Source organism: Pithys albifrons, chromosome 6 (genome assembly GCF_047495875.1).
Source record: "Pithys albifrons albifrons isolate INPA30051 chromosome 6, PitAlb_v1, whole genome shotgun sequence".
Taxonomy (NCBI): domain Eukaryota; kingdom Metazoa; phylum Chordata; class Aves; order Passeriformes; family Thamnophilidae; genus Pithys; species Pithys albifrons.
The window spans coordinates 40,596,577-40,865,720 of NC_092463.1; the positions used below are offsets into that span (position 1 = coordinate 40,596,577).

The 269,144-nt window shown below is 42.4% G+C and overlaps 5 protein-coding genes and 1 non-coding gene across 23 annotated transcripts; 2 read left to right on the top strand and 4 right to left on the bottom strand.

Annotated features, from left to right (window-relative positions):
* The first annotated feature begins 276 nt into the window (after positions 1-276).
* F2 (coagulation factor II, thrombin) lies at positions 277-10,206 on the top strand. 2 transcript variants are annotated; one of them, XM_071558504.1, is made up of 14 exons: positions 277-407; positions 1,315-1,478; positions 2,471-2,495; positions 2,683-2,733; positions 3,248-3,353; positions 3,438-3,568; positions 5,174-5,470; positions 5,848-5,955; positions 6,236-6,359; positions 6,847-7,014; positions 7,347-7,520; positions 7,683-7,861; positions 9,107-9,177; positions 9,927-10,206. In XM_071558504.1, the coding sequence occupies exons 1-14, from the start codon at positions 329-331 to the stop codon at positions 10,065-10,067; spliced, it is 1,818 nt and encodes a 605-aa protein (XP_071414605.1). In that variant the 5' UTR covers positions 277-328; the 3' UTR covers positions 10,068-10,206. The 2 variants fall into 2 exon arrangements, with proteins under 2 accessions (XP_071414605.1, XP_071414604.1); XM_071558503.1 differs by lacking the exon at positions 277-407 and having other exon boundaries at positions 1,119-1,478.
* Positions 10,207-13,005: 2,799 nt separating this feature from the next.
* CKAP5 (cytoskeleton associated protein 5) lies at positions 13,006-64,938 on the bottom strand. 6 transcript variants are annotated; one of them, XM_071558496.1, is made up of 46 exons: positions 64,846-64,938; positions 54,722-54,813; positions 53,988-54,181; positions 52,705-52,911; positions 49,159-49,330; positions 48,163-48,295; positions 47,780-47,883; positions 47,296-47,409; positions 46,962-47,066; positions 44,414-44,503; positions 44,142-44,306; positions 43,262-43,390; positions 42,252-42,434; positions 41,256-41,369; positions 39,930-40,040; positions 38,783-38,875; positions 38,133-38,318; positions 36,373-36,467; positions 35,138-35,195; positions 34,929-35,054; positions 34,455-34,591; positions 34,125-34,299; positions 33,509-33,622; positions 31,290-31,418; positions 30,506-30,700; positions 29,735-29,870; positions 28,879-28,967; positions 28,003-28,113; positions 27,598-27,723; positions 26,741-26,890; positions 26,157-26,360; positions 25,284-25,419; positions 24,290-24,483; positions 22,485-22,657; positions 22,248-22,271; positions 21,190-21,363; positions 20,650-20,770; positions 19,779-19,958; positions 19,137-19,324; positions 18,644-18,719; positions 17,697-17,885; positions 17,459-17,593; positions 16,885-16,968; positions 16,632-16,791; positions 14,832-14,986; positions 13,006-13,784 (listed from the first exon to the last, which is right to left on the bottom strand). In XM_071558496.1, the coding sequence occupies exons 2-46, from the start codon at positions 54,776-54,778 to the stop codon at positions 13,530-13,532; spliced, it is 6,246 nt and encodes a 2,081-aa protein (XP_071414597.1). In that variant the 5' UTR covers positions 54,779-54,813; positions 64,846-64,938; the 3' UTR covers positions 13,006-13,529. The 6 variants fall into 6 exon arrangements, with proteins under 6 accessions (XP_071414597.1, XP_071414599.1, XP_071414598.1 ...); XM_071558498.1 differs by lacking the exon at positions 64,846-64,938 and adding an exon at positions 61,385-61,403; XM_071558497.1 differs by lacking the exon at positions 64,846-64,938 and adding an exon at positions 61,068-61,134.
* On the bottom strand, positions 20,490-20,600 carry LOC139673779 (small nucleolar RNA SNORD67). The gene has a single exon (XR_011698204.1). It is a non-coding gene; the product is annotated as a small nucleolar RNA SNORD67 (small nucleolar RNA).
* Positions 64,939-65,740: 802 nt separating the features above from the next.
* Positions 65,741-154,556, bottom strand: LRP4 (LDL receptor related protein 4). Of its 7 annotated transcripts, XM_071558511.1 has the most exons (39): positions 154,343-154,556; positions 111,960-112,106; positions 101,269-101,385; positions 99,172-99,285; positions 98,606-98,722; positions 96,059-96,187; positions 95,608-95,727; positions 95,352-95,477; positions 92,943-93,068; positions 89,738-89,872; positions 89,440-89,565; positions 88,345-88,575; positions 87,918-88,074; positions 87,334-87,551; positions 86,260-86,436; positions 85,452-85,577; positions 84,510-84,718; positions 83,809-83,890; positions 83,042-83,147; positions 82,033-82,234; positions 81,521-81,710; positions 81,140-81,271; positions 80,355-80,495; positions 79,581-79,667; positions 79,205-79,376; positions 78,959-79,121; positions 78,487-78,712; positions 76,807-77,110; positions 76,254-76,472; positions 75,811-75,945; positions 75,453-75,561; positions 74,982-75,129; positions 74,338-74,451; positions 73,920-74,043; positions 72,879-72,946; positions 72,173-72,260; positions 71,500-71,641; positions 70,880-70,948; positions 69,632-69,720 (listed from the first exon to the last, which is right to left on the bottom strand). In XM_071558511.1, the coding sequence occupies exons 1-38, from the start codon at positions 154,425-154,427 to the stop codon at positions 70,904-70,906; spliced, it is 5,457 nt and encodes a 1,818-aa protein (XP_071414612.1). In that variant the 5' UTR covers positions 154,428-154,556; the 3' UTR covers positions 69,632-69,720; positions 70,880-70,903. The 7 variants fall into 7 exon arrangements, with proteins under 7 accessions (XP_071414610.1, XP_071414609.1, XP_071414608.1 ...); XM_071558509.1 differs by lacking the exon at positions 70,880-70,948 and having other exon boundaries at positions 65,741-69,720; positions 95,364-95,477; XM_071558508.1 differs by lacking the exon at positions 70,880-70,948 and having other exon boundaries at positions 65,741-69,720; positions 74,982-75,126; positions 85,452-85,574.
* A 14,266-nt stretch (positions 154,557-168,822) lies between these two features.
* CSTPP1 (centriolar satellite-associated tubulin polyglutamylase complex regulator 1) lies at positions 168,823-261,253 on the top strand. 5 transcript variants are annotated; one of them, XM_071558517.1, is made up of 12 exons: positions 193,561-193,602; positions 195,194-195,311; positions 195,643-195,793; positions 197,033-197,076; positions 198,007-198,138; positions 199,497-199,627; positions 242,167-242,251; positions 247,750-247,835; positions 250,162-250,357; positions 252,037-252,146; positions 255,340-255,403; positions 255,895-261,253. In XM_071558517.1, the coding sequence occupies exons 5-12, from the start codon at positions 198,074-198,076 to the stop codon at positions 256,073-256,075; spliced, it is 918 nt and encodes a 305-aa protein (XP_071414618.1). In that variant the 5' UTR covers positions 193,561-193,602; positions 195,194-195,311; positions 195,643-195,793; positions 197,033-197,076; positions 198,007-198,073; the 3' UTR covers positions 256,076-261,253. The 5 variants fall into 5 exon arrangements, 4 of the variants coding, with proteins under 4 accessions (XP_071414616.1, XP_071414619.1, XP_071414617.1 ...); XR_011698083.1 differs by lacking the exons at positions 193,561-193,602; positions 195,194-195,311; positions 195,643-195,793; positions 197,033-197,076; positions 198,007-198,138 and adding exons at positions 168,823-168,886; positions 178,369-178,471 and having other exon boundaries at positions 255,895-257,298; positions 257,395-261,253; XM_071558515.1 differs by lacking the exons at positions 193,561-193,602; positions 195,194-195,311; positions 195,643-195,793; positions 197,033-197,076; positions 198,007-198,138 and adding exons at positions 168,823-168,886; positions 178,369-178,471.
* ARFGAP2 (ARF GTPase activating protein 2) lies at positions 257,964-267,429 on the bottom strand. Of its 2 annotated transcripts, XM_071558513.1 has the most exons (17): positions 267,310-267,429; positions 266,973-267,091; positions 266,089-266,161; positions 265,418-265,549; positions 265,246-265,326; positions 264,333-264,435; positions 263,702-263,758; positions 263,099-263,143; positions 261,926-261,978; positions 261,393-261,529; positions 260,730-260,861; positions 260,126-260,254; positions 259,917-260,045; positions 259,441-259,567; positions 259,233-259,323; positions 259,025-259,143; positions 257,964-258,597 (listed from the first exon to the last, which is right to left on the bottom strand). In XM_071558513.1, exons 1-17 carry the CDS (start codon positions 267,379-267,381, stop codon positions 258,577-258,579), a joined length of 1,620 nt encoding a protein of 539 aa, XP_071414614.1. In that variant the 5' UTR covers positions 267,382-267,429; the 3' UTR covers positions 257,964-258,576. The 2 variants fall into 2 exon arrangements, with proteins under 2 accessions (XP_071414614.1, XP_071414615.1); XM_071558514.1 differs by lacking the exon at positions 263,099-263,143.
* Between the last annotated feature and the right edge of the window lie 1,715 nt (positions 267,430-269,144).

The window sequence follows — 269,144 nt, forward strand, 5'->3', positions numbered from 1 at the left end:
AGGGCAAGGGGAGGAAAAAGGACCCAGGTCCTCTCCATGCCAGCCCAAGTCCTCTCTGTGCCCTGGGGCAAGTTTGTCCTCTTGCTCCTCATGCCATCTTCCCAGTTATGAAATGGGATGTTAATTAAGTAAGAAAATGAAGATGCTCTGAAGAGAGGGAGAGATGCCAAGAGAGAAGGGATAAAAGAAGCCTCAGTCCCACTGTCCCTGACTCACCATGACCTCTGGAGTCCTGTTTCTTCATTCTGGTTCAATATTAACCCAGTGGGGCTGTGACTCTGCTTATTCTGTTTCCTTTGCAATTCCCCTGCAGCCAGGGCTGTACAGCATGGCGCACACCAAAGCCAGCCTACTGAGGGGCCTGCTCTTCTCCAGCCTTCTGCACCTCACCTTGGGCCAGGCTGAAGGTAAGATTCAATGGCAGAGGGAGAAGGGCAGTACTAGTGGGTGACAGCAGGAAGAAAGATGGGGTTATTTCTTTCCAGTGGTAAAGCAGGTGGCAGGTTTTATTGGTAAGTCAGGAAGACCTGCTACAAGCTTGAAGATGGGCACGAATGGGTGCTGAGAGGGGAGTGAGCATAGGAGGATGCAAGCAGCATCTGTCAGCTGGTGACAACGGCTCAGTGGATTTTGTGGGTTGCCTGGGAAATGTCAGAGAAGGGAATGTAGCTCAGTCCAGGATCATGTGTAACATAACTGTGAGGCTTTTGGGGATAGAGTTCCTCAGCTGACCTGGGTGGCTTCAATTCTCCATTGCCTCCCCTGATGTTCCTTATTGCAATTGAAGGTCATACAAAGCATGCTGCCTTCCTGCTCACTGCTCCTTTTACGAGAGCCTCTAATTCATCTGTCTTTTCTTAATATGAGGTTAGGTCCTCTCTGACCCTCTACTGTGTGAGGGATGACCTGTCTACAGGTCTCCAGTCAGGGTCTCTGAACATGAAGATGGAATCATGCTATGCTAGTTGCACTGGTCTGAGGCTGGCAAGACAGAAATAGTGGCTGGCAGGGACAGTAGCAGGCTCAGAGCAAACAAGCCTCTACCTAACTACGAATCAGCAGAGCAGCTTTGCTGAGGAAGCAGAGGATTCCTGTCACTTCTGTTACCTAAGTGACAGATGAATTCCAGAGAGCTTGCTCTGATCATCAGGTGTAAACCAGGCAGGGCTTCTCCTCTCTGTATGGTGCACTGTGGGAGGCTGGGCTGTGGGATCACTACATCAGCTGCTTGTGGTTTTTGGAAACTGAAAGGAAAAAAACGAGGGGCCTCCAGCTGCAAACAGCCCTTTGACTGTCAGTGTTCTGACCCGGTAGTTTTCCTGGAAAAGGGGCAGGCATTGTCACTGCTCAAGCGCCCACGTCGTGCCAACAAGGGATTTCTAGAAGAGATGCTTAAGGGAAACCTGGAGCGAGAGTGCCTGGAGGAGACATGCAGTTTTGAGGAGGCTTTTGAAGCCCTTGAATCCACTGATCAGACGGTACGTATGGGTGCTCCGAGGAAACATTCCCTCAGCCAGCCTCTGTAGTGAGAGATCAGCACATCACACACACAGCCAGGGACCAGAGTTGTAATACTTGGTCCTGTGAACCAAAGATGAGGCTGATGTGTGTGTGCCACAGGGAGAGCTCAGGCTTTCTTAGGGAGCTTCCCTCCTGTAGACACGTCAGGGCATGCAGCTCAAAGCTCATGTTCTTTTCCCTCCTCCTGTATGCATGAAGTGAAAAGGAAAGAGCCTTCCCATGGGTCCGGAATAGCATCTACCACTAGCTCAGCATGGTGCCTCACACATGTGAGCTGCCACAGTCCCAGACACTCACAGAAGAGCTGGCTTACAGCCAGACACTGAGTGCAGGTGCCTCAAACTCCTTTGAGCTAAAGCTTTTGCACATCCTGTCCCTTTTTCTGGCTTCCAGACTCACTCACTCTGCTAAATTTGTGTGACATCCTTTTGGGATTTGCTCCTAGCCCCAGGCTGGTGTCCATGCTGAATTCCACACCCAAGAATACAGTAGATAAACAGTGAGGCACCTAACCTAGAAAGACACCAGCTCTGTGGCGTATTTCTAAAGCAATCGGTGCAGATCTAAAGGGCTGACCTACATGTGATCGGTGAACTTAGAAGTTCTGGGTTCAGCTGCTTGAATGTCCACACTGTAGCCCACTGAACTATAAAACGCTCTGCTTTCTCTGCAGGTTGATGAAGGTTGCAAGCATCTTTAATATTTTTAGAAAAAACAGAACTCTCTTGATTCTTGAGCCTGATGTGTGGGAATGTGGTTTTATATCAGATTTTTAGTTTGTTGGACTCTATAGTAATTGGTATAAACTGAGTCAGGTTAGGCTTTCCTTTTGTTGTGATCAGGCATTCTCTTTCTGATTTGAATTGCAGTACCCAAGCACGGTCTGATGTTGTGTGTCTCTAAAAATATATTTTTATAATTATTTTTTCTTTTTTTTTTTTTTTAACAGGAGGCATTTTGGTCAAAATACCGAGGTAAGTTGTTTCATGTCCTTCAGGCACTGTAGTGGCCCTTAGGATGCACTATCACATCCTGAAAGATGGCTGCCTCTTTCAAGAGCTCACTTTCCAGGGCCAAGCACTTGTGTTTTGTCTCTAGATGACAAACTAATTCAAATTCTGATGCTTATTTTGATTCCTTTTTTTCTTCTTGTCTTACTAGTATGTCAGGGCCAGAGAACGTCCAGGACTGTTCTGGATGCTTGTCTAGAAGGTATGAAATTCATGCTGACCTCAATTTTCCAGATACAGTGAGTGCCAGGAATTTGCTTCCTGCAAAGCTTATACAGAAAAAAATTAATCTAAACTTGGAGAAGCTATACAATTATAAAGAAAAATGTCAGGAAGGGAGTTTGAATTATTTCTTCCTCTTTATGTCCCCATTAACCATTTCACAACCAGCCTGACTTGTGCAGTACAGTACTCTGAAACAGTACAGGGCAAATATCCTTTTCCTTGTGACACAGTCCAGTGCACCCTGAGGTGAGCAGCCTCTCAGAAGGGCTCTGAGCCAAAGCAAAGCACAGATCTTCAGGGATTGGTCCATCTGATGAGGCAGAGAGAGCTTAGGCTGTGTACTCTCCTCGCAGGAAGAGGATGACTGTGCCTGTGCAGGTTCATGCACACAGCAAAAGTCAAAGGAATATGAGGGATGGTACCTCTGACCTTGAAAAATGCAACATCCAGTTCCACTGACCCTGGCTTATACCATGTTGGGATTTTCACAGGTGACTGCTCTCTTGGGCTGGGCCAGAACTATCGGGGAAAAATCAGCTACACCAAATCGGGGATTGAATGTCAAGTGTGGACAAGCAAATATCCACATATTCCTAAGTAAGTTCATCTCCAGCATACCCCTGAAGGGTTCTGCAGGGTGTCCTTTCTTCCTTCCTAGCCTAATGAGCTTTTTTCTCATAGATTTAATGCCACCATTTATCCCAACCTCATTGAGAACTACTGCAGGAACCCAAACAACAATTCAGAAGGCCCCTGGTGCTACACCCGAGACCCAACAGTGGAACGAGAGGAGTGTCCCATCCCAGTGTGTGGTACGCCTCAGCACTATGCTCCAGAGAGCCTTTCACTCACAGCACATGCTCCTCTGGCCCTGATACTGAATCAGTCAAGGGGAGGGCCAGGAGGGAGGCAGCTTACATGAACAGAGGCTAGTAGGAGTAGAGAAGCTCTGTCTTAAAGGGTAAAGGAGCTGAGGAGGAAAAGTCATTAAGTTGCCCATATATAATGTGCTGTTTTTTCTAGACTATGCTCAACTAGATCTAAATTAAATCCAGTGTCAGCTGTCCCCTGGAATCTACAGTTTTTTTATTATCAGAGTAACCCCAAAATCCTGGCTTAGTTGCCTCTAATTTGTGACAGCCATGAGTCATACTGTTTTTTGGTCTGAAATCCCACCTTTAGGACAAAATAACTACAGGTTATGCTTGACTGCCTGCCTTGATATTCAGTTCTGTGGAGGCCTGCAGTATAATACCCATTATCTCAAGAAAAGAGAAGATGCTCTTCTCTCATCATTGCACTTGAAATGATGGAGAACCATCCCACTACACTTACACATTCCCATTTCTCCCCACTGCAGAGTTGCCTCCCCTGGGGCTTGGCCTCTGTCTCTGAAGAACTGGCAGAAAGCAGAAACCTTCTCACAGCAGAAGTGCCTCTTCCAAAAGCAGAGACTAAAGGCAACAACCTTAAGTGAAAGTCAGAGAGGTCGGCAGCCATATTGACCATGGGGTATTCTGCAGTTTTAAAAGCATTACCGTTGCTCTGGTCTGCAGCTGAAAAGAGACACTGCTCTGCTTTGAGCCAATCAGGCATCTGTACTATCTCTGTTCACTAGTTAGTTTCTGATTTACCACATCTTACAGTTACATTTACATTTGCATGGATATGGCAGGACTAAAAAAGCCTTGGCTTTGTGCACAGTTCTTTTGTAATCATATTGACATGAGTCAGTCAGACAGAAGCAGCCTCACTGGTGTCGGTGAATGCTACTTGCTCAGAAGCTCTTGTGCCCCAGGGTGAATAGTCAAACAGGGGCTTTCTACCCCTGTGCACAGGAAGGCACCTTGAGGCCAAGCAATTGCCACAGGACAGATTATTGGGTGCTCACTCCCTCAGGAAATGCTGCTTAAAGCTTGCAGCCATTAGGACACTTGCAAGAAAAAGTGTGGAAACTCTTGCAGGAAAATTTTTCACTTATTAGATTTAGAAATACTGCCACAAGTCAAAATTCACCATTTTAGTAGCATATCACAGTAAAGGCCCCCCACAAACATGCCCTAGTTACTCATTTGAGTATAAGGCATTGGAGGTTCTAATACAGCAGCATTATGATGCTTAAAGACACCTACCCGTCCCTTGGGTTGGCTCTCAAAGATGCCCAGAAAGACAATATTGTTCCTCCCATCTTAGTGACAAAGAAAAGTGTGATGAATAGTGCCAACTTCACTTCACCTACTGGTGCACTACCTCTGACACTGGAGTATTTCAGAGGGCCACCACAAGCATAGGAGCACAGCAGGGGCTCCCAAACACAATGAGATGCTCTAGGCTTCAGTAAAGGGATGCCGGTGAAATTTGCTAACAATACTTCTGAGTGCAAAGCTATGGATTAAATCACAGCTCTGTCTTTCCAGGTGAAGAAAGGACAACAGTTCCATTTACTCCACGGGTCACCCCACCTCCCCCTGTGGAGCCTTGTGAACAAGAGAAAGGCATGCTTTACACAGGGACCCTCTCAGTCACAGTGTCGGGAGCTAAGTGTCTGCCGTGGAACTCTGAAAAAGCCAAAGAGGTGCTCCACGGAAAAGACCTTGACCCAGAGGTGAAGCTGTTGGAGAATTACTGTCGGAATCCAGACAGAGATGACGAGGGTGTCTGGTGTGTCACAGATCAACCACCCTACTTTGACTATTGCGATCTGCACTACTGCGGTGAGAAGTCTGCATAGGTTTGGGTAGGCACACTGGTGAGGCAGTGGCAGATAAAGCCAGTACATGTCACTAGAGTGAAGTGCTTGGTATGGGAGGCATAGACAAGAATGTACATGGCACCATGCACATGGGAGTCCTGTTTGTCCAAATATTTCATGTACTAACCTGCCTTAGGTGCATAGCTGTTACCAGTCTCAGGGGTTCTTTCCACTCTGAAAACTCACAATGGGGGCCCAGGAGCAGTAAAAACAGCAGTGGTTTTAAAACATCATTCCTGCACCAGATTTACTGTGTGTGGAAAGGAACATTTACACTGCTGATAATTATGGGAACTACAGCTAAGGCTTTTACCATGTTTGTCTTTCCATCTCTCTCAGACAGCTTGCTAGAGGATGAAGAGTTGGAGGAAATATCAGGACGTTCTACTCATCCTCAAGAGTTCAAAACCTTCTTTGATCACAAAACTTTTGGTTCAGGTGAAGCAGGTGAGCAAAAACTCTAGACACAACATCAGTTTGTAGAAATGCTGCAGCTTCTTCCTACAGGGCACTCATTGTTCCCCAGAACCATCAGCTAGACAAATGCTGTTAAAAGCAGGGGAAGATATTGAAATTCCTTGAAGAACTCTCAGAAGTCAATATCCAGTTACAATTGTGGAGCTAGTGAGCACTTCCTTCCTAGGATCTTCCAGCTTAGCATGTTGATTGCAGGCATTCTCCGTTGTGAATTAGGTAGAGTAGCAAACCCAGACACCTATTTTTTCAGACTGTGGCACTCGTCCTTTATTTGAGAAGAAAAAGTTAATGGACCAAAGTGAGAAGGAGCTGTTAGAGTCCATGACAGGCAGAATTGTCCATGGGGATGATGCAGAAGTCGGCAGCTCCCCCTGGTAAGTACTATCTTTATTTAGTCCTTCATAGGGAATTCTGTTTTCCTTCTCTCCAGCTCATGCAGGTAGAAATAAAAGGGCTTTCTCATTTCAGGCAGCATGCAGATGTTATGGATTCTTATCAAAGCTTATCCATGCGGTCAATAGGGCAGTAGTAACATACCAGGAAAGCAGCTCACCTCTCGAGCTAAGTACACAACCACCTGGGAAAGCAAGAGTGCTGATGTATTTCAACTTTGTCTCTTCCTCTTTCCAGCATTGCTGGAGCAGAAAGGATGAGAAACCTCCCCACGTGAAAGAAATGGGGTAAATGGCCTGTCACACAGAATATAGGTGTCCAGGGAACACTGGCTACAGTTCTTTGTCAGTATAGTGCAGTGCTCTTCCCTGCTCACTGCAAATTCTGCACTTTCTACATGACATTGGGACCCATTCAGCCAGCCACATCTTTAGTCCTGCTAAGTCTTCCTCCTCCCTCATCTCTCAGGCAGGTGATGCTCTATAAAAAGTCTCCTCAGGAGCTGCTGTGTGGTGCCAGCCTCATCAGTGACAGGTGGATCCTGACTGCTGCTCATTGTCTTTATTATCCACCCTGGGACAAGAACTTAACTACAAATGACATCTTGGTGCGGATTGGCAAGCACGTAAGGACAAAGTAAGAGTATGGATGAACTGAGAGTGAACTAGCCTTCCTCTGGGAGTAATGAGATACAGTGAAGTTGGGCTGTCATTCAGTATCCAAGGAAATATTACACCAATGTCACATATCTCTCAATAATGGGATCTAAAGGGGCTATCATTTGCTGCTCTTGCTGACCCTAAAGATTAATGTCAAAGGGAGGGCAAAAGCTTGGGAAGTCTAAAGAGGTGTTCCAATGTAAAGACAGCACTATCTCAGAGGGTACAAAGCACCTCAAAGAATCATGAACTCCAGAAGACTCTTAGTTGCTACTGTACAGCAAGTTCTTTCCTTCACAACTATTTCAGATATGAAAAGAATAAAGAAAAGATTGCTCTGTTGGATAAAATCATCATCCATCCTAAGTACAACTGGAAAGAGAACATGGACCGAGACATTGCACTCATGCACTTAAGGAGACCTGTCGTCTTTAGTGACTACATCCATCCTGTCTGCCTGCCTACCAAAGAGGTTGTGCAGAGGTGAGGAGGCTGTCCTACAGTCCTAAAAATACAGGCTACACAAGCCTTCTCTCGGTATTGAAAAAAAAAAAAGATGACTTACCAAGGGCTATTTGCAGCAAGAGAGCCAGGTAGGAATAAGCTGTTACAATATGTTTGACTATTACATGCTTCCTTCCACAGGCTGATGCTGGCAGGCTACAAAGGGCGCGTAACTGGTTGGGGAAACTTGAAAGAAACATGGGCCACTAGCCCCAGCAACCTGCCCACAGTTCTGCAACAGCTCAATGTGCCCATTGTAGACCAGAGTACGTGCAAGGCATCCACCAAAGTTAAAGTCACTGACAACATGTTTTGTGCAGGTAAGTAACACGGCAGACACAAGTAACAACTTCCCACAGGAGACGAGGGCTCTGAGCTCCTGGTAGGGCTCACGCAGCAAGGTCACTTTTTGATAGATTTGCAAATGCCCTCAGCAAAGAGTAACTTCCTTATGATATGAACTTTCTCAGCTCTAGAAAACATGAAGGCTGGACAACTTAAAGCCATGAATAAAGTTTGTAACACCAAGCTGTGTCAGGCACTAGTCTGATAGCACCAGGTATTAGCAGTCACTGTGGGAGAACTAAGCACATATAAAATTATCTTTTCATCAGTACACAGAACAATTCAGTGACTTCCCAAATTAAAGGCTGCGTACCCACTATCCTGTTTACTAGCTTCTCTCATCTCTTGGAGCCCATTCATACTTATGCCCACAAATTCTGTGGCACCATGCTCTCACCTTCCTGGCCCTATACCCTTTTTCAGTGAGAGGGGAGGTAGACATAGAATTCAAGATATGAAGACTGTGGATTTATGTACCAGTTTAATAGTTCCTGCTGTATTCTTTATTTGTGCAGAGTTCCATCAGTTCCTATAAACAAACCTCCAGTGATTTTTGACTAAGTTTTTGCTGCTTGCATCTAGATGCATGTGACTGCTTGAGTTGGGATGGAAGCCAATTTCATGAATGTGCTGAAAATACACTGTTCCTGTAGGGTTTTTTTTCTAGACAACATTCTGGAAAAATAGCTCAGAGGAAGACATAGAGGAAAGAAAGGGAGACACAGGTGATGGGAAAATGCAAAAATACCATCTAGTTCACCAGGAATGAAAGTGAAATCCTTTTCCTCTTCATAGTGAGACGTTAGGAAGACAGTCAATTAAGCAAGAGGAAAAACAGCTTGTAGAGTGACAGGAAGGCGAAAGTGAGATCAGCAATGTATCTCCATAGTAAACAGAATGATAGAACAGGAAACATGGAGTGTTACAAGGAAGTTTCTGAGAAAAGAGAAAAGCACAGTAGCTCAAGCTACAGCTGTTGAACACAGTGGCAACTGACACAGCAATTCTGACAAAAAATGCAGGAATGATGCAAAGACAAATGCAGAGTTAGCTGTTTTACATATAAATTTAGAAAACTGCTTTGTTTTCTATATTCAGTCCGAGGTGACAGAAGCAGCAATGTGTCTCATGGGTCTCAGAAAATGTATGCAACTTCAAAGATGGTCAACACCAGCCCCTGCTTCTACAGTCAAATGTTCGCCTTTTTTCTTTGGCTGCAGGTTACAGTCCTGATGACTCGAAGAGAGGAGATGCCTGTGAAGGGGACAGTGGGGGACCTTTTGTAATGAAGGTATGTTCACAGCAAGCTCAAGCTCATAAGAGCTAGGTTTGTGCTATGCTGAACTTTCCTAATAGTCTAAAAAACAGAGCAGAGGTGGAGACTGCTGAGTGGCTGAAGCAAACCCCCCTCATGCCCAAGCTGGGTAACTGAGATGAATCCTGCAGTCAGCCACCCTCATTTCTATACTGAGCTCTCAGCATATGTGGAGATCAGTGCAGAATGAATCCCAAAGCAGTATCCTTCACTAAATAGGTTGGGGTGCATACAAGGTTTAGATTTGAACAGACAACAAAACTCCTAGAGGATCTAAAGCTCGAGTCCTGTGAGGAGCAGCTGAGGGAGGTGGGGTTATTTAGCCTGGAGAAAAGAAGGTTTGGGGGCAACCTTATCACTCTGTACAACTTCCTGAAAGGAGGTTCTAGGGGGGTGGGGGTTGGTCTTTTCTCCAAGGAACTACTGACAGGACAAAAGGAGACATCCTCAAGCTGCACCAGGGAGGGTTCAGGTTGGACATAAGGAGGAATTTCTTCACTGAAAGGGTGCTTAAGCATGGGAAAGGCCTGCCCATGGAAGCGATGGCACCACCATCCCTGGAAGTGTTCAAGAAATGACCAGATTTTGAACTTAGAACCATGGTTTAGCTGGTACAGTGGTGTTCAGTCAAAGGTTGGGCTTGGTCCTGGAGATGTTTTCCAACCTTAATGATTCTATCAAAGTTTCTTGTTTCTTGTGTCAATCTCATTTTATCTTTGCTTTAGAACCCAGAGGACAACCGTTGGTATCAAGTGGGAATAGTTTCATGGGGAGAAGGCTGTGACCGAGATGGCAAATACGGATTTTACACCCACGTATTCCGCCTGAAAAAGTGGATGCAAAAAGTCATTGAAAAACAGAGGTAATAGATGAAGCATTTACTTTGCTCTCAGATTTGCTACAATGCTCCATCTAGAAACATAAGCACAGAAGATCCTGAAGTTATATCCTTTCAACTTGACAAAGGAAAGTCTTATCCCTTGAAAATAAAAGCTCTCAAACCCATCCTCTTCCTGTTGTTCATGCTGAGTTTAGTTGCACTTGGATCTAAGCCATGACAGTAGCCAGGAGGACCACAGCACTAGTTGTACTGCTGATTATCTGTTGTGCTTCAAACAAATTCTCTTCCCTTCCATCAGCTATAATCAACAGATTTTGGACCCGAGATGATGGCCTTGGCAGTCACAGCAAGCACAGTTGTGCCCTTGTGCACTATTCATTTCCTCCCTTCAAGACAACTCATTTTCTGTTTCAGATTTTGAACCAAGAATGTACCAGAGATAACCACACTACAGTAACTGTGGCATTGCACAAAACAGCAATGTCAAAAGTAAAGCCATAAAGATGTTGCTCTCAGCTACAATAACAGGCAACAAATTCCAGCATCACTGCAATTCATCCTGCAGAGGAATATGGGCTTGAACACATTAAGCAGCACTTCCAGTAACTTTCCACACAGCAGGTGGTGCTGAGCCCTCACTGTGTATTTTCCACCTGCATGGCAAGATTCAGAAGGAAGCAATTCATGCACTGTCAAAGGGACTCCAAGGGAAGGATCCTACACTATACCTTGTTTGTTTGTCTTATAGAGGCTGTTTATGGATCTCTGCCGAAAGAAGCTTCACTTCTTTCATAAACTCTCTTTAGCAGCAATTTGTGGACTGCTGAGGAGTCAGCAGTAAACACATATTCTTGACTAGCCAATTTGTTCAGCCCAATTTTCTCTTAAAGCAATCATGAGATTTCAAAGTCCTCCTTGCTCCCTACAGCACCATATTCCTGAACTCCTCGCTCATAGTGGCATAAAGTCACAGAAACAGGCAACTGTGAAAGCAGCTGTTCTACAAGAACAGTTATTGATCAGTTAGTGTCTGGCCACCTCCTTTAAGATGGCTCATTTGGGAACCAACTTGATTGTCCAATTTGATTGTCCAAAGCAAGAACAAAAACTCCATGACATCTGAAGAATGAAATCACAAGAACTCACCTTCCACGACTGTTTCAAGTCATTGATAACCACATGAATTGGACACTGAAAATGTTTACCCTTCTAAAATTTAAAGGCTCATCCTTACACTACTATCTAATAATCTGCGACAAACTGCATATCTAAGAGGGGAACAAGGCCACAGGGTTTTGGAGTGAGTCACTGTTCATAGTCACTTGTTACAAACAATACAGAGGAATAATTTTTAAAACTCAGTTTAATGTTATTTAAATATTGTCTGGGCTAAAGATTAGGCTTTATTATTTTATGTGCACAAGTTTTAGTTCAGAACTCCCAGGATATTGAGTCCAACCAAACACTACATAGACACAGGGCAAAAACTCATTCAGAAAAAGCAACTCTATCTTCTGCTACTCAATTTTTCCTGTATTTCACTTCCAATTCAGCTTAAAATTTAAAATAGTTTATACAGGCTTGCAGGCATTGCTGTTTTAACATTCTGAGCTAATTAACAAATACTTCTTCAGAATGTCTGCTGGATATGGTCAAGGAACATATGGATTAATTTAAATGTCACTAAGTTTCAGAGAGCAGCTAGTAATTCAGAGGTAGTGGCAGTAACTCTAGTGCCAGCCAACACAAACACTATTCACAAACTGCCTCAGCTTCAGTGCACAGAACCTCAGCACTTAGCAATAAGGGCCAAACCTCCACTCTAACAGAGCTCTGTTCCACAAGAAAGTGCATGCCCATTTCAGGTTATGAGAGGAGACTACGACTACTCAATCAAGGCAGTGGAGCAAAGAATGGCATCGCATCAATTCACACAGGATGGAGAACGCTCATGAGTCCCCTGCTATTGCAGTGTGCAAACTCACCCTAAGCACCAAGCAGCAACATGTCAACTGCAATCCCAGTCTAGGGGTCCTGTGAAAGTTTTCAGACATTGCAGAAGCTCTGGCATAGATCTGTTGTACAAGTACTAATTTAAAGCCACATTTTTACTGTAATGAGGCAAGGCAGTTTCAATAACGGCCTAATGCAGCAACTGCTCACTGCTCCACAGAGCAAACAACAAAAGCAGCAGTTACATGGAACAGATTAAAATCTAGAGCAGAAGTGTGCTATTTTAAGCCTGCCTGTCCAACTCTTCAATAACTGTTTTAGCTACAGAACAGACAAGCAATGTATGCTTTGCAACCAGTTCTCACATGGAAGTGCAGTAGTAAGGTGAAGGCATATCACCTCCCTAGAAATGAAAGGGCTAGAAAGGATACAGTGTGTCTGTCTTAATCTTCATGTTCGTAGTTTCTGAAAAAGGTTAATTACTATTAAAAAAAAAGTGGTTACACCTTTTTCAGACTAGCACTTCTAGGTGTCTTAGTTACACAACGCAGTCAAGTTTGCTGACATCAGATGTTTAAAAGCAAAAAGAGTGTAGTGGTGAGGTCTACCTGCAAGAGGAAGACTGCTTAACCAAATGAGATCAGGATAAATGAGCCCACTGACTGTACAACACTGCTAGTCTATTCCATATAAACAGCAGCAGGCTTCCTCAAAGAAAGCTCCTTCAGCTGGAACACAATCTGGGTAAAGCCATCACAAGGACTAGATAATTCAAAATAAGCATTTCAGCAAACTAAACATTCTCAAGTTACAGAAACATACTCCAAAACAAAATAAAGGAACTATATAAAAATGAACTGCTGCTCTTAGAAGTAAGAGTGCAAAGTCTCAGGACTGCACCCACAGATAGTGTATTTCCACTCATCTTCCTGATCATGTAACCAAACCCCAAGGTTCATGTCAAGGATAGCTTAGTTCAGTTTCTAGATGCCCAATCTAGGATTCAGGAATAGAGTGACCTCTAACCAGCAGTTGCTGCTGTTCCTGCAGAGGCTGGTATAGTTAATGCAAACTTTATTTACAAAAGACACTTAAATTAGTTACTTCATGCCATATGTCCATACAGAATCAACAGTTCAAGGATTACATGGAGAAGAATTCACAAAATTAAAAGTGAAAGCACTAAAGAGCTAAGAATTAAGAACTAGGAAAAAATCTTAAAGACAATTTTACAAATAAAACCCCCAAGTTATGAGAAACTACTCTGAGAAAGAGAATGGTTGTTTACAGGTCTGTACACTAAAACTAATACACAGACAGCCTTCTATTGTCAAAGAGATGCTCACTGAGAAGCAGAGTATATACAAATACTTGTGCCACAATGACTCAAACCCCCAAAATCCACTGTTTTTTACATAAACCAGTTTGTATACATGAGGCCTAAACGAGGCCATTTAACTATGAAGACTTCTAGTTTAGTAAACTAAAGCTGAGGACAGCCCCAAGCAACAGCAATACTGTCTCTTTTGCATCTCTATTTGCGACTGCTTTTTATTCTCTCCAATCTTTTTTTCAAGTCATCTATATTTGCTGCTGCAGAAGAGGGTGAAGCCAGGGTAGTTCCAATGCCAGAGGAATGAGTCTGATTGGAGTCCAGGTCCAGATGCTGGTACTGCTCCCGGGACTCCCGGAGCTGAGAGAGCTTACTGTGAAGCATGTCTGTAGAAGATGCAACCGTAGGGAGTGTAGGTTTAGAGAGCAGAAACGTCAGAGGGGGTCTGTCTTCCTGCTACAAGGGAGGAAAGTGAAGTGTTAAGACATGTTGTGGTAAACACTATGTAAGAAGTGAGAATCATAATCAGTGGCTTTTCACCTTTACAGGAAACAGTAAAAACAGAGGAAAGGGAAGGACCACTACAACACAAGTGAATCTGGAGCACTGAAGTCAGAACTGAGCAAAGCTAACTATTCAATTCTTATCACTTGAGTGGTTCATGTCAGTAGGGACACAAAGGAACTAGAGTATTTAAAGATCAAAAAATTCAATGCAGACAAATGTTTTACTGAGAGAGAATGCCAGAATCTTAAACAGCCTGAATTCTTAACACCCCAAGAAGAAAGTCCATGCCTATGTGCAGCATCAACAATGAATTTTCTGGAGGAATGAGGAAACTTGAATTTATTGGCAAGATCAATCCTGCCAAAGACTTAAAACCTCCATTCAATGTTCTTTTACCAACTGATATTTCCATCTGAGTTACTTGTTACAATCATCCAGAAAACGAGTCCCCTCAGAGCCATGAGCTGATATGCAAGTTAAAACAGTGACATACATGGATAACTATTCCCAGAGCGGTTTTCACTTCTCACATGGCCAAGTGCAAATTTCAGTAACTGGCACCAGCTTCCTAACACATAAATCACTGATTTTGGTCCACAGGTTTCAACTACTAAGGTCATTCAGCATTTCTGTGCCTCAGTATCCATGCACCCAAAATACAGACAACTTCAAAGTCTTGATTCAGTTCTTAGGTTGTTGCAGAGACTGAACTACCTAAACAACAGGGCAGTAGAAACAACCTGCATGTACACCAGTGCTGCAGACACAGTGGATTGAAACTTAAGCCTACTTGGCCAAGTAATGAGTTTAAAGCCATTTATACTAAGGCATGGTGACATGCAGTAAGTAACTAGGACATGCACTCTAATGAAAGATCATAAGTTCTGATTGGAATCTGCCTTTGGCAGAGAAAACAATCGTTTGAATTCTTAAAATAAAAAAAGTACAAATCAAGTTCCTCCCCAGGAGATTTACAAGTGTTGACAAGTACAATACCTTTGCATTGTCAAGGCCACAACGCTGCCTGAGGATTTTTAGTCTTTCCAAGTAAACTGAAGGCCCAACTTCTTCCCCATTTGTGTTTCCTATAGATGAAGATACAGTATGGGCAGACACAGGAACACATGTTCCTTCCATCTGAGAAGAAATTCCTGAAGGATGAGGGGAAAGAAGGAAGTAAAGTTAAAAACAAACACCAAAACAATGTAAGAGTAAGCCTCTTAGTCTGTTCCTTGAAATATGATGCAATGGATGAAGAACTAACCAACCTAAAGCTACCAAGCTATTTGCATTTGCTAGTACAGATGCATCAGCCCTTCCAATTCCTTGCAAGAGTGACAGTTGAAAACCAAGAAAAGACTTTAAGAAATTTAAGAAGTGGCTGCAGAGTAGCTCCAGAAGTGCCAAGGCCGACAGCTGAAGGCAACAGTGGGAGTAGAGGAGTAGAGGAAGATGCTGATGTGGATCAGCAGTAACCACACATTCGATAGAATGAACTCAGCAACTGTCAGTGAGGGAAATATTTGGAGTCTTCTGTCATCATCTAGTTCAGTACTACTTTTGGGCTTACCACTGATTCTAACCCTTCTTTACTTCTTCCAATTCAGTCACAAAGAGTGATTTCTGGAAGGGATGCAGCAAGGATTTTAAAGCTTCCCTACCAAAAGACTAGAAAAGGAATTTACATGATGAAAAAAGCTTTTCCATTATGAAATGAATTGCAAATTCTAAGACTTAGCATGGACAAGGATTTGTTTTCACTAATTTACTGCAAGGGTAGTGAAAATAGATAAAAGGAGAATTGAAGTTAAGCATTTGTACTTTCAATATACTTACTTACATTTTACTCTAAATAAAGCACTGTTGCAATATGGAACAGTACCTTTATTATATCAAAATTATAGTTAGGGAGGGGTAAGAAAGAAAATTGTGGCACAAATTTAATTTTAAAACTGCTATACTAATTTCTCAATTGCACAGACTTTCAGGATGAAATGGTCTAATTTTCTGGCCTACCCAGTTGGACACATTTAAGAGGTTCTGAAAGAACCTAATTATCTTCCTAAAGTAATCTACAATACAAGAGCAGGAAGAGGAAGAATATAAGAAAAAAGACCAAAATCTCTCAGGACACTATGAAATGTGAAAGAAACCAAAGTTAGTTTTCATAAACTGTGTATCAGTTTTCACTGTCAGCTAAAAACTTGTCACATTCCCTCCCTAATATCTCATTACATACTCATTTGTACTTATCTGCAATGAAAAGACTCACTAACAAATTGTTGTACAGTAAAAATATCCAATTAAAAAGATAATTTGTTGGAAAGGGGTCATCACAAATTCTGCTACAGAAACAGTTCAAATTATTTAAAATAAGCTTTCCAATTCCATAGTAAATAATATTTTCAAAAAGCCTCGTGCATAGTTTTGGTCAACATGCAGATGGAGAACCTGACAGCTGCTGCTTTTATAAACCAGCTATATACCTTGCAGAACCAATTCTGGATACCAGACACATGAAAACATGGGCTAATGTTCAACTCACTACAGGATACATATTAGAACCACTTGTTTACCAAGCTTTTCCAGTATTTTCTATATTTCTTTTTTTTGCAAACAAAGAATGCACAGTCCCTGCAAATAGTGCCTCATGAAGCAACACAAGCACCAAGAAAATACGTCACTTGCTTTGGAAACCCATAAATGTCCACAAATATTAAGTTTTTACCAGGAAACATATAACTATTGTTCTACCTCTGCTTCTCATCAATGGATCAGTTTTGCTATAAAACATACCTGTAGAAGTAGCAATGCGTCCTTTCCCCTCCCGTTCTGTTTCTATCAGCCTGAGGCCTCTTTCCACATAGCTCTGGAAGAACTGAGAGGAGTTCTTCAGGAAGGGCTCAATGTCTGCATCAGAATATTTTTTTTTGTATTCATACAGCTCTGCCAGACCCTGGGAGAGAGGAGTTTCTATGTATTACTACGACTGCTGTGTACAACATTCTAATGTCTGATGCCCTCTTTGTTGCAGGAAGGGAACACTCACCTCCTTGGTGTTCTCCTTTGAACCAATCTTCTTAAATATTTCTGCCAAAATATCATTAACTTTGGCTTTTGAAGCCTTTTCCTCCTAAGTAAATAAACAAAAGGAGACTTTTAAAACAAAGTGAATAAAATCAGACGCAAGTCAGACAAACCTACCCCACCCTCAGATCTGCCAGCTGGACACAGAGCTTCCACGACAAAGAAAATCTTCAAGTGATCAGGGTTCTACACAGCTACTGTTTACACAGAATGAGAGCAAGGGTATCATCAAGCTGTAAGACTGACTCCTTTTTGAGAACAGATGCACTATCAGGCAGCACAAAACCTATGCTGCACACTTGAATGTCCTGGAGATCACATCCTCCTTGGATATGCATAGAATACTCATGTAAACACTCACAGCAAGTTCCCAAAACAGCCAAAAAAGACAAGGAAATTAGAAGACTATTGCCAACATTAGTTCCATGTTGGAAAGGCAATTACTACTTCATATTCCACAAACACAACATTAAGCTTGTTTCTTACATAAATTGCCTCACATTCCCTTTCCCTACCAACACATTGTCTTTACTTACTATGCGAGAAGCTCCTTTTTCTGTATCCTTATCAGATTTTCCACTCTGGTCCATGGAGTGTTTCATTACTCTACAAAGGTGAGCTTCTAGCTCAGACTCATTTTTGTTGTCTATCATTGTTAAATGATCTAAGATCTAAAATGAGAACAAAGGGGAATAAATAAAAAAACATAAGGAAAAACTTCAGACACTGCATGAACATCCAATTTAAAAGTACATGACTAGTGATTGCTCTGACCTTGGGCCCTTTCAACTTGCACAGGGTGTGAAGCAGAGTCTTCAGTGTCCTTATAGGAAAATCACTCTTACATTGCTTCAGCTTCTCTTTGGGAAAGACTTTCATGAAAATGTGGATATCCAGTAGAATGCGATCCAGATTTATGCTATTAATGGTTTCCGGAAGAAGACGCACCATTCTCCAAAGACACTGGAATGAGAGGCTGATTTAAGCAAGACAACTCAAGGAAAATGCATTCAATTATATAAGGAGAGATTACTCAACACTCTGAGTCACTTCACTCTGCTACCAGGCACACAGTGTCTGTCTGCTGAAGCTATATTTGCACTGGTACCTACTCTCTCTTTGTAACTAGCTGTACAGGATCCAGATCTTTCTTTGGAGCTGATGCATAAATGCAGGGCTGACTTCTCCACTTACAGCAGGACTGAAAGCTTTGCTTGAAGAAATTTCAGCAGATAATACTATGTACACCAACATGCAGCACAAACTCTTTAGGTTTAACCTCATGAAGAATGCCTAAGTTGTCTTTAAACCATGTGAGTTACAAAACCATGTTGCATGATAAAAAAGATCACACTCATGCTTTAAATGCAGACATTTGCATGTTCACTCTACCTATCACTGGAGATGACAAAATACAAATCAGGTTCAGCCTGGGACTGTTTGAATCCATAGTACAGTGCTGTGCCCAAGCAAACGAGCCCAGCAGGTCACAGGATGGAGTTTGCATTACTGTACACAAGTTTCTGGAAACTACCAGCAGTTGTTAACCTCCCTCCTGGCATTCAGAAAGTCCCTATATGTGACATCTAATAAGGTTGTAATTGTAAGAGCTATAAGAAGTGTTTCAAGTTACAGCCACTGTTTTTTTAACTGTATCTGTTCTTTCAGCCAAGATGATTCATATAAACCAACTAAGTTCAAAATCTGTATTAAAGGCTCACCTTCATGACAAGTTCTGAAAACTTAGGAGAGCTGGCTGTGGCTAGAAGACTGTCTTGGAGCAAAACAAGCAAAGCACTAGAAGGAGGAAATTTACAAAAGGTTATACAAAAAAGTACTTTACACAAGAAAAAAAAAGCCAACTCATCCCAGAACACCACACCAGAGACTGAGGTTAATCCAGCAGTTTACACTATGTTGTATAACAGCTCTTTCTTTCTCTCTAGTATGTTACAAGAATTTAAGAGGCAGTCTGCTGAACTACAAAGCATATAGACTCACACTAAGCTGGTTTGTTTAGCCTGCCTCCAGCTGTGCAGATTGTGCAGTCAAATTCTGATCACCACTGACAATCTGATAATTCTTTATCAGCTAACTGAATGATTTTACAGACATTCTGTCTTTGCTCACAGAATGAGTAACAAACTCAGCCATTCAAGGAACACACAAGAACAGGCGTAGAAAAGCAGTAACTGTGCAGTTTTCATGATATACCTCAAGATGTTGGTCTGGTCAGACTTCTCCAGAACTTTCACTACCAAGAGGTTGACTGATCGGATGACCTGCTCACCCTCCTCAAGGTCTTCAACCCGAGAATCCAGCATTAATGTGATAAGACCATGCATTAGGTCTTTAAGCACACCAGTGGAGGCCTCTCGAGCCAGACTCTCTATCTGAAATAGCTACAGATTGAAGACAGTATTAGTTTTTCCTCCACACAATCCTTTAATATAGGGATTTCTCTAGACTACATTGGCTAACCAAGACATGTCCCTGTTTCCCACAACATTAAAGAGTCAAAACACAACTCTGAAGAAAGCTATTTCTACTGAACTACTTCCGATAATATTTAGACCACCAACTCAGCACTGAAAAGGTAAGAAATACTAAAAACAGAGCTTAATAGAAGTATGACAGTGGCTGTATTCTGCAGAAGCAACAGACACCTTCTTCCCCAATTTCTCACTCCCCATGCCCTCTTAAAAGGTGCATTGGTGAGCAGATAGTTAGCCACAAACCTTCATAAAAAAGACTCAGTAGTAATTAACTTAGGTACAGGACAGACATTGTATTCTGCTGGAACTTCTGCACAGAAGTTATTTGCTCTTCACCTTCCCTTTTATGGCAAAGCCTTACCGTGATCATGCTCCCAATAATGCAGCTGTAAAGTCTGACTATCTCATCTTTGTCCAGCTTCTCATCTGCCATGTGTGTGTTGTAGATTAGCCGAAGCTGCATAAATGTAGCTATTAGGAACTGGTCAATGTGGCCAGACATCGCTTCTGCTTTGTCTTCCTGTTTGAGTACTTCATCAATCTAAGATTTAAAAACAAACACTCTAGTTAAGTCAACATAATGCCAACAGTGCAAATAACAGTAATTTAAAAACTTTTCTGTAGGAGGGGTCTTGCCCCAACCAATTGCTTTCCCAAGGCACTTGTATTCCAAGCTTTCACCTGACATCAGTAGCCACAGACCTGTATTACTAATCCCAAAACAAACAATTATTGATTTTTTAGAGAATTGCAATCCTGTCCTGTACACAAGTGAAAACACTGCCTGCTACTATCACAGATTCTGGAATTAACAGCTTTATGAAATCTCCTGGACAAAAAATTTTTAAGTAGTTAAACCACTCTAGAGCCATGTGAAAACTGTGAGGCAGGACAATCCTTTTGCTGAGGACCTATAAAACAGTGTACATTAAAAATTAAGTCTCACTGACTAACTGGCTTTTTCAAGTTCATAGCACAAATAACTCAACAAAACCAAAAAGATAACAAAGAAGCACTAATGAAAAAAGTGTTAAGTCTATTCTACATCTTCGAAGTGGAATTTTATTGCAAAAGCGAGTCAGATGGCCCCTGTGCACTTAGTTTTGTCATCAGGGAAATTCTGAGCAGAGTCCACGTCACCTGACGTGATTGCTCCACCACAGTGCAACTCATCACCCTCGCAGGTAAGCACTTTAATACAGTGTGATTAGTTGCTACCTTAATTCACTTACCTGTGTCAGAGCCTGAATGCTTGTATTTATGTCACCACTGGCTACTTGGGAAATGACAAAGTTGATAGTAGAAGCTGTGTTACTGTGCATGTCATCAAAGTGCGGGGACACAGCACGGATTCTAAACAGTTGAAAAAAGGATTCATTACTTTTTGGAGAGCTACTGTATTTCACACTTATCTGCTACATTTCAGTGATGATTTAGAGACAAGAGAAAAGGAAGTCAAGGAAGGAATTGTTCTTTTTAACATATGTATTGCACTACTTGTAAGGACATTGATGATGTATTTACAAACTCAAGATTCTTTTACTGCAAAGACACATAACTGGAACTCAGGTTTCTCATTAGAAATAACTGCTCTCCAGATTTCAGAACAGCATAACAGACCTTTGTTTTGAGATCTCTTCAAACTAGCTGACACTACCCTCTTACGTAAACAAGTCTGAACTTGACCATAGAAACTAGCACGGTCAATTCAGCTGCACAGAAGTTTTTAAGCAGCCCTGTTGGTTTAACTTAGGAGTTAAAACTCAACTCACTTGGGTTCAGGAATCAAGACTGGCTCAAAGATGTCATCTAGTTTGTGCTGCACAAGTGCTGGCATCTCACATCTGACCGTTCCGTTGTCATTTTCAATTTCATCAAGATCCAGCTGAAATTCCCGTGGAACTGTATGTGTTGTCTCAGAGTGACTGCCCATGTTGCGATTTTGGCTACAGAAACCAGGAGAGAGGTATTTATCATACATATACAAGAGGCAAGAGTACTAGCACCAGCATCCACTGGTAGCCCTAAAGCTCTCAGAATAGCACAAATTTTGAAGTTCTGATTATATTTAGGCCCCCTAATAACTCTCTCCACCCTTCCCCTAGACATTAGTAAAACAAACTTTTGTAGGCCAGAAGAGCAGCTGCTAGTTATGTGCTTTCCTGCTTCCTCCTGTAACCCACAAGACCCCCTGCACCTGGGCCAGGTGTGCAATGGTTTGAGATAGCTAGTGGAGTTTACACTAGTATTAATGGAATATAGCTGTAAGGTTAGCCTGACTTTTTTTATCTTTTGCCTTTTTCATGATGGACAGGATGCATATGTACACAACAACCTTGCAAGCTCCCTCTAAAACCTAAGAGCAACCCACATGACTTGTGCTGCATACTAGAGTTTTCAAGGAAATATTCTAATTCTCAACATAGAGTTCTACTCCAAAATCAGGCATCAGTGAATAGTTTCTGAGCTTTTTTGTTTCTGGTACTGTTGCCCCAGGCTCTATGATGCACACGTGCTTATCCAGTTCTGTGCTTTATGTTTATTGTATAAGTTAAGAACAGGATCCAACCAATAAAAAGTTCAATGTAACCTATTGGAAGTTCTTCCAATATTTTGAACAGTTACTTAATGTGAAAATGCCAGGTCTGTCTGCAGCTCTGTCTACAGTCACCTTGACAGAACTGTATGTTTGGTTTCTTTGCTTTATGTCAGAGACCTGTAAATAACCCAGAACTAATGGCAAACCTGTCACCCTCAGGAAGGGATGACTCGCATAGAAATTGAAAGACACGAGAGCCTTGCTACCAAGGGGTTAGTGGGCAGTACTTACATCCTATAAGTGCGATACATAATTCTGTCCATGGAGAAGCAGTGAAAAAAGGCACAAGACCATTTAGAAAGATTTCAAGACAGACAAGACAAAAAAGTTTCAGACATTTTGATATAGATTATTTGGCTGATCTTCACAACATGCAAAGATGATGATACAAGAACTAAAGTGACATTGCCAGACATGATATTAGGACATACACTATGCAGGGTAGAGACCATACCCATCACTACATACTTGAGTTTGGAGGACATGTCCTCAGCCGGTCCCTTCCGCATCATGCCAGCATTAGCATTGATGTTTTGAGTGCGCTGAGGTTTCTCCTCTGCCTGTCTCACTGGAGCAGCAGAGGGTCTCTTGGCTGACCGTTTTATTCTCTCCTCCAGCATGCTCATGTCCTTCTCAGAAAGCTGTAACACACAATGCTTTCACTCAACTCCAGTTGTACGGATTGTAGAAATCTAGGTCACCTATAGGATGCATATCACTTACTACTGCTGACTGAAGTTCTCTGTTACCAAGGTAGGAACTGTCAATGCTACCACCTAGCAGCAAACTAACAGGACCACTTTGGACTCAGATGTTACTTCCAGAGCTAATTAACATATACTGACAAGCTGTAATACCAAATACAGTTACTTCTAGCCCACACAATTTTCAACAAACAATTAATCTTAAATTCAAGCTACAGTACTATCAAGTGTTTCCAATTGTGCGTGTTTCAGTAAAAAAACCCAACTAAAATCCCCACCTGCCTTTTCATATTCCCTATTAAGAGATCAGGCAGTGCTTTAACACTCTGGACCCCGAGTTCTTCTGACAGTTGTCCTGTTCAATGTACTCCTAATTCAGTTTGAACACAAGATCATCCAGTGTAATGCTCCAACTAAGGCAGTGTAAAGATTCATATTTACCTACTGGACCAAAGATTACCAAGAACTACATTTGAACAAAAGTAGGCATGACAATTTTGTGAGAACTACTCTCCAGCATCCCTGTGATTTGGAAACCTTCCTGAGAACCCATACATTTTAGATGGGACATACTGAAGTTCAGAAAGTCATGGTTATAAAGTTCTTTTCTTAACCTTGAAAATCCAAAAGCAAATGGACTATGCATAGCTGAGGAGGAGGCAGACTGCACTCTGAACAATAGTTGAAACAAGATAGGAATCTAAAATGTTAATGAAAATGTACCATTAATTCTCATGGAAATGGTTACCAGAGAAAACTAGAGTCACATTAAATGTTAACTTTTCAAGAAGTTGGAAGAAGAAAAAAAAAGAAGAGCATACATAAACAAAGTATAAACATATCTAAACAATTTAATTCCCATGAAAGTCAGTGTTTTCCTCATTTCTTCCAGTTTTGTTTTTCATTTATGCAAACCCAGGTTATGTACACCTCTGGTATGAAGACAGGCTAAGATCTGGGGGTTGTTCCGTATGCTGAAGAGAAGGCTCCGGGAGACCTCTTAGCAGCCTTTTAGTACCTAAAAGGGGCCTACAGGAAAGCTGGAGAGGATAACACATAGTGATAAGACAAGGGGTAATTACTTTAAAATGAAAGAGTGTAGGTTCAGAAAGTCCTGACTATGAGGGTGGCTTAGGCACTGGAACAGGATACCCCACCCCTGGAAGTGTTCAATGCCAGGCTGGATGTGGCTCTGAGCAACCTGGTCTAGTGGAAAGCGACTCTGCCATGGCAGCAGGGTTGGACCTAAATGATCCTTCAGGTCCCTTCTCAAACCATTCTATGATTTCATATATCTCACAATCTAGAATTATCCAAATCACTTACTGCACCATAGATCCTCTAACAGTTATTTTCGAAACTGCAAAATAATCCTGTTGCCAACAGCAAGATGTACCATGACCAATCACAGGCAGAACAGTGCTAACCCTCACAAAAGCGTAAGGATTTGAAAAAAAACCCTTGCCAAAAATCCAGAAACCCCCAACAAAAAACCTCAAAAGCAAACCAAACCAAAGCCACCACCCAAACTCCAACCCCCTCCATAACCTTACATTCAGCTATACTTACGTTTCCAATCAGCTTGAACACTTGGTCGCCATGAACATTGTAGACAGTCACAATGGTGTTGAGCGCAGCATTGCGCACCGTGTTGTCCCTATCACCAATATGAGCTGCCATTTCTTTTAAGGCTTTCCCTGGAGTTGGCTGGCACACATTCATGCCATAGGATTCAACCAGGCATCCAAGCTCTTCCAAGCATTCTAAACAAAGAAAATAACACACATTCAATTTGAAAGCTGGTGGAAAGAGAGCCCTCTCAATTTCTGTGTTGCTTGCACAACCTGCACAGTCACTGTAGAGAACTGTCAATCACAAAGCTGATGATAGATACACTCCAGGTGACTTATGGGATGAATAAGTAGTAAGTATTGAGAATAAAGGTAAACTACAGGTCCAGACTACTTCACACAGAGTACCTAAAAGCTGTCAGTCACCCCTATACCCTTAAAATATTTCCAATACTGTATATGAGCAATGTTATAGTTAAACTTCGTATCTAGGTAGTTTAGACAATTGTGAGCTTGCAATGCCATATTATGTATAGAATTTAATTTCCTGGTTATACCAGGATATTTTCAAGCCAACTAGGGAGTTGTTCATAGTTCAAACACCATAATGTTATTACAGACATTACTTGTGGTGAGACAGGTGTGCAATGTAGAGACATTTCTTGATTAGATTAATGGATTTCCTTAGTGACTAGGACAATAGGATTGCCAATCTTGCCCCCAGCACTAAGAAAACAAGCCTGCTCAAGGGAGACACAATCTTAATACTGATAGCAACTGGAGAGATTGCTCATCTTTGAAAGGTGTAAAGACACCAAAAATAAAAAGCAATATGATACTTTAAAATCCGATCCCTATAAACACTTACAAATATCTGCATTAAATGCTACATGCAGGCAAATCTCATATCCCAGCTGGCGTTCTTATGCTGGGTTTTTCAAGATGCAAACCAAACAAATCTCACAGGTCCAGTTCAACATGCCATTTCTCACCTGCACGTTGTTTTGAGTTTTTGGATTTTGTCCCCTCCATGATGAAAGGGAACATCTTGCTGGCTGGATAGATGAGACACATCCTGTTCAGAATGGCACGCACATCCTTGCGGATGACATCTTTTGGTTCTCCTACCTGATGGAAAATGAATAAACAAAAGGGAAGAAATACAGACTCTTTTAAACAGTCTCAGGGTACTGGTGACCTTTCCAAATAAGGGTAGCAAAGCCAGAATTATTCTCAAGCAAAACTCCTTTTTGGTCAATGCCTTTTAAAAGGAAATATGCAGGTTTCTAAGTGCCACATCTATATATTTTTAAAATACCTCCAGTGATGGAGACTCAACCACTTCTCTGGTCAGCCTGTTCCAATGCTGCACCAGCTGTTCAGTGAAAATTTTTTCTAATATCCAATGTAAGACTGCTGACACAACTTGAGGCCGTTTTCTCTCATCCTATTCACTTGATACTTGGCAAGAAAGAGACCAACACCCACCTCACTACAACCTCCTTTCAGGTAGTTATAAAGAGCACCAAGATCTCCCCAAAGCCTCCTTTTTTCCAGGCTAAAAATCTATTGTATCTCACTCAACTGGCCTTGGCCCATTGATACAGCCTGCCCAGATCGCTCTGTAGAGCCTTCCTACCCTCCAGCAGACTGACACTCCTGCCCAATCACTGATGAAAATAAACAGTGATGAAAATAAATAGTGTTCCCAACTCTGAGCCCTAAGGAACACCACTCATGACTAGCTGCCAGCTAGATTTAACTCCATTCACAAAATATTTAGAAGGAGCATATTGCAGTATTTGATGGTATCCTGCTATATTCCTCATGAAAAATAAGGTTAGTTTCTGTAAAACAAATTGCACCTTTAGGATAAGATACGGGATGAAAGAGGATGCTTCATTTTCAGTGAGGTGATACTCCTCTTGACTCAGCAAATTGAAAAGCAGTTTAAGGTATTCAAGTGTTTTCATCAAAACACTTGTGTTGGTATCAAAGAACCGCAGGGTAACCCATTTTAAGATCAAATCCAGGCAGCTGATGACTCCATCTTTTTCACTTTCCAAGTGCTTGAAGGGAAAAAAAAAAGAAAGGTTACGCACAATCACATACCCACACTGTTAAAGAACAGTACAAAGAATAAGCTGCCTGATAAGACAGTCTACACTACTGGTCAATGCTTAGAACTGTAAGTACTCACTTTTAACGTATATGGCTTTTCTGAAATTCTAAGTGGTGAGGAAGTTTTCCCTTCCCCCAAGAAACAGTATTAGTACCAAATTCACCATACCCCTGAAAACTATTTCTATATATGTTTAGGTTTCAACTTCACAGAACAATGACTCCTGACTCCTCAGAGAATTTCCCTTTGATTTCAATTCAAGCAGTATCTTTCATAGCAGAGAATAATTTTAGAGAACATCATCTACTACTACAGATCCAAACTCACCTCAATCATAACAGCCAGTGCTTTATTGTGGTGCTGAAAGTCTGCATGAAACATTTCATCCTGTAGCCATTTGGCTACACAAGTGGACATCTGAGTTTTTAGCTGTTCAATATATTCATCACGGGGAGTAGTGAAATTCCATTTCAACACCTGTAAAAGGCAGCAATACCTCAAAGCAAGCAATAACTCTTCTCCTAAATGACTCTGCTGATTCCACATCTTTTAGTTCTGCTTTAGAATCTGTTTTCAAAGTCTTCTTATTGACAATAAGTAAGAGGAAAAATCAGTGGTGTTTGCTCACCTTCTCTGACATGAAAAATTTTCTTCATGTGGACTGGTTATCTTTAGGCTAACCATCTTAAAAATTACCACTTAAAGTGATTGTTTTTAAACTACAGACAGGCCTATCTACTAACAAGTTACAAATAGCATACATGTTTTCAGCAACAGAATTTCCCCACAAATGGCTAAGCAGGCCTGTTCAAAATAGGTATTTTGTATATAAGTATAAATACATTTACAATGTATCCTAGAACTGTGACATTGTACCTGAAAACAGTTGACTAAGCTTAATGATACTTCACAAATTTTGTGCATTTATACACTGTCATAAAAGCCAAAGTCTTTTATGACAGTGTATAAATGCACAAAATTTAGACATCAGAAATAAACACCACAGTAAGGCAGATATTGCCCTGTGAGATCCAACTGAAGAATCAGGTGATCAATCCAAGAGATGGACAGTGACTAGCACTTTCATGCCTTAGCACGTTTCACTCTAAATTAAAAACTAACAGGTAACATTAAAAAACCAAAACCTCCTTCGAAACTTGTACACACATTCCAATTTTTCTCACCTTCAGAGCTTTTTCTTCTTTCATCCTCTGTTCTTTCCCATTAGGGACTATGATAAAAATAGGACCTGATTTATCATCGTCTTCCTTCAAATTAGGCTTGCTTAGCACTTTCTTTCCTTGTACACCCTGAAAAAAGCATAGCATTAACAGGCAATACAAGACATATGTATGCCTCAATCCCAGCAACTGCAAGCGTTAGATACCAGCCAGCCTCATGCTGCCCACATGTACAAAGAGCCAGAGAGAAGCTGGAAGGAAAATGTTGATTAGAATTTTAAAAGTATGTGCTCTGCTGCTGTGGAAGCAATACCCATGACAGTGTGCACAGTAGTATCCTGTGAAATATGACATCACTCACCCAGTGTGCTAGTCACCCACACACACCTCTAAAACCCAGTGTGGTACCTGTTTGATAGACTGGCTCTTTGTCAGACTGGAACTGCCTTTGCTGAGGCTTGTATTAGTTTTGGATAGACTGGCATTACCCTTGGAGACATTGCTATTAACATTTGACTGCTGTAAATAAGCCACAGAAAAGTCTTTGTTGTTAGAGAGCTATTTACTCTTAGGTGTTACCATTCCAAACCTTTTAATGCATTCACAGCAAAGGCCTTAACTTGACCATCAGAGTTCTAACTCTCACAGAACACTGCATTGACTTCAGCAAATTACACCATCCTTCAAGGCTTGTTTTGCTCATTCTTGCCATGAATATAGACCTACATCAAATTTTCTTGCTACAGCACTACTTCAGACAATGGAGGCAACAGAACTGTAGAGCAATTTGGGATATTTTTAGTTATACATATAGGGTAAACTTCAAAGTTAATAGCAAAAACAAATACTGTAATGCAAAAGAGAAACCTAACCACAAATTAACTGTAATCAGTTGAGATTATCATGCTTTTAAGGATATTCCTTCCCTTTGCACTTGTGATTGAGAATATTTTACTCTTCATACTCTAAGGCGGAGACAAATTTCTTTTTAAATATGGGTTCAAAATTAACGTTCAAATATAACACTGGAACTGTAATGGTAAGAATGAATTCTCAGCAGCCCAGAATCAAGGAGGCCAAGCAGCTTTGAGACAGACTGCATTTGTGACAATACAGACTATAAGAAATAAATAAATAATGACAAAAAGAGGTGATGCTGTAAGTGATATGGGAACACCTGCCATTTCAGAGCTCAAGGACTATACTCTTCTACCTATAATACATTAACAAACCACAGCTATTAACTTCATAGAACTGCTTTCAGAAAAAAGGAAATTGACATACCTTAGTTTTAGAGGAGAGTCCTCCTGCTTTGGCTTTTTTTGGATCAGGCTTGGATTCCATGGTATTAGACCCCAAATCATCAGCAAGTGCTAGAGAAACAACAGACCATTTCAAGCTATCTACAAGGCCATTTTAGGTTATCAGTTTTCTGTTCTTAGGACAGAAAAAACTCGGTTGATGGATACAATATGCTCATTAGATGTCTGAGGATTTTAGACCCACAGAAGAGGTCCCTTAAATTCCATGTTAGCATATGAAGTTTTCATAATTAAGATCATCATATGTTAGCAAATTTTGTCATTTTCTAAATAATTTTAAAATGCAGACATATACTTTTCAGGCTAATGTCTAGAGCTGTAATTGCACCTGTTTTGAGCAGGCAAGCTAGCCCCACCAGAGAACTAAGGCAGGACTACATCTTCAAATCACTTGTCCCCTAATCCCATTACCCTATTTTGCATCAGCACAAGCAATCTAGTTGCCCTAGAGTAAACTACACTGGGGAAATGGTCTAAGTAAAAAAAAAAGTGAAAACATTTTAAAAAGGTATTACATTAAAATGAGATCAGTATTACAAAAAACTTCCCCCTGCAGCCCATGGGTTTTAACTTCAATTTTAAGTGATATTTTCAAATTTTGAAATAGAAGCTGACAGATGGTTGTGTGGAAGGGAAGCATCCTCCTACACTGGAAGCTGATTCAACTGCTAGAAAGACCAGAGAGAACTCACTAGATTACATAGTTCTTTGTAACCCTAATTATCCTCTTCACCAGCTAAGTTTCTTCCTCTGGAATGCCAAAAGGCTTCAAAACCCACCCTTTTCTCAGCTGTTTCCCAGAATGTAAGAGAGGTTACCTGATGCCGACTGGAATTTGGCTGGTGCTGCTCCCCCTACCGCTCTGGAAGAGGTTTTAGCAGGGGGAGCTGGTTTGGCTGGCATGTTGGCTTTGGCTTTCTCAAGCATGGCCAGCACCTGGTCTTTGGAAGTTGGCTAGAGAACAAAAAGGGGGGAAAAGAAAAGATAAATTTAGTAATGACTATCACTAATCTTTCTAATACAAGCCACAGACAAGGAAAACAATAGTTTGAAACAACTTATTCTCTGTTTAGCATCTTCCAGGATGCTTATCTTAAAACAATGGTCTCAGATACTTTTGTTCTGAGATAAAACACCTTTTTATTAAGTTTCCTCTGCAAGATCTATGGGGAAACATGCCAGTGAGCAATCTGCTCAAGGTGAGTGGTCCTATGAAGTCAATGGAATGCCCTACAGTTATTCTCCACTGAGGGGTCAATAAGCCAGACCAAATCACTGGAAGTCACAGTACAAAAGCGTACACCGGGACAGTAACTGGTATGGAAGCTATCTGCAGACTTTTTTCAGAAGAAAAGGAGAGTGAGTAAATATCACGCTTTTGAAGTGATAAACCTGTAGTGGCAGTAATCATTCTTGAAGTAGAGAAAGCTCTAACTCACAGCTTCCTGGTACTATTTTCAGCCTCCCTGAAAATATTCACTGCAGACAAGCTTACATGACTCAGGATAGCATATCATGAGACTGTGAATGTGACTTGTTAATATTCACTCATTCAAGGTCATTTTATCTAATCTTTGTGATAGAAATACCTTCAGCTTGCCAGTGGCTTTTGCCATCTTCTCAAAGCCAAGATGCATCATAAAGAACGGCAGGGCATCCTGTGCCTTTTTGCGCACATCCCCGTTTCGATCTTCAAGGCAGGAGTACAGGTGAGGCACACACAAGAGCAGGTCAGAAGGAACAGAACGCAGGGTAGGCAACTTCTCAGCCAACCAACCAAGAAGCTGAAAGAAAGTTTTAAAATAGAAGTTTTTGAAGAAGCGCTTGTAGGGCTCTGTCTGGCCACAAGACTCTGAGTAGTAGTCCCTTGCGTAACTCTGTGTGAGAAGGCAAAACCTACCCCAAACTTTCTCCAGACAAATATTCATAACCAACAACAACTTTGAATCAGTCAGCAACTACAAAAATTAAACATTAAGTACAGTATGTTAATACACAGCTATTGTAAAACTTGAAGCACAGCCTCTTAAAACTGCAGGCTGTTTCTTCCTTTTGAAAGCAGCAGAATTTCAGCTGCTCCTTTTAATGTCTCCAGTTCTGTTTGGTAGTGAATTAAAGGGAAAACACACTAGCACTTAAAGTGCTAATGAAAACAGACAAAAGTTTCATTTCAGAGGCACTGAAGTCTGAACGACAGCTATCATGCAGGAAGAAAGCTTATTAACCTTTTGAGGCTTAAAAATTTCATGTCAATACACAGACACAGCTACTTGTTTTCTCACAGAATTGTAGCATTGTGTGATTTCAGTCTCCACAGATAACAGCACATAAGGTTATTATGATTAGACACAAGTTTACTTGACAGAAGCCTACCTCTTGTCTTAGGAAAGGATTTTCTTTTTTGAGCTCCTCAGATAGGTCTTCCCCTTCCAACCACTCTTTCATGCCAGTTTGTTCAGCCCAGGCATTCACAGTTGCTAGTGCAGCAGCCCGAACGTTGTTCTGCAGGAAGAACAAGATTTAAGAAGAATAAACCTAAAAAGGTGTCAGAAGTTTACAACAGAAGAGGCAACAGTCATCCTTCCTACGAAAGGAAAAAGCTTTCACATCATGGGCTTTGAAACCTTTTTTATTCACTGCTAGAGAAGTCTAAAAGTCAGACAAATTTAGGTTTAATGATGCTATCAGCTGCAGCAACCACCAAATCAGACACTATATTCATCTACCATAATTTTTTAAAAATAAGTTTGATAAAGAGGGTCAAAAGATAGCTTTTTGGGAGCCTGACTCTCAAACAAGATAAAAAATAATGTTAGTGATTTACATAATGCTTAAAATGGACAGCACATTCATAAATCAAGGCAAGTGGGTTATCGAGCCTGCTATTAGGGCACTCTTATTTAAAACACACATGAGCAGGAGTCAAGCCAGGAACAGGGAAAGCCCTCTAACACCTACCAATTTCCATACTGAGTGTTTTTTCCATGCAAAATTTAGTAGAGCACCCTTTTTTGAAAGAGCTGTGTGAAGTTATGAGAAGCCAGATGGAATACATAACAATCACAGTTCTTTAAAACACTATCAGTCCAAACATGACTCTATATATGACCTTCTCCTGTAGGCCAAATTTCTGAGGAAAGCTGGTAATGCAACAGACTCATTTATGTTTAGTATGAATCAATATTAAGTGTAGAGGTAACATCCAGGCATGTATGTAAATGAGAAGGGTGCATCCTTGCAAATAACTTGTCCCATCTTCAATCTCATTGAGGAAAATAAGCAAATCATGTGCTGCAGATAAACTGATGCTCATCAGCCTCTCTGACACCTTGGTTCCCATCACCCAAATTTAATTTGTCTTCACTCATGCTACAAGTTGTTGACTTTCCCCAAATGTTCACAGGGTCCACTATAAACACACTGAAGTAGGGTGCAAAAAGGACTATCCTCATCTTCAAAACGTGGATAACTTTGGTCAACTAGATAAATCTTGCACTTGCAGCACTTAAAATTACTTCTGTAAAAACATTTGAAAGAACACACAATCTTCTGTCAGCATTATAGTTCTTACAATTAATGTTGATATTATGCATTTTAGTAACACTGTAAGTTAATCACAGTTAGTCTTAACCTTAAACCATGTCCTTGGAACTGAAGTACCAAGGTAGAGCTTTGAGCAAGCTGGTCTACTGGAAGGTGTCTCTGCCCATGGCAGTGGGGTTGGAACTAGATGGGATCACTTCCAAACTAAACAATTCTGTAACTTCACAATGGGAGTTTGGTGTTACCTCAAGACAATTGGTGAATAAAAGAATTCAACAGTCATGTAAAATCTCAGTTCTTGAAGACTCTTAAAGACTCAAAGAGAAAACGATGTGAACCAGAAGTCTTTTTATCCAGGCCTAGGACCAGTCCTAGTCCTCCACTGTCTGGGACAGGTAGATCCAGCTTCTGCTGTTTTTCCTACTCACATTCAGAGTAGAGACAACTGAAGTATTGCACCTCTGATAATTGTCAGTGACTTTTGGCACAAGACATTGGCACCTTCCCAAACCTCTTTCCCCCATTGCTTCAAATAGCTCTTTCCCATGGTCCTAGCTTTGATTTTGGCATGGCATCATCCTGACAAGCTCGACACTGACATTATATAAGCTTCAGTGGCAGTTGGGAGCATCCTGTATCTACCCACACGACTTCTGTACAGTGACGACAACAACATACACTGGAATCCACAGGGATATGCTAAAAGTTCTACAGGCATTACACCAAGCAAAGCTGTCCAGTGTCTATGGTCGTGTACTTTCAGAATTAGAAATATGCAGTCACCACATTTCATTTAAAAGCCAAATTATGACACGGACTGGGTTTAGTTACAAGCAGGAGAATACACCTCAAGCAGACTATATATTCAGGTACAAATTAGTATTTGAATAATACATTGTCATTCAGGAAGAACTTTTAAAAGAAATTGTAAGCTTCCAAAAAAGTTTTAACTGCCATCCATCTATCAAAAGCAAGTCCAAATAGCAACAGCTACTTTGAGGCATAGATCAGATATGGAAAAAGCAAAGAGATCTTGGCGATTGTCCTACCTTACTATCTCCTAGGACTGTAATGATGGGAATGCCCAAATTTTTCACATGCTGCTTGATATTGGGGCCCATTGCTGTTGCTAGCTGCTGAAGAATGCTCAGTGTTTGCTGCACCTGCACACAAAGAAAAATGGTTTTATTCAAAACAGTGTTACAAAAAACTTCCAAGTTACATGAGGAAAAGTGACACTGCTATATACCTTGGGTTTTCCTTCAGTTCTTGATTAATGACACCTGTTTCAGACTTCAAATTCATCACACAAATAAAAAAATACTTCCATATTATGAGCAAATTAAATTTCAACTAAAAATATTTTCAAACAAGGGATAATTCACTTGTGTCACAAGTGAAGCAATTATTCAAACATTTTTAAGATTTGCTTACATTACACTCGGAGTAAAGGCAGATTTTCCTTTCTTCAAAGGCTTCTTTAAATAAAAAGGCAAATATTTATAAAAATAGGCAAATATATGATTTATAAACACAGAGTACACTGTTTTCCAAATGCTGATTTCATTACATTGTAACAGACCAAGTAATAAGCAAGGTTCAGAAAACATAAATAACTGAAGTTCTAAGGTGGAAACAGTTGAAAGAGGATTTTGAAAAACATACCAATATTTTATTGGAATCATTGAGACGACTCTTCAAAGCAGCTGGAAGTTCTCCTATGTTTGGCTGTATAAACTTTGCTTCATTTAGTATGCTTGTCACTTCATCTAGACCTTCCTTTCTGATCTTCCAGTTTTTATCCCCAATCTTAGACACCAGTTCAGCTGTGATCTTATCGCTGCAAGAGAAAAACAGGTAAAAAGCCCATTTTCCTACTTACCCATCAGTATTTGAGTGCTTCAGCACCACAGATTTCTGCTTTAGAAAGCATTTACAAACAAAGTTTTGAATTGCAGTGAAGGTATATCTTCAGGCTACAGAATTCAAACCTACCCAATATCTGTTCTTGGCAAGAGATCCACAACATCATTCCCAACCTCCTCCTGTTCTTCTTCCTCACCATCATCCCCACCTCCTGCACTGTGCCTGGAAATGCCACGGGTTGGAGCTGGTGCTGTCTGCCCTTGCATCTGCAAGCAATACAAAAATCAGAAACAGCTATTTTACAATTTTTCATTTGACCTTAAAAATGAAACCACTTACATGATACAAATGCACTGGCTCAGGACAACAGACTTCTAAAACATTAGTATTAAAGCACAACCAGGAACTTTTGAAGTTCATAATGAAAAACACAATTATTGACACAGCTGGGCAGAATGACACTGCAGCTTTTGTGCACACCTTAAAAAATCTGGTTCATTTACAAAAACACAGGTTAGACCACAGTATTACTACAGATTCCAGCTACTGAAGTTTTAAAGTGGTTTTAGTAACACTTGGTAGTAAGAGAGCTACACTTCATACCTTTTCAAATTCTGCATCTATCTGGGACAGAAGGGCTGGCTTCTCATCCTCAAAAAACATTCGCAGAGGAGGTCCCACATAAAGATACATTACTCCCAGCAATGTAATGGCAGAAGTCCTCACAGCCTACCAGAAAAAGGACAAAAGCACTCAAGTCTTCAGAGTAAGGATTGATAGTAATTCAGAAATAACATTCTAAATTTACTCACCGGGTTAGTTGCAGCAAGAGCTGTCTTCACGTTACTGATGAAAGCTTTGACATTCAGTCTGTGGGAAAAAGATTTCTCCCATAAGCAAAATGCAACACAGGAAACACCACCAACACACAAAATCACCACATGTTAGAGAAAAAAAATGCCTGGAGACAGACATACTATTTGCTTACACGCAGAAGATATTTACACCTATAAAATATTATCACAGGTACAGTGTAGATAGTAGCTATTTAAATAATTACTGAAAGAGATCAGTTTGGAGAACAGCCTATGTATGAAAATCAATACAGTAAACATAACAATTTATATCAAAGTCTACTATTATTACAGCTAGAAAGTTTCTGGAACTACATTGGTACATGACTGCTAGGACTAAAATATTGAGGAATGAATTTAGAGTAATTTTAAGCGCCTGAAACATGGCTACATAATAAAGGGGAGGGTTTGTTGTTGTTGTGGTGTTTCTTTTGTTTTGTTAGTCAGGCTCAGGATCTCCCATAAAAAGGCACCAATTTCAAAAAGAAATTTACAAGAGAAATAAAGGAAAGTTTAGATTCCTGAACCTTGTGTACCATCTTTGCAGTCTCAAACAATGTTGTTCAAGTAACATATCTACGCACAGATTACCCTGATGTAAATACATTCTTTTTGGGGAATCTGTCAAAAAAAAGAGTTTACTTTCCAGACTTAATGTTACTATCCATTTAATAGCTGCAAAATACTTTAAGACAGTTATGGGACTGATTAAAAATTAAGGAATGCCACCCCTGGTTCTGGTGGAGAATCCATTTCTTACCCTCACAGTGCCAGATATGACAGCTATTTTGTTGGCTAAACCTTCACCCTGTTATCAGTCTCAAAACATCTCCCATGGAGAGCAAATAAGCATGCTGGTATGTACTCCTCTGTAGGCTGTCAGATTTGGGGTTTTTGTTTTTTTTTAAACTGTAACAGAAATGCAACACCACAGCTCCTTGCCCAGGCCACACGTATAGCACCTTAAGAAAAATACTCCTCAGAGAAGATCTGTTGATGAATAAGGCATCTAGTAATGTAATCACACCCTATTGCACTAGTAATGTGAGATGCTTTCATTGACAGAGCTGGAAGAGCACCTGATGGCGAGCATCAGAGTTAAAGAAACAAGAGTTGCGATGAACAAAATCTTAGTTCTAGATCAGAAACATTTTCATTCAAGTTTCTCTCAGCAATTTACTTGAAAGACTTACCCAGAAAAGCCAAACTCTTTAATTGCATTTGAAAGCCAGTTCAAAGTTTCTGACTGGTTTTTAGGATTCTTCTGAGAGAAAGCCATAGCCACAACCTGGAATAGAAGAGAGTTAAGTATAAATTTTCACTGGCAAAACAGACGACAAAGCACTGTAATAAAGATGTGAAGACACCTGAAAAAATACACAGAGCATTGCAAGTGAACAGAAAAGCTGGAGCAACATAAGAGGAAAAAGCAATTGTGTCACTGTAGTAGTGTACAATTGTAACTGAGGTGACCCAGAAGTTCCTGAAGTACTTAAAGGCAGTGAAAGACACCTTTATTACAGATGCATGCCTGCTCTGAGAGATACTGATCCATTACTCGTTATTACTGTGCCTTGGAAGATCACAGAACAGATCCTAGAAGCTGTGCTAAGGCACACGGAGGACAGCAAGGTGCCTGAGGCAGCACAGCTTCACCAAGTGCAAGTCCTGCCTGACCAACCACCACAGAAGGCCTTCTGTGATGGAGTGACCACATCAGTGGAGTTACAGATGCCACCTATCTGAACTTCTGTAAGGCCTTGGACATGATCCCCACAACACTTCTCTCAATTGCAGAGATGGATTTGATGGGTGGACTGTTGTGGATAAGGAAGTGGTTAAACAGCTGCATCCAGAGGATACTGGTCAATGGCTCAGAGTCCTGATGGACATCAGGGGTCTGTACAGGGACCAGTGCTATTTAATGTCTTCATCAATGACTCAAAGGGATTAAGTGCACCCTCAGCAAGTTTGAGATGAACAGTGTTGTGTGATGAGGTCAATACGCCTGGAAGATGGGATGCCACCCAGGGGGACCTGGACAAGCTCGAGATTTGGGCCTATTGGGATCTCATGAGGTTCAACAAAGCCAAGTGCAAGGTGCTGGCATCTGGGTCAGGGCAGATCCTGGTATCAGCAGAGGCTGGGGGGGTGGAAAGAGAGTGAGAATGCAGTCCTGTCAAGGAAGACTTGGAGGTACTGGTGGATGAGAAGCTGGACAGGAACTGGGAATGTGCACTTGCATCCCACAAAGCCAGTTATGTCCTGGGCTGCATCAAAAGCAGTGTGGCCAGCAGGCCAATGGAGGGGATTCTGCCCCTCTGCTCTGGTCTTCGGAGACCCCATCTGGAGTATTACATCCAGTTCTGGAGTCCTCAGCACAGAAAGGACACAGACCTGTTGAAGCAAGCCCAGAGAAGGGCCACCAAGATGATTAGAAGGATGGAGAACATCTCTTATGAGGAAACACTGAGAGAATTGGAATTGTTCAGCCTGAAGAAGAGAAGGCTCCAGAGTGATCCTTTTGCAGCCTTTCAGTACTCAAAGGCAGCCTACCAGATGACAAGAGCATGCAGTGATAGGAAAGGGGATTGGCTTTAAACTGAAAGGGGAACTGTGAATGCCCCATTCCTGGAAATGTTCAAGGCAAGGCCATGTTGGATGGGGCTTTGAGCAACCTGAACTAGTGGAAGGCATCCCTGGCCCATGGCAGAGCAGGGGAGGACTCAAGTGATCCTTAAGGTCCCTTCCAACTTGAAACATGTGATGATTCTATTTCTACTTTCATATGAATTATTTTTAACTTCTACCTCAGAAGCCACCTTGAGAGCAAACAACTTTCAAGCAAGAGAAAAAATAGAAAGATTTAGGATTAAGTCTTCAGATGGAAAGGACACTCCACATATTATTTCTGGTTTTACTTACAGAAAGAACACCTATGGTGCTTACTCACCTGTTCAGCAGTCCATGGTAACTGACACGCTTCTGCTATTGCTGTCATGGCTTCTTTTGCATTACTTCCACATTTCACATCACCAACCTTGTCTACAAGACCATCCAGCACAACCTGTGCTGAAGTTTTGGAGAAGTTTCCTTTCTGTGCAATCAATGCAACTATGTGCAGCTTCATTTGCATCACCTGGAATCCCCACAACAGCAAGAAAGTTACTCATGTCTTTCTGTATTTTTGGGCAATATGTATTTGTGGATAAAGACAAATGTATACAGACATGTTTTATATACATACATATTTATGTTTTTGTGTGATTATACACACAAAAATATGGATGTTCACACAAATACGCATAGTTACATTTATATATACACGACACTCTGCAGTCCTTATCTACTTTTAGAACTTACATATACACACATGTAAATTCACACACATGTAAATACACACACACATAGATACAAACATCCAGAGAATATGATGCTTGAAGATACTTAAGTCTCAACTGTCAGAATAAATAAAATCTTATTTCAAAGTTTATATTTCTCATTGATATAGACAGAACCATGGCCATGGTGTTATAACTGGAAACATAGCTTATATTAAGTAGCAAAAAAAGGACTGTTAGTTACCAAAGGATAATGTATTACCTGAAAATTTGTTTCCTTCCACCCAGGTTTCTTGGCCAACATTCTTACTAGGGCTTGGCAAGGCATTTCATTTCTCTCCATAAGCTCAACAGCCTAAAGGATAAGCATTAAGTTAGCCAGTGAGTCAAAAATCATACGAAACTCAAACCAAAGTTCTCAAACTGTCCTCTAAATACTTTCTTAATATTGAATTAAGTTGCAGAAATTCTCAGCATAAGAATTTACCTCAAGAGCCTTACTACAAGACCTGTTTTTACAAGGAGCCCATTTACAGGTACTGAGCCAACATTTAAACTAGAGCATTCACATCACTACATTTTGTATGTTCTTTAAAAAATGTCCTTAACAACTACTATAGGCCATTCCAGCTCTGAGAATTTAACACAACCAAAAAACAAACAAAAAACTCCAAACAATCCACCCACCCCTCAAAAAGCTGTTTTTGTTTAAAATGGGAGCATATTGTACACCTTTCACATTGAAATGCTGACTACATATCTGAGATTAACCCTGAATGCAATCTAAATTACTTTTCTCTACTTGTTACACTTATTGATTCAACAGAAAACGGTACATCTTCACATTCGAATAAAGCTGGCTTCTGCAGCAGCATTTCAGTGCAGTCAGTCACCATTTCTTAACTGAAGTTAGATACCTTTTCCCACTAAAATATTAAAACTCAGTCACCACTGTGAACATTGCTAATATTGCATAAGACTCCAAACATCAACTATCATAATCAATTGCTGTCTAACAAACAAACAGTAGGAACTTACTTGCAACAGATTTGGCCTAGTGATTGCAAAACCTTTTATTTAAACCTAGCTATCTTTGAGACCAAGCTTTAGAATTATTTGGAGTTTTAAAAAGACCCCTAAGTATCCTCAATCAAAATATGAGTATTTTTGACAAAAGCATAACTCTCTACAGTAACCCAAAATACTTACTCCACTATTGTTATGGAATTGAAACCACATAAGCCACTTGGCTTTTGCAAGTGTTGCTTAATCCATCTGTAGTGGTGCTGACATACCACTACTGCTAGTATGTCTTTCAGGAGAGTTACCAGGCCTAAAGAGCTGAAGAAATTATTACTTGTTTTGCTTTCCCTACCTGCCTCTCTTCTTATGAGCTGTGACAAACGTACCTTCTGAAACTCCTCCATGCAGGCAAGCCTCTCTTTCCAGTTACCACTGTCCAACTGTTGAATACAAGAAGCTGGCAGGACAGCAGCAGCTTTCTCTTCACATACTTCTATCTGCAGACAGATCAGAACAAGGTTAACACCCTGCTGGATCCCCTCAGAGGAGGGCAGGAGCCTTAAGGATAGGTGAGATACACTGAAATGACCCTTGTACTGTGGTGCATCTACAGAACATGAAAGAGCTTCTGTTGTAGTCTTGTAAAAGACTTTGTATGGGTTATAGTTAGGGGCCTTTTGGGTTCAGAAAGCTGCTAAATTGTACTGCAACAGAAAGGTAATCCCCCAAAGGATGATAAACTGTGCACACAGTCAAAAATAACCCTGAGTGCCAACTCTCTAGTTATAAAATCAAGCAGAGGTAACCCAAAATTTGCAAGGTAATTCGGTATGAAGTCTGAATAAACACTGACAGCAATGAATCAGTAGTTGATATGGGTGGACAGGAAAAGACTCTTCTGCTGCCATTTTAGCACAATGGAAAATTAAAGTTATTTAATAATAAAAATGTCCCTTGCTTCCCTGCTGTCTGTATCACCTTCAGGAACCACATACTCATTGTCCATTGCACAGCCAGCAATATAAGCTGGACGCATAATGGAAATTATTCATTCTAACAGTTAAAAAACTTGCAGATACATCTAGCAAAGCTTCAATAGCTTTTTCTGTTACTATTGGACCTACAGATATCTTAGTTTACCTGGTTCCCCACCAAGAAAGTAGGTACATACTCAACTAACATGCAGAATTCAGTAATTTTCTTTAAATGTAACTTAATATGAACAGCACAGAACAGACTTGCATTAGTTCATTTAATTATTACTGTATTTCACTTCAGGTTTCAATGTAAACTCCAGAATAATGTATTTTCGGGCTTTCAATGCCAGACACCTTCAGCAAGTCATGTATCCTGAATTGCATATGAAGTAGTCATCTCATTACCTTTTTCATTTGTTCCTAGTTCAGGGGCAACGATATATGCTATTATATTAGCATGATTTATTGCTTTATTTATTTTATATGGCCTGGTAACAACAGCCTGAAGAACAAGTGTATTTACCAAAGATCCATGTCACCAGTTATGAATTTATCCATATTGCTTTCCCTTCTCCTAAAAAAAGGCCCTCCAACAAACCAAATAAACAAAAGCCCACCACCAGCAAAAAACCACACCCCAACTTCAGTGAAAAACTTTGTAGCAGCTGAAGAACTGATTAACCAAAGCTGCAATCATAGAGGATTTTGTATTTCAGAGAACAGCAGAATACTCACAGATAGCTCTGATTCAAATATTTCTTTGGTCTCAGGACCCTTCTTGCCTTTAGCCCCAGCAACTCCTGTACCTGCAGCTGCAGCTGGTTTGCCTTTCTTGGGTGGGGCCCCAGACTAGAAAGATAATGGGCAAGTTAGCCAAAGATCAAACACGTCTCTAGTTCAGGCACCAAAAAGAACTGCTGTTGGTCCACACTTCTATATTCTAATGTCAAGAAAATACATATCTTGGTTAGCTTAACAGCCACAGGCAAAGAAATAGTTTTCTGCTAAAGCTTATTTAATTTAATGTTGTTTTCAGACTACAGGTTTTAAGAAACACATACAGTAAAAACAAGACACATAAAACACTTAAAGATGAAATGGGAAAGAATGTATGTATTTGCAAAGGTTCAGGAAATAATCAGTTTATCTCTATATACTCCTATGGTTACTGATTAGATATTAAACTTGCAACTGGTGTCTCTTTCTCAGGTTACCAGAGTATCAATAGATTTCAAAAGGTATGAAAAGTCACTTCCAGGCAATCCACACAGAGAACTAAGTAGCATATTATAAAGACCATCTATAGTACTACTTAAGTCAGTTTTCAAAATACAAAGAATAATTTTGAAGAAATATATGCTAATGGTTCAAATTATTTAAAAATAAATAAAGGCACAAAACTAAAAACATTGCTGAAGAGAACACCCAATACTTAATTAGTAACCTTGATAGTTACAATAAGAGATGTTGACTTCAGCCAAGTATTTACTGTATCACCAGAGAGCACATTGGTGTCACAACATCTGAGGCTCCTCTGAATGCCTCCAGTAGTTTATGCCTATTTCAAAATCAAAACCTGGTATTAAGACATAAGGAACAATACAGTTTGTATCATTAAAAACAGAGATTTCATCAAGTACATTCTCAGAAAGTCCCAGATTCTTTTTGCTGATAGGCTCATCTACTCCTGCAAAAGGACAGTGATATCCCAGATGGAGGGTGATCTCTTACCTTCACAGCAGATGCTTTTTTCTGTGGTCCTGGTTTGGTTGCCGAGTCTTTTGTTTCTTTGTCTCCCCCAGGCCCTGGAAGAGCAGCAGTCTTTCCAGCAATAGGTTTGCCTTCTCTTTTATCAGCAGCTCCTCCTGTCTTTTTACCATAGACTAGTTCTACCTTCTCAGCACACTCTTTAATCTGCCAGCAGCGGGGAAAAAAGAGGGAGTGGGGAGAAGCCATTTAGCTACGACAATTGGATGCCCAGGGCCCCTTCTGCCAAACTTGACTGCTCTAGAAAAAACTTGAAAAATCTAAGTTGTTTACTTCACAAAGTTTTGTTGTCTTACATTCCTTACCATAATAAAGTTAACCAGTCAATGGCATCAGCCATCCCTGTATTGCCAGAATAATTTTCCTAGTTCAAAATGAAGTGCATTTATACACAGAGAAAGCCTTGATGTCTTCCTGATATTTAGCGATGCTCTAAAGACTAATTTTTAGCATCTTAAATTATAAAATCTTTCTTCAGTAAATACACCTGGCAACTTACAAAAAAGTTCCAAAACCAAAGTTGTTGGAAAGTAAATCTTGAACAGCAAATCCTGTCTAGTAATACGGAATTAGACCATATGGTTGTGACCTAAAATTTCATTTTGGACAAGGAAGTGTTCAAAACCAAACAAAGGTCCACAGACAACCAAGCAAACCCACAACCCACTCACAGATAATACAGCCTTGAAAACAAACAGCTACTTAATGTAAGAATGGTAAGGTGCAATGTTAGCATATTAATGCACTTTAGGTAGAAGTAAAAATAAAAATAAAATAAGAGCTTGAAAACCTATAAAGGAATAAGATTTTCAGATTCCTTTCAACATCAGTAGCATTTAAATAAAAAATAAATTTAAAAAACCTTAGTTAAAAGTCACTAGGCTAAAGCACTCTCTTTCATCTTCTCTAGCCTAAGATGCATCTTGCAAGGCTAAATAAGGAGCATTTTTTACAACATTTGTAACAATACTCACTCGATCAAGCTTTAGTTTGTCTACATCTGCTAGAAAAGGATTCACAGCTTTTTCTCCAGCTACCTTCAAGGCAGTGCCTAAAGCTTCAAATCCAGCATCTCTTACTTCAGGAGCAGAATCATTGATATGCTGCAGAGAAAGACAACTTACCATGGGACTCACATTTCATATCTAAACATCACCTATATAGTTCCCCTTCCCTTTTTTAAAATCTACATCTACTACAGAATAATCCCTAACACTCCACCACAGAAAGGAAACGGTTTTCCTATGTGCTGACAAATTCTATTGTTTCTCAGGTACTCCTATTTTCCCATCTTTGGGCCATTTACACAAGAAGAGGTCAAACATTCATGCTTTAATACCATGAAAGTTCACAAAAAGTTAAGAGTTCTGCAGTCTTGTAGAAATGTCCATTTTTTTAAGCCAGGGATATCTCCCATAGGAAGGACAGGAGTATTTTGCAATAAGAAAAAGGTATATATGATTATCATTTACACTGATAAATGCTGTAGTGTCACTGCTATGTGTGAATCGATGGTTCATGCTGACTGGTGTGTAGCATTCCAACAAACACCTGCTACAGACGTCTGCAAGAAGCAAGTGACAGTGTCTAGAAGTTTAATAGTTGCAAATCACTGTCTTAACTTATAGAAACTTAAGGGAGTCTACAGCTTCAGAAAGGTTAAGAAAAAGGAAACGATATTGTTCCCTTGACTGACAGCTGCCTTCAAGTTTGACATCAGTCAAAACTGAACCCAAGGACTACACAGCACTGCCCCTTGCACTACCAGAAGGGTCGTTCTCCCAGAACAATCCAATGCTTCAGAACAACAGTGCTTGAGTCAATGTCAGAAGTACCAACTGCTCCTGATCTTACCTTGAGAAGTGCAGCACAGAAAGGTTTTAACAGGCTTTTTGGCAGCGTAGAAGGTGTGCAGTGTCGGAAGCTTCTTGCAATAAAGAGAGATGTTTGTTGTTTAATTGTTGGGTTTTTGTTGTCCATGACTGCCAAAATATCTTCACTTAGGTTCTGCAATGTGGTCTACAGTGTTGAATAAACAAGTAATTAATTAGTTTCATTAAAGAGAAAAGCAAATCAAAATTAGGGACCAATTCTCAAACAATAGGAAAACTTTCACTCATACTTACTGTAAGAAAGATTGCATCAATGGCCTCCTGCAGTGCCTGCACTACTTGAGGCTTCTTCTCTTTAAATTTCTCCAGGATTGTTGGAACAACCTGTGGAGAAGGGAAAACAAAAAGTCAATCCCCTCCCCACTAATACATCTTCTAAGTCTGAGAGTCTGCTCCCTAGTACCTTGCAGAGATGCCAGTAATTCAAATATCCCTGCTGTCTCCCTCCACGGGTACACAACAGCAGTATGAACTAATTTTTCTAGCTGATCTCCAATATTAAATTCATTCCAGTCACTCTATTAACAAACACAGATTTTTTTAATAATTTCATAGCAAAACTGAACAAAAACTGGATGTGCAAGTCCATAAATTACAGATTAATGCTCTGACTCTACTGGTCTGGAATACAGAGCAAAAGAATGGAAATGAACAACTACACAACACAGTAGTGCTGTGCTTTCATACTGTAAGAACCCAAAAATGCATATAACCTGTGCTCTCTTTCCCAGCTTTCTGACAGCACTAAGAATGGTTCATTAGGAAGTCCTCATCTGACCCATAGGCTGACAAGACTATGATTCTAAAGCAACCTGAATCCTCTACAGCACTGTTGTTCAGACCTGTTACCTTGAAAAAGCACACCTGACACTAAACTATGCCATACTGAAATTTGACAGCAATTTCTACCTAATCTAGATGCTCAGTCACTGTTGAAAAACAAACAAATATAATATTTGAGGAGTGGAAAAAAAATAAAGAACTATTCATCAGACATTGTCATGTGCCAGCAATATGAGCAGGTCCATTTAAGCATGGTCTCTGTAACAGTAAGAACTTCCGTAACAAGCCAGAAACACGCACATATTAGTGGTGGAAGGCAGGGTACTTTCTAGATTTTCATAAGCATAACAGCTCACAGCCTAGAAGCAGTCACATGCCTTACAGAAGTTATAAGCTCTTGCATAACACAAAATAGATTTGCTTTCTCCTCAGAAGCTGCCTATGGGACCTCAACCCTCTGTAACACACAGTGACCTAAGCTCAGGTGGTATTCTTTCTCGGGTTGCAGCTTCCAAATTCCCCATTCACAGACTTCAGCACTCAAAAAACTTCAGTTAACGCAGACTGTACCATAAAGGCCCTCATACTTGCTACTGTAGGTGCTGGACACACCTAGGACCTACAGGGAACAAAGCTGAAAGAAAGAGATACTTAAAATCATTAAGCCTCTATTTTAGAAAATGCTGACAGCCAGGATGAGTACTTAGAAGCTATGTCCCATGGGAGAGGGAGGGAAGGAAGAAAAGCCAGTCCAGGGCTACAAATGCAGTCAGAGGTGAAGCTGATGCACTCGATTACAGTGAGTAATATGGTTCTATGCAGGACTTCATCACTCTTGTTTGAGCATGGACTGCAAACTAACATTACAGTCCTATATTTAGATAAGAGTTTCTAACAATCCCACAATTGTAGCAACAATTCTGTTTTATAACACTTCAATGCCCACTCTCAGGAGAAGTCTGTATCTTCCTCACAAGTGAATAAATCCAGCAAACAAAGTGAACAGGTAAACAAGTACGGAGATTATTCACTTCATGGCTGCCATTACAGTATTGAAAAAGTCAATTGTCTCAACACCATTTGCTTGGCAACCACGGAGCTACACCCTTATTTTAGAAGCTTGGCTTTTCAATACTGACTCTATAGCTATGAGGATTAACGTGTAGAAATCGAGTATAAACTGATGTAGCAAGTGCTTCTTACAACTACAGACAGCTTTCATAATCAAAGACTGCCCAAACTGTTGGTCAGAGTTCAGGAGACTTGGATGTTCCTGAAGTAGAGAGATTCAGTAACTTCCCAATTGAAATACAACACTATTGGCAGCCAGGGACATCAGTTCTCTCTGTCTCTAAGCTCTAACCCCAGCACTCTTGCTTATCACAGGAAAAATATGATTGAGCAGCTTAAAGAACAGAGCAACAGAGGCTTGAGAAACAAGTGAGAATTGCAACTACATCACCAGAATATTTTGGTACCAAAGATCTCAGAAGTTCTGGTTATCTAAAGCAGACCAAGAACACTAACACAAAAAACAGACAACAAAGAAACAAAACATCCACCACCTACCTCCCCCACCATTCGGAAAATCTAGCCAACATAAAACACCAGGAAGCTGCTAAGTAGAACTCTGATTCAGAAGCTATTTTTTCCACTGTGGCCCACAAATGCACTTCTGTGGGTGTATCTCTAGGATGCGGTAATGTAAATAAAGTTCATCTCATGGCAGAATAATTCAGAGTTTTCTTAGTATAGAAATTTTATATTGCAACAGAAAACTTTATTTTGCTGAATATGAATAAAGAAGGTCCTTTCACACTTGAGCTGCAAAGACCTTGGCAGGTATTTCAATGCTTGCTCCTTCAAGGGGTACGTAAGCATTCATACTGTACAAAGAATACCTTGGAAAGTACTGAGGTTTGACGGGGGGGGGGGGAAATAAAAGAAAACAGATGTCCAGCATCAACAGAATCAGAAAAAAGTACATACTCTTACTTACATGCCCTGCATACTGTCCAAATTTCTTTCGGAGGCCAGTGGCTAGTCCAGCAAGGCATTTGGCAGCCAAAGCAACTAACATAACATTTGTATCTTTTCCAACAACCTGAACAAAAAAAACAAACCAAACAAACAATCTTAAAGACTGAAAATCCAAGTTTTGGAGACATGGAAGAATTTCTAAGCATACACAGCAGGCCACAGATTGGGTTATTTCCAACACTTTTTCAGCTAATAATTTTCTACTCAGGAGTATTATCTCAAGTTTAACTTTTAAACTATAATATAAATAAATTAAATATATATATATGAGCATATCAGGTTTTATTTATTACCTTTTTGAGAGCTTTTACCAAGTCTGCATAGTCTCCTGATTCCAGCTTTGGATTTTTCACTAACAGTTCAACAGCTTCTAGAGCTTCTTTCCTTTCTTGCCACTTTTTTGCTTCCTGCAGAGTAAATAATTTACATTAACCTATAAATACAAACAGTTCTAGAGAAGCATAATTGCCCCAAACCAAAGATTAAAAATCTTAAATCCATCCTGAGAAAACCAAGATCTCCCTGCAGTTCAACATCAGTAATTACAATGAAATACAAAATACAGTCCTTTCCCAGAAAATACCTCAGCTCCTTAAAATTACAGTTTTCTTGCTAAGTTCAATTGTGAGACTTATTTATGAGTGTATATTTCATTTACACTAGTTTGTTATTACCCATGCAGCACTAAAGCACACACTGCAGAATGTTTGTAAGTCTTAAGTCTCATCAGCTCCACATGCCACAGAATTAACAGGTAGTATTTAAATTTATGCTTACTATTTTCTCATAGAAGTCTTTGGGAAGCTTGGAAAGAATTTCTACAGCTTCAAGCAACTCATATGCATCTACCTGTGGTACAGTCTCTTCCTCATCATCACCTTCTGCAACCAGGAAAGAAAAATATAAACAGAGTGACACAAAACTCTGGCTGGAGCATCATCTAAGGCTCAATGTTTGCAAAGTGCTATCAGCAGTTGTGATTTTGCTCTTTCAAAGGACAGATACTATTTCATTTAAAGTTTCTGTCCCAGCATGTCCTGTGGCACCCCATACATTTTGCACCAGTTTGAGTACAAGCTCCTTACAATTTAACATATTCCTTCACCAACTCTACACCAGTAATATACTTTTCAATGGAGTTCAGAGATCAAACAGTTTACCTCCATCTGCATCCCCTCCAACTGCCTGCTGCTGCTCAAATTTTGCCTTCAGCTCCTGTTGGGAACGCAGGAACCTGGTCTGCCTGGGAGCAGCTGATGACACTTTGATCCACTCTTCTTCCAGTTCTTTTAGCTGCCAAAAGGGAGAAGAGTCACTGTATTGGAGACATTATGTACATACACCAAGAAAAGCAACTCATTACAGGTTTCCCATTTCAAAGCCAAGATCGCTGCCTTCCAAGTTCTTTTTCCTGTCATTAAAGGAGTAACTTCCCATTCACATTCACTGTTCAGAAGATTTTGTCTAAGTATACCCACAGAATAGAATACTACCAATGCAATCATTTACATAAGAACAAACTGTAGAACAGTCAGAATGCTGTGGCCCCTCTGTACAGGCTTTGAAAATGGCTGAGCATGAAGGAAGATCTCCATTACAGCCATGCTATTATTACACACTACAGCTAAGATGAAACAAACATGCTGAGCTACTTTTGATGAAACAGTCTAAGTTTTTTTACAGCAAGCTACTGCTTTCCACATGAACACAATTAACTGAAGTGGGTAGGAGGGACTGATGCATATTCCATCATAATGCAATGCCACTTCCTGAAGTGGAACAGTCACATCCTGAGCACCATCACAAGTATGAAAGGATGTACAGAGGAAAATATTTCACGGACAAAAAAATTGCAAATGAAAATGGCTGACTCGAGGACTTTCAGTGCAGGGGTCTTTTATAAGGGCAACCATTCTACTAGTCAATCCCTCTCCTCAGTTTCAATACGACCATTCTCCCCACAATGTATGTTCAGAGCAACATAACATTGTTACAATTTCCTTACAGAGACTGACTAACATTTTGGGCAAAGTTATTGGAAGCTAAAAAGCACATTCCAGCTTTGATTTTAAGATGACCCAACACCACCAAATCAGGAAGGGCAAGCATGAAAGTGTTCCATCAAGTGTTTGCATACAGAACAACTTTCTGCCTACCTGAACAGAATTTATGTTCTGCAATGGAGGTCTCAAAGCATCCCTTATCCAACGGTAGATCTCCACAGCAAGGAGCTTGGCTTCATCTCGAACAGCCTTTTCCCGAGATTCAAAAAGTTTTGGCAATACTTTGATGATTGGCTTCAGTGAAATGATTTTTGAACCAAATTCACTGAAAGTTAAACACATGGAATAGCAGCATCAGCATCCAGAAGAAACCAGGGAGTGATTCACAAATAACAACTCATTTTTAAAAAGCAAGTCTTCCAGTGCACATTTAGGGATTGTGTAATTGACTCAAATCATTATTATAGCTATTATTTTGTGATGCTACTGAGCTACTGTAAAATTTAAAGAATACTTGCCCTATCAAAATTACCATCCACACCCATCTTGGAATTACAAAACCAGGCCTCTAAAATTACTTCAAAGCACTTAATCCAATCTGATGCTTAAATGTACCCCCTTGATAGGTGGCAAAGGGGTGGAGAAAAAAAGAAGAAAGCTGTCCTTAGAACAAACTTCCTATGACCTACTTTTCTTTTTCTTTTATCAGAACAGAATCTCCTTTGTCTACCCTTGGAGGCAAACTGCACTAAAAGCATTAGTCACTTTTCCACTTGTTGGACCAGATAATTACAGTGAGCCTGGGTCATCTTCACACAAAATATATGTGTTGAAATACGTGCCACTGGAAGGACATATAAAACAAGTTTCCCCAGCAAACCATCCTTCCTTGTCAACAGATTCTACATGTTGTTGAACTCAATACACAAAACTTCCTATTTCAGTCACTGACAAACGAGAATACAGGAACTTTCTTTTCAAACTCATGGTAAACTTCACTGCTATAGTTAAGGTATCATATCAGCACCACCTCAAAAGCAATAAACTGTTTTGATTCAGAAGCATTTCCTCTTCAGAATTCTGAATTAACCCTTCTATCAAGCACACTTCTTATGCTTCACTCCAATCAAGCTCCACATGAAGAAGTCAGTACAAGAGGCTGCTCAAGAACTAAAATTTATATGTCTCGCTTTCTAGAAATTCTAGTGCACATCATTGTATTGCCACACCCAGCTTGAAAAATATTAAGCATTAAAACTTTCAAAAGAGATCTTGGAGGCAACACAATTTAAATGCAGAATATGAACAAATGAGTTGCCCAAGATTTTTATTTTCCTATAATGACTCAAAAAGAAAGCATATTGGGACAAGTGCCTGTACAAACTTATGTAAATTAGATTATATGAATTAGATAAGAATAACAATACAAGAAAGAACTGAAACCTTGGCACAAGATAGAAAACACCAGAAGCTAAACTAGTTCTGCATTCAAGTTACCCACCTAGGTACAACATAAATAAATTTTGTTGTCAATGCAGAAAGCCTGTCACAGCACAAGTCAAATTCAGGTAGCAACACAGTTCAGAAAGAGTTTAGGCCCACAGGGCTCCATGAAAGAATTCGATCTTAACATCAAAAATAATAAAATATTGCACATAATCAAAAAAGCAGATGCAGCACATTTTACAGGAGTGGGTAGTTGAAAGATCCTGGGGATGGTTATGCAGGTTTCTAATTACACTGTGTTGTTAAAAGGGCATTTTACTAGATTAGGCAATTTAAAATAGCTAAAATACATTCTTAAATATGGGACAGTGGCTTCACTTAGCAGAAGCACAGGTAATGTGCTAAGCCCAACGCTTTGACCTTTTACAGACACCTGGAACAGGCTAACAAGGACTATCTATATATATGTGCCTCAGCAAGTCCTCTAAAAGATACACAGCATAAGACACTCTCCGTGTACATTATACAGTTTTCACATGAGCTACTTTATTCAGAAAAGTGTTCTGTCCATTAATTCCAAAACTATCTGTTTCCTTTAAAAAAAATCCTAATGGACAGTGAATTATATATACACCAAGTCTAAGAATTTTATAAAGCCCCAGTATTTTTTACTCAAAGGCAGCAAACACACTTGATGTGGAAAATCTATTACTGAAACCTAATACCTCATCTTAATTTGAATTTGGCTTTTGAGGAGCATTATCAGCTTACTTTTAATAAGGTGGGGTTCCACAGCGTTCCACCTTGGGCCCTGTGCTCTTCAACATCTTCCTAAATGACCTGAACACAGGACTGGAAGGGTTACTAAGCACATTTGCAGATGAGACAAAACCCAGAGGAGCTGCTGACTCCTGGAAGGCAGAGTGGTCCAGCAGAGAGACCTTGACAAATCAGAGGATGGGCAACCACCAACCATATGAAGTTCAACAAGGGGAAGTGCCCGATTCTGCACCTTGGATGGGGCAACCTTGGATGTACAGACAGACTGGGAACGAGATGCTGGAAAGCAGTGCCATGGAAAGGGACCTGGGGGTCCTGATCAATAGTACGTTGAATATGAGTCAGCAGTGCCCTGGCAGCCAGAAGGCCAACCCTGTCCTGGGGGGCATCAGGCACAGCATCGACAGCCAGTCGAGGGAGGGAACTGTCCTGCTCTGCTCTGCACTGGGGTGGCCTCACCTTGGATATTGTGTGCAGTTTGGGGTGCCACAATATAACAAAGATATTAAGGTATTAGAGACCATACGAAGGACGGCAGCGAAGATGGTGAAGGGCCTTGAGGGAAAGCCATATAAAGAATGACTGAGGTCACTTGGTCCGTTCAGCCTGGAGAGGAGGAGACTAAGGGGAGACCTCACTGAAGTTACAACTTCCTCATGAGGGGAAGAGGAAGGGCAGGCACTGACCTCTTCACTCTCATGACGAGAGGGAATGGCCTGAAGTTGTGTCAGGGGAGGTTCAGGTTGGATATTAGAAAAAACTTCTTCCCCCAGAGGGTGGTTGGGCACCAGAACAGGCTCCCAGGGCAGTGGTCCCAGCACCAAGCCTGACAGAGTTCAACAAGCATTTGGATGATACTCTCAGGCACATGGTGACTCTTGGGAATGGTCCTATGCAGGGCTAAGGGTTGGACTTGATGATCCCTATGGGGTCATTCCAACTCGGCGTATTCTGTGATTCTGTAATTATTAAATGGACAATGGAAGCTTAGTGTGCAATGAGTGGGGTTTTCTAAGCTTTCTTCTAAAAACACACACTGTGCCCAACTAAACATACTCACATCAGTGAGGAAAACAGTGTTTTTAAGAAAAAAACTAAACTATATTTTAGTTTTCACATGCATGAGTTTATTTCAGGTACTCAGAAGAAAAGGCTCACAGTCTGGAACAAGACACACTAATGTTCCCCTTCTTTCAGAGGTCTATTGTGACAATCTAAGTTTGGTAAACAGCTACCACGAATCAAAGAGATCTGGATGAAGCTTGCACAACATAGACAACTCTCACATCTAACAAATCCCATGATGCTCTGAACTGTTGTCAAAGAGCATCAGTTTAGGAAAGATGCATCCTATTCAATAGTAACAAGGCCCTGCTAAAGACTTTAGCAGTAAATTAGCCTTTACATATTGTTGAGGTGAAGAAAAAGGAAAGAAGAAAACAATAAAAAAAACCCCATGAACTAAAAGCTTACCTTAGTGCTTTCCTCAGTGTCTCTATACATGCTACTATGATTTTCGGGTTTTTGTTGTCCAGACCCTTTAGTAATTCTTCTTGTATCGCCTCTCCTTTCTCGATTTCTATATACATTAGACATATATCCAGACCCAGCTCTTTGGCTCTGGCTTTTGGCTGATTGAACACCTTATTTACAACTCCAGATGCTACTTCTCCGGTTGTCCTGAAAGATGAGAGAGTATTACTTTTGGAACGTTTATGTCAATTAAGTGTTTTACACCATTATCCACAGAAAAAAAAGCACACACAACAGTAAAACCAGATTAAAAACCAGCAAGTCCTCACATAAAAGGGACTAAATCCTAAGATAACTTTGAAGGTAATAACCTTTTGTAAGGGACAACTTCAGCCTCTAGCTTAATCAAAACAACTCCTGCAGATCATGGTTAACAAGTTTCTAATAGCAGACCACAACAGTGAATAGCAGACATTCTCTGAAGTGCATTAACACACACAAGTAGAGGTTCACAAATAAATGCCATCTCCTGGAACTGTGTATGTTAGAGTCAACATATTGCAACAGTACTTAACCCCAGCATAGGATTTTACATATGTTTCCAAGCTTCAAATAAATTCAATTATTTACACCACTTTTAAATCAAGGAATGTGCAAGGTTGTTAGGTTTTTAAACAAAGCTCTGGGTTTGCTTTTTAATAAGACTTTATTCATGTTATCAGGTCACACAGTCAGAGGACCAGCATACTAATCTAGCCTGTTAGGTGCCTTCCTTTCAGTCTCAAGATAATGGCCTATTTCATGGGCTAAACAGAGAAGTACTAAAAAATATCCATGAAGAAACTGGCAGGTATGAAGATTCATATCTGGTTAGGTTGGATGCAACACCACATAAACATAACTACATTTTATTTCATGTACAAATTACACAAATATCCTCCTGGAAAAAAAAGGCTCCCTGTACAGATAAACTGCTTTAGTCAAACGAGAACAGGGGTTCCACTTCCCAGCCCCTACACCACCACATTACTGATTCACTCTCTTTGCCATTTCAGACATTTTTGCTACTGCCTCTAATAGCTCCTTAGAACATTGTAAGCAATTTGTGACAGGTTAATATACACACAGAGGACATCTATAAGGAAAGCTTGCTGCTCCCAACAGCAGAGATCAGAATTGTCAGTGGCCACTGTACACTTTATGTGCAGCCTTTCTCAGAGAGGCACATGAAAACTGTCCTAACAGCTTGAGAGCAGCAAGAAAAGGCTACTAAGGCTACTTACTTTCCAGCTACATGAGCATTTTCAACATAAGCAAGTGCTGCTTCCAGTCCTTTCAGCTGAGCCACTGCATTGGAGTCTGTCACAAATTTCTTTATCAATCCAAGATACTTGGACCACTCGGGACTCTTTTCATCTTCTATCTTCTGGAAGAGCTTAAGGGCTTCTTCATAACCATTTAATCTGGCTTTCCACAGCTAGAAGCAGAAATGGGACATTTAAATGTTGTGCTAGTACAAACCTTAACTCACCAATCTCACAAAGTTCTTCAATGGTATTTGAAAGCATGGTCATCAAGCTGCATCTGCAGACTTCTCTTCAGTGTCCGTATGATTAATATGCAGCAGGACAAATAGTTGCTTTTCTCCCGCCAGGCATGATCTGGATATAGAGGTGCCAGTCTTCCCCCTGCTCCTCAAAAGTTCTAACAACCACTGATGAGGAGGTGGGAGCCCAACAATAGTTTCAGATACAGATGAGTGATTTCTCCACGTGAATGACCATACTGATCTTTCACACACAGGCTTATGCCACACAGAATATAATGCTACTAAAACCTGTGCAATAAAGGTTATTCAGCCTCTGGGTTGGACAGACTAATGCAGTTCCAGGCCTGTTAATATGCAGGCCACGTGGCTGTCAAGATTCCCTAACCATGGAGATCCAGATAGAGAGGCACTACAGAACCACCACAAGCAAAGATATACAGCAAGCCAAATCCAGACAGGATTTCCTACCTTGTGTTCACATTTTTGATCAATGGGCAGTTTCATCCACTCACTGTCGTCCCCCATTGTAAGTCAGGCTCTCTCTACAATTACAGTAATCCCTGTGGAGACAGGGACAAGTTAGAAAACAGAAAAATACATGCTGAGTATATGCATACTTGTACCTAAAACCCCCACCAAATGAACCAACCAACAAAAAAGGACAATTCTGTAGCAAATCTCATTGCTAAAATGCAACCCAAGTTTGTAACTGTATTTAGATACACACTACAAAGACCAGGCCACTATTTTGTTAGCCCTGTAAAGCTACCAGAAGCCATTAAAGATTAGAGAGCAGCACAATTTGTAGTATTTCAGATATCAAGTTGTGAAAGTTTTAGCAAACAAAGAAGCCATGCAGAATATAACCTCATCTAAGCTTGAGGAGGAATATATTATGATTAAGGCACTAAAAGGAAATGAGTTCCCATCAACACTAGAAAACTGACTCTTCCTGACACGTGCTTTCAGCAACAGGTGCCGTGAATCAGTGTCAAAAAATAATCGGGTGCTGGTGTAAGGACAGGCATTGTAACAACTTTACAAACAGCACAACTGAAACTAACAGTGACTGTGAGAAGAACAAAACCCATTTACTGCCTTAACTCTAATGTAGCCAGTTTGAGCAACTGTCAACAAGAGTTCAGCGTCTTGCCATGGCTCAAATCCTTACTCCTTCAAGTGCTCTCCCCTTTCCCCCTATCCCTGTGATTAAAATAAGAACACTGACCATTAGGGTATGAGAGGAAATCTCAGGCTAAATGCCCATCTCAGACATGGTACAATGTAACCTGACTGCTCAGAGAATAATGAGAGAACATGCCTGACACAGGGAGGTCAGCAAAATGAAAATAGCAGCAGCACTAACAGGGTTCACAACATTATTTATACAAACAAAATCAAACCAGAGAGGGAGTAACATTGCAGCACGCTAGTTTGAATACACAAAGACCAAAACTCTATGAACTTGCCAGCATACACGATTTATCTCCAAAGGCATGTGAGTACACAACTCTAGCAGAATGCTCCTAACAGAAATTCAGCCCATGCCAGCAAAGCCCTATGTTTTAGCCTGCAAAGTATTTTACCTAATACTCCGAGGTTGTCTGCAGAAAATTAATCCCTAGAATAGGGGTGTAATTTCAGTGGGGATAAATTAATGTAAGCAAGTTCTCCAAAGCCTTCTGTCAGCCATACAACACTAACATGCAGCTAACTCAGTAGCAAAATTAGGCTAACAACAGCCCACAATAAAAACAGTATTTTATTCCTTCCTGGGATGAGATAGACAATACTTAAAAACATAACAACCCAACCTCCCAATAATTAAAAAAGGAAAACCAAAAGAAACACAAAGAACTCCAAAACCCTCACCAGTCACCAGTACATGTCCACAGCAAACTACACTAAGGTTACCTTAAATATTTACAAATTCCTCTGGATGTTAATATGGTTCTCAGTATAATTGCACAAACCTACTTATTTGCCCAATGGCAATAAAACAAAACTCAACGTCAGAACAGAAGCTGACTACATATATAAACAAGTGTATCCAAGCATTAGCACCGTTTGCCCTCCTCATTTCCCCGTCATCACAAACAGTAATGTGGCTATTTTTCTTGACATCAGCACAGTGGTACTGAGAAGTTTGCTTTTAAAGCAAAAAAACCCCAAAAACTGTTCAGTGGGTCAGAGAATTGTAAATCACTGAGAATGAAAGTATCACTCTGATCATTACATAAGAAGCAAGGATCCAGAGGTAAGGCTGACTAAAGCCCATTCTACTGTTATTTTCATTTCATTATCTTTTTTAATGTTCAACTTATGTGAAAAAACCCAAGCTCTGGGTCATACACTAGTCACACCATTCCTCCATGTCAGGAATTGACAAGAAAAAGGTATTCTGAATTAAAATAACAATGAGGATAACACTTGAGCTTTGAAAGGCCATACCAAAACCAAACAATCCTAAGAGGTCAAAAGGGCAAGTGAATTACTAGACCTTTTTGCATCCAATTCCATCAGCCTTTTGCAATGGATCCTGCTTTCATCTGTTTAAACCCTTTTGAAGTTCTACTGCTTTCATTTTCTCTGCCTGAAGCTCTCAGCTGGTCTCTTATCCTCTCCTTCAGTCTACTAAGAGGGTTCAAAATTAAATAGAAGTCAACAGTCTCTTAATTCAAATTCAATGCACTTTACCAATTAAAACAAACAAACAAAAACCCCCTAACAAACCAAAATGCACCCCAAAACAAGTGCCACCCTACACTCAACAGCAAGATACTCATGGCAAACATGGAGGTGAGGGATAAAACAGATCTAGCTCTGATTGTGATGATTTGTCTCCAAAAGCAAAAATGAGATGGCATTCACATGGGAAGTTTTTCAAACAGCCCACCTAGGAAAGGATGCAGGAACAGCCCAGTGTGAACATGGTTGCAGCAGCAGAATTCACTCTGTTGCTCAAGTTAACTCAGCAGTCAAGTGCCATGAGAAATGATGCAGCTTTGCCATTACTAACTGTGTTGGCATCAGGAACACCATCAACTTAATGCACCACTACAGAAATAACGGAGCACTCCCTCAGTGTGGATGCAGACAATGCAAGCAGATACAGTGGTCTCTTCCCAAACTCACACTTGGCCAAGAATGAGCAGAGTGAATTGCACAGGGAAGTGGGGGTAGTTCTCAATCTGAATCAGAAATGGGGATGCAATTCAAGCTACTGCCTCTCCATCTTGTTCTGTTGGAAGAACGCACAAGGAACCAAAAGAAGGGCAATAGTTATTCTCAAAGAAAACAGAAAGAGGAAGAAAGCACTAACACACCTACCAGCAGCAGAAACACCACGATAAAACTGGCACCTGTACTAAGACAGATCCCCATTTACACCTCGTTCTTTCAGAAAACTAACAGAAGCATGAGCTCCCTACTTAAAAAATAAAAATAAACGTTTCTTTCTCTCTAGAAATCTGTCCTGTCAAGAGAAAAAAACCTTACTGTAGGACAATGACTACCTTACTATAATCTTCAAATCAGTTCAAATCCTAAAGTTAGGAGCAACTCTATTAATAAGGCTTGTCCATTGCAAGACAGATACTGATTTACAATTATTTTACCCTTACACATATATAATAGTTCAGTGCCACAAAACACAACCTCATGTTTGTAAACTCCAGCAACGCATTACAGAACCTGGAAGAAAAGGGTCTAGGATTTCCCTTCCTAGCATCACAATATACTCAATTCGGGAGGGAACACATAATGGGACAGACAGGAAGGGAGGGAAATGACTAGGAAACAGTTTCACCTATTTTTTTTCAGTCTGGTCAACTCAGTTTCCCTACTATTTTTAGTAGTTAACATCTACAATGGTTACTTCAATTACAAAACGGGTTGTCACCTTCTGCTCAGAATCTGACATCTATAAATAGTGGTAAAATTATACTCCTCCCAGTAATTTACAAATCTCCTTAGAGGAGACAATTTCTGAGAAAGTATTCCACAGTCAGAGGGAAAGCTCCTTCTTAAACATCCAGTCTTTCGAGCTTCATGACTGCTCATGCCTGTCCTAATGCCAAAGATTTTGTCCTGTCCACATCTTGAATAAAAGACTGTTGTTCCTCCTTTCAATTAAGTCACTGGGTTCTGTATGGTAAGAACTTTTTTCTTAAAAGCTTGTTTGCAAAGACACAAACCCCAAGTCATTACTTCAACATACAAACAGCAAGTGGCTTCATTCCACGGTAACCCAGCTAAATTCTGTTATTACTGGTGAATCTGCAGCAATGAAGAGTCTGACCTACATAGCTGCTTTGTTACCACAACTCAGAACAAACAGAGTTAAGTCTTTCAGTACCAATATTCATTTTGGTTGAAATCAGAAAACAAGACCTCTGAAGTGACTGAACCACTAAAGTAACTTTTGTGAGAGACATTTGTTATTAAAGGCATCAACACAACATTTCCCAAAGCAAGTCAGCTGACAAATCGGCAAAGGAGATGAATAACAACCCCCCCTGACAGTTCTTGGCAGGGTAAGGTTTTATATTATGGAGCAGTGAGAAAATGAAGACCACAAAGCAAAGAATAGGATCTTTCAAAAGGAGATCATGCAAAAAGTGTCAAGAGCAGAAAATATTTACAGGGCAACACATATGCAATAATTACAAAAGTAAAATTACCAACTGAAAATAAGTAAGTTTGGGAAGCAAATTTATCAACACATTTAAAGACTGTGTCAAAACATAAAAGTTTAGACTAAACATGCACCACTCTGAACAGCTCCTACTCAACTTCTGAGTAAATGCTTTTCCTGCTACAATTTTGAGGGCTGAAAAGCATCAACCTTACAACTTACAGCACTAAGGAAAATCTTTACGTTATAAACGTTCTGAAGTGTGTTTTCTTTTGAAGCCGTACATTCATCACCTACCACTGTATGTTGCTGGGCAGTGCCAGTTCCAGACCATTTTCTACAGAAAATGTAGAATGGCAAACTAGGAAGCCATTTCATGCTAAAAACCCCCAGACGTTTATTGATACTGAGTGTCTACTCCCTATTCACTTTCACCTATTGAATATTAGTGTTGCACAAGAACAACATCAAATATTTTTGTATTTTAAAAGATTCTCAAAAGTATTAGTCAAGAGTAAGTTCTGAGAAATTAAGACAGGCCTTTTTAAAGGAAAAATCTGTTTGAAATATTCCTGTACAGTAGGGCACACACTTGGAGAGTACAGAGCTGGATGTCACAATTCAGATAAAACTATACTTCTCAGCAGACAGTTCTCTGCCAGTGCAGCTCCCAGTTTTCCTAGCAGAAAGATTTTTTTATTCATTTCATGGCAGTTTTGGGTAATATTTGCTCTTTGGCTCTGAAAAGAAGAAGTTTAGCCCAAGATGTTTTTTTCAATTTTGCCAGCCAAATCTTCCCATTAGATACAACATAAAGTAGTTCAGAAAAAAGGTTCAAGCAATCATAACACAGTTTTTTAAACAACACCTGGTCGCACTAAGTATTTTGGAGAACACACAAACCTAAGAATGACAGCCTAATCAGCCAGGGAAATACTGTGACTGCTTTAGTAAACTCCATATAATCAAAGGGAAAATTGAAGTTCAGCTAACAATCCTGAATTATGGATACCTACAAAAGCAGTGAAGAGACAGAAGATCATCCAGTAAGGCTGTAGATGTGCTTTTCAGATTCACTCCGCATATTTTTTGATGACAGACCAAAAAATAAGGTTAAAAACCCACAGAAGATTATTTGCTGCTTAGGCAATAAAAGTTCATAGAATTTTAAAAGCTGGTATTTTCAATTGATAGATGAATTAGGAGTTGCAAGACACTTGAAGAATAGCAAGACCTCAGACTAATGGGAAAAAAAAGGACAAATGCATGCTAAAAAAGTCATTTTGCAGGTTGTGGAGTAGATGGCAGCTGAGAGAAGCTACTGCTTCAGCAGGAATGAAATGCCATTCAAGAACACACTGCACTTAATTCTCTCTTGCCTGCTTTAGATTGTATGGCCTAAAACTCGGTGAAATTTTAATAGCACAAAAGGCAAGTTATTGGGAAGGTAAATAAATACTTGATTTCTCTGGAAAAATATGTTTTGATATAGGGTCTCTAAAAGTAACCAAGTCAATTTTTTTCCACACATCTAAAAGTGAGACAATGCAAAACAAACTGACCTTCTGTTACAGCTCAGAGCAAAGGCAATGCCTAACTGCATGGGTAAGTCTGGGGTGAAGCCAGTCTTATGGAGCAGAAAAGGGCAGAAGGGAAAAGGGCAACCCATGGGCAAGTCTGTGCACACTGACATAATTCTAAGGACGGCCGATTGGAGTGAAAGGTGTCAGTGGGACCGTGCTTATAATCTGCGAGCTCCTCCATCCCTCAAGGTGTTTACAAAACTCAGGCATGAAATTCTCATGTGATGTTCTTTAAAAGGACAGCCAGAACTGCTGATGAAGGAAAGCTCCCGCGGAGACATCACCAACCACGAGCTCCCTCCTTCTCCTAGCAAGGCTCCCTCCAGCACGGCTTCTCTCCGCAACCAGCCATCCCCAGCACGCTCCAGCCGCGCACCCCCTCCGCTTGTGCCCGCGGCGCTCGCTGCGCCCCCGCAGCGCGGAGACATTTCCCGTTCGGCGGGTGCGCGGCGCAGGCCGCGGCGGGGCACGGGGAGCAGGCCGCCCGCAGTGCCCGTCCGCCCGCCCGGCATTGTCTGTGCCCGCCGCCCCCGCTCCGCGGCCGGGCGCCGCCGCGCAGCGCCCGCGGCTCGGTCGGGCCTGGCCGGACACTCACCCTGACAGCTCCGGGCCGGCTCCCGGCGGCGGCGGGCGGGCACTGCGGGCGGGCGGGCCGGGCCCAGCCCCTCCCCGCCGCGGGCGGGGCTCGGGGCGCCGCGGCCGCACCTGGGCGGGAGCCGGCCCGCGCCGGGGCCAGACAAAGGCGGGCAGGGCAGGGCAGGGCAGGGCCGGCCTCGCCGCGCCGTGCCCGCCGCAACCCCGGGCACATCCCGCCCCCCGGTCCCGCCGCCGCGGAGCGGCTCCCGCAGGGCCGCCGAGTATCGTGGGCCGCCAGGCTGCCGTGCGCAAGAGTCACACCCCGAACGCCCATACCCGTCAGAACAATTCCGGCTCTAACAGAGCGAGCTGCGGTCGTACCCCAGCGGGCAGCAGGCGTTATGCAAGGCCACCAATCATCCAGCAATCCCTCACTGAAGTAGGGAGCAGTTCTGAAACCTGACAGGAGGGGCAAGGCCTGCCGTGAGGAAGGAGAAACAGTGCCTTCCAAAGGAGGTATGAACGAATAGCCTGGCACCGTACCATCCCCGCATTTCATGTTCTGCTGCGAGATGTGTAATGACAGCGCTCCAGTAGAGCTGATTCATCAGCAATCTCTCCAGCCCATCGTCTGACATTTTGAGATGCCTTTGCTACAGTGACAATAGCAACTGAAGAGGCTGGTATGGGGGAAACTGCGTCTCACCAGCCTCCTACTCAGAAAAGCATCAAGCCGCATGATGCAAGGCTGTATTTCTTCAGCCATCGTTTTAGCTAATTGAAGAAAGAAGCCTTTCCCAAACACTACCAGCACCAGCCATACTTCACACTGAATAACTGACCAAGCTACTTTTCCTACCACCTCATCCCTGTAACGGGGAGGCACAAACATGCACAGCAGCTTCTGCTTTTCAACATCTGACATTCACAGCAACCGAGCTGTCATAAGAGACAAGCCCAAATAATGTCTAAGTGCTCAAGTCAAGAGATTCCTTATTCAAAAAAGCTAGACCAGCACTGCCTGGTGCAAGGCAATGTTTAGTTTAAACACGAGGATTCAAGGCTTTCTCATGTCACTTCAAAACTGCACTCCTGTATCATGAACCACTGGAACAGCCTACAATAAAGCATTGGCAACAGCAACACTATATTAGATTAGACCACGTTGTCTTGAAACCAACCACTCTGCTACAGATGTAAATGGCTTTAATGCCATCCTGTTCTTGGCAGAAACTTGACAAACCATTTACGGCAAATAGTTTACAAACAAATTAGCAATATGAGTCTATAAGTGTCTTTTATAAACTATCTGCTGGTAGCATGGAACAGATGAGTGACATGAAGAAGAAAAAAGAGGAACCTGATGAGCACTGCCCATGATTTTGAAAACCTTAATTAGAAGGTTTACAGGTATTTATGTCTTTCAAGTGTCCTTCCCATCATACATCCTACACAACAAAATCCTCCAAATTAGATATGTAAGACAGACAGACAGTTATTTCCACTCCACCAAACATTCAGAGCAGTTTCTAATTGTATGTACTGTCCTAGATATTCATAACTGATCCCTAAAAAGGGGCAAACAGAGGTGCTACATTTGTGGATGACACAATCAGGGTAGCAAGAAAAAAAAGAAAAAAGGATTGACTGAAGGAGCATACAACATGCCAAGTGCATTTCAGCTATAAATTTATTACCTAACACACTCAGTGAAACAACATACAGCATTGCACTGAAATTCAGGTTTTCTGTACTGACTACTGAATGGAAACAGGACCTCTTCCTGTTTTAACAGACACCAGCATGAGAGCACTGGCCCCACCACAGCAGACCAGGTTTTCATGAGCAGCAGCCCAGCTTACATAACTGACCCATCCCAGGGAAAGGACAAGAACCAGCAACAAAGTTAAGTCCCACCAAATACAAGTCACACGTGTACAAGAATCTGCAATCACGTTCCATCACCACGTATTTCCTTTCTTGTATTAGAACATCAAGGGAAAAGTCTCCCATCAGTACAGATCTAAAGTGCTCTGAATAAGTCTTAATTTCCCATACTTCTAAAATTCAAATTTCATTTCTTTTTGTCAAGTTGTCACACAGTTTTCCCATGTCATAGGCCCCCTATTTAAAGTTCCTAACTGTGTTTTTGAGAATTATCTTCAATACATCTACAACAATTTATTCAGAATCAGTTTGCAGTACCTGAAGGCCATTTGCTATTGATTCTGCTTTGATGTTGCTCTCTTCACGTTGCTTAAATAGCTTAACTCTATCACAACTCTTGAAATAGGGGGGGAACAAAAAATAAAAAAAAGGTGTATCTATGAGTTCCAGGGGGGTGGGGGGGTAAGCTACCAAAACAGCAAAGCTGATCCTAAGGCAATAAACTCAAATCAAATTCTAACTTTCGCACAATCAACTGATCTAATGTTGGACACCAACGAGTCAAAACCATACAGACACCTTGCACCCAATCTTCTTTCTGAGTTGAGCCCACCCCCAAGTTTTAGTAATAGATTTTTGAAAGCATCCTGTTAGAATACTTCAGTATTTGAGACTCCCAGCATCTGGAAATATGCAGCGTTACAGTTTCAGACTAACAGATGTGTTCAGTGAAAGCCTATAGCAATGCTTTCTGCAATACACACGTAATACATAAGGAAGGTCCACCACAGCTGGTAGCCCAACACTCCAACAACTACTCGTCCCCTTGTCCCCTGCAGAACACAACAGTAACAGCACTGCAGCTCAGCAGAAGCAGCAGAAAATGCAACACTATATAGAAACTAAAGCAGCAGAAGAGAGAAGTTTCAGAACTATCTAATACACACCACACACAAATCACTTAGGAAACTGTAGCACGTAATTTTTTTCCTTAATTTTATTTTTGCAACAGAGTCCACATTTGCTTAAGTTGCACAGGAGTTTCATTCCTCGGTCTCTGCCATGCAAAACTTCATGCTCTCTCCCTGGAGAAGCTCTAAATTCAGAAGAAAAACCCCTTGCACATCAGCCTGAAAGCTACCGTCTCTGAAGAACCACAAGAATGGGGGAAATGGAGGAAAGGTGTGTGTGGGGAAAGGTGTGGGGAGGACAACAAGGGCCTCATACTTCTACCCAGTCTCTCTTCCCAAATCCTAGCGCGGATTCAACAGGAAGCACCGCCCGGCGATTCAAGACCCAACACCTGCACCCAACACCAGAGCTGCAGAAATAAATATGAGCTCGCGCCGTTCGCTTTAAGACTGCAGTTGCCTCAGGGAACGCTTTCCTCAGGACATTTTAGAGGGGGCCCCGATCCCGCACGCGGCCTCGGGGGCCAGAAGGCGCCGATCCGCACATCTCTGGAGGGGCGTGGGAAGGGGCCGCGCTCCTTTGCACACCGGCCCCTGAACCGTCCCAGCGGCCGCCTCCTGGGCAAATCCCCCGCGGCAGCGCCCAGGCCCACGGCAATGGCCGGATGGAGGCGGCCCCCGCCCGCCCCAGCGGACCGAGCGAGCGGCCCCGCCGCGCCCACACAGCCGGCGCAGTACAGGCCGCGGCCTCCGCCGCCACCGCGGCCCTCACCCCGCCAGGCCCCGCGGGCGGGTGCCGGCGCAGCCCAGGGTCCCGGGCCGTCCCCGCGGGAGAACGTTCCCGCCGCTGGGGCTGCGCCTCCGCCCGGTCCCCGGGAGAGGCGGGGAGGCTCAAGCCCGGCGGTGAAGGGAGGCCCACCCATCCTCCCGCAGACCCGGGCAGTTGTCGGGGCGGGATTGGGGCTCCTCGGGGAAAGGGACGAGGCCGGCGGGTCTCACCTGGGCCCCGCGGGTCGGGTCCGGTCGGGTCGGGCGGGCCACGGTGCGCCGGCTGCTCGGCGGGGTTTGAAATCGCCAGCACCGCCCGCACCTCCCAGTGTCCGCCGCGTCCATTGGCCGCCGCCGGCCCCGCCCGCGCGCCCGCCCGCGCGTCTCATTGGCCCGTTTGAATCCGGCAGCCGCTGCGCGTGCGCCCCGCGCGCCCCCAGTGCGGCGGCAGCGCCGAGACCCGCCGGCCCTGTCCCGCGCTGCCAGCCGTGCCCCGGGGGCCGTGCGGGGCCCGGGCCTCCTGGAGAGCGGCCCTGCTGAGCTCCCGACGGAGGCAGCCGCGTCAGGCCCCCGGACCCTTTGGCCAAGGGCTAAAGCAGCTCGGGGCTGGTTCATTCAGCTTTGGGAAAGGACCCGTTACAGGAGAACGCACTGTCTCCTCCACTGGGAGCAGCGGGTTGGCAAGGCAGGAACTGGAGAGACGACTGAGGGCACCTCGTCAGTACGTGCAGGGAGGGTGCCAGCAGGAGGGAGCCAGGTTCTTCTCGGTGGTGCAGGGCAACAGCACAAGAGACAATGGGCAATGCAGGAAGCTCCACCTGAACATGAGGAAAGAACTTCTTTACTGTGTGGGTGACCGTGTACGGGGGGAGAGGTCGTGAAGCCGCCCTCAGTTCCAGAAGTGTCTGGATGCAGTCCTGTGCCATGTGTTCTAGGCTGACCGTGCTTGAGCAAGGAGGTTGGAACAGAGGACCCACTGCAGTCCCTTCCAGCCAGACCCATTCTGGGAGGGGGGGTGTGGTGTTGGTATAGTGTGTTTTCCCTCCTTTGCTTCTTCACTTTAGCCGAAACAATTGAAGGAAAAATTCTTAGGGGTAATTGGAATAAAAGACAAGGGACAGCAGAGTGCCATGCACACAACTGCAATTAATATTCCAGTGCCATCTTTCCCATGCCCCTGTGTCAACACCATCAGTTTTTTGAAAAGTGAGGTGGTTTTATTTTTGCATGACCTGACTGAAATCACTTTTGTGCTGTGCTTCAACTGTACCATGAGCAGTAATAGAACTGAAATGTTTTAAATGTTTTAGGTACTTCTTTCATCAGAAAGGGACAAAATGTGTTACAAGATTAGCACTAGTACTGCAGTGTCAGTTATTAGTGAATGTTTCATTCATTACTCAGCCTTTTGTACTATTTAAACTCTTGGTTACCAAAAAAATGCCACAGAAGCTTGAACAAACCCCCTTACATATAGAAAAAACAGCTCCTCAGCTTTCCTTTCTACTGGGCAGAGCCTTGGGACTTCTACAGTCCTAATACATTCCAAAAAGAACATCCTTTTCTGTTGCCATGTTAAAATGGGGTGGGAAAAAAGAAAAGAAGCAAGGTGGGAGCAGAGTGAGAGGTATTATGTGTATGCAGGAAATTGCAAAACTGTCTGCAGATATTGGGCCCTTCTTTCAAAGTCACAGGAGTACAGTGTGTGCTGCAACCAGGTTATTCCAAGAACCCAGACCCATTCCTACCTTCTTGCTCCTCTCAAAGCAAAATTGACGTTCTTCACAAAATGGTCTCCTCTTTTAAAGGAGAGTCCAAATAACATGCATGATTCATAACCAAAAGCCAGGCAGAATGGTTAAGAAAAGCTAAATTTATATTAAATTATCATCAACCCCTAAAATACTGAACACAGTGGTTAAATAACTCCAGAAAGTCCAATGTCTCCAGTGAGTAACGTTAAAACCATTACACAGGAACACATGGGAATCACTGACAGTAGCTCAGGACAGACAGGAGAGAGGTTTGCTTTTTACATAGTAAATCAGTGCTCAAGAGATCATCCTCCAGTAGCCTTTCTACATTCTTAACATCCTAAGTGCAACGAGGGTCTTCTCTCCCCAGAACAGGGAACCCTGATGGAACCTCTAGGCAGCATCTCACTGGGGCTGTCTCTAGGAAAAAGACATTCATTTCTGCCCACCTCACTGGTAGAGGACAGGTTGTGTGACACTTTGTTGCTCCTTTTCACCATAATCATTTGAGGAGGGGAGCAGAAAGCAGTTATGAATGGTTATTAGGCTGGAGTGAGCAGGGTCCCTCCTAAGAAGCAGCAGAGAATATTGATCAAGGTGGAGATCACAAGCACCATGAGCTGTTGAAACTGTGTTTTTCCTTTCCATTCCACACTTGTGACTCGGACAGCAATTATTCTGACAGGCTGACTGACCCTCAAGTGACAGGTCTGGGCAGATGTTTGTTTCCCTTCACCCCTGTCCCACCTCATGATTTTGGTGCACACTTACATAAGCTGTTGAGGAAAAAAGAATCCAAAACGACTCATTCCAAAACCCAAAGAAACCATGCTCTCCTACAAGTCAGAGTCTTCCTCCTTCATCTCCTCACTCCCAGCCCTGATGCCCCTGCTCCTACACGTGGTTTCTTTTCTAATCGATTCTTCTGCCTACTTGAGCCCTCTGGTGTTGTCCCTGCATGAGGCAGCTTAGATGGGCAAGGTCCATGCCAATGATACACACTCCTTTCTCAGTTCCCAGTTGAGTCCACACCTCAATCCCGAAGTACCTCTGCCCAACAAAATCAATGCTTCCCAGGCTGGAGTCAATCAAATAAATAATTAAATAAAAATCTAATTTAAAAAAATAAAAATAAATCCCTCTGGCAATAAGGAAGAATCCCACATTTACACAGGGAAATTTCCAAGCCTTAGCTCCAGTTCATTTTCCACAGGAACATACAGCAGTCAGCCCAATGGTGCAGTTACGGAGTTTCAAGCCACCTAGCCAGGTTGAAGCTGCAGCCTTCCCCTTTCCGCTCAGCTATCTCTGCTGTGAAAAGTACAGCCAACCCACTGGCAACGGCCGTGTTTTTCAGGGGTAGCTGGCCTGTTAGTATATAAACAAGGTTAGGCACAGGAGATGCACCCTCCCCCTACTTCTAAACCATACCCCTACTGTAAGTTTTGCTCTCTTTACAACATGGGTGGAAATGTACTTGACCTCTTTCTAGGTGATAATGAGGTTACAGAGTTTGCAGTGAAAAATTATCCACTGTAAAGTTCTGCTTCCAAGTATCTGGCTTAACACAATATTCTACCATGTGACTTCAGAGGTTAATATAAATTTCATTTTTGAAGAAGTGTCAAGAGATATTTTCTCTATGTTTTTTCCTTTTGAACAAACAGATGACAAGAGAGTATGAAAAGGTCCTTGTGAGTGTGCAAGCCCCAGCTCCAAATACAGCTGGGCTGTAGCTGCAAGGGTAGGATGACATTCCCTAGAGGGTAAAAGCCTTGAAGGCCAGAGAACAACTGAAGCTTGTGTAGCTGATGCGAAAAATTACTTGGCAAGGAGACCTATTTAGTGGTAACAGAAGAACTTAAAGTGCAATTCTATCTGATTAACAACCACTTTAAATGGCCCTTGCAGCTCCCTGATTATTGTCTCCCACTCCAGGTCAAATGGGCTCAAGCCCAGTAATAAAGCGGTTCCTAACTGAGCATTCTCCTGGCAAAGACTCAACCAAGGAAATCTCTCTTTTCCCTTATTATGGTAGTCAAAGGTCCTAAAAGCCAAGATAATTGGGACCTTGCAGAATTGGGACTAGTGGGGATCTAGCAGGTTTTTTTATATAAGTTAGGTGAAAATGAGTAGACACTAGGTGTTGCTGAGATCCATTGCCTCCCATTAGCTCTGTAGAGCTAAGAAAAATACAATCTCTTCTTCCCTCAAGTTCAGCACTCAGACTCCAGTACCCACAGGGAACAGTTCTGAAAGGGCCATTTGCTGTCTCTATTTTTCCCAGAGCTGAAACATGTTTTAACAGAAGAGGGGAGAACAGGAGCAGTGTCCACTGCCAGCAACAGACACAGTGCTCCAATCTGAGCATTCCTTAAAGTTTTCAGTAGCAGATGTAAAAGTAAGCAGTGATGCTCTCATGGAGTGAGTCATGGCAACTGTGGTTACCCTCTTTATGCCTTTAAAAGGTGACCTGATGCTGGGTCAGTGTTCTCTTGAGCCCCAAAGTATACCTCATCTATACCAAGACCTCTCTCAAGTCAGAGACCCCTCAACACCAAGCCTCAAAGAGTGCTGCTAGTGCTGGAACAACTAGAGGTACTTCTGTGACCAGGAGCCAGCAATGAGGCAGCTCTGCTCTCTTCATGGGCATTGACCGTGAGCTGGATGGCACAGGACTTACAGGCTGCCAGGGAACACAGACTCTGAACCAGATTCAGGCAGAGGAGTCACTGCAAAAGTTAACATGGCAGCTTCCAGGAAAAGGGGACATATAAATAAACCACAGACAGTGAAAATTAATCAAAAGGGTCTCTGGGTTCCAACCCACCCATCCTCCCTCTCCAACCACAACAGCACAGCTGCCCAAGCTCCTTGCTGAAAGACAGTCACAGTCTCTGGGCCTTGTCAGAAAGGCTAGTCTCTGTGCCCTTCCTTGCGTAGCAGGCAGAGTCCTGTCCTTTTGTGCAGAGTGGAGGGTATGGAGGGTCAGAGTGTTTCCAAAGTCACATGTACTTTAGACCTCACTCTCTGTGGAGGGCTTGCGTTGGTGTTTCCAGCCTGTGTCTGGGAGTGAGCCACGCCGTTCAGGAGTGGCTGCTGCTGTGTTAACACTGCTGCATTCAGACTGTTCTTCCTGTAGCAGCTGCTCAGTTTCGGTGTCATCCAGTGAGCCAGAACTAGCCTGGATAGAGACCGTGTCTGTCTTCATGCAGACATGGTCCCGGAGGATCCCTCCGCGAGAGCTCCGAATCTGCTTAAGGTCATCCCATGCAGAATCATCACTGGATAAAAGGCATATCCCTTCCACAATCTTGATCTTCTCCTTTGTGTAGCTGTCGTCAGGACCAGTCTAGGGAGCAGACAGATGAATGAGAAAATACATCTACAGAAAAATATGGCAAAGAGCAATGCAGAGCTGGAATGAAGACAGTGAAGCAGACCAAAAGCAGGACCTCCATGTAAACAGCCACTGGCTTTAACTACCACGATGACAGAACCCAGTCTAACTTTCCCTTCAGTTCTTTACTATCTCCAGACACATCCTTCCTTCAAGAGCTTATTTCAAACTCTGTAAGACTTCAAATCATGCAAGGGCAATGAGGATGAGCTCACTATTCTAATTCAACTGTACATATTCCCTGATGGCAGAGAGTAAGAACGTTGAAGCTAAAAAGGAAGGAAAAAACCCACCAAACAAAACGGGAAGCAGGAATAGACAAAAAAAGTCATGGTAAAAGCAGGCAGGGAATCAATTCTAGGTCTGCAATATATTCACATCTGAGTCATTCTAGATTTGCCTCTCAGGAAAACACAGCTGGAATACCACTGTTGAGTCGGAGTCTCACAGTGATACAGAGGAAGGAGATTATAGGGAAACAACAGAAATTATCAGAGGCTAAAGGGACCACACTGAGATTAAAGCAGTGAAATCTGTCTAACTTGGCTCACTGACAAATACGAAGCATTAGAACATCTGATCTATCCCCACGGGGGATGTGGAGGGAGTGGAAAATATAGATTTGGGTATATATAGAAGCATGAGAATTAAGAGAAAACTGGAAAGGATTTAGATTCCCAGATAAATAATTGTGGCTTATCCTTTGTAGATAAGGCTAAAATGGCATGGAAGTTTGGGAAATTTATTGGATAGTAACTCTGAAAAACCAAGTCAGGGAAAACTCTCTCCTGCATAAGTCTTGCTGTGATCCCCACTAGAGAAATTCAATGACCTAACAGATTATCATAAATAGTCCTACAGAAATTATCTATTTCTAATCTCCCATATGGACTGCCCAGACCAAAGAATCTGCCACAGAGAATTCCTTATACTTTCTTGACAAGCCATAGAGAATTCCTCATACTTTCTTGACAAGCAGTAGAGCTGGTGTAAGGACATAAAAGCAGGAGAGGGGAAAAACCAAGAAAGAGCAGTTAGTATGGGACACACTTGAGCCACACAACCGAGCTTGAGTGAGGGAGGCAGGATCGAACACGCACAGCAGTGATACCTGACGTGAGGATGTGGACGGAAATCAGAAGAGGGAAGATGAGAAGCTATCTGAGTGATAAGAAAGCTTCTGAGGAGAAAAGAGAGGAGAAACTAAGTGCTACAAGATATCATATTAAACCCTCTCCATCCTGTGGCATTAAGGGCCTTTAAAGTGCTCTGTTTATGAGGGCTCCAGTTTTTAATCTATCCCACCCCTTCCAGGCAGTGTGCAGCCAGGAGCCACATTCTTGTTACCAACTGCCTTCTGGCTGCCTGGTTACCCATGTGACTGTCCAAAGCAACTGTGGTACAACAGTCACTAACCAACACCCATATCCAAGGAAGACAATTCCAATTTACGTAAGTACTTTGAGGGCCAGCACCCAATGCAAATGAAATACAAGGCACTGTGGGAACAGAGAAGAAGCAGAGAACTAAAGCCATGTTAAATTCACTACAGGTCACTGGGGAAGAAGTGCTGCTGGCTAATCTCCATAGCAGTCTGAACAATTCACTGAAGCTGCTCTCCTATGTCCTAGAAGTAAATGCTGAGAAGTTGCAACGTTTTCACAAACTGAGGCCTGTAATACTCAACAGCAACTTGAGCTGGGCTCCCATGTGCTGAGTAGCAGCTCTTACCTCTTTCTTATAGCACAACTGGTTGTACATGTTTGGTTTAGGAATAGACTCAATCTTCACCTCCTGGGTAGATGTCCGGTATGAGGGATTACTGTAGGTCAGGTTCCCCAAGCTAGGGTCTGTGAACTTGGACTTATTATGCCTAGAGAGAGAAAGCTGTCAGAAAAGATACAGGGCCCTACAACCAGTGTGCAAAGTTCCTGAGTGCTCAGCAAAAGGAAAGCTCCAGTTATCTTCACTTTCCTCAAAAAGAGAATGCTGGCTTCACCTGGCTCTTCAGCTACTAGTCCATTTACCAGCTGCAAGTACAGCAAGGCACTGCCATGTAACCACAGAAGTTATACTGGAAGGAACTGGTGAAGTTATCTGGCAGAAGGCACATCAGCTCATACCTCTACTGAGATAAAAATTATCTCACGTCCCTGTCCATAACTCATAAACTCTCTGCAGAAATTTAGCCAATAAGGCTTCAGATAATAGAAGTGTATTTGCAACACTTCAACTGCACAGGATTCAAACCTGGCCGATAAAATCATCAAGCACTGCTTCCAATGGAGAACAAAAGGATTGTAAATGACAATAAAGAAAGATTAGGTGCTTTCAGGAGCTTTTTTCTCCTTCAGTTCTGGAGTTTACTATTGGCCAGGAGAGGGGGAACAAAAAGATCACTTACCTATATATAATTAAAGCAACAATAAGCAGTAAAATAAACAAGATGCTGAGAAGACCTCCAATAATGTAGCTGACATGCAGTCCTTCTCCTGAAAATGAACACTAAAGGTAATTTATGCACTCATCTTAATTTTTACTGGATAATACTAACTTTGGTGTAACACCTAATGGGAGGGGTTTCTCTATACAGAAGTATGTAAAGCAAAATATCAGCACATCAAGGTTTAACAGTGGGTTTTGTTCAGCTTCATATGCAACCAAACATATTAACATTTCCTCCCACCCAGGCCCTGAGGAACAAACCACAGAGCATCAAGAACTTTGTAATAGGGTGAGTTATGCCCCCTTGCTGACAGGTTACTCCTGCAGTGGGAAACAATTACCCTAGTCAACAATCTTCAACTAAACACAAGGAGGACAGTGAAGAAGAGTATCATTAATGGGAAGACCCAAGGGATGAGGTATGGGATGAAAGAAAACAGAACTATTCTTCAGACCAAAGGGTCATTTGGAAAAGTCCCCACACAGGCTAATGAATGTCTATGACTGATGTTTATCCTTAGATGCACTTTGCTCTGCTCAGAGGGTTTTTGAGTAATTCAAGTCTGAGTTTCACAAATTTGAATTTCAGGCACTATGGACTGGAATGGCCTGGGCACATCTGTAGGAACACCCTTGGTGGAGAAGAGTGAAAGAAAGGAACTCACCCATGGTTGCCAGCACTGCCTCATTGGCATGAGTACATAAGCCTTGCCTAGCATCTTTGTCAGAGCAGCTGAATGACAGAAGGACAGTCAGTTACTGAAAGTAGAATCAACAGTATCAAAGGTATCAAAAACCAGGACAGAATGCACTAGCACTGATATTCTTTCCATTTCCAGCTCAAAAACAGAGGTCTGCCTTTCTCTTCTTCAGTATTCTTCTGTCTCCAGAGATGAGAGGACCATACACAAATGTATACAGGGGCGTGTGTATGTATGTATCAATTATCAGTCTGCAATATCTGCAGATCTGAGTCATTCTAAATTCACCTCTCAGGTACACAGGTGTACACATATGTCTATCAGAAAATTTCAGCATCAGTGCTGAAGCAAAAATCAAAACATCTCAGAGTCAGGACTAAGAGCTTTCTATCCAATAAATCATACTCAACAAAGTGGAATTTTTGCCTTGTAAATAACTCAGCCATATATTATGGAACATACTTTTTGTTGGGTTGTATAAACAGCAGGTTGTAGGGAATTAGCAAGAAAAAAGTCTCTTAACTACCTGCATTGAAACTTCAATATTTGAGCTGCCAAGTTTCTTTTCTGTCCCAAGCAAGCCTATCCCATTGTAGGCAGGGCAGAATCACTTCCTCAGATCTGAGATGTGTCAGTGAATTAAAGTGACAGACTCCCTGTCCCTCCTCTCAGAAAAAAGTTCTCAAAATTAGGAGCTAAAAATCAATCAAATGAATGACACGAAGTCTAAGGAGGATTTTAACACTTCAGCACAGTCAGCCTAAACACACATTTAAACAGAACAGAGAGAAAGACTCTGCACCTCTTTCTTGCCAGCTCAACGGTGTTCTGCATTCTTTGTCATACTGTTCCCCCCATTAAGAATGTGAAATCTGGAGCTGGAATAGCCTTTTTGGGCTAGGGATAGGTACATTTGGATGATGACAACCAGAGGGGGCTTGCATGTGGCACCATGCAAAAGCTGTGACTTTCACACCCCAATTACAAGAGAACAAGAGCACTTACTTTCTTTCCACTGCTTCTACAGACGTGAGAGGTTTGGTTGTTGAGGTATCTACTCTGCCAGGCGGTGTTGGAGTTCTCTCCCTTACACTGCTTGGTTCAGGACGAGGGGGCACCACACCAGGAACTAGAACAACAGAGACAAATAAGCTGGCCCTCAATACTGTGCGACAGATTACCCAGTCTGATAGGCCATTTCTGAAACTCTCTATAGCTTGTAGGAGCAGCTCTGCCATCTCAAATGCAATCTGCCAGCAGAAGGCAGCTCTGTTGCTCACAACCACCTGCCTTATTTCCAGTATGCAACTCCGCATAAGATTGATACACTGGAGAGCCCCAGCTGCTTTGGCTGCCACTGTGTAAGCAGTAGCAGCGTCTCACTTACAGAAGCTGCTACTCCAGGGACACTCAGTAAACTCACTAGTAGAACAGGGCCGCCCATCTGGTTCATCCGGACACGCACAGATGAAGTCAGAAGCCCTGGCAAAGCAGAGGTGAGTACAGCCTCCGTTGTTCACTCCACAAGCATTAGTACCTAGAAGGAACAAACAGTTTTCTAAATGTGCTGCACATGATCAAGTAGGAGCTCAGAGCAACAACCTTTTTTCCTTCTCAACCAGAGATACTTTGCAGAAATCCATCAAGTTACTATGTTTATGGCACGTGCCCTTCATCTGACTGCTAAGAAAGTGATGACAATAGCCAGACGCTGCTTGCACTAGGGCAGTCTTGAAATGAAGACATGGGAAATCCTGAGACAGAAGCCCAGACAACACAATTGCACAGAGGAAAAAACAAAAAGCTTACATTTTTCTGTTTTAACACAATGTCAGGTGAACAACACAGAAAGTGACATTTGCTAATCAAAGCTCTAACAGAACACCATTAACATGTACTTGACTGAAAAGTCACAGGTAGACAAGGAATGTGCTGAGGGAAGATGTATTAATAGTTTGAGTACAAGAAAGGATGTCATCCTCACTTGACATCCATAGTAGCACAGTGGTTTCAGAATTCTTTTTGTCTACAATTAGCATTTGCCCAAATCCAGGTCCTCCCATTTACCTGTCTGCCTCTGAGGGGAAACCACAATGATATCCATCAATCCCTCAACATTGGCTAGGACCGTCTCTTTGTTCCGCCCAGAGTATTTGTCCACTCTCTGGATAGATTTCGTTTGCCAGTCAGTCCAGTATATCCATCTATCCTGCTGCTCAGGGAGACAGCAAAGAAAATTCACAGCCATTAGCATGTTTAGCCATGTAGACACAAGATACCCATAAAAAAACATATCCCAGTGGCAGGAGGCACAAAACAAAAGCCTTTTCAAACCCTTATCCTCTTATCATAAAGATGACTGTCTACACCCTACAGGAGTTTAGACAAACTTCCTCTGTTAGCTCCAGAGAAGATGGAAATACTACCCCCTCAGCCATCTTGGTTTCCCAGACTGTAACACTTCCCTGTCCCTGAACTCCACTCTCCAAACTCATCAACACACCATGGAGAACAGCAGCAGCAGGAAAATCTTCTTACCTGTGTCAGAGCAAAAGGATGTGACACCTGGTTGACCAACACCTGGCGTAGCTTCCCATTGAGATCACAACTCTCTATGCGATCAAGGTGTGCATCCACCCAGTATATCCTGAAGGAACAGGGAAAGAGAGGAGCTTCCATGTATACTTCACTTTCTAGTCATTCACTAGCCAAGATCATGGAAGCAATAAGACAGATCAGAAAAAAAAAAAACAAAAAACCTCAACCAAACAAAAAACAAATCGCCTCTAAAACAAACCCAAACCCACAGTGCTACTCCCATAAACAAGGCTAAGAGGGCTAAAAAATTCATTACATCTCTTAACCCCATGCACATATAAGAAAATCTTTCACCGACCTTCTGGTGTCATAATCCAAAGTCAATCCATTGGGCCATCCTAGGTCAGTGTTAATCAGGATTTTACGTTCAGAGCCATCCAAGTTTGCCCGTTCAATTTTAGCAATGTGACCCCAATCTGTCCAGAAGAGGTACCTGAGGAGACAAAAGACAAGTGTAAGAAGAAAAGACCATTTCATTTAGCCTTATGACAGTTTTAGTTATGAATGAAACTGCCAGATTCTTCAGGTTCAAAAAAGATAGTATGGTCTGTAGCCTGCTTCTCACAGCCATCGGCCCAATGTTCTAATTCGCTGTCTGCCTGATTACATGTTACTCTGTGTCAGCCCCTTGCTGGTACCTGCAGATTCACATGGCACATCTCTTTTTCCTCCCACAATCTCCTCTTCCAATCTGCCTCTGTGCAGCCTTTCTCCCTGCCCCACCAATAACCCCATACCTACCCCTTTTTGGGAAAGACAGCAATGGCTCGGGGTTCATCCAGGCTGTTGTTGATCAGCACTTTCCTAGAGCTTCCATCCAGTCTAGCTACTTCAATGGTATTGCGTCCTGTGTCTGTCCAGTAGAGGTTCCTGGCAACCCAGTCCACTGCCAGGCCATCCGTAGTCTTCAAACCCTGACCAATCACAGTTTCCATGTTGCTGCCATTCAGATCAGCCCGTCTGGATGGAAACCAGCAACAAATGGCAGTGAGGAATGGGTAGCTCCTGGAAAGCCTTCACACCTCCATATGTGATCACCACAGGACCACTGCATACTCCTACCTCCCTGATACCTCTTTCCCCATAGTCTTCATCAGGTTAAACACACCTTCAGCATTTCGTTCAATGATATACATGATACTGTGTACCAAACACAAGGTGTAAGTAGTGGTTTAGTGACAGCATCTCAGGCTACCAAGTCTGCTGGCACACTCACTGGGTGGCTCACTGTGGCACAATGAGCACAAGTCTCTGGGTGCCCTAGACACCAGCCAAGCAGATGACTGGCACCTACCTGATAACATCCAGAAATACATCCGTGTAGTAAATCTTGCCATCCACATTATCATAGTCCAGAGAAATGACATTGTTCAGCTCAGGGACAGGTATGTGCACATCTGTGTGGTCACTGGTGTCCAGCGAGATACGACGGATGGAAGCACGGCTAGAGAAAAGTAGGTAGGTCTCTGGAGAAGAGTCACATGTCTGCTCATCTCTCTTCAGCTGGATGCCAGTGGGGCAGGCACAGGAGAAACCAGTGGGGTGAGGCAAACAAAGGTGGGAGCAGCCACCATTATGAACTCCGCATTTATTGAAGCCTTTAGAAACAGGGAAAACACAGTTTAAGGATCCCACAGACCAAAGCTTTCCTTTAAAGGCTACATACATGCACCACTTGCTAGCAGCTGAGTTCATCCATACCATCCCAACTTTGCTGGGAATCTACAGCCCTTCACACAGGGACACTCCCCCTCCTCTCCAAGATTCATGGTAGGTATGGGCATGGCTGGCAAGGAGAATGTGAAGGCCCAGAAGAAGAGGGAACATTAGAAGCAAAATCCTGACCTTCATTCCTTGCTAATCATAGTTTTCCCATGGAAAAGGAACAGCCAAATGCTCATAGTTTCATGCAACTGCAGTTTAGCTTTATTACTACTACAAACAGTAATGCTGACAGAAAGATCCAACCCTGTGGGGAAACAGTGTGACAATGCACCAGAGGCCAGGCTGACAAAGAAGCTTCTGTTTCAACTTAGCTGCACACAGTGGCAAGTAAACAAAGGCATCAGAGAAGCCTGCTGAAAGTGCCTGACGTATTAGGGTCGTCGGGGTTTTTTTCATTGTAAAAAACCCAGCATACATTTACTAGGAGGGAATAAGCCCAGAAGATAGGTGCAAGGAGTGGGAAGAAGACAGTGTGGATATGATGGCCAAACTGTTGGTCAGCTTTAAGTTATATTGCAAAGTTACACTGTCGAGAGTGATGATATACTGTTAGTAATCACAGGAAAAGCAGCACAGTTTTCTGGAGAAGTACATTGTGGAAATTCCACCAGAACAAAGTCTTAGCACAAAGTAACGACTTCCACTGAGAACAAGGAGGCAAGATGGGGTCATATAGGATCCCCAAAGAGTACCAAAGATTTGACTCTGTCACAGAATAGTTGTAGAGCATGACACATATTAAGAGCAACAAAAGCAGCAGAGATTTTGCAAAGTGAAGTGGCAGACAGGAAGAAGAAGCCTGCAATGACTGGGAAAAAATACTAGAACTTGAAATAAGATTTCAATAACCGGTTTAAGAGGAATTAATGTCTCTTGGAGTTAAAAAAGGTAAAGTGTCCAGTGCCAGTAGACTCTGGTGAAGCCTAATAGGGCATGACTCCTTCAGTCCTCCTAAGAAAGTGGCTCTGCTAGTGTGTGTGAATGAGGTTGTCAGTGCAATCCAGTGAAGGAAATGAGATGAAGGGGGTCAAAATGCATGCGGTAGTAAACAAAGACGAGACCTTTAGGGCTTGCTAAACAGGGGAAAGTGTATAGTTAAAGAAGAGGGAAGAAAAAAAGAAAAGCTGATTTTTGAGAAGTTACTTTATCGCTCATGCTTTACACAAAGAACTTTTTCCAATGACAGCCCTGAAGGACTGCTTTAGTCACCACAAACACCCACTGATTTAGGGGCAGCCTAGGAACTTACCCAGGGGCCGTGCCCTATCAACAGCTTGAATGTCCATGAGGCCAGGCAGGTTTGCCCTCACCAAGATGACATTGGCACCAGTGTCCTTGTCAGCCCTGTGAATGCTGCGAGTTTGCCAGTCAGTCCAGTAGATGTAGGAGTCCAGCAAAGTGAGGCCATAGGGATGTTGCACTGGAGACAGCAGGGTGCGGCGGTTTGCACCATTGAGATCCGCAGCCTCGATCCGCTAAAGGAAGAAGTAAAACATGAGCCCCACACTCAAAGCGCTGCTCCTTTTGTTAATACTTCTTGTATCAGGAGGGAAACAGTCTAGATGAGTGATGTTATTCAGGTTCATCCTCCCCCCATAGCCCATACTCTCAGAAAAGCTTACATTCTCCTTGCTCTTTTGATAGCTTGCTCAAGAGCTTCAAAACAGCTCCCAAGCTACCAGAGACCCAATGACAAACAATGCTGAAGAACAGAATCAGACCTCAGTGTGTGCATCAGCCCAGAGCAGCTGGGACCCAGCTTTATCCACTGCCAGTCCATTAGGCCAGCCAAGGTTGTTGCTAATCAACACCACACGTCCAGAGCCATCCATCCCAGAGCGTTCCAGCTTGGCATTCTCACCCCAGTCAGTCCAGTACATATACCTGGCGAAATATCAGCAAGTATTATGGAAAAGGAGATCGTAAGTCCTGTGTAAATACTTAGATAAGCTCTTGACAACACTAACCCCATCTCATGGTATAAAGCTATTGCCCGAGGGCTGTCCAGGTTCTGCCAGATCAAGACTTTCCTCATGGAGCCATCGAGGTTGCCTACTTCAATTCGGTTAGTTCCTGTATCTGTCCAATAGATCTTTCTGCCAATAGCATCCACAGCCAGCCCATCTGTAGTCAAAAGACCTGAATAAATAGAAAGACATACTGGTCACTGTTTATTCTCCCTGCTTAGTCAGGAACTAGGGGTATTCCTCTTGTCCATCTCATCAGGCAGTTGCTTTAGGTTTTGCTTGCCTTTCTACCCAAAATTTATTCCACTGGGGTATCAGAGAATTTCTCTTCATGCAGCATGGCAGCAAGAGGCTCTCAGACCAAAATTTCCCTCACCTGTAGTGATGATGTCCTCAAACTGTGAGCCATCAAGGGCAGCCCGACTGATCTTCCGCAGTGTGCTGTCTGACCAGTAAACCCTTCCTGGATGGAAGAAGAAAAAGAAACTTCAAAAAGCCCAGAACCAAACCAAACCAAACCCCAACAATCAAACAGATAAATTCTTAAAAAACACATCCAGGTCTCTGACTACCAGCTACACCATTCAAAATAGATCTGACTGCAAAGGAATAACAACAGAAAAAAGATTATTCAGCTAGAGTGATAGAACAGTACCAATTATCTTGTTCCAGTTCTCCCTCAAATATGCGGAAGTACTGACACTGACTTTTATACAAGGACAGAGAACACAAAACACTTTAGCAGCTACTACTAGAGTCCTACATCTGATTTCTCAAAATGTCCCAGAGGACAGCAATCAGATCATCTACCTTACTGTGCAACAGTGTGTTTACATCCAGCACAGCATCAGATGTTTACTATAAACAAACAGCCAGAGTCCCAGCAGGAGGAAGGCTTTCTGAAATCCAAAATGCAGAACCACCTCACTCAATATAGCAGGCAGCCTCTTCCCATGTTTTTGGAATTCTTTGTTTTCCTATAAGGATATTTCCTTCCTTATTGGAAAGCAATTATTTGCAGCATATACTAGAAAAACACCGAAATTCACAACCTACAGTAAGATCTGTGTCTGGGTCTTTACTCAGACATTTAGACACAAAGTCACTTGTTGCCTTTCAAACACAGTCAGATACACTAAGAAGCGCAGACCTTCACGAGGATCCACTCCAATTGCAATGGTATTCTTCATGGTGACATTGACTGAGACAACAACATCTGCAAAGTAGGGGATATCCAGAGAGACCATCCGGATGTCAGTCCTTCTGGCAAAGATCAGAAAGCTGGTCATTCCTGCAGAGTTGAAAATGGACAAGCATCAGCAAGGAACAAGTTATTTATCAAATTCTGCAGGTTACACACACTTCAGTGGAAAACAGAAAGTGTCTCAGGCAGATCTTGGCTTACGAACACTGTGTACAAAAGCTTTACTGATCATCATTTAATGCTTCTTTACATCCAAGTTGAAATGCATTGCACTCATAGAAGAGTTACTTCTAATATGTGTTGGGAAATGGGGATTAAGAGTAATTTTTTTTCTATTAAGGAGAAAATGTGGAGGTACCCCGGCCTGAAGCTGAGCACCTTCCATGGAAAGAGTCCTCCGAAAGTGGGTCCATGGGATAAGTGCGATCAGACTTGTTAAAGAATATAGCACCTTGTAGTTAAAGAATTCACCTTAAGATTAGAGCAAAGTACGGGATAAAACATGAAATCTGGTTTAGCTGCCCATGAAAAATTTCCAGAAAAATTTCTTCTTTATCAATCCAGTTATCAGTAAGTTTCTCCACAGTAATTCTCACTCAAATTGAAGGTACAGGCATCAAACAGGGAGAGTAGGTAAGGCACATAAAAGTGAACTTTGTTCTCTAACAAGGCAGAGGCAAAATATAGCCGTGATATGAAATGGCAATAAGGAACCTACAGAGAGGACTCACCAGGGGAGCAGGTCTTGCCATCAGATTGCAAGTTGATCCCTGTAGGGCAGGTACAGCTGTAACCTTTTGGAAGTGGTGCCAAAAGGCACAGGTGACTGCAGCCTCCATTCCTAACTTCACATGCTGAATGTACTACAGGAAAGAGGGTAAGAAACCCATAAGTCAGTGGCACTCACACAAAAAAGGGATGAACAGCTACAGAAAGGCATCCTAGAATGCCCTTAAATACCTAGTCAAGAGCTGACTCTAATGCTCTCATACTCTACACAGACACTTTAGACAATGAGGGCTGACAGATCAGCCTCTTTGCAGAAGAGAAATGCCACAGAGCAGAGCCTGAGCGAGCTCTCAGCTCAGTGTGGCCTGGGGTAAGCTCTGTACCTGGTGGCCTGTGCCGGTGGAAAACATGAATATCCATAAGATTCTCCAGATTGTCCTGCAGCGTTTCCCGAGACTGCCCCGTTCGTCTGTCTGCGCTCTGGATGCTTTTGGCCTGCCAGTCTGTCCAGTAGATTCTCTCACCATAAAGAGTAAGTCCAAAGGGGTGAGGCAGATTGCTCCCAATCAGCACCTGGTCAGATTACCCACAGTCCCCCACAAAGAAAATATTACTAAGCAGTCACTAAGGGGAAGAGGTTTCCCTTGCCCCCTCTCAACATCATACCATACAGTAACAGCAAATGAGAGTGAGACGAGGCAATGTTAGCTCTTAAAAGGAGCTTCCCCCACACACAGTTTGCAATTGAAAGGGAGCTCTTCCTCTCCCAGTGAAAGCAGCTGTGCGTGTAAATTTCCCTTTCAACTGGAAAAAGAGGCAGGGGCCATCAGCACTCTGTGCTATCGGACCTACACCTCAGGCTCCCAGACTGTCTCCTCAAAGATGGCTTCCTTACCTTCCTGTTGCTTCCATCCAGACCAGCATACTCGATGCTCTTCATGCCTGCATCTGCCCAGTACAAGCGCTGTAACTCATAGTCAATGGCCAGGCCATTAGGCCACGTCAGGTTGGAAGAAATGATCACCATGCGGTTTGAGGCATCCATACCAGCACGTTCAATTTTGGGGTGGGCTCCCCAGTCAGTCCAGTACATGAACCTGGTAAGAAGCCCAGACAAAAGTGAATGTCCACACTTGTTCACTGCCACTACAGCTGGGTAGTGCTACAGGGAAGCAAAAGAGCCTGGTGCCTTCAGGTCCAAGCACGAAGAAGCATTAGACTAATATTGTTCTCACGTCCAGCCTTGGGTTCTTGTACCTAAGATCATACTCAAATTTATATACCTTCTACTGCTCATCAGCTGGCCTAATATGTAGGAAAAAGTTAAAACAAATAGGTAAAGGTCTAAAAATTAACCAATTATTTATGAGTCTCCACCATTGGCCCTTTACACTCTTGTTGCATTTGTCTTCCACTAATCCACTTAAGGAAAGAATAGTTCACTTTCATTGAAGACCTTCAAAACTTCTAAAGCAATGGCTGACAAGCTTTTTCCTATCCACCCTAGCTCCACCTCCACAAAGTCTGAGGATATTCTTCTGACTAAAACCAATTATTAAGCAGAGAGCTTGAATACAAATTCAACATACATGGGAAATAGAGAAATAGAAAACATCTAGATGGCCTCATTCTCAACATTTTTTGTACAACATCTTTCGTTATTACATCCCCAGGACAAACAAATGAAAACATCAGCCAGGTCCTGCAAGCTCTACAGCACAATAGGCAATTATCCATGCTTATCTTGTTCGATTAGTATCTAAAATCAGGTCTCTAGTTTTGGTCTTTGGCAGGTTGTAGTACAATGGCACCAGTGACAAAAGCAATTGCACAAAACCAAAGAACCTGAATATCTTTAGACATGCACAAATTGCTATGTCATTCCAAAAGAAAGAATCTCTCACCCTCCAACAGGGTCCACCACAATATCTCTAGGTCTGTCTAGGTTCTCCCAGATTAGAACAGTTCTCATGGTGCCGTCCGTGTTGGAGACTTCTATCCGATCTGTTCCTACAAAAGTCAAGACAGAAAATGACAAAGGGATTAAAGACCTCTGGAATTGCAAGAACTAAGGAAAAAAAAGTCCATACAATAATGCACTCTTCCCCTCCATCCATCTATGTTTGTAGCTGGAAGACAGGTAAGAAATGGGGCTCAAAGTGTCACTTTCCATTCTCTCAAGTCACCTCTGCAGCTCTTACTGAAGTGGAGTTCTACATGAATGTAGACCAGCCCTTTCCTAAACTCCTAAGGCATCTACATAGGTATGAGAGAACAGCTAGAAAAGCATAATCTTTCTTACATCTCTCTAAACTATGATTCTCCAGCAAAGAACACCCTCCAAATACTACCTGCTGCACCCCAAGATAGACTGTTGGAAGATACATAAACGCACACAATCACAAGTTCTGCAGCAAGACAACAGTGGTGCTTGACTTCTACCATAAATCTTTCTACAGAATTAGTACTGGGGGTACTGCAAAGATAATTAAACTAAGGGTTGCACCCTCAATTCACATACTGTTAGAGGCACACGAGATGAAACATGAGATTTTTTTGCTACACAAACAGACAAATTTGTAGTGAGACAGATAGAGCTACCCAGCTGATTTACAGTTTTCTTGACAAATAAATAAGACAGAAGTCTAGGTCAAGCAGAGGATCCTAGTACCTGCATCAGTCCAGTATAGCTTGTTGGTGATCCAGTCAATTGCCAGTCCAGCTGGACTTTCCAGGCTAGTGTCTACCACAACCTAAATAAAAACAAAAAGAAAAAATCCTAAGTGAAATTAGACCTTAGGCAGAAAGCACTTGCCCCATGCACTACCTAAACACAAACAACATTAACTTTCAAGAGACAAAAGCCTAAGCAGAGCAAAGCCACACAAGAGAGAGCATTAAGGACTTAGAAGTCCAAGTAAGTCTTACATTTACAGTAAGGTTTATTTTTTGTGCCTGTTCAAACTGCAAATCGTAATGTTGAACTCTGTTCCCCTCCTTTATGGTAACATTAGCCTAAGGCCATGCGCAAAAAGCATTCCCAAGGACCACGAGTCTTGTTCCAAAGGTACAACATAACACAGCACTTAATACTTCAGATTTTTAGGGCTACAACAAAGGAATTGACTGCTGCTCACAAATCACCATGCCTGATGTCCTCCTTCACAGTTTTTCATACAAGCAGGAAAATACACCAAACTGGTGTATGAATGTCCAGTGATCTCAGGGGTCTTCTGAGCCAGAACTAGGCAAATTACAACAAATCCACCATGAACTGCAGTGCCTTAAAAGGCCAGAGTACCCCAGTGGTTTCGAATCTGATGCTCAAGCAATCTCCTGGATGATGACCTCCACACACAGTTAACACTGTACCTCCTGGTTCGATCCATCCCATTTTGCTCGGCTGATTGAGTCAGTGCTAACATCTGTCCAGTACACATAGTCATCCTTTGAGTCCCAGTCTAGAGCCACAGCACTGCGAACATCAGCAAGGGGGATGACATCATCTGACAGGTCATCGGTGTCAAAGCTGATCCGACGGATGTCCATCCTTCGGGCAAAAAGCAGGAACTTGTCAAGACCTGATCAAAGGTCGAAAGGTCTTCTTTTAATTTCTCTAAGTTCAACAACACATTGATAGACAGACAATTCCCTGCTATATCCACAACCTTAACCACCTATACCATTTCTCATTGGCAGGTCTTTGGTCTTTTTTTTTTAAATGGAAGCAAAATATCACAGGGAGAGGATGGGTGGGGTGGATAGGCAAGGGGGAACAGAATAATTGTGAGCTCTCTCCTGGCAGGCAACCTGTGCTGAGGGAACAAAGTAAGCCATATTTTTCAAAGAATGGCACAGACCCCCTCCAAGTGAAATAGCTATTTGAAAATAGCTCTTGAGAATCTAGGAGATAGTTGGTCTGCTTTTTTCACATGGTTGCAAACTAAGAGAAATTGTGCCAGTGAAGAGGATTGAATTTTTTGTCCATTACTGACACAGCTCTTATGGGAGTTTTAGGGAGACAATCAGCTGTGTCAGGTAGCATGGCACCAATAGCAGTCCTAAAATAAGGACTCAAGGATGGAGTTTCTCTGTATTCTCACCCATAAAGCCTAGTGAAGGCAATGAGAATGCACAACAGGGGAATGCACCAAAAAGGTGAAGCATCTGCTGGCAGGACCCTTAATACCCCTAACTCAGTCCACCCAGCTGCATCTCTTTGGAAGCAAGTGGTGCTGATGCTTACTCCCACTGCCAACCTCCTGCCACCCACTAAACATCTGAGCATGTAGGCTGTGGTCCCACCTCACTTACTCTGGGCGCAGGCGTGGCTGCTGGTCTTGCGGAAGCCTGTGGGGCAGGCACAGGTGTAATCCTTGCTGCTTGGCAGGCAGAGGTGGGTACAGCCCCCGTTGTTGTCCCCACAACGGTTTCTCCCTGCTCAAGTAGCCAAAGACAAAAACAACCACGCATAAAGCAAAGAGTAATGAAAAGAGGAAAAACACCAGCTGAGGTGACAAACCCCACATGGATACGGTAACTTGTCAACCTACAACTGACAATAAGGAAACATATGACAGAGTTCAAGAAGCATTTGGACAGTGTTCTCAGGCACATGGTGTTATTCTTGGGGATGTCATGTCCTCTTAGCAGGGCTAAGAGTTGTACTCAATGATCTTTGTGGGTCCCTTCTAACTCAGCATAGTCTGTAATTCTATATAAACTAAAGTGCTAACTCCATTGTTAGGACTCAATTTTAACATAAACATTCAAATAAATCCACCTCTAGAGCAGATTATGGCAATTGAAGAGGAATAAGGGAGGTGCCAGTCATTACTATGACCACTTATGATCTTCAGCCCCCTCCCACATAAGCAAGGCCCATTTGTTTCCACTGAAAGACCTTCATCCCCGGTGTCAGCAGGGGGAGCTGCGGTAACACCCAACTCTGACCTCCGCAGAACGGCCCTTGGAGCCACTTCTGTAACAGCCCTGGACAGAGGTGTGGATGTGCCCACACACGCGTGGCAAGTTCAGCCTCGCCATCTCCCCTCTTTACAGAGCGATGGGTGCCTGCAGGTCTTCTAGTGGTTCACTGGGTCTCTACCCTCTCTGCAGTTACCTGCTGGCTGACGCTGAGGATGCAGTGTGTGGATGTCCATAGGGAAGTGGAGTTTGCTGCGAATAATCTCCTGGTTCTTGCCTGTGAATTTGTTGGCACTGTTGATACTCTTGGTGTGCCAGTCTGTCCAGTACAGACTGTCCTCAAACACAGTGATAGCAAATGGGTGTGGGAGCCCTGTAACAGACATCAGTACAACGATATAATCAGGTCTAACATGACCAAGAGTAGCAAGGAAAGCTCTTTCCACTGCCCCTTAGGCTGCACCACAGTTAACCTGCTCAAATACACTTTATACTAATATAACAGGCAATTCCTCTCTGCTATCATACGATCATAGAATGTTAAGGGGTTGGAAGGGACCTTAAAGATCATCCAGTCCCAACCACCCCACCACAGGCAGGGACACCTTCCACTAGATCAGGTTGCTTAAGGCCTTATTCAACCTGGCTTTGAACACTGCCAGGGCTGGGGCATCCACAGCCTCCCTGGGCAACCTGTTCCAGTGTCTAATCACCTTCACAATAAAAAATGTCTTCCTAGTATCTAACCTAAATTTCCCCTCTTCCAATTTGTATCCATAACTACTTGTCCTACCACTACAGTTCCTGGTGAAGAGTCCCCCTGCCTTTGTGGCAGGCCCACTTCAGATATTGGAAGGCGCTATGAGGTCTACACACAAACTTCTCTTCTCCAGGCTGAACAGCCCTAACTTTTCATAGGGGAGGTGCTCCAGTTCTCTCAGCAATTTAGCAGCCCTCCTCTGGGCTTGCTCCAACAGTTCCAAGTGCTTCATACACTGGGGACACCAGAACTTAGGCAGTCCTCCACGTGGCGTCTCATAAGAGCAGAGTGGAGGGGGAGAATCACCTCCTTCAACTTGCTGGCCTTGTTCCTTTTGATGCAGCCACTCATGACTGGGTATCAAAGGCTATCCCTCAGTGGCGGCAGAGCTCATTCCACAGGGAAAGAACAGGAGACAAGCACAGAAGCAGGAGCCAGTGTCTCTGAAACTCAGAGAAGCACAGTGCTTTACTGCAGAGAGCACTACCAGTACACAGCCCTGTTACTCACCTTGGCTAATAACAGCCTTCCTATTCCGCCCATCAAGGTCAGCCCTCTCAATGACATGATGTTTGGCATCCACCCAGTACATCCGATGTCCTGCATAGTCGATGGTCAGTCCATTGGGCCAGAAGAGGTGTGTGTCCGCAATGATGCGCCGGTTAGAGCCATCCATGTTGGAATACTCAATACGGGGAGTGTTACCCCAGTCAGTCCAGTAGATAGTACTGGAAGAGGCAGGGAGAGACAGGCTAGAAAACTCATGGCCCACATATTGCACCCAGCTTCACTCCCTACTGGGGCAAAACAATATCAGTCTTGTGACCTTGAGCATGACACTGGGTCACAGTCATGAGAGAAGTGACAGCCAACAAAGAAACAGTCAGTACTGTCAGGCTGGTGAAAGCTGAAGGGCCCAGAGCAGGATTAAGGCTCTGAAGGCTCCCTGCAATGCTCAGTCCCCCAAACTGGCAGTACGAAAAGAAGGCTTGACCCCAGAGGCAATCTTTGTGACCAAGAATGGGGTTTTCAATGTTCACTTGGAAAAACCTGCATGGAGGGCTCACTGGGCGGGGTCCACTATTTTCACTTACCCCTCCATAGGATGTAGGGCAATTGCTCGGGGCTTCTCCAGGTTCTGCCATAGAAGCACCTTCCTGTGAGTGCCATCCAAGTTTGCTACTTCAATTCGAGATGTCCCAGAGTCTGTCCAGTATAATTTGTCATGGATCCAGTCAATAGCAAGGCCACCTATCTCCAAGAGAGAATTAAGCACGGAATGAAACCATGGATCAGCATAGAAAAATAGTTCCCTCTCCCTCTCTGCTTCAGAAGAGATCCAGTTCAGTCCTCCCATTTCTTCCCCTACCAGCCAAGATTAACTCCAGGGGGATACTCACCTTAGATCCATTCCATCCAACCCATACCCTTGCTCAGGGAGATGCACTTCATTTTGAGTGCTAGTACCCACTTTTCTCCACTCACCCACCCCAGGCTGTTGCCTTTTTTGTGGTGACGCACCTGGGCTCTCCAGCCCTGTGGAAACCACTTCTTCCACGTTGCTACCATTCAGATTGGCCCTCATGATGCGATCAAGCGTGACATCAGACCAAAACACGAGCTCCTTGCTGTGGTGGAAGTCAAGGGCGATGGCATTTTCCAGGTTGTTCAGGAGCAGCGTATACTCTGAGCGATGAGGCAACACTTGTCGGATATCAATTCGGTTTGCAAAGAGCAGCACTGGCTCTGGCCCTAAAAATACACGGGAAGACAGCATTAGGAGTACTTGACAGCATTTGACAGGGTCCTGCCTACCATTCCCTCTGCACCAAGTCCCAGAACATAGTTTTGCAGTACTGGCAGCAAGAAATCAACCCCCGAGTGCAAAACACTTCAGAGACCTGTTTTCACATCTTCCATACACAGTCCTAACTCAAAGATGAGCAGTTATAAACCTCAGCAAGAAGTAATTATTCCAGGTCCCACCTAAGCCTACCTCATCTCAGCCTCTGAAACCATACCACTAGGAAGCCATTTGGCAGCTGGACTATAGTTCCTTTTTTTATATCCATCTCCTAGCTCATGCTACATGAGCTACTACATCTTATACCACAGGTAGGACACAGCTGAAATCTGCCTCAGCCAGATATAAACTTAGCAGGTACTTCCACTGAAGAGAAAAAGGCTCAAACCAGTATCAACATCATAACATCTTAAGACTTTAAACAGAATTTCTAATTCCTCAGCTCCTACATTAGAGGAATAAAGTTACAACCTCACTGACTGGAAAGGTTAAGACACTTCCCGGACAGAAACAGAGAGCTAGTTTTGTCCCAGGATCTGGGTCACCGGGAATGGATAGGGACTAGGGAAAGAAGGTAAGGAGGAGTCCTTTCCACTGATAGGGAAAGTAAATAGTAGTCAAAATCATGCAAAATATTCATAGGCATTCATCAACAGCCTGGGCACATCTAATACAAATCCAGGTACTTCCTTTACTTCATATGTTGGCTTGGTGAACAGCACAATGCTGCCAATAAAGCATTACAGACGTAATTATGAGAACTGGACCAACACACACCCCTCAGCTGTGTTGGCAGGTTGAACCCCCTTTACCTAGAGCTTTGCAGCTACGCTTGTCAGGTCGCAGCTCATAGCCTTGCTCACACCAGCACTGGAAGCCTCCTTCACTGTTGGTACAGCCTTGACTGCAGTAACCTTCCTCAGCACATTCATTCACATCTGCATGTTACAGACAAAGGAACAAAGTTACCATTAGATAGATTATCAACAAACCAGGCATCTCACCTATAGCTTGCTGAATGCCTTCACACTCTGATTTGCACCCTATCATAGCCATCAATTTCAAACACATCAAAGCAGCAGGGAGGAGGCTACTGCTCCAAAAACCCACCTTGGCAAGATCGGCCATCTTCCAGGAGCCTGTAACCTGTGTGGCAAGTGCACTGCACCATCCCTCGTACCATCTGGCATTTCTGAGCACAGCCACCATTGTTGACATTGCAATTCTCCTCCCCTGTCCGTGGACCTGCAAAAGGAACACGTGAAGATAGCTGAGCTGAAAACCACAAGACAGCTGCTTTTGCCCTCAGCTGTTAGGCAACAGTCACCCTTCAAACCAGGCTGAGGAAGAGAGAAAGGACATAGTCTGTGCTGGAAGTTTCCTCTTCATGGTCAGAGCTCTCCTCTGCGGACCACTACTAAACCAGACAATGGAGCTCAGAATATGTTTTTAGGATTCACTATCTGTGCAGACAAATGTTGATATCTGAGATCATAATCTTCTATTATTCCTTGTGTGCAGTCTGTAATTGGCAAAACTATGAATGCCTTTTTCTTCAGTGTTCAATTCTCTCCCATTATCACAGTCCAGGCTTGCTTTCTTACACACATCTGTTGAAGTTGAGGTCAGCAGTGACAAGGTTGAGTGCCTGTGGGCCAGAATCAGGGGCAAGGCCAACAAGGCTGACACCCTTGTGGGAGTCTGCTACAGACCGCCCAACCAGGATGATGAAGGAGATGAATTATTCTACAAGCAGCTGGCAGATATCTCAAAATCTCCAGCCCTTGTTCTTGTGGGTGACTTTAACCTGCCAGATATCTGCTGGGAGCTTCATACTGCAGAGAAGAGGCAGTCAAGGAGGTTCCTGGAGTGTATAGAGGACAATTTCCTTCATCAACTGGTAAATGAGCCTACCAGGGGTAAGGCCCCACTAGACCTACTGTTTACAAACAGAGAGGGGCTGGTAGATGATGTAGTGGTTGGAGGCCGCCTGGGGCATAGTGACCATGAAATAATAGAATTTTCAGTCCTCAGGGATGTAAGGAGAGCCACCATTAAAACCTCTACTTTGGACTTTCAGAGAGCAGATTTTGGCCTATTCAAAAAACTGATTCAGAGCATACCCTGGGAAACAACCCTTAAAGGCAAGGGGGTCCAGGAGGGATGGACATATTTTAAGAAGGAAATTTTGAGTGCAGAGCAACAGGCTATACCAGTGTGCCAAAAGGCCAGCCGGAGGGGAAGATGGCCAGCTTGGTTAAATAGGGAGATTCTGCAAGAAATCAGGGATAAAAAGAAAGTTTACAGACTATGGAAAAAAGGGCTGGCTACTTACAAAGAATTTACAGATAGAGCTAGGTCATGCAGGAAAAAAATTAGGGAAAAAAAAGTGGAATTTGAAGTAAATTTGGCTATTTCAGTTAGGGATAACAAAAAGTCCTTTTATAAATACATTAATAACAAAAGGAGGGGCAAGGAAAACCTCCTTCTCTGTTGGACTTGGAAGGAAATATAGTTAAGGAAGATGAAGAGAAGGCTGAGGTACTTAACACCTACTTTGCCTCAGTTTTCACCAGTAAGACAGGTGGCCCTCAAGACAACTGGCCTCTGGAGCTGGTAGACAGGGAGAGGGAGCTGAATAGCCCTCCTGTATTCCAGGAGGAAATAGTGACCGACTTACTGAGCCAGCTGGATCCTAACAAGTCTATGGGACCAGATGGGATCCATCCCAGGGTGATGAGGGAGCTGGCAGAAGAGCTTGCCAAGCCGCTCTCCATCATCTTCCAACAGTCCTGGCTCTCTGTGGAGGTCCCAGATGATTGGAGGTTGGCCAATGTCACCCCATTTCACAAAAAGGGCTGCAAGCAGGACCCTGACAACTACAGGCCTGTCAGCCTGACCTCCATGCCTGGCAGGGTAATGGAGCAGTTCATCCTGAGTGCAATCACACAGCACCTTCAGGGTGGACAGGGGATTAAACCCAGCCAGCATGGATTTAGGAAGGGCAGGTCCTGTCTGACCAACCTGATCTCTTTTTACGATCAGGTGACCCACCTGGTGGATGGGGGGAAGGCTGTGGATGTGGTCTATCTGGACTTCAGCAAGGCCTTTGATACTGTCTCCCATAATATACTCCTAGAAAAGCTGGTAGCCCATGGCCTGGACAAGTGTACCCTCTCCTGGATTAAGAGCTGGCTGGAGGGTCGGGCCCAGAGAGTGCTGGTGAACGGAGCTGCATCCAGCTGGCGGCCGGTCACTAGTGGTGTTCCCCAGGGGTCTGTGTTGGGTTCAGTCCTGTTTAACATCTTTATTGATGATTTAGATGAGGGGATTGAGTCCATCATCAGCAAATTTGCTGATGACACCAAGCTGGGAGGGAGTGTCGATCTGCTGGAAGGCAGGAGGGCTCTGCAGAGGGATCTGGATAGACTTGAGAGATGGGCTGATTCCAATGGGATGAAGTTCAATAAGGCCAAGTGCCGGGTCCTGCACTTTGGCCACAATAACCCCTTGCAGCGCTACAGGCTGGGCACAGAGTGGCTGGAGAGCAGCCAGGCAGAAAGGGACCTTGGAGTACTAATTGACAGGAAGCTCAACATGAGTCAACAGTGTGCCCAGGTGGCCAAGAAGGCCAATGGGATCCTGTCCTGTATCAAAAATAGCATGGCCAGCAGGACCAGCGAAGTGATCCTTCCCCTGTACTCTGCGTTGGTGAGGCCACACCTTGAGTACTGTGTTCAGTTCTGGGCCCCTCAGTTCAGAAAGGATATTGAGGTGCTGGAGAGAGTCCAGAGAAGAGCAACAAGGCTGGTGAAGGGACTGGAGCACAAGCCCTATGGGGAGAGGTTGAGGGAGCTGGGGTTGTTTAGCCTGGAGAAGAGGAGGCTCAGAGGTGACCTCATCACTGTCTAGAACTACCTGAAGGGAAGTTCTAGCCAGGTGGGGGCTGGTCTCTTCTCCCAGGCACTCAGCAATAGGACAAGGGGGCACGGGCTTAAGCTCTGCCAGGGGAAATTTAAGTTGGATATCAGAAAAAAATTCTTTACAGAGAGAGTAATCAGGCATTGGAATGGGCTGCCCAGAGAGGTGGTGGATTCACCATCCCTAGAGATTTTTAAACGCAGATTGGACGTGGTGCTGAGTGCCATGATCTAGTAAATGGACTAGAGTTAGACCAAGGGTTGGACTCGATCTTGGAGGTCTTTTCCAACCCAATCGATTCTATGATTCTATGATCCTTCAGTAACACCAGATAGACTTGCACACATTACAGTGCCACCATTTTCTGTTTAAGACTGAACTTGAGAGGACTTACGACAGTTTTGATGAGGGCTCTCATCACTGCCATCTCCACAATCATTTGCTCCATTGCACAGCTTCCTCTGGCCAATACAACGCCCATTCCCACACAGAAACTGGTCTGGGGCACACTGAGGGGTGCCTGCAATAGAAAAAGGGGAAGTAGCACACCACAGCTCACTGATGAAACAATAGCCACAGTGAAGAAAGGGATACAGGACATTTTGTAAGATTAGTTACAAACTTTTCATATGAACACAAATCCATGACTCCCGCTTTCCTTGAATTCAGTTCATCTTGCACTCCTTACTGTTCCACCTCTCTTTATGTGGATATCTTTTGCCTATCTGAAACTCTCCCCTAGTCCGAGTCGACTGTTGCTTTACTGTGAAGTTCATCTAATTAATTTCTCTCAGCATGACTGGAAAATCCAGGCATAGCTCTCTTTGGTTCCAGATTCCACAACCCTACTCACCGCACGCAAAGAAGGAGTCAGTTCTTCACTTTAACTGTCTGATCTCTCACCCCAGCATGGCTGTGGATCTTAAGCCTGACTAAGAAGGAACATCTTGTCCAGCTCTAGCTGCACTGTGCTTACTTGGAATGAGATTTACATGCATCCTTGAAATCTGAGCTCAGGCAAGAGGATTTCACACAAGTTACATGCTTCAACTTCTGCTGTTGGCATGGAGACTGTGCAGAATTCTTGTAAGTAAAGTTGTACTGTTTGTAGGGACTTCGCCAATCTGATTCTTTCCTGAGCACTATCTGCACTGTCCTGTTGCCTCCTATTTCTTGCACCTCTTAAGCTGACTTGGTTAGCAGCTCCTAAATCATCACCTTCTGGTAATTTCAGGAAGGTTACAGGACAATACAGTTATCAGGAAAGAAACAGTAAGACTAGCAGACTGCATGTAAGCAGTGTGGAAAAGCGTAGTTGTGAGATTAACAAGTACAGTTAAGAACTAACAGGCATACCAGCTGAGAACATAAAACCAAATCACATGCAGAGTCACTTTTCGGAGCACAGGAATACTTTATATGAAGGATTATGGAACTTGGACTTCATTTGTCACATCGAACATAAAGATCCTCACATCAGCTGACTGCCCTACTAGTTTAGACATCTTCTCCCTATGGCCAAGAAAAATACAATTCTGGTCTAAAACCAAGAGGATTTTGACTCTTGCTGCAGGCACTGAGACACTACACTATGCCATTTAGATGAGCTAATACATATTCTGCTTGGAAGTCTCAATTTAATTTTTATTTATATACCACAGAGCTAAAGAAGAATTACACAAGCAACCTCACAGTAACAACAGCTGTACTCAACCACCTTGACTTTGATCTGAGGTAGAAAAGTTGAATTTCAGGCTCTGGAACTTTGACTTGACTTCTGGGTGACAACTGTTCTTTCAGTACCTCCAAGTACTTTTGTTATCAGGATGAGGAAACAGGGTTACTCGCCTGTCTTTAAGTACAATGGCTTGTTCTAGGATCACCACACTGATGCTCATGACAGCTGACCAGCCTAGAGCAGCTGCTCTCAAATGGCTACAAAGTGCACCTCTGCAGGTCCTCTGAGCTCAGCTGTCTTTGTAGAACACTCACACTTCGCTCCTCAACAGCCCCAAAACAAGAGGTACAGTTTCACAAAACCACTTTGTCACCTCTAAATTCACTGTTTAGGATACACTCATCCTGCAGGTACAGTACGCATAGCTGGGCTCCCCTCACAAGGATGAATTCATGGATCAATACACGCTATTCCTCAGCAAGGCCTATAGGCATCCTGAAGGCTTTAAGGAAAAGAGAAGATTCTAGACATTCCTTGAATCCTACCATAACACTAGAGTCTATTGAAATTCTTCAATTCCCCATAACCATCTTCATACAAAAGAATGATGATATGTGAAATGATTACTAGATAGAATAACTCCTGTGCAAATATCTAAGGGGAAAGCTGACACCCTTAGTTCTAAAATAAAGGCTTTATTCTTCCCTTCCACTAAATGTCCTTTTTGATTCTGCTGCCTGCTAGAATTGTTCAACAATTTCACAAAGCAGCTTGAAAGCTATCCTGAACTATCTAGAATGTGCAAGTTGGACATAGCCCATGTGACAAAGGTAGTGACATTGCACATTATTAATGCTTCCAAATCTGAATGGAATTGTCTCAGAGCTCTGTGGTAGGGACAGGGTAGGAAGATGGAGGGATCTGATATGTGACCAGAAAACACTGTCAGCTAAGTTAGTTTAAGCACATAGACTTGCATAAGTTTGCAAGCATGTAAGGCAGACTACAAATCCCATTCTTTGGGAAGGACAGAAACTCTAGGCTGGACTCACTGAAGCAATCCTATTACCTGTCACCCTCAGGATGGAAACGTTAGCTATTAAGCAGCAAGATAGCAGACCAAACCTGTGTTCTCACAATTCTCCTCGTCACTGTTGTCAGAACAGTCATCTTCCCCGTCACAACGCCAGGACAGACGGACACAGCGCCCTGACTTACAGCGGAACTGGTCAGCTGTGCACATAGATGTAGCTGAGGGACCAAACAAGGAACGTTAGATGAGCAAGAAGGATCAGAAGAAACCCAGTTACAAAGCTAAGAGTCCCAAACATTCTTTTGCATCCATAGAAACTGAATGCTTCCACCAGTTTCCAGCACTCACTGCAGTTTCTCTCATCTGACTGGTCATCACAGTCAAAGTCTCCATCACACCTCCAGCCAGCATTAATGCACAAGCCACTGTTGCACATGAACTCTCCCGAGCGACAAGGCTGGTGAGATGCTGCAGAGATGGTAAAAAACATAAAGAGCAAATTCAGACCCTATGTAAAATTCCCAAGGCACCTCAGTACCCCTTACCCTCCATTATTATGGAACCTAATCCTGAATTGATTTCTGCCAGAAACTGCTTTGGTTCCTGTAAGCAAAAATGCACTACCTATAACACTATTCTCACTTTCCAGAGTTAAAAAATCCCCAACAATGAAAGAGCCAATTTACGTGTGAGCAATTAGATTGCTGTCTACACTGCAACTCCTCTCCAGTCAATGAAAGATCCATTTAGGTTTGCAGCTCAGATGCTTGGAGCAGTCCATGACCCGGCACTAACTTACAGCAGTCAGATTCATCAGACCAGTCCCCGCAATCATCGTCGCCGTCACAGTGGTAGATGTCCAAGATACAGCGTCCATATGCACACTGGAACTCCTCCAAGCTGCAGGTGGCAGCTGGAACATCTGATGCTAAGAAGGGAATCCAAGAAAAAATGTATGAGGTGACAGGGTACAATCCTGTTTAGAAGCAACCTTCTCAGTCCAATAATGGATTAGCAAGTGTTCAACGGAAAGGGTTTGGAAATTATTAGTCATTGCTGTGTATCTTTGCATGACTTGTATTACTGAGAGGAACTTGAATGCTACTTTTGCTTCACTGAAAAGCAGGTGAAACATATATATAAAAAGACACCCATGTAGACAATCCACTAAAAATAATTTTTCAAAAAGTTACACAGGATGTTAGTCTATAGAACCATTACATTATAGAGAAGTAAAGAGCTATGAATGAGGAAGAGGATGTAAGACTGTCACCTTTCATCTTATGCCTGAAACACTTTGTCTTAGCGCCCTCCAGAAAGTGTTTAAACTGTTTAATAAATCTGAAAAAGGTAGATTAAAAAACAGGTGCAAAAATAGATACCCTTTGGGATAGCTCTGTATTAAGGATTGAGGCATGTCAAAATGCAGCATTAGAGTGTGATTCTTTTAGAATTTTAACAAAAATAAACACTTCAAGACCAAAGCAAGCAAGCAGCAAAAGACCCAGGCCTGCACCTGACCTTTGAGGGTTTTTGCCCCTCCCTTTCTTCTCAAACTCTCAACAAACCAACCATGCCTTTCCAGTGAGGATCATTGCCAGAGAGAGATGGCCCTGGGCAAAGCACAACAGATTTGCAGTCAAGGATTTGCCTACTGTTCTCTTCTCAACAGTACACTAAGTGGGAAGGGATGGAAAATATTTTGAGTCCCACGCAATAGAATCTGACACCTCTTCTCAGACTGTCTGGAGAATTATGCATGTTTCAGGCATACAAGTTCTTCAGGCTGAGTAGCTCTGAAAATAAATCCATTAAATGAAAGAGAAACAAAAGACTGAAAAAGAATAGTCTGGGAAGTGAGTTACACCTGTCTCTCCAACCTGAAGCAGTGGGCACAGCCAGAAGCCATGCACTAAGAGCTTTAATTCAGTGAGTGTGCAGTGACTGGATAAGAAAATGTGTGTTAATGTTTGCCTCACCAAAGGAGCCTGAAAGGAAAGGAGTGTTTGGGTCTCCTTGAGGAGAAAATTAATTCAGTGACTTAAATTATCATGTTGTGTTATTCAATTAAAATACACATCCCCAAAAGAAAAAAAACAGGCAAAAAACTCACAAAAAAGAACAGTGCAGTCCCACCTAGTCCTAGATAAATGGCAAGCATGATTGGAGATAAGGAAAAGATGGCAACCACATGGATGAAAATAAGAGAACAGGAAGTAGCCAAGCTGAGGTCTTTAGTAAGTTACTTAAAAGGCCTTATAAAGACAAATGCCAACCAGAACTGAAGTAGCATTCCAGCTCAGAGAAGCAAGGGCACCAGTTCTGGGTGCCACTCCACTCCCATAGGAGGCAATGTTGGAACACCTCCTCTCCCTTCCTGAGTGTCTATCCACAGCCTTCTGTGACGTGACAGGCCAGGGAACAAAAAAGAGAGAGGGGTAAAGTAGAGGGAAAGAGGCTCCCTTCCTCCTAGACCCCTTTCCTGGCTCAGAAATGTTTGCAGTGCCTGGCTTCCTGCCAACTCTCATTATCTGGAGAGATAAAAGACAACTCCCCATGTATCCACTCCTACTGCCCTTCAGGAGCTGGTGGCTCTGATCCCCCTCCCAGAGCCTTTTGAAGTTTTCTGCTATCTAGAACAAATTCTGCAAAATGCTCTCAAAGGAGAGCAGAGTGGGGGAAGGGACCACTGCAAGTTCCAAATACAGGAACAGCGCTGACAAGACACAGAATAGAGGCACTGTGGGTTAGGAAAGGACATGATAAATTCCTGTCCCACTTACTACAAGACTGTGAAGGTGAAGGAGAAAACAACTGTTACGGGTTCTCATCTCCTCCCCTTCCCCATCACTCACTTTTTGGGCAACATCCCACATAAAGCATTTCAGAGAAAAGAGGTTGGGCAGGCAGGCAGTCCCTGCAGTGTGCAGTACCTGAGGATTCTCTCAATGAAGAGAGCACCACCACTCTTCCAAAATTTTAGTCAGGAATCAGGCAAGAGAAAACAGAAAGAAGTAATGTTTTCCCTTCCCTCCTGCCCTCCAACTCCTACAGCTTTATACAGAGCTATATTCAGTAAAGCATAAGCCTCCTACTCTGACTCAAGATCACAGCCATGAGAAGGAAGAGAGAAGCAGTGAGGACAGACAAATATGCCTGTGAGGTAACACAAGAGAGACACCATCCTCTTCTGCTCTCTGGGGTAGGCAGCTGAAGACAGGATAGCTGCCAGTACAGGCAGGACCAACTTGTCTTGATCTCTGCTGCAGAAAACGTGCCAAAATCCAGGACAGCAGCAGGTCCAAAGGGCTATTTCCTGTGGTTACAAAGCAAGGAGAGCACTTACGGCAATTCTCTTCATCTGAGCCATCCTTGCAATCCGTGTCACCGTCACAGAACCAGTGTTCAGCTATGCAGCTGCCGTCACTGCAACGGAACTCCTTCTCCGAGCACTTTCTCATATCTGCAGAGACAGCAGTGCAAACAAAGCCCTGTTTTTTCTGAGAGTACTCAGGAAACCACTACACCCTTCTCCTGAAGCTCCTGGGGTACCCAAACCCAAGATTTCTCATTAAACCATGCGAACCCCTGTCAGACAGGGCCTGAGCAAAACCGTCATTGTTCATTTAATTGACACATGGTGCTGGATTCAAAAGGAATCTAATGGGACTTCACAATGCTACATCTAGGAATAAAATATCTCAAGTGGTTTTCTTGCTTGGCAGGTAAGCCACACAGCCCCAGATCTCAAGCAGCCAGCACGTGGAATGGAATATCTGACAAGCCCAGACGAGAAAAGTCAGCTGTGACCTTTCACCATGCTCAGGGGATCCTAGAACTGCACAGACTGGAGTCTGCACAACCCCTTTTAAAGCACTGGGAGGGCAATACTTATAGAACCACATAACTCACCACACTGCTCATCGCTGTTGTCGCCACAGTCATTGTCACCATCACAGTGCCACAGGCTGCGGATGCAGTATCCATTCTGACATGAGAACTCATCTTCCTCACACTCCCGTGGAGCTGCAGGGACACAGTGGGCAAGGCAAGAAGATTTAGCTTGCAGAACACCAAATGTACAACATGCTACAAATCAAGCAACATTGCCCTCCAAGGACATCATGATGTTGGAGAGCTGATTCCCCCAACAACACCAGGAGAGCAACTGTGAGATTTCTTGCATGTCTCTCTTCCATTCCATTCTCAAGTCAGCAGTACAGCTGGCTCTAAAACTTGAGAGTATAGGTTGGAGGAAGTACACAAAACAGAGATATGAAGCCACCCATCCTGTGCTGGTATGCTAGCACAGCCCCAAGTCAGACTCAAGATATCCCTGCACAGCAAAAAAAAGGCAGTCTAGGTCTCTTTTTAAAGGAATTAATAGTCCCTATCATTATCTAACAAATAACTCCTGGCAGTATTATATTTCTACTTTCCTTTCACAACAGTGCCAAAGCTATCTTCAAAGGAAAGGAAATGTTCCTTGAAAAGGAAGAGAGAAAATTGGAACTTCCTCTTCCAAACCCTCAGTATTTGCAGCTTCAGTCCACCCTCCTTGCCAGTCTGCTAAGGATGTTTGCCTGTAGACCAGTGAGGAAAGGAAAAGCACCTGAGGACTTTCTTCCAACAGAAACCCTCCTATGGTTAGTGTTAGGGAATCTCTCATGCCCAGAACTTTGCTTTCCTCCTTTCATTAGTCTCTAAATATTTTGATGACACCCTTCTCCACTGCTGTCATAGATATAAGGGCATTGCAACATTTTACAAAAAACAGAAAACCAGGAAGACCCAGACCTATATACTGTTTCTTTCATGAATATATTTGAACAGACTGTAAAATTGAGCTTAGTCCAGAGTCCCGCAGCACCACAGAGGATGTCAACCCGGGAACCTTGCTTCCCAGCTCCCTGCCCAAAACGGCAGGCAAAGATCAGGTGCATACTGATCAAAAAGTGAACTCATTTCCATGCATGTAGAGGACATGGAATGCTTTACAGACAAGAACTTTATTTTTGCATTTCTTGAGAAGGGGTTCCTCCATCAGAGTCACTCTGGAACTCCATGCAAAAAACTTTTGTAGAATTCAAGGGCTGTGGAGCGATGCTCCAACATCTCAACTAGAGAGCAAAACAGTTCTGCTCCTATCTGCAGCCTGATGCCAGCCCTAGCAACCAGCATGGTTACAGCAAAACTGAGGCTCCAATGCTACATAACACGCCGGTTCTTCGGCAAGCATTGCCAAGTACAGACCTGAGGATTTGTTGTGGAGAGGAAAGTTGTATCCCTGAACACCTTTTCTAATGAAAGCCAACCACAAGTAACTCTTGTCCTCAATACAAAGGGGAAAGGGGGGGGTTGGAAGTCAAAGACTCAGGCAAAATTTCCTCCATTTTAATAACAGGTAGAGGCACAACAGCAGTGCTCACAGCTAGCAGGCTACCATGGTAAATCTTTTGAAGTTGGTACCTCACATGGCAGCAGACAGTCAGTTTTCAGGGTAACCTGTCTCTGTGTGGGAAGTACCCCTACAGCACCTCCCTCTCCTCAAGAAGCTCTGTTTGAAGGGACAGGATGTTGATGACAGCCTGGCACCGCAGAAAAGTCAGACAGTGGAACCTGAGGCCACAGGAAGTCAGCCAGACACGCAGTTCAGCAGGATTTGGCAGGGGTTAGGTGTTTCCACAAACGGGGAGGGCACGAAGAGCTCAGCTCAGGGAAGCGCTTCATGGGATATTAACTAGAAAGACTGCAGGGCATAAACGGTTCTACAGCTGGTTGGAAAAGCATCCCCTCCCCCAGAGCAGGCAGCTGAGCAGCAAGCCAGGTGCCAAGACAGCAGGGCTTAGAGGCACACACCTCTGTCAGAGTCAGGATGTAACTTATTTCAAGCCAGAGGTCTGCTTAAGTGGATAAACTCTTCAATTCCTGCAATAAAAAGAGTCAGCTTTCCCCAGCCATGGCAGACAGGCACTGCACCCACCCTCTTCCCTTGGAGAGGAGACTTACGGCAGTCCTGTTCGTCAGAATCATCCTCACAGTCATTGTCTCCATCGCAGACCCACGACCGGCGGATACATTTTCCGTTGTCGCAGTGGAAGTCCAAGGGGGAGCAAGTGGGCAGCACTGCAAGAGGAAAGAGACCCCTCATGGAGCTGCAGCCTTCTTCCTTCCTGACAGCAAAGTTCCTTCCCTCCTGAGGGAGCAGGGCTACACCTCTTAGAACTAAAGACATAAAATTTCAAGTCATCAGGAAGAGCTGTTCCTCACATGAGGGGCCAGGGCAGATCTGTAGCTTGGCAGTCTCTCTTCCCCAGAGAAACACTGACCTTTCCACAATAAAGTAGCTGCTGTAATTCCCCCACTGAGTTCCTTTTTTCTGTTTATTTCCTGAGCCTGCTGTCCTCCCATAACTCCACTTGTTGTATAAGAAGCAAAATTACACTATCAACAACTTTCCTGCATATTATTCAGTGCAGTCCATCCTGTTTCTATTACACAGCAAGTTCTTTAGAGTGAGAACTGTAAGAAGAAATGTTTTGGGGAACTTCTACAAAACAACATGCTATACTGTGTGTTTCAGCACAGGAACTTAATCAGATTTTTTTGTCTAAGAAATCGCAAGGAGAAGCTTAGAAGCAAGAATCCACTGCTGGGGATGATTTGCTGTATCTCAGGTGTGGGCAAGAGAGTCCAAGCCCTGCTACAGGTTTCCAGAAGGCACAGAAGAAGAGGACAGATGTGGGATGATGCTTGCCTACACAGGCGTCTGCTGGCAGTGGAGTGGAACCACAAATCCACAGTGTATGAAAAGGCCTGGAGCCACAAAGCTGGAATTCAAGGGGGAGCATCAGCCCTGCTCTTCCCCCACAGATGAGAGGAACACTCAGCTCCAGGAGGCTCATACTTTTAAGTGCTGCCAGCTGCGATAGGCAAGGGGCTGCACCAGACTGTTCCTGACAGGTGTGTCCTCCAAAGAACATTTGCGCAGCGATGTGAAGGGGCGAGGGCTAGAAAGGCTAGTGCCTGAACCCTTTCATCCCAGCCCAGCTTGCCGACAGCATCTCCCATCTGTCACCAGCCAGGCCAGCCCTCCCCTGCTATGCTGCTACTGCTTCCCTTGCCAACACTATCCTGGAGGTGGGAGCGTGAAGGGAGGGAGGTGGGTAAAAGAAGAAGGTGAAGACAGCAGCCACACACGAAAGGAGAAGGATTTAATAAGGAGAACAAACAGTCACATTTTCAGCTTTTCCAGCTTTCTCAACCCTCTGTTTCCCCTTGGCCCAGGAGTGCTGCCAATGTCCTGTGAAAGCAGTATGGATTATACTACATTGAATCATTCACTGCTCTCTATAGCAAGTCCTCCAACATATCTCACCAAGGGCCTGTCCTAAAAGCCCCATACCAGAAGAATACACTAGACTAGTGCATTTAAATTCAGACTTGCTCTAACACCCCTTTTTCTAACTACAAATTCAGATCATCATCTCAGCTGTTCCTGTAGGAATAGGCATTTCTGCACCTGAGGACATCACTGCAGATGTAACTGCTCTCAACACTCACAGAAATTGGCACTGGCCCTCGGGAAAAGGTCCCTTCCATCACATCCAGAATATCACATGCAGATATTTATCCAGATCAAATCCAGCTACTTCTCGGCCACAGAGGGGTATGAAGGACATAGGAGAACAGAAATCTGTATTTTCATTCTGCAGGTTTTACAGCACCCTGGTCTTTTGATAGTTGACCCGTTTCCTTATGCTGCACTTTCTCCGAGAACTCCTGTGTTGCTGCAGCAAAATGAAGAAGGAGGTTCCTCTTTTTCCCCAGGCCAGGTGGAAGTGGAAGACTCTCCACCAACTCTGCTTCCAAATAAAACCAAGACATTTCTGGACTCAGGATAGTCAGTCATACACATCAGACCTCTCTTCCCTAAGCATAACTTCCATACATTGCACACTGAGCAAACTTTCCCTGGCCTCAGCTGCAGTTTCAAGGCTAAGACCATTCTCCCAGCATATGCTTTAGCGTGACTAATCACCAAAGGACTGCACAGGAGCCACCTGGAAGGGAATTTACATGCTGACTCTCCAGGGGAGAATTCTTCAGGCTCCCAGAGGGTTAAGCCATTAGTGCTGGTTCAGAGTGGATACCATTATCCCACTGAACTGCTGCATCCCTTCATGAGGTAACAACACAAAATGAAATTCCACCCCCACAGGGTGCAGTTTAGCCAATTTCATACTTCCCCTGGATATAAAAATGGAGCTTCAAGGACAGAGAAGGCGGAGCTGGGGAAAGAGGGCAAAACACTAACTGCTATGAGAACAAAATTCCCAACCCAGCAGATAGCAAGTGTGTAATAGTCCAGACAACACTGGGGCTTGAGGGTGGGAATGGGGTGGGAGGGCACTGGTGGGGGGTGGTGTTAAATCCCCTTCTACAGGAGCTTTCCTTTAAAGGAGGAAGCAAACCCACTTAAGACAAAAAATCCCAAACTAATGAATGAGGGCTAAAGTCTCATAGAGCAGAGGAGCTGCCAGTGGAATCAGCGCAGTGCTCCACATAAACTTGTAACCTGAATTTAATAATGGTCAGAAACAGATGCTTCAAATGAAAACACAAGAGATTTCAGGAGCAGCTTTCACTTGGGAGCAGTCCCTTCCTAGCTCTGCCCTTCCAATTCAACATCCCCTCTTCCCATGAAAAAGCAAACTAGCTACACAGAAACTTCTTGTCTCCTTCTACTTGTTCTAAATACATCAGGTTTCCATCACTGTCCAGCCCTTTGCTCTAGGGTTGCTACTAACCAGCTCTTTTGTTGGACATTTATTACCTCATATTTTGATGAGTTTTATTCCCATGGTGTTAAAGCTGAGGGCATATCACTAGCCCAGAGTGAATGTTTAGTGCAGTTGTAAATATATACAAAGTGTTTGGAAATTTCACACTAGGAGGAAACCCAGAACTCAAGAGGTCACACTTAGGGCACTCAAACAACCTTCACTGTATTTTGTCCTGACATGACGGAACAGCTATACAGTCTGGTAAGTGTATTGCTTTAATTCACATAGCTCATTTTAAAAGCCATCATCAGAAGGGCACATGGCAATACAAATGAAGCAGCAGGAATTCCTTTCACTGACAGAGATGGAGCAAGATCTCTTCATCTGGCTGCAGGACAGACTGGATTAGCATCCATAAGACTAGAAACTAAACTCCCATAGTCTCTTCCCAGCTTGATATTGATGCGTGACCATGGGACAGTTCTGACTCTTTAGTCCCCCTTCTACAATGTGTAAAATGAAGGATATTTATTACTTCCAAAGACAGCTGCAGGTCCTTCATAGGCATGGCTTCCACCAACAAGAACACAATCACAGATTGCACTAACATGCTTTCACCACTACTCCCAGCAGGATTAGGTAATGCCAACAATCAACACAGTTAAGCCTTAAGCCCCGCTTCCCTGCTCAATTCCAGCTTGATCTCTCCAAATCTATGCAAAGAAACAATAATTTCCTAAAAGAGATGACCAAAGGCAATCCCAAGGATGGAGCCGAAGGCAGGCAAATGCCCAGACAGACAGGGAACAACTCGCCTTCCCAGGCAAAGCAGAGAGGCAGGATGGGGAGCAAGCCCAAGGAAGGAGAGCCAGTGGGAAGAGCAAGGCTGGGCAGCAACAGCTCAAGAGAGCACATCTGTCAACTGACAGTGAGCAACACAAAAAGGCCTTTGAACTTCCAACCATTTCCCTGAGCTCATCCCTCTGCGTGGTCACACTGGACATCATCCAAGGTTTCAGCAAAGCTCGGTCTACTGTAAGCCTGCTAGTCCTCCCCCCTCCCAACTCCAATTACACAGCACACTCTTTTATGGCCAAGCAGAAGGGGAGGGGGGAAGGCAGGGGAAAAGGGAAGTTTATAAGGTGAAACGCAGACTGAATCACATCCTACTGTCCTTTGAACACTTTATCCCTATTGCCTGTGGTGAGCAGGTTCCTTTGTACCCAAGGACAGCAAGCAACTGATGTTCAGAGCTCTGGAACACAGCACTTTGAACAACACTGGTTGTTTAATAAGACAAACTCTCATTCATGTGAAGAATGAAAAGTCAATTTAAAAAATAAATAAAAAAAATTCATGCTACCCATATTAGAGAACTGCAGCTTGACCCCCAGCTCTGTCCATGGTCATGTGTGTGTATGAGCACACACATACTCACAAACAGAGATCTGCTTGCTGAGATCTGCAACACAGTGGGCAAAAAGTCTGGGTAACAAAAGGATGTTAGGTTCGGTCTCAGGAAGAAACAGGAGCCACTGCATTTTACTAACACACGTTTTAGAAAATCTAGTTCCAGAGCAACATAAAATGTTTCCAATTGCACTGCTGAACTGTATTTAAGGATGTTGCCAGTCAAAAGGTTAAAAAAGAAAAAGAAAAGAAAAAAATGAATAAAGTATCAGCACCCAATCTTTCACAGTCCTTTGATCACAAGCACTCTGCCCGAGGGGTCACTGCATTAATTCTGACGCATTTTAAAGGAAACACACATACTCCAAGCTCAATAAAACAACAAAGTTGCAGACACAGACCTGGTGTGTTTACAAGAGAATACTGAACTCTTGACCAGAGTTCCTAATTCATAAAACTTGGAAGTTTAGAAGTGAAGCTTCACCTGAGATCAAGACTGGTGATTAAATAAAGGGTAGAGGGGAAATTATTCTTTTAAAGTTTCCATTAATTTTAGTAAAGACCTGCAAGACTGTTATTCTTACATCACCTGAAAAAATTTTGTTGTGGGATTGATAAGTAGGCTACACTGACAGTCCTGTTTCTGTAGAGGAAGAGACCCTCTCCTGGGCTTGAATGAGTTGTAGCTCAACAGGAACTGCATAGATTTCCCAGTGAGATGGGAACAACAAACAACTTTCAGTAAACTTTCAGGCAAAAGGAATAAATTCTTCCTTCAGTCCCTTGAAATGAAAAAGTATTGTACAACAGTGCATGGCGCTAAGCAAGCATGCCTGTGCCCCAAGAAGTTACAAGTTTATAGTCTGATTATGTATGATACAGATAAAAAATTCAAAGGAAAACGGCTCTTCTGGGGGGATCGTTATGAGGGAATTTGACGTATCTTAGGAGAAACAGAACTATTTATCAATCCTCAGGCCAAGTTTAATCAGTTGTCCTTTCACCCTTGCCACAGGAAATACAACTCATTCACACCATGCTGGACTTCAAAGGGCGTGCAGGAGGGCAGAATGAAAACCATTCCTCGCTTGCACATGGCTTTCTTTAGGGACTGTCCAAAGTAGTCTCTGTTGGCACAAGGCAGGAAGGCAGCTGAGCCGCTGTGTGCATGTGTAGCGAGGGCTCCCAAGCCAGATACTGCCAGCAAGCCAGAGAGCTGACACTAGAGAAAGCCTATGAAGCTGGTAGGACAGCTGGGAGATTGTTTATTGCTATTATTACTACAGCACTCTGGCTTGTAAACATGATCCGGAGCAGGAAGCATGTCATGGAATAATTGGCTTCTGTCACAGCAGGGTCTCAATTTGCAAGGAAACAGTTTCTGCCACAGGTAAGCAGAGGCAAGGCTCTCCCTAAAACAATGGGAAAATACCTATGGGAAGCAGACATTCCAAGGACACCAATACAAGTGTAAAATGTCTGTGATATGCAGAAACTGTACTATTTGAGAAAAAACTTGCTGCAACTAACTCCAAAAGTGGTAATTTGTTTTACAGTTTGCAAAAGAACATTAAAAACTAAACAAAGTAAAGCTCGCCACATTTATCTCGAACCTGAAAGTCTCAAGACAGTGTTCCCTGTATCTGCTCTTGTTTTTCACAGCTGTAACTCCTCTCACTGCCAAGTATCTTGCTTTCTTTCCTTTGTTTTACACCACACACACTGTATTTCAAGCTGTCATCCTTTAATAAAATGATAGATTACCCATTCAAGGATAAAAAATTGCATTAATATAGAATTTAGTAAACTCCGATGAATTACTCAAAAACATGCAGTACTATATAGATACAGATGCAAGATTGAATCTTGACTTGCTAAAGTGATTTTCACCTTTACCCCCAGTTGGTGTTTCACTGTCTTGCTTTATTAGGAGTCCAGTAGTCCAGTGTCTTCCCAGTCTCCTCTCCTTTTCCCAAGGAAATAGACAGAATTCCCTCAGGAACTCATTCTTGTTGTTTTGGTTAAAAGTATGGATTAAAAGTTCAAGTTGCCATGCACTTGACACTTCCATGTCATCCTTAGCTCCACTGCTTAACTTTTTTTTTTTTCTTTCTTATTTCCACTAAATTGCACTCAAAGTACTGCTGGCTGTCAGCTGAATAAATTCTGCCCTTTCTATTTATTCTACCACAACACTGACAACCACATCACTGGACAACTTACTGCAGTGCCTAACCACTCTTTCAGTGAAAACTTTCTGTCTATTATCTAATCTGAACCTCCCAACTTAAGGCCATTTCCTCTCGTTCTTTCACTTGAGACATGGGTGAAGAGACTGACACCCATCTCACAACCTCCTTTCAGGTAGTTGTAGAGGGCTATGAGGTCCTCCTTGAGCCTTCTCTTCTCCAGTCTAAACAACCCCAACTCCTTCAGCTGCTCCTCATAAGATGTGCTTTCTAGACCCTTCACCAGCTTCGTTGCCCTTCTCTGGGCACGCTACAGCACCTCAATGTCCACTTGAAGTGAGGGGCCTAGAGCCGGACATAGGATTGGAGGTGTGGTCTCCCCAGTGCTGAGTACAGGAGGACAATCACTGCCCTGGTCCTGCTGGCCATGCTGTTTCTGATACAAGGCAGAATGCCACTGTCCTTCTTGGCCACCTGAGCACGCTGGTGGCTCATGCTCAGCCACTGTCAACCAGCACCCCCAGGTCCTCTCCCACTGGGCAGCTTTCCAGCCACTCCTCCCCCAGCCTGTAGCGTGGTCTGGGGTTGTTGTGATCCAAGGGCAGGACCCAACAATTTGCCTTGTTGAACTTCATACAGTTTTCCCCAGCCCATTGAACCAGCCTGTCCAGATCCCTCTGTAGTCTTCCTACTCTCCAGCTGAGCAACACTCCTGCCCAACTTAGTGTTGTCTGCAAACTAACTGAGGGGGCACTGGAACCCGTCATACAAATTGTTGATAAATATATTAAACAAGACTGACCCCAACACTGAGCCCCAAGGAACACCTGACCGGCCACTAGTGGATTTAACTCCAGTCACTACCACTCTGGTCCTGGCCATCCAGCTGGTTTCCTCCACAGCCTTTCGTTCATTCACTAAGCAGGTCGCCTTGTCATAGAAGATCAGGTTGGTCAAGCAGGGTCTGCCTTTCATAAACCCATCTGGCTGGACCTGCCCTCCTGCTTGTTCTACACATCCTGTGTGATGGCACTCAGAAATATCTGCTCCATGACCTTCCCTGGTACCGAGGTCAGGCTGACAAGCCTGTAGTTACCTGAATCATCCTTCTGTTACATTTCCTAATTTCCAGTCAAATGTGACTTCTCTTGTTAACCAGGACTGCTGGTAAATGATTAAAATTGGCCTGGCAAATTCTTTTGCCATGTCCCTTACTACGCTTGGGTGCATCCCTCTGGGCCCACAGACTTGTGGGTGTCTAATTTGCAAAGCAGGTCACTAATCATTTCCTTCTGGACACTCTGGTCCCTGTCACTAACTTCCAGGTCTGGGAGCTGAGTATTCTGAGGACAACTGGTTTTGGCATTAACAACTACATCAAAGGCAGGCAGGCATTAAGTAACTCAGCCTTTCCCTCAGTTTCCTGACACTGCTACCCTCTGCATCCGCCAAAGGACAGAGACTCTCCTTAACCCTCCTTTTGCTGTCCATGTATTAATAAGAACTTTTTTTTGTTAATTTTTTTAACTGCAGTGGCCAACCACCTTAGAAACTGAAAATTAAAGAAAGCAGAAGGCAAACCCAGTCCCTACATTCTCTGTCTCACTCGGTTGTCTGCCTCTACTTATATACTTCCTAACCATCAGCACCAATCAGCAGACTGATCACAGCTCAGTACTACTTCCTAGTCTGTACAGCTTCCATTCAAATGCATAAGGGTCAGATCTCCTTAATACATTAGAGAGAGACCATAACTTCAGCTTTACCGTGCAAGACCAAAAAGTTCTTCTCTTTCAGGCCACAGAGAGCCATGATGCATCAGTAGATGTCAAGAGAAGAGTGGAACAAAGTAGCATGCAAGTTCTTCCTCAAAATACAAAATCTGCCTTTATTTGTAATACAAATAATTCCCGAACAAGAGGTGGTATATTAATCTTTAATAATCCTTAGTGGATTATACATCCATAAACTTGTCAGATTGCTGCCTGAGAATGTTGAAATTTTGGAATCAATGTTTTGTGGCAAGGAGATTCACAGCTTAAGCACATGTTGTATGAACAAGCAAGTCTTGTTAGCTTTGAACCACCCCCTGCTGGTTCCTATGGAAGATCTTATCTCTCCCACCCCCTAGTACTACCATGCCTACTTGGTTTGAAATTTTTAGTGCTGGAAGTATAAAGCCGAATGACAAAGAAGATCATATTAACAAGTTCACTTGTCCAAATAGTTACTGAGCCCACCAAAAAAACCCAAAACAATCCCACCATCACCCCCCTGTTCCTCCTCACCACTCCTCCAGCCCCAGTCAAAACTACACACAAAAAAGGAATCTTGCTCGCTGCTTAAAAAGAAGCCAGTAAAACCAGTTTAGCTATTGGATATGCCTTACCTCCCCAAGCCCCTTATTCCTGCTCAGATTCTCCTTTTTCAGCCTGTGCAACTGCACAGAGTCTCCTCTCTACTGTTCTTTTGAGATTTTAATTCTATTTCTTCAGTTCCCAGAGCACCATTTCCTCCTTTTTGAGTATAGTAAGTTCTCACATTCACCCTTTTCTTTACTGGATGTAAACATGCAGGGTTTTCATCCACTTTCTTTGATTTCTCCAGTTAAGGTCACTTCCTTGCCCAGTAACACTTTCACTAATCATCTTTAAATCAAACACTGATCATATCAGTTTGCAGGCAGCCTATTTATCAAAATCCCATTTTTCACTCAAGGTCTTCCACGCTGCTCAGTATTTGCAAAATTTTAAGAAACAAGAAGTAAGAAGGAAACAAATTTTCAAAGAGCTGGGTTGACATCTCCCACACCTAAGGAAGAAGATATTCTCTAAAACAGTATTTCAAAGATGAGGAAAGCTCCTAATCAACAGCAGAAACTAGGGAAGGTTAGAGAAAGATCCAGTAGAGGAAGATAAATTCCTCACTCATGGTCTGTCCTAGTTCAGCAGGAGGGACCAGCTAACCCTGTGTGGGGGTGATCAAAGCTGTGTATTCTACCCCCTCTATTCATTCCCCAAGGTCAATGGGCCATTAGCAGCAGCTGCCCAGGGAGCCATTATCACCGTCACACCCAGCCTGAGGGGGGCGGAGCTGCTAATGGGCCATCAACAGTTCAACACCCCCTGGCTCCCGGAGTTAATCACCCATTGTGTGAGTCCCCGCCCAGGGGGAGGGACTGGGTGCTCCCTGAGGGTACATAAGTGGTGGGTAAGAAGACCTCGGGAACTTCTCGTTGGATCCAGAGCAGCAGCAGGACCTTGACAGGAGGAGACCACAGCCCTCGCCTGCACCAACAGGTTTTTCTTTTCCTTTTGCTCTGGACTTGGGGGAACCACAGGGGTCTCAGCACAAGGACAAACAAACCCCCTTGGGTTTGTACCCCAGGACACTGGGTTATACTGCTGGGGTTTTGTGAGTTGAAAGCAATTTCCCTTGTGTGTCAGTGTTGTTATTGTAATATTATTATTAAATTTTAGGTCTGACTTATAATCTCTCTCGTGGTCAGTTCATTTCCCCTGCTGGTTCACCTTTAAACCAGCACATGGTCCTTGACAGGAACCTTAAATCTTCAGCTCTAGGAAAACTTTCAGGAAAGGAGTTCCATGAAACAGGGCCTTTCTTCCACCCTTCAATTCTTCCCCGGTCTGGGGAATCCAAAGAGATGAGGTAAGAAAGTAACCTATATGTGGCTCCAGGGAAAGAGGCTTTCTCTATTCATCTGTATCATGTTAAACCCATTCAGACTGACATTTCACAACAGATCTCCCCTAGGTGGGCTCAGCTACAGAGATGCCAACACTGTGCAGATACACAGCAGCTGCAAGGTAACTTCTCTCAGCAGATCCCAGGACCAATGAACATTATTACAGTGTTTACCTTTCACTCCCTTCATAGGGCAGCCAGGACAGAAACTAGAGTGTTACTTAAGAGGGCAGTCACCCTCAAAACACTTCTTCACATTGTTTATTTTCCATTAATATTTATAGCAAAATCAAATATTTTAGTTCACAGATAGTGCTTTTGCAAGGGTGGGGAAAAGAAAGTACTTCTCTCTGTTCCTGTTCTCTGTGTAAAATATTCATGTCCAACAGCCATCTAAAACCAGCTGCAAAAGCTGCAATTTCGCTGTGCTTTATGTTGGTGGACACTGGCTCTGTTGGACTCTGAGTACTGATGCCGGTCAAAAGTAGGTCATCTAAAACCCCAAACACTTGTCATACAAATGGTACAGTTTGCCTGAGAAACCGAGAAGCAGCTGGAGAGAAAAAGACATTCAATTTTCCCCAACTCAAGTCAGAGATGGTATTCTTACTGCAGCCATCTTCATCGCTGTGGTCCCCACAGTCATTGTCTCCATCACATTGCCACTGAGCAGGGATACATGTGCATTCACCAAAAGCACTGACAGCACACGTGAAATGATTACGTCCACAGGAGCATTCACTGCTACTCGTAACACCTGTAAAGTAAGAAAAAAGATAGTTTGAAGAGATCCATCTAGTTCAGTGTAAGCATCAAATACAATGTGACATCATGATTTTTGTCCATGTACACACTATATGTATGAACCCAACCTCTACTGCAAAGGAAAACATTCACCCTCCTCACACTGTTCAAATCAGAGGTCAATTACTATGCACAGTTTCCTGGACTGGAGCTGTTTGAAGGCAACAGCAAAGAGCAACCTGCCAAAAAAAGACTTACGAGTCAGCTGAAGAATAACCTGGCACTAGTCACAAACAAATTCAAGGAATGTCAGGAATCAGAACACTGTTTTTATTTTACAAACTCACGTTTTCTCTAGAGCACGGCACTGCTACTGCTTCACTTAGCTCTGACACCACAAGAGGAGGGATAACTCTCTGAAGTAGAATCCTTTGTTAAACAAATGATTACTCTATCAATCATCAATGGCCTCAGGGTAGTCTGACTGGACTTTTTTTGCATGGTTCCTTCTTTCTGCAATTCCAACAAACCTAAAGCTCTCCAATTAAACAAGAGATCATAAGGAAAGAATTATGGAGATATGTGCCCCAAGTGGTAGTCATATACATCCTGAACTATCTGCAGGCTTTTTGATTTCATTTACCTTACTCACATACATCTAGTGTATCTGTGATGAACCATGAACTGCATCAAACTAAGCAAAATAGAAAAAAAAATTCCTCATAATGTCCTTATTTTCCATGCTAATTGAGAAAAGCAGTATCTTAAAAATCATATGTAACACTTCCACAACTCTCTCAACAGCTGAATTCCCCAGACATCCACTTGTGCAAGCTCAGATTTAAGTTTAGAGGGGATGCACTTCTTTCTTGAGAAAGAATTACATTAGGGTTCTTCTGCAATAGAGCTGGCTGAGGTTTCTGCCAGCCTCTGCTGCCTGCTCCCAAGGGCTACAGTGCAGGTTGCCTTACTACAAACAATTTTCCAAGCACATTGCAAACTGCTGAAATGCAGCAACCAAATTGTTGTGGGATCTCCGTTCACAGCCTGCCAAAGGCATAATAACTTGTTATTGTTTCCCCCACGTTCACTACAAGTTATCTTTATAAGGTTTAGTAGAACACATACATCTCTAGGTGTTACTGCATGCACTGGAGAAAATGGCCAGTATCTGGTTCAACAAGGGATCAAGGCTGAAAGAACAGGAGGTGAACAAAGAACAGAAGAGGGCAGAGTGGTCAGATCCGCAGAAGACTTACCAGATATGACCAGACTGACTCAAAAAGACAGCAAGTGGGTGGGTGATGTGGGGTCAGAAGGTAAAAAAAGCAACACAGTCATCCCTAAGGAAAAGCAGTGCATCATCTCTGCAACATATCCAATTATTAGCAATGCAGGGAAATTCAGATTAACTACAACTCTCTCACAAAATCAAACAGGTTTCTTCAAACTGACAGCACAGGATATTTAGATTTCCTCTGCTGTTGCCTGAAACTATTTAAAAAGGCAGAACTAGCTGTGTATTGTCTCCAAAGTAGCTGCTGTTGAAATCACCTTTTCCAAAGAAATTTTCTGCTATTATCTTCAACAGTACCCCAAAGCACTTGTCCCAAGTACTTTAAGCTCTAATATCCCTTTCTGTTGCAGTACACAAGACCAGCATCATCATCACCCCAAGGAAAAGACAAAAATCAAAGTACTAGTGACTATCTTGCCCAGGCTCACCAACAAGAAAGGAACCAACATCAAGGCAAACAATTCTTAAACTAGGGTAATACACTTAATAATTTATTTCTAAGCATAAATAAGGGAGTTGGGGGGGGAGTAAAAGCAAGTTATCTTAGCTCCTGAATATAATCACAGAATTGCTATGGCTGTAAAAGACCTCCAAGATCATCAAGCCCAACCATTAATCCAACACTGCCAGAGTCCACCACTAAACCACCATCCCTAAGTGCAACATCTACACACCTTTTAAATACCTTCGGGAATGGAGATTCCATCACTTCCCTGGGTAGCCTGTTCTCCAGTGCTTGACAACCCTTCCAGTGAATAAATTTTTCCCAATACCCAATTTAAACCTCTCCAGGCACAACTTGAGGCTATTTCCTCTCATGCTGGGAGAGGAGACCAACCCCCACCTCCCGACAACCTCCTTTCAGGTAGTTTTAAAGAGTGATAAGATCCCCCTGAGCCTCTGTTTGTCCAGGCAAAAGACTCCCATCTCCCTGAGCCACTCCTTGTAAGACTTATTCTTTAATCCTTTCACCAGCTTCACTGCCCTTCCCCATGTGAACAGCAGCATGGAACAGCTCTGCAACAGCAAAGAAAGAATTAATGCAGCTGTCCCTGTCTGCCAATTGTAACTTAATCGGCTGTATTGTCCAACACAGTTATCTGCAAAGTTGCTACTAATATCTGGTTATATATATGCAAACACATATTAAGTGTGTTCCTCTCACCTCATTCAAATTGCTATGTTACATCTCCTCTGGTGTTTTTACCATGCTACTGAAACTGCTGGGAGCTGAAGGATATGTTAGGATCCCAACACTCTCATATGCACTAGCTCATATCTGTAGCACTAATATGTAAGCAGAGTTTGCTTATCTTTGCAGAGTATGACCTTTGCAAATCTAATGGTTTGCGATTTGTGACCTAGAGAGGAACTAACCTTCTAGTCATTATAATGATGCATTTTATAAATCATGATTTACCCTTGTCTTATACTTGGGCAAATAATGTACATGACTGTTTGGAGAGCACACTAATTCCAACCTATGAACAGTATCAGAGGAACCAATCCTGGATGGCTAATCTTTCCCAGTAAAACGAGCAAGGTGAATGAAACCTGGCACGCCCTGCAAACAGCCAGAATTTTCACTATGATTTCACTGTGGATAGCATTTCACCTTTGGTGTCTCAGGATTATTTCACAGTGCTCAGAGCTCCAGTGACATTATCCTGAAACACTATCTGTAATAGTAGAGGGTCAGGAAGGATAAAGATGAGAAGTGTGTTTTCTCCAACTCCCTCAAAGACAAGCAGAAATGGTGCATTCAGTGTGAGAAACCTTAGCAGAAGACCAACTCTCTCTACCTCCAGTTCTCATTAAACACTGGGAGCATGAGACGGAAGACTAACCAAGCGCACATATAAACCTCCAGTGTCACGTTCCAATCCCAGTTAAGTCAGTGGTCCAAGAACAGTACAGAAATCAGCGTCTGCTGTTCAGGCAACTGGACCAACAATCAAAGCGGATATATCTACTTACACTTCTGCATATTCTTCTGGAGCAGGAACAAAGAGGCTTAGCCATGCAAATATTTTTCCCAAAACTTTTCATCATATTGCAGGCTGGGGCATTTTACTAATCCTCTGTATTCCAAAATCTTTTCACTTATGCAGGAGGCAAAAACCTGACATATTTTATCAATGTAATATATACAAAACAATACAAAAAAGCTAAACAGAGATATTTCCAGATGCTGAGCTGATGTCGCTCAAATTTCCTTGCCTCTCCTGATACCACATGTGACCACAACGCAAGTTTCCTACTCTCCCTTGTCCATGGGTATAAATAACAAAAAATCATTTTCACTGTCTGCAGTTTGGTTCCCTCAGAGGGGATAGCAGCAGGATCCAGTAACCAGTTTTCTAGTAAAGTATACAAACAACCTCAAGATTTTAAAAACAGGAAGTCAGTCTAAACACAAGCCTCATACTTAACATCTGCCATCACCTTATATTTAGCATGGTATGCTCAGTTTCTTCAGATTCCTTCCAAATATCCTCCACACCTTCTTGTTTATCTGATGGATGAAATGTCTCCAGAGCAGAGTGAGTTGCCCCCATCCCCCTTAAAGCAATACTTAGGATCTTTGTAATTTTATGTCTGAAGTTGGCAAAGCAGTTATGTCATTTCTGGCTGAAAAGCACAAGTCAATAATCATCCTGTTATTTCTGGCTCTTCCTTTTTTTTTTTTGGTGAAGGGGGGGCAGGGTTGCTTAAAGCAATTTGTCACTCTGCTTCCCCCACCCCCTGCCAGCAACTCTTCTTTAGGCCAAACAATACAGCCCGTAAAGCAAAACCTAATATACAAAGCTTCATTTTGCTGATGAGGTCATTTGCAACCCTCCAAGCTATTATATAGCAGTCACAGATTCATACAAACATTGACATTGCAAAGGAAGCTTAAGCAGACCAAATAATTACCAAACTGGACTCTGTAGCTGTTGCTTTGACAGAAACAGCAGATTTCTAGGAGAGAGTGAAAACACTGTTTCTTTTAAGTCCTGATGGCATGCTTTATTCCAAAAAGAGGGGTGCTAATCCTCTCTCTCTCTTCAGTAGAAGTAATGACAGATGGCAGCTCTTACTACTATTTTGTAGCAATTCAACCTTTGACAGGTTGTTGCTTCAACATGGAATCATGCAACAGTCCAAGCTGAAAGGGATCTCACAAGATCATCTGGTCCAACCTTTAGTGGAAAAGAGGGCCTGGATGAGACTATCTAGGCCCCTGACCAGTCGCATCCAGAAAACCTCCAGCAATGCGGACTCTACCACGTTCCTGGGCACGTAGAAGGATTGTTCTTACTGAAAAAAGGTCTTTCTTGAACACATTCCTACTCTGTTGGGCTCAGGCAGCATTCTAGCCACATCAGAATTTTCTCACATTCACATATGGATGATGTTTCCTCAGTGAACAACTGCAAAAGATCCTGGCATCAATGATCAACATTGTAATGCCTTTCTAAATTTTCTTTCTATGCAGGCACCAAGAACGAGATACATAAGAGAGCCTCTTCCATTCCATACCACCCTGTTGACGACATCTTTTGCCTTTCATCCTAACACAGAAACTGTAATTTTTTTTAATTAGTAATAGTAAGTTCACAGCCATCAGTTGCTTTCTCCCACCCTGCAATTCTTCATGTACCAGTAACATGGAATAGCACAGCTAAAGCCATGGCTAAGTGTCCATTTAGTTCTTCTATGCTGCAAGGAAAATGGCACCAATAACTTTAGAAAAGCCAGAACTACAAACATATTTGGCATGATTTAAGGCTGTTCAGCTCAGAATCAGAAGCCTCTGGAAAGAACAATCATCCTTATTGTTGAGGAGTGAGTAACACATGGATGTGGGTTCCTCCTCTTCCACGGATAGGCACCTAACTCTCCATTTCCTGGTCTACAGATCATCTTCAACGGAAGGCAGAGATCTTTCTGCAAACCTCATTATTAAAAGAGACAACAAAAAACATGATAATACCATTTTTTATAATTATAACCCTACTATATAAAAATGGTAGGAGGACAGAAGGTATAACTGGAAATTGAACTAGCATGAAAATACAGGACAAATATTTGACAGTTACAGTGACAAAGAGGAAAAGAAATCCAGGACTGTGTAAAACAATATGCATATGAATAATGGAATTAAAGGCAAAAGGAGAGAATGAAAATCCTGCTAGTGATGGGCACATGGGTTTGGGTTTTTTCCATAGAGAAAGCATGCAGGGTATCACCAGAAGCACTCTTAAACCAATCTGGAATAAGCATCACAATACTTTGCCCTGACTTCAACAGATGCTCTTATTTTCTTACTTCTCTATTTTAAGAACTCATGAGCATCTGGTTGTTTACTTGGGATTAAAATTAGTGAATTCTGTAGCATAGTCTTTAATAGCCTCTGTAACACTTTGCACACCTGTTGTTAGAAGGCCTGTGTTAGATACCGTTTTCTCTTTTTCTCCACTTCCAGACCAGGCTCACTTTGGTATTCCTGTCACATAAATACCTTGATATGGGCAGATCTTGGACATTTCAAATGGTCTTGAACACAGTTTAGTTGATACATTTTCCTTCTTTATTCAGCCCTTCACTGAATTACCACAGCAAAGCAGCTCAGCTTTATTTGCTTGCCTGTCTTGAGGGAAAACGAAAATTTTGGATTCCTCTCTTACCCAAATAGCAGTTTCCACAGAAGGAAAAAGTACAGTTAATCCAGCTTTAGAAGAGGGATTTGCTGACCATTGTTTAAACTCAGAGCTCTGCTGTCAGACACAGCAAAGGCAAGAGCACACCACAACAGCCTGATGTCAGAAGGGGCACTACACACTGATAAAAGCCAACACAGTTTTCTCTTCTTTTCTACTCCCATTATGGAACCATTTGAAGCAGTTCTGATTGGGTACCCACATGGTCTCCAAGTATTTGAAGCCTGCCTAGACTGAAATGAACAACACTAGGAAGAACAATCCTAAAGTTTTCCATTTAAGCCTAATTGTTACAATTTTGTTTGAGGAAGAATACAATAATGATAAGGTTAAGGAAAAAAAAAGCATCAAAAACCCCTCAACAAAACCACATGAACAAGAGAAAAGAGACTGAAGATGTTACAGCTTTATGGTAATTGAGTATTGTGCCTACTTTGGCAGTCTCCAAGTAAGGATGAAAGTTTCCCAGTCTTAGAGGTTCCCCTTTCAATTTGAAGAAGAAGGGATACCTCAATCCTGAACCAGTTGGTTCTCAACCACATGACTGAACAGAATGCCAGAGAGAGGCACGTGATCAGGCACAATCACCCTTCAATTACTGTATTAAACTGTACAACTACACATGTTACACCTGGAAAATGTTGCACTTGATATGACTGCAAGGAATAGGAAGCATAAGGAAGGGAAATTCCACAGGGCATCTGCTAATTAGGGTTTAAAGAAAATAAGGGGCACAACAAGGTGCAAACTGAGTCAGTGTTGGTGCAATAGATGTATGCATGAAGTAGACTGAGCTGGAGCAGAAGCCATGTTTTCAGAAACACCACAGGGGTCAAGAAATAGGAGGTCTTCAAAAACACATTTGAGTCTCTGGAGCCCAATTCTCATCCCACAGAAGTAAAGATAAGCAATCCCACCAAAAACCTCAACTTGTACCCAGGGAATAGGAAAGCACTTACAGAAACAACCACTGAAAAAGAAATACTGAAGAAGGATTTGATTTGAACATGAAAAGACTCAAGGATAAAGAAGCAATCGTTAACAGTTCCTTCTCCCAAATCCTTAAAGTAATAAATGAACACCCTGTAATAATCAATGTGACTATAACCGAGGTCTCTAGATACTTGTCCTAACTCTATCTGTATCTTCTGCACCACTTGACTTCCCCTCTAAATGTGGTTACACTACTATTACACCACCACAATGTAGAGGCCTAATGTTTCATTTATTTCTGCATATCCAGAGTCCTTGAACAGAAGGTACAGCTGAAAAGGCATTATTACTCCCATGAAATCCTAGTCAAAAACTAATTCAAATTGGCTGGGTTACCAGCACACACAGGTCAAAATAGTCACCTGAATGACCATAAACAAAAGATAATGAGAAATGGCAGCAAGTCAAGCTGCAGACTATTTAGTTCTTGAAATCAGACAAAAGGCAATGACTACCAATTCTGTGAATTTTTTTTCTAAATAGGAAATGTATCCTCTGTTTTCTGAGCAGCTTCTCAGTTGCTTATGGAAGTAGCTCATGGCAGACAACACATGAAGTTCCAGTACAGAAACAGGAACCTTCCAAAGCATGTTAAAAACAACAAAATCTCAGTCCAAAGTTCCTGTTCAAAAGTAGGCATGAAGTATCAGATAAGTGGCAACTATTTCAAATCAACTGAGTAATTTTAACAGGCGCAGATACACAGGAAAAAGTTATATCTGAGTGACCACATCTGGAGTGCTGTGTCCCTTCTGGGGTCCTTCACAAAAGAGACACACAGATCTTCTGGAGCAGGTCCACTGGAGGGTGACAAAGATGATTAAGGGACTGGAGCATCTCTCTGACAAGGGCAGCCTGAGAGAGTTGGGCCTGTTCAGCCTTGAGAAGAGACAACTGAGGGGGCACCTCATCTAGTTCCTACAGGTATCTGAAGGGAGGGTGCCAAGAGGATGGATCCAGGCTCTGCTCGGTGGTGCAGAGCAACAGGACAAGAGACAACAGCCAGACTCATGTGCAGGAAATTCCAACTGAACTTGAGGAAGAACTTCTTTGTTGTACCCATGACCGTGACCTGGAACAGATTGCCCAGAGAGGTTTTAGATTCTCCCTCACTGGAGATATTCAAGAACCATATGGATGCAATTTTGTGCAATGTCCTGTAGGAAAACCCTGCTGAAGCAGAAGGTAGGACTAGATAACGCACTGTGGTCCCTTCCAGCCTGAGTCACTCTGGGACTTTTTCCCCCCCGTCTTCTATTCAGAATCCTACTCAGCACCGTGCTGGTTTAAAGATAAACTGGCAGGAAAAATGAACTCAAAAACAGATTACAAGTCAGAGTTACAATTTAAAAAAAGATTACAATAAATACAATGACACAAAGAATTGGTTTTAACCCACAAAATCCAGAAGTGTAATCCAGCACCCTGGGGCACAAACAGAATGGTGTTCATTAGCCCCTGTGCTGAGCACCACATGGCCCCTCTGAGTACAAAGTAAAAGGAAAGGAAAACCTGTTGTGGTAGTTTTGGCTTTAGTTTCAACTAGGCCTCAATTTAGCAGACCCAAAGGATGTGGCATAATTAGAAGGGACAAGCATCACCTGACTTAAGCAACCAAAGAGGTATTTCATATCCTCTGACATCATCAAGAAGTGTCAAGAAGGATAAAAATAGAGAGAGGTGGAGCTTCTGTCTCTTTTTTTGCTCTTCGCCTTGGGCCCATGAGGATGCTCTGCTCTGCCTCTCCCGAGATCAGGCCTTGCCACCATCCCTCTGTTATCTAGGGAGATGAATATTTTCTTGTTAATTTCTCTCCTCTTTTGCTGGGAGTTCTCTGAAAGAGATTTTGGGAGATTTTCTGGGGTTTGGGTGGTTGGAATCTGTATTATTAGGTTGGATGACTCGGTGAAGGTGTTATTATTTCCTTTCACATTTGAATATATATGTGTTGTATCATAATCTGTTTTGAATTTTCTTTTCTTCTGTGTAAATATAAAAACCTTGCCATTTCAAAATTCCATTTCTAGTTTTTTTTCCCTCCCTCCCTCCCTTTCCCTTGGTGGGGGGGCTCTGACAGGCCATGGGGCAGTTGATATTTTGCCAAGCTAAACCATAACACCTCTTGGTGCAATGACTGTCACAGTCTGGTCAAGAGTGGCAGTCGCAGTCCTGTCAAGGTTCTGGTCCTCCTCTGGATTTAACAAGTGGTACCAGAAGTCTCCAAACCCCAAGACTGTATATGCTCAGGTTCAGATGGGAATGCCCAATACCCCCCCCCCCCCCGCCCAAGGCCAGGAGTTTCACAGTGGGTGATTTAATTCTGTGATATTTTTGGAATCTTTGATGGCCCATTATCAGACATGACCCCTCAGGCTGGGTGTCAAGGTGCTGATGCCTCCCCAAAGGGGAGTTATCATGGCTGACTCATTGGTGTGAGGACAGGAACACTTCCCTGTCTCACAGGGTTCTCTAACACCTGGCTTGTAGCCTGAGAGGTCAGGTGTGCCCAGGGCAGCTGCTGCCAACAATCCATTATCAACTGATCATCAGAAGTGATAAGAGAGGGTGTAGAATACGCAGTTTGGATTACACCCACACAGTGATAAACTGGTCCTGGCCACTGTAACTAGGACAAGCTTTTTCCTGATAACACCAGAACTACTCTGTAAGAACCTGGTAAAACATCTTGACTAATTACCAGATCTTCTGGCTGAAACGTGATCATACAGTGATGCAGTTTGTGTAATGCCATTAAAGGGCAAATGTCCCACTGCTTGTAACTACAAGGTTCCCTCAAACATCTGCAACTGGCATGGGAGTAGAAAATGCAGTTTTTGTTCTGTAGCTCTACATGCCTGTCAACCAGTGTTGACATTCACGAAACCAAGTACCATATCACCCTGCTTCACACACCATGTCCAATGTCAATGGAAATAGCTATTTTAGAACAGGCTTTTGAGCCTTTCAAAAGATCAGAATTAAAGATGATGGTTCTCACACTCTCTGAGAGGCAAGGTGTGTAAAAACATTAGATAGTGGGAGCATCTGTTTGCTTTACCAAGAATCTATGACGGTGCAAAGACCTCAGAAAGTCATGAGCTGCAGTGTGCCATCTCTGATATTCTGCTTCTCACCTCCAAGGCCCTTACTGGAAGAGAATCAGCCTCCTAGATACTTTTAATCCACATATTTACATTTTCTCTGTGGACTAGATAATTTTTCCTACCTATAAACCTGGATTCCAAGGAGCAGGAGCATTATGTTTCCCACCTTCTGAAATTTTCTTCTTATAACTGTTAAAAACATCCCATCTGTCTCGGCATCTCGTTACCCGTAGATTTTCTCTCTTAAGCAGAGCATATCATCCATATTATATTACGAAGCGCAGAGCAATACCTGAAGGATGCCATCAACAAATATGCTGTGCTGATTTTAACCTAACAGAGCATTTCCTAGCATAGCTGCAAGCTCCTGTGCAACTGCATGTCAGCAGAGAACTACACTGAGGAGTCCAAGGGACTCACCCCCAGCAGTAAATTACTTGTCAGGCAGGACCACTCCACTCAACAACATTAAACAGAAATGAAATACCACTCAGAAACAGGCAGAATAATAAAAGGTAGTTGCTGCATAACATCATGCAGAAACATCAATGTCCACTCTAGAACAGTGTGGGAATGTTTAGCTAGACCACAAGGGCCTGACAGGCAGAGCTATGTGACTCAAACCCTTTCAGAATACACACATGCTGGACAAACCCTTTAAAATACTACTTTAAGCCTACATCATGTTTTGCAAGAATTAGTCACTTCAGCTACATGAGACACGTAACTTTCCATTTCTTTCACTGTGGTGGATTTTCTTGTGGTTTTTTTTTAAACCCACACACTAACAACCTCTACCCTTTCCTGTCCCATAAATGTTGCAAATAATTTACCGCTCATTTATCATGAATCCTACAGTACAGTAGACACTACAATTTAGAACGTAACAGCACAACAGCAGAAATGTTACCGGGTAACCCCGACAATTGCCAAATGCCAGCTAAAGGAGCAATCTGCTGTTTTAAACAGATAATCCAAAGGAAAAAGGTACTCTGATGTACTTCACCTACTACAGTCACCTGAGTTTCACTACCATGACAGCACTTGAGAATCAAAGTCACTGAACAGTCAGAAATCCTTCTATTACATCAAAGCTCATGGAGATAAACTACAGACATTGATCGGCGCTAATCAAACCCTGGAGTTTGTTTTCCCAGTTATAGGGCAGAAAACAGTGGCATTTTAAATTCCATGAGCTTTCCTTTAACTTTTCTATTACTTCATAGACAGACTCTCTCTCATTCTTGAAGCAATTATCCTAAAGTGATCTTTACATAACCTCAGCTACAGGAGCACCCAAGGTTTACTACAGTCACAGTCATACATACCCTGTCACTTCTGGAAAACAACTTCTGGAAAACAAGAATCAGAACCTCACTGCTATTTCAGAAATTCTGAACCTCGCAAACCTTGCCCTTCACTGAATGGAGAAGACTGCAAGTAGCCTACAAGACCTAATGAAAACCAGCTCGTCATCTGTCATTCATCACTCACTACAGTATGGGAAAACAAAGGTTTAATTTGCATACGTGCATTCCTCTCTCATTTCCTTTGCTTCCCTTTATGTAACCCAAGTATTAACTTTTAAGACAAACAAACAATCAGTACTTTTCCAGCATTCATTCTGTTTCTGCTCCCATTCCCATCACATCATCTTCCACACTGCATGCATCCCTGAGATTTCACTGAATTCCTTGCTTAACAGCTGTCATCTGACCATGCATGGAGTAACTCAACCAAACTTGAGCTAAAAACAAGCAAAGAAAAACCCACTCAGTTTTCAGTTTCATAGAGGACAGCTATGCATCATCCTGTCTGCAAATACTCTTGAATAGCAATGGCTTCCAATTCTAACAGATAGTAGTAAAGAGCTTGTTGCAGATCACAGCACTAAGAAAAACTGAAATTAATGCCAATTTATTTTAATCTACTGTCGGTAAACTGCACCAATGTACTTGCAGCATCCCAAGGAGCTAAGCTGTCTCAAGAGGAGGGAAAAGGACAATGGGGTGGCCAACAGAAGGCAGCTAAGGGCACTACTGCTGTCTTTGCTTGAAAACTAGTGCTCAGAGGCCTCAAGGATCCAAGAAAAACTGCAAGTGGCATTTGTCAATCTGGGTTGCAAGGATAAATGTACTTAGGAAAATTCAGAATCCAGTGACCTCCTTACCATAGAGTCTTCAGGAAATTGGCTCCTTTCCTTTTCGATTCAGAAGCTTCTTGAGCTTTTGCTTCCTCTCCCACACCAATAACGACCTTTGTTAATTACTGCACCAGTGCTTGTCCAGTGCTCTCTGGATTTACAAAGCACCCATAACTTTGCTCACGACACATTTGGAAGCCATTTTTTAACTGGTCTTTAAGGTTTCACACTGCACTGGCTCTCAGAACTACTCTAAGAACGTTTGTTCCGCAGGAAATCATCAGCCAGTTTCTTTTATCTTTCAGATGCTCCAGGCACTGGACTATCTGTAAGGACATTCTGCCCTTCAGAACATGCACTCAACTTCTTTACAAAACCCAGAAGTTCCTTTGTTTAACCTATTCAAGACTTCTGTCTTGATCAGTCCCAGAATACACCAACAAAGATAGCCCTATGCTTCTTTTCAGAAGGTAAAAGACAACAGAACTTTAGGTTCTAGCTGGACTGCAACTGTCCAGGCACATAGTGCAAGGGGTCAAATTCTGCCTCCAAAAAAGCCTATTTTGGCTTCTGTGGGCTGCAGTCAGATTATTCCCATCATTATGGCGTGATACAGAAAAGGCCAGGTTCCTGGACAAGATAAGAGACTGTTCTCTCAGAGAGAGATCATTTTAAGGAGTTTATTTTGGTCTTCTGTGCAGAGGCCATGATGTTGGTGGTGGAGTGTCTGAGCTTTGTAGCTTTCCAGCTCTCTGCCACACAAGAGACAGGGAAGCCAACCACAACAGCTCTGCTTAGCAGAGGAGTCCTCCAGGGAAGGGATAGGAGACACAGTGTGGTTTTGTGGCAATAAGGAGGCAGAAGCTCGTTTTTGCAATCCTACAGGCAGGAGGACTTCAAAAGCACAAACCACAAGATAAATGGAGCTATCTTGGGACAAAGAGAGTTGTTCTGTAAGTTGTTTTCTAAAAGGTCACTCCACACATGATATTATGTTGTCCTCAGAGGATGAGGGGCAAAGGGCAATTATTAACTGGACAGACTGAGCTGGAAGAACAGGGCTGGGTCTGGCAAAGAGAGAGATACCACACAGCCACAGAGACATGGCAGCAACTGTGCTGCCTTTTCTGCTTATAAGTGAAAAAGAAACCCTTACCAGCAACATCTTTTTAATATATATATGCACACATATATACAGACACATGTGCACTCAAAAACACTAGCTTAATGTAAATATGTTTTATGGGCTCAGACGGGATAAGTTCTTTGACAGAATTGCCAACAGGAAAAACAAGAGTGTCAGTGTAGGGGTTACTGCAGGGCAGCTGTACTGTACATCAGCCCCTATTCAGCCCACCCACATTTGTTTGCTTTCTAGGCAGTCCATGAAGCACCAGTCTACACCTCCCACAGCACCTGGACTTCAGACTCCTTCACAACACTTAGAAAGTGGTCATAAAACTCTCCCTCTGCTTAAACTGTAAGGCTCAGGTGCTGCCTCTACAAATCTGCAAGTTCCACAGCTCATTCATACTCACACCCCAGAAAAATTGACCACAATAGTGAAAAGTACCAGAGGATCCCTTACAGTCAGTTTCACACTGTTCTCATTAGGCTTTCAATTAAATAATAGCAACAGCACTGAGGCAGGCAGAGGAAGATGCACAAAAAGCAAAATGGTCCAGTTATGGAACAACATGTTTCTAGGTATGTGTGAGGTGTCTACTACTAGAGCGTTGTGAGTGCCTTTTTCTACTAATGAACCAAAGTGGGAAGTATTATCTTCAACACGGAAGCAGAAAATGGAAGTCAAACAGCACCAAACTGTGTATATTTGGGTGCCTAGGTCAATTAAAATCAGTAGAAAGTTAGACCATTGTTACACAGCTGGCCTAAGAAATTAGACCTGACTCACAGTATAACAAAGTACTCATACCTCCAACCACAGGCAGTCTTCATGCTTGGAACCTCAGCCCTAAGTAACTTCCCAAAAAGCTTGGGGCCAGCCTGAGAAATTAAAGCAGATCTGGTCTCACTCCACTTCTTAATCAGGGCACAATTTGCCCTTCCCTACACAGGTTCTTGCCCCAGAGAGCTCATCAAAACAAACGTACAGGAAATAAAAGTCTCTGTTGCACAAACGTGGAAGGATTTACACACACTGCTTGGGAAGTCAAAATAACACCTTGTGCTCAACTTCACCAGTCTGCTCCCCTACACTCCCTGACCCAAATTAACTTGGATCCAAGTCCTGTTTCCTAAGTAAAAAGGTCAGAGTCGGGCTCCTGAGACCCTCCTGGGGGTTCCCAAGTTCCTGTATTAGCCTTACAATTATTAAAAGGCCAACATTAAAAGGAAGTCCAGTCCTGAGGCCACTGTTAATCTAATAAACACTGGAATTAGATTTCTTCTCAGTGAAGAGCCTGTCTGCCTGATGGCACAAAGCCAACATTTAAATGCTACTGTTGCTCAGAGCCCTAAATTAGTTTTGGATCTGGGGAGTTTGCCTTGAGCTACAGCCAAAAGAAACATAGGAACTGAAGGGAAATTTGTTAAACGTTAACAGAGCTGCAGGAAAGGCCTACAGCAGGGCTAGTAGGTGGCAGGGAAGAAGGAAGGAAAGCCACAAACAGAAGAGAAATGAGAAGACATGGGAAGTGAGCATAGAGTAAGGAAGTTTATGTAAGTGATTCCACTGTCAAACTCCCCACTTAGCTGCGTGAACAGCAGACTTTTTAGGTCCCACTTGCTCCTAAGATTTTTTGCAACTACAGTGGTTCTCATCTACCTCCTCTCTCCACGTTTAAAATACAGAATAACAATCTCAGGAAACTGTCATTCCCAGCTTCTTGGTCTACACTGATCCTGAGTTACCATGAAATTTGACTCGTCCTGAGAGCAAGTCCATATTTTCAGTCTCCAGGGCTGGGATCTTGACAGATCCCACGTTCTCAAAGGGAGTGGTACACAGCTGCCCACAGAAGCAGTTCCTGCAGCAGGCTCTTTTTCATGAAGAGGATGCAGTGAAAACAATGCAAGATCCTGTCTGTTCATGCTGTTCTTCATTTACTGATGAATTCTAGGACCTAGCATAAGTGCCTTTCTTCCTTGAATACTCCGACATTTGATATAAAACCAATTTCTATGTAGAGAGAGTTTAAAGATACTCCCACTTTAACAACTAGCTCAGTTGGTTAGAGTGTGGTGCTAATAACATCCAGGTCATGGGTTTGAGCCCCGCATAGGCCATTCACTTAACAGCTAGACTTGATGATCCTTGTGGGTCCCTTCCAGCTCAGAATAGTTTATATTCTATGAAACTTTTCCCAACAGGAACTGAACACGAAGACTCCCCCATTTGACAGCTGCTTCCTGTGAAGCCAAGCCAGTGAGGGCACAACCTGCATTCTGATGGAAGTAACCAGAGATGCAGGGGAAAACAAAAAAAAGGAAGACAAGCAAAGCGACTTCCACACCAGAAAGGTCCTACAGCAATGAGACCTGATTAGTGATGAAGAAAGTCTGCAGATGTTGTCCATCTAGAGTTCAGCAAAGCCTTTGACACCATTTCCCACAGCATTCTCCTGGAGGAAGTGGCTGCTCATGGCTTGGACAGCTGCACTGTTCACTGGGTAGAAAACTGGCCAAATGGCCAGGACCTAAGAGTGGTGAAGAATGGAGTTAAATCAATCTAGTGGCCTGTCACTAGTGGCATTCCCTGGGGCTCAGTATTTGGGCCAGTCCTGTTTATTACCTTTATCAATGATCTGATCAAGGGGATCAAGTGCCCCCTTAGTCAGTTTGCAGGCAACACCAAGGTGAGTAGGAGTGTTGCTCAGTTGGAGAGTAAGAAGGCTCCACAGAGGGATCTGGACAGGCTGGATCAATGGGCTGAGGCCAACAATATGAAGTTCAAAAATGCAAAGTGCCTGGTCCTCCCTTAGATCACAACAACCCCAGGCAGCGCTACAGGCTTGGGGAGGAGTGGCTGGAAAGCTACCTGTGGAAGAGAACCTGGGGGTGCTGGTTGACAGCAGCTGAACGTGAGCCACCAGTGTGCTCAGGTGGCCAAGAAGGCCAATGGCATTCCAGCATCAGCAACGGTGTGGCCAGCAGGACTAGAGAAATGATTGTCCCCCTGTACTCGGCACTGGTGAGGCTGCGTGGGGAATCCTGTGTTCAGTTTTGGGCCCCTCACTTCAAAAAGGTACACTGAGGTGCTGGAGAGTTCCAGAGAAAGACAATAGAGCTGGTGAAGGGTCTAGAGAACAAGTCCTGTGAGGAGGAGCTGAAGGAATTGGGGTTGTTCAGCCTGGAGTAAAGGAGGCTCAGGGGAGATCTTTACCACCACATGAAAAGAGTTTATAGCAAGGTGGAGGTCAGTCTGTTCTAAGTAACAAGCAAGAGGACAAGAGAAAATGGCCTCAAGTCACGCATGGGGAGGCTTAGTTTAGATATATTCGGAAAAATCGGAACCTGCTGCCCAGGGAAGTAGTAGAGCCGCCATTCGTGGAGGTATTTAAACAACACGTAGACATGGCACTTAATGACAAAGCTTAGTGGTGGACTTGGCAGTGCTTGGTTAACAGTTGGACTCAATGATCTTAAATGTGTTTTCCAACCTAAATCATTCTATGAATTGGAAGGAATGAGGAGCTTTAGAGAGCAAAAAGCAATCCCTCTGTCATCTTCCCAGAGCCCACAAAGGGCCTTTGTTTGCTCCAACTGTATCTCCACTCTTTCCACCTCTCTACGGAAACATTTCCAAGCCAGTGGGCACACATGTGTCCAGGGTGCTGTTGAAAAAAGATAAAACTATTGGAGAGCATACTCATTAGAGATCTTATGTGCCATCCTTTACTGTGCCACTCTTGAAGCTGAACATTGCTGAAGGGCAAGAGCATTTGCCCCTCCCCACAATCTCCTCGCACTGCAACACAGAGACTCCTTTCAAAGCTTGAAGAGTCTATTTGAATAAATCATCTGTGCTTCTCAACAGAAGCAAGCTACAAGCAGGGCATTAAAGAAGCAAGAGAATGAGCAGAGGGCATTCAACCATGTCCAGACACTAAATCAGCTGAGTAAAAAAACTGGTTAAAGAAAATCAGAAGTATCACAACATGGACTTTTTTCCCAACGCATTTGAAATTAAATAAATACATAACAAAAATGAGTTTTCACTCCTAGAATGTGATCTCTAAGCATCCTAAAATTCCATCCCACCACTGCTGAGATAATGTATGTCCAAGCTGCCCATCCACTTTCAATCTCCACACCAGTCCCCAAATTTGGCTCAACTACAGCTTTGTTCTCACAGAGATTACAGCATTTTTTATATACTTACCTAGTTACGTTCTTTGTGTTTCTACCAGGTTCTTTTGCAACATTCCCCAAGCAGTCTGTAGAACTTTACAGATCTGTTCACAGATTTTTCCTACTGCCACATTCAGGATTGAACAGAAGGAGAGAGAGATATGGACAAGGGCTGCTGAATTCTGCAAAACCACTAAAATACAGCCAGCAAGATTTGAGCAAAACCTCCGTGGAACCTCTCCATGAACAAAATAACCCTAAACTTTATTTTCATTCTTCAGTCTCTGTCTTTCATGAGATACAGTCTGTTTACAGGTCTCCTGCTGTGAACCCAACTTCCCCAAATGACGGAAGTGCTCTCTCACACAAACATATAGACACAGACTGAGCAATGACGACTTTGGTGAGCGTCCCCCACCCCCATTAGCCTTTTAAAGGGTTAAGGCCCAGTTATCACACACCAGTAGGCTGACAGCTTTGTCTGTTAATGTCTGTGTGGGTTTCAGACTCTTCCTTTAATCGGGTTCCATTGCAATTAATCAGAGGGTTTCTTTATAAGAAAAAAATAATAATAATAAAAAACGGCGAGCATTCTATTCAGCCCAATTCAATCTGTCCAGCCAAATCTCACGACCAGCTGGAATGCCCCTTTCCTAGCCTGCCCAGCAGGATGCCCAAGAATGGCGTGTGAACGTTTCTCTCTGCTCCTGCTCCAGCATTAAAATGAACAATAGTCCCTGCCAGTGTCATTCTTCGGCAATTCATCTCTTCCTGTCGCCAGACTCTTTCGTTCCTTATTGCCCCTTCCACCTTTTTTGTATGAAAAACAACAGCAGATCAGCAGCAATATAATAAAATAAAATTGTATTTACTTGGGAGATTTGAGGAAAGGAGCAAGAAAGGGGTTGGGAAGAGGAACAGCCCCCACCCCTCTTTGGCAATGAAGACACCAAAGGGGAGCGTTCTCAAGCCCCAGCTGACCTGCTCTGCTCCATGTCTGGTCTCCCTGCTGCAAGGAGCATCAGATTTGCCAGGGGAGCTGTAGTGGGGACAGGGCTCTTTTCTTCTGGAGGATGTTGGAACTGTAATTACAGAGGGGCAGTTACCGGGGGAGGGTGGAAACTAACATGGATCTCAACTCATGTTCCCTCTGTTTTTCGTGTGCAGACCTGTGGTCTTTACTTAACTTCCTCATTCACCAGGGAATGGGTCAAAAGAGGATGAAAGAGGCTGCAAGCACAGTGTTAATGAGAAACTTGGACCTCCTCTTTCTGAAGGAGCAGAAACAGAAGGGAACTGATACAGGACATACTCCAAGAAAAAAATACTATAGTATATGCATATATACACACACCCATATATTCCCCAACAGAGCATAAAAAATTAGACAACATTGAATAGTCCATGAGGAACAGGTTAACCACAGAGGTAGCAGTAAACACCATGATAAGAGACACACTGTAAACCCCAACACTAGCTCTCCCTCCATTGAAGAGAAATGAGGGACCAGGTCCCAGAAGATTTTAGTAAATTTAGTTTCACAGGTGTGAATTTAAAAGAGTTGTTTCCTGGAATGCAGAACGGAGCAACAGTCTGGCAAAGACAGTATCTTAGCATGCTTCAGAAGAACTAATCCAGCTTCTATTGATTACACAGGACATTTAAATTCCACTATAAACACGTTTACAAAAAGCTTTACTGAAATCCCAAAACTAAATTCACCTGCACAGCTTTCAACAGGCCCCTTTTTCCACTTTGTGACACCACACAATCCCCACTTCATTTGCACCAGAAACTCATGAAGGTAGAATTATTATGTGGTATTCATCACCACAACAGTCAAGCAGCTGATAAACACAGATTTATCTTCATGTCTTACTACTGTAATTGGTTTCATCAGCTCTGCTTTCTAGATCTCTGACAGCCAGAGTCCCAAGGCAGAAACCACTGTTTCTAGGTGTCCAACTTGAAACGCCAAAGAATAACTTGCAGAAATGTTGGATGCTCATAAAACACAATGGAAGAAAAGGGGAACAACACAGATGATGTAGAAACAAAACACTGCCACACAGATCAGCCTCAAGCCTCTCAACCTGTAAGTCCTCTTTTTCTAAGAAAAAGGACAGGCAACAGGAAACAACATGAAAGACACAAGTTGCTTTGTGAGTGAGCCACTACAGAAAACTGGGACTTGGGAGTAAGAGGTACAGGTTAGATGTAGGAGCTAGATGTAGGAAAAGAGAGCACAAAGCAGACTGTTCCATCTCACACCCACTGCCCAGAACCTTGCTTCCACCTGCCCACATTCCTTATTTCTTGATGTCTTTTAATAAGCTTCTCTACTTCCCTGATGCATTTCTATTCCGCTCTCCTTCCTCCTAAACTTCTCCTTTTTTTAATCCCCTCAAAAATGCCCATAAATTCAGACTTGATCCAAATCAGGTGCATGTGCAGTCACCTTTCTCTCTGTTACCACTGAGTACCCATATACAAGTTTAAGCCAGGAACAAGCCAATGGCAAAAGAACAGTTGTTTTCCATCTCGATGCTTAGCTACCAAAAATTTAACTCTTTAAAATTACCTGAAATAATTTGAACTGGCAGACAGGTTATATTTTTCAGTAATTGACATCACACAGTTGTATTGTTTTTGTGTGCATTGCTTACAGGATGACACAGCTCTCCACACTAATTCTTGCATTGCAACACAACCTTCAATACTGCTTTGTACCGCACAGAAATAACCTCGTGCGGCTGCGTTCTCCTCCCCCTGGCCTGCAGGCCAGCAAAGCAGCACTCAGCCCAGAGGGCAGCCTCTCAGAAGGTACTCCATAGACCACAGTTCCTCTGCAGCCCTTCACTTAAGCAGTAATTGGAGCAGAGCTCCTGCTCAACTCAAGCCTGCCACTGGCCAGTCAACATTCATTTCAGAAAGTGTTCAAGGGGCTTTTGCTGACAGATTTAACTCCTACTCAGCACATACAAGCACCAACTGAAATTTTTGAAAATATTAGAAACATTTGAATATTTGAAAAGTATTTACAACTCCACCATTCATGGGTGAATTTTAGAGAAACCAAAAAATCCTTAAGCCCCCTCTGTTTTGTTTTAGTTTTGTTTCTTAATTTCTGGAGTATGGGAGGCTTAACAAACATTCTCAAACTTTTCTATAGTACGGCAAGATTTTAAACATGGAGAGGAGAAGCATTTTCTCTCTATCCTTATTTTCCAAACTGAAGTTTCACAGACAGTTTTAGGCAGAAACACTTCTCTCTCTCTCTCGCCTTTCATCCTGAAAAGTTACAAATTGGTGAAACTTTTACCAACTGAAAGAGAAAATCAGGCAAGGATTGAAGTATGCTTGGCCTCTATGGCACCACTCCTTTCATACACATCATGCCCCTTCGGCTCCAGAGGTATCTGGGACTTCATTTGAAATTTCTAACTTACTAACACAGTCAAGCTGAACTCAAAGCAACTGTTCTCAACTTGTGTCTAATTTAAAGACTTAGGCTTCTATTTTAGTTCTTAGGACAAACTGCTCCCAAAAGCTTGTTTGTTTTTCCAGCCACATTAGCTGGTCTAACTAAAGTTGTTCTCTTCTCCTACAAACCTTGCCTCACTAGCAGTTGTGATGCTCTATGGATAGAATGCATCTACAGATACTGTATCATGATTAATATAAAATAAAGGGGCAGTCACGAGATGGTAGTGAGGGTAAGGTTGCCTGAACAACTCCATAAAAACAAATATTATTCTATATTCTTTTTACTCTGATCTGTATTTGGCTTATTAGTAATTTCCTCCTATAAAGAAGGATTCATATTCTATGCCCACTTCCAAATGAAAGGCAAGAATATCCTTTATTGAAAAGCCTTGGTTATATCCACACTAAGAACTTTACTCCAAGTTTTACCACTGCACAGCAGTCTTGTTCATCCTGCATATGACCTTGGCCCAAGAGTTCCGAAAGCTCAGTCTCCGTATTTGCAGCCCTATGTGCACCTATGACCTTAGGGCAAAAGTACTCCCTGCTCTGGGAGAATATTGACACAGGTAAGCATTTCCAGCCCAAATCTAATTTCTGACATAATACATCTGGAACAAGAATTATGCTTCTGATACTACTCCTACTGTAACAAGAACACCAGGTCTAAGATGGCATTTAATCTTTAATACACATGTGACACAGCTTAACCAAGGTAAATCTGACTCCAAACTGTGGGCATGCTAAGCTTGCTGCCAGCCCTGCAGGGATGGAAAGGAATGTTTAAAGGAGGTGGCCTGGCTAATTTTTCCTCATAATGCTACAGAGAAGTGGGCTCACATGAGCTCTTCTTGACACAATGAACAGTTTGATCCTGTATAGGTTATCTCCATGGCAGCTTTAGAAACAGGAGACAGAACCAGCATATAGACAGAAGCTTATCTCTCTACCCCAGGACTACAGAAATGGGCTCAAGGAACATTCAAGGCCAAAACCCATTAGATAGTGAAGTTGAAATAGTTTGTTTTAAAGAGACATCGCTTCTCTGATTTCCTCCCTGTTTGGAGCTGTGACCCATATCAAATAAACTACAAATTGAGATATAATTTAAAGGTAATAGAGGGAACAGGAAATCAAGCATAAAACCCTATGGAATGGTTAAGCAGAAATAAGCTAAATATACTTAGCACAAGAAAAGTCCATATTTTCAGTTTACACCAATACTTTGGATGAAACTACACAAAAGAGACTTGTCAGCTATGTTTCTTTCTTAAAGAAAAACAAAAAAAGGAGACTGGCTGAGCCAAAACTATGTGTTGTCTGCCTTAATCTCCCATCTTCAGATTCAACTTCGATGCTTCCCCAAACCCTCTCTAGCTCTAGCATGGGTGCTGAATGATGACAAAGGTTCCTTTTAGAAACCTGGACTGCAGAAGTCAGAGATGAATCCCTGCACCCATATCTATTTTTGCCTCCCTTGCATATACAAAATTTCTTTCCCCCTCCTACCTCTCAAACCCATCTCACCCTCCTCCCCTCAAAAGCGATTAAGGAAAAGCTGTAGAAATATTTGCCCAAAGCTGGAGGCTGTTGCTGGGCCCAGCTGTATTGTTGGTAGGAATACACACAGCAAACTTTCACTGTGAGGAGCCCTGCAGGACTCCAGGCAATTCAGGAAGGCTTTGTGAGCCCAGCGCTGCATGCACTAGCCAGGCTATTGTGAAAGGGAAACAGAAAAGTGTTACAAACCCCAATGCTCCCCCACTCCCACCTCCCCCCACCTACCCATGTGCCCCCCCTTCCATCAGCCACCACCTTCCCAAGACAAATCCAGAAGGCAGGGGGCCGCTGATGAAGAGACTGAAAAGGTTTCCTCAGTTAGATTTAAGGCAACAAGTCAGAGCTGCGAGGAGTCCTTTATCCACCAGGGAAGCCTCCCACTGCTCCAGAGCTGGGCTGAGTGGGGATCCTGGGGCAGCTTTCTGAAGGCTGCCATTGATTTGTCACTGATGATAAGTGAGGCCGGGGTCGTTCCCACCATCGCCTGCAGAGGGGCCGACTCCCACAACGCCCAGCAGGGGAGAGGGATGGCAAATGAGGAAAAGTAGAACCCAATGGTCAAAAAGCCCAGAATGGCTCTTTTTCTCTAACGAGCAGCAACAAAAAGGAGCAACCGTGCTGAGATCGAGGCAGGGGATGAGAGGCAACAGTGCACAGGGGCAGCACAGTCGCTCATCAGAGGGCAAGCCTTGCCCAGGCAAGAAAGAGCAGGGGAATTTCTTCAGCTGTAGCCTCCAAAGGGCCTCGCAGCGCCAACTCGGTCAAACAATATTCCTTCAAAAACCCTCAGCTGCTCCTTTGCCAATAGCTTTTAAACCTTCTCTATTTACATAGAGACACTCTTCTCTCAAGCATGTGGTGCTGGAAACTCGTTCTTCTGCTTTTGGGGAGGGGAAATCTTTTCTCACAGTACTAAATAAATGAGAGAGGCTAATAAAGCACCATGCCTAAAAGGTGAATTCCCAAAGCAACAGGAGATCTTAAAGGAGCACCAGAGCTCCCCCAGGGAACATACAAATAGAGCAGCAGCTGCCTGGGCAAGACCAGATGCAGATGGGTGAACTGAATGCAAGACAAAAGGTGGAGGGGGAGGAAGGTTGAAAGAAAAAAAGAACAAAAAAAATCAGCAAAAGAAGTGAGGATCCCTGGCCTTTCTGATGTAACTAGTTAGGAAAGACCATCAGAACTGGTTCAACTTGCATTATAAAATGTCTCTCCTGTGCTTCAAGATGCTGAGGATGTTTAGAGGTAAATAGGACACCTATCCTTCCCTTCCCTCTGCAAAAGCCCTCAGGTGGCTCCTGCCCTGGCCAGGCTGAGGCACACAGGCCTTGTAACACAGCCTGAAGAGCAAGAAACAAGTATCTCCTGCGGGAAAAGAGAGTCAAGCCTGCAGCCTCCTTCCAGTTCAATCAGACCAGACCCAGTAATCAGGAGGATCTTATCTGGCAATACATTACCTCAGGACAGTTGTATGCAGCTCCTAAAGCACGACTTTATAACCCAGCATGCTAAAACAAATCAAAGTTGCCAGGCTGTAAACTGTGACATTCAGCAATATTTTGCCTCATATTCAGCCACTCAGAGACACAGGGTGGATCACTAGGAGTAGTAATTATTTCAGATATTCTAGTTAAAATTTCTTGCTATACAAGAGAACAAAGCCTCCAATGGACCCTTAAGATGTAGATAAGCACAATATCAGGAGTTAGCAGATAAAACCCAGGCCAAAAACTTCACGCGTTTAAACATTTGAAAAACAAAACAAAACACCAAACCACCTCACCCCAAACCTCATTCATATTTGGGTAACAGCCAGCAGCCACTTAGCTCAAAACACAGGCTTAACATGCTTCTCACCAGAAATATCACTCTGCAACCAAGCAGCCACATCCTAAACCAACCAAAGCTTTTGAGTAGTCCTGAAGTGCAACCCCATTAAAGCCTATCAAAGACCTCTGCCTCTGAATGACAGAGGAATAAAAATCTCCTAAGCTTGATGAACTAACCCCTTGGACCTTTGCCACTATTTTGGAACATGGAAATAGGTTTATGTCCAGCAGGACTCCAACTTGCACACCTGAATAATCCCAACACCTACCTGAAAAACAGGATTAACAAAGCCAGTTTCAGATGGGTTCATCTCTAACAGTCAGTTTTGGTGCATCTGTTGCCAAATGGAGGGAGAGGATTCTTTCATGTCTAACAAAATGCAAACCCATGAGGAAACTTTATCCATAGCCAAGTCACTTCTGTGGTCCTTTCCCTTTATTGTGCTGCCTGTTTTCATGAAACTTTTATTCTGTGGGACTAGTTTTTTTGAGTGAGAAGATATGCACACATATAGAAATGACCATTGCTTCCACACAAATGCAGGCTGAAGATGCCTGCGGATTTTTCTCAGGAGAAGAGTCTGTATTAACACTATTATTAAGAACTTCTGATATTACTTCCTGGACCAAGTTCCAGGATCTGAAGTGTGTATTTGAATAAAAGACAGATTCCTCACGAAGCTCAGAAAACATTCAAGCAGACACATCATTCAGCCTCAGAAGAAGAATTTTTGATACTTAAAAAGCTTTTTAAACTCTCCTGCCTCCTGATGCAAGTATACTGCCTTTTGCTAGAACCATGATCTCAGGGCCAAAACCCACGAACAGACAGTGTCGTCTCTCCTGTCTTACAGATGCATTTACCACAATGACTCAAGAGTAATTTTACTTCTGTTATTCCACTGTACTTTGGGGAGTAAGGCACGACAGACAAATCAAGTTGAATCAAGTTTTTGAGTCAATTTGTGGGCATTGCAAGACATGATATTATTCAGCCAAATATAGAGTACTTCCTCTCATCAAAGAACAACCCAAGCCCATCGGTGCTAAAAATGCTACCTAAAATGACTGGATAACAGTAAAGAAGCAACAACACCCAGGGCTACTTGTCTAGTTACTTACAGCAGAATTTTATCTCCAATAATTACAATCTACCTTGAGAAGTTTCTATGAGCTTTTTTCAGTTGGACACAGACTTTTCTCTCTTTCTGCTTCTGAGCAGAAGAGTTATGTAGTAATCCTTTTCAACGGTTGTGCAGTACAATTACTGGTTTTCAGCAAGGGAAAAAAATATTTCTGTGGTGGGGAAAAGCCTTACTGTGCAGTTTGTATTTTGACTAAACTTGCTAAATTTTTCTTGTACCTTACACTGCCATTCCCAAACACTGTTAAGAACCTAATATTTATTCCTACGGATCTTTCTCTAAGTAAGAACATCTGGTACATTTGGACCTTCAGCCAGCTGCTGAATCAAGATCAGATCAACTGAAGTCACAGTGTGCCACTAAGCTACACACCATTATGGCCATGATAGCATCCACCTCATCTTCAGAGGTTGAGCTGACTTAGATTTCCCATTTTCTGGTTCTTTATTCTAAGGTTGAATGCAGTCTGTTAAATCCAGAGTCTAAGAAGCATGCTCAGAGCTTAATTACCCTCCCTTCATTTTTTATTGTACCCCATCAAACAATGTGGAATTACAAACAGCAACAGCATTCTGGAAATTGTTCCCATGTTCCTCCTTGTAACTGCACAAACACTTGGCAAACAAGTACATACAAGATGATTTAGGTATCAAGTCCTCAGAAAAGCATGACTCTTTTTCATGAGGAAATTATAATCTTCTGCCCTTCATGCTATAATCTAGTTTCTTGATTTCTTTGCCAGATATCCTTCCAAAACAAACCTTCTTCTGTGCACAATAAGCAAAGGACAGGAAGCAGTCTTGATTTGACTATATGTAAGTGGTAACACATCTCTCGGGTCCTTCAGAAACACACTGATATTTGCTCAAAACAGGAAAGAAGCTTCAAGGCAGTGGTTTCATACTGAGCAGTGGTGCTACCCTACAGTGCTCCTGGCCCTTCTTCCCCTACTCCCATAAGCTTTGTGCAGACTTGTAAAAAACAGAGGAGCAAAAATGTTCCAGTGAACAACGAGCTTCAAGATGCAAAATTGGAGGATCTTCCAACTCCTCATTCAGCCCAGTTTGAGTCCTTCTTTTGCTTCACTGCTTCCAGAACTATGGCCTCAGAGCCAAACTGACAGAAGGAGTTGGGGTCATTTCCTGTTTAAGGCTCTACAGATGTGTTTACTAGAGTGGATCACAAGTTATTTTCTTCTTACAGTCTGTTTACCAAGTGTTTGGACAGTTAGAAGTAGGATAGGCACGCTACTATGCTCAGAAAGTCTTACGAAAAGGAATAAACACAGTTAATTAGATCATTTTAAACTTAAGTACAATACATGTTTAAAAATGTAACATTCTAATCTGAGAAAAAAACACTGACTTCACTGGGCAGAAAAAAGCCAGTTCTTAAGCAACTAGTCACCATGGTACAGTTCTTCACCCTCATAAGAAAAAAGTCTGTAGACTCCAAAACTAATTGCCAACTACCTTTAGAAGATAAAAAAAACTCCCAAACCTAGCCATTAGCACACCTGGCCCTACAACCATAGGTAATTTTTATGTCACAGCTTGCAAGGATGACACAAGTAACGTTTTGTTCAGCTGATTATGGGGAAAAACATTTAAGCTATGGGTAAATACAGCCATTGGAGCCAATTATGTATTTACAGAATTCTACCCAGCAATCTAGCTTGCTGATACAAAGCAGCAAAAGGGAACATTCAATAATCACTACTTAAAGCTGGCCACAGTTAAACTATCCCAAGTCAGGAATCCAGGGTTTAACACTTGGATTCCTAATCAAGTCCAAGTTATGCTTCTGTTCTCAAATTTCTTGATCTTTGTGACTACATGGTTAAATACCCATTCGTAATCCATCCTAAGAGCTACTACAGCTGGGACAAGGGAAAGCATGGAAGAGTCACGGAGATAGAACAGATCTTTGCAAGCCTGGTTTAAATACGATGCTCCTCATAAGACTAGTGCCAACAGTTTATTGAATATACTGATAACGGGAACATGCACTATCCAGGACAGTAAGAGCAACTAAATCCTCTCAGAAGGACACTACATCTGAGAAGAATTTTCACTCTCACAGTACCAGACCTCAGACACAACAAACGTGACTCATTGTGATAATGTTGCATGCAATGTATCAGAGGGGGAAAAGAACAGAGAAAAGCAGCTTCAGCAAGAAAGATATTTCAGAGACTTAAGAACGGAGGACAAGATGCATCAACACAAGGACTAAAAGGCAAAGCATAAGTGGAGCTTCTATGTATTGTGGGGCTTTTTATTCAATATATCTGTCAATTTATTACATGTAGAAATTACTAATTCTTCAGAGTAGGGGTTGTCCTTATTGCACAGACATGCTGCATGTAACACCATGAAGCTCTGATTTCCATCAGAATGAATCTTTACATGATCCAATTGACAATTCATGTGTAAGATTCAGCCTATGTACATCTTCCCCTTCAGCCTGCCACATATTCATTCAGGGAGAACAGGAATGGCCATTTAGCAGCTTATATGTTCCCACAGCTAGCTCTGTCTTCCTTTGACTAACCAGACACTCAGCATCAGAGCGCTGTCATTTCTGCATCAACTCGGAAGGAGAGTGGGATTGTGCCTCCTGTGTGTGCATGCCCAGGCCAGGCTTGTCAAACCACAGTATCACGCCGAATCAGCAGAAAGTGGTGGGGAGAGCAAGCAAAACTCTGATTCAGATTCTGAAAGCAAGGGTCAAAAAGCAACTCTCTACTAGACATTAGTCATTTAAAAGGCAAGATTAAGGGAAAAAAGTCAAGGCACTAACAAGGGGATAAAGCTTTTCATATTTAGATTGGCCATTTCTCTGGCAACAACTCACAACATAAGTCTGTGGTAGGCCAACTAAAACAAGACAGTAGGTCTTTGCTTCCATCCTTAGTGAATAGAAGTTTCCAACACAACAGGCATCACCAATTAACGTACAGCACCAGCTGCAACATCTTTAAGTTATCTTTCACCACACTCGGATGCTCATACAGCACTAAGACTGTTGTACAAGTACAATACAGTTAAGAGGCCTATGCCTACATGAGCCACAGAAACTGAATTTTGAATCCTCACCTTCCCTTGTTTCTAAAGAAAGTTTTTCCACATTACTGTTAAGGCAAAGCAAAGAAGCAGCAAATCAGTGCCAGAAAAATGGTGGGTCTTGCCTCCCTCCATCCTTCCATCAGGTCTTTACTGATGAGCTCTCTGAAGGGCGATTCACACCAGCTTGCCAATACCACACAACCTGTGGTTTCACCATTTTGCAGGCCATTTCTGTGATCAGACCAACAAACTGAACTGATTCATCCAGCAGACATCCACACAGACCTATCAAAGGGACAAGGGAGTGAGATCGCTCTTGTGGGGCAACCCACAGCTGCACTAGACTAGGCATAACTGGAAACCACACCCCTGGGCTAAGCCAGCCTGGCAGACAGAGGCCAAGCCACATACACTGTGGACGGAGGAGAACAATCCTCAGCAGTGACAACATCCTAGCATCCCCACCAACAAAATTTCTCTGAGATATCAAGTTTACTGAAATCTCTGAAAGGAAAAGGCAGCAGGAATAAAAATTTCTCCAATTCCGATATTCCAAGATGTGCCCTTTGAATCTTTGTATTACTCTAAAACTGTACTTCGAAAACAATGTTTCCCATAAAGTAAGACTATACTACATCAGTAACATGCCCTTGTAGGTCCTTTGGAGTTGCATTCCTAATGAAACAAAGTAACATGGCTTAAAATTTAACTATATTGTTGCCAGCTTTTGAATTTGCTGAGACTTTGCAAAATGTAATGTAACGTAAGTGTTTGCAAGTGGGGTCAGCCCAAGCAGGGGGCAGTTAAGATAAAAAGAGAACTAGAGTTGGCTTGAGTATGCACTACTAAGAAGAGGGAACTTGCTTGAATGGAGAAGCAGCTCAAAGCACATGAGAACTGCTTTCTAACACAGAGCAGGGGGAAGCAGAACCCGGACAGAGGGGGTTGAAGAATAGTAAACAACATAAGACATAAACAACAGAATGTATAATTCCATGATGTAAATCTACAGAGTGCCTGTACTAGATAAAATTTAGGGCTAACTGCTTAAAAGGACTGAATTTTTGTATACCTGGTGGACACGTACTTGGGACATGGGCCTCCTGTGTGACCCCGGCCATGGCCAGGCTGTAATAAAATGGTGCTTTACTATCAATATCCCGATTTTCTTTAAATCACTAATGCCACCAGAAACAACTGATTGTGTCCCAGGCAAGCCACATCTCCACTGTTCAGTCCATTGTTTAATTGTTCTAAACAGTGTGTATAATTTACAAAGTTTAAACAGGAGGAGAGGACTAAATTGATGAAGATGAAGGAACAGAAGACAAGCCATGCAAGCCATGATCCCTAAGTCATCTCTTCTACTGCCTTTGCAAGAGGCATGGATCTACAGGAAGGCAAGTGGGTGATAATTAGGGAGAGCTGGAATATTGTTTATTTCCTACTAGAAAAGACAGCAGTTCAAGCCTCCAGGGATAAATCAAATCTCTTAAGCAGATGGAGACATTTCATTTTTAAACATCATCCATACAACAATGGACCATAGAAAGCAAGGAGTCAATTCACAAGAGCAACAAGAAAACAAAATTACTAGAGATTTTAGAGACCAGTTCTCACCAAAATCCGCACTTACAAAGAGCCTCATGTTACATCACAACTTCCACCTCATGCCACCACAGTCAACTCAAAGACACTTATTGGCAAAACAAGCTCTGCAAGTGTCACCCACATGTAAAAGACAGCATGCTTGAGTTTCTCCCAGAAGTGGATTTAACACATGAAGTGCCTGCCTCCACAGAGGTTTTAACAGTGTTAAAGGTTCAAACATAGAAAGGTGGGGTTTGGGAGGAGTCCCCTCAGAGAATTTTTCTCACCATACCAACACAAAGGGTTTAGGCTTGGAGTCTCAGGAGTGAAGACAAAAGATAGCTGATGGCTTTTAGATTCAAGCTTAGTGGTTGGGTGGGTTGAGAAAACAGAACCCAGCACCTGGGGGTGGGGAGAAGTTTTTCTTTGTTCTTCATTGGGTGTTTTGACTTTTTGGGGGGTTTTCTTTGAGTAGCAGCAGAAAAGGAGCCACTGCTTGCTAGTGAGCTCTTTTTAGCTGGCTTTGCTCTTTGCTTTTTCCCTCTCCATCTCTGGGCACCCTGAGCTTCAGAGAGAGAAAGAAGAAGGGAGAGACACAGCTGCTTTCAGGACACTGCAGACCTTTTTTTTTCCTCTTCCTGGGGATCGATTTGGACTGCAAGGAGATTTCTAGGAATTATCAACATTTCCTCCACTCCCAGTTTTCCTTCTTCGTTTGGAACAGAGGACAAGGACAGAGAAAGAGAGAGTGTCCATGTGAGTTCATCCTTTATCTCTACCTCGCTGGGAAAGGACTGAAAATTCACAGCCAGCCAAGGTGTGACACTGACCCTGTCCATAAATATAACTGCTCCAAGAGGAATCTACTGTTTGCCGGGTTGTTCTCTTTTGTTTGTTTTTTTTTTCTTTACCTATGGTGCTGGGGGAGTAGTTTGCTCTGGTCTATTTACAGTTATATGTATACATATAGTAAAGAACAGTTATCCTTCTTATATCCATTTTCTAATTAAAGTTCCTTTTCCTAAATTTAATAAAAGAGATTATTGTGGAGGAATCCTCTCCTCTGCTTTTTGGTAAACATTTTGGTTTTTCCCTCAAACCAAGACACAGAGGGATACATGGCATGGAGTCCAATAATAGAAATTAAAATGTTCCAAGGAATAACATTTTATTTCTAGAAAGAAAGTGTTTCCTTGCTCTCTATATATTTTACTCATAGGATTAGAAGATTTTCGTCTTAGTCTCTCTTTTTACTTCTCATTCCCAGATATTTGTTTGATTTATGGTATTCTCCCTGTATCCAACTTGCAATCCAAGTTGCACATGCCAGTTCAGTATTTGGTAAGAGTCTGACTTGATTTCGCACATTTCATTTGGTACTATCTGCCAGCATAATAACTTGGCACGATAACCTGTGGCAGCCTAGCTGGCTAGCAGGTTCACACTTCTTTTTTTGTTACAGCATTCTGGTTTAGATTCTGACTAGTTTCTCAGGCAAATTTTAGACTGTTATTTGTTTCATTAGTCTCAAAGGGAACGTCAAACCCCAGAAACAATGTTTTTCTAGGAATAGACAGAGGTTTAATTTGGTTTCAGCCTATGATTCTCTAGTACTTTTAGGTGGAGACAACTTTTGCTGCTAAGATTAGCAATGAAAACCCTTTCAGTTCTACTCTGTAGCAATCATTACATAAATTTCATAGGTTTAGTAGTATCATGTCTTTGCACATCTGAAAATAAAAAAGTTAACTTCCCTTTGGTTACAATGGAAGAACATTCAGAGCTCTGAAGTTCATTCTTGTGGGAATGAAATTTAATTTGTCATTGATTAGTATAGGAGGAAAATCTCAGCACTGTATTTAGTTCTCATGGTCTGAGTAGTTGAAACATGGTCTTACTTTGCTAGGGCCACTCCACAGACAGCACAGCCACAGCCTCAGGAATGCAAGGGTCCCTGAGGCTGATTGGTGTGGGGCTGCAGAGGGACTGTGCTGCCTGCCCACCTTAGCACAGTCCCATCCTGCAACAGATAATCTTCTCCTTATGGAGTTACTGTCATTTCCCTCCTGTGAGCCATCCCCCTTCTGCTTGTCTCAAAAGGGCACAGAGCCATAAAGCACATACCTTAAAGACTTTGGTATGCAGCCTGCAAGGTCAAAAAAGCTGGCTCCCTGGGCATACCTGGACTTCTGTGGTGCAGCTGATTGCTCTCCTTCCTCACGACACTTCAATAGCCAGTTTTAGCATTCACATCTAAGATCTTGACACGCAGGATACAAAGCATATTATTATCATACTGTTCAAGAAAAAGGCCAAAACAAGCCCAGATAACACTTCATGCCTTTCCCAGATTAACCTGCAGGACCAATGCACTGCATTGTATTAGCCAGCAAATGTAGGTGTTTTGCAGCTCTCCAGTCACTTACTCGGAAGCCTGAGCTCAGGGGCTGTTTCGTCTGAATGGGTAAGTCAAGATGTACATACCAAAGATGTCAACCCTGCCTCACTCCCTTCCTTGCTTGAAGGCTTCTGTCTGAGTACTGTTTATTTTTATCCTACAATTGATGGAGTGTACATAGGTTTAATTTGCCCTGTATCTCCGATTAATTCTATATTGTAACTGTGAGATTTCACCTCATGTACCTGATTAAGCTCAGTAGTGTCTGCCACCCTTCTTCCTGGCCAGTCTGTTCTAAAGCAGCTGCAGCACAAAAACTGCTTACGAGTCATTTCTCAAAAAAATCATCATCTGAGTTTCTCTTGTTCCTCCAACATACATACCATCATCAAGTTTGCTTCTCCAGCACAACCAACCAAGAAAAAGTTACTACAAGATACCACAGGGATTAACCCATTCTTTTTAGACATTCCTTTCCAGTTTAGAACTTTGGTCCCAGACTTCTAAAGACTGTGGGTGAAGAATTAACCATAATAAGGCAAGAAAGGAAGTATCAAAAAAAAAAAAACCAACACTTTCTAGGGAAAACTGACTGCAAAACTTAAGCTAAGTAGTTGGCTGATTTTGCTCTAGTCTTGACCTTGCACTAAGAGCAACAGAAGATGAGAGCTCCTCATCTTCCAGTTTCAGAAGGCAGGTCACAACCAGGAGTTCTCTCAGAGAAACAACAGGCTTCTGTTAGGGAATAAGCTGCTTCAAGCCAAAGAAGTCTGTAGTGGAAGGTTTCAGAATCAGGGATCACCACTGTTCTTACTTGAGTACTGGTAGTACAGAAATTACTCAATTGCCAAAGATGCAAAGATGAGAAATCTGCCCTTCTTAGGGGAGTTGAGACACAGGGAGGTGACTCACCTGCCTCACAGATAAATGACCCTTGTGTCTGGAAAAACCTCAACAAAACAAATGACAAAACCCCCAAAACCAACAACTAATACCCAAAAGGCCTAAAGGTCTTTTGTTGTTTAAGATAATGCCGACTGCAGGTCTGAATTCTACCTTACACTCAAGAATGCAGCAAACAAAGGCCTACAGACAGTATTGATTCATAAGCAGTGACAGTTCAAACTGGAACACGTGATGTTTCCACCCTGGTGGTGGAGATATGAACAGCTGATTCCTGTGTGGTTTAGTCAACACCCTCTTGCAGCCGCCATTCACTGGATCAGGGAAGAAGTCAGATCCAGAAACAGCATTCCCTAAGATAGCAAAGGGCCATAACCACAGCAATCAGACAAAGCAGTCCTTCCCTGTTTCCAAGTCAATGCCCAAGAAAAATCCTTTCACCACTTCAACTCTGCATCAATACAGCTCTCAACTCAGCCTGCTCTTTACCTACATTTAAATTACGTCTGTTTGCAGGGCAATAACTACTGCTCCTGTCAGGAAACCTGAACCAGTATCCTACCTACTCCCACATCATGCTTTCTAAGATTTAGACTCTGAATACTTCTATTTGAGATCCATAAAAATGCAGATATCCACCAGCAGTCCTAGTTACCAATGACTATTCTCTCCTACTTCTTGCTTATTAAAGCCTCCAGAATGGTAACCTCCAATCTGTCTCCTCTTTCCCATGCCACAAACTCTCCAGTTTTCTCTCACAGGCAGACTTCATTACGTTTTTCCTCATGTTAATAGGTATTATGCTGATCAAGGCCCTTCTATAAAGGCAGCACAAATTGGTGGCATGTCCTCCAGCCATAAGAAACTCAACTCAGGCTTTTCAGAGTAGCAGGCTTCAAAAAACACAGTGAGAACACAATCTCTGAGGCCTCTAAAATCTCATTTTCTTGAATTTGTCAAGTTTGAAGAAGTGACAAAGTCTGAATAACAAAGAAAGGACATCAGTAAAGCTGGCTTCCTCTTAACAAATGCAATTTTAATTCAGAGAATTATCCCACCTCCTGGTTCATCCTCAGAAGCTCAAAACAGAAACAGGAAATTACAACACCGAGACTTCTCTTTCTTTTCCCCCTGTCCTCAGAGTTGCAAATACAGGATTTGACTATTCAGCTCTTATGGGAATTCAAAACTAAAACTGGGTGGGAGCACAAAGGAAAAAAAATGGTGTGTCTTGATCTTATTCTAATCCTAGATCCCACAAGACAGTTCTGCTACAGTGAATGGCTGCCCCTTAAGCAAGAACCTCTCCCAGACTCTACCAGCTATCACCAAGTCAAATGAACTGACAAAGCTGGAGATTCAGGCTAAAGAAGAGTGTGTATTTCCCTCTAACCTTGCATAGTCACACAATGCTTCTAATGAGCCTTTCAGAGAAGGAGGCCAAGAACACCATGTACCTGTGTTTTAACAGTTCACACTAGTGATTTGCTGTTTCACATAGCAATTCCTAATGGAGACAAGGAAGAGAAGCAGGCTCCTTTTCCAGGAAAAGTACTATTTTCTGCCATCAGATAGAAAATGCTTCTGTGTTCAAACTCCTTACCAAATCCAAGGTAATCTCCTATTCTCATTTTATGCCTTTGTCCAGGAAATCATCTCCAACCTCCTAGCTTATCTCTTCAATTCTGCCCTCCCATTTCATACACTTTTTCAGACTGCACTACTGTACTGTCCTCCAAAATATCCCAGACCTACTCAGAAATCCACCTGGCTGGAAGTGCTCCCAAGGCTGACAGGTACCACACTTCACAACTGCAGTTAGCTCCACCACCACCTGTATCGCATGGGCTCACCACTTCAACATTATGCTGGCATTGCTCTCCCTTTTCCACCTCTGCCCTCATTGCTAAGCTCCTGATATTTCATAGGACCACACCATTAGGTCAGGGACTCTACTGTGGGTCCCTAGCAAGTATTTCCCTGCCTCAGCAGTTAAATTCTTCTCAATGCTCATCTTTACTTTCAAAATTTCCATCTTTAATGCTACGTAATTAACAAGTCTTTCTGCCATCAGATTCCATATAATTACTCCCCTTGGACTTTCTTACATGAGTCTTCTGTTCTCTTGCCAGTTCAAGACCTTGGCTCTCATTTCCAAAATGCCTATCTTTGCTACTGTTAATATCTGTACTCCTATATACCTTCTTCTCATGGTTCACGCTACTCTTGCATCTGCTTCCTCATCCTTATTTACATAGTTATGAGTCTTCAGTAGTCTTTGATGCCAACTCCTACCCAAAATCCCTCTCTATCCTTGTTCTAAGAAGTGATTGGAATGAAAAACTTTGGAAGCTTTTCCCATTAAACCAAAGCTAAAGGAAATTCAATTAGAAAGCTATGCCATTCTAATATTGACTTTATCTATCCCAATAGAATTATCATATCCCTGATCCTTATCAGATGTCAGATGCCTAATTTACACTACAAACCCTTTGGGGCAAATGTAGACTCTTCCTCCATGTAACACAGAGCCACAGCACTTAGACCAATCCTTAAGGTAAGAAAAACATCTCAGAAAGTCAAAGAACATGATTTTGCCAAGAGCAGCACCGCTCCATACACTGTGACTTAGAAATGACCAGAGAAGGTAAAAGTCCTCACTCTTTGAAACTTCAAAATGCTGGAATAGGGTTTCCCTCAACAGAAATAATGTCTGAGCACATCTGAGAAGAGAGGAGCTGGGTACAGAATGCACTGAAAAAGTTTTTCCATGGTATCTCTAGCCCCTTCCTGCCTCAAGTCTACAAAGCCATCACTTAGCCACTTCGAAACAGCATGAGAGTTACTTCTTTTTTCCTTCTCTCTCCAGAAGGAGCACAGCAGAAATAAACCTCCAGTGATAAATTATGCACCACTTTTGTGTGGCTGCCTCTTGGCCAGATGGGAAATTTTTCTCCCAAAGCCTTTTGTTTCCAGCTTTGATCCCAGTGTTGGATCCGCTCTGTTCAGCTTTCCCTCAGCATGGAGGTGAAGGGAGAGCTGACACAGGCCAAGTTCAGGCTTACTGCAAGTCACAGTCAGATCTTCCATTAGCCTTCTCCCCTCCCCCTTTCCAACTGGAACTCTCCTTGAGTTTGAAAAGATCCTATTAAACATTTTCCAGAGGGCCTTACAGAGGATACATTATTTTGATGGATGCTGGGACTACAGGAGGAGGATTTCTAAGTACAGTGAAATAATGGAGTTTGTTCTAATGGGTTTAAGAGATGCCCGGGGGCACCAAGTAAGTTCCTTCTCTGCAAATCAAAAACACAGAAGACCAGAAAATGGAGCTGAACAACTAAACGCCAGGAAGCAGGGAAATCGGGCTCTATTTAACTGCTGCTCTTGGTTACAGCCAACTTCAGGCTGCTTGGAAAAACAGCACACACACACATCACTGGCACAAACTTAACAGGAGAAAACAAAGAGACAACAGGGGTCAAACTGGGGGTGGCAACAGGAGAAGGATGCAAGACTGGGTCCCCACCCCCTACCAGAGAGTCGGATCAATTATCCTTGAATACTAACAAGATTTCTGATTAAAGAACTGCTGCTATGCAATAGAAACAGAAAGCTCCAGCAGCTGGGAGGGGCTGTCAGGCAGTAACAAAGAGACACAGAAGACTATGCCCTGCTAGGGCATATGGAGGAAGTCACTATGCTGATAGCCAGGAGAGGGGTCTCTCCTGCCTGGAGTTATGATAACATCTCACTGCTGTCAAACTTAACCTCGAGAGTACAACTGCACCTTGACATCATAGAATATAGGATCTGTTATCAGGTAAGTATGTTCTCTACTGGAAGCTTTGAGGGACAACAGTTCTTTACACAACTTCATCACTACAGTACAGGGAAGTGAATTCTATCCCAACCCATCCAAGGGAAAAATCCAGTGCTTTTTACTTTTGAGTACTGCAAAACCAGAAAGCTGCAATCAACATACAGCAGCTTGAGAAACAAGAGTCTGCACTGTCTTCAGTCATACACTTTGACAAAACCGCAACTGGCAGTACAAGCATTGGATACGTATGTTCATTAGTGTTTGTTAATCTAATGGTCTGTGACTTGCTGACTGGTAGCTAATACCAGAAGAACCTAATCACCTAAGAACACCATGACAGACAAAGCTTCTCTTATTACTTTTCACAACCCACAGGTGTACTAATATAAGCCTTTTAACACAAGCATGTATCTCATAACATCAGAATTGGGCTCACAACTGTTCAATCCCCTTTTTCTTCTATTTTAAATAACAAACACAGTTCCTTGATATGAGGAGTTTCAGACATCTACAACTTAGCAATGCAAAAGTTGACAAATATCAGCTCCATTTGATGTTAATACAGTCCTTATGAAAACTTATTTTCCTGCCCTTACATAGTGAGTCTCCTTTCATCTAGGCTCAGAGCAGCCGACGAGATCTGCTCCTCACGGAAACACTCACTGCAGCTTGAGTCCCTCAGACTAAATACACAGGCTGGAATGCTTCAGCATGTAACAGACAGTTCTGCACAACAGAGGCAAAAAAATATGACTGGAAAGCTGAAAAACCTGAATATGAATTCACCCACAACAGGAAGGCAGTCAAATACTCCCAGGTAACAGTCTCACGAGTGACCAGATACATGAATAAACTACTAGACTACAGAATCAGAAGCCCCTGGATCCATAGAGTTACTACGTTTTGTACAGGGAAATGGAAATCTACAGGGAATATGGAGAGAAGAAAGATATTCAAGAAGCATTCCAGCACCCAGTCTTCACTCGGCAGAGACAACAAAATCCCATAAAAGAGCAATACCTAACACAACAGCCATGGCAAAGAACCACTGGCACTAGAGACACAAAAGCAAGAGCCTAACCATCAAGGACATCAGACTCATGGAGGGCAATTACAATTAGTGTTTTCTGTCATTCATGTGAAACACAGACAGCCACTAAATCCAGTATGCCAATCAATGGAGTGGGTTTGTTGCATGTCAGAGCTCCAGCTCTGGATGTTTTATCTGGTAAAGCCAGACATCTGAATAGGTGGTCAGTTTAAGTGTGCGTATGTGTGTAAATATATATATAAATATAATCTTTTTATGTAAACCTCTCCAAGATAACATTACAAATAGCTAAGCTGGAAATAACAGCGGACTAGAGAAATTAAACACCCTTCTTGTACATTTCTTTGAACAACACATGAGTTACCAATTCACCCTTTCCAACAGAGGGTCAGTAAAATTTCTGTGGTTTTATAAATCTTTTGATCATTAGCAAGAGAAATAGAAGTATTACTAAAAAGAGAAATAGACACAAGTCACAGGCAGCAGAGGAATACAATGAAGGTGTAGGACACACTTTACAAACCTATTTTTAAAACCTTGCCCGTTTTTTAAGATAATATCTCTTTATCAGCTTTTATAAGTGTTATGAAGCATAAATTCTATTGTGTTCAACGGTAAGTTCCATTCTACGGTAAATGGAGTTGTCCTTGGGCAAGACAATTTCTACTTCACTTCCCACAGTTACAAAACAAGCATAATATTTGCCTATTTCACAAGAGTGCAGGAAGATTCAAGAGCACTATCAGACTACAGATCATTCTCATAGAATTAATGTTATAACTATTTTTTAATGTTAATTTCACCAGTCTGGAGAACTACAGGTTTTTAGGAGTAAAAAAAAACCCAACTAATCACTTTAATTTCTTTTTCTAGTTAACATACAGCAAGTACTGCCAACTGGATAATGTTTATAACCAATCAGTTTTTCTTCTGTAACTTCAATGAACACACTGTAGAGGAACAGCAACTTCTCTGAAATCCCATTTTGTGACCCACAGGAATAGAACAGTGCTCTTCAAGGTCCACAAGACACTCTGGAAATGCAAGTGCCTTATGTAACTAAGCACCTATTAATTTGCTTGCTACATACACCTACACTCCCAAGATACAAGAAGGGATTCTCTATTGCAGAAAATAGTGTTAATGCACACAACTGAAAGTTTTTGGAAAGACAACATTGAAGAAAATTGCTTATATAAACTATTAACTTCATATTGGAAGATTTATGCTATACTTTTCCGCCATGTTTTAGTAGAAAAAAAACAAACAAACAAAAAAACCAACCAAAAAACCAAACCACCAAAACAAAACAAAAAATCCACCTTGTCTGAGCATTCTAAAGCATCTTACTCTTCATTTTGGAAATGTAACACTGCCAACACCACATTGGAAAAAAAGAAACAAGGTAATTCAGCGTGATCGTGACTGTCGTTCAACCTGACCATCAATAAACCCCGTCCCTCTCAGCACACACAGGAAGCAGAACATTATCAGCTCCAAGCTGGCAATAGGAAAATGGGCGTTTTGCACTTGGTTAAGAGTTGGAAGAACCAACAGCACTGGCAAGCACACATAACTGAGATTGCTATTCCCACTGTAAACCACACATCTCCAGAGGTATTGCTTTCAGTTTGTGCCTCTGAAATGTAGTCAAGATGTTTGGGAAGTGAAGCTCTGACTTTAGCCATTTATTTTTCTAGCAGACCTCCAAAAGCCAAAACAGCAAATGCATTACTCAGACAGGTTCTGTGACATCCTGTATTTATACTAACAGACCATCTTAGCATGAGGTCGTTCTTCACACCATCCACCAGCAGTCCGTGCCATTAGCATTAAAGTCTCTCTATATACCAATTTTTACCTCTAACTCACTCTTGCAAGATACTTGCAGACCTCTTTTGATGGGAGGGAGGGCGGGGTGTTTGACACAGACTTCTCCAGTTTTAACTGCCACAATCCACTACATGAGAGTCAGAGGTCAACATTGCAAACTTGTTTGCTGTACCTGCTCCTGTCCTGAGGTAGAGTAGTAAATGAGCAAGTGCTTCTAACAGTTTACCTGTTTGACACCGTGGCTGTGGACGCTTTATGTCAGTTAAGCTGTACAACTACTCCTGGAGGTACTTCTGAAGTACAATGTCGAAAAATTTCTAGCTAAGGGAAACAACACCAACTGATCACAAATTTTGACATTTTCCCTGCCACCTCCTCATGTTTTTCCTTGCTTCAAATAGGAAAAAGATTGCTCAGGAATCGCGTCATCATTGCAAAAAGTATCTTTTCATGAAGGAAAGAGGATATTTACTTCTGGAAGTAGTTGGCACATACAATCATAAACTTGCATTTATTTGACAAGAGGATACACCAAAGTGCACTGATGGGAAAACTACTTGAAAGAGAAAAAAACTGCCATAAAAAAAGCATCCTAGAGACATCAAGGCACAACCAACTACTAGCAAACCTGCATTTTACAATCAGACATCCCCCACATGGCTGTTAACAGCCCAGACACATTAACTAAGAGCACCTGGGTAACAGCCAAAATAAAACACATCCAGATCTGCACCTACACTAAGATCTATGGTTTAGATCTTTCTCACTCGTAGACGGCAGCTAACTATCTGTGTGGCATTTGGGAACTTAAAGAGTACTTCTGGCTTCTAAAAAGCAGACTTTCTGATACACAGAACTACAGCCCTCTCTAGTCAGTCTTTCCAAGCTGGCTGCGCACTTTCTTCAAAGCCGCCTGCAATTAGGTTTCTTGTTAGAAGAGAAATAATATTACTTGAAACCCAAACTCCCCATGATTGTGCCCCAGGGGCAATACTTGTGGAATGATGGAGGTCAGCACCACTATAGCAAAATGCTTCCTGTAATTTCAGAGTAGCATACGACAAAACGGATGGGTGAAATTGTACGGCAGCTACCAAAGGAGTGAAGGCAGAGAAACGAGGTACATATCTCCTCTCCGCACCCCTCCCCCAAAGTCTTCTAACTTTTTATAAACAATTCCGCGAAACGTTTAGATGTTTTCTGCTCCACCGGGCACACGACTAAAATAAAGCACCACCTTACAAGACGAAGAAACAGCAGATGCTTTTCAGCTGATAGAGCAACCGCAAAGATTAAGTTTTACCCGGCGAGACTTCATGGAAATACCTCCCGGTTCGCTAAGAGCGCAACGAAGCCCTCCTGTCGCCACTATATTTGGTACCGCTCCAGTCTTCGCCCCGCTGTGCCAAGGCGCTGCGGGAGGACTCCCCGTCCCCGCCGAGGCGAGGCAGGTAGCCCGGAGCTGCACGGCGGAGCCGGGCTGTACCTTTAAGGGGCCCGTCGCGGCGGGTGCGCGGCTGCATTCCTGCTCCGAAGCGGCGGCTGTCCCGACACGCCGGGCACGGCAGCCTCCGAGGCAACCTGCGCGCCCGCCCCGGCCCGGCCCGCCGCTCGCACCGCGGGAACAAAGCCCGCGCCCGCCGCCAAACTTCCGCGGGGGCAGCGGCCGCGTGGGCTCTGCGGGCTCCCCGCCGGGGAGAGTCCGCCCGCCTGGGCAGCGCCTCTCCGGGACCCGCGCCCCGGCCTGCCGGGAGATCCCGCCGGCTCCGAACCGCCGCGCCGGGGCACGGGGAGGGCGAGCGCCCCGCGTACGGGCGCGGGACGGGGCGCGCACAAAGCGCGGCGGGGCAGGGCAGGGCAGGGCTCGCCCCCGGCGGGCGCGGGCAGGTGAGCGGCACTGCCGGGCACGGCTCTCCGCCCGGGCAGGGCTCCCCCCGCCGAGCCGGGACAGCAGTGGGCCCCCCGCGCTCTCGCGGGGCAGAGGGTGCGGCGGCAGCCGCTTACCTCTGGAGCGTAGCAGCGCTCCCAGCAGCACCAGCAGGAGCTGCGGAGGCGCGGGCAGCAGGCAGCCCCCGCCGCGCCGCCTCATGCTGGCAGCGCCCCGGCCCCGCGCCCGGGCCGCCCGCAGCGACGTCGCGGGCTCCTCCTGCGCGGAGCACCTCAGCACGGTCACCCCTCGCTCCCTCCGCAGCCGCGGTAACACCAGGGCCAGGCGCTCGCTCCCTGCTCCGCCCGACCGAGGCCCGGCCCCGGAGGAGGAGCCCCGCCCGGGCAGTCCCCGCCCCGCTCCCCCAGCGCAGGGGCACTTCGCAAACTTTCGGCGCGGCAGGGGCGGCTCGGGGGGACGGCTCCGCAGCGAGGCACACACCTCCCTTCGCCACCCCCTAGGGCCGCCGTCTGCAACTGTGGCGAGATCCCCGAGCTCGCCCAGCGCCCCCGGTGCCGCTCCGCCCTTACCGCGGGCGGGGAAGCCCTTCCCAAAGCGGCTCCGATGCTCGAGACTGTCGGCGCCGGCTTTCTCTGTCCCAATTGCCGCAGCAGCGCCCAGGAGCATCGCTGCGGGCTCTCGGCTGTTCCGCCTCCGCGCTGCCAGGTATCCTTCGGCCCCGGCGCGTTACCACCGCTTCCAGGCTTGTGCCAGCTACCTATACCCAAGACAAATGGCAGAGCCCTTCTACCTCTGCCATCCCCATTTGCCAAACGCCCTTCGAAAGCGAAACACTCACGAGCTCTTTGCCCAGCATACATGTTGCCACCGAAATGTACGACTTTCCCATCCGTTCATTACAAGCATTCTCTTATTTGGTGTTTTTCTTATAGCCGCAGTGCCTGAAGTTAGCTCATTATGTGTGAATTTTGGATGCCCTAAAAGAAAGAGTCGTTTCCTCTAGGAGTAGGAATTACCATTTGGAGAAATGGCTTATGTGCCTTCTACTCGGTGCTGCATTAAAAAGTAGGCAGGCTTTCACGGATTATCATCCTTAAAGCCAGTTTTATGATCGTCTGTGGCACAATTCGACATTTTAATATATAAGGTCGACAGTGCAAAAAACTGTTGTTAAATAATTAATCTCAGTTTATTTCAAAGTATTAACTTGAACAGAAAGCTGACTCAGTCCAGACCACAGACTCCAGGGGAAGATGGGAATTTTGTCAAATTGACACCAAGGGGACAGTGATAGGAATGGTCTTATTTAAAGCCTTCACATAGATGAATCCAGAGGAAGCTGCAGTTAATCCCATTGTTTAAACAATCACAAGAATAAGAAAACAGCACAGCATGTGTTTGAGAGAATGCTGTAACTCCTATTAATTAAGTGTAAAATGGTGAAGACAGGGGGTATTATTAAAAATGTCAATGCAAAATTAAAACAGGGACTGAGTCTTGACAAATTGTGCTTAATGTAAGGAAAAAATAATCCAACACAGCTTCACTGAGGAGGAGAACTCCCAAGAGTAGGAACACCATAAGAAACAGTAAGTAGCAAGCCACGTATAAATCTATATCAAATAGCGATCAAAACTGTAAAAATGTATATTTTTTGCTTTATTTGCAAAATCACTGCATCAAGATAGGAATAGATCCACTTTACATAGCAAGAGTGCAATAGCATGTAGAATACGATGTTGAATTCTATGTATTTGATAGGAAAAATGAGCAAACTTGCAGAAGAGCAGTAACAAATACAGGTAGCCAAGAGGGTCTGATTAAGGTGGTGAGATTAAAAAACCTCTCTGTTCTAACACTGACTTGGAAGCAGTGACAGACTGAGGCATGAAAAGTCTATGCAATTATTGTAAAGAAATAAACTCCAAGATATAAGAGTTTATGATTGAATGGAATAGTAGGTTAAAGTTAAGAGAGAGAAAACATTAACCTCACACTGACTGGGGGTTGGCTGACTGTCTAGCATGCAAAACCCTTACCACAACTCCCTAAAATACAGGGCATTTAGGTTTATATTCTCTGCCAAGGCTAGATCATCAGGTAGTATGAATCAGAGGAGTCTTTCTGACTTGTAAGAAGTTTAGATGCCTAAGTACTGAATATGATAAAGCACAGACACAGGGCCCAGAACTTCCTAATAATTATATACTTCCGTCACAGAACAGTCTTCCAATTGTTGAGAATAGTATTTTTCTGTGTTTAAAACAAAAGTCTCTTGAAAAATATTGTCCTAAATGCAAATAAATTCAGCTCTTCAGTTCTTCTCTCCCCAGGGAACAAATGTTTTTACCTATTTGTGTTTGTTAAAGTGTGTTTACCAATCCTTTGCATCTTGTGTTGTATGTTGGCAAATCACTTCCTCTTTAAGCTCAACTTTCCTAAATTATATCTCTGTCCTATTAATAATTTTGAAATCCCGTGGTGAAACGTTAGAGAAGCACGTAATGTTGTCTCCCACAATAATCTGCTAAATAGATTCCATTTGAAGAGATGAAAATTTGTATTATAAACCTCTCAATTACCTACTTGTTGATACGATACTATGATTGAATATAGCCCTGATTCCATGTGGGATCTTTGAGGAGTAATTGTAAAGTAGATTTATGCAGTGTAAAATGAACATTTATGGTAAAAGTAGAAGGGTCGCTAACAATGGTGGTAAAATTCAACTGTATGTTTAAGTCCTGCCTCTCTCAGACCAAGTATCTTTCAGAAAGACTATGTAAATATTAGAATGCACTTCAACTCATGCACAAGGAAAGTACTTGGTTCTATCCACACCTATGAGGGAGAAACATTATGAAGTAACCTGTAATAATTTATAGGTCACTGGTAAGTGACATAAAATGCAAGTATTGCAAATAAGATAAGAAATAAGTAATTAAAATATAATTGATAATTCATTCACATAACAATATGCCTAGATAAACCCTCCCCCCCAATCATTATAAATGGAAGAGAAAGATTAATAACCGTTAGGGGATATAATTCTCCCTTCCCCTCTCCAAAAAGAAGCATTAGAGAAATAACCAATCCAATGACAGAAAATAACTGCAATGAAATAATATTAAAAGTTTGCTTAATTTTCAGAGTGATTTTAAATAGCAATCCTGCATCAGGAAAAAGACAACCAAGGACATGGTGTCATTGGAAAAAGAAGAAAGAAAGGAACAAGAATGAGGTAGGATTACTAGGGACAATACACATTATCTATTTTGAAATTACAAAGATCTTAAAAAGAGGTTTAAAGCAAGAAAAAGAAAAGAAAAATGGCCTTGTTCTTACCTATCAAAGTATTTTTAAAGCATTCAAACAAGCCATTCCTTGTGAAGATACTTCTCCACATCTCAAGTTTCCTAGGAAAGAATGATGGGGTAGCTGAATTGTTGTGTTCAGAAAGGTTTTGAATAACTGTGTTTCAAATATTTGAGTTGGAATGAATTAATTTAATAGAATGAAAAACACACATGGAAAATGGGCAAAATGCATTTGTGCTAAATCAAGTTCCCTTTTTTAAGTAATGTAAAACTCACCAGGTAAACAAAGGGCAACAGACATGATGCATCTGTACAGCTTTTGGCACCATCTCACAAGACACTCTTAGAATGACACTTTAAATACAACTAGGGGAAGGTGTGCAAGCATCTGATAGAAGAAAACCACAGTGGTCATTAGTTGTAACTCATTGAAATGCAGAGGCACCTCAGACAGATGCATTTCAGGATACACCCTGTGCTCTGTTTTGTCTGTTGTGTTCACTGACAACTTAAATAAGTTTGTAAAATCTGTGCTATAACAACTGACAACCTTAAAACAATGGCAAAGGGATGCAAACACTAGGAGGGATGAGATCAAACACCCCAAATGCTATTGATGAATTGGACAGGTTGTCCAAAAACAAACAAGGAAAAAACCAGTACTTAGAAATATATTATCCTTGGGAAACAGAATGGAATATGAATAAACTATGTTGAATTCCAGACTAGACAGAAATACAGCAAACCAAGATCTTAGGGTTGTATGGATAATGAACAATATAAATCAAAGTGCAGTATCACTGCCAGAAATGTGTTTAATTCTGGAACACAGTGATAGGTGTATTATACGCAAGACAATTTGTTTGATTTCTTAAATTCCCTTTGGAACAGGGTAGGTAAAGGTCTATGGCCAGAGCCTAAGGCCTGGCTATGTTAGTTTAATCTTTAGAACTCATCATGAGTGTGACTTTGCAAAATGTAACCGCTCACAAGTAGGGATCTACCCAACTGGAAGGGGAAGACAAAACCTCGAGAGAAGTGCTTCAGCACAGAGCAGTGGTAATCAAAAACTTTACAAGGGGGCTGGTGGATGGGTGGTTGAAATTATGCAACTGTTGTAAGGATCATGTAATAGTAGGCAAAGGAATAGGTAACTGAACGTATAGTTAGATAAGACAACTACAAACTGAACTTTGTACCAACTTGCAAAGAATGTAGGGGATAGATAAATTCAGGACTTGTTTGTTCAAGGGTATAAACCCCCTTGAATTTTGATGCGTTGGACACATACATGGAGGTGCTAACCTCTACGTGTGCCCAGCACTGAATAAAGGTGGGCTTCACTCTACAGTGTGTCCTGTGTAGTCAGTTCCTTTGAATCACCATGGTACTGAAGCCCCAAGTGCTGTACTGTGTCCAGTCCTGGCTGAACACCTTAGAAACATAAACACAGCTGAAGAGAAGCAAAAAAATAATAAAAACAAGAAGTTTATAAAACAAACCCTTTGAGAAAAAGCTGAAAGAATTAGGTATGCCTAGTCAAGAAAACAAAAGCTTCAAGCAAGATGCAGCTTTCCAACGCCTACAAGCTCATTACAGAGATTTGTTCGGCTATCCTTTATGTCTCCAGTAGAAAGACATGAAAAAGTCAACTGGATTTGTGACAAGAAATGCCTAAAAGATTTTGCTGATCAGCATTCCAGCTAATGATTTTTCAACACTGGAGCAGACTGTCTAGGGGGACTGTGGAAACTCTTCCACTGGATTTTTTTAAGAACAAAGTTTGATAAGCATGCTGGTACTAGCAGTGCAGTGCAGGCTAGACTAGGCAATCTTTTGGAACCTCTCCCAAACCTGAGTTCCACAATGGATGTAAGTCAGAAAATTCTAACTGGAAATATAATTACAAACTCTGCACTCTGATTGATGAAATTCTGTATTACTAGTGTGCTCCATTAAATAAACAGAAAATCCAGGAAAATAGTAAATTGTTCCCAACAGAGCTCTAAGTTCAAAATAAAATCACAAGTTCCATGCTCTCAGACTATAGGATTTTCCAGTGTCCCTTTTAATTTCTAAAATTATTCCATCAGTACAATATCCATGTCAGTTCCCTCTTCCATATCACCAGTGAAATAAAGAGGTAATAGCTTGGAACACCAGGGAAGTTAAAACTTAGAATTTTACCCGTACATAGGAAGATGCAGTTAGACATTTGGGCCCCCAGCTTCACTGTTGGACCTGTAAGGAAACAGTTGAATTTTCCAAAGAGCTGAGGGTCCTACAGCTTTTGTAGCTGGTGACCTAGTTTGTAAAATATGGTCTCTGTGTTATAAACATTAAATGAAATTTTAGCATCAACTTATATTTTAAGTTATCACTTTTCCCTTGTTGACTTCCCTGAAGTTTTTTAAATAGCAGCACCACTACTGCATACCCAGATATGCTCAGAGGTGTCATAAACATTCAAATACTGTCACCCTTGTCCCCCACAGTGTTTCTCAAGTTACTGTTCATTTATTCTTGAGAAAACAGTAATTCATTTGCCATCTTCTGCAATTGTTTTCATTTACAACAAAATAAAATTCATGTTAGCAAGTCAGAGCTTATGTGTTACATAATTTTCTTCACCCTTCATTTAACTGTTGCTTTCTAAGCATTCCAATTGCACATTTGTTTTGGGAAACTTTATGATCATTTTATGGACCACCATTAATTCAACTTTGCAGTGCAGAACAGCAAAACTAAATATTTCATTAAATGACTACATTCAGAAACTGACATATAAAGAATCGTGCAAAAGGTCCTTTGTAATGTAATGACCAAAGTACAGATTCATCTAACCCCACCCCTTTTTGTGTGTGTGTGTCTGGAAGGTGAGACTGAAACCAACCTGCCAGGTCAGTCAATCTTCCACTTTGATTGAAAAATTAAAAAACAAACCAAAACCAAACAGAAAAAAACCCCAACAAAACAAACAAACAAACAAAAAAACCCTGCTAAGTAAATTGACTCTCGAAATATGAAAAAAAACCCCAAACAACAAACCAAGCCTTTCTTCATGTTTTCTTTGAGATGGTAGCTCTTCCTGTGTTTCTTGAAATCTGGTTCTGCTCCTTCTTTTATCGGTTCTCTAACATCCTCTATGTAAAAATAATGCAAATACACCACCTTTTATTCCTGATGAGACTCCTCCTTGCAGTGAAGTGGCAATTATCCAGGCCTTGCACAATGTCTGCTTTGCAAAAGTAGCCCATGGCCTAGCCTCAGGAACAGCACAGCTTATCACCTTGACTCTGGCACAGAAAAAAAGAACAGAAAAGAGGAAGAGTTAAAAAGGAAAACATTCTCTTAAAAGCCAGTAGTAGAAGAATTTAGTTTGAAGACAGAAGCCTAACCACCTTTATTTTCCAAACACATTCAAATGGATAAGTAGCAAGTTGTGTCTCCTAAATTAATTTTTGACTCCACAGAGAAGCATTTTCTAAAGAACTGAAGACCTGTATCTTTATTTGACTTCTAGATATTAATGTAGTTTGTCCTCAATAGTCTCTGTACTCAGGAAGTTTGTACTAAAAATCAGTCACACAATCAGAAAGGTGACCTTATGTCTCATTATGTGGAATGTCTCTGATAGGCTGTTCTTTCTTAAAAAGCCTGGGATACATGAACGGGGCCTGTGAAAGAAGCAAGTAGTCATGGGAAAGTGTGAAAGGCATAAACATACCTTTCCCTTAGCTCACAAACCTTTCTTGTTCACAGAAGCCCTGCCACTATGTAGATGCAAAAATGTAGTCAGATAGATAGTTTTCTTGAAGATGATTCACTTGTAATACTTTACTGGCAAGGAGGTTTTGGCAAGTACTACCAGCATGCACAAGATATAACTCTTGAGTCTTTCTGATAAGATGTCAACCATGTGCTTTCCTATCAGATGGCTGAATCAGAGATACCTCTTAACGCCTCTCACTCTGTCACACCAGCTCTTGATAAATGTGAACGAAGGAACAAATTAATTGCTCCTTACCAGCACTAGGTGAGACCTGAATAAAGGCAACAGGTGGGAGGAATATCCAGAACTGCACATTTCCTCCACATGAGTCACCCATGAGGATGCACACACATCCAACCTCCCTCGTAATCACATATCCTAGTGTCCATACCAATTTTAGGATTTTAGGATACCTAACACATTAGCACAGTAATAGTATTCGAACAGTTTAAGAGTTTCTGTATCGCATTTTCATTTATGCTTCGTTCTAGGTCAACAGACTTGTTGGAAACTTCAGTGAGAAAACCCCAACACTTTTAATGCACAAGGAAAACCTTGTCACAGAGACTGCAGATTTCTGATGTTTCTGTTTCACATAACTTAGAGCACACTGAGTATGCTTAGTAAATATCAGAAATGGACTCTAGTCACAGAATTGGAAAGAAACTCTGATCCACATCTAAATTTTACGTATTCAAGGAGCAACTCTTCCTTCACTAACACAGTGTAAAGTTTAACACATAAAGTTAGAACCTTCAGGACATTTTTCTACTATCTAACATATTATCAGATTCAAATGCAGAATGGTTGATCTGTTTTGTGGTGGTATAGAAACCAGAATGATAAAGTTAACAAATCAAGAGAAATTTAAATGCATTCCTCAGATAAAACTTAATTAGGTCTTAATTTTCTACTATATTCTGAAAAATGTTCCATGTTCCCTCTAGTCTGTTTAGAATTAATTGCCATAATCTTCATTTACTGTTTCAGTCTCAAATGGCTTGTCTTCTTTCTCAGGAAGTGTTTTGCATACTACCCTTTCCATCTCCCATCCTCTATTCCTCAACTTCTCTTTCTAAGTACTCCACCCATTATATCATCTTCTGGTCTCTATCTTCTCTCCTAGTGAACCCACAAATATCTTAGTCTTGAAAACACCTCAAGTACTACGTAGCAGAAAGGAAAATATATTCATCACTATATCCTCTTATACTATGCAGTGAATGACTGGGTTATTGATGTGTTCTTTCGCTGAAAAAAAATTCTGACTGCAGCTCCTGAACAGCATCAGGGTTCCACAGTGCTGTCTCCAAAAGCCCTTTTGTGTAGCTAACAAACAGAACTAATAATAGTTTTGCAAGAATTCCACAATTTCAATAAATCTTTTATATCCTCTTTCTTTCAGTTTTCTCCCTCACTTGATTCCATCATTTGCTTTTCCATGCAGATTAAGACAAAGCACTTCCAGAGTATTTTGCATGTACTAAATCTCTGTTCTGCACACAGAAGATTATGTACCTTTGCCTTCAGAGCTGGCCAGCATAGCCATCAGAGTTAGTACTTCAGTTCAGGTAGTCTGTAACTATCTGAAGGGAAGATACAGCCAGGTGGGGGTTGGTCAGGCACTCAGCAATAGGAAAAGGGGGCACGGGCTCAAGCTCTGCCAGGGGAAATTTAAGTCGGATATCAGAAAAAAATTCTTTACAGAGAGAGTAATCAGGCATTGGAATGGCGTGCCCAGAGAGGTGGTGGATTCACCATCCCTAGAGATTTTTAACCTGAGATTGGCCGTGGCACTGAGTGCCATGATCTGGTAAATGGACTGAAGTTGGACCAAGGGTTGGACTTGACGATCTCAGAGGTCTTTTCCAACCCAATTGATTCTGTGACTCTATGATTCATCCCCAGACACACTAGCTCACTCCCATTTAGATTTGCCTACTCTCCTTTGCTCACACAGAGCCATTACCTCTTATAACTTTCTGGCACAAACACCTTTTCTAATGGATAACAGTCTGGCAGCTTAAGTTTGCAAGGAACATTTGATACGTAGAAATAAAGAATGTTAAAGATTGCAGGCCTTTTTGGGTTACCCCCCAGGATGAGCTAAGCCTTGGCTGTCAGAAATGCTTCCCATGCCAGAATTTCATAGTGATATTTATTTTTACCAGACATTTTAGACTTTTTTCGTTGTTTGGCATGAGAGATCCTGCAAACTCTGCCAGAAATGGCTGTTTTTCTTCTCTGCATCATTAGTGGGGAGGCATTCCAACAGAGAAGGGTCACTCACTTGGTACTTAAGTACTTTTAAAGATGTTGTCCTTTCCTTCCTGATGAGATAATGGGAACAAAAACTGAAGGAGACTCTTTCAACAATTCACTGTTACAAAAAAGTTAACTTTGCTTGCTAACACTAAGCTCAAAATCAACCAGAATTTGGACAGTGCATTTAATACATACCAGGAATCTATTATACAACTTACAGCTACCCTGGATTTTAAAATGAAGATGTGGCCTCCATGAGCCATAGGCCTGTCATAAATACTATTCCCTCTTCTCGTAAGCAGGTCACCCAGAATTCAAAAGTACTCCTATGACTGAGTAGTAGGAGAACATTTCAAGGGCTTTTTATCCCAACAACTGGTATTTAAAATACCAGGATCTTGGAGCTTGGTTAGACCTAAATCCTTAGGTGAACATAAAGTTCATCAATATAGGCAGATCTCAAAATTAGATCAGATCTCTTTCCATCCACTGTTTCAAGAGGGAAAATAAAAGCTCAGCAATCCAGATTAAAAGGCAGCTGAATTAGTAAATAAAAAGTAACTTGTGGTGGCGTAATATTTGCAGCACATTTTCCTGTATGCTTATGACATCTTACCAGCTAAGTATATTTTTGACTTAAGGCTTCCTGGTACAATTACAGGTCTCATATTTAAGCTCTGTAATGGTACAAATGCTGGCCACTTTAGAGAGCTGCTGCTGTTATCATGTTCTATCACTAGCTGGAAAACAGGCACTTGTTTCTAGAATTCATCCTGTGGCAGATGGTAGGAGGGACAAACTTTGTGAATCTTATTCCTCTAATGCCTGTTGATCTTAAAGACCACTATAAGTCCTATCTGTTTGTCTGGGTTTTACCTGAAGAGTTAAACTAGTATTAATACTGTATTACTAGAGAACAATGATTCATTTACTTGTTGTGTGAAACCCAAAAATTTAATGAGAGGTTTTTGTGGGTTTGCAGCTGACTCATAAATGATTCTTCAGTGCCATTGATTTTTAAAATGTCTTACATGATAGAATCCTAATTTCACTTACAAGATTTACAATAATTAACATAAATAATAGCATTTGAAGCTCTTATTCTACATTTCTTCATATCTCTCTTCAAAACTTATCTCTACTATGGTGCCCAAAATAACAGATTATCAATAAATATTGACAGCTGTTTAAATCAATGTTTTCCCCCTCTCAGTACAATTTGTTTATTGTGTGTCTTTTTGTTGTCACATCTGCAATTGTATTAATTTTTATGTGTGTGGGAAGCCTCAAGGAATACAAAGCACAATCAAACTCAAAAAAGCTGAGTTCTGCACAAGACAGGCTCTTAGCTAACTGTTCTAAAATAGGATAAGGCTTTGAATACTCAAAGGGTGAACAGGAAAGGCTAGAGACAATTTCATAGTGCTTCTGTGAAACTGTCTTACATTGATTTCATTGAAGTCAGATGGAACAGTATTGAAGACTGACCACAGCCCAGTTCTTTGTACGTTATGGTTGTAATGCTTAAAGTAGTGGCACTTCACCTGGGAAAAAAAAAAAAGGAAAAAAAACACAAGCAAAGCGTTTCCTCTAATATCGCAATATGTCTAGGCTTCATTGTAACTACTTTAGCAATAACTGTTAAAATTCTAAGCAAATGAAACTTTTCATTCCAAGAGAAGTAATAGAAGCCAGAGAAAATGACTTAAGCTGTTTAAAACTAGGCATTTCCTCTGGATTTTTTTGCTTGATATCTAGTCCTGTTTATTATTCTATATAATACTCTCTTTGAAAGAGGAGCTGTTTCTCAGCAGAACTTTGTCTAATAAAAGGAAAATATTTCAATTCAACATTGATAGTACCACTTAGGAGGATGACCATAAAAGCAGCAAAGAGTAAGCTAAGCAATTAATATAGTGGGGGCAAAGTATGTGGGACTGGAGGAAAACAGAAATCCAATTTAAGCAAAGTTGCTGAGAAATTCTTATAAAAACTGACACAAAAAGGAGTTCTTCAGTCCATGCATCTTAGCATAATAAAGACATTTTCTTTCATGACATAATTTAAATTATACCACTGACTATTTTCAAACTTGTGGTCACATGAACTTATATAACTAAGTTAGCCCAATTTACTTAAAGTATGATTTCTGACAGGCTACTTAAACCACACTTTAAAGTGAATTAGGCTAAATCAAATCAAGGTCACATTCACTCTGACAGAGGGTGTGCACATAATGTATTAACGCAGTCCAACTGATCCTTATTGAATGACTGATGTGGACACCCAAGCGTCCCTGGTAGACAAAATGCAGCAATTTGAGACATGGAAGCACCACCACGATTCCCAGTGTAGATGGCAAAAGTGTACCCCATAGGCTTTCCCTTTAAGGGAGACCTGTACTGCTAATTATATACCAAGGAGTTGTGACAGAGAAAAATACATTTTTTCACCATCATTCCTCCATCTGGGTCCAAAAGAACATTAAGCTCTTGTTAGATACGCCCCTCTGGGGGCAGATACTAAACTTGCAGATGGTTTCCAGTGACCCAGAAAAGCCTTCTCAGTTTATTAAAATGCACTAGTCTAGGGTTCTAAAGTCAAGGTGGGAAAACAAACTTAATACCTATGGCCAGGCAGGCAGCATTTCTCCTTTTTCAGGTCATGAGTGTGAGAGAGCAGGTGAGTGCTGCAGCTGACCTGTTGTATCACCTAATCCTGGCTTTGGCAAGCCCAGAGAGAAATAATAGTAAACAGGGAAGGCTATAAATGGCTCCAGAAATGACATCTTGTTTTTATATCATTTTCTTTGAGTTGTTAACAGTCAGGCGCCACTACTACTGAAAGTTATCGTTATTAAAACCACAAATGGGATCAGTGTCCAAAAGGTTTCCCCTAGCTGGTTTGAAGAAAATAACAAAGTCTAACCCATAGACTCCAAAGAGGAATAAGTGGGGGGAAAAAAAAAAAAGAAGGAAAGACCAGAGAGATATTAGAATGTAGTATATAAGACTGGGTTTTAAAAGTCTTTTATAAATCAGTGCCCCAGACACTGATCAAGGATAAATTGTAGTTTACAGAAATGGTTTAAACAATGAAAATGAAATAATGCACTATCTGGGGAATGCTCCTACCAGCTCAGCTGATCAGCTTTATGGAAGAAGGTTTTAGATTTGGCTTTTGAACACCAGTGAAACTGCCTGGACAATGATAAATGACTACTTGTGAAAAGAGAGATCTTGATGCTAGTTTTGAAAGCACAGAAATTGTGCTCTTGAACCTAGTGATCACAAGAGGTCTGCCAAATTCTGTTTCTCCTCTCCAACAGTGGGCTAGAACCAGATACCCCATGGAAAATTCTAGAAACCCTAAAGTGAGCAGTTATAGGACAGTAATTGTGTTAGGAAAAATACTTCCAGAAAGCCCGTTAGTCAGCTAATTGGCTTCATCATGAAGCAGGATACTTTGTGTTCCTACAGATGTGTTCTTTTTTCTTCCTATACTTTTATGTATAATAACATAATACTGTGTTTTCTCATTCTGCTTGAATATATCTACTTTCTAAATTCTGTTGAATTTCTGGCCTCAGAAGTATCTCGTATCAATGTATTCTATAATCTAATTGTATGTATTATTAAAAAAAATCCCATCTTTAAATTTATAGCCTATCACAAAATGCACTAACTGCAAAACTGAACGCATTGGAGTTTTGAACGAGTTTCATTGTAGCAAAAATAATTTCATATAACATCATTTCATATGCTGTGCTTAGCTTTTTTAGATCAATCTTACATATTCCCAATAATTCTTCACACTGGAGTGTCTCACTGTGTTGTCCATAAATTATTCTTTCTGCCTATCCTTGAAATATTTATATGTAAGACAGAAGACAGAGAAGTGGTCCATGTCCATATAATTTTGTCAGGGATGTTAATAGTTAAATTGTAACATCTTGTTTGCCCCTTTTAATTGTGGCTGCTTGGAGTATATATTAACGTTGAGTTGTGAATAGCCACCTTCAGCTCTTTCCTCAAGTGCAATAAAGGCAGGTTATGCATGTACAAGTGGTTCATTTAATTTCTGTTCTTCTGCATTTGTCATTAAAACCATTGACAATACTTCCAGTATTTTTTTTTAAACTCCCAGGATTACATCGTGGGCTGGTATTTTTCTAACGGCAAGGGAAGAAACTGCAAAGTAATTTGGAAATTTTAGCCCCATCAGCTTTTGGGGAAGAGGAGCCCAGCGGACTTGCTTCCAGCCACAGGGAGAGCTCTGCCACTCCTACCTCCCTGGGAGAATGGCCATTCCCAGAGAAGCTCCCAGAAAAGAATAGAAAAGAGCCACGGTTCAGGACTTTTCTGCTCATTCTTACTTGTACGTACAGAAGGGACAGTTCCTGATGTTCCCCATAAACTTCCTCTCCTGAGCACAAAGGTTGCAAAAATGCCCGCACAGGGGTGGCACGGTCAGAAATGACACAGCTGTCACCTCTTCAGTCACTGCTCTCTGAGGCAAGGCTGCTACACAGTGTCCTTCATTAACCTCATTAATCCAGGGACGCGGGCACAGCGCCAAGCCCGGCTGAGCTACGAAGCATTTGGACAACCCTCTCAGGCACATGGGGTGATTTTGGGGTGTCCTGTGCAGGGCCAGGAGTTGGACTTGATGATCCTTGTGGGTCCCTTCCTACTCAGCATATTCTGCGATTCCCAAATTAGGGTCTTTCCCCCACATCTGTAGCACTATTAGCCCCGGCTGTAGACACCTGCCCCTTCTCGTCCGGTGTGCCCAGCTCGCCCATGCCCCTTCCCGCCCGGTGTGCCCAGCTCGGCCGTGCCAGCCCCGCCCGGTGTGCCCAACTCGCCCATGCCAGCCCCTCCCGGTGTGCCCAGCTCGCCCATGCCCCTTTCCGCCCGGTGTGCCCAGCTAGCCCATGCCAGCCCCGGGCAGTGTGCCCAGCTCGGCCGTGCCAGCCCCGCGCAGGCGGCCCGCGCTGGTGGCGGGCGGGGGCCGGGCGGGCCTGGGCGCGGAACGTGGCGGCGAGGGGCGTGTTCCCAGCCGGAGCGAGCGGCCGAGCAGCGCCGGGAGCGTCGGGCGCCTTGGAAACGGGTGGAAGCCGGGAAGCAGCGGCGGCGGGAGGAGGAGAAGGAGGAGGAGGAGGAGGAGGAGGAGGAGGAGGAGGAGGAGGAGGAGGAAGAGGAAGAGGAAGAGGAAGAGGAAGAGGAGGAGGAGGAGGAGGAGGAGGAGGAGGAGGAGGAGGATGAGCCCCGAGCGGCTCTCGCTGCCCGGGCCCGAGTACCTGGGTGAGGAGCGGGGCGGGGCGGGACAGCACCCTGAGGGCTCTCTGGCCTGGCCGTGCTGCGGCCCGGCCTTCCTGGCGGCTGCGGCGAGCGGCCCCGGGCTGGGGAGGGTCACAGTGGGGCCGTGTCCGCCTTCTCGGCCGGAGAGTGAGCGGCCCCGGGGGATCCAGGGCGACGCTGTGGGCCGCTGCTTGTCCGGGAGCTCCCGGGGGTGGGAGGGCTGTGTAGCGCTCGGGCACAGGGCGCTTCCCTGCGGTGCTCGAGGTGTGGCCCCTGTGAAAGCGGCGCCGGAGCGCTTCGGGGTCCTGCCCTGCCCCATCGCACGGTGTGAGCGGGAGCAAGCAGCGCCCGGCTGCCCTGGGACACACGGAGCCTCATCGCATGCACTGCCAGCCTGCTCTGCTCGCAGGGCTGCGTGAGCATCCCGCTCCTATGGGCCTTTCCCAACATAGCAAGGGACGGGTTCGTATGTTGGGAGATGGTTTGAATGTCAGCTTTTGTTCTGAAATAAGGTGGTATTTCCCACATAAAATGGAAATCTTTTAAGTTGTGAAGCAGCTGCTCTGTTGAAAACTTCATCCTTTTAAACTGTCTGATATTCCAGGAAACTAAGGAGCAAAGTGATTCAGTGTTATTGTGTCAAATAAAAATAATTAGGATGGAATAAAGTCAACATGACTTCATTTAATTGCTAATGAGGAGATGATTTACAAGTAGTAAGCATTTGGAATGTGTTCAAGAGAGTATTTTTGAAGTGAAACTCTTCAGCTGTTACTTTCTAGGCCCAAGAGGCTGCTTGATAATAACTATTGTAAAGGTATACATAATGAACTGTGGCTGTCTTGTACAAGAACCAGTTAAAAATGGAATGGATTGGTTTGTAATACCCATTCCATCATGATTTTGCTGTCTTTGGTAAGTCAAAATGAAACAAGCGCAGAGAAACACTGCTGGCTTCCAGTAAATGGAAAACCTGCCATGCAGGGGCCAGATTGAAAGGGCTTGGTTTGTTTAGCTTAGCAATAGTGCCAAAGAGGAGGGGTCCCACTCTCTTTCAAAGCATATCATAGCACTAAGGAGAAAGGAACTATTTAAGCAAAGGAGTGAGGGATCTGATTTGCCTTGAAGTAGAACCTCACTGTACTGTTACTGCTGGGCTGCTGCCAGGGTACTTGGTACATACTACAGAACTGCAAAGCTGTTCTGTGCCAAGGAAACTCAAGATAGAAATAGGTTTGTTTAGTGCTCAGTTCAGGGTGATTCTCATCAGGCTCACTTTGGTGAAGCTCTTACTACTGATTTCAGTTCTGGAGCTGGTTCAGGTGTTTGGGAGCAGCATGGCAGTTTCATCCAGATACACCCTTTGGTTTTGTGCTACTCTATCACACTCCATCAGCATTTCAACCTACATGTTAATAGAGACGTTCATAACTTTTCCAGAGTTGCTCTAGGTTGAAACTTGCAAAATTGCTTTTTTCTTTTTTTTTTTAATGAGCTAAGTTGGCTTTAGGTTCGTTTAATTGTTTTTAATGAAATAGGCATTTAACTTTTAACTTTTGCTTGTGTGAAACTTGTCAGTAATGACTGAATCACTCAAAATGGTCTAGGAAGCAGGTTAAAAATACTTAAAGTGTGAGAATAAGCCAGTTTTCTGTTTCACATCTGAAGTTGAAACATGAGACTTCTAAGAGATGTGCAAGACTGTCAGGTGCAAGCAGCTTTACTAGTCACCTGAAGTGAGCCTCCTTTTTATCTTTGCTCCACATGCTGATTGGGAATTCCCTTTCCATTTTGTACAACCTTCTGAATTATTCTGACATTGGGGTCAGAAAAAGACACGTGTGGCCATGTTAGATTGAGGAATAACTTACATATGAGTCTGTTCTGTTCATCACTTAGTATGATTTTCTGTTTAGATTGCAGTATCTGTTGTCTATTAGAGGGGAAAGTGTCTGCTATCTGATGACATTCTTATTAGCTGTAAATATTCCCAATAACGATGTTTTTGTTATTGTGAGACTTTGTAACTTTCCAAACTGCTCACAGATCCCAAGAAAAGCATTGTTGTATTAGCAGCAGGAAAGTAGTTAAAAAAGAAAAAAAGCAAAACCCAAACTGCTTCTCCCCTACAAATAAACACACCTCCCTATGTGTTTTTCTAAGTTGCTTTTATGTTTTCTACATGGACCTGGCATTCTGAAATCATTACTCGAATTTGTTCTGTTGTGTGCTTCGAAGCCTTGTTAATAGAGTTGTCTGAAGTGGGATTGTAAGCAATCGTGATAACTTTCTATAATTTCATTCTGAAGTTCTGTTACCCTAGGCTGCCACATAGGTTATTCTCTATCTACCAGATCAGATGGCACTTTTTGCCCTGTCATGGCCAAGCTTCACCTAACCTCTTTTTCCCTTTTTCCATGTCAGAAACACGCCAACACATCAACTGAGCAGACAAATAACCTAACATGCTACTTGCTGCATTATCCCCCCCCGCCTCTTCCCCCCCTTTTTTCCCTCTATTTGAGATGATTCTTCCACATCCAGGTAGAATGCTAAGAGTGAAATAAAAGCAGCTGTGAGTTAAAATAGAAGTGAAGAGGGAGAGAATTAAGCATTCATTTAAGATGAAGCATATTACAAATCTTTGGTATGCTTTCCAGAGTTCCTGGAAAATAAAAATCAGGGCAACATGTCTCATGCCACAATGATTATGAAACAGTAAGTAGAAGAAAAGAGATAACCACTACTCAGTGAATAGGAAAGGAGACAAGCAGAGGTGGCAGAAAGGCTACTGTGAAGATGATGTTGTAACATTTAAACAGTATTTTCACTGAATAAACATTTATTGTTTGGGCATAGTGATGAAAATGTGCTTCCCATTTGATGGATGAGACTGCAGCTACAGTAGGCAAAATGAGACATATTTGAGACACTTTTTCATGCCTTCCTCATTATGGCTTAATAACTGGTGATTGCTCAGTTATTTACAGCAGGCAGTGGAGCACTCAGTGTATTGTTCTACTCATGCAGCTGTCTTCTGAAGCTTCAAATTGTATTCCTGCCCCACTCCCTTTTTGTTATGGAGAAAAAGCAATAGAGTACTGCGAATTTCTGAACATCTATTTTTCTCTATATTCTCCTCCCTGCTACTACCCAGCTCCAGGATGTGTTTTCTTTTCTTCCTTTGCCAGTATGAGGCATATAAGAATGCAAATACTCTCCTAGGGAAGTCCTTATCAGTAAAGCATGGAGCTATTAAGTCCCAGAAACATGATTGTGTTTTCTCATCTCTCATAGGTCTCAGGCTTCATGATTAGGAAGAGCATCTGTGCATTTACAAAATTGAGTAGCTCCCAACAGAGAACATAGTTGTGTAGAAACTTTACAGATGCTGAGGGTTACTCTTCTTCTGAACAGTCTTAAGAAAAATTGAGCTGGAACGTCCGATTGTTTTCTTTAACAGCATAATCAATGTATAGGCTGCATTGTTATCCAGGCATCTCAGCTGGTGCTGAGTCTCCTCTTAGTCTGCATGTGTGATGGGCTTCCAGAAAGCACTCTGGCTGAAGGAACTCAAGGTCTAAATAAAAAGATAAGAGAATACCTTTTTACTTTTGTCTTGCTCTCTTGTACAGATAGGAGAACTGTAATGTGGAAGATGAATTATTTCCCCACTGATGTGTAAGAGTTTGCTTATAGAAATGTTAGTTAAATTTGAATCTTCTTGTACTCGGTCTAATAGTTTCTCCAAAAGATGGAGTTTTCATCCCCAGACCTGCTGTTGCACCACAGGACTTCCACCTTAACTTGAAAGGTCCAGGTGAAATCTGATCCACGTCGAGTTCCAGAACTGGAGAGTGCACAGTCCTGAATGTGTCCTCTTGGGTATGAATAGGTAGGGAACCATTAGGCTACTTAATTCCTTATAACAAGCTGCAATGACCATTATTTCTACAATGTTGATAGTTAACACTGCCTAAGTTTAGATTAAAAATAAGCCCAAACAAAAAAAATACAGCTCAAGATTTGCTTTGGTGAGGTGATTTCTAGCAGCTGTGTGGCATTTGCAGGGGGCAGTCTGCTGGAAGGACTTGGGCAGTTAAGTCAGTCTTTGTGCAGTGCCAGGAGCACAAACTGAAAGAGTACAATGTCATAGTTTGTGACTAATATGCTGATTGTTTGGAATAAATGTTTAGTTATGGTCAAGATTAAGTTATGAACGGAAACATTTCTTGATTTTTTTGTTGAAAATGGTTTTGAAACTGTTAACATACGAAATATGGTATAGTTGTTAACATACGAAATATGGTATAAGTGTGGCCACTTGGCATGTGTTCCTGAGTAACAGTGTGTGTCTCACATTGTAGTGTTATCTCTGGTATGGCTGCCAGAGATATGACAAGGTTCTGTCCTTCAAAAGAGATTTTGTTTTTCAGGGATAATAGGAAAGTACATTGTGAAGCTGTGCAAAGCTGGAAGGAATTACAGCTGCACAGTGATGTAGCTTTTAGGCTGATTATTTTGTTTACATACTTCTCTTGCTCAGGCCATGTCTTAGAGATATCTGAAGAATTAAGTCCCTAATTATATCTGAAAATATTAAAAAGAGCATCTCGAAAGACCATGAATGCTGGAAAAACTTCCAGAGTTGACATGATTTTGTTCTTGCAGTTTGTTTCTTTACTATTTCTCTCTTGCATCATTATTGTTTTGGTAATATTTGCATGAAATTCATTTTGTGTTACTGTCGATGTGTCTTTCCAATGCGTGTAATACAGTAGACTCCTTAGTTAAGCTCCAACTTAGAGTAAAATCTGAAAGGTAATTTAGCCATTGTTTATACTCTCAGAGACTGAAAAATGCCAGAAATGTTCCAGTTACATTAAAGCTTGTTATGCTCTTGAGCTTCTGATAACTGAAATGAATCATAATGTTAATTGCATCGAGTAGTATGTATTTTCAGCACTTCAGTTGATGAGAAGGCAAATAAGTAATAAAAGCTGGTCTTGTTATCCAGGAATTCCCACTCCTGATTTTTCGGCACATTCAGCTATGCCAGGAATTAACCCACCCACCATAAAAAATACCAACCCTGAAAGCCCTCTTGTGTGCAGACAGAGCAGATTGCTTTGATAGACAGCTCCTGTTCCAGTAGTCATCTCTTATGAAGAGTTAAGCAGTAATATAATAATAGTATGATAATAATTTTATAAATAAATAAGCTGCAGGGCTCTGTTTTGCTGCTTCATTAAACAAGTTGATATGTCTTTTACTATCTGATACCAATTTATTTCAATCATACTTTTTCTTCAGGTTATTTGGTGCACTTTATTTTTAATTTGCAGCATCTGCTGTGATTTTTAATTGCATCTTTTGGTCATCCCATGTTCGCTATTCCTTTCAAGTATGACAGGCAGCATCAGTTTGTGGTAAGTGGGCTTGCTGGCACACTAATCTTCACTTTTCCTTCTCTGCCTTTGGGAAACTCAATCTTGTTGGAAGAAGCTACTTATCCATGTAGCAGTGGGGTGTTGTATCTATGTTTTCACCCTGGGATACTAATATGCAAAGCCAGTATGGGTTAACCTGATGGAGTTGCCAATGTGTGCTGGAACAGGTATCATGTAACTCATGCAACCAGTACTGTGGCAATCCAAAGACTTAATTCTTTCCATTCCTGAGTACTGCTGATGATAAAGCCATTACATATTCACAGTATCATGAGTTAAAGTTGACATGTATTTCCTTCCTTCCTTCTGAATTTCTGGCTTTGAGAATTTCATTGCATATATTCTATTTCATGCAGTCATATTATTTGCATTAAATTTTCCTTCAAGACTTTCTAAGTATCCATACTTGTTCTTACAACATTTGTAATCAAACCTGTGAATTAGTGGATTGTTTTTTCTCATGAGAAGATTGAAACAAGTAATTTGATGGCTTATAAAAAGACTATTTTTGCTATTTTAAATGCACAAGCAAAAATATTTAGTGTGGTTATGGCTTAATGGAATTAGTTGTGATTGTCTAATCTGTTGTAGATAAATCCATAAAGATTATGGATTGACTACAGATGTAATCCTCATTGTGCCTTTTACTTGTAATCTTGAGGAGATTTGTATGACTTGGTCTGGCCATGCTTGAATTGAACAGTTACTGCTCAGTCCTGAATGTGGTTCTCAGCCAAAAGTATACTAATTTCAAAATTAATTTTAAACATTGGGCTTGTGAGTGTTGGTGGGGTGTGAGGACATGAGTGTGGTGGTAATGCCATCAGAGGCCATTTCATAAGTGGTGCAGGAGCCAGTGTTGGCAAAACTGGACTATGTATGTTGCTACTGATTGGACAGAGGCTCCAGGTGTAACATCACTGCTAGCGGTTTAGTGGTAAGATTAAGATATTCTGCTCAAAGGAATTTACCTAACATCAGGTTATGGGCTGCCTGAAAACTCCTCTGTGAACTTTTTCTGTCAGATGCCTCTGTGAAAGCTGCCTGTTAATTTTTAAATCTGAGAGCAGAGAGTAGCACCTACCAAACTAGTGTGCAGGCACTCTTACTGACTGACAGTAGTTCCCTGGGATTTCAGAGTAGAGTTTGCAGAATAGGGGTTGCATTGGAAAGTTTTGTACAAATAGGGAGCTTTTGTTACAATAAGACATAAACACATGAATTCTGAGAATGATGCCCTGATGTATTACCTCCTGTGTGGAAGCTGCAGTGTGGTGGAGTTCTGTTAGGAAGAAAACTAGTAGAGACAACAAGCTGTAAGAGCACAGTTGCGTGATTATTTGAGCTTAACATTCTGTTTGGACTTGCTGCCTTATTATTGCAAAGTGGGCCTCAACTATTTGAGCAATATGTGTACCAATACATCATTATTCCTGAATTTTCAAAAGGCATTAAAATGTATGAACTGTCTCATTTATTCTGCACAGAACCCCACAGATTTTTGACTATTGCATAAATAGTTAATGTTCCTGTATGGTTCCAGTGTTTGTTATGGAAAGTACCATTGGTATAAATTAAGGAACTACTTTTTTGCTATAACTACACTCTAGGCACTTATTTTGCCTTTCTGGCCTGCTAAAACCTGCCTGCAAATTACACTTTGTTCTATGACTTTTCTGTGTATGGTAGAGTTAGTTGGGTTACAGAACATACTACTTACATCATTCCATGGAACTGGGCAGGCAGTACACAGGAAGCCAGAGCTGGAATTTGGTTTGGCAGTGTGAACTGTGCTACCTGGAAAAGAGCACAGCAGCCTAAGAGGCAAAGAGGGGGACTTCAACTTCTCAAGAAGTTTGCAAGTGCAATTTTCTTTCAGCTTCTCTGTTCACAGATTTCTTCCCTCCTCCACACCTCTACCCACCTTTTGGAAAGTAGGGAGAGAGGCTCTTTGCCAGGATCCTTAGGCTGTGCAGCAAAAAGCTTAACAAAAGTTTACCAGCAACTGTATTTAATAGTGACTTATATATATTTGTTTATGTTTTGAAATGTGATAGAAACATCTAAAAATTGTATGTTGAAAGTTATTCTTCAGGAGCAGATTCAAAGGTATTTGTTATAGAGGTCAGCCACATGGTGCTGTGTAGCACTGTGGGACCGTGCCTGTCTGTTCCCACAGGTTTTCAGAGGAGAGGTTTATGACTCTAAAGAAGCAAAATAACAGAAATACCATTCATGGATAGGGGCTGTTAAGTGTACATTTCCCCACAAAGTTTTGAGAATGGTTTTTCAGATGAGCAGAGGTTTATTGCAGGCTGAGTGGGAGCCTGTCTGCTAGTACCATTTCCTGGCTTAACTGGTGCCGCTGACGGTTCAAGAGGGGCCTGGGAACACGGTTCCAAGGAGGAGGGAGGATGAGTGGGCTGAAGTCAAGTTACCCATTGCTGCTATCTTGAGCCTGTGACTGAGCTGCATGACTCGTTCTTCCCTCAGGGGACACAGGTGTGCAGAGCTATTTTTCTTTAATCACTCACATAAATTAAATTTATTCTTTCACATTAAAATAATTAAATAAAGTTACACCCTATATCTTTTAGTGCCAGATAATATCTTTAAACCTTTGGCTCACCATTTTGCTATCAGCCACAAGGTATTTTCCAGGGTGTGCTTAACCAATTTTACCATTGTCCTGAAAAGTGTTCCAGGCAGAGAAATCCCCTGATAGCAATCAATATTCATACATACTTTTAATCACTGTATCCACTGGGTATAATCATTTCCGGGTCTCTCTTGAAGTCCACCTGCCCCACACTAAGATGAAAGGGACTTCCGTGCTGTGTATCAAGTGGCACAGCCTTGATGCTTACCAGGATATTAAGCACAAATTAAAATGGTTTGAAGAATATTGATGTGGGTCTCAGGCTGGCCAGTTGCTGGTGAAGGGATGATGCTGCCAAGTCTGGAGCAGATTGTCAAGGAGCAAGAACAGCCCTTGCCTTTCCTATATTCCCTCAGGGTTTTCTCCTACTGTTTTTAGGACACGACACTACTTGCAAAGATGCAGTAGAATACATGTTTAGAATGGAGGTGTGTGCTTTGGGAACAGGGTTTGTGTGCTTTCCAGGTTAGGAATGATTTTCCTGCGTTCGTTGTAACTTGCCTTCTGATTGTTGAACTTGTAGATTTGGAAAGTCTGCTGCTTGGTGCCGGCACATCACCTCAGACTCAGCTCTTTGTTGCTCCAACTTGGTTTCTAGCCAAAAACATCAAAGGGCCTTAGTGGCAAAACTGTGCTGCTTCCTCCCTGGCAAATGCTTGATTTGTACAGTCTGCCCCCTGTAGAAGCAGCAAAACGGTTTGTGTTTTACCAGACTGTCTTTACTCAGCAGTCTCATGAAGTGAGTGACATTCTGTGACTGGGTACTGGCAGATCCACCACTTCTAAAATTCCGTCGTGTTTGGCCTAGGCAGTTATTTGAGACTGACTGTTGAGCAATATAAATCTCTCTTGGCACTGAGACCTGTTCCCCACCTGCCACATTCATTGCTTGTTTGGAAACAGATGGACTTTTATTTGCACCTTTAGGAAAAAACCTGTACAGAACAACCTTAGAGCTACTTGGCTTTGGTAAAGAGAGAAGGGCAAGGAACACCCAAAGATCTGCAACAGCCCCGTCAAAATGACATTGGTGATCTGTATAGTAAAGATATCTGTGACTCAGAACAGCAATCAGGAACTCCTCCTGAGTGCGTATTTTTCAGTGAAGCAATTGCACTTCTTATCCTCTCCCTTCAATTTCAGAATCTCAGGGTCAGCACTGTTAATGAGTAACTGTGTAGCCAGAAAGGAAAGCAGCATTTAGGTCAAGAATTTGCTATCCATATCTGAGAGAAAGAAACCTCTGCTCTCTAATTGGAGGAGCAAATGCTTGTTGGCTTGTTGTGTAAAGCCCAGCACAACTGGGCTTGTCTGGCTCTGGGCTTTGCAGGCCTCTTGCATTCTAACTTCTGTCTCCTACTGTCTTTTATTTGCAGCTCAAAGACATGTCCTTACGTACATGGAGGATGCAGTGAGCCAGCTGCTGGAGAACAGAGAAGATATTAGTCAGTATGGCATTGCCAGGTTCTTCACTGAATAGTAAGTACATCAGGATGCTGCCAATAGGACCAGCCTGAGGGGGGCATTTGGAAAAAGACAGGGTACATGGAGAATGGAGCTGGACACATGCTGATTATGTTGTAAATGCTGGATTTCACTGGGTTAGCCAAGGGCTGCCTGAGCATGTTTCGGAAATGTGCATGCATTTTGTACAGTTCAGGACCTTTACTATTGCAAACATTCATGTAAAACACTCACTTTGGGGAACAGAGCTTTTGAAAACATTTTGATAGAAAATCAAATTCTACTTGGCTTAATCAGGACTATTAGTATCAAAAGCAGAGACTACTTCTGATTTCAGTAGCACTCATGCTTCCTTTTTTTGAGTCTGAATTTGAACTATTTGTCTCCTTGTGTGACCATAGTCCCTGTTGAATGCTGTAATAGAATGCCTCTTCCTCCCTTAAAACCAGCATAAGTCCTTCAATACTGAACATGGACACAGATAACCTCTTCCTACTAATTAGCAAAAAGATTCTTGAGGCAAAAGCTGTGTGCCTTCTCTCCACAGAAAGTAATACTGACATTAGTTAGCTGAGCAAATAGTAAACAAGAGCTTGAGAAAGATAAGGAGCATGACTACTATGACCTCCACCCAACAACAAGGATTTCTTAACCAGAGTTGAAGGCAAGGTGGCTCTGAAATACCCAACTGCCATTGTCATGCAGGCATCTCTCCAGATTGGATTTAGTGTGCATCTAATTTCAAGCTGACACTTTGGAGACTTTTCTAGACTTATAATCACATATACTTAAAAAATTAAGTGGTGAGCAAGAGGTCTTCCATGCAGTGAAACTGTTCACATTGCTTCTCTGTAGTGTTTCTTCATCTTGATGTGGTGACCACCTTCTTTTTACTTCCTGTTCCTTTTCCACCTTTGAAAGAATAAATAGTAGTTCGAGACCACTGTAATAAACAAAACTCTCACCACAGAGCACAACCCTCTGATTAGGTGCTGGAGATCTTGTTTTTCCCATCTATTTTCAAAGATACGATTTTTTACGGTGGCTTTTTGTTCATGGCGAGTGTTTTGTGAAGTTTCTGATTTCATGAAAGATGGGAAGAGGCAGCATGTTCATTCTTTCTATAATATAGAACTAGTCACTATCTTTTTTCTTTCCTTTTTTTTCCTCTTATAATATGTCTGGAGTTTAGCAGAGCAAACTGTGTCCCTGTACCAAAGCACAAACAGGCTTAGTAATTTTGAGCGCTGTGAAGATTTGAAATGTGGGATTCTTCATTAGAAGTGGAGAATAAATGACAGACAATATGGCTGTAGGTAGATTCAGAATGCAAAGTTTCCCATTATGGAAGTGTCTTATGTTCAGGCTCCCAGGGCTTAGTGGTGAGCCCCCACTGCCCAACAGATTTCTGTTCATCCATTCCACTGTCAACATTTGTTCAGGCTGTACTTTGAAGTTTACGCAGCTCTCCCAAGCAAATAAGCTTGTTCTGTAATCTCAGCATCTTCAGACTGAGAGATAACTTGTGAGATTTCAGAAGATTTGTGGGTACTCTACCAGTGGTTTTCTTGGTCCAAGTTTTTCTAAGAAAGACGATTAGAAAGTGCATGTTTTGAAGTATGCTGCAATGATTTGAGATGAAAGGATTTGGTATTAGGGCATCCAGTTTTTAACATTGTCCTTTCTCTATTTATGCTCACTTCAAACTGGAGACCAAGCCCAGGGTTTACAAAGCTAGCAGGCAGGCCCAAGCAAGTAACTTTTTTCTTTCTTCTTTTTTTTTCTTTTTTTTTCTTTTTCAAGTGTGTATGGGGTGAAATAATGACTTATGTAACTTTTCAGAAATTATGATGTTAGTCTGTCAAGGCAGGTGTTGTGTATTCTCCAAACTCCTCTCAGAGGGCACACTTTTCAAGAGAGTGGTGTTCCATGGACCTCTCCTCCTGGATTAACCTCTGAAGATCAGCCATGGGCTTTCCATCATGCATTGCAATACCCCACCTTACCATGAGTTACTTCAAGTCATCTTCTTACATACTTCTGTTGTATGGGCATGGGTAATGAAGAAAATTTTGTTGGGGTTTAGCTAACCTGAGTGAAATTTCAGAACTGAAAATTACATGATCACGTTGCTCTATATGGACCAAGCAGTAATTGTTTTGCTGGCAATGAGGGTTTCCAGTTTTTTCTAAGAAATAAAATTGGGTATGTATTTCACTGCTATCCACTGCCTAGCACTGGATTGCTGATTGCAGAGTGCTGACTTTCATATCTACATTTTTCCTTCCAGGATGGTTTAAGCCTTCAAGGATAGGTTTCCCCCCGCCCCTTCATTCCATTGTTCATTTGTCCTAATCATGTGGACATCTGCTTTCAATCCTGGGTGTACCTTCAGGCTCCTCTTATCTGACTCACTCCTGACCCTTACAGGAATAGGGATCAATCACCCTTTTGCCAATTAATCCACATCTTTTAGCTAAACAAGTGAAATTATGCCTCTCCTAGGACTGATCTTTATTTTATGGGTATGCTGAAATGCTACTGGCATTTGTTCATTACAAGCCTGAAAAATCTCTGCTCTGCTTTTGAATTTCCATGAAATACAGACTCTTGAAAGCCCTCTGTGTAATTACACACTAATGCTGCTTTAGGTCTTCCAGCCTAATGTCTGTGCCAACATACGTTAAAAGGACATGTCCCTCCTATGCATTTTTTATCATCCTATTTTCTTGATCTTTCCTATACTGAAGGAAAACACGTTCCCCATGTTAATGCATTTGATCAAACAGAGGGAATGTGCTTGGCATCCCGCTTTATATTTCCTGGGATCTTAAAGGGGGTCTGTGTGTCTTGTTTTTGTTTCAGCTGGAATAAGCAGCCAAAATAAAAAATTGACAGGGTACTTCCTGCTAGTAAATTTTGCTTTTCTTATAGGTTAACCCTTTGCCTGAAACTTTTTCATTCGGCATACAGGTAGATGTGCTACTCTGTTCAAGACTCTTTGGAAAGCTCAGAAATAATAACCAGTGATAACTTACCTTACTCAGGAAACTCTGTTTCCTATCACTTTTATTGTTTCTTTGATAAACTAAACACAAGTGAACTGGAGACACAGGAAAGGAATTTTTTTGAGTGTGTATTCTTATCCTGAAACACTTCTTTTCTTTTCTTTCTGGTGAAATGTCTCCTGACTGCCTGGCAGCTGGAGCATGACTGAGAAAGACATCTTGCTTTTAGCTTAGAGATGCAGCACTACTTCCATTGGACTCTGCAAACTGATGTCTGAGATCCCCTTTTTCTGTAAAGGGTGTTTCTGCTGACTCTTACTGTAATGCCCCTGCTGGATCTTGTGTGACAATTTAACAGTATTTATCTGAGAAGGCATCTGTGGTGTGTGTGTTTGAGGGGGTTGGGGGTCTGATACTGCTTTAAGATCTGCTGTGTGCCTGGCAATTCAAAATACCAACTCTGCGCTGCGTAGAGCCCTATTTTACAAAAGGAAATTTGCTTTGTTCAGAGTAACAGGACTGTCAGTGCTATGTAGTTTGGCATCCTTAGGTAGGAAGATATCATGATGAGTAGTATCAACTTCTAGCAATTAAAGTACCTCATTTTCTCTTGCTGTCTGGATTGGCTGGAACAATTTGTTCAACTCTTTCATTAGGGACAAATACAATACTGCTCCCTTGGCTTTCTCTGGCAAAGACTCAGGCTTTGGTATCAGAAAAACTTTTTGCTTTTTCAGTCATTTATTGCTGTACAACATTACTGAAATAAATCTGTGTAGTAAACCATGTCCTTCTCTTTGAAAAAGTCTCAGTACCCTTGGGGAAGGAGGGTGGGGGGAAGGGCTAGGAACAAGACAGATGGGATGCCCATGAGAGCTAAGCCGCTCACTGAAGACAACCTTAATTGGCAACTGGAAATAAGCTGAATTATCTGCTTATAAAGAGGAGAGATTCTCAGAGCTAGCTTAGAGCCATCAATTTTCTTTTTTCTTTGCATCTGTGTATGTAGACCTTATCTTGCTGTCATCTGGTCTGCATCTTTCCCCTTTTCAGAGTAACTTGTTTTGTCTTGTTTGCAAGGATAGTGTAAGTTCTTCAAGACAGAAGTGATATTGTACTGCTTGTACTTTACAGCATCGAGCATTGTAGAATGTCATCTCTGTGCTTTGTACAATTATAGTATAAACACCAAAAACAGTAGTGAGAAGGTCCTTAGGGCTTTGACAAGTTGTGCCGGATTCCCTTTCAGAGAGATGAAGCCATTCATTAGAATTTCTCAGTACAACTGTTTGGGAGAGAGGTGTTGGATGTTGGGGATTTTTTAGCTTTAGTTCTGTGTGTTTTGGCCAAATCAGTAGCATCTGGAAGGTAACAACACTTTTAGGGTATTATATAAAACGCTAATATTATCTCTGATACAATCTTACGAGCAATTACAAGAAAACCCCATTTCAGGAGTTCCTCACATACTCTCAGGATTCCTACATGTCTTCTGCTTTGGAGAGAAAAGGACAAAGTTATGACTCTATGCAGGACTGCGCTGAGCCATGTAATCAGTGTGGAGCGGCTGCTGTCAGTGACCTAGCTGTGGAGCAGCCCTCTGGGCTGAAAGTCTCAGCTAGGATAATGTGCTTGATGTTCCTGACAGGCTTTGCCTGGGATTCCGTGATCCCTAGGGCACTGCATAAGACTGCTGTCTGCCTCTCCTTTGCTCTTCGGTTATCAGTGGAGAGGGAATGCATATATGAACTCAGACATGGCACTTGGGCCAGAAGCTCTGAGGAGCAGATTTTGCAGCTGACATGAATAAGTCGTTAGGAGAAAGACATTTTCGAAGTGTCTCTCCACAAAGTACATGAATTTGCAGGACTGAATTTGTTGATAAATATTTCTGGGGAACCTACAAATAGTTGCATATTTCTCCATTAAGTGTTGCTAAAGGACACAAAGCCTTTGTTACATTCCAGTTTTACCTGTACAAAGAAGAGTTGTTGGAAGAACAAACTGTCTTCCTTGTAATCTAAGTTTCTGCAGCCCATATCAGAAATGGAATTTCAATACCCCCTGTCAACTGTGCATGAGGTATGTGTTTTATATGACAGCTTTGGGAGATCTGGGGATTGTGAATAAATCAGTTTATTTATGATTTAAATTATGTGAATTTTGTCTGAAAACTGTAGTTCTGTCACCTGAAGTGGGATGTTTTTATTTCAGAATTGCTTGACAGCAGAAACAGCATTAGGATTTTCCTATGACAGATAGGACCTATGAATTCCTGACTTTTCCCAGAGTTGTTTCTTTGTAACAAACATTGCAACAAGTCCTAACCTGACAAATATGCTGATTGGGATGACTGCTGTTGAGTAAACAGCTGGAAAAATGCATATATTAATGGCAATAACACATTGATTCCCACTGTAGTTTGTACATGTTGCCAACATATTAGAAAATTTAGTATATTCTTCCCACGTACTTGAGAATCTTACAGGTCAGTGAGTACTCAGATGCATCCAAACCCTTGCAAAGAATTACAGTGGGGGATTAAAATGTAAGGAATCTCTTTGGTAAGCAGGACTGCCTTGAAAGACTTATAGCAGAAGAGTAACATAGAATTGAACCTGAAAGATGATATTTACCACTGATGCTGTGTGTGGTAATTTACTCCACTCAGAAAACTTACCATACTGTTTTAGTGACAGAAAAACCTGAAGGATTTGCCATAGCCTATGTGTGTTAGCACTTAATATCAGCATCTTGTCAGCACAGGGTAGTTATCCATAGGTAACTTCTACACTGCCTTGGGCTGCACTCTGCTCTTGCTCCTCCATGTGCAGCATGATCGGATTATGATGCTCCTGCTGTGTATTCAGTAGGGTGGCAGTGCAGTCTTTGCCCACTTCTTCCCTATTTCTTTACATCACAGAAATCACATTTGTGGTCTTTGTCAGAATAGTTGCAACAGAAGTGGGCTAACTCCTTTGTGGAGATCTTATGTAGTTGGGTATGTTTGTATGCGTTCTTACAGCCTTGAAGGTTGAAATGCAACACATTTGCCATAAAGCTGAGCTCCCTTTAGGCAGAGCCAGTTGCATACAGTCAGTGTTGATAGCTAATAAGATTGGGGAAAAAAGTTTGAAATTTTCCAGAAGCCTAAGTCCAGTAATGTGACAAATGGTACAAACATTTAGACTTTATGCATCTGAGTTAACTGTTTTTATGCTTTTTCTCTGGACTAGAGTTGAATGTATTATCTTCTGGCTAGTTTTAGCCTGTAATTATTACTGAAGATGTGTCAGGGGAGGTTTAGGTTGGATGCTGGAAAGGGGTTCTTCCCCCAGAGGGTGGTTGGGCCCTGGAAGAGGCTCCCCAGGGCAGTGGTCACAGCACCAAGCCTGACAGTGTTCAAGAAGCATTTGGACAATACTCTCAGGCACATGGTGTGACTCTTGGGGATGGTCCTGTGCAGGGCCAAGAGATGAACTTGATGATTCTTGTGGGTCCTTTCCAACTTGGAATATTTTGTGATTATTATTGCATAATTCTGTTTATTCTTCCAATTTTTAAATTTCTTTTCATCATAGTTGCTGATGTTACTCGTACAAATTTGGAGATGTATTCATGGTCCCCGCTGAGAGTTAAAATCAGACTTTTGCAACTTCCAAAATATGAATTTATACAGGCTGGGAGCTGAGTACATCATAAGTAGCCCTGCCAAGAAGGCCTTGGGAGTGTTGGTGAATGAGAGGCTGGACATCTCCTGGCAATGTGCACTCCCAGTCCAGAAGCCCCTTTGTGTCCTGGGCTGCCTGAAAAGCAGCAAGGCTGGCAGGTCAAGGGAGAGGATTCTGCCTCTCTACTTCCACCCTGGTGAGATCCCACTGGAATGCTGCATCCAGCTCTGGGATCCACAGCACAGGAAAGACATTGACCAGTTGGAACAAGTCCAGAGGAGGCCACCAAGGTGATTAGAAGGATGGACCACCTCTCCCATGAGGAATGGCTCAGAGGTTTGAGATTGTTCAGCCTCAAAAAGAGAAGGCTTTTGAATGATTTTATTGCATCCTTCCAGTATCTGAAGGGAGCCTACAGGAAAGATGGAGAGGGAATTTTGCAAGGACATGCAGTGGCAAGACAAGGGAATGGCTTCAGAGTGAAGGAGTGTGGGTTTAGTTTAGATATTAGGAAAAAGTTCTTTACTGTGAGGGTGGTGAGGCATTGGAACTGGTTGTCCAGAGAAATTGTGGATGCCCCACCCCTGGAAATGTTTAGGGTCAGGTTGGATGGAGCTCTGAGTAACCTGATCTAGTGAAAGGTACCCCTAGGTGATCTTTAAGGTCTGTTCCAATTTAAACCATTCTATGATTCTGTGATTATTAAACAAGTCTGGATAATTTAGGGAGAGAGGGGAAAGGAAAAAGTCCTAGGATTTGCTGAAAATTGATTCCTCTGACCTTGATTAGAATTTAATAGAGCAGTAATTTTTCTTTGCTTTGTGCTTTTGTGAAGTTTTTCTAATTCCCAGTCCATCCCACTGTCTGCATTTGGCAGTACAACAAAATAGATATGGAAGTCATTGCTGATCCTAAGAAAATCTTTAAGGAGCCTTCTTTGTATGTTCACTTTGTGGTTATTTTGCCATAATTCATTTCATCAGTTAGGTATTTCATAGTGCTCATCACATCCTTTTTGGGATGCCACAGGGTCTTTGGTTTAGTTTTATTTTCTCCATCAGTCTGCTTTTTTTTAGTATCTTGCATTTCTTTATCTCATATCTCTGATGTGTTCTTGTTTGTATCCTGGCAGAAGTTAAAGGGCCTCAAGTCAGAATTGGTGAACTCTGACAATCTTATGCTGTCCATCTTCCACTGAGCAAAGGTCTGTAGCAGAGCTTACCATGGTGCAAATTAGGTATTCAATGCTGACATTACTGTTTGACAAGCATCTTTCTCCAGTATTCTGGAGCACCACTTAACTGTGCTTGCTGAGTCACTGTTGGAATATATAGGAAAAGACAAGAAAGATAAATACTGTTATATCCACAGCAGATGTAGGGGGACTATTTACAGGCTTTTACATACAACCTGCAATGTGTATATGAAGCAGTAATCTCACTTCATGCTCAGTCACATGTTGCAAGGATTGGATTTCCTGCAGCTTCTGTAAATGTTTTGAAGAAAACTCATTTAGTAATGTGAAATTGGCAACTGGAATTCACAGTAGAAGTAGAAATCCACAAGAGAACAGCAGCTTTGGAAAAACCTAACAAAGTAGAAAGTTTGGTACACATCAGTGGTTTTTTCCATATTATACATGGGGGTTTTAAATTATTCTTAAGAATTACAACGCATAGTTTTATCATTTTCTGTTAGGACTATATTTTTTAACATACTTTTTCTTTCAATAAAGCTTTTGATGTCTGAAGCTGTAGGAGAACCACTGCTGGACACATGATAATTTCATCATGAGCTATACCTCTGTTTTTGTTTCTAACTCTCATGGTTTAGTTCTTGTTTTAGTGAAGCACTTTGACTTGGGTCTAGGCTACTTTATGTATATAGAAGATCAGAGTTCTTGGCTTCCATCTGTCTAAGCTTGTAAGACTTTCTATTAAATTGGAATAAAGTAGTGTAAGTTTGAGGAACACTATATTTTTCCCAGAAATATCTGTAAAGAAAGATGGACCAGAATTGAAGTTGGGGTTGTTTTTTTATTGGGTGTTATATTTGTTTGTTTCTTTCTTTCTTTGTGTTGTGTTGTTGGAAGGATTTTTGTATTTATTTCTAGGCTGCAAAATGTTGTGTCACAGAAAGTCTTGAGGAGTCTTTGTAATTGCTTTGCTAACAATATATGTGTTCCAATGTGGACAAGGCCAACAAATGTAAAATTTCTCCTAAACTGGATATGCCGAGCTGTAAAAGTCAGCAAATGCCTGCAGCAATGGGATGTGATAAAATTCTGTAACAGGATTCCTTATCCTTTACTGGATAAAATCCCTATGTCTGCATCTCCATGAATAGCAAACTGCTGAAAGTCTTGCAAGCCTGAAAAATGCATTTTAAAACATGGTTTATCTTTCTTTTCTTTAAAAACAAAACCAACCCAAAAAGTCTAGTTTCTAGAAATCTTCAGAGAATCTGAGATTTTCTGTGCTGTGCCATATTGAAACCATACAGATCCCAGAATACATTAGCTTTAGAGACTTGCAGTAACCTCATGTCCTACAAAAGTAATCCTATTGTGTATCTTCAAATGAATTAGACAAACTGTGGCTGGTCAGCACCGTAGCCAAGCAGTTGTAGTGAGCACATTAGCTAAGAAATCTCTAAATGCAGACTTAGCATTAATGTCAAATGATGTAGCTTTGTCTATATTAAGGAATTTTGGCAAGGTTCATTTGTTGCCATGATAAAAATATTGAAAGCTACTCAGTCTTGAATGTGCAACAGTTCTTGCCAAGGCAACTGAATGAGTGAAAGAGGTCTTGTGCTTATGCTTTGGCCTTGACTTGGAGGAGTCTGTTTGCCTTCACTTGGCATCACACTTTCATCTTGACAGATCAAGATGGGTGCACTTATTCAATAATTTTCAAGTTCATACTCCTCTTTTGGTGGACATTGACATTTTGGTACCAAAATCCATCTCCAGCAGATGTCAGTTCTGTGACTACTTTTGGAACTGTTGTTAGATGAGAGGAAATCTCTGTGTTACTTGTGTTTTTAATAGTGTTTTTCATCTTTGTGCCATCTTCTCACCTTTGCCATAGGTTGTAGTGAATGAATTCCACAGCATGACAGGGTGGGCAGAAATACTTGTTGGTTAATAAAGGAAGCCAAAGAAAGGAGATCAGGGCTGTATGATAATGAACCTTCTTGAAGGCTTGAATCTCCCATACCCTCAGAATGTAGAGGGTTATAGAACAGTTCAGTAAAGAATTTTCTTGCTTAAAAACATCAATTTGGACCAGTTTTAAAAATTACTAAGTCCATTAGCTGGAGAGTTAGGAGGGTTTTTTTGCGTAGTTAGACTTCTGGATTGTTTTATTATTTATGTATTTATTTTAGATTTGGGGAGAAAAAGACAGGGATTTTTGAGGGAAGCTGGGTAGCAGCTTGCAGTGATTGTTGTGAGATTGCTTGCAAAAAGTTAATTTCTGAGCAATCCAAACTGCTTTAGCTCCGTGAGAATCAGGCTGATACTTCAGCCTGCAAGGACACACACCTGCTGTTTGTCCGGTAGGAGACAGTCACTCCTTGCAAGTGTTTTCATGAGAACATCTCAACTGCCTTCCTGATCTCCGGACATGGACCTCAAAACATCGGGATGAGATAATACAAACACCGGACTTGTGAGAGATAGGCTTTTAACCAATTAGAAGTTCTAGGGTGTTGGGGTGAGACCCTTTTAGCCAATAAGATGTACCTCTAACCCTATATAAACCGTGTGCTGTGTGAAATAAAATGTCTTCACTATAAACTTCATAAGTTTGTTGGTGAAGTCCTTTCTCTCCACGAAAGTTTGTTTACTTTAGTGATCTCCCTAACAACTGGAGTATAATGGTGTTCATGCAACTGTTTCTGTGGTGACCAATTTGCACAGGTCTCTACTGTAAAAACTAAATCTCTGTTTATACCGGCGAGACCTTTCCAGACTCGCTGAAACACCAGGTAGTCTGAAATAGCACCCGATCAGACTGAAAGAACTAGCCATGGGTGATAGATGCTTATCTCTGAAGGCTTCTTTACTTAAGCACCTTGGAGGGCTTTTGCAGGGCTATTTACCCTCTTCCATTGTGTGCCCTTTCCCATCTTCCTGAATACTAGGCTTCCCAGCTCATAACTCTAAGAAGCTTTATTTCACAGTAGAAAGGGGCCCCAATATGTGGCCTATTATATCCATATCAGCTTGCTTACCCTTTTCAAACAGCTATTGTGTTTTAATAGGACCCTGCCTGGCAGGGGGAGTCCTTAATGCCTGCTATATAAGAATGGTCAGCTTGAGTTACAGCAAACTGCAGGATGCTGCACTGATCAAAAGGCTTCTGTTTTTACAGATTCCCACCCCCCCGTTTGCCTTTTTAAATTTTTTTAAATCCTAGGCTAATAACTCAGTACAGTCATTTTAACTTGTGATTTAGAAGCCTTGAGGTGCTAAATTACTGACCTAGCATAGGAAAAATTGAGGGAGGGGGACTCTAAAAAAGATAAAGGATTTCTGGGTAATAACAAGCAAGCACAACAACTCCCTTAATCCTTTCCTACTCCAGAATCTGTAGACTGGTCTCAGAGGGTTTGATTTGCAACAAAGCAGCATAAAAAAGCTTGTTTGCTGCCTGCTCTGAACTGTGTCACAGGTGGTGGGGTTCATTTCCTTCATCCCAGTACATGGGATAATTTCTGTACCACCTGTATTAACTCTGCTATGAATACAGAGATTCCTGAGCCTATACCAAGAACTCTGAAAACACATAATTAAAATTGGTGTCACTTCTTTCCCTCTTTTCACACCCTCCAGCTGAAGTAAACTTGAATAGGTGAGATAGAAAGGATCTCAAAAAATCCAGTCTCTGAGTTTGTAGTGTTATGTCACCACAATCTTGCCAAAATTTTGTGTTAATGATTTTCTATTTGCCTGGTTGTTAAAAAACTCAAATCCTTAAAGACAGTCATTAAAATAACTTGTAGCATCTGTTTCGTATCTTAACACTCCTAACACATTTTGGAGAAAGTGCCTAAAAAGCACAGATAATTTGATTAGAGAAAGATGATTTCCTTGAGGCTGAGTTCATTGTCCCAAGTTCTAATATCTGTGGAATTTTAAAAAGCACTTGATACAACAGCTTTGAATTGAGGGATGCTAATGGTCCTACACTACCTTCCAAGAGGGATAGCTACAGAAACAGTCCAGTGATTCATCTGAATATTGCAAATAGTGTAGTACACTTAAACCAATAGGTGAAGAACAGAATGATCTTAAACTACACTCATACAGCAGTGAATTTTTTTTCCCCAGTGCTGCCTAGAGTTTTAAGTGTTTCCTCTCAGGGCTCCTTCCAGGTGAGGTAAACCTCACTTTGCTGTTTCTCAGCAGTAGTGTTGGGGTGTGATTGGTCATTTGGGGATGCTTTGTGAGTGGATGAGTCAGTTAACAACAGAAATGATGTAGGTTTTAAAGCCTTTTGTATTTCAGTATCTTCTATTACTAGAGCCAGTTCTTCGTTACCCATTGTACCACAGTCTCTAATTGTAATACTCCTGCTTATCCCTACTTACTGTGCTTTGGTTCAGACCATGAAGCAGTCTTGACCTGCGTTCCTTTCAGATGGAGCTAAACTGGAAGGTGTATTCCTACTGCAAATGAGCATTCTGTCCATGGGACTAGACTAGAGCTAGTCCAGAGCGTGTTCCAAGAGAAAACAAACCTGGGGATGCCCATGGTGTTGACATCAGATCCTCTGCACTGTGTCTCCCTACAGATGTTTTGGTCAGTCTAGACATAGTCTCTGATGGCAGCTTTGCATTTGAGACTGCCTTATTTGTGCTTAGGATGCTCAACTCTGTTTTAATGACTTAGACACACGTGTAACTGGGAAGAGAAGTTGTGTGTAAATTGTTCATCCTGAAGAAGCAGAATAAGCCTTGAAGTGATTTTCTTTCTTCATCATCCTCTGAATAGAAAATGCAAGCAGTAATGCCATAAGTTAAGGAATAATGGTCCTTGTTCCTTGTTTTCTGTAGAGAAGGGATCCTGTAAGCTCATTCAGCTCTTTGCATGGTAACCAAAGGTGACACCTGCTAGGGAAACAGCAGAGTCCTGGCAAGCTCTTCTGTCCTTCTTGAGGACTTGAGCCTCTCTCTGCATTGCGAGTCTTTGGCTCTGCCCAAGTTGAGCAGACAGAGGCTAACTGCTGTAGTGGGTTTCAATTGGGATGTTACCATAGCATCCTGGGACTTTTACAATCTATTTAGAAGTCCAAAGGTTTGAAAAGAGCGCTTGAAAGTTTATGAACTCTGGCAGGTTGCCGAAATGTAATTACACAAAAGAAAGCAGCTCTGTTCAGAAAGGCAGCACCTGAGTGCTAGAGTTCCCAGCACAACCATTTCTGAGGGCAGTCTCCTCCCAAAACTTTTTTCTTCCTCTCACGTGCGTGTGCCATCCCACAAGCACAGTGTGGGTGTGCTGCGAGACACAGCTTTCTCAGCAGTGGCGTTGGAAGAGACTCTTCTGTGGTTTGGCTGCTCTGGGGCATGTAAAGGAAAGGAGTGAGAAAGTAAGCACCTTGAAGCCCCTACTGTAAAAATTTCTGTAGATCTTCCCATCAAGTGAGAACCTTGTGTTATTCTTTTCTCAGCTGTCACCAGTGTGGTCTGTAGGTGAACGGGACTGTCGGAGGAGACCAAGTGGACGAAGAGTTTATTAAATGGCAAAGATATTGCAAGCGCTGGGTGGATGAGGACGCGGAGGTCCAAGAGCCCGGAGAACCCATGTTGCGGCTGAATTGTGGTACATGTGTCACATCTGTCTGCCAGAGGTCCAGCGGGTGCAGCCCCCTAGGGTTGACCCCTCCTGAGGAACAGGAGTGACCTTCTGGCAATCAGAACATGTGGACACTATGCCCCTGGCCTGGGTGACAGATAAGTTAAAATTTCTTCTGAGCGATTCAGCGCTTTGATGAAAGAATTTATGAGAAATTTGTGCCTGCTCAAATGTATCAGGAACTGGGGCCAAATTTATCATTACATCCGAATTGGTTGCTCTATCTGCCACCCTATTACCCTCTACGATAGGGCCGGGCAATTCCATATGTGATCTGACGTGTTGGATGTAAAATGGATTCTCTCTGCGTTGAACAGCACTTAAGAGTTTGCTGAACATCCGAAACAAGGCCTGGTTAGAAATTTCCTTGAGGTAGCTGTTTTCAATATGTGTTACCACTCCTACCACATATGCAGAATCAGAAATTATGTTGAGCTCCTGTGGGAATAGATGAAAGGCTCTTAGTACTGTGGATAATTCCACCAGCTGCGAGGATCCAGAAACAGAGTGGATATCCGTCTTCCATTTCGATCCATCGGTCCACACAACAACAGCTTTCCCTGTTTTACCAGACCCATCTGTAAAAACTGTTCGTGCGTGGGGAATAGGTACATGAGAAAGCATGAACTTAAGCCTGGGCTGCGAAACAGAAAGAAATTATAGAAAAGGAATGGAGGGTAGATGATACAAAACTTTCACGGTGAAATCTGCCTTGACAGTCTGAAAATCCAAGATATGAACATCAAAATAGTGCAATTGAGATTTGGTCAAGGGTAAATAGAGAAAATCAGGGTCCTTCCCAACGAGATCCCAAAACCTCATGCGCCCTTTGTGGCAAACCTTAGCAAGCATTTCGGGAAGGGTGGTGATTGTCTTTTGAAATTGGAAACTAAGAAAAAGCCACTCCCATAACACAAAATCCTTATTTGTAATATCCATCTGTCCCACAACCGCATAAGGCTGTCGTTGTCCTCTGAAAACAACCAAGGCCGATGGAAGCCCAGGTTTTATTCTCCTGGCCTGACAGGAGGAAATACAATGATTGATTTTGTCCAGAACCTCCCGCGCTTCCCGGGTGAGGACTCTGGGGGAAGACAAGTCTGGATCTCCTTTTAGTAGCCTAAATAGTGGTGCTAAAAAATCCGTAGACAAACCTAAATAGGACCGCACCCAATTAATATTACCAAGTAAAGTTTGTAATTGATTTAAGGTTTTGACGTCACCCATGATTTGTATCTTCTGGGGAACTAAGGCCCGTGATGACAAGAGCAATCCCAGGTAACGCCAAGGTGCCATAGTTTGAGTTTTTTCTGGTGCTACCTCAAGTCCCGAGGCCATAAGAGTGTTTACGACCTCATTATAAACCTCTTGCAGTTTTGCAGAATTGCGAGCGGCCAGCAAAATGTCGTCCATATAATGATACATAATGGCCTCGGGGTACGTTGATCTCACGGGACTTAATATTTTTGAAACCACTGATTGGCATATGGTCGGACTGTTTTTCATACCCTGGGCGAGGACAGCCCAATGGAATCGCTTGGCCGGCTCCTCCGCATTCAAAGATGGGATGGCGAATGCGAACCTGCGGGCATCTTGTGGGTGGAGGTAAATGTTAAAAAAGCAATTTTTAATATCCATAATTGCAATGGGCCAATTTTCTGGAATTAGTGCCGGGGATGGAAGTCCCGACTGTAACAGTCCCATTGGCTCTATCAAATTATTAGCCTCCCGCAGGTCATGGAGAAGTCGCCACTTCCCAGAAGATTTTTGAATGGTAAATATGGGAAAATTCCATGGGCTGTCAGTGGGGACTAACCTGTTCTTCGCCAATTGTTCACCAATTAATTCGTGCAAATGCCGCAATTTTTCTCCCCTTAAGGGACACTGATTCACCCAGACGGGGGTGTCGGTTGTCCAGGTGAGGGGAGGAGCTTGCGGTGCTCCAGTGGCCCCCATCACAAATTTGGAATTTTCAGTGAAAGTCCCCACTGAGAGATGATGTCTCGTCCCCACAGGGTGACTGGAGTATTTAAAAGGAAAGGTCATGATGAGGCCGATCGGCCCTCAGGCCCCTTAACCAGGAGAGAGGAGGAACTTTGACAAGGGATTTGAATTCCCCCCACCCCCCGGATATCGATGGACAGTAAAAAGGTGGGCCAGTCCTTCGGCCAATCTTTCTCTGCTATGATAGTAACATCGGCCCCGGTATCCAACAAGCCTGAAACCTTGACCTTTTGGTCCACATTAGGGAAAGTGACTTCACAGGTCAACATCGGTCTTTGTAACGTTACCAACTGGGACCAAGCCGCCAGAGCATGCTCTTCCCTGGGTGATGGTACAGATATTGGTAACAGTTGGGCCACGATGTCCTCCTCACACAATTCAACCCCAACAAAAGTAGGCTTAATAAAAGCAGAAACAACATTGGCATTAAGTAATCTAACCAAGGCAGGTATAACAACCAGACCCAACTCAATAGCCTTCTGCATTCCTGTAACAAGAAAAATACCATTATAAGTTTTGGTCTCGGGAACAATTAGCAAAACAGTCTGGAAAGTGCTATCATTTAAAGTCATTGTGGTGGTAACTTCCAACCCCAAGTGAGGCCCACTTGCGGCAGCTCCCCCTCTGGTATTGGCGGCAGGAGTCGGTGAGTTGAGTTGCTGTTGAAATTCTGGGCAACTTGTGTCGTCGCGCCGCCCCGAGCGCTCCGCAAGCTGTTTCCCGATGTCAGTGCTCGCCCCTGACGATCAAATCGTGAGCGACTCTCCGATGCCCAATGCCTCTCTTTTTTACATTTAGGGCACAGGCCCGGGGGGAGCGGGGCTTTTAACATCCTGTGCTTTGGGACAGTTGGTTTTAAAATGCCCAGTTTGTCTGCAGCTGAAACACTTAGCTTGGAAGGGCTGAACAGTGGCGGCTAAGGCATGAGAAACCTCTTTTGCAACATCTTTGGCTAATTGTTTATTGTTTCTCACCATGCGAGAGCCGAAATTATTGCCCATGGTAATGTGGGCCTGAGCTAGGGTATTAGCCAGTTTATCTGTGGAGGTAATGTCTTTACAGGCCTTTACCATTTCCAGTGGTGTGGGATCTTTAAGTGCCCGCAGTACGGGTTGACATAACGTGTTTGCGTTGGAAATAGCAACCTGTTTAAAAATGATACCTTGTACATGTTTTTCTTTTGTTTCTCTAGCTATAGCTTCTTTAAGTCTCTTGGCGAACCTCATAAAGGGTTCGTCTGGCTCTTGGAATATAGATGTGAATGGGGGGTGACCTGAGAAGCCTCTGCAATTGTTTGCAATGCCTGAAAGGTGAGATTTTTTGTTGTGAGCAAGTCCTGGGTATCAATTGTCATCTGCTGGGCATTGTATGCCCATCTCCCAGTACCAAAAAGCATTTCAATAGTGTTCGGAACCGGCCTATTGGTAACACCAGCCGTTTCATGGGCATATTTCCGAACATTGGCATACCACATGTCTAAAAACATAGTAATTTCCATATTATTTAATAATGTCCTTGCCAAATCTTTCAAATCATTGGGCGTAAAGGTGAATGCTTGCAGGAGAGCACCAATAACACCCATAGCATATGCCGATGAGAGACCATATTCTGCAACTACCTTTTTTGCGTCCTTAATTAAAGGAATCGGCAAGGGTTCCCAGTGAGGCTGATTGGCACCGTCAAAGAAGACCGGGAAAGCCTGAACTGCTTGAAGTTCACTAAGATCTTTAGCCTGCAATGCAGCCCACTCCATCCGGGACAAACGAGCTGGCTGGCAGCAAGCCACAGAAAGGTCCGTAGTGTTGGGTGTTGTTGTGAAAGATGGACTGAATGGATTGGTGGATGATGCCGTGGGGGAGAAGCTAAATGGATTGGTGGACAGTAGTCCAGTAGGCCCATGGCTTGGGCCTACCCCCAGGGGCCGCCTCTTTAACCGGAAGATGGGAGGGGCCTGAACCGCCTGTGGTGTAAGAGGGCGGGTCTAGATGCGGGGGGTCATAGGGGCCGCCCTTGAAAGAGGATGGCCCCTCCCCTCCTGACGTCACAAGCAGAGGGTATGTGTTCGGCGCCTCCTCCCTTTTGCTCCAGACACCATTTGGTGTTCTGTCGTCTAAGTCCCCATCGCCATTTTGTGGCCGTGCAGTACACGCAGTCGGGGAGGCGGATATAGTGGTGGTGACTGTGTTAGTGATGGCCCCCAAGTTCTAAGGTGTGGTGCTGTTGGAATGGGGATTCTGGTGTCCCGATGCCATTCGCGCGCTTCGACCGCGACTCCCTGAAATGTCTGGTCCTGGGGCCCCCTGGATCCCCGGTCCCTGATCTGTCTCTAGGATGGACTGGATCAAGGTCCATGCCACTAAGGCACGTGTGGCATTCTTGTCATTTTTATTCGCCGCCGACCATAGTTTGCCTCCAAAAGAGTCCCATTCAGCCGTGGTGTTAAACTGGTGTTAACTAATGAACACTCAGTTCATTTTATAGTCTTGGTTTCACCGAGACAAATAAAATCACATCATTAGTAACTTGTTAATGATCTAATTTGCCTGCTCTATTTACTGATAATGTAGAGGACTGGAGCAACCACTAGGTTTTCAATAGCAGGCTTGGAAACTTGCAGTTGAAAGCTTTCTTCTGGAAGGAATCTCTTGCAAGTGGCTGCACTAAGTGCCTAAAAGGGGAAAAAAAGTTAACTGGAGAAGTAAAAAATTATTTTTCCTGCTTCTGGTTTCACAAACCGATTTCTGAATGACTGAGGACAAAGTAATAACTTGTTGAGATACTCTGGTTTGTTCATATGTCTTTCTGCTCCGAATGTGCTGATTAGCTCTGGCCACCTTACTGTGCTAACAGTATCAATTTTTCAGTGAGAGGAGAGCAGATAGAGGGAAGACTGAGCAATCCTACAGGAAGAATCTCAGCAGCTGTTAAACTTGCTGAGAATGTTTGAGTTAAGTTTGTTGATTTATTGTTGATATCTTGCTTACTTAAGCCATTCCTCTGAATGCAGCTTGTTTCATTTTTGTATTCAAAGGGAACTGGAGAATACATCTGTTCTCATGCATATAAAAGTCAGAGGTAAGGTGTTCGTCATACTCCCTATCTGCTGTTGGAATACCTGTAATGGCTTTAGGTTATCATAATTTGTTTTTCTGCTAGAAGTGTTTGCCTGTAAGTTTGCCACATTAATGGTAACTTCACCTCAGGGTAGCTGTTAAAGAAAGGTGGCCAAGTTATTTTGGGACTGCCATGATAAAGGAACTTCAACATATATAGTTTGTTCAAAATGTATAGTGCTCCTGTCCTGTGTAGTGATCTTGACCCTGCTGAGAATAGATCTGTTGACTTGTTAGTGGGCTCCTTGCTGAATAGCTCGATCCTAAACTGGCTCCTTTGAGCTGAACTACTACAACTTACACAAAGGAATTTATAAACTAGGGTATCTGAAGTGTAGCATCTTAACTGGGATAAAATTCTGGCTCCTATGCTTGCAGACTTGAGCTTTTGGGCAAAAATATTTCTGTTGTTTGGTTAAACAAAATCCTCTTTTACTTAACTAGCTGACGGCACTTTGTTGTCAGCACATCCAGGTGTACTGATGTTCCAACATACCCACCCACTCTTTTAACTGAATAAGCAGTAACAAGTGATATCATACCCTTCTGCCTGGTAGGTTTAGAGCCATCCCATGCTGGAAATGCAAGTGACTTGAATTTCCACTTATTAATAATTAGGAGTAATATAGTAGGGCTGTCTGCTGTGAATTAATAGTCTGTTAACTTCATGTCTGGACCTTTCCATTACAGTTTTGCCAGGATATACTTCCAGAAGCTACATGTTCTGTAGTTGTTCTGAGCAGGATAATTTGGTGCATTTAGTTGTATCATTGTGCCTTCATCTTCTTTCTCTTCTAAAATGTCTCCCTTATGCATTATCTTTTTGAAAACTGCCTTCTCCTATTACACCAAGTTTCTTCTTCTTCATTTGTATTCTCCTTTTCTCCATCAGCCTGTCAAATCATCAGCAAAACAATGCAAATCAGATATGAAAAAAATCTTACAGGCTGTGGTTGGGGATGAGAAGAGTATTTGTCCATGATATTTACAGAAGGAATTCTCCTAATTCCAGGATTCAAGAGTCGTGAGTGTTTCTTAATCACAAGATGATTTACTTATTTTATTTGAGCTGCATTTCCTTCTGGGTAGGTGGGCTAGAAACTGTATTCTGTACTACTTTTCAACACCTGACAAAAAATTCCATTTGCCCGCACGTGTTTGAGAACCAGGATGTTAAAAATGAGAAATTATAATTCCTTTTGTAAAAATTAAATTGGCTTCTCTCCACATACACACACATGGCCCCAGTTGTTACGTGACTTTTAAAATTTTGCACAACTCTGCCTGGTATCATTCTTTTTCAAGTCCAGAACCTTTTTCTGTATTATGAAGGATAAAGTGATTTAAACTATTTATATTTAAAGAGGTGATTTAAAATTGCAAACTGAGAGGGTTCACTGACCACCAGATTTTTTCTGTTGTGTAGATGCTACCTATGGAGAGGATATGCTGTGATGAAAGTAAACTTGTATCTTGGCATTAATTCTCTCCTGTGTGGGAGAGTTAAGCTGCTGTCCCAAGTGAATGTTTTTAATGATCTCTCTGGAGTGTTTCAAAGCTTTGTCCCACTTGCAGGATGCAGAGCAGAATGCACAAAATCTATCTTTGAGGCAACCCTGTCATTATACCTTTTGGTATATAATGTTTGTATTTGCATTTCTTTTGTTCTTGCATCTTGAGCTTTACCATGCCCAAAGGAGAACTTCTTGCACTTCAGAGAAACCTTTGTAAGACAAATGTTTGCTGTAATAAGTTAGCCTGAAGTGCTTACAACTCATATTTTAGAAATGTATGCAAAAATACAAAAAGATGAATGTCGAGTTGACTCTCCATCATAATGACCAGATACTCTTCAAAACGCTTTAGTGCAAAGTTGTTCAGAGATGTGTCAATCATCTTTTCATGACAACTGCAGTAAGTTTTATACAGCCAATACAGTCAAATTTCAGTAACCTAGAAATGAAATCTCAAGGCTTCTGTTAAAGAGGATTTTTTTGTGGCTTTACAGAAAACTGTAATGAGAATAGCAATGGAGTTCAAACAGTACTAAAAGAAAGGGCAACTTCTGGTCAGATAAACAATAGTTATTCTGGGCCAGCCATTTTCCAGTGGATTGTTTTCAAGTAAGTGACTCTTGGACACCCCTTGCTGGATTCTTTAGAATAAATTTCACTTTCACAAACCTCTAATTCCTATAATTGAATTCCAATGCGTGGTTTTTGCAAATAGTCTTCTCTCTAGAGAACAGATGGGTGTAAGCTTTGGAGATCTGGTTTCACAAAATGTAATGGCTAGTGGTTTTCTTGCTACCGTTCTAGCTGTTCCAGAACATTCTTGTTGGTTCAGCTTTCTAATGTTCTTGTTTTGACTTTATGTCCACAGTTTTAACAGCGTACGACAAGGAACACATATCCTGTTCCGTGAGTTCAGCTTTGTTCAAGCCACCCCTCATAACAGGGCGTCCTTCCTTCGGACCTTCTGGAGGTGTTTCCGAACAGTGGGGAAAAACGGAGGCAAGTATTCTGGCATCTGCTGCTGGCCTGTTACCTTGACATTAAAATCATTAGCTAGGCTATTAATGCAGTACAAATACTCAACTTCACACTGGGTTCTAATGTTCTAACATTCTAACATTGTCAGTAGGGAGACACCATCACAGATCCCTGTGGAATGGTTAAAAATGCTCCCAGAATAAAATAGTGTAGAAGCACCTTGTTGCCCGTGTTACTTCTGTTAGAGATCAGAGGGAGGACATCTATGGGCCTGTGCATTGGGATGCATAGGAAAAACTGTGTGCTGGGGATTGCTGTGTGGGACCCAGAGGTGGTTAGAATATCGTGTATGGAGCAGGAGGGAAGGAGATGCTGAGATGGTTCAGCAGTTGGGGCAACTGAGTGCTTTAATGAGGAGCCCTGCAGGAGGTTGGTGGTAGCGGTGCTGGGCTGTGGGGCAGTGAATGCTACCCCCTGAGCTGCACCTGAATGAGCCCTGGCACAGCTCCTACATGATGGAGCAGAATCTGGATGGCTGTGGAATGGGGACCACTGACAGCTGTGTGACCTCTTCCCTGACCCTACCCACAAGGAAAAAGCTTCACTGCCAAAATAACTATTCAGCACTGTACTATCATGTCTAGCTGTTCTGACACTCGGAATATTAAGTATTACAGAACTGGCCAGAGTTCAAAATAAACTCTTGTAACTGCATGCAACTAAAATTATGTTTTGTTTTACTTTTTAATTTAGTATTTCAAGCAAATACACTGGAAGTTGCTGTACAAATATGAATGTTGATGGGGTTTTTTACTATAAATTTTGGTTTTTGCAGACTATTCAGCTTCATTTCTTCTTGCAGGAAAGACTATAACCATCTCTTAATTATAGGTAAAACCTCAACTTCTGGCTAGGCTTTGTGACACTTCTTATGATGAACAGACTTTGCAAGACTGTGAATAAAGACTTACTTGACATATGCCATTTAGATCTTTGCAAATTAAACAATCACAGTTTAACATGATAAAATCTATAAATAGCTACTGAAGTATCTGACTATGCTGTCTGTCACACCTTTTTCCCAGTGATAGCTATTGCTATAAATCATTTACCTTAGTTCAGAAATAATATTTTAAATATGTCAGACTAATTGTACAATACTAATTTAACCAGTGTGCAGTGAAGACAAATGTGATTTGAGATCAGGTCATAGTCAGGAAACATAAAGTGAAGACTCTTAGAATGTATTTCTGTAGGAGAGTTAGAGATGATAGTGAAGAATCCACCAGAACTGTAGCTGTTAGTGGTAAACCTTCTTGACAAATTGAGAAGAAACTATCTGATGGAAAGTACTCGCTGTAGACTTTCAGTGCAAGTTTATTGGACTCCATTTATCTAGCGTCTTACCTCAGCCAGATGAAAGGCACCAGGATTTGTTGAAAATAACTGAAAAGTTTTAGCTCCATATCTTCCTTCTCTTTTACTCTCAGTAGTTTCATGTAAGTAAGAAAATGTAATCACCAAGGTACTTGGAAGAGAAAGGGTGAGCGCAGGAACTAAAGCTCAGGTGGATGTTAGCGTGCTTTGACTGGGGCCTTAAAAGTGTTCACTTTTTAATCCAAACAAATACAGCATGTTGGACTATATTTATACATTTATATACATTTTCTTTTTATGTTAACTAGAGACAGGAATGTGTCACTTTATAGAACTTTTGCTGTCAATATTTTCATCCACTTACTCCAGTTCCTCTGGTTCTCTAACAGTAATTATGGACTAGACCTTGATTTTATTTTTTTTTACTTTTATTTCCTGTGGGATGTTTTCTGCTAAACTTGTCTGTAGGAGAACTCCTAACTCATTTACTAAGAAGCTGAACCTGTGCAACATAGTGAGAGAGTTATGGTCATTACCATGCTCAGGCATAAACTAGACCTGGATTTCTTTCCTTGACTGTGACTGCATGGGAAACCCATGCTGGAGCAGGCTCCTGGAGGGACTTGTGGACCCGTGGAGGGAGGAACCTATGCTGAAGGAGCTTTGCTGGTAGAACTTGTGACTCCAATGGGGAGCTCCATGCTCCAAGCTGGAGTGCTGCATTCCTGAAGTACTGCACCCCATGGAAGGGGCACACACTGGAGCAGTTTGAGGAGAGCTGCAGCCCTTGGGAGGGTGCCATACTGGAGAAGTTTGTGGAGGACCGTCTCCTGTGGCTGGGATCCCATGTTGGAGCAGGGGAAGAGAGCAAGGAGGAGGGAGTGGCAGAGACAATGTATGATGAACATAAACTGAACATACATTCCTGGTCTCGCTGTGCCGCTCGGGGGTGGGAAGGAGGCAGAGAGATCAGGAGTGAGGTCGAGCCCAAGGAAGAAGGGAGGGCTGGGTGGATGGTGTTCTTAAGATTTGGTTTTATTTCTCACTATCCTACTCTGATTACAATGGTAAAAAATACAGTTTCATTTCCCTAAGCTGAGTCTGTTTTGTGTATGACGGTAATCAGTGAGTGATCTCTCCCTGTCCTTGTCTTGACCCATGAACCTTTAATTATATTTTTTCTCAATTGCCTAGTTGAGGAGGGGGAGTGACAGAGCACCTTTGGTGGGTACCTGGTGTCCAGCCAGAGTCAAATCACCACAAGGAGGTAGCTGAGTTACAGAGTCCCGGTAAGAAATTCTGTTTATGATTATCATACACTGGTGCAACAGAGCATGGTGCAAATAACCTGCTGTTTCTGAAATCAGAAGCAATATGTCTCAGGTTAACATGGCTGTGTTGCTTTTGAGACCTGAACTAGAATTTCTGCATTTTATGCCCTGTGTCAGGTGTATGGACTGCTATTCATCAAATGCCATTTTATGTCACTGGAATTTCTATGTGCAGAAAAGATGAAAATATACTCTTGTTTTCTACTGCAAAGTTCTGCTCTGACTCAGTTTTCTCTCCTGTGTTTGTTTCTGGGCAAGAGTTGCTCTGTTCATCATTATTGTCACTGATTTATGTCCTTGAAGAACTATGAAGGCATATTTTGTCTTCCTCTATCAAAAATATTACATTCACTAATTGCCATGTCTTCTAGGATGTTCTTGGTTTTAATTGTTCTTTTACTGCTGTTTTTCCCTCTCTCATTTACTTCTAAATTTCATTCAAGATTTGAATTGCATATTTTAGGTGTGAGTGGTGGCTTTTTCTTAGTTTTTTCCATCCGTGGAGGGTGTCCCTGGTAAACTACATAAATGCCAGCCCTGTGAGGATATAGGTCAACATAATAAATAACTTGCATCAAAACTTGTAGCCTGGCTGGAGGGAAGAAAGAGAGAATATTAAAGATGTAAGATGATGAAATTTCCAAGCTTAGCTCACAAAAAACCAACCAAACTAAACCCCCCACCCTTCCACTTTTGAGTGTTTAGTTGGGATTTTAGAAAAGTAGACAAAATCTCACAAACAATTGAAGAGATTTCTTAATCTTGTTGCTAGTTGCTCCTCCTTGATGCAGGGGAATTTACTGCTTTGTCTGTCAGTCTTGAAATAACCATGCCTTGACTTGGAATGTGCATGACATTCACCCAAGCAGATGCATCTAGCCATGAGTTCTCAAAGGACCAATAAGAGAGAAATGTATCTGAACAAAAGCAATACTTAAATGTAACAATCTGTGGATGAACTACGTATATACTAATTGAATGCACTAATTTTACTGTTTCTCTTGATTCCTTATCCTTTTGAATTATTGGTAATAAAGTAGGTCTTTGTGGAGAGAGGTAGCACCTTCATTTTTCTGTTATCTCTGCTAATTGATGGGTTCTGGTTACACTGCCCTGTATTACTCCCTTTGTTTGGAGACTTTATTTTTGGTGGTTTATTTTTCCTTTTGTCACTGAATAGCAAGATGAAACTACTAGCTTTACAAAATGTGATAGTAACACTTCAAAAAGTAGAGAAGTTTCTTGTTTGGTTTGGGGTTTTGTGTTTGGTGGAACCCTGGATATGTTTTGCAGGATTTTCCACTGGCTTTAGAGGCTTAGCAAGATGAAGAGTTCTATTTTCAAGTATGCATAAGCATATCTGGGATTCCATGCATTGGGAATGTGATACCAGGACTAGAAGGAAACATATTTGACAAACAGATGAATGTGATCCATTGTCAAGAAACTGAGGTTTCTTTGTGAAAAAACTTCACAAAATTTCTTATAGAATCATAGTATAGGCAGAGTTGGAAGTGACCCATCAGGATCATCAAGTCGAACTCCTGTCCCTGCACAGGACACGTCAAGAGTCACACCATGTGCCTGAGAGTATTGTCCAAATGCTTCTTGAACTCTGTCAGGCTTGGTGCTGTCAGCACTGCCCTGGGGAGCCTCTTCCAGTGCAAACCCTTTTCTAATATCCAACCTAAACCTCCCCTGACACAACTTTAGGCCATTCCCTCGGGTCCTGTTACTGGTCACTAGAGAGAAGAGATCAGTGCCTGCCTCTCTGCTTCCCTGAAGTCATGAGGAAGTTGTAACTGCAATGAGGCCTCCCTTAAGTCTCCTCCAGTGCCCTCAGCTGCTCCTCACACGGCTTCCCCTCCAGACCCTTCACCATACTCATGGCCCTCCTTTGGACACTGTCTAATAGCTTAATGTTGTGTTTATATTGTGGCACCCAAAACTGCACACAATATCCAAGGTGAGGCCACCCCAGTGCAGAGCAGAGCGGGACAATCCCCTCCCTCGACCAGCTGGTGATGCTGTGCCTGATGCCCCCCAGGACATGGTTGGCCCTCCTGGCTGCCAGGGCACTGCTGACTTATATTCAATTTGCCCTCAACCAGGACCCCCAGGTCCCTTTCTTCAGTGCTGCTCTCTAACTTCTTACTCCCTAGTCTATACACACAATCAGGGTTGCCCTGTCCCACGTGCAGAATCTGGCACTTGCCCTTGTTAAACTTCATATAGTTGGTGATTACCCATCTCTAATTTGCTGAGGTCTCTCTGCAGGGCTTCTCTGCCCTCGAAGGAGTTGACAGCTCCTCCCAATTTAGTGTTGACAGCAAACTTACTGAGTATTCCTTTGAATCCTGAGTCCAGGTCGTTAATGAAGATGTTGAAGAGAACTGGGCTGAGGATGGAGCCTTGTGGAACCCCACTAGTGACCAGATGCCAGCCCCCTTCTCTATAATCCTTTGTGCCCTCCTTTAACATATACAGTGATATGCAACACCCATAGAGGTGGTTAGAGGACAGCTAATGTTTGTGTTGAGAAGCTGAGAGCATAATGTTGAGTTAGGAAAAGATTTCTCCCAGAGGAAGGCAGAATGGCCAGAAGTCTTGTTTTCCCTCTGCTTACGCTTAAATTGACCTCTTGGAGTCTAGCTGACCCGCTCTTTTGAATTGTCTGTTCCTCAGGACAGTTTTAATTAAAACTGTGCTTTCTCAGTTTAACCAGCCCCTGCAGAGTTCTGCTGTGAAGCTTCATAAGGTCAACATATGCCTCTCCCAACCCCCATGGCTTTCATGTCTTGTTGGTTCTCTGTTTTTAATTAAAAAGATTTTTCCTTAAATGCTTTCCAGCCAATTAGAGAAATTTTGCACTGAGAAACTTGTTCCAGGCCTGATGTATTGAGAAGCGAACAGAAAGCTCAGTCAGAACCATTGGCACTTTTTTCTAGAGCCTCAGCTTTCTTTGTGCCTTTCAGCAGCTTTTCTCTTTTTTCTTTCTTTGCTCCACCCTCCTCCTCCTCCCAATTTAGAACTGCATCCAGCAAAAATAGCTGTTGTTTGATACCTTAGATATATCACCAAAACATAGAACTGCTGCAGAAAGTATGCTGGACTGTATTTGTGAATCCTTTTTGCAAACTCCCTTTCAGACAAAAAGTACTGTTACTGCTCTTATTGCAATAAAATCTTCTTACAAAATTACTGTGTTTCTTTCACATTTATCACGTGGTGTGATGGCCACCTCTTTGCTTCTGCACACTTGACTTAGGAAACAGAAGCCTAACTAGCTCTGGAGCTCGTGGAAAGGGAGGCTTAGCACAGCGAAGCACACAGGCTCTGTCATGAAATGAGAAGAGTGGCATCTCTACCTTTTCTTGAGTTTGCCAGGAAGGTGAAATTCCTTACAAAAATTAAAGAATTTTCTCATCCATATAACTCATGTAACCTGGAGATTGAGAAGAGCTAAATGGTCCATTTTTCTCCTATCTGAATTTTGAAAGATGCTATTTTAATGCATTTTGCTGACAAGATTATTTTCCTCAGATTACAAAATCCCTTCCTTTGCTAGTGTCATTCTGATGTTTCCACGTGTAACTCTCTATGTTAAATTCCTCTGTCTTTTTTCACTCCCTCCCTTGTAAGCTGTTGCTTACAATGTTGTTCCATTATTAGTTTAGCCAATCTCTGTTTGGTGAGATGCATAGAACAATACTGTGATGATCACAGCCAATGTCAGAATCTTCTTTTCTTTACCTTTTGTTATTAAAACCAAATCAGATTTTTATACCATATTATTGTAGGAAATTTTTTATGAGTCAGTAAGGTCTCATAGTATGTTCTAAAGATAATTAGGCTGTGAATTTTAATAAAACATTCTCTGGAAAGTCATTCTGTACTGGAATAGCCTTGGTTGAAATGATTGATTTTTAACCTTATTCACTTCACAGTTCCTTTGCCCACAGCTGTAGCTGTTGCTGTTTATGATTTATCAGCATAGCTCTGCCTGGAACCACTGATTACTCTGGAGTATCAGGACAAAGGATTTCTGAAGCTGGGGAGAAATAAGTGGAGGATTACATTTTAGAGATGCTGAGGTGTATCTACAGGCATTGTAAGTTAAAACATCTGCATTGCATAGATCTGAAATGCATTGCAGTAATCATTTGAAGAACTGGGTAAGTGATGAAGTCTCCAGCTAGTCTCTCCCTGAATTAAGTTCATACCATTCTGTCAATGCCATTTGTGGAATTAAATGTAGTACACTGAAAATCCTCCTTTTCTAATCTGGTTTGAGTTTTGTTTTTTCCCCCAGTGTTACATTTCCTTTTCAACTATCTCTGAACATACACCGGCTCTTCTTAATTTGAAGATTTTTTTTTTCAGTTTTATGTTCCAGAGGTGTAATGCTCTAGATGTACTTTTTTGGAAAACCAGTAAACTTTTCTCTTTGTTTTCTAATATTTTCTGACTATTTTGTGCCTTGTGACAGTTCTTCATTAGTTGCATCATTGGCAAATTAAATTATGTCCTTTTTGTCCCAGTTGAGTGAAACATTTAAGTAAGTGGTGATTCATTTGTTGTAAGCCATTTGTTGCATTCTACTAAGCAATTATCCAAAATTGAACTGGTAATTATTATTACTATTTGCTTTGCAGCCTTTTGGCAACCTTCCCATCCCTATGACAGCATTCTTATGCAGACCAACTGAAATGGATTTTTTCAATTAAGACGTTTTAGGTTCCAATATGGGCCTGAATAGTTAGTATTTGAAATCATAGGGAAGTTCCCTGGAAGAAAATCAGTTCTAAGCTGTGTGACCTGGTCTGGGATTCTGAATGTTCCATGTTTCTTATATTAAATAAACTTGGTCTATCTCCTCTCACTTGTGACATGTCTTGAGAGGTGACCTGCCCGCTACATGTGCATACACAGTCATCCAGTAGAATGTCTATGAAGCCTTAGTTTCATTAACTAGTATGTTTTATGATATTTTTGATCTACTCTTCAGCAGCAAAAATCCTGAAAAGGACAGAGAGAGGTCAAGAAAGGAGGTGAAAATCTTGTTTTCTCTTGATTCCTTATACTGTGAGCAAAGAGGTTGTAAGAGAAGTGTCTGTGTGAAGCCCACATCTGCTTTCAGCCCACTGTTGGCTCTCAACCTGCTTTGTGCCTGTTCTGAGGAAAGGATTGTCTTCATCCCTTCTCAGTGAGCCATAAAACACACTTCTCCCCACGCCACTGGCTTCAAGTGTATGTTTCTGCTGTGTAATGCAATATTTGCATAGGCAATCCAAGCTCAGGGTCTCTGTTTCCATATGGTCCGATTCAGCACTATCAAGATACTCTCTTGGGACCTGGAAGTGGCAGAGCTATATTGTTTTGATGGCAGCCTGAGACTAGTTGATCTGGCTCAGCAGATCAGCTGACATACAGGGCATGTTGTTAAGGTGTGTCCACACTCACTTCTGTGGGTTAAACTTTCGCATCTCTGTGTTGAGCTAGTGTGAGCAGTGTAGTTGCAATCTGAGGAAGAGCACTAGAAGAATGAATGTGTGTTTTGGTTCAGCAGGAACAGAAGAGTAAGAACCCTCCTTTACACATAGGCAGTTGTCTGATGTAGCCTTGGTACTAGGAGTTATCAGTGTAAGTGAAGTGAGAACTATCTTTTTAGATACTGTTGTCCAGCTGCACAGAAAATCTCTGAACCAGTAATTTTTGTGTCTTTATAATCCCAGCTGCTTCTTACAGCTTTCCTCTCTGATGATCTTGTTATTCATAGTTTCCATGATTGCAAATTCATTTCCTAGCCTTCCTAAGTTAACCCAATTGATTTATATACTGTGCTTCTGACTCTACAGTCTGCAGCTCCTGTTGGGTTGAGCAGACCTGACCTATATCTGGAGGGTTTTTTCCTGTTTCTTCATTGTGAGTTTGGACAACTACAATCTCTAACCCCCTATTCTTCCACTTCATCTATTAATTATACTCACAAAACCTTTCAATTCAGTTATTCTGATAAAATAAACCTGAGGTGACATTTGTTTCTTTTGAGGAACTCATTTTTCCCTATTGTGTTTAAAGGACTGACATGAGCTGAATTTCTGTTTCTGTAACTGTTACTGAACTCTTGCAGCAAACCTTTTCTTGTTAGGCAAGATAATTGGTTCCTAGAAATTCATAACCTCTCAGGAAGTCCCTACTTTGCACTTTGTTTTGAGGCCTTGATTCCTTTCAGTGTCCATGTTTGACTAAAAGTGTGATATTAAGTTAATGTAGCTAGCTTGCAGCCACACTTAGATGTTAAAGTTCTTGCATCACTTTAAAGTGCCTTACCTCAATAAACATCTGTAAGTCTAGTTTAAAACAGTTTGATCCTGTATAAAGTTGTTGTAAATGATGAAAATGATTGTTGGCTTATACTCTGTTGTGCCACTTGCAGGGATCCTAGATGAGTATCAGTAGAAGTGATCTGCATGCATGAGTAGTGCTTTGATATGCTGCTACTACTTTGTGAAATGGGGATAAGGTCGTTCTGTGGAAAACCTGTGATCTGCAAATGAGTTATGAAATGTAGGCAGTAGTATTTATAAGTTAAGCTTGATCCATTTTGAATTTGTTGCAGGATGTGATTCTGGTAATGTACAGTCCGGTATCTTCCTTCATAAGCTGATCTGAGAGTGATTTGCATTCTGTGCTCCTGCTAAGCATGAATCTCGCAACCTCTGTTGGAAAAATGGACCCTTCTTTATCTTGGAGGAGGAGATACTTAAATATTGATGAGCTTTTTTGACCCTTTTTCTCTCTGGAGACATATCCCATAGGATTCTTCCAAAGACACCTCTGAAGTCATTAAAGTCTGCTCTCCTGAAATTCAGGGCTGTGGTCCTTCTTATTGCCAGGTAGATGAATTTCTGAAACCTTTATGAAATGTTTTTTCATGTATAAAGAAAACGACCTTAGAAATGTTTGAGGCACAGGAAAAGCTTCCAGAGAAGTTCACACTTTCTTAATGTCAGTTAGCCAAAACCCAAAATTCTGTAGGATAAAAGCTTTGCTTATTCTAGTGCTCACAGAGGTACTTGTCAAATCTTGTCTTCTCTGAGGTTTTGCTGCATTAAGGTCTAGACCCAGAAGCAGACAAAATTTACATCAGCTAATTTAATAACCTGTATTGATGCTCAAGTGTAATATTTGTGTAATATTTGTAATTGGGTAACCTGGTGTTTCTCAATAGAAGCCAGAGCAGCAAGGCAGGATGGAGAGTACACAGAGTACGTAATAAAACTAATGGAAACCAAACACTTGAAAACAATTTAGTTGGGTTTTTTTCTGTTTGAAAGTGCAAGTGTGTCAGGTTCCAAAGTGTTATTAGTGTTCATTTTCATAGGGGGAGGAGAGATGTCAAGAAAGGCAATATTGTCCTGAATAGAATTTCAACTCTTCCCCTTTAGTTCCTTTGTGTTGTAGGACAAATGCTTTATGAAATATATGCACCCCTCCTCTAGTTAGCTCTTTACTTGCCTATTTTTTTATTATTTATCTGTTTGTTTTGATCATCTGTTTCTCAAATATTTGTTTCCTTCCAGCTATGGTATCTGGTTATCTGCTACTTTTGTCCCTCCACTTTCTGCTGGAGTTAAGGTATTGCCTATTCAAAGTTCCCCTCTACCCTTCAGTCAAATTTTCATTATATAATTCCCAGAAAAACTTGCACATTATCTGAAAGGATGTCAAGCTTTTGGTGTGAACCTGTCTCTACATCACGATCTGATGTCAGAAACAAAGCTTTTTCTTTATTTCGTCTTTCTCATCCCCACTCTCCACACTGCTAACAGGTATTTCTTCATTTCTGCTGGCAGAGGGGTAGCCTTGCTGTGCAGAGTTACTATGCAAAGCAAATGCTAGTTAACATGCCTGGGATACTGAACAGTTAATATGCACCTTATTCCTGAAAGAATTAATTTTTTCTGTCTACTCTGATTGGAAATTTCTGTTATCAAACCCTTGAAATGAGCAAGTGTAATTGTCCTTAAGGTACTGAGAGGTGTTTCATGGCTTTCTTCTGTGATGGACAGAACCTCAAATGTGATGTCTTAATTTCAGAATGATGATTAATGATGGCACTTCCCTGTACCTTCTCTCTGAATCTCTGGGTATTTTACAGACATTAAGGAGTGAAACTTTCCAAAATTCTTGACTATTTTCATTTCACAGTTCCAGAAAGTGAGACAGGGTATTATAGTTTCAAAACCTTCCATGGAATCTTTTTTCTCTCTTACCAACACAGAGGTTTGGGAGCTGAAGCCCAGCCCCCACTACCTGCTCCTAGAACTAGCTAAGAGAAGGATGGCTGATAATTTTTGCATTCCAATTTAATGGCAGTGGGAGAGAGGGTTTTCCTGGGTTTTTTTGCCACACTCCTCCGGCTGCTGTGAGCGTGCCATCCACTGTTTGCTGGGCTGGTGGAAGGACTTGGAGGGAGCTCCCCAGTTCAGCCACCCAACTCCGCTTGCACTGTGCCATTCTTTGGAGAGAGCAGTTGCCGCTACCTGGATTTGCTACAGACTCCTTGAGGGCAATGCCAATGGCAGAGGAGTTGCTAAACCCCCACCCCCCAGCGCTTTTGGAAAAAGGACTTTACACTGCCCACAGGAAAGGTTTCAGCCTGTCCCTGTGGCCGCCATTCCCATGTGAGTCTTTTAGAACCAGCACCTCTCCCTGCCCCTGCCTTTGCCTCGCCAGAGCCTGTGAGTGACTTTGGAGGCTGCCGCCTCCTGAGACACAGCATCGCCTCCTGCTGTCTGTAAATACAACTGCACCAAGAGGGCAGAGTTAGGACTTGATCTGTTTGTAGTAAAGGACTGTTATCCTTTTCTGATTAAAGTCTCTTAATTTCAAAGGTTGTGGTGGTTTTTGGGAAGAGGCCCCCTAAGATGTCCAGATAGACATCTTAGTTCTCTTTTAAACTGAGACACAGGGAAACTAAGTAACTAGTTGAAGTTTTCACAGTCAGAGGTAAAAGCAAGATGTCTGGCCTTTGATATTAGTACTTCAATTTTATATGCTAAAGTTCTATTTTTCTTACAAATACAGGATTGATCTACAGTGGGACAAGTAGGAAAACAGACATATGTTAGTATAAAGCAGTATGGTTTGAATAAATTGTTTGTAAGAATCTGTCATCTTTTGGGGTTTTTTACAGATTTTGAGAGTACTCATTGCCTTACTCAGGATAATAGTCCACTGAGCATGACCTGCACAGGATTATGTAGGATGTGTTTGTAGTTGTGTTCAAGTTTGACACTGTAACCTCCTTTGCTACATGCTTTTATCAACAAGTCTTTAGAGCAAGTTAGAAATCAGTTTAGTTAACATATGTCATCAAGTTTGTAATTGCTATTGTAGAACCACATGCTCAGTATCATTTTCCTGACCGTTCTTCCCTCTTCAGAAGGAGGAGGTTATTTAATTTGTGTGCAGTAGTAATGTATACCCTGTCCAAAAGTGCCTTGCTCATAAGCAGTCTTTTACTTAGCTGATAACTATCCCTTAAAAAGCCTATCAGAAGTTGCTAGCTTCTAAAGAAAAATTGGCAAGAGATTTTCCCTTTTGAAGGAGCTCAAAATAGAAACTACTTTATATGCTGAAATATCTTCTTTATTCCTCTTCCCTCATTGTAAATTCAGACAATTTCCCTTTTATATAAAGGTTGCAGTCTTTTGTTGTTTTCATAGCTTCAAAGTACTAATGAGCAGAGTCTTGTTCAAGCATGTTGTTCTTCAAGAGACCACCTCATAAAATAACAGACTGTGCTTTCCCCTTAGGTCCAGCTGCTAGGTGAGTGCTGTATAGTGTCTAGTGAAAGATTTCTTAAGCATATCTATTCTGTGAAGGGCCATCTCCTTAGTTCTTTTATTTATCTCCTTAGTTCTTTTATTTAAACAGTAAAACACAGAAGCTTAGACCCTGATCTGGCTATGTTATGCCTTGCTGTTTACCTGTAAGAACAGGCTTAAAGCTGAGCTTTGGATCTCAAACTCAGTAAAGTGGGATTTTAGCATTTGTTTTAGAGGCTGCTGCATGGGAAAATTGACTGTGTGCACTGGTGTAGCTAAAGCCAAAACTAAAGAACACCTGCTGGAGATTGTCTCTTGTTGCAGTTTGTGTCCATCATATCTTATCCTGTGACTATACCAGTTTGATGCCCAAACTAGAAATCTAATGCTATTCTTTGGTAGTCAGCAGAGAGTGTCTGATCCAGGGTAGTTTTGAACAGTTCACATGGGCTTCTTGCCACGAGTCACTGTTTGGTAATCTTTCTCTCTGTTGATTACATTAGGGTTTAGGTAAAGCAGACTCTTCAGACCTAAGTTTGGTGCTTGAAGTTAAGCAGCATAAAAATTATCCTTTCACTCAGCATTTCAAACATTTGCTGTTTTCCAGATTAGTATCTTAGACCCTTAGAAAAATGTGCCTTTCTAGTGATGCTGTGTTATTTTATTTTCTATCTGTCCTGTAATGCTCATGAATAAATCTTTTAGGAAAGTTTTTGATTCGGTGATGTTTTTCTTCTCTTATTAATCTTCCCCAGTTTTTGTATCTAAAGTATCCTCTAAGTGAAGCAAAGGAAAGGGAGTACTATATTAAGTCTTACTAGACTAGAGGAGCTAAGAAACAAATCAGTGGTTGCTGAAATCAATTTGTAATCTCTTGAAGTGTTTCCTTTGAATCCCAGCTAAGACATCTTGCAGAATTAATACTAAAGAAAAGAAGTCTAGAAAAATTTTATTTATCTGGTTCTCAGAAGTTAAACACTGCCAGCTTTAACAGACTGTGGTGGGTTTACCCTGACTGGACACCAGGTGCCCACCAAAGTTGCTCTGTCACTCCCCCTCCTCAACTGGACAATTGACAGGAAAATATAACTAAGGGTTTGTGGGTCAAGATAAGGATGGGGACAGATCATTCACCCATTACTGTCAAGGACTGGGCAAAACTGATATGACCTGGGAAAATTAGTTGACTTATTACCAATGAAATCAAGAGAAGGATAAAGAGAAAACCAAATCTTAAAAACACCTTCCACTCAGCCCTTTCTTCTTCCTGGGCTCAACCTCACTCCTGATTTCTCTACCTCCTTCCTTCACTACAAGGTGCAGGTGAATCTCCACTCCGGTTCATGGAGCACCTCCTGCCCTTCCTTCTGCATTGAGCTGTTTCTCTTGCATAGTCTCACTTCTCTCTCCAGCTGCAGCTGTTCTGGTGTGGGTTTTTTGCACCTTCTTAAATGTCTTATCCCAGAGGTGCTACCACTGTCGCGGATGGTCTTGGACTTGGCCTTCAGTGGGTTCCTCCTGGAGCTGGCTGACATTGGCTCCATTGGACACGGGGGAGAAGCTTCAGTCAGCTTCTCTCAGAGCCCACCCCTGCAGCTGTCCTTGCCACCAAAACCTTGCCCCACAAATCCAATACACAGATGCAGCAATTAAACATGGTTCCTAAAGGAAGCAGTTTTTTAAGACGTAGTACAGCTACTGAAAACTTTGTCCATCCTTTCTTTTGACTTTCTGTTAGAAGAATGTATTGACAATGTCCTTCTACACAAACAGAGCCTGGAGCTTTGTTTTACAAGGTCTTCTGCTGATTTAAAATAAATTAGATTAGTTCTTGTGTACTCAAAATACTAATTCTGATAATAGGCATGCTTTAGTTGTATGTAAAGGGAATCTGTAGGCAACAAGCTGATACTGAATAGGGATTTGGAGGGGTTTTGTTGATGCCCATTGGAAGATGTAAGCATTTGCCTCTCTTCACTTGTTGTACTTAGTTTGCTGGAGCAAATGTGGGACGAGCAGAGAAATTCAAACTGGCAACTCCTGAATCCTAATCCTGTTAATCCGTATCTTTAGCAAATCACTTAATCTTAGTGTACCTTCATTTTTTCTATTTATAACCTGGAGTTCCACCTGTTGTTTAAATTAAGTAATCTCTGGACATACAAGCTTTGGCTGGATAGGTAAAACTGAAAGTACTTAGCTCTCTGTATAAATCAAATTTGATGGAATCAAGGCCTTAATGAACTGTCACTTTTTTGTAGTGATAAAGTTAATTTTAGACTGATGCATGTAAACTCACAGCTTCTTTCCATTAAAATAATTTAACTCTTTTACTAATTCAGAAAAAAACATGAGTAAAACTGTATAAGCATTTGAAATTTAAAAATGTTAACATAAAAAAGCCTGTAATATCAGTCTTTCTTCTTTTCTTCCCTCCCCCCCTTCCCTAATTCAGACTCAGAAGTTTTTTCCTATGGGAATTTTTCTGCCTTTTAACAGTTCTTTGGATGATATTAAAATCAGTGCTGGAGGAAGGAAGTAAAGACTTTATGATAGATAGAACTGGATTTCAAAAGTAATATCTATTCATGTGAAAACAAACCAAACCTGCAGAAAGCAAATATAAAAGTGGCGGCTCTGTTTGTTGTGGTTTGGTTGCAGAGGATTGTCACACAGGGTGTGCACAATCACATTTAACTCTTTCACACCTGGCAGAGTTTCAACAGAGTGTGAGGTGGACCATTCATTTTAGCCAGATGGTTAAAATGTATTGGGTTGCCTGTACCCTTTTCTTACTCTCTTTGTATGTGAGCATTTGCTAAATGTTTGATAAAATATTAGGTGTTGGTCAAATACATCTGATACTTAATCTGTGGATATTTGTGTGATTATTTCTAATAGGCAGTTAAATGCCTCCCTGACATCCGATCCCGTCAGATCTCGGAAGCTCAGCAGGGTCAGCCCCGGATTAGTACTTGGATGAGAGACCTCCTGGGAAATGCCGGGTGCTGTAGATTCTAGTCCTGAGGACTTCACTGTCACCGTCCAAGCTCGCTCAGCCGTGGCAGATGAACCTCAGGACTTAAACGGTGGGGCCAGTTCTGCGCACGCTGAGCCTCACCTAAAATCCACTGCGCAGGCTGGAAGGGCACACCCATGTGGGGAGAGCCCTTCCCAAATCTGCTTTTGCGAAGCCGAGCCACACACACACCTTTCTAATTGATAAAAATTAAGCATGTAAAAATTGTAAAAACTCAGATTATGAAAGTGACATTGTACAACTAAATTGGTCTTCTCAATTGCCTTTTCTTTTTTGAGCATTTTTAAGGCAATGGGGATATAGGTAGAGAAGAATTTTACTTTTTTCTCATGACTACTCTGCAGGGCACAGACCTCACTATTAAGTCAATTCTAAGGAGTGGCTCTAAGGTATTTTCAGAAGAGGCTTAGGTAAGTGTTATGTTAATTGACTATTTTAAGCATCCTCAAAACTAAGTTAGCTCTTCTTACAAATTTATTCATTTGATTTGTAAGATCATTTACAGGCACCATAGCAGAAGGAATTTATGTAACTCCTCCAGTTACACAATAATTATCAATTTCAAACTGAAGTGCAATACTAATTGATTGTAGAAGAGCCTGAGTCACCAGGGATGTGTCATCAAACATCCTTACAACCTAGGAATGTCATTGTTCAAGTTCTTGCCATAAGTTATTCTAAAACCTTGTTTTCAGACTGTAGTAGTTTTTTGAGGAAGTACAAGCAAAAATATCTCTGCAGAAGAGATGATTTGAAGAAAATATCAAGGGAGTTTTCTTCAAAATACTGTGGATTTAAGGTATTGAGGTATCCAAAAGTGACTTTTCTGCTCCTCAGGAACCTTTTCAGATCACTTTGAATTTGAAATGGTTTCAAATTAATTGCAGATCTGACAGATATTATTATCTTTGAGCCTTAAAGAAAAGTTAGTTTCTTTTTGTCTTCCTTAGTGATTTTGAGGAGAAACAAAACCAAATAATTAGGAGTGATAACTCTGAGAAAGAATTGTCAGTGAAAACATCTCAGAGAAAATACCTTCAATGAAGCCTCTGAGACTGGCTCCCAAGTGCTTCTTGGAAGTGCAACACAGAACTTCTTGGGCCTTGAATGCAATCAGGGCAGCATGGAGGCTGCTCATTTTTCTGAGTGAGTATTTATTTTCCCTTTGCTAACTGCGGGATTGTCAGATATACTCAGTATGGAGTTCTTCCATCATTGTACTACCTGTACTGATGTTTTTTAAAGCTTATTTTTAACTCAGATCACTTTTGTATTCAGATTTATAAGAGTTACTCAGACAAGTGGCTTTGAAAACTGAGAGTCATGAACTGTGACACAAGGTGGAGGTGAGAAATTGTTGAGTTTGCTGCTGAAGAAATATGTTCTGGTATTCCAGCTTCAGTGTACAAATTGAACCCTACCTCAGGAAACATGCACACTTTTGTTCTACTGAATGGTATATGTGTTTTAGCTCATTCTTCTTAGAACTAGAAGCATGATCATTTGCAATTCTAAGCTAAATTTTGTTAAGCAAAAGAATCTATTTGTGTGTGACATTTTATACCTTTTTCTAGTCTTGATGACTGTGTACCTTAATCTAAAAGTAGGCAGCAAAATACAGAAGTGATTCTAATGGATAACTTAATAAAACTTTATTAAATTATTTCAACCAACATTATTTTACCTGTCCATGATAGTTATAAATTAAAACTACCTACCAGACCAGGTTAAGTAGCTTTTGATGGATATCTCAAATATAATTAGCTCGTTTATTATAATAATGAGACTAGCAGAAACTGAGGAAGTTTGGGCATAAGTGGTAGTGAATATTATTGACTAATTTATAGTTCTGAAATTAAACTGTTGTGTGGTGCTTCACAAGCTGGAGCAAGGTTTTGGGTGGGCTATCATTATGAACAAGCGTTTTTTTCTTTCCCTCTCCCTCCTAAAACCACCATTAGATGAACAGTGCATATACAGGCTTCTCTGAAATTTTGGCCGTGGATCAGACTCAGTGGGATGAGCTGGGAATCAGTTGGGTGACTTTTCACAGAATTCAGTTTTGGCTTTAAGTCAACTATTTCTGATTCTACTAGAGTGAATATCTTTGAAAGTTGTTGCAGATTTTGTTTTCCCATTTCTGCATATGTAACTATGTAATTTTTTTCCAGTCATGTTAGCAAACAGGTGAGATTGTGAAGGGATACTGTCTGGTGCAGGTTTAGCCTGGTCTGGATGCTACTTCTACATAGCACCCTTTGGTTCTCCTTTACAGTTTTGGCATGTGACTTCCATGCTTGAGTGCCAGAAGACATATAGGGATCACTAAAACATTGTGGTAGTTAATTGCTTTGTGCATGCACATTGTTGCAAGCTTTAGGTGCGCTGAATAGATGTATTGGGATAAAACTACAACATGCAATCCCTGTTGCTTCCAAGTAGTATCACGGGATTTGGAACGGGCCAAAAGCACCATGACAGGAACTTGGAAAACAGCAAAAGGGAAGCAAAGTACTTTACTGGTTTTGAAGGAATTTCAAAATTCTAAAGGATTTTAAATTCTTGCTTGTTGAAAAGGAAAATCCCAATCTCAGAATGTGTTACTTGAGTCACAGGTGAGTTTGAAGACCAGTAACTATGTTGTCTCTGTAGGCTTCATCTAGCATGAAGGTGAAGGTGTTGTAGTAGAGATCTTTCCCATGTTTTAGGGAGTGGGAGGAAGCACGGTATGTTCCATTATTTCTTAATGCAGCCATCTTCTATTGTAAGTACATAAGCAGGTTGGAGCACAGAGGAGCACCTGTTCCATGGCATTTGCTGAATTCTGAGCATCTAAGTGTACACCTTTTGTTGATGGAACAGCATAGTATCTGTGTGCAAGTTCAAACATCTGAATAACTGGCAACTGTGACTTCTCCCTGTAAAATTGCAGGCATTCTTGTATCATACTATCCTCCCTTGCATTCCCTCTTGTTGGCTTCTGTCCCTCCCTGCAATCTTCTATTTCAAGGGCAGAGTCTGCCAAAGATGCATTGGCAAGAAGACCGAATTCTGCCTCTGAAGACCTAGTGTCACTCATTAGCATGTGAGAAGAGCTATTGTAAATAAACAGCAAACTATGTTGAGTTCTGTGTAGTATTAATTCTAGTAAAGTATACAAGGACAGATGGCTGACTGAATAAGTAGAGGTACCATTATTGTTTAGAAAGAACTGATCATAAAATGCTTTGCACTTTATCCCAGAGGCCTTGCTGTAATGAGAACAACTGATACAACCTTTATCTTAGTGTTACCTCTAGTGTCCTTGTCTTTTTAGTTGATCTCACCAGGTGAAAGAGAACCAAGAAAGTACATGTGCATGCCCTGTAGAGTTGTCCAATGTTTAGTTAAGCACTGTTGCCTGTAATGCATTTTATGATCCCACATTGTATCTTTAATATAAATAAAGGGAATATTCCACCACACAGTGCAAACAGGTTGCCCATGAATACTGCAAGTTGAAACCTGTTCTTTTAGAAATTGTACTTTCATTACCTTGAAAGCAATATAATTTTTCTTTCTTCACAATAGTTTCTTTAAATGGCTTTGCAACCAAACCACCATGCTTCACGTGGCTATGAAACATTTATAGTTAGTTTATTCTGCTTTGCAGTGGGAAAAGCTTCAGCTCAGTGTTTAACAGAAGGATATGCTAGTGATTCAGTTTCTTGTGGTAAGAGCTAGACAGGAAAAAGAGACATATTCTAGTCATATGCCTAAGATAAATTGGAAACTGAAGCTGTTGTCTTCTCTGAATTGAATGCATCTGAGACTTTACTAATACCTTAATTAAATCCACAGTATCATGTCCACATAACCTGATCTAATTGAGGTACTGCCTTCTCCCATTCTTATGGCAGCACTGGTTCAATCTTGTGCTGATTTGTCTCAGCGTGCTAAACTGGCAGCAAACTATACAGTGCTTCTGTTGCTTGCGTTCGTTTTCTCCCAGCATAGCACTTTGCAGTGTGCCAGTGCAAGGTCACAGGGGAGGTGGAATGCAGAGTATGGTATTCTGCAACCATGGCCCAACTCAAATCACCAACAGTTCCTGTGTGTAAAAATCCCAGTGTTGACAAACCTGGCCTTAAAATACAGGCCATACTGCTTTAAATTGATACTTGGCCCAGTCTAATTAGGTAATGTAGTGAATATACTAATATTTTGCTTTGAAACCTCCTTTATAGAGCAACAGACTTGTTGAGTTTATAGCCAGAAAGTACCATTAGGCCGTGAAGTCTGACCTGTGTAGCACATCATTAAACTTCACTTAGTAACACCAGTATTGAGCCAAAACACTTTTGTCTGACTGAAATATAATTTGCATATCTTCCAGAAGGGCATTCAGGTTTGATTAAGTAATGTGAGCCTGAAGGGGCCGAAGGGCCCCTGGGAAAAATAGCAGGAGGAAGCAGTCAGCTGCCGGGGCTGCCAGAGCAATTAGGCTGGCCTGCAGCCCGGGCCCCATGAAGCACTGAGCTTTCCTGGGAAGGAGGGCTTCTGGAGGCAGCCTGCTCTCGGACACCTTCCTCAGGAAGGCTGATCCATGTGCAGCTGTTCTGCAGGCTTGCAGGGGGATGGCCCTTGTGCAGGCTGCACACTGCTGCTGCTGGCAGAACAGTTGGCTATGGAGACTGGGATGGTGGAAGGGCCAAGTGAGAAAGGAAATGTCCTGACAGGGGCTAAGGTTGTTTGTTGATAACTTTTGGTTTGTTGTTTTGTTTTGTTGTAGATCAGAATTTAACAACTTGATTTTGATCTGAAATGTATCATTAGGGGCTACTAAAATCAGAATCCTGAATATGCTACTACAACCTCAACTTGTGGCATTTTTTAACAATGTGATTTTCTTCACCTTAAAGAAAATGTTTTTTAAAACTACGTTTTAAAATGAAAATTATGGGGGTTTAAGTGTTTTAATCATATGTTGAAGTCACTTTCTTATCCTTTTTGATAAGGAGTAAAGAAATTATCACCTTGAACCTGTCTCTTTGAGGCATATTTTGTAAGCACATGATCATTGTTGCAGCACTTCTGACTCCTTTTGAATTCTCACCATCCCTCCAAAGTTGTAGTTATTTCAGATTGGTCAAATGCTGGTATCAGACTCTCTACTTGACATTGCTGTGTTTGCTCAGGACCATATTATTCTCCTAATTACATTTTTCTAAGCATTTGTGATCACTACCTTCTCCACTAGTCTTTGTAGAAACTATTTACCTAAGTGGAGCCCTCTTGCTTTTTTTCTAGACAGTGTTTCATATATGAGGATACTCTAAGCCATATGTGTGAGCCAACTATGCCAATGAGGTTTTACCATATTACTACTCATTCCTTTTAAGTTTTTAGTGTTAGTTTGTATGTGGCTCACAAATGAGCTATACTTAATTCTTTTTCGCTTCTAGGCCATTAATTGAAAAATAACTTTCAAATGTAGAACTAAGGGGGTATTCTTAGGAATCCCAAGAGAAATATGTCTTCTAAGTAGTAATTCTTCATCTTTATTTTGAGGTGTAACAGTTAAGCTGCTAATGTGTTTAGTGGTTGTTTTGAATAATTAAATTTTTTGTAATCACAGCACTGCTCAGTATAAAGTGTAGTATCTCTCAAGACCTAACTGTTATTTGACACCTTTTTACATCTAGACTTCTGTTTGCCTTTGAAAAGATTATTTAATTCACCAAGAAACTTTCTTTCATGTCTGGCAGCTCTTAGTAATTAACTGATAAAATGGAATATTTTCTGTTTGATATTTTGTTTGGCAGTACTATGAAGTGGCCGTGGTAGAGGTGCTTCGGTCAGCTCAGCCAGTGGCAGCCCTTTAAGCCTCATTTTGGCCCCATCCCTGCACTCTTTGCTGTACTGTGGCTGTTGTTACGCAGGCACTTCAGTCAACGTAAGCCCCAGTCTTACTGTTTCTAAGTGCTAAGGTGACTTCAGCTTTTTTCTACTTCTGTAAAATTTCCAGGTGTTTCAGGCTTTGAAAATCACCTCTCAGTAGTGCAAAGAGCTTGTCAGTCAAGCCTCTTCAAAACTCTCAGAGAAATTATGAGCATCTGCTTTTAATTTTTTAATGTTAAGTACCACTCCACTACTGACATCTTTGCAAATTATCATTGAAATGGAAAACATTTTGGATTATGCAGAAGAAGTATGACATGTATCAGGTTAAATACAGCACACACTTTTCCTGAGCACTACTTTATTTTCCTCCCATATAGCAAAATGTCAAGAGGACTAACATTACTACAGTTTTCTCCTGATATGCCTATCATTATCTTTGCCTCTTTGTCCCCTGATTTTTTTTACCAGCGTCATTTTGTTTCTCTTCCCAGTTTTCTGCAAATTTCTGGCTTCTCAGTAGTATTCACTGTTGTCAGCAGGCTTTTTTCACATTGTATTATTTATTTTTATATTGCTCTGGGGTCTGTGAAAGATATCTATGCTAATACTAGATGAGTTTTACTCGAATCTTCCAGTTGAAATATATCAGAAAGGTAGTTAAAATATTGTCAGTGTTTGGCAGAGAACTTAATCTCTCCTACTATCTGAATTTCATCTTGGGTAGGCTGTGCACCTTTTGGAAAGGAATATATGTGACATTTCATTCAAATAAAGTATAATGCAAAAATGTGTCAATAAAGATTTTTGTCAGCACTGTGACAATGAAATTTGTATGAAGTAGAATGGTAAGTGTTATGAAGAAACCAGGAAAAACTCAGTAACAGCATAATGCTTCAGAATGGTCTTTGCATAATGGAGGAAGTGATGATATAATTTATAGAGACTTGAGGGACTTTTCGCACATTCCTAAGTTTAGCATTTTATGACATTTACAATACTGTATTCCTATCAAGTTTTTAAATGGCTTTTCCTTGAGTTTTTTTGAGATAAACAAGATCTTACACTATTGAAATAATTGATTAATACTAACTGCTTTCCTATTCCACATACTGCCATGTGTTCCATGTACTGAACAAATACCATAGCAGTTAGTTCTTCTTTGTTCATTTTATAACTTGTATATGAAATTAGGTAAAGGCTTGGACGAAGCCTTATTATAATCTTTGCATGATTCCCAAAACATCTGAAGGACTAAACAGCGAAAAATTTCAGTTTCAGAAACTGGAAATTATAACACAGGATGAAAATTTCAGTGCTTAGGCAACACTATAAAGTTTCTAAAAAGGTTACTTTCCATAAATGAATTTGTCTCTACTCATCCATACTTTACTCTGTTGAATGGAAAACTAGATTTTTAAACTGTGAAGATCCAAAAGCAGTTCTTTCAATTTACTCCGGTTAGAGTGGTTTGCTGTAATGCTGTTTGCTGTTCATAAAGTTGAATAATAAGTCTTCTAAATAGTGATAGAAACTGACAGGAAAGGCAAAATGCGCCTTAGGTTGGCATGTCAATCCAACTGGGGGTAGATTTTCAGAATTTTGAACTCTTTATCTATTAATAACCTGCTCTCTGTAGAGAAATCTAATCTTATAATTTTAAAATTAATTATCACACTTTCAACCACCAGATAGTCATGAGTAGCTCTTAAAAAAAACCCAAACCAACCCAACAAAGCCCAAAACTTCAAAAGGGTATGTACTCCCATTACGAGAAAAGATAATTGACTTGTCTGGAATACCTTAAGGCAGATATGCCACTTTTGAAAGAGATGCACCTTTCCAAGGCAAATGCAAATGCATAAGAGAGGGTGGAACTACCTGTGTCTAATGACTTTTTTACCCAGAGCAAGGGATGTTCCAGTGTTGTTTAATAAAATGCAGCCTCTGAATGCTGCAAAACAGAGGCTCCTACACCATTGCTGAGTACTAAATTGACTGGTTAAAGATTCGTTTGTCCTTAATTAAGATGACCCTAAATTTCTTCAAATGGTGGCTACTGGGGGATATAATTGAAAGCACCTGGCACTTGTTCACTAACTTGAGTTCAAGATTTTACTCTTGTAAGTGATTCTTCAGTAGATAAATTCAGAATGATTTATCCCTTTAATGTTCTAGCTTTAATAACCATAAGCTGTTTCCTTAATGATTTAGAATTGTGTGATGCAGGAGATAGTTAAGCTTACACTTCAAGAGAATAATTTCCTGCTTTTACACTAGCATTGACTTATATTAAAAAAAACAAAACAGGAACATTATGGATTTAAGATGCATTTTCTAATTGCAGGTACTATAATGTATTGTCTGTCACTCTGTCTTGTGTGCTGTGGAGGTAGAGACATTTTGTCAACTGCATTCTAAGGAAGGTGATGACATTGTGGAAAGAAGTGTTTTCCTGGGAGTCCTATGGCCAGCTGTTCTACAAGGGGGCTTGCAAGGAAACTGCTTCTTCCCAAGGAAGACAACTGAGGGTGATATAAAGGGCCTAGCAGGCCCAACTTGCTCTTAAAAACATAACTTCTCTTCCTCAGAAAACAATTTTATATAACTTCAGATCTCTTGTTTACAACTGTAGCATAAGCTATCAACAGCTTGCTAAATTTGTCTTGTCTGGCTTTAACTGCACAGTAAAGAGTGGGAGTCAAAGCAGAAAGATGACTAGTATAATGGCTCAAATAGCATTTTACTGAAAACACGCTGGTTGCAGGTGTTTCTAGTGGCTTCCTGAACGTTCCATACAGAAAGTATTAGGGATGCTTAACTGACAGATACTCATTTCTCTATGGTGTATGTCCTAACCTTTCCTCAGTTTATTGTTCTTCTGTTTATTGTTCTTCTGTTTATTCCGAAGTTGTCAGAATATTTTTTCTATTTTTTCCAAAAGCTGACTGATGTTATAGCCAACAAAGTAGCTTTTTCTTTTTCCTGACTTTCTCCTGTACATTATAATTTTGTTATACATACAGAAAAGAGTTTGAAGAAAACTATGCATGTTTTACTTAAACCCTAGAGGGTAGCGAAGTTGCTTTGACAAGCAATTTTAATATATTTCTGCCCTTGTCAAACTGTGAAAAAGGCTGTAGGGGAACCAAGAAAGTCTGCCAAAACTGTTTAGCCAAATGCCTAAACATATCCTCCAACCACACTCACAGTGCTTGGGCACAACAGACCCAGGCTGAGTCAGACTGACAGTGCTTCTAAAATAATTCTGTTTCAGATGTTAAATTTAGTGGATGGATAATGAAAGCACTTCTGCTGATTGCAAGTACATTAGAATAACAGAGCAAAACACACCACTGCAGACAGTCAGGAGACTAACATTAATCAAACTGTTCACCTGTATTTAGCATTGAAGCTTCCCAAACAAAACCATGAAAACATTAGTCAGGCTGTTACCAGTGGTTCCTTCGTCTTGGCAGTACCAGCTCAATTCAGAGCTGGTTAGCCTAAGGATTCTTTCTCTTTGCTAAGCAATGTGATCTCTTGCACTCATCTCCTGAGCACATCCACTTGTGTTAAAGTGCCTTCATGTGACCATACTTGAAGGCTTCCTTCAGAATCTGTTGTGCCCTGTGTTTTAACTGAGTTTTATATTGAAACTATTTCTGCTTCCCTTGTCTGTTCTCTCCTTCCCCTCTTCTCCCTCCTCCTTTTTCCTGAGTAACTGTAGGGTGAGAAAAGCAGCAGTTTTGCATTTCAGTACACTTAATGTAGCCAAGAGGTTTGTTTGTTGCTGCTTTGTACTTTCAGGCAAACGAGAAATTTAGATTAATAGGTTGTTTATCCTTTTGCGTGTTCCTCAAATCAAAGGCACTGGATTGCATTATTAAAGCTGTTTTGTGTGGCAGGCTTGGAACTGTCCTCACTGAGCTGTACATGAAGAAAAACGATTGCTTTTCATCCCCCACTCATTATGCAGATTGGCACAGGAACACTGTTAAATGTGGTATCATGTACTATCACTTAAAGACCTTCCTTCTGTACAGCTAATGCTGGGCTCCAATTCCATGGGATGATCAGTCTTGAAATAGACATGGAAACCCCTAGAAATAGAAACACATCCTTGTAATTTAAAAATTTTAATATTAACAAGTTTAATAAAGAAAGGTTTTGTTCAGAACACTAGTGACTGTCTGCTTTGCAAGGATCTTTTCATTGATGATTCTGTTAATTTGTTTCTCATCTGCTCAGTTAGCAATAATGCTGAATTTAGGCTTTCAGCAATGATCTACCCAGCCAAATTAATGAGGAAAATTTTCAACATTATTTTGGGGCCAGACACATAACTGAAGGATCTAGCTGGTGTTCCCGAAGGATCTGGCTTGTTTGGGAAGCTGACTAAATGTATGACTCTGTCCCATGGATGTTCTATACTAGATGGGCAGTAGTGTATCTCTGAGTCTCTGATATTAGATCCTCTAATTCCTTTTATATTCTGTGACAGGAGACTCTCTCGGTGCAAGATCTTCTGTCTTCAAAGTGAAAATTCTGGGGGATGTAATTTAAGAGAAGAGGATGAGATTGTGCCTGTCTTAGGTAAATAGGAGGAAACAAGTTGCTTTGCCTTACAGTTCTACTTCAGCTGTAGCGAATGTTCAGAGCGATAAAAGAAAAGTTGTATATTCAGCATTACATTCATCATTTAAGAAATGGCAAGACCTCTGTTGTGTGCAACACACCAACATCACCAGGTGCTGTAAGCAGGGAAGTAAGCAGTGCCACAGTTACTAAATTGGCTGAACCTCTGAACTTTCCATAGCAGGTATTCTTGAGTCTCAGACCTGATGCAGGATGGAATAATTATGATTTTTCTCATTGCATGTTGTGTCCTGGTTTTGCAGTCCCTTTGCCTGAATTAGAACCGTCTGGTTGGTCTGACTGAAATGTAGGTCCTGCACTTACATTCTGTCTGAGGTACCAGTGCTTGGTTCTCTTGAGTCCCCCTAGAGAAAAGTGTTTAAAGAAAACCTTTTATGTAGGCTTCTTTATAAGGCATACTGTCATCTTCCACCTCAGGATCCTATAGATTCCTCCAGCCACTTCCATATTTCACTTCTCTCTGTTAGATTGCCTCTGTATCACAGATTACGGGGTTTTCCCTGTCAGGTAATAACCATTTTCTTTCTTCAAGGGATCTTAACCTTGTCTGGGGAAATGAGAGTGCCAGTGCTTTTGTTTTAGGGTTTTGTGTGTTTGATTTGAATCTTTGCATGGGAAAGCAGTGTGTCTTTTCTACCTGAAACATGCAAATGTACTGGTGTCTTGTAACTGCTTTACCATAGTTCTGGGGACAGTATCGCTTCTGGTCTTTTTATAACTTTTAAATTCTCTAGATTGTTCATGCCATGTTTTCTGTTCCTATTAAAGCTTACAGGCATTATGAGAGCTAAGTTCATAGTAGAATTACAGATCTCTAAAATGTTACATATCAACTTTTAATCTGTAATAAAATGCCTCAAATGTGAATAATTAGACCACTATATTCTTCTCTTGTTTTCCTAAGCAAGGAAGGAGTTGTGACTGGATGCCAGACATCCTATGTGCAGCTAGTGCTGTTTGATCTGTGACAAATATGACAGTCACGTAGCTGAACATTGTCACTTCTTTGAGAAAAAATATTTTTTTTCTGTCTGCTTAATCTTTCTAGATACTATTGCACATGTTTAAATTTACTCCTTAATTCAATGGGTTTTTTTCCTTATAGCTTTTGGACGTTTTTGAATCAAATATGGCCATTTGCTGACGCATCATTATGATTAATCTTGATCATTTTTGTGTCCAGCAGTATTCATACTTACAAATACTAAAGTACTGAAAAGATGAAGAATAAATTAGGTTTGTTTTATGGAGCATAAGTTCTTTCTAGTCAAAACTCTTGTCCATATTCCTGTTTAGCATCTGAAGGTACATTGTTGTAGCCACAAACTCCAGTCCTGCATCTCCACATGTTCCTGCTATACAAGACACTTCTAGTAGTTGTATAGTTTTCTTTTTATTTCCTAGTGGGTGCAATAGAAAGTATTTTCAGTGCTTCCTTTTAACATCTAGAATAGTTAACATCTTTATTCAGACGTTGAAATTAGAATCTGATCTGTCTAGCATGGAAAAGCTTTCAAATATACACTGTATTCATGGAAAGACTTTATAGTGATACAGACAGCAGTTCAAAAAGAAGAGGAAATCAGAGGAAAAGCTCCATAAATTTCCAAATAATTCACTGATTTGTTATTTCAAACATTAACTGCAAAACAATTAATGAACATCTTCCTTTTGCTGTGGCAGTGGCTGCAGAACTGTTTGTCCTTCATTCAGCAAACGTCTGTTCTGGTCACAGCTGTGTATACAAAGCTGCAAATGAAAATGACATAGGCACATAAAAGCTCTTAGTCTATTTCCCTTTGCAGCACTCATCTGTTTGTTCTTTACCAAACTCCAGAAAACATCCTCCTAAAAGGAAAGGACAAAAGTAAATAATGAGAAGATTTGGTTTTTTCCCTTGATAAACATGTCATGCAAAGTGACTTTCCAAACATATCTCATTTCATGGAGAGAATTTAGAAACCTTGAACTTCAGCATTGTTTGTTGCCCACAAGCATGAATCCTCAAGGCCCTTATTCCTCCTATTTCCAATTCCAGGAGCTGCTGAGTAAAGTCCTGTTTTGGCACATGGACCCATGTTCTCAAGTCTAGAGAGTTACTTTCTGTATTTTTCTAATAATGGAGGAGCTGTCTCTTGCATTTGTCTGCTGAACATCTCAGAGGATTCTTGGAGTTGGGATATTTTTTTCTTTCCCTTGAGATCCCCTGTATGTTAATGATTTTATCTAATCTTGAATCTCTTAAGAGCTAGCACTGCTGGTTTCGGAGCGCTTAGTACTGCATGTAGGTGGGGACTTGGCACAGCAAAGTCTGAAACTGATCCAGACAGAAGATAACTCATGTGAAAGAGAACTGGAAGGATGAATCCTACCTTTAAACGTGGCATGAAAGTGAGAGGAGTATGAATTTATACATTCATATAGCATCTCTTTTTTTTAATCCAGTTCACATAAAGTACTACTAGAATGCAGCTACGTCTGATATAGTGAATTTAGATACAGTTCTTTTGCCAGAAACACCAGGAAGCAATTTTTTTTCCCATCAGGGCAGCATTAAGAAACATTTCTAATTGCATGGAGCAAATAGGTCCCCAGCTTTTATGCTTTGCTTTGAAAGATGCAGCACATTTCCTTTGAGTCAAGAACATATGCTGGAATATGTTACATTTAAGTACTTCTTCAAGCTATATTGCTGTATGATTTGCACCATCTGATTTTCAGATTTGCTCCATAAGTCTCAGTATTGAATGGGAAAAGGACAAATGCTGCAGCCAATAAAAGGAACATGTGTTTTCTAAGTCTTCAATGGCTAGGGATGCTCAAAGAGCAGCTTTCATCTTGACTCCTTCTCTGAAGGTTTACCATACTTGCTTTTCCATGATGGTTTTTTTGCTGAACAGTCAGTATATTGTAGTAGAGGATTTGAAAAAATACAAGTGAAACCACAAAGAGTACTGTTGTGTTAGAACAATGTAGATGAAGCCCCAGCTGTGAGTGGAGATTAATGTTACTCACTGTGGATAGCCCATCTCACTGGTTTCATTAAACGGGTTAGTCAGCAGTAACTGTGTTTGGGGGTTTAGGACTCCCACCATCTTCTGCTTCAAGTAAGAACAGCCCTACATATTTTTAGAGGTTGTGTTTTGTTTCTTCTTTGTGTCTTCTCAGTAGCCTAGATTGCAGCACAATCCATCCAGGAGTTTCCACAGAATACTGATCTTGCTTCCTTTAGGAGAAATCACTTGCACATCATATCTGTCAAAATTATTTTCTCTCTATGCTAAGCTCTCATCCCACAGCTAATCAGTTAAGTGATATTCCTTTTTATTGTTCCTGCCATGAAGGTCCTTACAAAGATCTTGAAGGAGCCTGACCTCATTTGGGGGCTGAAAAAGACTGCACAACTGAACTCTGTTTTCAGTTTTGCCAGCCAGGATTTCAGTATGGATTCATCTCTACGTTTGTCCTCCAGATGATGGCCTTTTACTCCCCTCTAGAAAGCACTGTGCAGCAAGAAGAAAGTGTTCTTTTTTCTTTCTGCAACAACTTGCTCTTTTGTCTAGTTTCTTACACTTCCCTGATTACCATAATATATGCATAGCAACAGTGTTAGGACATAATGCTGGAATATTTAGGGCATCTGCCTGAACTTTCTTCCAGCAAAATATTCTTAACTTGTAGTTCATGGTAGATGGTCTGTGGAAGTGTATTTAGCTGTAAAATAGGTGGCATTGAAGTTAAACTTTGACAAAGATTCATAATGTCCATGAAAAACTTTCAGGATTACTGAAAGAGTTTAGAACTTGCTTAAAGAAATGTTAGAAAAAATAAAAAGGCTTCGTTTAATTTTCTTAAAAATTAGTATCTGTGTTATTAAATGTGTATTTCTCCATGTGAAATGCAGAGAAAACTGACTTATTTTCTTCTCAATCTTTAAAAAAAGCGCATTATTTTTTAGGACACGCAGCTCACTAGAGTATTGTAAGAGTTAAAATCAAGAGACGTTACAGAACCTTAGCCAAATGCATACCCCTTGAAAGGGGCAGTTGGATGCCTTGTTGTTTCAGGTTTCTCTTGGTGCATTCATTCTGTTCTGCATTCAGACCAGTTCTGTAGTGGTGGTCATTTATAATCATTAATCTAGCTCATTGATATTGTAATGGGCTCCAAACATTCTCTGTGGGACTTACATGCTCCACTGCATTTCCTCCTAAATAACTAATGATGACTTCTTCAGTCTTGTCAGTAACCAGATTACTTTTCTCCAGCCAGTACTCTTATTTATTTGTTTGGTTTGAGGTTCATTTTCTTTTTAAGTTTTCACACTGATAAAAGAGGCTGGATATTGGTGTGTTTAAGAGCATTTTACATGACTGAACAACACTGCCCAAGCAAAGGTCCACATACCATACTGATTGTTATGAATTGAGGCTTTAACTGTTGACTCGGAGGCTCCTAAAAAACGTGCCCTTTCCTTTCAGACAGTTTTTCTAGGCATTATAATTTGTGAAAGAAAATTGGAGATAACTAGCCAACAGTCTGAGTACTTGGATTGTACTTCATAGGCTGTACATGAACTTACACATAAATATCCTGTGCGATAAAGTCAAGGAATGGCCAGGACTGTGAATGACTTTCAGTTCTTGAAAGATTCACGTTTATGACAGGCAGTCAAATGGTTCCAGGTGTACACAAGTGCAGAGAAAGGTGTGCTAGACCTTCAGTGCTTTGTGGATCACAACCGGTTTCTTCAGTTTCAACCAGAGTTGACTGCTTTGTGTAACTGCACACTGGTGTCATTATGGTGGCATGAGGGATTCTCCATTCTTCCCAGGCCTGAACTTGTCTCTGTCATGGTTGGGCTCCTGGTGGGTGTGTTTCAGAGAAGCAGTGTCAGCGTGCCTGCTGTGATGATGGTGAAGGTGCAGTTGACTGTGCAAAGCTTTGCAGTGGATTAGTTAAGAGTTGGTGTGGAGCAGGGATGGGGAAGACACACAAGGCTATCCATGATCATGTTATAAATGATGCTGAAATGATTTGTCTTTCTTCCATTGTGTGCTTGTAGCAGTTGCACTGTTCCTTGAACAGTTCTTCCAAAGCAGTTGTTAAAAAGAGGAAAGTCCAAAACATTTATACTTTATTCATTGTTATGAGAAAATTCTTGACCATTGTGCCTCTTGCTTTTACTGCCATGTTGTGCCATATGAACACATGGAAAATTCAAGGTATTTAAAAACACCTGATTCTACTGGAACTGGTTCACTGAAACCTTTCACTGGTGACTAGAAATCAAAGAGATCTTTAATGTGAGATTGCTACAGCAACCTGCAGCATTTCCATGGTTCATTGTGTGTCCTCCTTATCCTCTACCTCCTTTTCTTTTTAGGTCAATGTCATGGATTTCTTCTGTTCCCTGACCTTGTCTCCATGACACAGATGAGCTGTCTGCTAGCTGACTGTATTTCTTGGGGCTCTGAAAGCAGAAAGGAAATACCAAACAGCAGTTGAAGACTGGCCATAGTCCCATGTTGTCACTAGTCCTAGTACATATCTGAGGGAGGAGGGGTTGTGTGTAAGGTCCTGCACTGAATGAGATGCAGCTGCATACCACCTGCCCTTTTACTCTGCCCGTCTGGTGACCTGTAGCTATGAATTCTTCAGTTGTTTTGAAGATCTTAAGCTTAATGACAACTTGTTTTCTTGAATAGAGGGCTGATCCACATCTTGTCTAAAGATTACTGCTGCTGTTGGAGAGCTTGGAGAAATGTTGATGGTCCCCTTTGGTGAAGCATTGCTGGCATTCCTGTACTTCGCTATTAAAAGTGCTGTGGGTCCTGTTTCAAGTGGTTGAGCAGTCTGCCCCCCAGATGGCCAGAACTCCAACAGGAATGTTTTCTGCTTATTGTTTACAAGACCAATTAGCTCTGGCATTGGAGTGATTATTTTCTCAATGAGTTACTGAAAACTCCTCAAAGTGAGCAAAAGTCAACTGTTGAACAAGATAAAAGCAGTCTCAAACACCTATTGCTGGGAAGATCTGCTAGTTACATATTTGGTAACATTACAGTGAAAGGAAAAAACAATTTTATAGTGGATACATACAAAAATTATCAAATGTTACAGCATTTCAGTTATAAATTACGCTCACTCTGAAATGGTACCTTATTTCTAGTTTTCTAGTTTATCTGTCTTAAAAGTCAGTCTTGTCTTATGTTGTTTTGGTTTAGGTTTGCTATGCCTCTGACACATGATAGATAGTCATACATTCTCATACTGTAGTCCACAAAACAAGCCTCTTTGCTTCAGGCCTGTGTCCTGTGGAAAAAGCTAAATGTCCTTTAGGATCATACTCAGTGAGCTGAACATACCTTTAGGATTATATATGCTTTGGAATATGTGTGGAATTATCTTTGTAAATGTTAAAGAAAGCTGCATGGAGCAAATCGGGTGTCCATTTAAACCACCATCTGGTTGCTGTAGTGAACATTGTACTGGAAAATTTAAACCAGGCTCTTTTGTTTGTCATCTTCTATCTTCTTTTTCTACTTCAGGAAACACTGACAGAAGTCAGTATTTCAGTGGCTGCTTCTCCTTTCTTATTGTATGCTGCCCTTGCACTTCAGGAACTGTGAATTCTTTAAGCCCTGACTTCATTCAAAGTCCCATGCCAGAATTAAAACAAGAAATTGAAGAGTTAACATCATCTTTAGTGTTGCTTTAGGTAATAGTTTTAAGGTTCCCAAAGTAAATGGAAGGTTCGAACTTGAATCATGTTTCAGACTGTCTGCGGATTCAGGAGTATCACACTGCATCCATTAAACTCTTCCAATATTGGAATGTTTTCTTTACAACCATGAGAGCTGAAAACGTCTTATGTTTCTAATGAAAGTTTAAATTTTTGAGTTTGTGGATGTGCCATGTTAGCCACATAAACACGCCAAATGATAGCCTTGGACTGTACCTTTGGCACAGCTCATGGTGCCCTGAGTAATGTTCACTCAAAGCTGAAGTAATGCTGCCACATGAAACACTTCATATAAAGGATAATTATGGGGACTTTGAAAGAGAGGATGATTAACATTTGTATAAACAGCAAGATTCTGGATTTTGGAGATAGATCAGTTCTGTATAAATTCGTGTTTTGTTTATCTGGCAAGTGATTTATTGACAGAAGAGCTCAAGGTCAAAATGCATCTAGAAGATTTTTACTCTTTTAAAAACTTTTCGCTCATTCAAAGTAGGTTGCTATGAGCTTTGCCCATAATAGATCCAATCCTCAGTGAATTCACTGTTCATGTGAATTGTCCAGTCTACCTCCAGAACAAATGAGTTCATTCTTCAAATCAGCTGCAGCTGAATCTTTTCCTTCCTACCTGAGTGCCTCAAGACTATCTTTTGGCTCAACCACAGAGCTAGTCCCCTCTCCCTGTTCTCTTTTGCAGCACTCCCCCGACAAACCTTTTTAGGTCAGTCTGCTTAGCTCTCCACTATATTTGTCCTGAGTCTTACACAGGTTGTTCCAGGCAAATCTCACCAAGTCTCACACTGTTTTTCCCTATCATAAGCTGTGTCTTTCTGTCTTTTGTCAACAGGAGTCGCCTATTAAGTCTGCAGTTTGCAGCTATACTCCTTTTGCAGAGTGCAGAGCATCCTATTCGTGAGGACTACTTGGCTGCAGCAGCACCTGTACATCTGGCAGGACTCTGCTAGTGTTCTCACAGGGCAGGAGAGGCAGAGCAGGGAGCAGCCAGTGCTGTGGGTACCCTTCTGGCAGACACCCCTGCCATGCACCCCACACACGAATCCCCCCCTCCCCTCCATCCTGAGCCAAACTGCAGAAACTGTGCATTCCTCAGTTACCTCTCTGCTTTTGCTGTCATGTCATGTCATGTCAGACACAAAGGCTTCCGGCTGCTTTCCTGAGGATGTCCTGGGATTCTTTCTGGGAGGACCTAAATGGTATCAGTGGAAAGAGTAGGTTTATGAATAACCTGAACTCATCTGGCTGCTTGGATAGTAAGGGTGCCAAAAGTTCTGTCTTAAGTGTGTCTGATACCAGAGTGTTCACAAACTATCATAGCAGGTATGGTGCAAGTACAGCCAATAAAGCTGAGCCTGCTTTTAATTAGGAGGATCCTTAATCCTATGACATTGCCTTGCATACATCCTGGACTTTAAGGATTAAAACATCCTAAGCAGAGAACTACTTAAGCCTATTTAAGTTTTTCTCTGCTGAGGAAGGGAGTTCTGCTGTCATTATCCACATCCTTCCCTCTTCCGTGCGCCAGGCTCTGCTCTTCCACTGCTTTCTTTGCATGAGCTTTCGTCAGGTATTTCTGAGAGTAAGTCCAATTCAGTGGCCCAGGAAAAAGGCTGAATTTTCTCAGCAAGAGGCCTGCTGAGTACCAGAGCGGATCGAAGGGGTGGTTTGGAACCATGTGGCCAGCAGCAAGTGAGGGGAAAGGAAAAAAGAGAGGAGCGAGACCTGTCCCTTTCAGCAGGAGTAAGGTTTTAGATTGGCTTAACTGCATGTTGAACTTCACCATCAGGAAGACAGTTAATGCATCCAGTTATTAAAACTAGGAAAATAATGTATTCGAGTATAGGAGATTGAGCCAGACACTGGTACAAAGCCATAGTATTTAAAGCTACAAGACTCCATGTAAAGAACAGATTCTTACATTGATTCATGAAACTAACTTTACCATTATCCTCTTTAAACTATTCACTAGAAAACAGTCCTTTAAAAAGTTGTTTTGTATTTCCTGGTAATAATCTTTGGCTTCTAGAGCATTTTCCTATAGCTTAAAAGTAGTAAAATGAGTCTGGCTCAGTCTTCTTCTGATTTTCCTATGCTCTTAGGACTGTGATTTAAGGGCTGAGGAAACAGTCTGTGCACTTCAAGAGCAGAATGAATCCTGCTGTACACATCTTACACAGATATGCTTGTACAACTTACAAAGAAAGTGTGTGACTGCTTATTCTTTATTGTGTAGTTTAGCTTCATTTCAGCTTCCATCTCAAACTATGGGGATAATTATAAGACCTGCTCTTTTTCTTTTTGAAAATAAGGAAAATGTATTTTTAAAATTAGACAAATGCACACTCTGGGTCTGGTTTCTATTTATATCTCTTCTTGTCAGTCATAAGAGCAAACTAGTAAGAGAAACAGTCCTTGAATGTTTTTATTTTGTTTCACATTCTTATTTAAACAGCCATTCTCTCAGGAACAGGTATTTTTTCATCGTAGATCATAAAATCTCCCAATGCAAAATTTTATGAATGATTAATTGAAAGGGAATATTTTTTTATTAGAAAGTGTTATGAGAAAGAAGTGAGGGTTGTACAGAGTTGTATATTGCTGTTTAGATTCTACTTATGGATTACTTTTCCTAGAATTCTTGGCTTTCTGTTTGCTATAAGCACTAGATGTATGGAGGAAATTAGGCTATAGGTATCTTGTGAACAAGGCATGTGCACAGCTTAGCCTACTAGCCAGATGTTCATTGTGAGGTTGCAGTATGATCAATACTCAGGTTTATGTTCATTTTTGTAAAAATTTAGCTCCTATAGAGAGCATAAGATCACACACACTTTATTTAGGCTTTTGTTTGTTTTTGTTCTTTTCCAGAAGGTTGCAATCTTGCAGAGAGAGAGAATTCTAAGGATGTGATACTTAGTTATACCAGAAACACTAAAAAACTAAAGGCCAGGAAAGACTCTTCCAACACTTCAAGAAAATTAATTTAGGCTGTTCTCTGTTATATTTCCAGGAGACTGATTTACAGCTCTATGACTTTATGACTCTTGAATGACTTCATGCCTGTGGTAGCAAAACAACCTGTGGAAATTTTGTGTCCTACCATAATTCAAAGAGGACAGCTACACTGCCCAGGGCTCCAGCCTGCCTGTGTAACTGGTTGTACATAAAAAAGATGGGAGTAGCGAGATTTAATGTATATTCATCCAGGCAATCTTTTGTGTGTCTGGGAAGTCACTAATGTGACTTTTGGGGGCAGATTTCATACACTAGCTGCAGTAAATATTCTCCCACTGCTCTGTGCATTTTTATAGCTGTCACAGTGTTGTGGCAACATTGTAGATAGCTATTTCTTGTGCTGAAAGCAGCCAAGGTACAGCAGCAATGTAGGCTAAGTCCTACATAGTTATCGGTTTCCTGGGTAGATTTTGCTGCTGTCGCTATGAAAGGTGACTAGTTTTAAGATCAGTCAGGTGTGTCCATACTTCCTACACACACTGACAGCAGCATAAACACATAATTTAGCATTCCTGGAGTTTGTATCCCTTCAGGTCAGGTGCCATCTGACAGCTACAGAAACAAAGCATAAACCACAGCTTACTATGTGCTTTAAAAGCCAGGGAAACATGAAGCAGCTGCCTTCATGTTTCTCAAAGGTAGTCTATTTTTAATCCAGAAATGGTACTTTCTAAGACTGTACCACATGGACAAACTTCTTTCTCCACTATACCTCTGAAACATGAGAAAAAGTCTGCCTCAGGTACTAAAAGACAATAAACTGCTCGCAGGACAATTAGATGTGTAGGAAAGGGTTAGGATTTTGCTAGTGGCACGGTAGCAGCATCAGTACAGACTGGGCAAATGTTTGAAGATCAGTATAGGAAAAATTATGCTTGAATGGTCAGAAGTACTTCCGGTTAAGCCTCTCAGCTCCTTCTTAGTGAGCTGTTGTTTTAAAATGATTTTGGAATTTCTTATTAGCTGCTTTGCAGTAGAAGAGCAAAGTGTTTGTTTAGCTGTAAATGAACATGATGAAGACTGCAATCTCCATTCTTAAAAGCACATGGTATGACAGAGGTTGTTCCACTTCAAGGGCATGGTAGAGTGTGTGTAGCTCATTGCCCTATGCTGTGGGGTCAGATTTAAACACTCTGTGATTTGCTTCATTTGTTACTGGAACTTGAGATGCAGTAATTTGTGGTAGCAACCAAAGTAGCAGTTGTGGATTCCAGTTCTCACTCATTCTGACTGGTACCTTCCTTCTTTTCTTTCTTTCTTCACCATGCAACATTGAACACTATTTACTCAGCTGTGGCCTGGAGACAGGAAGGAGCAACGTGGTCATGCACCAAAACTGCCCTTGTTTATTCCAAGCAGCTCTTGGCAGACAATGTGGTGCATGGGCAAATGTAATTTTCAGCATGGTCTTCACTGACCTTGCCGTAGGGAATAGGAAAGCAGTCATCACAGCAAACTGTGGACACCTCCTGAGGTCTGTGGTGCTGCCGCTTCCTGTGTAATAGGGACCCAGCTATGGTCTGAGAAATTGATATGATTTGTTGGTCAGGCACCTGGGTTGTCTGCAGCCTGAGCTGCATTATCGCCTAAGAGAGTCTGCCTGTGTACTTCAGTGAATAACTTAGTGCCATTTCCCCAGGCATAAGAAGAAGAGGGCTTCTTTCTTTAGAGAAGGAACTTCTCTGCACCACTTCAGCTTTGTGTGCAGTTCCCATCTAAACAGACCATTTGTTCAAAGATTGAAACGAATTAATTTCACTTATTTTGACCACAAACTTAATTCTCTGACATGCTGGTTGCAGAGAATCTCTGCCACCCTTTCCCAAAGTCTTTTTGAGCAGACTTCTGCTTTTGTTCTATGTTGTTTTGGGATAGAGGAGTAAGGATAATGCTGTGACTTGGTAAGAAGAGAGAGAAGGAAAAGCATAAATAATTATAAGTTTTTAAAGCATGTTATTTCCAGCAAGTGAGAGATCTCTATCTATGCTTCAAAATTAAAGCTTGCTTAGGGCCCGTTACCTTCTCAAGCTGCTTTGTCTATCAACCACATATGGACTGAGAACAAAGTGCAACTTTTTCTGTAAAACTCATCCTTCAAAAGAAAAACCTTTCCAGGGAAGAAAAGAGGAGGCTAAAAATGGAAAATAATGAAAAGGGGGTTTGCTGATTAAAGTGGGCAGATTATTGTCCTAGAGCCTGTCAGTTCTGAATGCATGAAGGATGCTTTGTACACTGCTGGACACCACACTGTGAAAATCTAGAGGGGATCAAAGCAGATATGACTGGGCTAGGTGGGGAAGGAGGTAGAGGGTAAGGTAAGCAGATTTAACTTAACATAAATGTAGTTACCCATTAAATAGATTGAATAAAATACAAAATGAAGAAAGGATTTATTATAATGATCTGTTGACAAGTGAAAGAAAAAATAATGAAGAGCAAGAGCTATAAGGATGCATAAATAGAAAGTTGAACTTAAGCAAACAAAAAATGGAAATTAAAACTTGCATAAAGCTTCCAAATGGTGTGACTCCTTCAGACCAACGTTTTTAGACCTTTTTAGCAAAGTTCAGAAGTTTAATGCCCAGCATTATTCACAACTAGATTTAGAAAGCCTTGAAGAGTAAAAGGTCCATACTGTCCTGTTCCATTATGAGAAAGTGTCTCTTTAAAAAAGAGCTTTTTTTCTGCCCAATTTCTCTGTTTTCCTGTAACCTGTGTCCTATGCCAGACTTGTGGTAGGTCACAGAATCACAGAACGGGTCTGGCTGGAAGGGATCACAGTGGGTCATCTGGTCCAACTTCCCTGCTCAAGCACAGTCATCCCTGAGCACATTGCACAGAATTGCCTCCAGATGATTCTTGAATATCTCCAGTGAGGGAGGCTCCACAACCTCTCTGGGCAATCTGTTCCTGTTTGTCATATTCAGGTGGAGCTTCCTGTGTTTCATTCTCTGGCTGTTGTCTCTTGTCCTGTTGCTCTGCAGCACTGAGCAGAGCCTGGATCCATCCTCTTGGTACCCTCCTTTCAGATACCTGTAGGCACTGATGAGGTGCCCCCTCAGTTATCTCTTCTCAAGGCTGAACAGGCCCAACTCTCTTAGCCTGTGCTCATAACAGAGACAGTCCAGCCCCTTAATCATCTCCGCGACCCTCTGCTGGACTCACTCCAGGAGCTCCATGTGTCTCTTGTACTGAGGAGCCCAGAACTGGACACAATATTCCAGGTGCTACCTCACCAGGGCTGAGCAGAGGGGCAGGATGCCCCCCAGGATATCATTGGCCTTCTTGGCCACAGAGCCACACTGCTGGCTCATGGACAGCTTGTTGTCCAGGAGGACCCCCCCCCATCCTTCTCCACAGAGCTGCTTTCCAGCAGGTCAGCCCCCAGCCTGTGCTGGTGCAGGGGGTTATTCTTCCCCAGGTGCACGAACCTGCATTTACCTTTACTGAATTTTTTCTCTGCTCATCTCCAGCCTGTTGAGGGGCTAAAGGTCTGCATAGCCCTCTGGAGTATTGGCCACTCCCAGCTTTTTGTTGCCAGCAAACTTGCTGTGGAAGCGCTCTGTTCGTTCATCCAAGTCTTTGATGAATACATTAAACTATATTGATCCCAGTACTGAACACTGGGGGATGTGAAACTTGCATGTATCTTACATGACCAGAGAGTTTTCTTAAGAACTCAGGTCATAAAACTTGGTGATACTTTTCTTGATGACTGTTGAGCTAACAACATAATAGAGAAAAAAATTTTCTTTCCTCTACCTTGTGTCATGAAAAAGAAATACTGAGCCGAAAATTCAAAGTATGCATCATCCTGCTTATGATAATTCAAACTTTTTCAACAAGATCATTTTGCAGTTATACATAAAACTTGCTGGTACTTTTCTTGAGGACATTCAAGGAACTGGTTAGTTAACACTGCAGAAGGAAACCCTACCATTCCACTGAGTACCATCATTAACCCAAGCTCAGATATACTTGGTCTGAAGGACCAAGGTAGTAACTACAATAGATAACAACCTCTGATTTGTCCTTTAGCAAGAAAGGATAACACAAACAAGTTACATATGCTCTCAGACACCAGTTATTTCAGTGTATTCAAAGAAATGTAATTCAGCTCAGCATTCAGGTTTTGGAAGGAGAGAGGTTCTCATATATTTATCCCTACAATAGAATAGGTTGCACAAATCCCTGCAATGATATTGTAGTTCTGCATAGGCTGGTACTTTTGTGTGTTATAGGAGATACCTGACTGCAGAGCTGGCATTTCCAGACAGAGCAAAAACACCTTTCATACCATGTCCCTAAACCCAAAGTACTTCCTTAGATAGAAGGTCCTCTCAAGAGCAGTGCAAAGTATAGTACTCTGGAGAGTGTCTGTAGTGGATGTCAAAGTGTCTGACAACAGTGTTTTTCAGCTATATGCTCCCTTAACTGAAGAGAGAAATCATTGCTTTTGCTTCTCTTTCCTCCATTTCCTTGGCTAATAATGTAAGTGAAGGAAAAGTCTGTAACTTGATTTGACTGGGTTGGATGGTGCAGTGAAATTGTCCCTTTGATACTGCATATCTGCCTCTTGATAAAGGGGTAGTATTTTCCCTTTCTCTTCCGCTCATTGAACTGCCGGGCTTTGAGGAGTTGTGGAGTTACGGAGAAGCCACCAGGGCTCAGTGTTGGGGCGGGCTAGTCCTGCTTAATCGCTTTACAAATGATCTGAGCAAGAAGATTAAGTGCCCTCTCAGTCAGTTTGCAGATGGCGCCAAGCTGGGCAGAAGTGTTGATCTCCTGGAGGGTAGGAAGGATCTACAGAGGGTTTTGGACAGGTGAGATTGATGGGCAAAGTGCCGTGTTCTGCCCTTGGATCACAACAACCCCAGGCACTGCTACAGGCTGGGAAAAGACTGGCTGGAAAGCTGCCTGGTAGGAGAGAACCTGGGGGTGCTGGTTGGCAGCAGCTGAACACAAGCCAGCAGTGTGCCCAGGTAGCCAAGAAGGCCAATGGCATCCCAGCATCAGCAATGGTGTGGCCAGCAGAACTAGGGAAGTGACTGTCCCCCTGTACTCAGCACTGGTGAGGCTGCACTGGGAATCCTGTGTTCAGTTTTGAGCCCCTCACTACAAGAAGAACATGGAGGTGCAGGAGCATGTCCTGAGAAGCGCAACAGAGCTGGTGAAGGCTCTGGAGCACAAGTTTCAGGAGGAATGACTGAGGGAGCTTGGGGTGTTTAGCCTGGACAATACGAAGCTCAGGGGAGACCTTATTGCTCTCTTCAACTACCTGAAGGGAGGTTGTAGTAAGGTGGGTGTCAGTCTCTTCTCCCTTGTAACAAGTGACAGGATGAGAGGAAACGGCCTCAAGTTGCATGAGGGAAGGTTTGGATTAGATATTAGGAAAAATTTCTTCACTGAAAGGGTTGTCAAGCATTGGAACGGTCTGCTCATGGAAGTGGTGGAATCACCATCCCTGGAACTGTTCAAAAAAAGTGTAGATGTGGTGCTTAGGGACACAGTTTAATGATGGACTTTGTAGTGTTTGGTTAATGTTTGGACCTGATAATGTTAAGGATCTTTTCCAGCCTTAATGATTCTATGATTTTAAGTTGTGGCTGTCATCTGGAACAAAGCTGATTCTTTGGATGAGAGCTAGTGAAGACTAAGATGTGTTTGTGACAAAAGGACTCATGCTCTGTACCTCAGTCCTAATGCCTGTACCCTTGCAATCCCCTCCCTGACTACTGCTTGGCTCTGCTTTCACCCCTGGCTCTTTCTCCCATACTTTGCATTCTTCTGTATATAGAAGTACTTCAAAATTGCTGCTGTTCAACTAGTCTTCTCCTTAACTCCAGTCCACAGCCTGTTGGACTATGAACATACAATCATGTAGGGCTTTTTGACATCAGAATGTTTCCATTCCCTTGGGATCCCATAAGCTTCCCTAAGAGTCACCTCTTTTAGACTCCGTCTGCTGAACCACAGAGGCCCTTCTTGACCAGTCTTTCACAAAGCTGCTCTGTAAAACAGGAATAATTTGATTGGTTTTCTTGTGTTTTTTGGATCTTCGTTCCATGCTTCCTATAATACAGTGACCAGATTTGTACACATTATTCCAAAAGAGACCATCCAGCTGCCTTACTGAATGCCAAAGTAATAACGTCTGTGGTTTATACTCTGTAGCCTTCCAAACACAACCCAAAAACCTTGTTTGCCTTTGTTACTGCTGCCAGATGTTCTGTGGATGATTTTCAAGTGGATTGTGGGGAATGTCACCATGCCAGTGAATTTCAGCAAATTTAAGCAACTTTGGAATTATTTCTTTTTCCACATAGTTATATTCAAGTCAAACCAAACTGTGTTCTCACTTGAAACTGCCCTGTTTTGGTTACCTCTTTTTCACACTGAATCACTACCTGTTACGAGTTTCTCTTCAGGAGCCTCTTCAATAGGATTGCCCCTTCATCAGGCCTCTTTCAGATTGTCTTTGCTAGCAACTCCTTCTGAGGAGCCCAGCTCTGAGAGTCTAGGGAGCAGTTAAACTGTCTTTAGTACCCAGACTATTTGAATTGAGAGTAAAGGGAATATGAGGGGTTTTTCCTAGAGAGAAAGCAAGGGAGGGAACAGCCTGTAAAAGAATTACCATGTTCTCACCTCTTTTCCTGCAGATTTGCTGACAGCACAGGAATACCACTGCCTGCTGCAGCTCCTTTGCCCTGACTTCCCAATGGAACTCACTCAGAAAGCAGCAAGGTAGGTCCTTATCCTGTCTTTTAAGGTAAGATTAATCTTACATGAATGAACTAACTTTACATGGGTAAAGTTCTGAACAGGGACCTTCAGCTTTTAAGGTTTTGGGGAAAAGAGACACCATGTTTTGAAGTTAAGAACAGGGTGTTTTTCTAGCAATGCAAAAGTATATATATTTAAGCTATAGAGAGACAGAAATATCAGTTTAGAATGCTGATAAGAGAATGTTAGCCAATGTGTTTTTAAGTGACATGATTTTTAAACTCTATTTCAAATACTGTTTACCTTTCTTAAAATGTGTTCCCCCTTACCCTGGCTTCCTATGGTTGATCACATTTAAACAGTACTAACCTCTGCAGGATTGCCAGTGTTTTACAGTACATTTGGTGAGAACATGGTGCCTAATCTGTTTGAAATTTTATTTTAATCTAGACAAGGCAAAAAGCAGATAGTTGGCTCAGGGCACTGATAATGTGATATGGAATTTTTTACTGATTGTGCTTGCTGGTTCCAGTCCAGCCCAGGCAGTTGATTATTAACTATCTGATAGTGAAAATGTAATACAGTACACGCATCTGTTGTGTGTTGTGGGGTCAGTTCAGATATCAGTAGGAGTGTGTGCACTCACACATACATATATGATCACAGCAAGGTTACTGGATAAGTGCTCTCATTCCTAGCCATCTCAGCAGAGGGAGCATGGAAATTTAACTTTTTTCATGGTTCTAAATATGACAGTCAGAAACAGAGCCCAGCCATAGGATCAGGATATTAGCTGCTGTGTACATTGTTCATGGCCTAAATAATGAAAAGGTCCTATTTTTCTATTTGTCATTCTGTAATCTTTCTTTAGCATCAGAGTGCCATGAAAATTATAATAAAAAAGGAAAGTGAAAAAGGGAAGTGTTATCCATCTGCTAGTGCAGCCACTTAGCTGGTTCTCTGAATTCTTCCCTGGCTCCTATGTGTTGCTATCCAAAGTGAACTGCAGTTTAAGTTGTGCTGGTTCAGTTAAAACTAAAAGTTGAGCATCACTTTTTCCCTCCAGCTCATCAGTGGGCCTTTGGATTTCAGTTGCTTGGAGCCCAGTGCCAGACTAAGAAAGAATGCTAGCCCTGTAGCAGGGATGTATCTGCTGCTTCCTTTCATGGAGGGACACAAGCCCCAGTCACACGTGCTGGTGTGTATTCCACAGGGCTCCAGCTGAGCTGAGCAGGAATTTCAATGCTATAGCAGTGAAGGAGGCTTCAGCATATCTACACATGTTCTGGTGTTTGTGTCAAGGAATTTAATCCACAAGGCTGTTGTAGAGGCCCCATTGAGGGGCCTGTTGCACTGCTGTGTGTGTCCCATAGAGACAGACAAGCCGGCTTTGGGAGCAGGTGTTGGAGAGAAATGAGATCTCTGTCAGAGGCTCTCAGGCTCAGGTGGGGATGACCTCACTCCTACTTTTGGCTGGCTAGAGATCTGCTTACACATTGCTATTATTCTGTTACAAGCTAATCTATTTAAACCAGTTTAACAAAACTTGACATATTTCTAAACCATCCTTCTCTTTACTTACAACTGTTGCTCACTCTCTTGTCTTTTTGCTGGTCTAGAGTTTCCATTGTTGCCCTTGGTCTGTGCCAGTTAGAAGGGTGAACTCTGCAGGCTGTCTTACAGCACCAGTTGATCGAGTCCTTGGAAACCATGAGTGTCACATGCAAACCTACTGACAGTGTTCCTCCTTCAGTCTGCACACCCCCAGTTGTTTTGTTGCTAGCTTTCTGGGGACAGAAATTAAATAAAGTAGCAGCAGGAGCAGCCACAGCATTCGCTGATACAGCCAGGACCTGCATAATTCCTGGCACTCTAGGAAAGAGGGCAGTTGTAGTCTCTGTGCTGCATGACTGAGATGATCTCACAGCATGGAGCGGTCCTCTTGTCCATAAGCTGTTGCTATGCACTGATAACAAACACTGGGACTAAGATCAGGAAACACCAGAACATAAGAACAGAGGCTACAACAATATAGGTTTTATTCATATGATACCAGAGAGCTCCATTTTTATGTTCCTGGTGCTACACAAATGCAGAAGTCATACCCAAAAAAAGAACCAGGCTGTGTCTGTGAGATTTCTTGGATGTTTTTTAGTTCAAAGGGTTATAGCCATTAGCAGATTAAAGATCTTAATCTGCAGAGATACCTTTGATCTTCAGAGACACCTTTAGGCTTTCTGAATCTTGAAATTGCGGGACAGAAAATGAAGGGATTTTTCTGGTTTGATGCCATGATTTCAAGATCTGTACCTGAGCACTGACTTTTCCATTGTAAGAGAAACACAAGGAACTCACTGCCCACACTTGAATAGCAGGACCAGAGTAGTTCATGGCTCCTATGCTGTTTTATGTGGTGCGGGAACTCATGTTGCACTGATCAGTGCTAATGGAACTGGGGCTTGCAGTCCAGTACCCCTATTGTTAAAAAGATTGCCTGAGAGTGCAGATCTTGCCCTTTCTGTATGTTTTGCTGATTTTTGCCTCCATGTATCATCAGTAAATAAACCAAGTCCCTGAAGACTAATTTAAGCCAGGCTGGCCTTAAGACAGATTGTGTTGGTTAGCCTTTAATGGTAGCAGAAAACAGTAAAAGTCCTTTCAACTTGCCTGGCCTAGAGTTTTTCCTGGGGACATCCTGTCTAGTCTAGATTTCTGAGATTTTAACCACAATCAGTAGACCATAAATTTTCCCCACTGGCACAATTGCAAGGCTTTCCTGCCAGCCAAACCCGCTTGTACCCTGAAACACCACTACACCCTTTACCAGAGTACCTCAAGCGTAGTCATTTTTCTTCGGTCCTTTCCAAAGTTCCTCCTTGATTTTCATTATTCATTGAGCACCAACTAACTAACTAACTTTTAAATACATCTGTGCCCTGGGGGCTTAAAGGCTAAATTGGACAAAAAAGAATGAGAAAAAAATCCCTTGAAATATGAGATACCTGGTGAACTCTCTTGAGTTGCACTTCAGACTTTCAAAGTTTGTCCTCACTTTTGGTCCTGCTGTCTAGGTGACAGTCCTTAGCTAGGATTTTCCCCTTGCCAGATATTTTAAGGAAGAGCTGCAGATATGTTGCACATGATGCTCTCCCAGCTTCCTTGAGAACTCTTTCAGCTGGCTATGTGGGAAAATAGCCAGCTGCAGTCAATCTCCTCATAAATGATTGTATTGGATTTAAAGACCTCTCAACATTTCCGGCATGCAAACTCTTGGGCCAAGTGGAGTCAGTAACCCAGCACCAGAGCGCACCTGCTCCTATTTAGATGCTCCTCCATCACATATGTGCTGTACAGTCTTCCTTAGAGGCTCTTTGCTGTCTTTAACAGCAAAAAATGCCCAGCAAATTCTTGAACCTCTGCCTACTTCCTCATGCTCTCCTCTAACTAAGAGACTGAGACTTGGTGCTGCCGAACACAGCCATTGACCAGAGTTTTAGATTTGACAAGTGAAATTAGTTGATTGTTATGAAGATGATGTAATAATGTCTCTCTGAATAATAAATATGTCCTCTCATTTTCAAGATAGAGAAATGCACTGGCCAAAGCTGTGGTGCTTTAAGAGTATCTGAAAGACAGACCACCAGCTCAAAGGTGGTAGTGCAGCTCATCAGTGATGTGGCTAATCACATTTCCAGTGCTCAAACAGTGGCTGGAAATGCCAGTGGCTGAGCAGTATTGCCTGAGAGAGGAAGGTGCTCTGCCTGCCAGCCTCAAATCCATTTCCTTGATGTGGCCACTGACAATCTCAGTAACATGCTTATTAGTGAGAATTAAGAACTGAAGCTACTGCTTCTTTAGACAGGAGGAGAGGAGGCTTCTGGAATGTAATAAATAAGTCAGAAGCACTTTGACATCTTCAAAGGGTTTTGTTTTAAATACTGGCTTTTCTCCTGGGGACCCTCTTAGCCCCAGTCTTTCTTCTTGGAGATAATTAATTCAAGCTGCTTTACATGTTTGATTTTGCCAAATGAACAGAACTGGTCTGAGTGGCAGGGAAGTCTTGCAAGATCTTATGTTCTTCTAGGTCAGCCTCCCACACAGCTCCCTGGAGTCTTTTTTATGAGACAGAGCAGTGTTTCCCCAGCAATGTGTTTAGACAACTGATGCTGTAGAATTGATCTGTAGATTGCATTTGGCTCCGTGTTCAAAAGGGTCCTACTAAATGACCCATACTTTAACTATAATGAAGTGACAATCCTTCTCATGTGACACAATAAGTCAGATACTGAGTACAGAGTCAGTAGACCTACACACAGTTGAAAAGAAATACCAAATGCCTTTCTTTAGCATTGTCTGAATGCTTTGGGTCTTCTTCCATCAAACTGGAATATTGTCTTCTGTTCTACAAAGTTTTACAATCTAAGCTTTCATTGATCAGACGAGTTTGATTGTTCCCACTTCAGAGACTTACCTTTTCATCTTTATGTAGTGACAGTGACCAGCACCTTGGTTTTGTTTTCATTTTTATGAATATTTTTGCCCTAATTTACTCCTGAAATCCACAGGGGTTTTTTCCTGAAAAGAATTTCACTTTGCTATCACTTATATTTTTACTTTACAGCCTGTGGTTGATATTTTCCATATTCAAGAAATATGCTTTAAAATAGGGGTGCATAGTAGGAAGCTCCCTACATGCACCTAGAGAAGTGCTAGCAGGGAGAAAGGAGACACTGTCACTTGTCTAACAAGTCTTCAGTTGCCATGAAATTTGACCTCACGGTCAAATGATAGACATGATATGAGAAAGAGACTGATACATTTATCAGGAAGTGAGATAGTATGTTCACAGTGTGCAATTAGAAAGCTGATTGGTGCTGTTGGTGCAATCTTATTTCCTCTGTAGTCAAGTAGAGTTTGTTTGAGCATAGATTGTGAATTAACAACTGTAGTTATCTTTATGAATCTGAAAAATAGCCCAGTTTGATGAATTCTGGAATACAGAGGAATAGCATAAGTCTTATTCTGCTTGCACCAGTTTACTACTTGTATAACTGTCCTGTTTGTAGGCACAGTTAGTCAGGAGTTGGACTTAGATGATCTTCATAGGTCCCTTCCAGCTCAGGATATTCTGTGATTCTATATAGCCATGTGAAACAGCCTGGCAGGTTTTATGCCAGCATTTGTTCCATCATGTCCACCAGGCTTTGAATGCTTGACATCCATGTCACACTGCTCTGTTCACACTGTTGCTGAAGTGTGTGACAGGACTGACATTCAGGATCTTCTCCTTGCTTCAGCTCTTCTCCAGCGTTCTTACGCTGCCTTCATTTGATATTAGGGCATCCACTTCCCTGCAGCAGTGGGTGTTCTATTCCTCTCTCCTGAGTTCTTACACTGGGCCACTAGCAAGCCTGAGTTGAGCACAGTTCCTTGGCTGCACTTTCTCTAGATCTGGGGTTCCTGGTTCCAGATTTTAGTTCTTTTGTATATGCTAAACTGTTTCTCTCATCTTGTCATAGGATTGTGCTGATGGATGATGCAATGGATTGCCTGATGTCTTTTTCTGATTTCCTCTTTGCTTTCCAGATCCAGTTCTACTACTCAGGTAAATTCCAGGAAGCTGCTGACTTCACCCACTAGCATAGCATTGCAACTTTACAGCTTCCCAATCCTTGCACTTTTTTGAAACTTGAAAAGATACAGTTTTTTACAGAAAATGTATAGATAATGGAACCTACTGATAAAAGACATCACTGATGCCAAAACACTAGGAAGATTCATGAAGGGGTTCCAAATTTTTGTGAATAACAAGGTACCTGCAACTGTTATGTCTTAGGCATGTATTTGTCTTAGCCTTGAGACATAAATTTCCAGCTTTACCTAGACTATATTAACACCTAACAATTAACTTTTACTAGAAACTTTTTTCCTTTCTTTAAGGAAACTACTCAACCCTGATGGAGACAGGATAGGAAAAGCCATCAGCTGGTGCCTTGAAAGGAAAAGGAGCTGGACAAATTGATACAATTCTTCCCCTTAATACTTGCCCAACTGTGAGATGGTTTCAGCTCAGATAGTGTCTGAACTGGATATAGTTTCCATGGGTTTAGGAACCTTCACCATGGGTTCAAGAAGTTCTCCAGCCTCCCCTTGAAATCACATAAAATTTTAACCTCCACAGCACCATTGCTAAAGAGTTGCACAGGTTTAACACCTGTCCTGTGAAGAACCACCTCTCTTTTAGTTTGACTTGAGAGCCTCTACTTGGAAAGGAAAAGGAACAGATAATCTATATGAACATTCTTCATATTGTTGGTTATTTGTTATATTCTACCCCTCTTCCCCCAGCTGACATTTTAACTAAATGGGATACTTCTAAAATTTTTGACAGGAAAAGAATAAATTGAATAATATTGGTTTGTGTGTATGTATTTACATATGCTCACCCTCACATATACACCTATAAAAATCCTCGGGTATTTTTAAACTAAAGTTCAGAAGACAAGGTGGAGAAACTTGGATGAGCATTTCCTTTATCAAAGTTAGATGATAAAGCCCTGCGGGACTGCTGGTGTGCCACTTTCTCATCTCCTGGCACGCAGCAATTCCTGTTATAAAGCTCATGGATGTCTGTGCGCTCCCACTGAAACAGCTCCCTCTGACGGACACAGCTCACAATTGGCCTCGACTAGGCAAAATGGGCCAGGTCTGGATAGTGGGAAACACTGGCTGGAAGCTGTGGCGAGCATAGTCTGTGGTCAGAGAGTAAACTGGGGTGGCCTGCTGATCTGATTCCACCTGTCAGTTCCCATCTTTCTGGTAGGTAAGACTCAGCTGCTATTCCTAATGCAAAAATCTCTTTTTCTCAGTCCTTGTCTGTGTATACTTCCCCTGTGCCTATTACAACTTTATCCATGACAACTCATCATAGAAAAACAGTTGAAAATTATGATTTTGGGTTGGGTAGAACCAAGCTTTTAATGCCATTAGCCAAGGACAGAAAATGTGTTTGGAAAGTTTTTCTCTGATATAACAAATATTTCCACTGAGCTGCAGAACCTCAGCAACAGCCTCAGGGCCTGCTGACATCCTGGCTTTCCCCTCCACCCGCCTCATACACAGCATTACACTTCATTCACTTGGGTCTTAAATGCCACTGGTGTCCTTGCAAGCTTGTTCTTGTGTACACACACTCCAGGATCCCTTCCCTGTCCTGTCCACCCAAGCACAGTGCACGCACACAGCCTGTCATACACTCTCCCACCAACCCACACACATGCAAACCACTCCAAATGGAATCTAGATGTGTAAACTGCTGACCACATCCATAAACAAACTTGTTTAAAATTAGATTCCTGCAGTAAACAGTGGGTAGTATGAGGAGCCTGGGGAGAAGCTTGCTGCCAACTCTAGCCCTGACCTGCCCTGGCCCTTCCTCTAGATCCTGTATTTACTTTGGTGGAGCAGCACAGATGCAAGCTGGGATACAGAGTGGAGCCCCTAACTCGCTCCCTTTCCTCCTGTTCAATATAGTTTGCTCCCAGCTTGGATGAGTTCCTAAATGATAAGTAGCAAAAGATGAAGCAGGAAAACATTTTAGAATTTGCAAAGTAATTTTGTGTTTGACACTAGCTTTCATGCTCCACTGTTCTACCCATGTGCTATCTAGCCTTTGTTCCCTTGAGAAGAATCTTGTTCAACAGAGTGGCCTGTCATAATCATACTGACAAAAAGAAGCCAGCAACTTCTATGGAAATGGCTTTTGGGCCTGCATAATATCTGATATAAATATACAGAGTATTGTAGAGTTGTGCTTATTTCAAGTTGGTGCTATGTACAACACAGAACCACAGTCTAATCCTAACTGGTAGGTCAGGAGGATGCTTTGCTGGTTATAGCCCTGAGTTTTAAGTCATTTTCTGTTCTTTTAGAGTTCGTGGAAAGTGTGGCTGCCATTTATCAAGATCTACTGGCTGGTAAGAATCCAAATACTGTGATTGTGCCAACATCATCCTCTGCACAACATCGGCAGCGCCAACACCCAAATGACTGCAACCCACTCGAAGGGGTAGAGGCATCTCTCTTCTACCAGTGCCTAGAGTCCTTGTGTGACAGATCAAAGTACAGGTATGAATGGAGTCTGAAACACAAATTTGAAGTCTCTGTCTCTGGAAACCCTTTGTAAGAATGGATCTGTGAAGAAATACAGGACTTGGAACAAGCTGTGATTCCCATATGGCTCTCAATGGAGAAGTATGAAGGGAAACATCATAGCTGAACAGCTTTAACTAAATGAAACATGGGATTTGAGCTGATTCCTGAGGTAATGGATTGATTTGGGTCTCTGCTCTCCTTCTCACTTCTGCATTGACACTTATATCAAGGAGAGATCCATTACGAGTTAGCTTGAGGAGATAAACAAGTGCAGTTGTGTTCTTGGGAACTGAAGCCCAGGAAAGGCTTATGGGCTGGATGGAGTATGAAGACTTAGTACCTAGGCAAGTTCACACTGCCAGTTTGTACCTGTAGAGCCTGTAGAGCCTGTGATGCAGTTTGTCTCCAGCTACAGATCCTGGGCACAAAACTAGCCTTAGTTCAGCAAGGGATGGAGCTATACCGGACGTTATTGTATGGCTTTGACAGACTCTTCCTTCATGGTTTCTTGCAGGTAGCAAGCACATGCCCTGCTAGAGGTCATGGCCTAGATCCACAGAATAACTTGACACAAGCTCCACCTGATTTCTGCTTTACATGCCTGAATCCAAATTTCTGATCCACCAAATTACTCCTGAACTGCTGTCCAGTGCTATAGATACCTAAGCATAATGTTGACAGGTTGTTTTGTTCTTTTAAATAACAAAAGCTTTACATTCCCTATATATCCTGAGAACTTCAGATGGGAAGGGTCCTGTGAGCCCATCTGGCAAATCAGGCTTTGTATAGCAGTGTGAGGGGAGCCATTCCCAGCCTTTCATCCCGTAGCTCAATACTCAGACAGGCTTTGGCAACCACCTTTGCCTAAGGGATCACCAGCCCACACCCACATCTCCCAGGGGTGTCACTACACCACTGACTGGTCAACACTTCCTCTTTATGAGGCAGTGTGATTTTGCATGAAGTCGTTTAAGGAAGATTGGGCAAGAGCAAGAATCGCTATGAAGATATTTCTTAGGAGTCAGAGCTGGGGCTAAGGTGCATGTAAAAGAAGGGAGCATGTCAATTTAATCCTCACCTAAATATTGTTTTCTGACATATTGGAGAGACTTTCCTGCCCCTAGAATGATTATTACTGATAAAAGGGTGATAGCAGCATCCCTGAAAGTGTTCAAAAAATGTGTAGATGTGGCAGTTAGGGACAAGGTTTAGTGGTGAACAGGGTGGTGCTGGGTTAACCATTGGATTCAGTGATCTTAGAGGTCTTTTCCAACCTTAACACTTCTGTGATTCTAAAAAAGTTTATTGACTTCTAAAAGAAAGTACTCCCAGATGATTTTTGAAAGAACATGCTAAGAGTTGGGATGTGCATGCCTCTGAGTGAATCTAGGCTTTTCCCTGTCCTTGGAATGGAGAGAGGTAAGACTGCCCCTAGGGATATACCCCAGCTTGAAGACTTGCTTACCTAACAGGGAGCAGATGCATGCAATGCTCAATAAGCAAGCTGGTGGCAGTTTGTTTTAAACTCAGTCAGGGCAACATGACAGTGTTAGAAGAAGTAAAATGGTTTATTTCTCCAGTTTGAGCTGAATCTTAGAAAAAAATAATTACAATTGAAAAGACAAGATGACCTCTTTGTCTTTTTTTCCTAGCTGTCCACCTTCAGCTCTTTTAAAGGAAATGTTGACTAACACACAAAGAATGACCTTCTATGGATTCCTTGTGGCCCTTGCAAAGGATCAGGGCATCAATCAAGCCCTAGGTAAGATTCTTGTGAGTGATTCAGCTCTAGATTTTCTGCATTTCTATGGAATTTCCTCTGTAATTATGCCCCACATTTTACACTGTCAGGAAGAGAGTGAGGAAGGTTTTTCATCTTTAAAAACACAATTGCCTTACTGTCTACTTGAAGCTATGGAGCTTCTTCAAGGATAAAATTAGATCAGAAATGCTGCACTAAGATAGTAATATTTTGTCTGTTGAATAACTGCTAATTTTAGCAGAAGTATTCTTTTAGTATGTTTGGCTCTGAAAGCTGGGCAGAGGTGGTCAGGAGACAAGTAAGGTGTCTGGCTGCTCTCAGCTGTACTGAACTGAAGTCCCATCCTACGTTTTAGTCATTTGTGCTCCCACCGATTTTAAACGGCTGCTCTCATCTACAAGAAAAGGAGGGGAAACCACTGCTATCTCCTTGGCTCAAAAGCCCAGTCTTTCCCAGCTCTTCCCCATCTTCCCTCAAGCCAGTGTGATCTTAGTAGTAGCAATCTATGGCCTGCTGAAAATCTGGTGGTATCATAAAACACAAATTGCTTCAAAAATCTGTACCAGACTGCTGTGGGAACCATAGGGATTACCAAGCAGCATCTCACTGCTTGTTTTCATGTTGTGCCAGTTCAGAGCAAGGGAGCAGTGCAAAGTCCCATTTGCCAGTGCAAAGGGGAGTATGTAATCCGTACACAATTCAGACTCATGGTTCCATATGTCCCCCATATGCCTTTCTTACTTCTTTCTCTTGCAAAGGGGAACAGAAATGGCTTTTTGTGTTTGACAAGGCTGTACCCAGGAGGTAAGTTTAAAAGGGAAGAGCAGGGGTGGGGCGTGGGTGTGTTCCCAAACATTCATCTTTACTCATGCCCACTCAGGAAATCATCTGGCCATCAAGGGTAGGCTCTCTCTGTCTTTGACTAGATATCCTCTTCCTCTGCTTCTAGACCTGAGTATCTGCCACTCCCTATATTACAAAGACAGAACTGAGAAAAGGTGTACCTTGCCTCAGGGGTGCTTCATTTGCACAGATGTGCATCATAGCACAGTAAAAGTGTGCCCTCCCTTGCCCAGCCCCTTCTTACAGCAAACCATTTAAGCTGCTAATGGTCCTCTGGGGCAGGGCTGCTTACACAGCAACATGGAGATTATATATGAGAAGTGCATGAATACAGCCCTGCAATTCCCTCTGCAGACAGGCTTGGGAAGCAGTGGTATTCACTGGGCGGAAGGTGATGCACGGATGGCAGCAAGCAAAATCTTTGTTTTCCTTTTCCCTATGAAATCCACTTCTAGTTGAGCACAAACAAAACAGATAAAAATAAAAAAAAGTCCTGCCCACAGCCTCCATTGTGCCATCTACAAAGTATGTCGGTTTTTGATTCCATTAAGGTGGGCTGTCCCCTGGCCCTCTGCCAGCCTCCTTCTGTGGCCTCTCTCAGAGGAGGGGCAGCAGCCACAAGTCTGACAGGTGCTAGCATTTTGGCAAGGAAAGGAGGATTCTTTTCCTGGTGTCTTTTAATCTCTCCTGAAGAGTGATTTCAATAGTCTTTAGTCTGTAGGGGATCACAGGCTCCCCAAAGCCCTTCAGCAAGAGCAGTTTCAGGCAGAGGAGGTTTCTCTGAGGTTGCCTGCCTTCTCTTTGGTCTCACAAAGCCAACATCCCCTCTTGAGGAACAGGTGTAGGGATTAAAGCAGCTTGTTCAGGCTGGGGCAGTGCTGATGAGTTTGCCAGGCAGACTGGAATCTGCAGTGTAACTCCAATGTTAATGCTGATTCGAGAACTCCCTAAGTGCTGTTTCCCAACTCTCCCAAGTAATTCTTGTGCCCTAGAGACCTCACTGTGCATTCTGCAAATACAGAAACAAGCTTTAGTTGCTTTTTCTTTTAATTGAGCCCATGAAAGGAAGGGGGCTGGCAACCTGATCTGGACCAGCTGACACTGTGTTGCAGTGCCAGGCTTTCCTGTTCATTTGCAGGAGGGGAAGGCCAGAACCAGAAAGTTCTGGTAAGTCAGTTCTGGTCTAAATTGGTTCTAGTTTTTAGGCACTCACTGCTACATTTCTGATGACTACTGCTAGGGTGCCTCTCCAGCCTCTCTTTCAAGGAAAAGGTGTCAGGGCCAGAAAACAGATCTGTGTCCCCACAGGGAGTACAAAGCCCTTTCCCAAAGGTATTGAGTGTAGCACCCAGGTCTTCTGAAAAACAAGAGCATTCCTCACTGCACTTTTGGTACAGATTACTAAATGGGTTTTTTTGGTCCTGCTGTGCAGTGGCACTATCCAGGCTCTGATTGATAGGCAATTCCTGTAATTTCTGTCCTGGCTGATCACATCCGCCCATGACCACTATACAAGGTGGAGTTTGTTACAGCGTTAGGAAGGAGGCCTTTCCTAAGAGCCCCATCTTCCTTTCTGGGCTCTTCTGAGGTGCCAGTGTCCTTTCAGAGAAGGGCAAGGATGATCAACCAGTTCCAGTCCTGAACTATACAGGTCCTTCATCTTGAATAAGAGCATGATGATCTTATGCTGACAGAGAGTACAAATTACTGGCCCAGCCTTTCATGCTAACACCCAGACAAGCAATGCTAGAGCATATGTTCATCTACACTTACTCCTCTAGACTTAATGTGCACTAGAGTTAAGCCTGGTAAGGAAACCAATAGCTTTACATCTGTGGAATGTTTTGATGCCCAAGCTCAGTGCACCACAAGAAAGGCAGGTGGCACAGAAATATACATCTCCCTGGGTGATAGAGCACATCTTTCAGGCTGTGGCACTGACACCACCACATCTATTGCTCTGATAGGATCTGGGACTGGTGATTATACAGAGCAATGAGCAAAGGCCTAAAGTTGACAGACTGCCATCTCCCTGACAGCCAGTACTCAGTAGTTTTGTATAGTGAACAAACCTGCCAATCCTTAGGGCTGTGAGAAGTGGGACTACTGATGCTGCCTCCCATTTAGTCCGAGTTCAGCTACAGCTTGTGTGAAAGACACAGAAAATGGATCATCATTCTTTATCTGCCTGTGATCAACATTCAGCATCCATTTCTCTAATAGGTATAAGGAAATTTTTCTCTGTCTTGCAGGCCAGAGTTGGGATGCTGCTATGGCTTCAACACTTTTCTTTAAGAAAGAATAGCCTAACTCTGTTCTGATACTTTTTTGGTTGCTTTTCTTTCCTCAGGAGCTTTACCAGATAAAGAAGACTTGTTTCTGGACCCTGCCATGGATCAGGAACTTGAGAAATTGTAAGTGGAATTGCCTAAATTAGGAGGTAAAGCAACAGATTAAAATTAGCATGCTCTGGAAGAGTGTAGTAAAGTACACTGTCCCTATTCCTCTGCTCTATTATAAAACAAGAGAGGGGCTAAAGAGCAGCCTGAGCAGGGAGGATTTCTTTCTTTTGAGTGCTCCAGTGCAGCTAACAAACTCCATAGAAAAGGGGGGAAGAGTGTGACTTGAGGGACCTAGAGGAAGCAGCAGTCTAACCAACAGGGAAATTTTGTTTGGATGGTGAAAACTAGGCATGTTGGAGGACAGACTCATCCCAGAAGATCTGTTTAAGCAGGAAGATTCACAGAGTAAGTCTGGGAAATACAAGTGCAAGGTGTTCCCCCTCTGTGATGTGAACATTTTTCCATCCCTGTGCTAGTTTTAAGCCCTCCACCCAGGTTCACTCCAAAAGTGCTACGGTAAAGGCTGGAGTTGACAAGCCTAGTGTTTGTCTTTTCTCTTTCAGGGTAGCTCAGGTGTCAGGGCTTTCCATGTCCGGTCCTCCCAGCTCCAGTGGGGACACAGCTAATATTCCTGTCCGTAACTCACCCAGGATTAACTCACCCTGGAAACCTCTACACCACCGGCGAAAAATGGATGCTGAGAGTGAAGGTTCCAATGAAGAGACTGACTCCTCTGAAAACTGAAGGTTGTGAGAGTGGGCACCATTCCCATCTTGGATTTCTCCAGAACCCACTGGAGGAACAGTACCTCTTCCCAGAGTATCTGTTCTGATGGAAGTTTCTGTCTACATCACCAGTGTGTACATGGCTGTGCTAGTCCCCAGCATCAGGTTTACCTATCTATTCCCAGGAAGAGCTCACGTTTTTCCTAGCTCCGAATGCGTGCAGGAATAGCTCCTCTGCAGAAGCCATTTACAGCTGCAGAGTTATGCTTCCCTCTGCTGGCAGGCAAGGCCAGCAGACGCCACCTCTGCTGCCACTTGGAAACAGCTGTTAGACTTTCACGGAGCTCTCCCTCACAGTTCAACAGGTGCTGAAGCAGTGGGAGCACTAGTGCAGGCCTCTTGCCAGTGTTGTGTAGTGTAGCTCTGTTCTGTAGATTTGGCTCAGACAACACAGTGGTTAAATCACCAGCAGCAGCTCTGCACTTGTGTTCCATTGTAATTATTCCCAGTAAAGCTCCACCTGCATATAATCAAAAGTAGAGAAATTCCTAAAGTTCCTAGAAAAGTGCGGCTTAGCTATTGCCATGCCACCTGTCTCTGCTCTGTGCTTTTTCCTCCATGTGTCCAACAGTGGCCAAAGCAAATACAGCCAATAAGCTGGATTGCAGGAAGTACTGCATGGAGCTCTCTGGCTCTGCTGCCGTGCGGAGTTCCCTTTTGTGAGGTCTTCCACTGCCTCCAATGGCATATTAAGGTCATTTGGAAAGGTGAATTCCAGAGAGGTTAGAGGAGAGGGAGTCTTTAAATTCCTTGGCCACAGGTGGTGGGGCTTGCAAGTATATAGAGCATCTGCTGGGGCTGGGTGGGCAGAAGCAGTAAGGGAGAAGGAAGCAGTTCTCAAATGAGATCCAGCTGGGGGTTTTTGTAGATATTGGCATTATTGTAGCAGCACAGTGTAGCCCTTGCAACTACAAAAGTAGCATAGCATTGCATTAATGGTAACTAACGCTGCAGTTTGACTTAACAGACTCAAACACTTTCTCTAGCCCAGCTGGTACAGACTAGTTATTTTCTGGGGAACTTCAGTTTCTCATGCTTCTTTGGGAGCCTTGCTCCTCCTGGTCATGAAGTGCTGCTACACATGGGCCACCAGAAGCTGGTAACACAAAGCTTGTACTAGATGGGATTGCTGTGGATTCAAGACATGCTGGAGCTGTTTTAAGACTAATCCCATAACTACTGGTGAGTCTGTACCACAGCCTGAGCTGTGGAGGTAGTGGGAGGGGTTATTTATTTATTCTAAGTTATATTATTTATGATCTGTGTGTTCTCTCCCAGCTCGGCGAATGGCTGTGACAGCCCAGCAATAAAGCACGCTGTGTCAGGCCTCTGCTGCATCTGGGTCTTCTGGGCTGCGCCAGCCCCTCCTCTGGCCACGGCCAGGGCATGGCCCTGGGGCAGCATCATCCCAAGCACTGGGGCAGCACCTACAGCAGGTGCCCACAGCCTGCCACCGTGCTCTTACTGCCACCCTCACCCTGCGGCAGCACTACTGCTCCCCAGAGCCCCAACCCCTCCACAGGCACTGTGACAGTATACCTGTGGCAGGGCAATGAGCAGCAAAGCCACAGGAAGACCCGACCCTTACCTACCTCCTGCCCCATCGCAGTGGCTCTGGGTGGGAAAACATCAGTGTAGAGCAGCTGAGTAACGCTTCCCCTCCTGCCCGCAGCTACCAAAGCCCCTCAATAGCACAGGAGAGGTGAAGCCCATGCAAGCTTCTTCCCCATCCCACAAGTTGAACAGGACCAAAATGACAGTCCTCACTCACTGCTGCACCTCATGGTGAAGTCAGAGGCTCAGTACTTTGACCTCCATCCAAATCTGGGCAACAAAATAACCATGGATCCAGTAAATATCTTTACTTCTTTACCTGGGCCTTTCATGCTGATGATTTAGTTAAAAGCTAAAAAAATAATCTTTGCTTTGACTTTTTTTTCTCCTGCATCCATATATGCTGGTTTAGAAGACAGTATAAAGGACTGTATTGTGGTAAAAGTCTGACCCTGCAAATACAGAGGACTCCACAGCACCATGGATTGGGAGCACTGAGCAGAACAAAAAACAGTCATGTCACACGATACTCAGAAAACAGCATTCCCCTTTCCTCTGTCACTTGATAAGCTAAGGTATGGGCCAAGAAGGACAGAAGCACTGATGAGGGCAGCCCAGGAGTTCCTGTCATATCTTTCACAGCAATGAGGATAACCCTGTAAGAAGACCTATCTCCACTGGCTAGTAGGTAGCAGTGGGTATGAGGGCACATTGAATTTTAATAGAGTGGAATCCAGAGATACTCAGAAAGCATCCTGGGCACAGCCATGTCCTGACCCCCTCCGCTGACCATCTCCCCTCCCCACCCAACCCCAGGTAATAAGACGATCCTGCAGAGTTTATTCCAGACAAAGGTGGCAGCAGTGCCTCTTGCTTGCTTCCCTTTGAGTTGCAGTCCCTGGGTCATCAATATGAGCCATAACGATCCTGAGGAGGAAACACACCAAGACACCATGCTACAACACCTTCATGCAAAATCCAGAGACAGGTAACAAGAAATGGGGGAGTTTGGTATTTGAATGCAGTGCAAGGTTACTTAGACAGGACACCATGCAAAGGCAGAAGGTAAAATGACCTTAATGTTTTTTTAAGTTATGCCTGGAATTTGTGGGAAAAGACATATCTGATAGTCTGTCCTGTCCAGCAGGAGAGTAAGGCTGGCCAAGTAGAGTTCACTGGCCACCTAGAATTGCTCAGGTATTGTACTGTAGTCATCAGCTATAAAAAACTGGTCTCTACCTGGGACTTTCCACATCATTTGAGAAGACAATGATAATTCCAGTGGAAGCCAGGATATGGTGAAAGTCCCTGAACATGCAATAGCCTGTCTGAAGGTGCCATAATGTAACCTCACCTGGAGGGAGTTCATCACCCCATTGGCTAGGACAGCCATCTTGCCAGCAACTGATTTCACTCCTTGCTTGAACTGTGCAATGTCAGCTGCAGGCAGGACATTTCCAATAGACACACCACCTATAAGAACCAGCAGGAGTTAGCCTGGAGTCCCTTAGCTTCAGAGAGCGCGCCGACCCTCTTCCTCAGCCTGCTAAGTGCTTACAAACCTGAGTGCACATTGTCAGCCTCTCCAAACAGGTCTGCAGAGCTGATGGCACTGCTGCCCGAGAGCTGCTGCAGTCGGGATCTGGCTTCATACTGCAGCAGAAAACAAAACAGAAAGGCTATAATGGCAGGGAATGAAGTAGGACCTGAGCAAACAGGAGAAGGTAAAGCCAGAGCTGTACCAGCATAAGCACTGCACAATGCATCTACCTCAGCATCTGCTTCCCGCCCAAAAAACATATCTGAAGAGATAGCTTTAGCCCCTGCAAACTTCTGCCGAGCTTCATTGGATTCCACAATGGATGGCCTGTTCTCAGTCTCCCGCCTACTAGTGGGTCTGAGGAAACAAGAGAAGACATGTCAGCTTAAGCTCAATAACACAGTGAAGAATGAGACTTCCGTCTCAGCCCCATTTGATCAAAGGAAAGCAAGAAATCTTCTTTCCCCACCTCAGGACAGCCAGCACTTGACAACCATAGAGGCTGCATCAAACAGGGAAATGATAGGCAAGGAAGTACCTAAAGCCCTTTCACTCAAGGCCCTTTTTCTTGGGCTTGTCTGTGCAAGTTAGCTTTTGTAATACAAGGTTCCTGCCGTAACACAGCAGCCTCCCACAGCTTCCAGACTTTTCCCTTTATCCCACAAACAAAGAGCACACAGAACAGTAGTAGTGGCAAACACTTTACCTCTCTGAAATTGGCCGAATACTGGAAACAGTCACCTCAGGTTCCTCCTCTTTGTCCATACCCCATGAAGAGTGTGTTTCCCATCGTGAGCCAAATGCATCTTCGAATGAGAAGGGACTGTATTTGTACCTAGATACCAGAAACAGGTAATTGAGGCCAGACATAAAATTCAAGAATAAGCCAAAGACTACAGTGAAGCTAAGTCTTACTTGGGGGGTCCAGATGTGAAGCTTCCATCATCTTCAAACAAGTCCAACTGGGAGCGGGAAAATTTTGCTACCAGCGGCGTCTCCTGCTCAATTACTTGCATCTCAGCCATCACCGAGTGTGAAACAGAACTAGCACAACAAACAGACAGTCAGGGCTAATGGGTGTGACATCATCCAGCCTCTACAACCAGTCTGCCCCACAACTGAATCTGGCCTTCACAGGCAGGGCAGGTGCCGCGAATCTTGAGGGAGAGCTGTGGGACTATCAGCCCCCTTCACCACTTATCTATGCTCCTTCAGAAGTCTTGAGCTTCCTTCTTAAAGGAAGGATCCTGCAGGGAAACATCTGTCAAGCAGCAGGGCTCTAGGGCTAGACACTGACAGGTCACACACATCTGTGGAAAAGCTCAAATGAGAACTACAACTTTTGAAGAGTGCCCATTCCTTCTGGTGCCTGAACCATTTTTAGACATAGACCCACCTATGAGCTCTTTAAATCATCTCTTTATCTATTACAACAGCAAGCTACTGCCTTCAAGAAACTTTTCCAGAGCAGGATGCTTCCAAGACACTTGTCTGTCCTGTGTCATCCACAGCCAAGTACCTTCCGGACACCAAGCCCATGCCCAGCCTCTCTGCTTGTTCACGCTTCTTCCCGTCAAGGTTCTGAAGTTTCTTCTCTTCCTTCTTCCGATCGAGCTGCAGTTCCTGATAAGCCAGTCGCATTGTGTTGACTCTGAGGGAAAGAGGTATGGTGGGTAGCAGCTTATTACCCTCCCTTGCTGCCCATGCTGTGGAGGAGCAAGGGGTAATGCTGACAACTCATCAAAAAAGCCATTTTCACAACACCTCTGCCAAAAATCCTTGCACAGAAACTATTGTTTGTTTTTCCATTGCACCACTCCTGAGATGCAAGATCCAACTCTTTTTCTGGCTAACCATGATTTCCTTACTGTAAGCATTGCAGTGTCTGTCTTCCCCACCCCCCCACCAGAATGACCCATCCAGTTCAGCCTTTGCCTTTTCAGTCCTGTCTAAAGGTGAACAGAAACACAACATACTTGCATATCTACTTCCTAAACTCTTTCAGAGATGCTAATTTGAATAAAATATGGCAGTATAACTTGTTCCCTGCTGCAAGTATTGACTTATCCTATCACGCAATGTGTTCTGTACTCACATTATGTGGCCCTAGGATAAACAGCATTAACCTCCTATTACTTCTGCCTTATGTATGCAAGGTACTCATCCCAAGCAGGACACTTACATAGACTCTTCGGCTTGTTTCCTGGACTCTGCTGCCTGCTGCTCCCTCAGCTGCTCTGCCACCTGGGCTTGCCGCTCAATCTCACTGAAGCTCTGGCTGCTTACTTTCTGAGCTCCAAGACCTTTTTTTGCTCCCAACTTGAAAAACAAAACCAAAAAATTGTGATTTCTTCACCATTGATTGTTGACTGTAGAAGAAAACCTGAATCCTACTTCTTGCTGCATCTATCAGGCCTTCTGTCTCTCTGTGTAGTTACAACCTACAGACCCAAAGAGCTTGCAACACAGTATGGAAGAACACCCAAGAGTTAACCCCCCAGTAGCCAGCACTAAAGCATCAGCAACATATACTTCAGACTGTAACCAATAATGATCTAACCCCAAATTTTTCTGTGCATTAATACACAATCTGTCTAAGCTCTCCCTTCCCCAAACAGATGTCTCAGTATGCAGCTTTGTTAAGAGCAGAAAGCAAGGGAAAGGACAGCAGTAATATGAGACATGCCTCGTTATAAAATGAGAGCTCAGACATACCCCTTTCTTGGCAGCTCCTGGCTTCTTCTTTCCAATGAGGGAGGATTTAAGTTCTACAAGAGGAGGGAAGCAGCAAATAAGCAGAAGTGAATTAATTTAAGAAGCCAAAATTAGACAGCAACCCACATGAACATCCACCACAGTCCAGCTGCTATCACATCCAGGACACACCATGCAGCTTTATATCAGAAGCCTGGGTGACTTCACCCAACTAAGAAAGATGCACTTAGAAGCTCCACAGTTGCAGGCTGGTGGCCTAAAGAAGCATGTCCATCACTTAAGAAACTTGTAAGTAAATGAAGAACTGTGAATAGCTCCTCAGTGTTATGCAATAGGTGACCCCACAGTAGGGATCAGAGTAGTTATAGAAAAGACATTTATTCCATACACAAATTCAAGAAAATGCAGCTTCAGAGGCATATGAAGGGAAGGTCAGTGCTGCCTCCCCAGTGCCTTAGGGACAAAGCAGCAGGAACCCCAAAATCATGTTTACATGAACATACCAACAAAATAGACCTAACGTGCAGCAAGCTGTAAAAGCAACAAGGTTCCCCAGAGTGCAAGGGTCCCCAACACCTTGCACTTGTCACTCTGAGGGCATATCACACTTGTAAAACCAGACAAGGTCCAGCCCAGCAGCAGATGCCTGGGGAAAAGTGTAAGAACAAAGCAGAGAGGGACTGCCCAAGACATTTTTGCAGCTTCCTACAGGTAATTCCAAATTAATATTATCACCCTTGTTGGGCTTTTCTTCCACACGTAAGCATCTCCTTACTTTCTACAGCCACATGACTTCTGTTAACCCATAGATCATTCTTGACAGCCTTTCCTGTATCTTTTTAAGTCTTACCATAGTTTTTTGAATAATGGGATTCAAAACATTCACACTATTCCAGACTGGTTTCCACTCACTGTTCCTGACATTTGATTTGAGGTTGTTTCAGTTTGTTTGGGGTTTTTTTACTGTCAGAGAACATTTAACAAAAATGTCAATAAGGTCTCTTTACAGATGTGGAACAGCTTGTTTATATCCCAATACAACACATAATAAGCTTTAGCTCATTCTCTTCCCCCAGGCACAGGAAGCTAAAGTTAGAATTGAAGGCAGGATCACAGAAGGGGCAAGCAGAGTTGTCACAAGCAGCCAGTGTAGGCCAGCAGTTAGCCAGTTACCTCTGGCAGGAGCAGCCCCTTGTGTTGATAGATACATTGACATGTCTGAGGAAGAGACATAAAAACACGGGGAATGAACACCTGAGGACACAGGCTTTCCACCCAGAATGAACCCACTGTGGGCTAGGAGCATGCTCTCAGTGAGGAAAGAAGCTCCAGTTACATGCTCTGTGTGCAGCCACGACAGTAACAGCAGGGAATCAGATATAAATCCCTGTTACTCTGATAGCTAAACATTCATTTGTCTCCAGAGGTTCTGTGGGGAAACAAACAAAAAAACCAAACACCACAGCCATGTGGCCTTGATCACCCAAGTTCTAAATAAGCAAATGCCAAGTTTTGCCCAAAGCTCAGAAAGTGAGAATATGCTTTTGGGAAGGCAACAGCTTTGAACTCAAATCACCCAAAGGAGGAGGAAACCTCCAGTAAACTGTGGCTTGGTTTTGAGGTTCAGGAACATATTTAGTACTGGGTCCACATGAAGATAAGCTTCTTTAGGTGTTCTGGAAATTGGCTCATTGGTTGCAGCTACACTGAGCTTACTAGTGAACAGAAGGTGTAAGGGCAAGACTGACCCAAGAGACAGCGAAGAGTCTTACTTACCTAGTGGAGCTTTAGGAGATGTGCTCAACAAGTCAATAGATGGGCCTTGGCTGGGATCTGTGGGCACAAAACCAGAAGGAAATATTGAGTGGATTGAGTCTCAACCCCTTTTTTTTCCACTGTGCTACATCAGGCAGCTACATCAGGTAGCTACAGGTTCGCTACATCTCTTCTAGCTCCTCTGCCCCTTCAATAAAGTTACAGCTTGAAACATGCAATTTCCCGAGTACAACAACTTTACAACTCCATAGAGCAAATTATTCTGTCTGCAGCATTCTTAACACAGTAAAAGAAAGCAACCACTCTGCAAGGAAATACACAAAGCTGTTTCAAATCACAGCTATGCCACCAGATTCTTCATTTCCTTGTCATTCACCCTAGAAACAGTTTTCTGCTCTATATTCCTATGTCATTTTTAGAACCAGAGAATTCAAGAGATAGAGAAGAGTGTTTAGACAAATAATTACACCTGGAAGCAGGGAAATGGGGCAGTTAATCCATACAACTGTTTTGTGTGCATTTCAGGAAAAGCAGAGAACTGATCCCAAACCCTTGCAACTGTAGTACAGAACTGTATTCTCTGGGAAATGAAGGCAGGTTCTTGGAAAAAATTATTCAGCAAGGAACTTACTTGACACTTCACTGCCTTCTGGTGACTTTGCTGCTTTTTCCACCTCTGGTGAAGACTGTGCAGTATTCTGGCTGGCATCTGCTACATCCCAGGTACTGGAAGACTGCAAGGAGATACTAATTCCAGTGATTTGAAGATGAATGAACCAAAAAATCCTGAACTTACTTCAGGTTTAGTAACCTGTATTCAATTTTAGGCCAAAGGAAACTTGTTCTAAACTCCAGACTACATCTCCACTGAAGATAATATATGGACAAGGCCACATTCCCTTAGCAGGAACAAAAATTAGAGAAAAAAACAGAAGCTAAGCTGAATGAAAGGCAGGAGGAACAACAGCATCACTGGACAATTGGCTAATGCAAGGACTTCCCAGGTTAAAGGAGGTGACCTTAAATCTGGGGAAAACTGTGAATGAGTTTCCCTGGAAAAAATTAAACCTTTGCTTCCACTGTTTCTATTTGCCATACAGCCAATTCTCATGTTACTCTAGTCACTTGGGGAAGTCTGCCTAGCATTGGGCAGTCACCCAAATCCATTTTACCAGGGTCTGTGCACTGAACAGCTGACTTTACCAGAAGTTCAAAGGAATTCACAGTTCTTCCTTTAACTATACGAAGAAACTGTGCAAACACAGCACAAAAAGCATCCTCCAGGGAACAGCTGGTAGCTCTGGGTATTTCTTGAAAGTAAAGATGGTCTCAAAAACAAAAGACATGGATATTACAGGCCCCATCAGGGACTGTTCAAATCTGTGACTATGTCCTAGGCAGATGACTGAATCTTAGTTCTTCTGTGGTATTACTGAATAATTACACAATTTAGAGTCCTTCCAAACTAAGTGGGACTGCTCCTGACTGAACAACTGGCTATTTGAGAGCTATTAAGGCTGCCTGGTTTAGGCAGCTCTTCTCACCTGTGTGTGCTCTGTGAAGAAATCAGCATCACTCTTGTCAGGGGAGTGCACAGGACCTCCACTCAGTCCGTCTATAAGCAGCTGAAGAGAGGAGAGGGGAAAAACAAAGGTATCCCACAAGACTCAGCATCCAGCACTACCCATCTAACAGTGCTGAGCTGCTCAGACTTACCTCAGTGCCGTACTTGGCCATGGCAGCACTTGCCAGCTGCCGGATCTTCTCGCGGTACATCTGGGCAGCTCGACTGTTGTATTTGGCATTGGCATCTGTGGTAGTACAGCCGTGCTGGCGGAAGAAAGCACTCTGAAAAGAGAGGAATATTCAGTCTGCTGACTGCTAGGTCACACTCAAACATGCATTAAACAAACTCAAGAGAAACAGAAAGCTTCCCAGAGACAGGGGATGATGGACTGAGAACACAGCATGAACCAACCATCCACTGATCAGCTTTCTCCAGGATGTCTCACTCCAGGCCCCAGAGGCTTATGAAAACCATCCATATCCTCCACAGAAGGGTGTCTGATTCACAATGCTCAGCATGAGCTTTCAAACTGATCAGTGTTACTAACTCCAATCATTTAAGAAGACTGTGTCTTATTTAAATGAGGTGCAAGAAAATGACAGATCTGCACATCAGAAAACAATGCATGCAAAGGTCACAGTCTGACTCCAAGCACCCCTGACAAATGCTCCCCTTCATTACACATTTCAGATGAGTCTGGTACCCAGAAAAAGAACAGATGAGGTTGGTACTGAGAAAGCCACACAAAGGAAAGGGACAAGAAACAGAGCGTGTAGATTAGCAAGAGAGAAACCAAGTAAAATGCCTAGAGGCTCCTCACCGCATTGGCATTGCTGCCTACTTGCATACACCTCAGCTGGAACCAGTTCCAGTTAGAATCCAGCTCCGTGGACCTGTGTGAGAACCAATTATTTCTATTAGTAAAAAGCAGGCACACCAAATGCAAAACCAAGCTCTGACCTGGAACGACCAGCTATCCCACTACTCTCCCACAGTATACAGGGGAAAGGGGGAAAGAACATCTTAGTAACTTCTTTGCTCCTGCAAAAAAATTAATTTGAACTTTTAAAGTGAGGAGAAAACCCAGCTTCACACCAAATAATATCCAGATTTTGAGATCTCTCACTTATACTGCTTGCTTAGAGGACAGAGCTTGAGCTAGGAAAGCACAGCCAAGAACTTTCATTCTACATGTGATCTCATATGTACAGACTCATATTCAGCCCATCCCACACATCAGGCCAAAACACGTGCCAAAACAACTGAGAAAACGGCCAAGTAATGCCAGGGGACACAGTGTGTCTCATATCAGTTCCTCAACTTCTCACTGAACAAGTAGAGGTCACAGTTCTGTTACTTAAAATGCTAACTTTTGTAAGCACTGAAAAGCGCTAGACAAAAAATCAAACACCATCCTGCCCACTGGGTTGATACGGAAAAGATTAAATATATTCCTCGTTTTGCCTTGCTCAGCATTACATGAAAAACTTCCATACTGCTGTTTTACTGGCAAGGTTCACACCCCCCACTTTCCTCTCTACAACTGGGACAGCATTTCTGCAAGGTTAGCGAAAGTGACATGTCGATGCTTCCCCTGAGGTGCTCTGGAAACCATCTTTGCAGGGCTGAGTGACCGCGAGCCCCCAGCGCCAAGCCACGCGAGTCCCGCGGGGCCCTGCTGCCCCATCCCCGCGGTTCCCGCACCTGATGAAGCTGAGGTGCACGCCCAGGGCGCGGTGCGCGCCGGAGCAGTCGATGCACAGGAACACGCCGTACGTGATGCTGGCCCAGCTCGGGTTCTTGGCGCCGCAGTCGAAGCACGACTAAAGCGAATGCAGACACAGAGCGGGGCTGAGGCGGCGGCTCTGCCGCTTCGCGTCCCCCGCGCAGCCCGCCGGCCCTGGCCGCTCTCCCCGGGCCCTCCTCCAGCGCCGCCGCAGCGCGGCCCGCAGCCCCCCGGGGTCCGTCCGAGCGCAGACCGCGGCTGCAGGGCAGCAGCCCGGCACGAAGGACCCGGCAGCCCCCGGCCGCTCCCCGCTACCTTGTTGGCCGGCGCTGCCCGGAGCCGCTTGAAGAGCGTCTGGATCTCCGTCTTACTGGGCTCCGCCGCCATGATCTCTCCTTCCCAGACTGCCCCGCGGGGACGGCGGCCTCGCGGGCCCAATCGGCGCCGCGCCGGGGTGTGCCGGGAGCGCCCCGCCCGTCACGGCAGCGCCATCGCACAGCAGGGGCTGAACCCGAGCGGGGCCGGCCCGCCCCCGGGACACTCTCAGGGCTCACGGAAGCCCCGCTCACCCGGCACTCCCGGGCAGCCCTCCTGGCTGTACCGGCCGTCTGGGGCCGAGAGAAGGGCCCTTTAGAACAGCAAAAGGCAATGCCGGCCGGGGGCAGCTGCTGCCCGGGACGAAGCTCGGAAGAGCCCTTAGGAGGCAGCGCCTGCCTCAGCTGCCCGGCCTCGGGACACCGGGCCTGGGACACGGGCACCAGTGAGTGGTGATCGGGAAGTGACTCACTGAGTTACATAATATTCTCAGTTGGTGGGCACCCTCAAGGATCGTTGAAATCCCAACTCCTGACCCTGTGCAGGACATCCCCAAGAATCACTTCATGTGCTTGAGAACGTTGTCCAAACACTGCTTGAACTCTGTCACGCTTGGTGCTGTGACCACTGCCCTGGGAGCCTGTTCAGGGCCCAACCACCCTCTCGGGGAATAACCTTTTTCTAATATCCAACCTAAACCTCCCCTGACACAACTTCAGCCCATTCCCTCAGGTCCTGTCACTGGTCACCACAGAGAAGAGATCAGTGCCTGCCCCTCCTCATCCCCTCACAAGGAAGCTGTAACTGCAATGAGGTGTCCCCTCAGTCTCCTACAGGCTGAACAGACCAAGTGTCCGCAGCTGCTCCTCACAGGCCCTTCACTGTCTTCATAGTCCTGATTTAGTCAGGGGGAGACCTCTCAGGAGGCACTGGCCAATCCTTTGCAGTAATCAAGGCAGCATGAGGCAACGATCAGCGTAGGGAAGTTATTTCAGAGTAAAGACAATGTCATGGCCTTTAACTGCTGTATTACCTGCCTGGAAGCAGCAGGCTATGCAATAGAAAGTCACTCAGTTATAATGCCAGAAAAACAGGAAAAAATGTGGTTGTGCTGTGAACTAAAAGTCAATGGCATATAGTCTGTTTCATGCTTTAGCAAACAAACAAACAAAGGTGCAGAGCAAGGAGAGATTCCAAAGGGCAACAACAACAAAACTTATTCAGTTGCATGGTATTAAAGCGATGGAATAGATTGGGATTTTCCTTACCTCCAAAAGGAGATTGTTCTGCAGCACCTGCTTGCCACTAAAGGAAACAGTCAAATGTACTAATAGCTGAACAAGACAACTTTCAGTTTAAATTTGAAGACTTTCATTTCACTCATTTCCACATTATCCAAAGATATTAAGATACAAGAGAATTCATTGCAATGGAAACCTAGGACCCATGGTCTTAGGAAAATACATAAAGCTTTGGGGCATGGAGGTGCAATCAGGAACAACAGAGTTGAGAAAAAAAAGCTTGCAGGTTTAGCAGGGTCTTGTCTTTTGGGAATCAGGAAAGCTCTAACTACATGATCAGAGTGAGATCTGATATGGGAGGCACATGCAGGAAGATGAGAGGCTTCTGGCTGCCACATCTGATTCAAGCTACTCTGAGATGAATTTCTGAACTGGGTAGTTAAGGCAGTCTAGCATGACAGGGCTCATTCTTAGCAGCAGTCTTGCCTTTGTAGTCTGTGGTTCCTGTTGTTGTTATGCTGCTACCTTAATTCTGCCTATATGCCCATTTCTGGGATTACATGGTGTTGGGGAACCAGTTCAGGTCAAAGTAAC

Bases quoted from the DNA above. Each gene is read 5' to 3' on its own strand.
- F2 (XM_071558503.1), top strand. From the start codon at position 1,119: ATGAATTCCAGAGAGCTTGCTCTGATCATCAGGTGTAAACCAGGCAGG. The intron at 2,734-3,247 runs GTATGAAATTCA...GGATTTTCACAG, and splicing joins TCTGGATGCTTGTCTAGAAG to GTGACTGCTCTCTTGGGCTG. The intron at 9,178-9,926 runs GTATGTTCACAG...TCTTTGCTTTAG, and splicing joins GGGGACCTTTTGTAATGAAG to AACCCAGAGGACAACCGTTG.
- CKAP5 (XM_071558496.1), bottom strand. From the start codon at position 54,778: ATGGGGGACGACAGTGAGTGGATGAAACTGCCCATTGATCAAAAATGT. The intron at 34,592-34,928 runs GTATGAAGTGTA...TATTGCTTGCAG, and splicing joins TAGATGCAGAATTTGAAAAG to ATGCAAGGGCAGACAGCACC. The intron at 28,114-28,878 runs GTATGTCAATTT...GCTTATTTACAG, and splicing joins GACTCTCCTCTAAAACTAAG to CAGTCAAATGTTAATAGCAA.
- LRP4 (XM_071558505.1), bottom strand. From the start codon at position 154,427: ATGAGGCGGCGCGGCGGGGGCTGCCTGCTGCCCGCGCCTCCGCAGCTC. The intron at 76,473-76,806 runs GTAGGTGCCAGT...GTTTCCATCCAG, and splicing joins GTATTTCTGGATGTTATCAG to ACGGGCTGATCTGAATGGCA. The intron at 72,261-72,878 runs GTGAGTTCCTTT...GTTCATTTTCAG, and splicing joins GGCAGTGCTGGCAACCATGG to GAGAAGGACTGCATGTCAGC.
- CSTPP1 (XM_071558515.1), top strand. From the start codon at position 168,844: ATGAGCCCCGAGCGGCTCTCGCTGCCCGGGCCCGAGTACCTGG. The intron at 168,887-178,368 runs GTGAGGAGCGGG...TTTTATTTGCAG, and splicing joins GCCCGGGCCCGAGTACCTGG to CTCAAAGACATGTCCTTACG. The intron at 178,472-199,496 runs GTAAGTACATCA...TTATGTCCACAG, and splicing joins GCCAGGTTCTTCACTGAATA to TTTTAACAGCGTACGACAAG.
- ARFGAP2 (XM_071558513.1), bottom strand. From the start codon at position 267,381: ATGGCGGCGGAGCCCAGTAAGACGGAGATCCAGACGCTCTTCAAGCGG. The intron at 266,162-266,972 runs GTGCGGGAACCG...GTTCTCACACAG, and splicing joins GTGCACCTCAGCTTCATCAG to GTCCACGGAGCTGGATTCTA. The intron at 260,046-260,125 runs GTAAGACTTAGC...TCTGGTATCTAG, and splicing joins TTCACATCTGGACCCCCCAA to GTACAAATACAGTCCCTTCT.